This window comes from Grampus griseus (genome assembly GCF_964374135.1).
Source record: "Grampus griseus genome assembly, chromosome: 13".
NCBI classification, from domain to species: domain Eukaryota; kingdom Metazoa; phylum Chordata; class Mammalia; order Artiodactyla; family Delphinidae; genus Grampus; species Grampus griseus.
This window is the reverse complement of record NC_139007.1, coordinates 83,508,435-83,796,792: the sequence shown is the minus strand read 5'-3', so window position 1 is coordinate 83,796,792 and position 288,358 is coordinate 83,508,435. Positions and strand designations below refer to the sequence as shown.

General features: G+C 40.2%; 1 protein-coding gene and 1 long non-coding RNA gene across 8 annotated transcripts; one reads left to right on the top strand and one right to left on the bottom strand.

The window, feature by feature from the left end:
• Positions 1 to 89,216: 89,216 nt before the first annotated feature.
• On the bottom strand, positions 89,217 to 232,899 carry QKI (QKI, KH domain containing RNA binding). Of its 7 annotated transcripts, none has more exons than XR_014297644.1 (8): positions 232,269 to 232,899; positions 196,341 to 196,483; positions 180,195 to 180,311; positions 130,393 to 130,536; positions 103,703 to 103,790; positions 101,967 to 102,266; positions 99,132 to 101,253; positions 89,217 to 95,180 (listed from the first exon to the last, which is right to left on the bottom strand). XR_014297644.1 is itself a non-coding variant. In XM_082669305.1 (8 exons), the coding sequence occupies exons 1-8, from the start codon at positions 232,408 to 232,410 to the stop codon at positions 95,164 to 95,166; spliced, it is 1,023 nt and encodes a 340-aa protein (XP_082525431.1). In that variant the 5' UTR covers positions 232,411 to 232,899; the 3' UTR covers positions 89,217 to 95,163. The 7 variants fall into 7 exon arrangements, 5 of the variants coding, with proteins under 5 accessions (XP_082525431.1, XP_082525430.1, XP_082525432.1 ...); XR_014297645.1 differs by having other exon boundaries at positions 99,132 to 99,991; positions 232,269 to 232,898; XM_082669305.1 differs by having other exon boundaries at positions 99,132 to 99,206; positions 101,967 to 102,263.
• LOC309831932 lies at positions 232,225 to 259,530 on the top strand. The gene is made up of 2 exons (XR_014297646.1): positions 232,225 to 232,359; positions 258,812 to 259,530. It is a non-coding gene; the product is annotated as an uncharacterized lncRNA (long non-coding RNA).
• Positions 259,531 to 288,358: the final 28,828 nt, after the last annotated feature.

Here is a 288,358-nt window from a genome sequence, read left to right as displayed (position 1 = left end):
GCGCTGCTTTCATCATGACGTCACTATGAGCCACACGTCCTTAAACAAGATAGTTAATACTTCAGGGACTTCACACAACTCGTGGCTCGTAAGTTTGTTGTGAAGATTAAGATGAGATGAGATGAAATACACACCACGGTACCTGGCAAAAAGTAAGTGCTCAGTAAATGACACCTGCTTTTATTTTTATTCTTCTTATTGTTTGACTAGGACATGCAGATAAAAGACTTGAACAAGAAAAATAAGTGAGGTGCTATTTTTTATATCTTATGAGTCTCAAAAAGAAAAGATCAGGGAAGCAGGCTTTTCACATTCCCAAAATGACTTTGATTCCAAAATAAAGACTGACACTTGATAGCTCTGGAATATTGTCTAGCAGATTTGGGAACTCTGAAAAAAAAAATGAGAACAGCTGACACACTACAGCTTAAATATAATCAGTCACTGAAATTGCTCTGCAATTTGTTTCAGTGTTTTTCTGTGGATTTCTTTTTTTAACTATACATGTGTCCTAAATATATAATTATATGGCCGAATATAATAGCTCATTTAGAGTTATTGAGGTCTATTATATAGTCCAATAGGATCACGGGGTGGGGTTTGGAGAGGAGTGATGGTTATTAACTTGAATGAGTACCAAACATAAGCCTGGAGAGATGTTAATAGATGGGCTTAGTACCCTTTTTCTTCTTGCCTTTGCCAAAGACAGATCGTTTTCTTGCCCAAAACTAGATTGTTTTAAATTGATGTTATGTATTCCTTCAAAAGATCAAGGAAGCCTCTATGTAAAACTTCTTAAGGGCAGAGTATCAGTGTGGGTCTGTATGAGTTATGTGTCTATGTGTGTGTGTGTGTGTTTGTGTGTGTGTATGTGTGTGTGTCCGTCTGGAGTGTGTGTATTCCAAAATGCCAAAACCTGTGTCTTGGGCATAAGACATGCTCAATTTTTCAAGGAATAAATAAGTCATGCAAATTCCCCCCTCCCCAGACACCTTCCTTGTGCACCAGTCTATGAAATGAGTATAACTTTTAGGCCAAACAGGAGGACACACTTTTCCTACCACCCTCACTTGGATTGCAAATAGAATTGGCCAGAGCCATGATCTTCTAGTAGAGTTAATCACTTTGCCAATATATCCCTGTTGATTAACTGACGAATTCAATGCAGACCTTTTGTCAATTTCCATTCCTATTGGATAGTTTCTCTCCCTTCAAGATAAATTAGTCCGGGCGTTGGAGACCATATACTCAAAATCCACTATCTCATTTATTTTTAATCCCAAGAAAAACCAAGACTGACGAAAGCTTGGATATGCCTTAAACAACGGACTCCTGAGATTCGGGGACAGAAATGCCTCACGTCATCACTCCACTGTGTGTACAAGGGCTCTCGGGGTTCTGAGCCCTCGAGCAAGGAGTCCAGTCTGCTTGTTTAAGCCAACTCAAACCTGGTTTGAACCGACCTGGTCAACCTTTAACTTCCTGCATTAAAGTTTGTGAAGAACCACGTTTCATCCAGAATACATTCATCTTCCTGAGGGGCACCACGTCAGCAGAAAACTGTCACCTACAGAGGCGATCAGAGCGCGTGAATGACTCTCGTGTCTGGACCTAAACGCTGCATGGTCTGCTCCAGAATGTCTGTGTTTGCTGTCACAGGGAGAATTTTCATCAGGCCTGATTCTCACCTTCCAAAGATCCAAATGTCTCCAAGGATGCTCAATAAGGCATCTGTCTTCTCTCTGGAATTCACAGGAACCTTCTGGGGCTCCCAGATATCTGTGACCAACCAAGGGCTCAAGCAACCAACACAGGGTAATTCCATGTTGGATTTGGTACTCTAAGTAATTTCAGCTGAAAATTAGATCCTGGGATCTAATTTTCAAGATCTGTTATTCTCCAGGGTTCAATCCAAGGCCCCAACACTCCTGGCCACGGTCCCCCAGGAAGCCGGGCGAGCTCTACACGGACTACGTTCTGGGGGTTCCAGCTTCCTTCTTGTCATTGAAAAGGTCTCCGTCTAGTGGAGGAGCCCAGAAACCATGAGGGCTGTACGTGTTGTGTGGAGGCCATACATATAAGCGGAAACATTCGTCTCTCTGCAGAGGGAAGGCTGCTACAAAGGGAGAAAGAGGAGGCGTCTCAATCCAGTGTGAGGGTCTCAAGATACACTGGGATTGATATGGGGCCCTCTGATGGCTCAGCGAGGGGAACCAGCTTCAAGGAGGAAGGGGCGACAGAAGGAAACATCTCGGTGAGAAAGACCATTGAGCCTTCAAGTCTTTCCATGATGCCCTCAGAATATCCCAAAGTTGATTTGAGTCCCGTTGGTACTGAGCTCTCCTTCTATCCCCACAATGGCACTTGGATAATATCCTCCTTCCCTTCCACCAACCGTCTGTTGCTTCAGTCTCGCTCTCAAAGTTTCTCACTTCTCTCCAGAATAAACCATGGGCTCCAGCCAGCGCTGGCTGCTTCTCTCTGACAGATGAACCCAGCTCACATTCCCAGGAGTCAGTGGGATTTGATGATAAGCTGCCCCCGGCTTTTGTGACTCATCCTCAGGATCCATCCAGACCAGGTCCTCACCCGAAAAGAACGGACCATCGGAGTGGATCAGCCGGTAGTACCGGGTCCTGCCACCCCACCTCCAGACAGGCCTCCTGGCCTTTGTTCTTGCAGTTTTCCCCACCAGGAATACCTTCCCTTGTTTTCCCCACCAAAAGTGTACCATCTCCCTAGGCTCCACTCACACTCCACTTCCTCGTCTGGGAAGGCTTCCCGGTTGAGCCCAACCAGATGGGGCTGCTCGTTCCCATGAATTCCTACAAGCCCTGCTGATGAGGAAAAGGGAACGATCGGCTTGCCCAATGAAGCCAGGGCACCTACTGTGAGCTGGACGCTTCTCCAAGTGCTTTGTACATAGAACTAATTTAACCCTCGTTGTGGATGTTGCTAATCACCTCCATCCACAGTAGAGGAAACTGAGGCACAAAGAGGACAGTTAACCTGCCCAGGTCACCACTAATAAGTCGCCGAGTGGGATCCAACCCCAGCACCCGGGCCCTGGGGCTTACCTTCTGCACCCCGATCGCCTCCTGGGGCCATGCTCCTGTTTATCTTTTCCGCTGGACACACAGCCTGGCAAAGCCTCGCATCAGCTTTCGGTTTTGTGATTTTATGTGCCATGTCTTCACCCCAACCAGACTGCCAGTTCCAGGGGACCAGGACGCAGACATTGTAGAATGAAGCTGGCAGGCAGCGGGGGTCCCTGCCCTCCACCTTGGAGCATTTGGAGGACCCTGGCTAAGCCGGCTCTCTGTTTTGTTTTAAATCCACAGCATAACCAATGTTTCTCTTTAGGGTCCCTAAAATATGTCACTCCTGAGGCCAGGAGTAAACAGGGAAATGGCGCGAGAATCCGGCTCAGGGTCACGGAATCTGTACGTCTGCCGCGAGCGGCTACTGGCCTTGGATTTCGACCTTTGCACACAAACATGTGCGCCTTCCTGGCAGACAGGCTTTCCACCTGAGCAGAGGAGACAGCTTCTGGGGTTGGGAGACCTTACTGCTTTGAGAGGAAAGTCGGTCTGCACAAGAATAAAGACTCGGCCGCATCCAGTCTAAAGCCCATCGGCCGGGGTTGAAGCCGGAAGTAAGCAAACAAAATCGCTGTGTCCTCACATCTGCAGAGGCTGTGGTCATCCGTGCCGAGACCCGATCCCTGGCAGAACTGAGCTACGGTGGTCCTCAGCGCGACGGCCGGGACTTGTAGGTCATGGGGACGACAGGACACGCACGGGCAAGTCCACAGCCAGGAGACACAGCCCCTTTGTTAGCAGGGGGGTTATGGGAGTTTGTCCTGCCGTTGATTCTGCAGATCCCTGCCGTGCAGCCACCTCCATTCACCACGGTTAATTCGATCCCTTCAGAAAGGTAACAAGAAATACTGATTGCAAATCAAAGATCATCCCCATCCCAGGCCTGCCTTCCACCTTGCCCTCTACTTGACACTTGCTTCATGATTTAATTTACCTTTTGCTATTCACCTTTCTCTCTCTTGTTTACCTGGATCCCAATTGAATTGAGCAGCTGAATTTTCATTACTCAAGTCAGAGGTCTGAGAAAAGTATATGAGTTTGGATTCCTGCCAGCAGGGCCATGTCTGTTCTAGTTCGTTCGCCATAAAATCGTGAATCAGCCGGACCCGTGCTGCCTTGCTGCAGTTACGAGAGACATAGCAATGGGAGGAGATTCATAGATGTGGAAAGAAGCTGATTTTTCTGCTAAGCTTTGCTCACCGTCAAGGACAAAAGCAGATCTGCCCCCAGTCTCTCTTGGCCTGAGCCTGAGAGAAGCAAACTGACGCTGGGCAAAAGTAAGAGGCTTCAGATCCAGCTGCCTGTTTGTGGAGTTTCCTCGTTGGAGCCCAGGGAAGAAGCATCAACGGTGCCATCAGGAGAGCTGAAACCCCCCTGAATCTCCAGCAACTCTCCCAAATCCCCTCCAATCAGCACCGCATCTAAATAAAAATACTGTATGAGACAGTTTCGAAATAAGCCTCCTGGCTTCTTCCTGCCCCCACCCCCGCAGTAGAACTTCCGGAGCTGCAGCAGGACGACACTTCCCTCCCGGCACCCACTGACCACGTCCCCAGCGCCTCCCTGTCACCGGAGCATGAACCTGGCCTCACTATGCTGAGATCCACCGAGACATGTTGTCGCTCATTGCCACTTTCAGCAAAGCTTTACATGACAGAGAAAAAGAACCAGGGACTGAAGGGCACACAGCCCTCTCTGCAGCCTGCAATCTCAACTTGCTAAGAGTCAGGTCATTGGCAGCTTTGCAGAGTTGAAAATGCCAAATGCTTCTGTGACCCAGATGAAGCAGTGGTAATAGGTAACAGTCTTGTCTTGGTGGGAAAGAAGACTGTGACCCCAATCCTGATTCAGTGACCTTTCCTTAAGGGTTCCCGCGCAGAGCAGGGGAGCCAGCCCAGCAGGCAAAATTGGAACGAGGGTGCTGCCTTCCAACCAAAACCTTTTTTTTTCAGATGCTCTCAAGGAAGAAGGAGTGGGGAGGGGATAAACAGAGATCTTGAGCTGAGAACTGTCCACATGCGATCCCTGGCTATTGTCTTACCCATGGAACCAGACAGAGGAAGGAGACTGAAGGACCTGTAAGTTTCTGAGTGAATCACATTGCGGAAGACACCCAACTGTGACCGTTCAGCCAGTTCAAAATCCTTGATTCTCCAAACCTATGGAAACTGGGCCACAAAGCCATTGGTCCTGTAAAAGGACACACTCTGCAGTGTCCACTTTACACGTGGCCATGGAGGATAACAGGCAAGGCTAAACTGCCCAGAGAGCCCAGTGGACGAGGGAGCTGGTTTCTCCCAGAGAGCAGAACCAGCTGTGGCCAGGGGCTAAACTTAGTCTCCCGCAGGATTTGAGGATCACAATGGATCAGTCATTTTTGTGGGTTTCTTCATTCTTCCTTTGTCCAATGGGAGTCATCTCTAAGGTTATTCTGCTTATATATCCCGGTTATAAAGGCCATTGAGTGGGAGGGCAGTAAGTGGATTGGAGTTGAGGGTTCTCTTTCTTAGGAAGGTGAAAATGTTTTCTGTGTGGAGGCAAAAAGAAAGTACGTGGATATGTGGGTTACCAAAAGTGAGAATCGGGACAGAGACTCTTAATTGCCACTTAATATCCATTCTCCCTTCTTCTGCAGAACTAGAAGCCACGGTTCTTAGGTGGGAGCATGATCCAAGATTAAAAACCACACTTTCCAGCCCCTTATAGTCAACGTTGCTGGGTAACTAAGTTCTGGCCAAGAGTATGTAAACAGAAATTATGTACAAAGCATCCTAGTTGTGTCTCCGCCATTCCCCATTTCATCCTCTACAAGGGCTAGAATGTGGACACAGTGCTGGAACATTTTGGATCCTGTGAAAGAGAGCAATGCTTAGAGACAGTAGAGCTATGGGTAGAAGGAACCTGGGTACCTGACACCTCAGGGTATGACAACAGCCATGGACCAGTTATGCTGGGCTGTTATATGGGAGAGAAACAACGTGTGTCTGCTACTGTGTCTTACTTCAGCAGCCAAACTTGTTCTAATAGAGTAAAAAAATTTAGTAAACCTCCCAAAAGGTGGAAAAGGAAGGAAGGAAGGAAGGGAGGAAGGAAGAAGGGGAGGGAGGGAGCGAAAAAGGAAATAGAGAGAGAAAAGTAAATTGGAGGACAGGCTACAAGATTCAACATCCAAATAATAAAAGATCCAGAAAGACACACAGAGAAAATGGAGGAGAGGAAATCATCAGCAAGATAATTCAAGAAAATTTTTCTCCAAAAATAGACCTGTGTTTACAAATGGAAAGGACCCAATGAATGCCCAGCACCATGATGAAGGTACATTCACCCCAAGGCACATCACTGTAAAATGATGTCCCTAGGGCAAAGGAAATTTCCCATAACTTTTCAAGAAGAAAAGAAAAAGCAGGTATCATACAAAGGATCAAAAAATCAAAATGTCATCGAACTTCTCACCAACAGTGTTGTACGCTGAAGCAAATCCTTCACAATTTTAACCTACTGATATTTCTAACCTATAATTTGGCAGCCAACTAAAGTAGTAATCAAGTACGAGGGTAGAACAAAGATATTTTCAAATAAGACAGTTCTCTGAAAGTGTACCACCTACTACCTTTTCTCAGGAACAGGAGGATGTTCTCCATAAAGTAAGGATTAGAGTACAAAAGCCAAAGACGTAGCTAGGGATCCAAAACAAGGAAGAAGCAGGGTGATGCCCAAATGGTGATGAAGGGCATTTCAAAAACCAGAGCTTTGTGGTTGAACTGAAAGACACCAGTCTGGACTGGGTGGTTTAGAAGTCTCCAGAGATTCACTGAAGATGAAATTAATGAATTGCCTAAAGTGTCTGAGGATAACGAGGGATTTATACAATTAGAGGAGAGTTTGGGCTTAACTGGAAACATGTACGTGAATACTAAGCAAATGTAAAAACAAGAGCTTGAAGGTATCACATGTGTGGTGGGCTCGGCCTGGAGGAGTGTGAAAAAATAAATCAATTCTCATCTTCTAAAGTAGAAAATCAATAAATTATGCCTAAAGCTAAAATAAAAGGAGAAATATGAATATCAGCATTTTTTTGAGAAAGAAAAGTAAATACCAAAAGAATCAGCTGAAAGAGCTGAAAGTGGTTGTTTCTGGGGAAAGGAACATGGGGAGGAATTTGTGCTATCTGACTCAATGCATATATATGATTCTGATTTTTTTAATGGAAAAGAAAAGATGAAAGAGGGGAAGGAAAGGAAAAAATGAGAAGAACAAGAAGAGGAAAGGAAAGAGAAGAAGAGAGGTGATGTCAGCACCAGGAAGAGAGTGGAGTCTGAGGAGGGTCAGGGTTGGAGGGGGCAGACCAGGAGACCAGCATAAACCCTCCCTCCACTTCCATCCGCAGGTGCAAGGATGCTTCGGAGGTGAGCAAGCGTGAGAAATGAGGGCTGGGGACGGTTGGATGCCATGAAGTGAGAAAGTGGCAACCAGGTAGGTGAGAACAGGGCCAATCTAAGCACCAGCTCAAGTTGTAAACAAGGATGTCATTAAATCAAAACTCGGGGTAGTCAAATATCAAAGAATAACTTCAATGTTTACATCTGGTTCTAAATATACCACCTGCACATGAAGACTTCATTTTCATAGATTGTTGCTCCATCCTCAAAGGTAATCAGTTCACTTTTTAAAAAATGGAATGAACGTGGAAACATTTAAACATATATTAGTGAGAGTACTGAAATTTCAAATGCAGAGTGAGTGAATTAGGGAGATTCCGTCTTGGCCCCATTTCTATTCATTTCAAAGTTCCTTTGGGGAATAAGAAAGACATTTTTTTTTCTGAAAAATGAAAGGAAAGTATGTTACTGGTGAAGGTACTATGATTTTAATTAATTACATATTAAATGTTAAAAAATGGAACTGAGGAGGGAATTCCTTATTTATATTAAAAGGTAAATTACCAAAAATTCTATTCTTTAGAGAGGATCTGTTTTGTAACAGTTAATTTTTATTTAATAAACTTCACGTGTTTTTTTAAGTGCGGAAGCTAAGATTTTATTATATTCCTCTGCTGTGGAAGAACCACATTCTGACATAAGAAAGTGAGCTTTTTTTTTTTTTTTTTTTTTTGCGGTATGCGGGCCTCTCACTGTTGTGGCCTCTCCCGTTGCGGAGCACAGGTTCCAGACGCGCAGGCTCAGCGGCCATGGCTCATGGGCCCAGCCGCTCCGCGGCATGTGGGATCTTCCCGGACCGGGGCACGAACCCGTGTCCCCTGCATCGGCAGGCGGACGCTCAACCACTGCGCCACCAGGGAAGCCCAGAAAGTGAGCTTTGAGAAGGTATAAATAAATAAGACAAAGGATTCAACAAGATTTTTTTAAATCATTATGCATTTGTACAGATGACAGCCAATAATTCTGTGTTTCCTTTTTAACACACTCAGCTCTCCAGCACTGGCACGTAATAAAGGGTTGTAACTCACTGTATCTAAAGCAGTAAGTCAGGGTGGGCATATTATATCAGCAGGGGCAGCAGTGAGAGCCACCAGGGACAGGGAAGGATAGCCACTGATTAGATGCCCGGGCTGTCAGTCACCACTGAGGAGAAGCAACAACACTACTTGGAGAAATAAAGAACGCTTTTCTGTACTATCTATCGTAAGATGAAAGCAGTACGTGTGGGTTCCAACGCAAGTAGACCCAGAGGGCACAAGAGAAATGCACGAAGAGGTCGTCCAAACTCCAATGTCGCCCACCATAGTCACAACAGCACCTGTTCCTCGGTTCATGCCTATGGCTGGAGGGGGTGATTCTATGTGACTGTAAGGGGGAGCTTAGGTTATGGTTGAGTCAGCTGGGTATGTGGGTGCATGACAATAATCAGGGGTGTCTTTAAAACATATTGTTCAGGGAAAACCCTCCTGATGGTCAGTACTTTGAGCAATGCACCTGATCATTCTTTTTGGGTGGCAAGAAAAGTTCCCTGAGATCAGACAATAAATGAGCTCGTGGGCAGTTGTGAATGGCCTGGCTGGTTGGTCAAGGACCTGAAAGGGAAAAAGATTGGAAGATGGGGGAAAAAAGTCTGAGGTAGAGGCGTATCGACATGTGGGAGTGGGCACAGAGCGTAAAGACACATGTATCGGATGTTGACACCCACCAGAAATTACCCACACTGGAGGGGCAATGAGTAAAGAAGTAGGTGAAATGATTAGGCCTGTTGACGTCAGCCAACCTCCGTCACCATCTGCATCTATGGCACGATGAGCAGTGGGTCAGTAGCAGAGCTGGAGACAACCTACAGAGCACCTGTACTCCCTGGGACTGATCTAGCTACTGTCGGTTGCCTCTGCATTTCCAACCTTTGAGCGGAAGCCCAGTGCTGAGCCTTCAATATGGCCCCATCCTCTGAGGAAACCAACTGTCTACCTGGAGGCAGGTTGACCACACCGAATCCCTTCCACCCCACAAGGGTCAATGGTTAAGTCTCACAGAAATACACATGTATTCACAGTATGGTTTTGCCTGCTTGCAACATCTCAGGCAGAAGCACTAATTAAGAGCTAGCCAAAGTCTTTGCTCTGCTGGCCCAGGACCCGGTACGACTGAACACCAGCCCCACTTTACAACAAAAGCAGCATGGGGAGTGTGTCCTTACCATCAGATCTACGTATAACGTGTACTCCACCAGCCAGAAGTTGCCAACCACGTCGAGCACTGGGACAGTCTGCTGAAGGCACAGGAGAAGGGCCAGCTCTGGAGTAAAACTGCCCAAGGATAAACTTCCGTCCTCCAGCACGTAACACATGCACCGAATCAGAATCTTTCTCTGGCATCGTGTTAGGAATAGGAATACGTGAGTCTAGGAACCAAGGGATAGAAAGAGAAGTAATGCCACCACCACTGAAAGAGTGCCTCACGGGAAATTCTGGGTGGGCAGAGGGACAATCTGGGGACAGACTGAGCAGTCATAACCCCGTATGTGAAAGGAACACTAGTGCCGACACTAGTGAGAACAGGATGAAGAGCAATGATCTGCCTCAGTCGCTCCATCCCCTCGACCCTTCAGAGGCCGGTGTACCAGTAACAGGGCACGTATGTCTGACAGAGAGCAGAGCACATCAGGGTTTCACCTCCTAAAACATGTGCAGGGTTCATTTTACCTCTGAAACAGAAATTTCCCTTATTATCTATTGCCTGACAGCTGTTTAGAAAATGAAGATAAGAATAACTTTAAAAGAGCGTTTTTTTCCCATTAGCCAAAATCTAGGACGATGTTTAAAATAAATAAATAAATCCCTTGATTCTAAAGCCAAATGGATAAACATCCCAAAGAAAGCGCTGCTCTTCAGATGCAAGTGGGGAAACGCTGATACCACCTTTCAGCTCAGTATTGTTGGGTTGGAGTGAGGTCGGCTGAGTGTGTGGCGTGTGGGATGGAGAGACACAGGCAGGAGGGAAGGCAGAGGCTGCTCCCAGGACAGCATCCCTTTAGGAGAGATAAGTAACAAGGTGCAGGGGCGGGTGTCCGGTGTATCTGATGCTTTTCAAGAGTCCCGGGATAGCAGAGCCCCTCCTGGGCGAGTGACCCTGAAAGGACCCTCCACAGACGTGCCGTCTGCCCCTCCCACGTGAATCCCTGGTGGGGCAGCAGCACGTTTACTCCCATCCATTCCCCCTCCGCCACGGTCAGGGCTTCTGCTGGGCACCGGTGGTTCTCAAGCCTGGCTGCACATTGGGTTCACTTGGGAAGCTTAAATAAATAAAGAGGTAAATAAATTATTAAACAAACCAGTGAAATCAGAGTAACCCAAGGGTGTGCGCTCTTAGGAGAGTTCCCCGTGTGATGCTCACCAACAGCCAGGGTTGGGAGCCCTACGGCGCCCCTCTCACTGCCCCACTGCCCGGGGTTCTGCCCTCAGGAGAAACGGGTGGGGTGGATGGGAGGAAGCCAGCTGCTGACTGGTGAGTTAAGGATGTCCTCATCCCCTCCGCCCTCTCTTCTCCACGCCAGTGAGCACTGGTCCCCTTCACCCAGCGTGCTCACACCTCAGCCTGCGTCAGGATGACCTGGAGAGCTCGTTCCAACACGAGCACTGGGCACCCCCCTCATCGTGTCTGATTCCGGAGACTTGGGGTGAATCTGCATTTCTAAGGCCCCAGGGGGATGTGGACCACATTTTCCTCATGGTTCTTTTTTTTTTCTTTTGCGGTACGCGGGCCTCTCACTGTTGTGGCCCCTCCCGCCGCGGAGCACAGGCTCCGGACGCGCAGGCTCAGCGGCCATGGCTCAAGGGCCCAGCAGCTCCGCGGCGTGTGAGATCCTCCCGGACCGGGGCACGAACCCGCGTCCCCTGCATCGGCAGGCGGACTCCCAACCACTGCGCCACCAGGGAAGCCCCCTCATGGTTCTTATTTTCCAAATTTAGACCACCTTTGTGACCTTCTTCTGACCTCTCCCATGGACTCTTCAATGAAAAGCCCTATTTGCAAAGCATGTTTTCCACAGACTGCCCGGCACAGGGCATAAAAGAAGGATTACTTTGCAGTTTTGCTGTGTCAGCCTGCTTTGAATATCCCTCGGTGCCGCGCCCGCTTTGCTTCCACACAATGTCGGTGAGGCATGGGCAGCCCTCGTCCGCCGCGACCCTCGGTCACATAACGTAACATCCTTCTCCATCTCGCACGCGAGAGCCGAGGAGGCCACGCACAGGCAGCTCCTAAATGGTTTTCTGACATGAGAAGAATCTCCTCATATTCTCCTACTAAGGGACTTATTTAACCATGATGAAAAATATGAAACACATACTATTTCCAAACCAGGTAGAATAATAAATGACTACTGATCTCTTGAATTAAATTGAATTGAAATAAATTGCTTGGAATGCATTAGTTGGCTCTCCATACACCAATGTTTTCATCCTATTTTCTGTGCCTTCGTAGGAAGAGTCTTCATTTTCACAAAATCAAGCCTCTAACTATATTCCAAGTGGCAAGTATGATTCTCCCAGCTTCGGTAATGCAGTAGCAGGGCAGTTCCGGCTCTGCTCTGAATGAAGCGTAACTGGTTCTCAGGGAACCATTCCTCAAATTTTGCTCTTCTGCCTCTCAGGCTTTTCACTGCTTTGCAAACTGTTTTCCCCTCTGGGGTGGCGGAAGTCAGGCCTGGATGGTGAGTTCTGTGCTTTGGAAGGCCTGTTAACACTTTCAAGGGGGACCCTTACCCCTAACACACTGAGGCTGGAGGGTGTCATGCTGTTTGTAGGGCGGTGGTTCTCACGGAGATGACGGACACCTCCTGTGCGCTGACCTCGTTACAAGACCTGAAAACGTAGGTTTTGCGTGTCTTCCCCTAAACACAGAGGGCATTGAGAATGTCAGTGATGACTCCTTGCTCTTTGGCCTAGCAGAACCTGGAGAAAGCTACGGCCCAGAGGAAATAGATGAGAACAGCACATCTAAGTGGGTTTCTCAGTTTCCCAAGGATTGGGTAAGATGATACTCTTTCCAAGGAGTTTAAGGCTCATAGGATGGGCTTAGGTCAACCAAGTACCCTGAATCCAAGGACCCAGAGCCAGAGAACACCAAATAATTGGAGGTCTCCCCCTCAGGCTCCCCTGTAAATCAGAATCTTCTCCTGTCATTTTTGGCTGTTACTGGGAGATGTCCAACTATCAGTTCATAATGTAGTCTGATTGAGCTCAGTTCACTGAGACAGACGCTACACGTAGTGCTATTTCTTTTTTTTTAATGTAGGTTTTATTTTATAAATTCTAGGCTACTGCATTAATAATAAAAGCATCCATGTGAGTAACACAAGAGTTGAAAACTCAGACGCTCTAAGGGCCAGCAAGTAACCTAAGTGAAGAGGCCCAACTGTCAGACGGCAGGACTGGTGGGGTCTGCCTAAGGGAAGCGGCGACCCTCAGCCAGTCGTGGCCCTGTGGGGATGTAGGCTTGAGAGTCCTCTGACTTTTCAAGAAAAGTGGGAAAATGAAATTTTTATGTGAAATCTCCTGGCTTTTAAGTATTGGCAACTAATCCCAAAATGTTTAAAGCTTTGAGCAGCTGAACAACACAAATCTAACAACGAATCCAGCACCTGAGTCCACGGTCTCTCTTCTTATTTGACCCTTTGAACAGTGTCACCGTTCGGAAAGGCAGAGGGCGCATCCCCCTTTACGGAAGCGTAAACAGAGTTCACAACCGCTCATGACTTGTAAGGGCCTCCCAGCGAACTGGGCAGAGCCGGGACCCAGACTGAGGAGGTTCTGTTTTCGTCAGGACATTCTGCTGGCTGTCCCTGGCTGCTGGCTCGCTGGGGGAAGCCCACAGCAGGTGTTCAGGAAGGCAGGCCTCCCCCCATCCCATCCTGTGGCTCTGTCATCTTCAACCCACGCCTGCAAAGTCACCTGGTCCGGCCAGCAGAGGAGGGAAGATGAGCCAGCATCACTTGTGGGGACCCTTTATGGGCTGGCCTGGAAGCGGCAAGAGCTTGGTAACATCGCAGCAGAACCCAGTCGCAAGGGAAGCGGTAACTGTAGTCCAGCCGCGTGCTCAGTAGAGAGAGGGGGAGACAGATTCGGTGAACCGCTGCTGCCTCTCCCGCAAACGTACATGAAAATGATTCATGTTCTCCGATGTCGTCCTTTTTGCACTTGAAATCTCCTTTGCATGGAGGCCTCGAATTTTTGAAATATTATTAAGATTAAAACTAGAACATGGACTGACCTGATAAAACACCCAGCTGCTCCCCAGTGTTCATTATTTCTAATACAGTGCTTTGCACATAGAAGGCATGCAGTCATGTTTACTGAAATGGATTGAAGAGGCCCTGGGGTTGACACCGGCCTGAAGGAGCTGGGGCCAGTGGCTCCATCCTCTCTCCAAGCAACTGGCCTCCCAGTCTGCCTGTGCTTCCCACCTGGGGAGACGATGGGTGCAGGGGGAGCAGGGGGTGAGTGTAGACATAACACCCCTCTGTGCTGTGAGCAAGTAACCTTGGGTAAGTAGGTCGCTTCGTCTCTCCAAGCTTCTGTTTCTCATTAGCAGAATGGAGATACTGTCCCCATGACATATTACAGCATTGCTATGGAGTCACATGAAGTCAACTGATCTGTCACAGTGCTTAACATACAGAAGATGTTCAATAAACAGTTGCTAAATCAATGAGATGCTAGATAAGGCGCTGTGGCTGGAGCACCCTGGCAACATTATTGGGGAAATCCCAAGTGACCCAGCACGTAGGTGAGTGCTAGGTCCTCACAAGCAAAACCCCCACACTCTTCACACAGCGGGGTTTGTCGTAGGAATCCTGGGGCTGACAGCTGCCCCAGGAGAGGGACTTCCTAACCAGTGTGCTGGGTCCAGGGTTTCTCTAGGACATACTGACCAGCCGGCCTCGGGAGTGGCTGGGTGGCCCCCACGTTTGCCTTCCAGCCTCCAAGCAGCTCGGTCAGGGGTCCGAGGCCCCTCCGTTTATCCCCATGTTGTATCAGTAGCTCATTCTCTGTGTGTACCAGGGCGTGAGGAAAGTTGGGGTGCTCTCTCCTTTTTCAGCAGAACAAAGCTTTTGTTTTTCAGAAGCCTAGGTCATACAACAGTTAAAAATGGGGCTTCTCCGGTTGCAAGGAAGAGCAAGAACACTCCCGGCCGCGGCCACCAAGGCCTGCAGCCACCTGCCCAGGACGCTGTGGGCTGTGTGCGGAAAAGTGGTAAAACGGGGGCCCTGAGGGGGGTGGGGGGAAGCTGCGCATCTCAGGTCCAAGGTGGGACCAGGGGGCTTCCCTGGTGGCGCAGTGGTTGAGAGTTCACCTGCCGATGCAGGGGACATGGGTTCGTGCCCCGGTCCGGGCAGATCCCACATGCGGCGGAGCGGCTGGGCCCGTGAGCCATGGCCGCTGAGCCTGCACGTCCGGAGCCTGTGCTCCGCAACGGGAGAGGTCACAACAGTGAGAGGCCCGCGTACCACAAAAAAAAAACAACAAAAGAAAACAAGGTGGGACCAGGACCCTGCATTCTGATGGAGCTCCCCAGGAAGTCCTTCACTGACACAGGTGACCTCAGGTATTGGCGCCTTCTAGGGCTAGCCTTTCATGTGATGTGCAGTCATGTGTGCAGGGCTATAAACCGTACTCCACCCACTACGGTGGTTCTCAGACCATAGCTTACATCAGAATCACCTGGAGTGTCTGCTAAAGCACAGATCCCCAGGCCCCAACCGGAGCGTCTGACTCAGTACGTCTGATATGCAGGCCCCCAGATTTGCACGTCCGACAGGATCGCAAGTTCCCAGGTGATGCTGCTGCCGCTGGCCTGGGATCACCCTTAAGAACTGCAGCTCCAGACCAGGCTTCTCGACCTCAACACCACAAAGAGCTGGGGCTGGGTAATTCTTTGTCCCGGGGCCTGTGCCCTGCAGGATGGTTAGCAATATCCTGGCTTCTACCTACTAGACGCCAGCAGCAGCCCTTGAAACTGTGGGTTAAATCCATTTCACCTGCCTTCACGAATCAAGGTCTTTTGAGACTCGCATGTCCTCCAAGCAGCACTTGGCCTACACAGAAATCTGCCCGCCCCAGTTGTTCTCCAGGAACTTGGAGTCAGCTGTGTCTAGTTCCAGCTGAGCTGGTTGAGACCGGATAGGACCACCGACCCTCCAACTGAGCATGCGCGTGTGTCCGCTCTGTGACCTTTTGAGGTCAGAGGGCAGAAAACTCCACTCTCAGGTCAGGCTTAGCCCCTCCCTTTGGAACATGCAGAGGCCTAGAGCTTCGGTACACCTGCGCAGGACGGCGATGACCTCACCTTTCTCCAATCACCTTTCCCCACGCTCTCCACGCTCCCCACGCATCAAACAACCTGCTTCTTCATTCTTCATCGCATAAATACCCCGGGCCCCTGGCCTTTGGGGAGGCAGGTCTGAGGCTAGTTCCCCGGCCTCCTCACTCGGCTGCCGTGTGAATGAACCCTCTCTTTGCTGTAAGCCTGGTCTCTCAGCGCTTTGGGCAGCTACGTGTCGGGGCAAGGTGAGCCTAGTTCAGTATCACCCTGACTTGTGACAGCCAAACATGTCTCCAGACATTGCTGAACGTCCCCAACGGGCCGAAAGTTCTCCCCTCCCAACACCTATTTGAGGATAATTGGTCTAGAGGAGGCCAGAGGCCTTCCTAATATTGGCAAGTCGGTTTGAAGGTTATTGGCAGTGAGGTGATATTTTTCCATCATCTTCTACATAAATTCTCCTGGTCTGCTCGCTTTTCACCCCTGCCTGCCCTCTGCCCCCGGGGCTGCTGTCCCGTCCCCACCTCTGTTTACTCCAAGCAAGGACATAGCTCTCTCCCTCATTCCCTTAAGTTGTTCCCCCCCACCTTTCTTTATCACAAGAATCAGCTGATCTTCTTGTTAAAGAAGCTTCTCAGGCCTCCCTCTGGACATTCTGACTCAGGGCTGTGGTGAGGCCCTGGAATCTGGATGTTAAATGTGTCCCAGGTGGTGCTGACATCGTAAAATCTGGGCAGCTCTGCCTTGGCGCTTCTCAGACTTCAAAGTGCAATCACACGACTCGGGTCCGGTTAAATTCCAGATTTTGATTCCGTTGGTCTGGGGTGGAGCCTGGGATTCTGCATTTCTAAGCAGTCCTCAGGGACACCAGCATGCGCTGGGGTCACAGACCACTTCCAACTGAACATCGGACTTCAGACTCCAGTGTTTCTGGGGATTCACTGGCCCTTCCCTATCTCGGGAAATTTCTTATGAGCCTTGTCTATGCTCCGTCTGCCACCATGTTCTAGGCCGAATCCCCATCCTTTCATCCTTTCCCATCATCATGGCCCCAGGTCTGCTCTCTGGCTGCCGCTCAACCACAAACCCCCTACTTTACACACAGCAATTTCCTTTTCCCTTTCCTTCACTCCTCTTTGCTGACTCCTTCTGAATCAGAACCAGCTGGAGAGTGTGCCTTGAACTTGTCACCTGAAAGCTTCCATCAAAGTGTTTTCTTCAGTGAAAGTCCAGCTTTGCTTCCATGAGAAATCCTTCGTTCTTCTACTGCAGGGGTTCTTAAAGTGTGGTCAGCACCGCCAGGGACACTGTGAGAAAGGCAGTGAATCAGAAACTCTGGGGGTGGCCCCCACCTGTGTTTTAACAAGTCCACCAGGTGATTCTCATGCACCTTGAGGTCAAGGGAACCTCAAGTCTGGCTGTTCTAGAGCACAGCCAGCTTTTAAACAGATTCCCTCTCCCGTCTGCTGAGTAAACATCAGGTCTGTGTCACACCAGCCTATGAGGTCACAGCTGCTTGGTTGGTTGCCGGACTCCAACAGCTAGTGAGGTTTAAGCCATTTGAATAATTCTGCAGGTGGCATGCCACCTTACTAGATGCAATATACATTTACAAACACAGGCGATCTGGAAGCATAAGTTGTCCTTTTGATTTATACCTGTAATGACACTCATGCCTAAATTATTTATGTAAGTGATGAGGCTCTATCAGTTGTAGGCGCTCTGAGGTGAGCCTATGCAGATAACTGCTCTCCATCCTGAAAATAAAATATGTCAGAATAGAATAACGCAGTATTTTCTTAAGAGCGAAATGATGATGTGATTTGCAAATGCCATGCTTTCAGGGCAGGAGTAACATTCTCATTATTCATAATCTACCAACAGACCGGGAATCTAGGAGCTGTTATAAAGGCAAACAAGGTGAAAGTCTATCTAAACATGCCAAACACATCGAGTATTTGTTTCTGAATTATTTAGTCTTGATCACCCACACATGCTGATGGTTTCATGTTGGCGTTAATTACCTCATTGAATCACCTCCGTGCACGGAGAACCGGCTGCAGAAACACGGCAGACATTGATTTTTAGTTTGTTGCACTCTAAATGAGCACAGCACACCTAAGAACAAAGAAGAAAGAGTAAAACTGTCATCTGGAGACCTCGAGAGAATCTAACAAGATGCAAACCCACTGCTACTTGGTTTCCCATTGAGCATCAAGCTAGTTTCTCCATGAAGCTGGGCTGGCACGAAAGGTGGGCACGTGTCTGGTGAATATGGTCTCTGTGAAAATGCTCCACGGTGGACCAACTTTCCTGTCACTTAAAATATGGTTTCTGAATATGGGGCACCAGTACGTTAGTTTTCCTCGTTCTCCTGATTTACACCGGCTTTTCCTTTCAACTCAATTGAATTAAAAGTAAATGCTGCAAAGCCAAAGAAGAGAGGAAATCTTTCCTGTTTATCACCATTTCAGTGGGGGAAGGTAAGCGCCAGACCCTCAACCCTGCAGTCAGAGAAGCAGAGGAGTGGGCTTTGCTGCATGTGCAAATCAAAGTGCACGAGGGGAGGGCACCATGCGAGCGGAAGAAAGCTGGAAGACAGGGCACAGCCTGTGCCAGCCCCTTCCAAAGCGGGGAGCAAGTTGCTGAAACACAGATACTGTGGGGGGCAGGACTCTGAGACGGTCCCCGAGATTCCACCCCTGGCGTGCACATCCCTCTGGTGTGGGACCTGTGGATGTCACAAGGTATCACTCCGCGGTGGGGTTTCCGATCCCCTGTCTTTGGTAATCAAAAGATTATCCCGTGTGGGCCTGACTTAATCAGGGGGACCCTTGAAAGAAGGTGACATCGTAGGGACTCGCTCCTGCTGGCCTGCAAGAAAGCAAACGTCCATGCTGGGAACGGCCCACGGGGGTCTGGAGGAGCTGAGAGCAGCCGCCAGCGGCAGCCACAAACCATGAATTCTCCGCAGGGCACGTGAGCTTAGCAGAGGATCCTGAGCCTCAGACGAGACCCCAGCCCCAGCCGACACCTTGACTGCAGCCTCTGGAGACCCTGAGCTGAGGATGCAGACAACCACACAGTGGCCGCCTGGGCACAGAAACTATCAGGTAATGATTTGTTTTAGCTGCTCGAGGTGTGGTAATTTGTTATAGAGCAACAGGACACTAATACAGATGCATAAAATTGTTCAGGAGAATGTTAGTAAGTGGTTATTTACTTAATTGAAGCACATTTTTTTTTACAAAAAGAAAAAGTTAACTTGAAACTACATTGATCAGCTGAGTCAGCCAGAAAAAAACATTGTAAATTCTCTCCCTGGAAATTAACAGCCCTAGGAGCCCCCTTCTCCCGTGTGCTCGCCATGCCGTTCATCTGAATCGAGTGACATGCACTGAGCACCTTCTGCATTCCTGGCTGTCCCGCACAGGCGAGCATATGATCCCCCAGTTCTCACTAAAGCAAAGTTTAGAACTGCAGTCACACTAGCAAGGTGACTGTTTTTTCTGCCTCTTATCTTTCTTTAAATTGAAGGATAGATGATTTACAATGTTATGTTAGTTTCTGGTGTACAACAAAGTGATTCAGTTATATATCAGATTATTTTCCATCATAGGTTATTATAAGGTATTGAATATAGTTCCATGTGCTATACAGTAGGTCCTTGTTGTTTTCCTATTTTATATATAGTAGTGTGTATCTGTTAATCTCAAACTCCTGTTTTATCCCTCCCCCACACCTTTCCCCTTTGGTAACCATAAGTTTGTTTTCTACGTCTGTGAGACTGTTTCTGTTTTGTAAATAAGTTCATTTGTATCATTTTTTTAGATTCCATGTATAAGTGATATCATATGATATTTGTCTTTCTCTGTTCAACTTACTTCACTTAATATGACAATCTCTAGGTCCATCCATGTTGCTGCAGATGGCATTATTTCATTCTTTTCATGGCTGACTATACACCACTATGTATATATACCCATCTTTATCCATTCACCTGTCGATGGGCATTTACGTGGCCTCCATGTCTTGGCTATTGTAAATAGTGCTGCTATGAACATAGGGGTTCATGTACCTTTTTAAATTAGAGTTTTCATCTTCTCCAGGTATATACCAGGAGTGGGATGGCTGGATCATATAGTAGCTCTATTTTTAGTTTTTAAGGAACCTCCATATTGTTTTCCACAGTGGTTGCACCAATTTACATTCAGTGTAGGAGGGTTCCCTTTTCTCCAACAGTGCAGGAGGGTTCCCTTTTCTCCACCCCCTCTCCAGCAGTTATTGTTTGCAGACTTTCTGATGATGGCCATTCTGACCGGTGCGAGGTGGTAAACTCATTGTAGTTTTGACTTGTGTTTCTCTAATAATTAGCGATGTTAAGCATCTTTTCATGTGCCTGTTGGCCATCTGGATGTTTTCTTTGAACAAACGTCTGTTTAGGTCTTCTGCCCATTTTTTGATTGGGTTGTCTGTTTTTTTGATAATGAGTTGTATGAGCTATTTGTATATTTTGAAAATTAAGCCCTTGTTCACATCATTTGCAAATATTTTCTACTATTCCATAGGTTGTCTTTTCATTTTGTTTATGGTTTTCTTTGCTGAGCAAAAGCTTATAAGTTTGATTAAGTCTGACTTGTTTATTTTTGCTTTTATTTCTATTGGCTTGGGAGACTGACCTAAGAAAATATTGCTACAATTTATGTCAGAGAATGCTCTGCCTATGTTCTTGTCTAGGAGTTTTATGGTGTCATGTCTTATATTTAAATCTCTAAGGCATTTTGAGCATATTTTTGTGTATGGTGTGAGGGAGTGTTCTAACTTCACTGATTTACATGTAGCTGTCCGACTTTCCCAGCACCACTTGCTGAAGAGACTGTCTTTTCTCCATTGTATATTCTTGCCTCTTTTGTAGAAGATTAATTTACTGTAGGTGTGTGGGTTTATTTCTGGGCTCTCTATTCTGTTCCATTGATCCATATGTCTGTTTTTGTGCCAATACCATGCTGTTTTGATTACTGTAGCTTTGTAGTATTTTCTGAAATCTGGGAGAGTTATGCCTCCAGCTTTGTTCTTTTTCCTCAGGATTGCTTTGGCAATTCTGGGCCTTTTGTGGTTCCATATAAATTTTATGATTATTCTAATTCTGTGAAAAATGTCATAGGTAGTTTGATAGGGATTGCATTAAATCTGTAGATTGCTTTGGGTAGTATGACCATTTTAACAGTATTAAGTCTTCCAGTCCAAGAGCATGGGATATCTTTCCATTTCTTTGAGTCTTCTTCAATTTTCTCTATCAATGTTTTATAGTTCTCAGCATTTAAGTTCTTCACCTCCTTGGTCAGGTACTCTTATCTTTTCTTGATAGTGGGTCCCAGTCCCCCTGTGTGGTTCCCACCTCGGGTTAGTTCTGGTTCTCTCCAGAGCCATCACACAGGTTTGAACCAAGACTCCCAGGGAAAAGTGCTTAGGGTCCACCATTTTTCTGGCTCTCTGCTCCGGCCTCCACATGCTGCCTCTTAATGAGACCTTTACTACCCACTTAGCCTCCCTTGGGTGCCCAAAGAATCAGCTTCCCCACCATCTACTTCACTGACATCTTACGCCATGTTAGAACCTCTCAGGTCCTCAATGTACTGAAACTATGGATAACCCAGATGTCCCTGGGCATTCAAATAAAAGCTCCCATAAGGCTCTTGTGTGTAAAGGATGGAGGTGTGTCCTCAGCAGCAAATCATCTGACACCTCCCCATCAAATCCCCTCAGACATTTCTACAAATGCCCCCCACCAAAGTGATGCTCCGTTCCAGCCTTCCCCACCTCTCCCCACAACACCCAGGCCCCTGTTTGTTTCTCATGTAGGGAAGTTTTGTTACTTTGGTGCCTCCATTCTCTCTTTCTGCCCCAAAGCACTCTCAAAGCCTCACCAATCCCCACCATCACCCTACTCCCAAAAAGAATATTCTCTCTTCAAGGGGAATTCCCTTGCCAGCTGCTAGGATAATAAACTCTCTCAGGATGTTGGAAACATGTAATGTTCCCCAAAGAAGTGGAGGTAGACCCCAAAATACCTTATAGCATTTGTGTAAAGCCGCTTGTCTTAGCATCCACTGCCTAAGAAATGACCCCAGAGCTCACGGACTTCAAACAACATGGATTTATTATTTTTCATGTCTCTGTGAAATCTGATGGGGCTGCTTCTCAGCTGCCTTCCCCTGGGCTCACTCACGCAGCTGCATCGAGCTGGACTGTTGGCCTGGAAGAGCCGCGATGGCCTCACCGACACGCCCGGTGATCTGTGGCTGGGCACCAAGTTCTCCTCCACGTGGCCACCCCCCACCCCATCACATTAGATGGTGTCTTCCCAGAGCCGTTCGGGGCCGTGTTTTAAGAGGGAGCAGACGTCACAAGCCTCTTAAATCCTAGTCTCAGAAGTCACAAAATGTCATTCCTACTGTGTTCTGTGGGTCAGAGCATGTCATCACAAGGCCAGCCCAGGTTAGGGGAGCACACGGGGGACAATGGGCTTTAAGTCCTGATGGGAAGAAAAACAAACTCATATTGCAAAGAGGCAGCTCTACCCGGATGGGAGTAACCATAGACCATATTTTGCAATCCCCTCCTCCAACCCCCCTCCCCCTCTCCCTCACCAGCTGGTTCTTTCTCTCTTGTTCTCTCTCCCTCTCCCCAACTCCCATTACACACAGACACACACACACACACACACACACTCTTAAAACGCAGATGTGAGACACAGGGTCCTGGACCGGGAGACAGGTCTGAGGAATGAGAGCATGGCTCCTCAAGGCCCTTTGCCCTTGGTCCTCGGCCTGCACTTGTCTTAAACATATTGATTCCAAGGGCTCTCAGCTCCCAGTGTGGCTACACTTGCCTGGTACGTCTAAATCCAAGAAGTAGCCTCTGTTTTGTCCCAAACTTGGGTCACCCTTGCTCTCCCACATGGAGCTGCTCCTCGAGCAGCCCTGAGAAAAGGTCAGTGCAAACGGAGGCTCTGCGACACCCCTCCTCTCAGAACCGAAGGCCTCCAGGCACTGGACACACTGGCCTTTTCTTCCTACGCAGGGACATCCTGAACACCAGAGGCCAGCGAGAGTCAGGCTCCGAGGACAGCAGGGGCCGGACATCATGGTCCTGAGACTTGACTGGATGGACAGTGAAGAGAACCAAGCAGAAAACAGGGCCTGGAGCAACAGAGCACAAGTGAGGGCAACGGGCAGGTGGGACGCCAAGGTATCGGCTGTGATCAGGAGGTGTCGGGGGAGCATTGGAGTGGATCCTGGAGCAAACAGTGAGACACTGAGCCTGAGGGCGCCACCGGGCCAGGAACAAATCCGGATGGCGTGGTTCGCGGAGAGACGTCTTTCTGTGCACACAGCCCACGAAAGCTGCTGCATCTCACCTGTGTGATGTACAGTCCCGTGAAGAAGTCAAGTATGAAAAACAAATCACAGCCTCCAGGGAAACTCCACAAACTTAACCTTGTCACCTTGAAGGAAATGAGCCCTTAAAAAAGTAGACCGCAGAGCCCGATTCCTCAGTTGAAGTATCCAAGTTAATTAACTTGATAAATTTCGGCTTTTCTCCATGCAGTGTAGACAGAGGCACACTCAGAGAAAATACAAGATTACGTTTCCCCAAGGAAAAGCCCAGCAATAAAAAGGCTTTAATCTATGTCCTTTCAAAGTCTACAACTTCCCAAAGAGGGGATATCTTTCCTTGTCCCTCCAAGGGAATATTCTGGGTACTCACATGGACACATCTAGCTGCTCAAAAACATCATGGTCGAGAAAAGAAGCAAACAAAAAGGACTTATTTGCCAATTTAAGAGTGAGGGGTGGCAAAATTCTTAGGGATGAGGAAAGGAAGAAGACAGGCTTTTTCAAACAGGCAATTTAGCAATTATGTTTGGGGGGAATTTTTTAAAAAGCAGTTTGGTACATTTCTTTTTTTTTTTTTGGTACATTTCTATTTTTAAAGTAATGACATATACTTGATCAAAAATTGCTAAAATGCTATTTCCAGCAAATTGCACAGATAATTAAGTCTAATTTCAATGATGTTTGAAATAATAGCAATAAATCTTTATGGGTTCTTGTATTCAATCCATACTAAAAATTCATCTAAATTTTATTTTAATACAAAGTTTTCTCATCTCAGTGACTTTTTATGAGTTTAGTTAGCTAAGGATATGTCCACATAGGCAACATGGAAAGAAGGAAATTATTTGGTGAACTCAAGTGTTTTAAAAATAGATTTATTCTAATTACATACCGTACCGCTTCAATTCTTCATTATTTTTCCTTCAATGGCTTCAGTATCTGTATTGTCAATTCCCCTCACTCAAGTTTCAGAATGAATGGAGTATAATTTTCTCCCATACTTATAATGCGGGTTGAACGTTATAATAAATACAAAAGTTAGCAAACTACTCCCCAAATCTACATGAGGGTACTGGGGGGGAAGGTGGTAACGAGTGGTCAGATTAAAAGGATCCCTAGACACAGTGTTGTTGAAAAATATCATAGTTCAAGGGCTAAACAGAGCTCTGAAACCATACCTCCCACAAAGTGACACAGAGAAATTCAGTTCTGTTATTCCTTCTGACGCTCTCAACTGCTCAGGTATTTTGGAGCGGAAAAGCAGCTTCCCAAAGGCACACATCTGGTGAAAAGACTTCTACTGGGACCCACCCTGTTCCCTGAACTCAGGACCCAACATGTATGAAGTGGTTTACAGTAGAAGTATTCACTAAGCCCTACGTGATGCCAGCACCTACAAAAAAATGCACCCCTGTTATCTAGATAGGTCAGCTGAAATTGTCTTCATACATGAACTTCTATACTAGTATATTACTTTTGCATCTTATTTCAGGGGTCGGCAAACTTTTTCTATAAGAGGTCATATGGTAAATATGTGGGGATTGCAGGCTGTCCATAAGGTCTCTGTCACAACTCATCAAATCTGCCATTTTAACACAAACGCATCCATAGACAATACAGAAACAAATTTGTGTGGCTGTCTTTCAAATAAAATTTTATTTACGAAAAATACGAGGGGGGACAGGTTTGGCTCGTGTGCTGTAGTTGCCAACCCCTGCTCTAGTTGACGCCTAAGGCCACAGCATGTTGACGTTGCCACCGAGGTCAGCCTCGTTACAAAACGGAGGGTATGAGGAGGTCTATGTCCTGAGTGAAATTTTTATGGGCTCACTTTATATTTCAACACGCACACACTTCCAAAGAAAGATTTAGAAAGGCTTAGAGTAAATCCCCATTTGGAAATGCACAAAAGATACTTGAAATGATCTGAAACTACTCAAGGAAAATGGGAAAATACGCAACTAATCTGGTGGTTTTCCCACATGCAGGGGCTGTATGGGAATAAATTTCAAACTCGGGATGAATTAAGCCCTGGGATGGACCCTGAGCCTCCTGGTGGACCAGGCGGAGATGCAAAATTCCTCGCAGCCCCGTATTTCGGAGGGTTACTCAGACACGTCCGGACATAAACGACATGGTTGTATGTGGACAGATCTTTAGCAGAGGGGCATGCCTTTCTATGCAGAATCAAGTTAATGGAGGGCATTGCTTTGTGTTTGTGCCCCCAGAATAGAGCCTGGAGGATGAGCTCATCCCGCGGGCCTGACTTTTTGACCCGAGTTCCCGCATGAAAGAGGCTGAGTGACAGCGACTCTGTGCTCCACAGAATAAACGTGGAACTTCCCTCCGGAGCACCAGATTATGTCCAGATTTTGAAGACAGGCAAATAACACATCTGTACTATTTAAAATGAGTGTGCGAACCTCCTAAAATCGGAATATCTGGGTACAAATTCTGGCTTACTTCTGAGCCTTGAGGAAGTTGTATAACGTCTCTGAGACTTAGCTCACTAATCTGTAAAATGGGCTTATAATAGTACCTCCTGGGGTGGGAATAAGGATTAAATCACTGGCATCCTTGACACAATTGCAGCCCCACACAAATTGCTGCCTCTGTCTCACGTTTCCAGCCTCCGTGAAGTTGGACCCCTGCCTGTCTGCATCTCTTGGTGCTCTCACTGCCCCTGAGACACCAGGGACCCTGTTCCTACTCAGACAAGTGGCTGGTGTTTCCAATATCCAGATATTGAGCACGGTAAACTTCTCGTTCTGCCTCCATTTCATCTCTTAGTTTCTTCCCAGAAACATTCCTGGGTTGGCTTTGAAGGTTCATTGGCCCCTGGACTGACAAGGAAATGATGCCCGGTTCCCACCAGCAGAGACACTAAGAAAACGGTCTAATATCACACCTGACATTTTCAAAAGATGCGATCAGATCTGAATTATTTTCCATGTTGAAGGAGAAACTAAATAATTCATAACACCAAACCACTCTTGTTTGAACAAACATTGCTTATCAGAATTACAGTGCTGTCTATGGTAGGTCATGAATTTGCATTCCTAGCAACAAAGCTATTTATTATTTTTTTACAAATATCAGGTTCTTATAGAACCTGCATTTAAAAAAAAAAAGACTTTCTTCCTTGACATAAAACCACTTGCTTTTAGACTTCATCACTCACATTACTCAATTTCTTTTTATTTAATTATTCAATTCAAAAATTATCTATTGATTGTCTGCTGTGTTCAAGTCCCTCCCTTCAGAAGTTTACATTCTGAAAGGGAATATAGAGTGTGCAACTGGTTGTTATTTAAAGCAGAGGAGGGTTAGCGTGACAAGAGAGGCTGCAGCTCTAGAAGGAAAAAGTCAAGGCTTCAAATCCCGGCTCTCCACCTTCTCTGCAGGGAGAACCCAGGCAGGTCTCTTCCTCTGCCTCGGCTTTAGTTTCCTTGTCTGCACAGTGTTAATCAGAACCTTCCACACGGGGCTGACCGCAGTGCACTGAGACACCACACTCAAGTGCCTGCCTCAGTCAAGTCTACAGGCGAACAAAATAATGACAACAGCCGAAAAGCTGCCCAGTTTAAAGCAGGATGGAAAGACCAGGCAGCAAGAGATTTAGAAACAGACTGAGATTTAGAAAAACAGAAATGAATTCGGAAAAGTAAATAGCTTACTTTTCTCCATCACCTGAGTCTGTAATCTAAAATTCAAAACTCCTACAGCCATGCCTTGGTCACTGGCTCTTATGAAAACAGCAAGAGCAGAAGTTAAGGAGGCGACAATGTGGTGAATGTACAAGGCTCTGGAAACAGACAAGGATGTGGGATGCGGGAGAAGTGTGGCCTCACCCAGGCCCTGGGAAAAGCCAGCAGAGGGGAAAGTGATTTGCCATGCGAGACGCCCCGTTATAGAGAACGTATTCAGGGCATCACTCAATCTAACGCTCAAGCCCCGAACCCCAGAATCCCTCGAAGACCCCCCTCCTGCCTTCTTCCTGTTTCCTTAACTATCAAAACCATCCTTTTGCCCCAGACAGGCTTTCAGTCATCCCATGAAATGACATGGGTTCACTTCAAATATCCCTGCTTCAGCAATGTTAATGGGTTGGGATTTGTGGAAGGTTCTTGTGAATAGAAAACAGCAGAAGGTACGGGATGTCACCTCTGAGGTTAGGCTCTGCAGAGACCCTGGCTTCCGTCTTCCAGGCTGTGTCTCGCCCTCTCACACCCACTCTGACAGATGCCGGCTGCCTTGCTGTAGACTGCCCTAGGGAGAGGCACGTGAGGCAAGGAACTGAGGACAGGCTCTGGCCATCAGCCAGCAAGGAACTGAATCCTCCCGGCACCCATGTCATGAGCCTGAAAGTGGACCCTGCCCCGAGCTGAGTCTCCAGGTGAGACAGCAGCCCTGTTGACACCTGGGTGACAACCGTGTGGGGACTCGGGGACAAGCAGCCAAGCTGTACCCAATTCCTAACCTACAGAAACTCTGAGATAATAAATGTTCGTTATTTAAATCCATTACGTTTGGATAATGGATTTATTTAAATCCATTACGTTAAATCCATTACATTACACAGCGATAGATAACTAAGACATTGCCTATATGCTATTTTCTTTGAAAAAAATTCCAAATTTTCCTTAAGATGAGGAAGAATTACCCTCTCTTTATTCATTCAGTTTTCCTCAGTAAGAAATTTTACGAGCCACTCATAAAAAACAAAGCAAAATTTAGCCTCTACCATTTAAATCACCTCTTTCATTCTCTACCCTGCTTATCACAGGACCTGAAAACATGCTCCTTACATTTTAAGATGTTATATTTTTACTTCTTAAAAATGAGAGAAAAAAAGAAAAGCCAGATATTTTCTCTGCAAACAGTATTTGTGCTCTTTAAACAGAGAACAGCATTCTCCCTCAATCTCAATTTCTAGCCTCCTGCTCTATCAAGTGTTGCAAAATTACATTTTTCCCTACATTACCTGGAAAGATTGTTCCTTTTCTTATCTTATGCACTAGCTGCTCTGACAGTGCAATCTCTGTGCAAAATACAAAGAGCCCGTTATCTGGTAAATTAAGGCTTTGTTTACTGTGGGTGTATTATGGGATCATGACATTCCTCTCATCCTGCCCCCTGGGGCGGTGACGTTGAGCATCACCAAACATCTCAACTCATTCCAGCCCAGTCAAGACTTTGCTCCAAGCAGCATCCTTAATATTCGCCATCTGTAGTGGGTGCTTCTACCAGCAGAAGATAAGTCGTAAGCAGTGTTCATAAAAGAAGACTTGAATCAGGCTTTGTCTCCATCTACAAAACAACGTGGAAAACGGAAGCAACTATCTGGACAGTTCAAGCATCTTCTCCATCAAAATCTACTTTTGCTGGAAATAGTTTGATAATTTATATTAAAATATGCAGTGGGGGGAGTTTTCATTAGTTAAGCATCCTGTGGTCCTGAATCCCCTTGCTGGTCAGTCCAGACCCTCTTCTCTGTGGGAGTGACGGATGGGACCCTACTGGGTGTACTTAGTTGGCATCACCCTCCTCACCTTGTGCTGAGTCCCTGAAGGAGGCCTGCGTGCACCTCTGACCACGATGCTCTCCACCCAGCTCTTCTGCCGGCCTCCCGGTCACTTCACCCTGGCGCAGAGAGGCCTCCTGACCCCTTATGTAAATGGCTGCCCTTCCTGCTGCCTAGTTTCTCTATCCTTTGTCCTGATATGTTTTCCCCCTGGGCCCCCATCCCTTCCTGAAATTACATATTTACTGACTCATTTGCACTTGATTTCTCCCCCTGGAATGTGGAAACGTCAGGCATAAAGTCATCAAGTCGCAATGACTGAATACATGAATGGGTGAATTTAACCAGTTTGCAGAAGAAAAAAGAAAATAAGATGAATATCTGAAAAAAAAAGAGCACACATCAGATGCTCCAGCAGCCCAAGTAACTGGATCATGAGGATATAAAAGAAGGAAGCTTTCGAAAAAGTGGAAACGGGGAAAGAAATATATTAGCTCATTCTACAACACAAGGCATGAGAGGAAACGTTCGTGGGTTATTTCAGGAGCAGTGATGAGGGAAAGGGGGGAACGTCCGTAGCTCAGCCACCTGCGGGACAGCCGGTCACACATCTGTGAAGAATGAAGCCATCAGCTGGGATGACACGTCCACCAGCCCGGCTCTGTGTCAACCCCTCCTGGCTCAATACTTAAGGGCACGGCCACCAGGAGCCAAGACAAACGCACCCTTCACGGCATTCCTTGTACTGCAAGGTGGTGATAACCCGATAACTGAGGGGTAACGAGATCCGCGGCCGTAATTGAACCTAAATGACAATTGTGGTGAAATAACCGGGAACCGCGCCTCATTACAGGACGGCGCGCTCCGCCCAGGCTCCCACACCGACCCACGGCACGGACCCACTAACGATGACGTCTTTCGCTGCTTCCTGTTCCTGCAGAAGCTGCCGGATCCACATACACGGAGAGAACAGACGGATGGCTTGACCTTGGGCTTGGCCTGGAATTTGGCTGCCGTGGAACAAAGGAAAACGACGTCCTCTTCTCTGTTCAGGACAAAGTCCTCGCCTTCTCGGTGAGAGCGCGCACAGCCCCGCCCCGCTGCCCTCAGCTCCGCCCAGCGAGGCTCGAGCTGGGTCCTAGAGAAGGAAGCCAGTGGTTTCCTGTGGTTTCTGCTTTGGGTTCTTAAGCAGGGCTTTGCCCAGACCTTCTGCTTGTCCACTTTCCCTAATGTCAGCATTTCCTGCTTGGCTTCTTGTCCCAATGCCGAGCTGTCCCTTTCTCCTTCTCCACTGATGCTGTGATGACAAAACCAAGTCCAAACAATTTAGAGCAAGGGCACCGATAACCAACAAGGAAGTGCCCTCCATCCCCTGACAGACGACAAGCCCACGAAGGCCCGGGACACTCCTGCCCTCCCAGGTGCCCAGAGACCTGCCTGTCCCGAGACTGGGCCCTCTGGACAGAGGCTTAGGATAACCTCACAGCTGAGTACATTGGATAAAAGGCAATTAAGTTATTCAAAGGAAAAAATAATTGATTGGAAAGGAGTTAAATTGTGCTATATAATCAAAACAACCAGTTGGGGAAAAAATTTTAATGTGTAATATAATTTACTAGCGTTAAAGGGAGAGTTAGGTAATTCCAAACAACCACTTCTTCTCACTGAGTTCAGTAGCTTTCTAGCCGCTCCGTCCCCACGGGGGGACAGGTTGTCACAGCACCATGTGGACAGGAACAGGTGAGCAAGAAGACGTGGACCCTAAACAGTAACCACACCGCAGCGCAATTGCCCCGAGAGAGCATGAGTCCGCTGCGGCAGGGCCGCATCTCAGGCACCCCTTTATCCTCAGGGCCCAGCACAGGGCCTGGACCACGGAAGGTGATGTATTAGTTTCTTATTGCTGCTGTAACAAATCACCACAAACATACTGGCTTTAAAAAGCACAAATTTGTTATAGTTCTGGAGATCAGAAGTCTGACACACATCTCATTGGGCTGAAATCAAGACACTGACAGGGCTGGTTGCTTCTGAAACTCTAGGGGAGAAAGGATTGCTTTGGTTTTCCCAGCCTCTAGAGGCCACCCACATTCCTGGGCTCACAGCCCCTCTCCCCTGATCTTCAAAGCCAGCAAAGGAGTCTTCCTCACATCTTATCACTCAGACCTTAACTTTTCCACCTCCCTCTTCTACTTTAAAGGGACCTTGTGATTACATTGAGCCCACCACAAAATCCAGGACAATCTCCCTATGTTAAGGTTGGCCGACTACCAACCTTAATTCTACCTATAATCTTCAATCCCCTCTGTCATGTAGCCTAACATATTTACGGATTCTGTGGATACAGAGGTGGACCACTTTGGGCAACCCTTGTTTTGCACACCACAGTGCTCAACAGATACGTGTTTAGTGTTGAGTCAATGAATAACACTGGTTATTTAGGACAGTCACATGGCCAATAGATAATATCCCAACCTCAAAGCATTTCATATTTTAAAAGGAAAAAAACCATCCAAATTATTGTCCATTTCTACATCACTCCCAAAGGTAAATATTGGCAACTTTCAGCCATACTAAGAAAGTGATCGTTGATTAACTGTATCATCAATGACCAAGCGGTCAATGCTTCAGACTAGGGGCATAGCGTTGTCTAGTCCAGAGGAAAGTGGCAGGAAATGTTATTGGTTAGGTTGTCCTTGGATGCCACTTAATGGAAGCCATAAAAGTTGTTTTTAAAATTTTTTTTTTTTTTAAATAAATTTATTTATTTTTGGCTGCGTTGGGTCTTTGTTGCTGCACGCGGGCGTTCTCTAGTTGTGGAGAGCAGGGGCTACTCTTCATTGCCACGTGCGGGCTTCTCATTGCAGTGGCTTCTTTTGTTGCGGAGCACAGGGTCTAGGCGTTCAGGCTTCAGTAGCTGTGGTGCACGGGCTTAGCTGCTCCGCAGCATGTGGGATCTTCCCGAACCAGGGCTCAAACCCGTGTCCCCCGCATTGGCAGGCAGATTCTTAACCACTGTGCCACCAGGGGAGCCCAGAGTTTTTTTTTTTTAATTCTGATTTTGTTGGGTTTGCTCAGTAAGCTCTGGAAACTCCCTCTAATTGACAAACACCATGTGCTGGGAAGAAGGCTGAGATGGGGCAGCAGACTCATAGCTGCTGGCAGTCCTGGAGAGAAGATTGATATTTTAAAGTTGTTCCTCCAATGGAAAAGGCAGGATCTGATCAGGTACATTACACGCACCCACAGCTTCCTGCCTTTCCCTTGCCAAGTGGCATTTCTCCCCGCCAGGCACTCTGCTCTTGCTCTTGAGAGCCTGACAGGGCTGATGGCAATTCCGCCTCCCCGGAGCCTCGGGATGGGGATGCTCAGAGCAGCGCTGTCCATTTCAGCACCGTGCAGGAGGGTGAGCCTAGTTCTGCCCTCTCCTTGGGGTCTCTGAGGCTACGTTGCCTCTCGGACATCTTAGGGCAGAAGAAGCACCTCTGAGGAGTGAGGTTAGACACGCAGGGTGAGGCTTTTCCTTTAACCATGCCCTAAGCCAAGGTGAGGCCACGCTCAGGTTAGTCTCCTGTGCTGTGAAGATTTGGTTCTATATCTTCCTAGAGGATCTGAGAGTGGCTGCCCACAGCACATGCGGAGGTCTGTGGGCAGCTGAGAAGGTTGCAACTTCTTTTTCAAGAAAGAGAGGGCTTGCAGCCTCCCTGTGGTTCCAAAGACCCCTACAACCTAATTAGTTTTAACTTTTAGCATCCTGGCAATGTAGACAATCCCACTTATGACCTTTGCATTATAACTTAAAATTGCTTTATGAAGAGAAAATATCAACATCAACGTGTTAGAGGTGCACAAAATATTTTTAAGGCAGAAGATTCAGATTCATTATTATTATAATTGACTATGATTTATTGGATATTCCCTATGTGCCAGGAAGTATACCAGATGCTGTAAAAACACATTACCACATCTAATCAGTACCACAACTTAAAAGAAAGATCTCTTGCAAAGGAAAATAGTGAAGTTCAGAAAAGTGATATAGCTTTCCAGGTGGTTGCAATACCTGTTTTCAATATTCAGACATGTAGTGCTATTTCCAATCACCTAAATATCTATGTTCTTGTTGGTCTAATCCATTATTTTTAAAATGTAAAGTGTGAATCATTTATATCTTGAGATTTTCAAAAGACTTATATGTTGCCTTAGAATTTCTAATCAAACCAAGGTGTACTTTCTGAAGTATTATAACCACACCCTCCTTGTTAGATGCTTCCAAGACAGCTTAATGATTTTTAGTTCCAATATCCCAAATGTGGCCAACCCTCTCTTCTCTTGTTTATTATCCATTTACATTTACCCCAGAGCCATCCACTTCTAGAAGTCCTGTTTGTGGTGAGAGGATTGAGGAGAAATGGGAATTTTAAGAAAAACCAGAGGAAGGTGGGGCAACTCTGAGTCCTTCCAATTCCCAACCCTGGAGCCGACCACCCCCATCCCTGAGCTGCTCACCCCTCTTCCCCTCAACCTCCCTTTCCCTCTTTTCTGAGTCAAAATTCCTTCTCTCAGAGCCAGATCCCCCTACCCTAGGCTACATCAATTTTGACAAGACTTTCTGGGTATTGAAAGGCTAAGCCAGAAAGAAGACCACGGTTCTGGACCCTGGCCCTCTCTCAGGTGGAACATAATCAAAGGCTCATGTGATGAGATATTATACAATGCCATGTGAAATAAATACCTAAATATGGGTATTTTCACTTCCTCAGAATTTCAATCACTAAACATTACAAGATAGGTCACCTGTCACTACAGTAACAGGGCCTGAGACTCTGCTCCGGTGCCCACTGAGAAACAGAAAAACAGTCCTGTTGTCCAGGAGCTGGCCTGGCAGGTTTTGGTGTTCTCCTGGTGAACACAGAAAACTTCACAAGATGTCACATCAGACAAGGCTATTTTGTGACCATGATGGACTGAGACAAGAATAAGACCACTAGTAATCATGTCTAAACAGAGACAAACCATGCACACTGTCCAGGCCACAAAATACCTGACAACCCCCCATCCTGGCTGACATGAGTGACTGTGTCTTTACTAGTGATAGCCTAGCCTTGATCTAGTCTTCCCTCCTTTAGATAAGATTTATTACAAAGCCCAGTCATAGAATTACCACCACTTCCTGACAGCATCCAATCCAGAGCAAAGCTTAAATCCTCCCCCAAATCACCCAACTAAAGCCCAGATCCTATACGTCCTCTTTAACACACTCTGACTGCAACCCTCACAGTTCCCAGTGGTGTACGTTACCCCTCAGGACAACAAGTAATCAACCCAACTTGTTCAAACACAGGTGTGTTTTCTTGAGGGTCTTTGGCTGGGCTGGGGGTGGGCATTGACACCATGAACTATTAGTCAGTAGGTCTAAGTGACAGTTGTGGACTCCTAGCTTGGCAGACATTCTTTAAAGAAAAATGGTAACTATGTAAAGGTGATGATTCTGTTTTGAAAGCTATGTTAACCTCTGGATTCCGCCATTTCCTCACATTCAAGATGTAAAAGGGATAAAAGGGAATGGAAACAGTTTTCATCCTTAAAAATAACAGTGTGTCCTGATAGAAAAATAGGCAAGAGATATGAAAATCAGTTCTTTGGAAAGAAACACAAATGACACACTCAGGAAAAGAAGCTCAACCTTGCACATAATAGGAGAATTGCTCATTGAAACTGAGATGCCATTTTTCATCAGATTAGTGAAAATCCAAAAGCTTGACCACACATGGGGAAAGAGGCAGGACTTAATCTGCCTCCTGCTGGACTTACTGGTGGGAATGACGATGATTCAGTCCCTGTAAAGAGAGATTTGGCAGGAGTTGACAAAATTACATATGCATTACCCTTTTGAACCATCAATTCCATATTTAGAAGCCTGTACCAAAGATACACTGGCAAAAACTCAAAATGACATATTCACATGGCTATTTACTTATTACTGTTCATAACAGCAAAGACTGTTAACAACCTAAATGTCCATCAATAGGGAATGGAGCTGATTGAACTTGAGGAGAACAGAATACTATGTAGCTGTAAAAGGAGTTAGGAATCTCCCTCTCTGGTTATGAGGTTATCTACAGGATAAATGGTCAAGTGAAAAAGCCAAGCTGCAGAGCAGCATTACTAGTGTGCTACCTTGTATGACTGAAAGGGGAGGGAGGGTCCAAGGTCAGAAACTCGATCTTACTGAACACACCTGACCGAATGGTTTTGGCTTTGAATCTACATAATGTTTTACAAATTTTAAAAGCAAAATTAATTTAAAAAGAAAAAAATCTTTCAGAAAACTGAAAATAAGCCAAAAGAATATCTAGCTTGTATCTTAACCACATGAAAGAATTCTTATAATAACCCTAAAACACAATATTTCGATGGTATGTCTTTAATGGGATATATCCTAAGGTCAGAAGACATCTGAAAGTAATCCTAAATCGCTCTCTCTATCTTTTGTTAGTTATAATATTATTATTATTTTGAAACACACTCACATACTAGAGATAAGACAAATAATAATTGTTAACAACATTAGGAAAAAGGTTTTCAGTGTAAAGAAAGATATACTTAAATTTAAAGTGTTCTAAATCTTGTGTTCATCCACCACTATTTCCTCAGAATAAGTTCTTAGAAGTAAAATTATATATGCAACATTTAGACTTTTTTTAACATATTGACAAAGCAGCCTGCAGAAAGTTTGCAATAAATTTGAAAAACACTTAATATAGCATGTACACGTGAATAAAACCAGAGGCTCAAACCATGGGGCATGATTACAGAAAGTATTTCCGTTCACTGTAGTAAAAATGGAGAATTATGGAAATTAAGGCTGTAGTTTTCCACTGAACCCAGAATATATAGACCCTTGAAGGCCAGGCTATGGGATTTGGAATCTATTCTGTATCGACAACCAATGAACCTCTGATGGCTTTATTTGGATGGAAAGTGCTACAACCAAAAGTTGAACTGTCAAAGGACTAGTGTAGCAGCCTGTAAAGGTTGAGAGTGGAGCACCTAGACAAGGGACACGTTGGGAAGTTGTTGAAATGGCAAGGTAAGAGGTGGTGAGGACCATAACTGGGGTGCAAGCATGGAAAATGAGGCAACGGAGCAGGCGGGAGCGATGATATCTACAGGACACGGCAAAGGGAAAACTGGTAAAGTGAGTTTGCAGAAGACATGGCCAAAGTTTTGATTCATGGTGAGAGTGGAGGGGGTAGTCTGGTAGAGAAGAAAGGACACATCTTTACTGAGGACAAGGTAAGTTTGCATGAAGATGGAAAGAAAATGGAGAATGCGGAAGTTGGAAAAACTCAAATGGCCTCAAGTTTATGTAAGGTGATTTAGTAATGTAGAAGGTAATACATTCTGTTCCCAAAATGGACACTCAAGGGCTTCCCTGGTGGCGCAGTGGTTGAGAATCTGCCTGCTAATGCAGGGGACACAGGATCGAGCCCTCATCTGGGAGGATCCCACATGCCGTGGAGCAACTAGGCCCGTGAGCAACAAGTACTGAGCCTGTGCGTCTGGAGCCTGTGCTCCCCAACAAGAGAGGCCGTGATAGTAAGAGACCCGCGCACCACGATGAAGAGTAGCCCCCACTTGCCACAACTAGAGAAGGCCCTCGCATAGAAGCGAAGACCCAACACAGCAAAAATAAATTAATTAATTAATTTTTTAAAAATGGACACTCAAGTGGGAGTTTGAGAAGGATGGTGGTTTTGTAATACATTCTGTGGGACCTATGAGAAGAAGTCATTCAAGATGAGTATAAGTATTTCCCAGCAGCACTGAGAGCTGTCCGAGTTCTACTATGTGAACTTGAATTGATGTCAGTCTTCCCAGATGTACAACTTTCTCTGTAAAATGCAGCAGCAGAGAGAAAATGATGTGAGATTGATTAATGGGTTGATTGAAAGGAAACAATGCATTTATTAGTTCAGTACTTACCAAGCTCTTGGCAAAGGACTCTGGATGGCAACACCATTCTACGAGCTCCATATGCCAGGATGAGGACCCAGTGGCACATCAAACACACATATTTTCTGCACTCAAGGATGTGGTCCAAGAAAGGACAAGGAGGAAGAGGAATCAGAGACATCATGGAGAGCGTATTTGAAAGATTTACCAAGGGGTCCAGTGGTAGACAGGCTAATGATGGCCAACACAACCTGATGGGCTGAGAAAAGGGACGGTGAGATGGCTAGCACTGGGTACCAAGATGACTGTGCCATTTTCGGACTACACAGAAGTTCACCCTAAGGGATGTGTGGGGTATACATCCACGCTGTCATCCTGATGAAGCACTGAGCCTGTGGGTCTGTGACCATGCAGAAGGGAATCCTTTTCCAAATTGCCTGTCCAAAAGGGGACACCTTTTTCTAATTAGCACAAAAGCACTCTATAGTTTGAGCTGAAGGTCACAGTGAAGATCCAGGTTTACCTGAGAAAGAAAGTAGGGGATTGTGATCAGAGAGAATGTCAGATTTCAAGTTTTGGGGGGTAGAACAAACTCAATGGAATCGGAGGATATTTGAAGAAAGAAGCAGGGAAGAAACTAAAATTAAGAGCAAAGGAATTGGAATAGGAACCAGAGGGCTGATTCATATATTGGGGAAATGGAAGAAAAGCAGAATGGAGGAAGATAGAATGGAGACACAGGCAAGGAAGCTGTATTCTTCCTCACTTGGTGATCAGGGCTGCGTCTTCCGTCTTGTCACACTGTAGAATGCCTCCTGATAAGAAGAGTTTGCTTTTGCTGTGTATTCTCCTTTCTGGAAGACTCAGCTCAGACTACAAAGAGTATCTTATTAAGCATTTGGCTCAGCTCACCCAAAACAGTAAAGCAAATAGCTTTCTTGTGTCGTTTCTTTTTTATTTGTGTGTGTCATTAACATTAAACACATGATGTTGCAACAACAATATAAGTGACGACTTAATGGGCTGAATTTAAATTCAAGTAATATATCCATTCATCTAAAAGCTACCCCTTAAAAGTCTGTAAAATTAATTTATTGAAAAATTTTAGATATAACTCTACCAGAAAATCTCCTCTGAATAATGATGCCATAGATTTTGCAGCTTTTTTTCCCCTTTTGGACCAGCTCTTACCTTCTTCCTACAGATGAGTTGTCAAAGATGTGACCAAAAACCTCAACCCATCAGGTTATAGAATATGTGTCTCCAAAACCTCAACAATCCACAGGGGTGTTTAGAGAAAGGCAGGGCACCAGAAAGACATGCAATACACAGTATGTTAATTGGAAGAATTGCCAGAAAGAAAAGGCAGGATATGTCCCTCTGTGGGTTGATGCTGGTGTGAGTTTTCCAGGAAGGACCAAAAAACAATCACAGGTCTCAGCTCTGTTCATTTCAATGTTCATTGAAGCTGATCTCCCACCAGGTTGGATTTCTTTCCTGGGGCTTCTGTGACAAATTACCAAACACGGTGACTTGGAAAACAGAAATTTATCCTCTCATGGTTCTGGAGGCCAGGAATCTGAAATTAAAATGGAAGCAGGGCCACGCTTCCTCCAAAGCCTCTAGGAGAGGATCCTTCTTTGCCTCTTGTAGCTTCTGGTGGCTCTTGGTGTTCCTTAGCTGGTGGCCACGTCACTCTAAACTCTGTCTCCATCATCATTGAATTTAGGGCCCACCTGGATAATCCAGGGTGAGCTCATCTTTTCTTTTCTACAGCTTTTTTGAGATATAATGGACATTTAACATTGCGACATATAACAATGTGTCGATGTATATACTTATATGTTTCAAAATGGCCACGATAGAGTAGCTAATACCTCCATCACATCATGTAATTACTGTTTCCTTTTTTTTTAATTTTTTTAATTGGGGTATAGTTGCTTTACAATGTTGTGTTAGTTTCTTCTGTACGGTGACGTCAATCACCTATATGTATACATATAACCCCTCCCTCTTGGACCTCCCTCCCACCTCTGCCATCCCACCCATCGAGCTCGTCACAGAGCACCGAGCTGAACTTCCTGTGCTTAATAGCAGGTTCCAACTAGCTATCTATTTTACACATATGGTATATATATGTCAATCCTAATCTCCCAGTTCGTCCCACACTCTCCTTCCCACGCTGTGTCCACATGTTCATTCTCTACGTCTACACCTCTATTCCTGCCCTGCAAATACGTTCATCTGTAACATTTTTCTAGATTCCACATATATGTGTTAATATATGATATTAGTTTTTCTCTTTCTGGCTTACTTCACTCTGCATGATAGACTCTAGGTCCATCCACATCTCTACAAATGACCTAATTTTGTTCCTTTTTATAGCTAAGTAATATTCCATCATATATAGCCAGGACATGGAAACAACCTAAATGTCCAACAACAGATGAATGGATAAAGAAGATGCGGAATATATATACAATGGAATATTACTCAGTAATTACTGTTTCTTTTCTGTGGTGAGAACATTTAAGATCTGTTGTCTTAGCAACTTTCAAGTATTTAATACTACTGTATTAAATTATTGTATTGTATTATATTGTATTAAAATATTGTATTGTTAACTGTAACCACCATGCTGTACATTAGATCCCCAGAACTTATTCATCTTTTAACTGGAAGTTTGTACTCTTTGATCAACATCTTCTGTTTTCCCCACCCCCTGGTAACCAACACGGTACTCTCTGTTTCTATGATTTCGGACTTTTTAGATTCCACATATAAGTGATATCATACACTATTTGTCCTCCTCTGTCTGACTTATTTCACTTAGCTAAATGCCCTCAAAGCCCATCCATGTTGTCACAAGTGGTAGGATTTCCTCCTTTCTCATGGCTGAATAACGTTCCATTATTATATGTATATTTCTCACATCTTCTTTGTCTATTCATCTGTTGAGTGACACTTAGGTTATTTCCATATCCTGGCTATTGTGAATAATATTGCAATGAACATGGGAGTACAGATATCTCAAGGAGATCCTGTTTTCATTTCCTTCAGATATATGCCCAGGAGTAGGATTACTAGATTATATGGTAGTTCCATTTTTAATTTTTTGAGGAAACTCCATACTGTTTTTCATAGCAGCTGCACCAATTTACATTCCAATAGTGCAGAAGTGTTCACTTTTCTCCATATCCTATCCAACACTTGTTATCTTGTCTTTTGGATGATAGCCCTTGTAATAGGTTTGAGATGATACCTTATTGTGGTTTTGATTTGCATTTTCCTGATTATTAGTGATGTTGAGCATCTTTTCATGTATCTGTTGGCCATTTGTATGTCTTCTTTGGAAAAATATCTATTCAGTTCCTCTGCCCTTTTTTAATTGGATTTATTATTATTATTATTACTATTGAGTTGTATAGAATAATCTCAAGACCTTTAACTTAATTGCATCTGCAAATACCCTTTTTCCAAATACAATCACGTCCACAGGTTCTGAGGGTTAGAACATGAACATATATTATCGAGGACCACCATTCAACCTCCCACCCAGGTATAACTGAATGGTATTTATCTCAGATAGGATACTTTTGGTTGCAAGGAACAGAAACCACAGCTGAAACTAGCTTAGACAATAAGGAAGTTTATTAGCTCACATAATTGGAGGTACAGAGAACCCAGGTGTGATACAGGCCAGTGGAGAAGGAATCATAGATCCAGATGTTTTTCTTCTCTCCACTCTCCTGTTCTAGTATCAATTTCTTCTCAAGGCTTGTTGTGGGATGGTCACTGTAACCATCAGGGCAACATGTGTTCTCGTTCATGGCCAGCAGAAGAGAGCAAAAGAAAACCTCCCCCTCCAAACCACAGATAAACATCTGATTCAGACAGATTAGATCAGGGCCCCCATGGAACCATAATGGTTCCCAGAAGAATTCCACATCCCATTGGCTAACATAAATTCCTGGATTTGGGGATATGCTAAATGTCTTCTGAACTGTATGGCTATGATAAAGAGGGAGGAAAATCTGAAAAAAGTTATGACACAGCAAGGGGAAAGTAGGCACGGAATAGGAAAGTGATAGCTACACTAGGATGCTTCATAGTAATTATCATTTTAGAAGGATGATGACCTAATTTGAGACCACTGATACCTCAGGGACCAAGTGGATCCTTCCCTTTTCTCTTATTAGGTACTAGCATTTGAATTGGTCCCATGATGAGCTAGAAAATCTAGAACCATTTCTGATAACATTTTGAGTTAATCTTGTCATTGATCTGCCTCCATGAGAAGAGGAATAAGAGAAAAAACACCAGCTGCCCTCTGTTGCTGTCTCATTTCTTCAGTTGTGTAAAACAAACACAAGGCTTTTGCCCTCTGTAACTGACATCCATCACTGATAGCTTCTGGAAACAATATCCTGGTCTCCAACAAGAAGATCACACACCACAATTAAGGTTTGCTTTGGAGACACTTGAGACTTCTGCAGGACACCAATCTTAACCATTTTGTGAGCATTTTACTAGTTTAAACATTGAGGGTCATGGTATCTTTGAGTCGCAAAGCATCTCTCAAAATCCCACTGTGAATCTAGTTTATGGCTTTCATTTCCCATCTGTGAGACTAGGTTCAAACTCACAAGGGGAGGGTAAGTCAAAGAGCAAAGATCACCAAATCAGAAAAAAAAAAAAAAAAAAAAAGAAAGGTTTTTTCCCCGTTCTTTTTAAAGTGAAATTTCATGGAAAATTTAGAAAATACTATTTTTGTAAGAAAGATCTCATCGTTACTCTTCTTTTCAAAATTTCTTTGGATATTTTCCTTGGAATCATTTTACCAAGTTGCCAAAGAATCCGTTGTAATCAAAGTAAAAATTGTACTAAATTTACAAACTAATTTGAGGCAAATCGGCAGTTTTTGCAATTTTCTGTTGCCATGCAGTAAATACACATACATATATACATTTTTTTATTCCAATAATGTTTATGGCCTTCAGTATTTTAGTTGTATTTATATATTGCATATTTATCATTAACTTGTTCTAATTAGTTTTGTAATTGTATTCTGAGTAGCAAAATTATGGAATTTTGAAAATCCCTATTTTTGTGTGGAAACTAAATTTATTTGGAAGTTTTGGGTGAGTACAAATAGATGATACTACTGTGACTTTCTCAGTAACTGCTTACCATGGCTTCCACTAACATCTAACCTAGACCAAGTCTTGTGAAGTAAACGCGCAATCCGCCCACCAGGACCCTGGGCGATGCGTCGAGCCCCAGCCTCACAAAAGAGAGGCTGTAAATCAGCCAAGTCTTACAGATGCAACTCAGGGCACCACCGCCAAGCACTGCTGGTGGCCGTTGCCCTGCTGGCTTCATATTTTCACCCTTCTGGACTTGCAAGACAGCGCTGTAAAGAAGAAGCTCAGTGTAAACAGAGCTAGAAAGCCCGGGGGGTGTGCTGAGCTTCCTAGCAGTGAGCCCAGACGGCTCCCGGGCTACTGTTCATTTCCCACACGGAAGCTGTACTTCCAGAAAAATCAAAGCGATTAGAAACTTAAACACAACAATTTCTTCTTGCAACTCAGCTCTGGTTTCAAGGTAAAGAGGCTGAAGTAGCTCAGATAACAGGTAATAGTTTTGTGGATGTACCTGAGAAGTAACAGGGCTGGAGCCACGCGCGAGAGGCCGTGGGAACTGGATGTTGTGGGCAGCGCTGCTCGGGGCACGCGCGGCGGCCGAGGCGGAGCTGCAGGAGGCGCAGACCTCGATCCCGCCTGCGTTTCTGAATTAGAAACCCTCCTCGCGGCTACAGCCCTGCACCGTGGAGACGCTCCCCGACGCTCCTGGGAGCCCTACAGTTTGCCTGTCACATACTCTGCCACCCATCATTGTCCCTTGACACGGGGCTGCTGGGTCAGGATCACGATGGAAGCACACACGGAGCTCTCCGAACACGTTGAAACAAGGGATCAAATCTTTTACACGTGTATTTAAAAGCCACTCTCACACCCCAAACAGAGGGGAGTTGAGGTCAACACACCCCAGCCCCCCTTTGAGGACACCCAAAACAGCCCCTCCAACCTGTGATGGTGAATTCTGTGTGTCAGCTTGACCAGGCCCCAGGGTGCCCACGTGTTCTGTCAGATACTGGGCGTCTGTGAGGGGCTTTCTGGCTGAGCAGACTGGGTAAGATGGATCTCCTTCCTCAGTGTGGGCGGGCACCATCCAGTCCCTCAAGGGCCTGAACAGAACAAAAAGGCACAGGAAGAGAGAATTCCCTCTCTCTTTCTCTCTTGCTGCCTGACTTTGAGCTGGGACATGGATTTCTCCTGCCCTTGGACTGGGTCTACACCATCAGCACTCCTGGTTCTGAGACCTTCTGTACCGTTGGTGCTCCGCTCTCAGGGCTTCAAACATACAACCTGTTCTCCTGGGCCTCCAGCTTTATCATGGGACTCAGCCTCCCTAATTGTGTGATTCAACTTCTTATAATAAATCTGTCGGCTCTGATTCTCTGGAGACCCTTGACTAATACAGAACCCGAAAAACACAACACAGCCCGAAAAAGAACCTGAAAGAGGTGCACGCAGGAGGGAATCCCATAAAACGTGAGCTCTCAAACAAAAGTTACAAACAGCACAGGGAAATCCAGCTGATGAAGAAACCCAACATGAAACAGATCAAACAAATGAGGGCGTAAACTGGCAGAAGATAACAGAAGAAGAGCTGTGACCTTAGGATGCTATGTCCAGCTAATTTATTATTCAAGGATGAGGGTGAAATTAAGATGTTTTCGGACATATGCAGACAAGAATTACCACTCTTAGAAACCTTTGCTGAAAGAAATACCAAAGGATATACTTCAGGAAGAAGAAAGTGAACCCAAAGAGTGAGTGAAAGAAATCAGTAAAGCATGTTGGCAAATCTAATTAAGTAGCGACTTAGAACTGTATGCATTAAAAAATCTTAGTATCTGCATCAACTTGTATCTAAAATTCCAGAAAAGAAGATGGGATTCAAGGACTGCATTTCAAAGGAATATTAAAGATTAAATGCTAAAGGTTTAGTACGTATGTTTATGTGTATGTTTTCTGGAGGGGAATGCATAGTTTCCATCAGACTCTCAAAGCGAGTCATGACCCCAAAAGAAAGTGAAGAGCCGTTGTCCTGGTGGCCCTCAGAGCAGGCACAACAGAGAAGAGGTCCAGACTTCTCAGAGCCGCCCTAGACCCAGAAGATACTCCAGTCCCCCCGCCCCCTTCCTCCCCGTGTCTGCTGGGGGTCATCCAGCTTGGAGGGCTGGAGGATGGGCTGAGCAGTTGGTCCCCTCTGTGGCCTGTACCTAACCGCCTGCAACTGTGACAAGGACAAATCATGGACTGTGTCAGTTCGTGTGACCAAAACCCGAACCCTAAAAGGAGCTAAAAATGAAAAAATTAGTCCAACGCAAATAATTTCATCTAGCTCCTTTGCAACAGGTGGTGAGATTTTTCTCTTTAACTAATATCATAGATGTTTTTGCAGGAAATAATTCACAGCTTTAGTATCCTATAGCCAGAACCCGTGTATCCTAATTACGGTAAAACTAAAATCAACGAAGAGAGGCTGGGACGTGCTGGCAAGATACAAGCAGTCTCCTTCAGCAAATTTGCTAACCAGTCACTGTGAACCAGGTGGAAATATATCATATCCACCGACACTCAGCAACCTCATCAACCTAGAGCTAAATTTCTGCAGCAAGAAAGCGACTATTAAGAAAGTTAAAACTGTGCAATGACCAATTTGATTTATTTCTCCTTGAATTGATTGATTCTTTTAATGAAACTACAAGACACTGTGAGTTGGATGGTGTAGATTGCTGTTCAGCAAACGTCCTGCCCGCTTCCGTGGCGGGAGAGAATTCTGAGTCTTTAGCTGGGCTCGGCCCTGCAACCAGCTTTGCCCCCTGCCTTAGTGGGCGTGATACAACCAGAGGCCATTGGCTTGCTTGTGCTCTGCTGATCTGTCAGGAGAAAGCCCTTCTGCTGCCCAACCCGGCCCAGCCCACCTGCAGACCCAAGCATGAAATAAATGTTAGCTGCTGGAAACGGTGGAGTTGAGGGAGTCTTCTCAGACCTCTTTATTATGGCTGCAACTGGTGAAGAAATTCCTGCTCATGCCTCTTTTACAGATCAGAAAAGTCGCCCCAGCTAAAAGAACACCTTTGCTTGCAAGATGGGCCATATAGAAAAGCTGGGCTCTGACACGTGGGTTATTTTAGGCTTGTATCCCCTCAAAGAAAACAGGAGAGACTGTCATCTGTCAGAAGGCCAGATTCAGAATCATGATAAACGAGAAACCTGTGTAAACGCCCAGTACCGATTTATAATTGATGGGGGATACTCCTGGGACTCCAACAACTTCTAGAACGTTCAGGTTATAAACGACCCATTCAGTTCACTGGCTTTTAAAGTTTGCATGCCCTTCCAGGTGTTTGATGTTGAGAGCTGATGTTGAGATTAAATCTAACATTCAAGATTTTTTTTAATGCTTAGAAATTTATCATTCAAGAATTTTTTTAATGCATAGAATGAAAACTATACATATGAAAAAGATCAATGTTTAAATTCATTAGCAATGATCAATTATTGTGCCTTTAAAAATTGCTTTGTGGGAGCTGGGAGGTAAAGATATTTGCTTTTTAGGGAAAAAAACAGAGAGAAAAATCAGGTGCCTTTCTTTTCTCTCAGCAAAGGGTCTCACTATCTCAGGCCCAACGCTAAAAACAACAGCCTTTACCACTGAAACAACTTTTGTCAGAAGGATTCATATTTATTATTGGGTCATGAAGTAGAGCTGCAAGTCTATTTTTATTACTCAGTGCCCAGGCAAGCTCCACGTGAAGAAATAAGGGTGATTGTAGGAAACACTAAGACAGTTTTCAAAGGCCAAGGCCATCCGCTAGCTTCCACTGGACTCTTTACGCCCGAGGAGGTTGTGGGGTGTGGACAACAGTGGTTTGGGTCCAACGCGTCAGAGGCTGACCCGCTCGGACTGGAATGTAGGCAAGTCCTGAAAGCCTCTATACCTGAGCTTTCTGACTGGGCAGTGGAGAGGAGAAGGACGGCTGGCTTGTAGGCTCATTAGGACTAAATGAGTTCACGTGGACCAGCTTTTCTCCAAGTGTTGTCCCTGAGTCAGCAATACCAATGTGACCTGGGGCCTGGGCAAAAACGCACATCCTCAGGCTGCCCCCCAGACCTGCTGCACCCCAGACTCGGGGCTTTAACGGCTCCAGGTGATGCTGATGCAGGTAAACTTGGAGACACGGATGTGGATAAAGCTGTGTGCTTGAGCCATGGGGAGCCCTCCGTTCATCGGAACAGGGGAAACATTTCATCTGTCTTGAGGGTTTGTTGTACTTGTTATGACTAAATAGTATTACATGTATTTTTATCCTTCTCATTCTCATGATTGCTCACAGCAGCAGCAGCCTGAGCCTGGGCTGCGTGAAGCACGAATCTGCTCGGGTGCTCACACCGCTCTGTGGATTCGAGAGCTGAGGAGCTTACCAACCGCAGAGACCCTGGCCGGCTTCGCCTCTGGAAAGCGTGACTCGTGTTCATCTGCCAGCGCCAGAGTTGGAATTAGTCTCCTTCCAACTCAGACACATGTTTTCCAAGTGAAGACAAAACGAACGGTTTTCTATTAACTCGTCTGGATACATGTGTGATATTCCTCTTCTCTTGCTCTCCCCGCTCCCCCTCCTTTTAGGCAGAAGGTCTGGGGGAACATAAATTCTATAAAGTCCTCATCCCCAAAGTGAGCACGGCCCTGCCCAAGACATCTTCCCTGCACCCCCAGACGGGCATCAGGATTCACAAGAAGTGGGTCTGCACCCTCCACCCCATGAATCTATAAACTGAAGGAAAACAGCTTTTCTTTTCTGTTTTCTTTTTCAATTTTTTTCACGGAAGTGCCTCTCTCCTCCACCCTTCCATCACCACAGCCCACAGCTTCCGTGGAAAGGCCGCTGGGGCCTGCCTGGGCGCCCCAAGCAGACGAGCCTGCGGCCAGGCGGGCACCTCACAAAGCCCAAGGCCACAGGCTGCCCGGAGCAAGGCCCGCAAATCACCAGTGCTGAGCAGAGCAGACAGCAAGCAGCGGCATTAGGATGGCGAAAACGGGTTCGCAGAGAGGATTGTTTCTGTGTTTTCATTCTTGCGTGACATCCTGATTATTAAATATTTGCAGAGCACAGTGCGTGAAATGCATGGAGATAGGCTGACGTCCTGCTTAGTTGGCTCTCCCCAGGGGAGGACAGAGGTGGGAGCTGCACAGCTCTACCTGAAGCTACCCACACCTGTGGCCCACCACACCTGTGCTACTGGCTCTTTGCAGAATGCTGGGGGGTGCGGATTCCAGAGGTAAGGACTACATATGCTTCCTAGAAACTGATTCAACCTCAGTACATTTCATCTCTATGAAATATACATGCAAGAGGCAAACTTGAAGTCAGAAGCTATAAGCAAAAGTAGTTTTTTGCTTTTGTTATAAGTAGAAACAACAAGAAACTATTTATAAAAGTGCAAACCAGCTACATTCCCTCCTTGTGACTATTTAAAGTGCAGATCGGTCCCAAGAAGGCTGGGTTCCAGGCAGGGTCCCAGACTCATCCTTCCTAGTCGTTGGCCCAGAAATTCAGCGCCAGGCTGGCTGCTCCTGCTAAGAGGTCACCGTCCCTCAGGGGCCAGGGAACATTCCACGACACAGTCCTCAGAAGACTCCCCAGGATGAACAGCCCAAGCAGGGCTGGCGCAGGAGCTTCCAGCAGCCCTCGGCACACTGCCCTCAACCTCCAGCTGTGCCCTGCAAATGAGTCCTCTGTGACAGGCCTTAGAATGAGGAGAGAGAGGGAGGCAGGGAGAGAAGGAGGGAGATGGGGGGAGTGAGGAAGGAGGAACCGTCCCCCTCCCTCTGTCTGCATCTGGGAGGCATGCGGTGACGGGCCACCTTGGGGACCAGGCTCTTGTTCTCCCACCTGTAACTCCCATCAGTGTTAGCAGTGGCCCCACCCAGAGCGACGACAGACTACACCCCCAGGAAGAGGAGCAGAGGCCGTCACAAGAATTACGGATCAAACAGAGGTTATAAGAATTAGACCAGCGTGCTGGTGTGAAAACAGGCCTGTGGGAAATCCACAACATTTCACAGCACTGAACACAAGCCCAGAGGCCCCGGACATCAGCTCTGTAGGACCACAGTGCAGGGAGGATCTGGCCTCAGAAGCTTGCTGACCAGTCCATGCCAGCAGCCTCCCTTGGCCTTTATCAAAGGACCAAAGCGGGGCTTCCCTGGTGGCGCAGTGGTTAAGAATCCGCCTGCCAATGCAGGGGACACAGGTTCGATCCCTGGTCCGGGAAGGTCCCACAAGCCGCAGAGCAACCGAGCTCGTGTGCCACAACTACTGAAGCCCATGCACCTAGAGCCCAAATTCTGCAACAAGAGAAGCCACCGCAATGAGAAGCCCGCGCACTGCAACAAAGAGTAGCTGCAACTAGAGAAAGCCCATGTGAGGCAACAAAGACCCAACACAGCTGGAAAAAAAAAAAAACCAAAGGGATGGGAGGAAATGAATGCTTAGCTAGGAACAAACGAAGCACAGCTCCTTAGACTGAGTCTGGAAATTAAGACCAAGGAATTTACCCTGTTTTTCTTTAATCAAATGTGCCTTTAAAAATATAAGTATAGGGCTTCCCTGGTGGCGCAGTGGTTGAGAGTCCGCCTGCCGATGCAGGGGACACGGGTTCGTGCCCCGGTCCAGGAAGATCCCACATGCCGCGGAGCGGCTACGCCCGTGAGCCATGGCCACTGAGCCTGCAGTCCGGAGCTTGTGCTCCGCAACAGGAGAGGCCACAACAGTGAGAGGCCCGCGTACCGCAACAACAACAACAACAACAACAACAACAACAACAAAATATATATATATATATATATAAAAGTATAGTGCACACATTATATGGATGATGAAAAGGTCTCCAAAGGGACTTACCTAATGTTAATATCGAGTGGGAAATATACATCTCTCCCTCCTGCCTCCTATTAACTAAATAACAGAAGCATTTATATGAGCCAAGCAATAAAAGAGGGAAAGGAGATGAAATCAGAGAGAAACCTATAAAGATGATGAAGCTTGTTAAAATAAGAGCCATTAATGGAATCCATGGCGCTAGCGCTAAGTGCAAATTCACAGCGTCTCTTTCCGATTCTGATATTTGCTAGAATGATAATTCCACTACTGATTGTATTTAATTATTAAAATCTTTTCCCCAAATGAAATGCAAACTAGTTTTCTGGATGACAGACTGTTATTAACTTAGGCAGCTAAATAATCTTAGCGACTATCATGCATGAAAATGGAAAAATTATTCGGCTTTTATATGAAAACAACACAAATGAGACAAAAATGACAAAAAGGTGATTCAAATCAACACGTTAAAATAGAAGATGCAGCTTCAGAGTGACGTTATCCTATGATTGAAGCTTCAAAGTGGAAAGTTCAAAATCTGGACATGGAGAGGCAGCCAGATGGGCGTGGCTTTAGGCAGCTTTGCAGCCAGACAGTGGAGCCGAGCTGGACCCCACTCGCCTCTGTGCAGCAGTTCACCGTCTCAGCCTCCTCCCCCCTCCTCTTCTAAATCCTGCTCATAGGACCCAAGGATATAACGACGGTGATTAAGGCTCAAAAATTTGTCCTCTCCTGGGGGAATCTGCTTTTTTTTTTTTTTTTTTTTTTGCTGTACGCGGGCCTCTCACTGCTGTGGCCTCTCCCGTGGCGGAGCACAGGCTCCGGACGCGCAGGCTCAGCGGCCATGGCTCACGGGCCCAGTCGCTCCGCGGCATGTGGGATCTTCCCGGACCGGGGCACGAACCCGTGTCCCCTGCATCGGCAGGCGGACGCTCAACCACTGCGCCACCAGGGAAGCCCGGCATCTGCATTTTAATGAAAGACTAAACTTTACTCCACGGCAATGGATCCTACAACAAGAGAATTTTAGGAGCCAGAAAACTAAGACATTAGTGGAGTGGATATAGAGGTTGAGAGGAGGGGACCAGGCAGAGCCTTGGACCCCAGGAGCCATCCGAACTTCTGCTTCCCTGAAGGCCGCCCCATCATTCTCTGCCTTCCCTGGACTGGGGAAGGGAAAAAAGAAGGGGACAGGCAGATTAATTTTTATTTCAACCACATTTTCATCTGCAGATTCAACTCACACACACAAAATTGTGCCCGCACTGATGTTAATAAATGTAAATTAATAGTAAACTGATTATGACATAAACAGGAGGGCCGAGACCTGGATTTTTTTGAAAAAAAGAACTAGTTGAGATTTTATTATTCTGTGATATACCAAAGAAAATGCCTTTTAAAGCATATCCGGATATATTTTGGTCTGGAACAGTCCCAGAATGACCGGACAGGCCACCTAGAACTTTCATTTATGTTTCTCAACATTCAAGGACATCCTTATAAATCACTTTCATCAAAACAATGTGTTAGTGATTCCTGCAGGACCCACTAGTCGCTGCAACCTTAAGATAAGATGCCTGTTTCTGAGTGTTTTACTCAATTAACTTCATAAGCTTTCATCTGGCTTCACAGCAGCAGCAATAATGAAATGAGAGCTTGTGCCCAGATATCAATTGGCTGCTTCCTGCACAGACCTTGTGGTTTTGCATCAGCCCCTTCTGGAGGCTATCACTCTTCAAACGCTAGCACAAAATCCCCATTAACATGATTGCTTTACACAACGCCGCAGGGAGTCTGGGGCCCCGGTCGCCCTCCCAGCTCACCAAGTCCCTGCAGGGGTAAGTGGACCGCCAGCCAGTATACAGTGAAAATAGTGCCAGACAGTTTTCCTGCTGGAACAGGGAACAAAGCTATCCGTGTGGTTAGCGCTGGACTCACCATCCACAAAGTATGTCCAAGCTCATCTGCCTCTGGAGGTAAGTCGATTTTCGGTAGGTCACACCTGTCTGCCCACCTCCCCAGCTCTCACCTCCCAATCTATAAGTAAAGAGTGTAACCCCCTCTGTACAAGGGAACTCCGCTGACACATGGCTCTCATGTAGGGTGGAGACAGCCAGTGGCTGTGGTCTTTTTAACAGCAGTGTTAATAAGATGCCCACTGAGAAGAGCAAATACACTTTGGGGTAATTCAGGAGGTATCTAAAGATGAGCTGCCTCTCTCACCTGTACGTGTGTTCTAACACCTGCCGTAAGCAGTAGGGATCTTCTATAAGTGAGATGGCTGAGGTCCACAGCAGTGAAGCGGCCCATTGGCCACTGCAGCCGCGTACGGAGGACACATTGAGCCCAGGCTGCTCACCTGCAGCTCCCAGATGCCAGGGCACTGGGAGGCGGCCAAGCAAGGTCCCTGCTCTCATGGTGCTGATGTTCGAGTGGGAAGCAGGGGTGAACTAGCAAGTCAGTAATGAGATCGTTTCAACTAGAGGTAAGTGCCCTGACAGATAAGCTGGGTGGTGAGGGGGGGGGGCTCACTTTATACACCAGGACAGAGGAGACAGTAGGTCTGAGCCTAATTGACAAGGAGGGAGCCACATGAGCACCGGGACCAAGGCCCTTGGTTGCAGAAGTCCCCAGGTGGGAGTGAGTGTGGCGTGGCGGAGTCACAGTGGGAGCCAAGTGCTGTAGAGCCTGGTGAGCAAGAGGGAGAGTGGGCCCAGGTGGGCTTCCAGGTAGAGTCCCAGGTGGAGTCTCAGGTGGGGTCCCAGGTCGAGTCCCAGGTAGGATTCCAGGTGGGGTCCAGGTGGGGTCCAGTTGGGGTCCCATGTGCATTCCACATGGCATCTCTAGTGAAGTCCCTGGTAGGGTTCCAGGTGGGTTCCATGTGGGGTCCCAGGTGGAGTCCTGGGGGGGTCCTAGGTGGGGTCCAGGTAGAGTCTCAGGTGGGATCTCAGGGTTTCAGGTGGGGTCCCAGGTAGGATTCCAGGTGGGGTCCAGGTGGGGTCCAGATGGGGTCCCATGTGCATTCCAGATGGCATCTCTAGTGAAGTCCCTGGCAGGGTTCCAGGTGGGACTGCAGCCAAGGCCTGCCCTTGCCCTTGTCCTTGTTATTCCAAGTGTTACAGGAAGCCAGTAGAGATTCACCTGGTCCCGTTTGTTTTTAGAAAGATGCTTCTAGCTGCGGTTTGAGGCTGGACGGTGTCAAGTAAGAGTACAGGGAGGGAGCTCGGTTAGAGGTGAGGAAAACGGAGACTAGAATCCAGGCTGGACCCAGCGCCCACATCCCAGCTGCCCTCTGTACCTTCCACGCCACCCTGCCTCCAGGTACAGACAGGAGAACGGCTGTTCACACCCAATTCCAACCAACACGCATGAGACCTACTTGTTTCACAGACAATTTAATCTGATGCCCACAGGCCCCGCATCAGACAGCAGGTGGAAGGCAGGCAGCAGAGCTGGAGGGAAGGAGTGGCCCTAAGTTCCTAAGAAACCTCTCCCACCGAGACTCAGAGCCTCATCACTCGCAGGTCGAACCCCGAATTGGAAAACGTAGATAAAGAAGACGAGAACTCAGGGGCTTCCTGCTCTCTGCGTGACTAACAAAAAAAGAAATAGGAAAAAATTCAGCATATGAGCAAACAAATGGTTCTTCTCAGAAGTCCGAAAGGGTTTCCCATCAGATCCCTAGGGGCTGCTCGCACCCCAGCATTTCTACTCAATGCTGCTGTCTCAAGAGCCCCCAACTAGGGCGACCTTTCCGGGGAAAGGACACGGAGGGCCTGAGAGATGACAGCCAAGGGGAGGAAGAGGGGGGCTGGGCAGGCCCCTGCTCTTGCATTTCCGGCAAGGGACCATTAAGGAGGGGCGTGCCTGGTGCCCTGGTGGGGACGCAGACTTTCTCCTGTCGCCGTTCTGTCCTGGGGTGATGCACTCGGGGCTGCTGTTCAGTGCTGACCGGCCAGCCTTCACGAGAACTCGGGGCAGAGCCACTGACACCAAGGCAATGTGCAGCCACGTGCGTGGGGTCCAAGGTGTCCCAGCGCCTTCAGACGGAACCCCTGGCTGCACCAGTGGATTGGACAATGAACTGACATTTTCTAAACAGCCTTTGCTCCACCCTTGATTAGAAACTATCTTTAATTGAAACACCAGGAGCCTGAGCCAGTTTCATCCTGGCTCTCCTAAGCGCTTTGCACAAAACATTAACTCTGGAATCTTATTACACATTTGCAACTCCTCTGACAAACATAAACGATAATTTAGCTCCAATGTCTTCTTGCGCAAGCCATGTTTTTAAAGGCGCATGGATAATAGTAACTTACTGAGGGGGCTGTGTAAGTGTTGGATTTATCTGTCTCTTTACTTTTTACAGTTACAGCTGAAACAGCAATGGACTAAACAGATCGTCAAAGAGAACACATCTGCCAGCTCCAGCCTGTGTTCACCTGGAAACCTGCATTGTCTTTAAGGGCTGACAGCAGGTGGGTGGCCAAGAGCAGCTCTGGTAGAGAAGGAAAGGCAGGTTCTGAGTTGTGTTGTTCATTTGCTCTCAGAGGACAGCCTCGGAGGATCTGCCTTTCAGGGTTAGGGAAGAGCCTCGTGGAGAGGGGATCTAGATTGCTTGGGCATCGCAGACTTGAAGAGCTGTAATCGAGGTTTAGATCTTGTGCGCTGCTTCTGACTGGTTACACTTCCCTAGCTGTACCCATGTGGCCCTGCCTGTACCCGTGGCCCCCCAAGCTGTCCTGTGATACCCACGAACGAGAATTTGTTCATTGGTAGCCTCCATGAGACTGCATTCAGTCTCAAGGGTGAGAGAAAGACAAGGAAGAAAAGGAAATGGTTATTCTTAAAACTCTTTAGGAATTAAAGGAGAAAACACCGTAACCTTACTCTTGGTTCCAGAAAATTTGAATTTCAAGAGGATAAAAATAGGTATTATGCCTAATTTCATCTCATTTCTCGCCAAGGGATTCTCTCTCTAAGAATTTTATTTTAGGTGTTACTTTTTTCTCAATACCATCTTTAAAAGTTATCTGGCCTTCTTAAGGGTCTTGCCAGCACCTATCAATGGGCAGGCATTGTATGAAGTCCAGCTTGGCTTTCAGGTGGATAGACTGTTCAATGAATGCCAGTTCAGAAAAAAAAAGAAAAAAGAAAAAAGATTTTGATTCTATAATGAAGAGAGAGTAGCAGCTTTCTGTTCTAGAAAGGCAGCACCTTAGGAGCGTTTTAAAAATGAAAATCCCTATCCGTGCCCTCACTTGCTTTTCTGTTCCAGACAAGGGAACTGAAACTGAGACTGCGAGAAATAAAATCAAATTTTGAAATGGTTTCTTATGAGATACCTTTGCCTGCCCAGTGGCATGAATGGATACACCAGCTGAAATTGTTCCTCGAAAATTGCTGTTTCAGCTTCTTCTGTCTCTTCCCCGTTCTTTGCCTCCCCTTCCTTTACTTCCTCCTTTATGATTTTATTTCAAATATTGTTTTCTCTTGAAAAGTTGCCTGTTAAATCAACTATACTCCAATAAAAATTATTTTTAAAAATTTAAAAACTAAATAAAAGTTGCTCGTTTACACAAAGAAACATAATTTTGCATAATATACCAATGACGTTGGTCTTTTTTTTTGCTTTTCCTTTGCTTTCTCTCTTTTCCCTCCTTGGTAGACAGAATAATGTTTCCCCCCAAAGATGTCCACATCTTAAGCCCCGAAACTCACGAGTATGTTACCTTACATGATAAAAGGGACTTCGTGAATGTGATTAATTAACGACCTTGAGATGAATGGGGAGACACTCTTGGATTATCTAAGTGGGGCTAATGTAATCAGCAGCGATTTCTTTTGTAAGAAAGAGGCAAGAGGGTCAGAGTCAGAGAGGAAACGGGACTGTGAAAGGAGAAGTCAGAGAGGACAGTAGTTGCTGTACTGCTGCCTTTGAGGACGAGGCCATGAGCCAAGACACGAGGCCACCTGCACGCGCTGGAAGAATCAAGGACACGAGTTCTTTTCCTGGAGCCGCAGGTGAGACAGGCACGTGCTCTGCCTTCCAAGGTCCTGCAGGGGTAGTTTTACCAAATGTTATGCCATAGCATAACAAGCCACCAGTCTTCAGTGATCTGTTTTCCCAGACTGCTACTTGAGGGAGAGCAATTAGTCAACCTTGAACACTTACCTCGGACGCTTATCTGAACAGGAAGCAAACTTTTACCTAATTTGAGCCATTAGATTCCTTGGTTTCTTTTTTATAGCAGCTTGTGCTATCCCAACTAACAGAAATTGTGACCTTGAGGTGGTAATGGTCAGGTCACGGATGGCAAGGATATCGATGTAGCAAGCTGGGTTCTGGCGACCAGGAAGAGGTCTCTGCCACGTGACGTTAACATTATAGATTATTAAATATTTTTCTCAATGTTCAGATAATTATACTCACACATATTTATGACATGCACATACATGCATATACTTAGATAATGAAGGGATCAGTTAGTTTTTTTATGAAAGGGAGATCGTATTATAGTTTCTCTTTTCACATGCAACAATATGCTGTAAAATCCCTGCAATTCTGTATAATTCTAATTCCTTATTTTTGTGACAGCTGCATAATATCCCCAGTGATTGTTCTGTAACTTACTTAATCATTTCCCTGACTCTGCATGCTCATTTGGTTTTGCCACTGTGAACAATGCTGTGATACATATCTTTTACTAATATTTTACAGATTGATGCTTTGTTTCCATGGGATAACTTCTCAGGAGTGAGACGGCTGGGTTAGAGGGTTAGTATATTTTTGTTCCAACAAATATTCCCAATTTGTTTTCCAAAACAATTGTGAAGTTTTACATTCCCTACCATGCTTGATGGTGCCCTTAACTTCACATGCTCACTAGAAAGTCTTTTTGTTGTTTTTGCCCAACTGTTTGGTAGCTCAGAAATATCACGAGACTGGGCTGCCATCTTACACTGACAATTTTGCATTTGATCATCTTTCAATACTACTGTCATTTTGGATTTGCTTTTTTGTGAATTACTTCTCCAAATCTCTCACCCATTTTTTTTTTTTACTGGGTTATTTACACCCATCTTGGCAATTAGTAAAAATTCTCTGTATATTATACAGATTAAACCCTTTCCTCAACAATGCCTATATTTTTGTTCATTTTTAGGCATGCTTATTTTTTCTTTTCCCATACAAAACTTTCTGATTTCTATATAGTCACATAATTCTACTATTTTATTGTTTCAAGGTTGCCAGATAAGAATCTCTCTCACCCCTAGACTGTAAATATAATTGTTTATTTTGCTTGAAGTGTTTTTTTAATTTTTTAATTGAATGCTTAATTCATGCAGAATTTATTTTTATATAATGTAAGATAAGAATTGTATATTTTATTTATTTTTATTTTCTTAGAAATAGATGGCTGGCTGTGCCAGAACAATGTGTATTAAAAAAATCCATCTTTGCCCACTGAATTGAAATACCACTTTGTCACATATTAAATTCTCATATATTTGAGATCTATTTCTGGATTTCCTATCCCTTCCACTGATACGCATGTCTGTTCTAAGAAGCTCCCAAGCTGACCCGAGTACACTGACTTGCCAGCTGGTGGTTCACGTCCTTCCTCACTATTCTCCTTTTTCTTGATTATTTTCAGGTATAGATCTCTCCCATATAAACATTAGGGTCACTTTACACCATTAAAAAAAATTAGAGAAGTTTTCTTGAATGATAGTTTAAAAATAGCTTTCCTATTTTATTTTTTTATATCTTTGTGCATATCAGTTATACAAACGTTGGGTCTCCTCGAACTGAGGGTAAATCATCAGATCCATTACATCTGTAACCTGCCTCATGATCAAGCTGGCTTTGATTGTTGATACAAAAATCTTGCATGTCCTTCAGGCCTCAAGTAGCCTAAATAGTAAGATATTCGGCAGGGCTGTTTTTCAGGAACTCGGAGTCAGCTGTGTCCAGTTCCGAGCTGGAGCCTGTTAAGAAGGATTGGGACCACCGACCCTGTAACTGGACATGCGCGAGTGTCCTCTCAGTGACCTCTTGACGTCAGAGGGCCGAAACTCCACGCTCAGAAAATACTGACACCTGAGGCTGGTGAGGAACCGTGTAGCTTAGCTGCGCCTGCGCAGAACAGTTATCTCGCCTTTCTCGTGTTCCCAGCCGCCTCTCCCCACGCTCCGCCGCCTCGGCTTTATCTGATAAGTAGCTCCAGCCCCAGCCCCTGCCTTTGGGGAGGCAGCTTTGAGATTTGTGCTCCCAGCTCCTCGCGGGGCTGCCTCGTGGGTAAACACCGTCTCCGCTTCAAACCTTGGCGGCTCGGCATTTGACTTGAGCGTCCGGCAAAGGAACCTGGTTCGGTAACATCTTTTGCTTACATTTAGTTTATCATTTTTTTTCTAGTTCCTTTCATCAGTTTTCTTTTTCTTTGCTCATTTCTGTGAACTCTGTCCCTTATTCTTTTTTTTTTTTCTTGCGGTACGCGGGCCTCTCACTGTCGTGGCCTCTCCCGTTGCGGAGCACAGGCTCCGGACGCGCAGGCTCAGCGGCCATGGCTCACGGGCCCAGCCGCTCCGCGGCATGTGGGATCTTCCCGGACCGGGGCACGAGCCCGCGTCCCCTGCGTCGGCAGGCGGACTCTCAACCACTGCACCACCAGGGAAGCCCTGTCCCTTATTCTTATTTCCATGATATTCATTCTCCCTTGTGTACGCTGCAATATGAAACGATTTTGCATGTTTTTCCAAAATTTTCTGACTTCCATTCATCTCTGAATTTTAAAAAAATTTAGTTTGTGACGTTCTTTCAGAGTTGCAATTGCTTTATAGGGATGTTTTTCTCTTAAAATTCATTTTCAAAGATTGTATGCCAATTATCCTCTGCTTTGTGGATTCTTTCTTTTGCTGTTAATTTTGTCCTGCTGAGAAGCTTTCATTTTCTTTTTTTCTTACAGTATCTTTCTATGAATGTAGAAGTTTTACCTTTATAATTCATTTTCATGTGAGTTGAATTTTATTGAACAAGCTCTTAACAGAAGAAGTCAAATCAGCTAAAGGACTACTTCTCTTGGTTGCTCAGTTAAAGGGCTATTTTGTCTGTTGCTAGAATGACAGGCAGTTTCTTTAAGCCAGAGACCTCTGTTCTCCATGGATTTTTCCAGAACTTTTCCATTTTTCTCCCCTGGTACTCAGTCCTGCCCTGTTCATTCTTGTGTTTCCACTAACCCTCTGGGAACACCCACTTCTTTCTTGGCACCCATAGTGGCTATTGATTATACTGTATTGATTATATTGATTATACTGATTTCTGTGGGGGTTTTTTTCCCCAAAAAACTTACTGATGTTTTGGAGTTTACAGGTTTCCTCCGTCTTACAGTTTTACTGAAAGGTGTATATTATTAGTGTTTTCACACATTTTCCTTGTTGCTCTGTGTGGTTTTAGGAGGAGGAATATGAAGATATGGTTGCCTCCATACTCCTACTAGAACCCACTCAGTCATTTGGCCTTTCTTACTGATACTTTGTAGTATAAACTTCCAAGGTTATACTTGTCACTCCATTACTGCTTTAGCTATATCATACATATTTTGATATATGGTACTTATGCTATCATTCACTTCAGAATATGTTCTAACTTTCATTATGATACCTTATTTGACCCATGCTGTTGGTCATGTATTTCTGAGTTTTCAAGCATATGAGGAATTTCTGGTTATATTTTTGATCTTGATTTCTAGGTTAATTGTACTGTAGACAGAGAGCAGAGTCTAGTTAATCTTTTGAAGACTTGCTTTGGTACAATATACAGTTAGTGATGTGTATTTAGGAGTTATTGGATACAATGTTCTAAGTAAAAACAATAGGTCAATATTTTTAGTCATAATTATTTAAATAGTCCACCTTCTTTCTATATTCCTACTTTTGGGTACCTGCTTTACTGATTAATGAGACTACACTAAAATCCAGTCTGAATGTGGCTTGGCTTAATTCTCTTTATAGTTCTGATCATTTTTAAATTTATCTGCTTCAAATTATTTAATTATGAAATATTGACAAATATCTTTTTTTTGTTTGTTGTTTTTTTTGTTCTCTGACCCTGGGCTTTGGTTTTCTGGCTGCACATTTGGAATATTCTCGGTACTTGCTGATTTCAGACTCCCATTGCTGACACTACTTTGTTTTTTTTTTTAACATCTTTATTGGGGTATAATTGCTTTACAATGGTGTGTTAGTTTCTGCTTTATAACAAAGTGAATCAGTTATACATATACATATGTCCCCATATCTCTTCCCTCTTGCGGCTCCCTCCCTCCCCACCCCATCCCACCCCTCCAGGCGGTCACAAAGCACCGAGCTGATCTCCCTGTGCTATGCGGCTGCTTCCCACTAGCTATCTACCTTACGTTTGGTAGTGTATATATGTCCATGCCTCTCTCTTGCTTTGTCGCAGCTCACCCTTCCCCCTCCCCATATCCTCAAGTCCATTCTCTAGTAGGTCTGTGTCTTTATTCCTGTCTTACCCCTAGGTTCTTCATGACTTTTTTTTCTTAAATTCCATATATATGTGTTAGCATACGGTATTTGTCTTTCTCTTTCTGACTTACTTCACTCTGTATGACAGACTCTAGGTCTATCTACCTCATTACAAATAGCTCAATTTCGTTTCTTTTTATGGCTGAGTAATATTCCATTGTATATATGTGCCACATCTTCTTTATCCATTCATCAGATGATGGGCACTTAGGTTGTTTCCATCTCCGGGCTATTATAAATAGAGCTGCAATGAACATTTTGGTACATGACTCTTTTTGAATTATGGTTTTCTTAGGGTATATGCCCAGTAGTGGGATTGCTGGGTCATATGGTAGTTCTATTTGTAGTTTTTTAAGGAACCTCCATACTGTTCTCCATAGTGGCTGTACCAATTCACACTCCCACCAGCAGTGCAAGAGTGTTCCCTTTTCTCCACACCCTCTCCAGCATTTATTGTTTCTAGATTTTTTGATGATGGCCATTCTGACTGGTGTGAGCTGATATCTCATTGTAGTTTTGATTTGCATTTCTCTAATGATTAATGATGTTGAGCATTCTTTCATGTGTTTGTTGGCAGTCTGTATATCTTCTTTGGAGAAATGTCTATTTAGGGCTTCTGCCCATTTTTGGATTGGGTTGTTTGTTTTTTTGTTATTGAGCTGCATGAGCTGCTTGTAAATTTTGAAGATTAATCCTTTGTCAGTTGCTTCATTTGCAAATATTTTCTCCCATTCTGAGGGTTGTCTTTTGGTCTTGCTTATGGTTTCCTTTGCTGTGCAAAAGCTTTGAAGTTTCATTAGGTCCCATTTGTTTATTTTTGTTTTTATTTCCATTTCTCTAGGAGGTGGGTCAAAAAGGATCTTGCTGTGATTTATGTCATAGAGTGTTCTGCCTATGTTTTCCTCTAAGAGTTTGATAGTTTCTGGCCTTACATTTAGGTCTTTAATCCATTTTGAGCTTATTTTTGTGTATGGTGTTAGGGAGTGATCTAATCTCATACTTTTACATGTACCTGTTCAGTTTTCCCAGCACCACTTATTGAAGAGGCTGTCCTTTCTCCACTGTACATTCCTGCCTCCTTTATCAAAGATAAGGTGACCATATGTGTGTGGGTTTATCTCTGGACTTTCTATCCTGTTCCATTGATCTATCTTTCTGTTTTTGGGCCCGTACCATACTGTCTTGATTATTGTAGCTTTGTAGTGTAGTCTGAAGTCAGGGAGCCTAATTCCTCCAGCTCCGTTTTTCGTTCTCAAGATTGCTTTGGCTATTCGGGGTCTTTTGTGTTTCCACAAATTGTGAAATTTTTTGTTCTAGTCCTGTGAAAAATGCCAGTGGTAGTTTGATAGGAATTGCATTGAATCTGTAGGTTGCTTTGGGTAGTATAGTCATTTTCACAATGTTGATTCTTCCAATTCAAGAACATGGTATATCTCTCCATCTATTTGTATCATCTTTAATTTCTTTCATCAGTGTCTTATAATTTTCTGCATAGGTCTTTTGTCTCCTTAGGTAGGTTTATTCCTAGATATTTTATTCTTTTTGTTGCAATGGTAAATGGGAGTGTTTTCTTGATTTCACTTTCAGATTTTTCATCATTAGTGTATAAGAATGCCAGAGATTTCTGTGAATTAATTTTGTATCCTGCAACTTTACCAAATTCATTGATCAGCTCTAGTAGTTTTCTGGTAGCATCTTAAGGATTCTCTATGTATAGTATCATGTCATCTGTAAACAGTGACAGCTTTACTTCTTCTTTTCCGATTTGGATTCCTTTTATTTCCTTTTCTTCTCTGATTGCTGTGGCTAAAACTTCCAAAACTATGTTGAATAAGAGCAGTGAGAATGGGCAACCTTGTCTTGTTCCTGATCTCAGTGGAAATGCTTTCAGTTTTTCACCATTGAGGATGATGTTGCCTGTGGGTTTGTCATATATGGCCTTTATTATGTTGAGGAAAGTTCCCTCTATGCCTACTTTCTGCAGGGTTTTTACCATAAATGGGTGTTGAATTTTGTCAAAAGCTTTCTCTGCATCTATTGAGATGATCATATGGTTTTTCTCCTTCAGTTTGTTAATATGGTTTATCACATTGATTGATTTGCGTATATTGAAGAATCCTCGCATTCCTGGAATAAACCCCACTTGATCATGGTGTATGATCCTTTTAATGTGCTGTAGGATTCTGTTTGCTAGTATTTTGTTGAGGATTTTTGCATCTATGTTCATCAGGGATATTGGCCTGTAGTTTTCTTTCTTTGTGACATCCTTGTCTGGTTTTGGTATCAAGGTGATGGTGGCCTCGTAGAATGTATTTGCTAGTGTTCCTTCCTCTGCTATATTTTGGAAGAGTTTGAGAAGAATAGGTGTTAGCTCTTCTCTAAATGTTTGAAAGAATTCACCTGTGAAGCCATCTGGTCCTGGGCTTTTGTTTGTTGGGAGACTTTTAATCACAGTTTCAATTTCAGTGCTTGTGATTGGTCTGTTGATATTTTCTATTTCTTCCTGATTCAGTCTTGGCAGGTTGTGCATGTCTTAGAATTTGTCCATTTCTTCCAGGTTGTCCATTTTATTGGCATAGAGTTGCTTGTAGTAATATCTCATGATCTTTGTATTTCTACAGTGTCAGTTGTTACTTCTCCTTTTTCATTTCTAATTCTATTGATTTGAGTATTCTCCCTGTTTTTCTTGATGAGTCTGGCTAATGGTTTATCTATTTTGTTTATCTTCTTAAAGAACCAGCTTTTAGTTTTATTGATCTTTGCTATCATTTCCTTCATTTCTTTTTCATTTATTTCTGATTTGATTTTTATGATTTCTTTCCTTTTGCTAACTTTGGGGCTTTTTTGTTCTTCTTTCTCTAATTGCTTTAGGTGCAAGGTTAGGTTGTTTATTCGAGTTTTTTCCTGTTTCTTAAGGTGGGCTTGTATTGCTATAAACTTCCCTCTTAGGACTGCTTTTGCTGCATCTCATAGGTTTTGGGTCGTCGTGTCTCCATTGTCATTTGTTTCTAGGTATTTTTTGATTTCCTCTTTGATTTCTTCAGTGATCACTTCGTTATTAAGTAGTGTTTTGTTTAGCCTCCATTTGTTTGTATTTTTTACAGATCTTTTCCTGTAATTGATATCTAGTCTCATAGTGTTGTGGTCGGAAAAGATACTTGATACAATTTCAATTTTCTTAAATTTACCAAGGCTTGATTTGTGACCCAAGATATACTCTATCCTGGAGAATGTTCCATGAGCACTTGAGAAAAATGTGTATTCTGTTGTTTTTGGATGGAATGTCCTATAAATATCAATTAAGTCCATCTTGTTTAATGTATCATTTAAAGCTTGTGCTTCCTTATTTATTTTCGTTTTGGATGATCTGTCCATTGGTGAGAGTGGGCTGTTAAAGTCCCCTACTATGAATGTGTTACTGTCGATTTCCCCTTTTATGGCTGTTAGTATTTGCCTTATGTATTGAGGTGCTCCTATGTTGGGTACAATTGTTATATCTTCTTCTTGGATCGATCCCTTGATCATTTTGTAGTGTCCTTCTTTGTCTCTTCTAATAGTCTTTATTTTAAAGTCTATTTTGTCTGATATGAGAATTGCTACTCCAGCTTTCTTTTGGTTTCCATTTGCATGGAATATCTTTTTCCATCCCCTTACTTTCAGTCTGTATGTGTCTCTAGGTCTGAAGTGGGTCTCTTGCAGACAGCATATATATGAGTCTTGTTTTTGTATCCATTCAGCCAATCTGTGTCTTTTGGTGGGAGCATTTAGTCTGTTTACATTTAAGGTAATTATCGATATGTATATTCCTATTCCCATTTTCTTAATTGTTTTGGGTTCGTTACTGTAGGTCGTTTCCTTCTTTTGTGTTTCTTGCCTAGAGAAGTTCCTTTAGCATTTGTTGTAAAGCTGGTTTGGTGGTGCTGAACTCTCTCAGCTTTTGCTTGTCTGTAAAGGTTTTAATTTCTCCATCAAGTCTGAATGAGATTCTTGCTGGGTAGAGTAATCTTGGTTGCAGGTTTTTTTCCTTCATCACTTTAAATATGTCCTGCCACTCCCTTCTGGCTTGCAGAGTTTCTGCTGAAAGATCAGCTGTTAACCTTATGGGGATTCCCTTGTGTGTTATGTGTTGTTTTTCCCTTGCTGCTTTTAATATGTTTTCTTTGTATTTAATTCTTGATAGTTTGATTAATATGTCTCTTGGCGTATTTCTCCTTGGATTTATCCTGTATGGGACTCTCTGTGCTTCCTGGACTTGATTAACTATTTCCTTTACCATATTAGGGAAGTTTTCAACTGTAATCTCTTCAAATATTTTCTCAGTCCCTTTCTTTTTCTCTTCTTCTTCTGGAACCCCTATAATTTGAATGTTGGTGTGTTTAATGTTGTCCCAGAGGTCTCTGAGACTGTCCTCAGTTCTTTTCATTCTTTTTTCTTTATTCTGCTCTGCAGTAGTTATTTCCACTAGTTTATCTTCCAGGTCACTTATCCGTTCTTTTGCCTCAGTTATTCTGCTATTGATCCCATCTAGAGTATTTTTCATTTCATTTATTGTGTTGTTCATCATTGTTTGTTTCATCTTTAGTTCTTCTAGGTCCTTGGTAAATGTTTCTTGCATTTTCTCTATTCTATTTCCAAGATTTTGGATCATCTTTACTATCAATTATTCTGAATTCTTTTCAGGTAGACTGCCTATTTCCTCTTCATTTGTTAGGTCTGGTGGGTTTTTATCTTGCTCCTTCGTCTGCTGTGTGGTTTTCTGTCTTCTCATTTTGCTTATCTTACTGTGTTTGGGGTCTCCTTTTTGCAGGCTGCAGGTATGTAGTTCACGTTGTTTTTGGTGTCTGTCCCCAGTGGCTAAGGTTGGTTCAGTGGGTTTTGTAGGCTTTCTGGTGGAGGGGCCTAGTGCCTGTGTTCTGGTGTATGAGGCTGGATCTTGTCTTTCTGGTGGGCAGGTCCACGTCTGGTGGTGTGTTTTGGGGTGTCTTTGGCCTTATTATGATTTTAGGCAGCCTCTCTGCTAATGGGTGGGGTTGTGTTCCTGTCTTGCTAGTTGTTTGGCATAGGGTGTCCAGCACTGTAGCTTGCTGGTCGTTGAGTGAAGCTGGGTGCTGGTGCTGAGATGGAGATCTCTGGGAGATTTTTGCCGTTTGATATTATGTGGAGCTGGGAGGTCTCTTGTTGACCAGTGTCCTGAACTTGGCTCTCCCACCTCAGAGGCACAGCACTGACTCCTGGCTGCAGCACCAAGAGCCTTTCGTCCACCCAGCTCAGAATAAAAGGGAGGAAAAAGTAGAGAGAAAGAATTAGTAGAAGTAGGAAGAAAGAAAGAAAGGAAGGAAGGAAGGAAGCAAGAAAGAAAGAAGGAAAGAAAGAAAGAAAGGAGGGAGGGAGGGATGATGGGAGGAAGGAAGGAAGGAAGGAGGGAAGGAAGGAAAAAGGAAAGAAAGAAAGAAGATAAAGTAAAATATAATAAAGTTATTAAATTAAAAATATTATTAAGAAAAAAATTAAAAAACAACGGACAGATAGAACCTTAGGACAAATGGTGGAAGCAAAGCTATACAGACAAAATCTCACATAGAAGCATACACATACACACAAAAAGAGGAAAAGGGGAAAAAATCATAAATCTTGCTCTCAAAGTCCACCTCCTCAATTTGGGATGATTCGTTGTCTATTCATGTATTCCACAGATGCAGGTACATCACGTTGTTTGTGGAGCTTTAATCCGCTGCTCCTGAGGCTGCTGGGAGAGATCTCCCTTTCTCTTCTTTGTTCTCACAGCTCCCGGGGTTCAGCTTTGGATTTGGCCCCGCCTCTGCATGTAGGTCGCCTGAGGGCCTCTGTTCCTCGCTCAGACAGGACGGGGTTAAAGGAGCCGCTGATTCGGGGACTCTGGCTCACTGAGGCCGGGGGGAGGGAGGGGTGCGGATGCGGGGCGAGCCTGCGGCGGCAGAGGCCAGCGTGATGTTGCACCAGCCCAGCCTGAGGCTCGCCGTGTGTTCTCCCTGGGAAGTTGTCCCTGGATCCCAGGACCCTGGCAGTGGTGGCCTGCACAGGCTCCCCGGAAGGGGGTTGTGGATAGTGACCTGTGCTCGCACACAGGCTTCTTGGTGGTGGCGGCAGCAGCCTTAGCGTCTTCTGCCCGTCTCTGGGGTCCACGCTTTTAGCCGCGGCTTGCACCCATCTCTGGAGCTCCTTTAAGCAGCGCTCTTAATCCCCTCTCCTCGCGCACCAGGAAAAAAGAGGGAAGACAAAGTCTCTTGCCTCTTCGGCAGCTCCAGACCTTTTCCCGGACTCCCTCCCAGCCAGCCGTGGTGCACTAACTCCCTGCAGACTGTGTTCATGCCGCCAACCCCAGTCCTCTCCCTGCGCTCCGACCAAATCCCGAGCCTCAGCTCGCAGCCCCGCCCACCCCGGCGGGTGAGTAGACAAGCCTCTCGGGCTGGTGAGTGCTGGTCAGCACCGATCCTCTGTGCGGGAATCTCTCCGCTTGGTCCTCCGCACCCCTGTGGCTGCGGTCTCTCCGCGGCTCCGAAGCTTCCCCCTGCGCCACCTGCAGTCTCTGCCCACGAAGGGGCTTCCTAGTGTGTGGAAACCTTTCCTCCTTCACAGCTCCCTCCCACTGGTGCAGGTCCCGTCCCTATCCTTTTGTCTCTGTTTTTTCTTTTTTTCTTTTGCCCTACCCAGGTACGTGGGGAGTTTCTTGCCTTTTGGGAGGTCTGAGGTCTTCTGCCAGCTTTCAGTAGGTGTTCTGTAGGAGTTGTTCCACGTGTAGATGTATTTCTGGTGTGTCTGTGGGGAGGAAGGTGATCTCCACATCTTATTCTTCCGCCATCTTCCCCTCAACCCCCCGACAAATGTCTTATAATTATCTCTAATGTATCTTTTTTCTTAGGTTGATTTTGTCTTATATAGAAACGCCTGCTTTCTTTTGCCTGGAATTTTGCTCGTATATATTTTTTTCCATCCTCTAACTTTCAGTCTCTTTGTCTCCTATACTTTGGATATGTCTGTTGTAAACAACATGTAGGTAGATTTTTTAAAAAATCCAGTATAATAATCTTCTGTGTTTCCACTGGAGCTTTTAGTTCATTTATAATTTGTTACAACTGTTAAGTTTACATTTATATCTTCTTTCTTATTTTGTAGCTTTTACTTTTCCTGACTTTTTATTTTCCTCTTTTTTTTTTTTTGGTCTTATTTGTATGGATTATTTTTCTGCCCATGTTTTTCCTCCACAGAATGGAAGTTAAATACTTTGTAACTCTTCTTAGTGGTTGCCCCATCATGTGCTGTAATGTCTGCAGAAACAAACACCAATCTTTTCTGAAGAAACCCTGTTCTCCTGCTCTAACAGAGACAGGACTGTGCCCAGCACTCTTCCTTTTAATCTCATGCTAGGATTGCTCTCCCACACCCCATGCCTTGAATGTATATGTGGCCACGTGACTTGCTTTGGCTAAGAAGAGGTAAAGGAGGTCATATGTGGTTAAGAAGCAATGAGTGATTCTCTTTATTCTTTTCCACCTGCTGTTATGAATATGGAAAGATGTGTCAACATGGAAACTCATTTCCCCTGGGTCCTTGAGGGCTTGTGATTGAGCACGTACTGACCTGCATGTGGCTAAGTGGTGTAAGGGAAAATAAAGCTTTATTGTATTCTGTCACTGACATTTGAGGACTGCTTGTTACTGTAGGAAAACCCAGCCTAACCTGAATGATTCAATATTTTTTGAACATTTTTACTGAAGTCCAGTTGATGTATAATATTGCATAAGTTACAGGTGTATAACATAGTGATTCACAATTTTTAAAGGTTATATTCCATTTATAGTTATTATAAAATATTTGCTATATTCCCTGTGTTGTACTATATATCCTTGTTGCTTATCTATTTTAAACATGGTAGTCTGTACCTATTAATCCCCTATCTCTATCTTGCCCCTCCTCCTTCCCTTTTCTTGTTATATTCACTAGTCTTATTTTTTTAGATTCCACATATAAGGGATATCATACAGTATTTGTCTTTTTTTATCTGACTTAATTTACTTAGCATAATACCCTCCAAGTCCATCTATGTTGTTACAAATGGCAAAAATTAATTCTTTTTTATGGCTGAATAGTATTCCTCTGTGTGTGTGTGTGTGTGTGTGTGTGTGTGTGTGTGTATACATACACATACCATATCTTCTCTATGTATTCATCTGCTGATGAACACTTAGGCTGCTTCCATATCTCAGCCATTGTAAATAATGCTGCGACGTTAGGGTGCATGTATCTTTTTGAATTAGTGTTTTTGTTTTTTTCGTATACATACACAGGAGTGGAGTTGCTGGGTCATATGGTAGAAGTTTTTGAGAAACCTCCGTACTGTTTTCCATAGTGGCTGTACCAATTTACATTCCTACCAACAGTGTATGAGGGTTTCCTTTTCTCCACACCCTTGCCAACATTCATTTTTTGTGGTCTTTTTGATGATAGCCATTCCAACAGGTGTGAGGTGACGTCTTATTGTGGTTTTAATTTGTATTTCTTTAATTAACAATGATGAGCATCTTTTCATATTCCTGTTGGCCACCTGTATGTCTGCTTTGGAAAAATGTCTACTCAGGTCTTCTATCCATTTTGTAATTGGGTTGTTTGCTTTTTTACTGTTGAGTTTAATGAGCTGTATATATATTTTGGATATTAACCCCTTATCAATCATATGATTTGCAAGTATTTCCTCCCCTTCAGTAGGTTGTCTTTTTGTTTTGTCAGTGGTTTCCCTTGCTGGGCAAAAGCTTTTAAGTTTAAATAGGTCCCATTTGTTTACTTTTGCTTTTATTTCGTTTGCTTTAGGAGAAAGAAAAATTGCTATGATTTATGTCAAAAAGTGTTCTGCCTGTTTTCTTCTAGTTTTATGGTGTCCAGCCTTACATTTAGGTCTTTAATCCATTTTTGAGTTTACTTTTGTATATGGTATTAGAGAATGTTCTAATTTCATTCTGTTGCATGTAGCTGTCCAGTTTTCCTAGCACCGCTTATTGAAGAGACTGTAATTTCTCCATTGTATATTCTTGCCTCCTTTGTCATAGATTAATTGACCGTAAGTGCATGAGTTTATTTCTGGGCTCTCATTCTGTTCCATTGATCTATGTATCTGGTTTTGTGCCAATACCATGCTGTTTTAATTATTATAGCTTTGTAGTATAGTCTGAAGTCTGGGAGGGTTATACCTCCAGATTTGTTCTTTTTTCTCAGGATTGTTTTGGCAATCCAGGATCTTTTGTGGTTCCATATAAGTTTTAGTATTATCTGTTCTAGTTCTATGAAAAACACCTTTGGTATTTTGATAGGGACTGCTTTGAATCTGTAGATTGCCTTGGATAGTATGGTCATTTAAACAAGATTAATTCTTCCAATCCGTGAACACAATATATATTTCCATCTCTCTGTGTCATCTTTAATTTCTTTCATCAGTGTCTTATAATTTTCCAAGTATAGGTATTTTACCTCCTGAGGAAGGTTTATTCCTAGGTATTTTAATCTTTCTGATGCAGTTGTAAATGGGATTGCTTCCTTAATTTATCTTTCTGATAGCTTGTTAGTGTAGAGAAATGCAACAGATTTCTGTATATTAATTTTGTATACCGCAACTTTACCAAATTCATTGAGTTCTTGTAATTTTTTGGTGACATCTTCAGAATTTTCTATGAATAGTATCATGTAATCTGCATAACAGTTTTACCTCTTCCTTACCAATTTGGATTCTTTTTCTTTTCCTTGTCTGATTGCTGTGGCTGGACCTCAATACCACATTGAATAAAAGTGGTGAGAGTGGACATCCTTTTCTTGTTTCTGATCTTAGTGGAAAAGCTTTCAGCTTTTCACCATTGAGTATGATGATAGCTGTGGGCTTGTCATGTATTACCTTTATTATGTTGATGTATGTTCCCTCTATGTCCACATTCTGGAAAGATTTGATCTTAAATAGATGTTGAATTTTGTGAAAAAAATTTTTCTGCATCTATTGAGATGATCATATGGTTTTTATTCTTCAGTTTGTGAGTGTGGTGTATCACATTGATTTTTGCAGATATTGAAAAATCCTTGCATCCCTAGGACAAACCCACTTGATCATGGTGTATGATCCTTTTGATGTATTGTTGGATTCAGTTTGCATATTTTATTGAGGATTTTTGCATCTATGTTCATCAGTGATATTGGCCTGTAGTTTTCTTTTCTGTGACTTCTTTGTCTAGTTTTAATATCAGGGTGGTGCTGGTGTTATAGAATGAGTTTGGAAGTGTTCCTTCCCCTGAAATTTTTTTTATGAAATTGCTTGAGAAAGACAGGTGTAATGTCTTCTCTAAATGTTTGGTAGAATTCAGTGTGAAGCCATCTCTTCCTGGACTTTTGTTTTGAGTTTATTACTGATTCAATTTCATTACTGGTAATTGGTCTGTTCATATTTTCTATTTATTCCTTGTTCAGAATTGGGAGCGCATACATTTCTAGGAATTTGTCCCTTCTTCTAGGTCGTCTATTTTATTGGCTCGCATATAGGTGTTCATAGTAGTCTCTTATGATTCTTTGCATTTCTGTGGTGTCAGCTGTAACTTCCCTTTTTTCATTTCTGATTTTATTGATTTGGGCCCTCTCTTTTTTCCCGATGAGTCTGGCTAAATGTTTATCAATTTTGTTGATCTCTTCAAAGAGCCAGCTCTTAGTTTCATTGATCTTTTCTATTATTTTAATCATTTATTTCTGCTCTGATCTTTGATATCTGTTCTAAGTTTGGGTTTTGTTTATTCTTTTTCTAACTCCTGTTAGGTATAAGGTTAGGTTGTTTATTTGAGATTTTTCTTGTTTCCTATGGTAAGCTTGTATCACTATATACTGCCCTCTTAGAACTGCTTTTGCTGTTTCCACGGTAGATTTTGGATCATTGTGTTTCTGTTTTCATTTGTGTCCAGGTATTATTTGATATCCTCTTCGAGTTCTTCAGTGATCTATTGATTGTTTAGTAGCACATTGTTTAGCCTCCACATGTTTGTGTTTTTTGCAGGTTTTTTTGGTATTTGATACCTAGTCTTGTAGTGTTGTGATCAGGAAAGATGTTTGATATGATTTCAGTTTTCCTAAATTTACTGAGGCTTGTTTTGTGGCCTAGCATGTGATCCTGGAGAATGTTCTATGTGAACTTGAATGTGTATTCTGCTGCTCTTGGGTGGAGTGTTTTATATATGTATTTATATTATATATATTTATATATTATATTTATATAAATATAACAAAAAATGATAAATATAACAAATATAAACATAATATAAATATATATTTATATTATATAATATTATTATTGCTCCTCCCCTTCTTGGGATCAGATAGCAGCTGCCCAGACCTGCTGGGCCAGGGACTGACACAGGCTCCACCTTCTCATTCAGGCTGCATGTGGAGAGGATTAGGTCACTGCTGAACCATGGTACCTCCTGCCTCAAACCCCAGCAAACCGGGGGAGGCTGACCCCAGACTCACGCAGTGCCTCCAGCAGCCGTGCAGACACAGCATCCTTGGCCACCTCATGCCCATCCTGCCCATTGGAGGCCAGCACAACCCAGATGAGGCCACTGAAGGGCACCAGGTGCTCAGGGATCGCCACCTGGTACCAGAATATATTTTATATATATAATATATATATTTATATATATATGTGTGTATATATGTTATACCTACATGTAATATATTTATGTATTACATATTACATGTGTATGTAATATATTTATATTATATATCTATATATTATATCTACTGAGTCCATCTGATCTGTCATTTAAGGCCAGTGTTTCCTTATTGATTTTTTCTTTTTTTTCTGTCTGGATGATCTGTCCATTGATGTAAGTAGGACATTAAAATCCCCTACTGTTATTGTGTTACTGTTAATTTTTTCCCTTTATGTCTGTTAATATTTGCTTTATGTATTTAGGTACTCCTATGTTGGGTGCATATATATTTACAATTGTTATATCTTCTTGGATTGATCCCTTTTTCACTATGTAATGCCATTTTTTGTCTCTTGTTACAGTCTTTATTTTAGTCTGTTTTGTCTGATATAAGTATTTTTGCCCTGGCTTTCTTTTGATTTCCATTTGCATGGCATACCTTTTTCCATGCTCTCACTTTCATTCTGTGTGGGTCTTAAATGAGTCTCTTGTAGTCAGCATATATATAGGTCTTGTTTTTGTATCCATTCAGCTACTCTGTCTTTTAGGTGGAGCATTTAGTCCATTTGCTTTAAAGTAATTATTGATATGTATGTTCTTATTGCCATTTTGTGAATTGTTTGGGGGTTATTTTGTAGGTCTTTTTATTCCCTTCTGTTGTTTTCTTCTTTTGGGATTTGATGACTATCTTTAGTGTTGTTTGGATTCCTTTTTATTTTGTGTATGTGTATCTTCTATAGATTTTTGGTCTGTCATTACTATGAGGTTTATATACAACAAACTATATATATGCTTGATAGCTTTAAGTTGTTGATTTCTTAATTTCAAATGCATTTTAACAACCAGCATTGGTACTCTTCTCCCCTCACAATTACTGTTTTTGATATCATGTATCCTTAACTGCTTATTTTGGATACAGATTATTTTACTACTTTTGTCTTAACCTTCCTATTAGCTTTGTTTGTGGATCATTTCCTATCCTTACTTGAATGTCTGTTTCTTTTTCGAGATTAGGGAAGTTTTCAGCCGTTATGTCTTTAATTATGTTCTCAGCGCATTTCTCTCTCTTCTCTTTCTGGGATCCCTATACTGTGAATATTAGTGCTCTTGATTTTGTCCCAGGGGGTCTCTTAAACTTTCCTGATTTCTTTTTCTTTCTGTTCAGCATCAGTGGTTTCTTCTACTCTGTCTTCCAGCTTGCTGATCCATTCCTCTGTATCATTTAGTCTACTGTTGATCCCTTCTAGTGTATTTTTCATTTCAGTTATTGTATTCTTCATCTCTGTTTGGTTGTCCTTTATATTTTTTAACTCTTTATTTAGAAAATTCTAACTTCTCACTCTGTGCATCCATTCTTTTCCTGAGTTCTTTGATCATCTTTATGGTCACTACCCTGGACTTTTTCTTGGGTAGATTGCCTCTCTCCACTTCACTTAGTTCTTCTTCTGGGGTTTTATCTTGTTCCTTTATTTAGAATATGTTCCACTGTCATCTCATTTTGCCTAACTTGCTGTTTTATGTATCTGGTAGGTTGGTTATGTTTCCCAAACTTGAAGAAGTGGCCTTTCATAGGAGACATCCTATGTATACCAGCGGTGTGCTCCCCTCTCATCACCAGAGCTATTATGCTCTAGGGGTTCCCCTGTGACGACTGTGTGAGTCTTTCTGTTGCTGCAGACTGCCTACGTGGGCAGTCTTGTTGGCTTGATTGGCCTCTGGTCCGTTTGGTTGCCAAGTCCTGCCTAGTGTGGAGGCTGTTGGCTGCTGGTTGGGGGGACTAGATCATGAGGCAGCTGACTGCAGAACCCTGGGGGGCCCTGGAGCTAGTGCTGGGTTACTGGTGGGTAGAGTCAGGGTCCAAGAGACCCCTGAGCTGTTTCCTGCCCACTGGTGGGTAAAGAGAGGTCCTTAGATCTGGGTTTAGGACCCAGGGATCCAGAGCAGGTGTCAGAGCACCCAGGGATCCTGAGCCTGGTACCTGCCCACTGGTGCGTGAAACTGGGTCCTGGGTTCTCTGGCTGGAGGGCCATGGGTATCTTGGGTCTAGTGCCTGCATGGTGTGTGTGGCGAAGTCCTGGGTCCTCTGGCGGGTAGGGCTATGCCCAGAGGTAGCTGTGGACTCAGGGGGTCTTAAGGCAATCTGTCCGCTGGTGGGTGGGGCTGTGTCCATGCCCAGTTAGTTGCTTGGCATGAGGAGTCCCAGCACTGGTGCCTGCAGGCTTTTGGGCAAGGGTAGCCTTGGGTCCTGGGACTAATAAGCTAGAGGGAAGATTCCAAAATGGCACTTGCCACCACCACTGTCCACGTGGTGGAAGGAGCCCCAAGAAATGGTTGCTTCCATTGTCTAAGTCCCCAGGGTGAGCTGAAGTTGCCTCCTGCCTCTCCAAGAAACTCTTCAGGATCAGCAGGTATGTCTAACCCAAGCTCCTATCAGATTACTGCATCTGCCCTGGGTTTCAGAGCATGTGAGATTTTGTGTGAGCCCTTTAAGTGAGGAGTCTCTTATTTCCACTAGCCCTCTGAGACTCCCAAAAGTAAGCCCCACTGGCCTGGGGGATATGGGATTTGACTGTATTGTGACCCCATCCCTCCTACTCATCTCACCATGGTTCCCTCTTTATATCTTTAGTTGTAGAAGAGTTTTTTCTGGTAGGTTCCAGTCTTTTTCATCAATGGTGATTCTGCAGACATTTGTGATTTTGGTGCGCTAGTGAGAGGAGGTGAGCTCAGGGGCTTTCTACCTTAGCATCTTGCACCTGCCCTGAATGATCCAATATTTTAACTCCATTTACCCCTTTCTAATGTATATACTATTGATAGACATTTAATTTTATATTGTTTTTGATAAACCTCAAAATATTATTTTATACAAAGTTTAGACTTATGCACATATTTATGACTTGTGATCTTTACTTCTATTTGCATGTCAGATACTTCATCAAGGATCACTTTTCTTCTGCCTAAAATACATCTTTTAGAATTCCCTTTAGCATAGGTCTGCTGGCAAACTCTTACTTTCGGTTAATCTGAAAATATATTTTGCACTTATTCTTGAAATATTTTCACTAAGTATGAAATTTAGAAAGTCTAGATATGGATTTCTTTTTATTCATTAATCTTATTGAATTTATGATTTGGTGTTTTTCATTAGATCTGGAAACTTCTCATAGTTTCTTCACTTATTGGCCTTGCCTAGTGATCTCCCTTTCCTTCTAGAACCCTGAGTACATGTATATTGGAAATCACTCTGTCTTTCATATTTTTCAGTATCTCATTCACATTGTCTGTGCTACATCTGGTTATTTTCTTAATTTTCTTTTCAAATGTATCTAATCTCCTTTCAAACCTAAGCATTAGGATTTCACTTTCAATTATTATATTTTTCACTTATAGGCATTCTATTTGTCTCTTATATGTCCTTGGTTGTTCTAATAAGTTTCTTATTTTTCACACATATTTCCAACTTTGTCTTTTATTTTCTTCAATGTATTAGACATAGAAATTTTGTAGTCTGTTCCTGGTACCTCTCATACCTTTAAGTCTTTGTGACTCTATTTCTGCTGCATCTGTATCTGTATTTATATCCTTACACACATATATGAGTTTTCACTGCTGGTGCCTTATTTCCTTGTTTGCTTATTCATTCATTTTTCTTGGAATTGTATTTGTTGGAAAAGTCTGAGGCCTGCGGTGAAGGAATATTTTTCCAGAGAAGATTTATGCTTTGTTTCTGGAAGGTTTAAACCAGATCTTTGGCTTGAGATGGTTTTTAGTCCATCAAGGAGGCTTGAATTCAGGCTGCAAGTTGGTGTGAAGACACCTTGTGGTTAAACTTCTCAGGGACAGCCTGCTTTTCTCTTCCTCCACCAGGCAGACTCAGAGCTGTAAGTGGGCACTTCTCCGTATGGTCCTTTGTATGTCTGTGTGGGCAAGTCCTTTCTAATATACCCTTGTACTAAGGAGTCCCAGCTGTTTGGGGTGCGGGCTCCTACTGGACTCCCCACCTTGGGCTGGCACCAAGTCTTGCATACTGTACTGCATACCTCACAAAATAATGAAATTGAGACACAGGTTTCCTGGCCTAGCAAATATACCCTTAGCAAGAGCCAGTCTCCATGCTCCAGTTACTTCTCTAGGTTCATGCCATCATCTAAACTTTGACTAGAGGATTCCTGACTTTCTTGCTACTTTGTTGGCTTAAAAGGTTTTGATAATATATTTTATACAATGTTTTGCTGTTTTCAGTGGGAGCACATATTTGAATACTCAGTCTGATGTATTACCAGACACAGAAATCTATCATTCAGTTTAGAACAGTCATTCACTGGTTATCCTTCAAGTGTTAGAACCGATTCTAGGTGCTAGATGCGTAACACAAGGTTCCCATCTCAAGGTTATCATGAGCTGGTGATAGACACAGAGGAGTGTGAGAAGGTACTACAGACATTTCCAGAGTGCTTTACGGGAGTTCTCAGATACTTGGAAGGGTTGACTAACCATTTGGCAGTTCAGCAGAGACTTTCTGACTTCAGTGTTGAAAAACAAGGATCAGTTAGCCAGCAAAATTAGGAAGCAAATAATGGTGTTCAGAGGAAATAGCAAGTGGCATGGTTAAAGCTTGGAGAGGTGAAAGAGCACATCTGTTGGAATAACAATCATTCAAATAGGACTGGCATTCAGAGCGCGAGGGGCAGAGAGGGCGGGGAGAGATGCTGCTGGGGAGCTGAGCATGAAGGGTGTGCAAGTGTTGCCAGGATTCTTGAGTAAGATCATCAGTTGTGTGGTTGACTTGAAGCCCCCCAAGAGCGTGTTTCGGGAACAGGTTGACTTGAGCCCCCCCAAGAGCATGTTTAAAGAACAGGTTGACTTGAAGCCCCCCCAAGAGCATGTTTTGGGAACAGGTTGACTTGAAGCCTCCCAAGAGCGTGTTTCAGAAACACGTTGACTTGAAGCCCCCCAAGAGCGTGTTTCGGGAACACGTTGACTTGAAGTCCCCCAGGAGCGTGTTTTGGAAACACGTTGACTTGAAGCCCCCCAAGAGCGTGTTTCAGGAACAGGTTGACTTGAGCCCCCAAAGAGCGTGTTTAAAGAACAGGTTGACTTGAAGCCCCCCAAGAGCGTGGTTCGGGAACAGATTGACTTGAAGCCCCTCAAGAACGTGTTTCGGGAACAACAATAGGCATGGTTCGTCCCACTAGCGGGCTTTTGCTTTGCAGAGGAAGGCAGGCGTGTGAGGTGGTTTGGAGGCGACTGTTTTACAAAGGTGGGTTTTTGGGGAAGGGGTGCTGGATTCTGGTGACTGGAGAGGCTGGAATAGACAGAGGCATAGAGTGGGGGTGAAGGGGACTAAAGCAGATGCTAAAGGGATATGAATGTTGTGTGAAAGTGACAAATATCTCAAAGGAGATGTCTGCAGGAATCACTGCTTTGAGCATAACACAACCTCAGTAACAATAGCTTGTCCACAAGGTTAAATTGTAATTGGCATGTCAGGGGCTTGCAGAAAGGAGGATAATACAAAACACAGAATCTGTCTGGGCTCTAGACTCCGAAAAAAATGGGGGATGGGAGTGGGAAAGCCCAGGCATGTTCTCTAGTTTGGAAGGGCGTCTGAGCCGGGTGGAGGATTAGCTAGAGACAGTAAGTCAGAAGCAGAGGTGCTGTCCAAGGGTGATGGGGTGACTGCAGTGGTCCAGCATCAACATGGCGGCCGCGCCTGGACAGGAAGATGATGGAGAATGAAACTAACAGGGTGGTCACCGGAAGCGGGAGGTCCTGAGAGAAAGGAGTCAAGGCTGACTTCCAGGTTCATGGGCAACAAGTGGATGGTGAGATAGAAATCTCTGAAAGGGAAGATGGTGGGTTCCATGTTGGATTTGTTGGGTCTCAAGCATCCTTTTCCATAGCTTTGCAGGTACCTCCACCACAAGGGGGGAGAATATATTGAATTTGATTCTAAATAGTGGGGAAGAACTTAAAATGGAAATAGCCTTTGGTAAAATGCCGTATGACTGTAAACAGTGTCCACAATTTAAGTTCATGCCCACTAAGTTCAGTTCATTCCCATCCCAGAGGTTTCTTACGTGACCAGATGGAGGAAGCTGTCATGTAACATGCAGTGCTTTTAAATCTACATGGCATGTAGATGAAACTTCCTTAAGATTCTGAGTGAAAAATGAGGTTCCCAGCATGATTACATTGCTGACCGTCTATATTTTTCCCAGCTTTATTACCAACTCAATTTCATTATTCTAGTCAGTTGACCAACGGCATCATTCTCATACCTGTGTTATTTTAAAAACGGGGCTTCCAACCTCAAAAATCCATTTACTTGAACAACTGCTACTGTGGTTCCATGTTTGTACAAAGCTTTCTCCTCTACTCCACAACTCAGCTCCCATCCTGACTTTCTTTTGCAGTCTGGAGCTTGGAAAGCTGCTCTAATGCCAATTACAAGGCTCTTGCTTTCTGACAAGCATTCTGATCTGCTCCAAGAAAACAAAATTTCTAGCATGTGCTTTACTGTGGAAGTGTGGTAGATAAAACCCAAGAATGTAAGAGTTTACAAGTTTAGAAAACAACAGCAACACTGACACTGGTGATCTCGCCACCTCCTTTCCCCGCCATTTTTCGCCAGCTGCCCGATTAGGAGAGTGCTTTGACCATTCTCATCATCAGTTCTCACGGGATTCTCCTCTGACCACCTGAGGGGCCCAGTCCCAGTTCTAGTCTCACCTCCCCCTCACTCTGGCTTTTTCTCTCTGAGTTCTTTAAGAGCAGATCTATGTCACATTCCACTGAGTGATTTTGTTATTACTGCATTTTCTATCATGCCTTTCAGAGGGGCTAGGTTTCTGGCAAAGCAAAGCTGTCCTCACACAGGCAGCGTAAGAGCCTAAGATATTCAAGAGTGTAATCGTGCTCGGTGTCTGATCACCCCTCGGAACCAAATCGATGGCTCTTTCAAAGGCTGCAGCCGGCTTCTACTGTCTGCATGCTGGCCTGGTCCCCGTGGAAATAGTGAAGCAAAATCTGTACTACAGGAAGCATGTCAGGAAACAGCAGGCACGTAGGTAGTGCACAGATGGGGTTGCTTATTCTACACCTTCCCTTGACAACAAAGGGCAGTGGGCCTGGCAGACCTCGCTCCAGTCACCCACGTTGTTCGCAGGAGAGGGTTCTCTCTGCACTGCTCACTCGTCTGACAATGACAGCAAAGCCAATCACTTCCTGGGAAAGTCACAGATGTGTCTTGGAGGAACTGGTAAAGTGACAGTGGGGCTTCCTTTGCAGGAACACGGACAAGATGATGACCAGCAGAGCCTCCTTCGTCTTCATTTGCTTGTTAGTTCTTTGGTTGTATTTCTTCAACATTAGGGTTTAAAAGAATAACGTTTCTGCAAGTTCTGTGGTCCATGAAAAAGGGCATTAGGGTGTCTGGTCACCGTAGGCCATGCCCCTGGTGCCTTGACATCAGTGAGCAGAGGACAGGGGTTTCTGGGCAGGTTTCTCAGCGAAGGGTTGGAGGCTGTTGGCACTAGGCTGGCATCTGTGTGCCTCCTCTTGGTCACCAACCGAATCATTTACACGCATGTGTCTCATCTGAATGTTCATACGATAGAAAAACAGCGGGGAATATACGTCCTAATCTAATTGTTGGGGGTATGTGCAGGTATTGTTGATCTTTGAAATTTTCAAGTCACATAAACTGAAGTTTAATGTACAAAGTAGAATTTATTCTAAGGATATATAGGGTTTAAGTAGCATTGCTTAAGAGAGACGCATCCAGCAATCACAATCGTATGTGCCTGTTATAGTTGGGGGAGGAGTCTAGCTTGATTTTATTTGAAAACTTTGGTTTGTTATAAAATGCGTCAATTATTTTAATCATGTAGAAAATGTGCAAAAGATGTTGCTTAACACTTCCAAGAGCGCCTGGGTGCCCGACTTTAAGTGCATGCATTTCTTAGGAAGGCGTGTTATGTCCTTTCAGGACTTTAATAAGGTAGGAAATGCCCCCTGACCATTGACTCCAAATAGTTTAAAGGTATGTTTATTTATATTTAAATAAATGCAGCACCAGGAAAAACACAAGACAATAATGGCAAACACTCGCTGAAAATATACCAGTCCCAGTCTAATGTGCTAAGAAGCTTACATTCATTATTAGCTCATTTAATCCTCTGAAGGGCCCTAGGAGGTGGGCACTGTCTGCCCATTTTGTAGATGAGAAATCTGAGATTTGAGGTTTAAATAACCTGTTCAGAATCACCAGATGTAAAAAGTCGCCATAAACCCAGATAACCTATGTTACACTGACAAATGGAGATACTGTGTTGTGGGAAAGATATTAATATAAAACCTTAGAGATGAAGGATTCTAACTGGAAATTCTGAGTGATGGACAAGTACTTTTAACTCTTTAAAAAAAAAACAGATGTGATTTTTTTGGGGAGAGTAAGAGCTCAACCCTGTTCTGCTGGATGGCAGAAGGGTCTGCTACTGGGCCACAGAAGAAAACCCTGCTTCATATCTCTACCTGGCTGTGGTTCGTATCACTATCTGGCGTTACTGTGTCTATGTACAAAACTGGGGAGAACGCTGGGGTGATACCTCAGGTCTGCAAGGCAGTGGTTTCCAAGGTCTGTTCCCAGATGCTCTTGGGGCAGGTCTGTGACACACACAGGATATTGGTGCCGTCATCATAGATGGCAAACTATTACTCAACCTAAAATCTGTTTATGGCAATAATGACAAGGGCAACAAATGCCTCATTCCTTGAAATGGGGGGGGGGGGCGGAAAGTCACGTTACTGCTAATATTTGGGAAAATACAAATTGCTAAAAAGCACACCACCATATAGGACAGAATCCCAGGCGAAGAAACCTGTGAATCGAGAACTTGAAGAGACTCGGGCACTTTTCGCTCTCCTCGGTCCAAAGGAGAAATCAAACGTCATGTGGAGAAATAGGTTTGTAAATTGTTACACACCTCCCAAAAGGAAGCATGAGAATGAGCTCTTCTCCAAAATCCTAGTTGCTCTTGCCCAGGGTTTGCTGAGTGCCCGATGGTGCGGCCACGCGGGCCGGACAGCAGAGCCGCCCTGAGCATCCTCCCTGCTGCTTCTCATTGGACGCCCCGTGCTGGCCGGTGCATTTCAAGCTAGGCTGTGTGCTCCTTGATTACTGAAAAGTGGTTAAAATTCGGTAATTTCCATTCCCTGAGTCCTAATCTAAGTCTGTACTTTCCAAGGATTTATTAATGAAAGTAAGTCAAGACCAATTGATTTCTGTTGTGAACACGTTGCAGAACTCCCTTTAGAAGCCCAAACACTCACACTTTAAGGCAACAGTTGTCAGACACGTGTTTGGCGAGTGCTTTTTAGTCTTCTGTGTATCATTTCAAATATTAGCAGTAGGTGATTTTTTTAAGCTTTTGTTATAGAGAATGAGGCCTTTGTACTCACTGGTAATTATTGGTAAAAATGACTTTTAGGTTAAATAAACAAGAGTTTATAGACTAGGGCTCAATTTAGATGAGGTATACTATTTTAATAGTAGATATTTCAGTTCTGCTTAAATGGCCAACTGTACAGTTTGGAAAAACCCACATCAGATGTAAGAGCTTTATAAGTGCACAGGCCCTACCAGCAGACAGCTTTCTGATGAAAACATTAGTGTGAATATCTCCTTAAGAAATAAACTGCTACAGCCTACTGAACATTAGAAGTAAGAGACCAATCATTTATGAATAGAACTTACGTACTGGATCCCAGGAGGACCAAAAGTCATGTCTTGTAGATAATACCTTATGTTTTGGTAGGAAGAGTAAACAGATTATAACAATTTTTGGTAATAGAAAGTCAAGATAAATTTCAAATTGTGAAACGTGACACCTGCCATGTTCTAAATAGGAGATAATAGGTAAGTGAACAACCCTAGTTTTCTGTTTGTTGTATTTAACTCTGAACTTGTTTCACCTTGGAGCTATCACATTTAATATCACGTTGTGACTTTCCCCAGAGTGACAGGTTCTGCTTTACCCCACCCCTGGTATAAAGGGAATGGATTTTAAGTCCATCCAAAATATTATCCGCTCAGCTAGTAACTCCTGAACCGGGGTCTCTGGTTCATGCTATTAGTAGCTTCATCCGTTGCTCCCCGTCACCTATTCCATTATTTTCTAAATGTACCACAACTGGAAAAACTTTGGGAAGCCCTGTTCTGGGGAGCCAACCTGACCCCCAGGGTTCTGGGGCAAAAGCCAGGCCTCCTGACATACCACTTTCTCCTTCTCCCTCACCTTTGTGGAGAGAGGTGGGTATGGTATCTAGGTTGGGCCATAAAGTGACGGAAGAGTTTGGAATAGTTTGGTAGAAAGCATAAAGTTGGGTGCACTCTGGGATAAGCGAGAGGTAGGGAAGGGGGGGAAGACGCTAGTTCAGGATTCCAAAGCCGAGGGGATGGGGGTTCTGAGGCACGGGACCACTCATTCAGATGCCACTAGCAAAGGTCCTCGCATGCCAAGCACGCTGGGGAAACGGGAGAGAGCGAGTGGCTGGAATTGCCCAGATACGTGACTCCTTCCCCCTTCACGCCTCAGCACTGAGACACACGCTGTAGGTCGCCTGTCACAATGCAATTCCATCAGACACACATCTAGAAAACGTGACTCTCTTGGTTCTCAGTTTTGTTTTTAGCAAATGCCACCTGAAGCGGTAAATAGGCTGCAGAGTGGGGTTCACTTACAGTATAGATCTTTGTGTCAGTGAAGCCCCGTGAGAAAATTGTGCCTTATAAATTTGAGTTGCTCTGCTCTGAAAGTGCCACTTCTCAGCGTATTGCAGAGGTTTGAACCAACCACTCCCAGGTCTGTCGCCCATGTGTATGAATTTAGGAATACCGTTTCTGGGTCTCTCTCTGGGCATCTGCTTCCTCATCTGTAAGCAGTAGGGTGTGAGTCTGCACGATCACAAAGTTACTGTTACTTCTAAGGGGTTCGACGATTTTTTTGTTCTCTAATTCTTATTTCTGATGCTTATAAAAAGAGGCTAGGCCACCTCTGAGATATGGACGCTTGGATAAACTGCTTTCTGGATGCTGCCCATCCCTCAGTGACTTAAGTGTGTGCTTAAAGTGATGATCAAAGATAGTCCTGAACATTGGAATATGCATGAGTGGCACAGTCTGCTTTGTAGATGGAAGAAACAGGGCAGGATGGTCCCGGCACTGGCACCATCAAACGCACACACAGGCTCAGGTTGTTCTAGAACCCAGTGATCGCCCACCTCCTTCTTCCTGCTTCAAGGCCTTCACTGTGGGTCCAGCCAGCTGGTCCACTGGTTTCCACACCAATTTCAAGGCCTAAGCCTACCCCTTGAATTTACAGTTCTCTGGGCACAGCTTTGGAAAGGTGGGGGGGCATATGGTGGCATTTATTCACTCAGCAGATATTTATTAGCACTTAGGTTCCAATCACAGTTAAATGCAAAGAGAGATGAAACTGAAGGTACACCCTACTTGGGGCCCCATCCCTAAGGCCACACTAGATGTATTTTCACTCAGATCTGAGGCTGCTTTCACAGAACAGAGCTAGCAAAAGGACTCCCAATCTTAAAAAGGAAGAATCTTATTCTAGTAGTATATAGACTACTAAGATTAAATGCCATGCTGCCATTAGATAAAATTGCTCTTCTCAGACAAGGACCATAGTAAAAGGATTCAGGGAGACCTATTTAATTTTGATGCTATTATTAATGTATCCCACAGGAGTAAGAAAGATTTCTGAGCTCAGTAACACGGCTAGTAGGAAGAGGGCCATAAGCCTTCCTACCCAGGGGCGGGGGCGGGGGGGGGGCTACATCACACTAGGGCTTGGCTTTGAATGCAAAGGAGACCCCTAGTTCCCTAGGACATGGAGAGTTAGGAGCTGAGCTGCCGGGGGCCTGGGCCTGAGAAACGCCTTTCCCAACAGGGAACCAGAGAAGGAGGAGGACAAACGGGTTATTTCCCTGAAGACTGAACGGCCAAACCAAAGTCTTTATACAGGTATTTTTATACAGGTATTTTTATACAGGTATTTTTGTTGAATAATAATTCAACAAGATGGGCTTTTAGGAAATGGGGTTACTTCAGATATGACTACATCAAGAAGCAAGACTTTCTCTTAAAATCTAACCATCTTTACCATAAACATATGCTTTGCTTCCCTCTTCACAAGAGAATCTTAAAATTTACTAGATGTTCTGCAAAGAATCAGGGCTTAGAATGCCGTAGTTCTGTAGACTGGATAATTAACATACTATTTTTATATTACGTGAATTTGTCTTCCCCAGCCCTAGGCTGTGAGCTGTTTTAAAGCAAGAGCTGTTTTTTCACTCTTGTCTCACAGAGGACAGGAAGAGTATTCAGCACAATTTTCTCAGCACACAAATGTTTTCTTGTGTGCATAAAATGGCTTAGTAATTTTGGGAGTTTTTCTTTCACTTATATTTATAGTTTTAATAAATCTGCATGAATTCCAAATTGGATTTGTCTATTGAAACAATGTAACTTGACCAGTTCAGTCTTGAAATTCATATATATACATATATATGTGTGTGTGTGTGTGTGTATATATATATATATATAAATATATATATATATATATATTTACCTCCTTAATCATCATCCTCCTGTTAAATTCTGAATGCAAAATGATACAGCTACTTTGGAAGACAGTTTGGCAATTTATTACAAAGCTAAACATACTCTTACCGTATGACCCAGTAATTATGCTGTTTGGTATTTACCCAACGGAATTGAAAAATATGTCCACACAGAACCCTGCACACACATGTTGATAGCAGTTTTATTCATAATTGCCAAAACATGGAAGCAACCGAGATGTCCTTCAGTAACTTAATGAATAAACTGTGGTCCATTCAGACAATGGAATGTTATTCAGCGCTGAAAAGAAATGAGCTATCAAGTCATGAAAAGACCTGGAAGAACTAAATGCACGTCACTGAGTGAAGGAAGCCAGTCTGAAAAGGCTACGCACTGTATGATTCCAACTATATGGATAAGGGAAAACTATAGAGACAGTAAAACATCAGGGGTTGCCAGGGGTTGGGGGAGGGGTGAATAGATGGAGCACAGAAGACTTTTAAGGCAGTGAAACTACTCTGCGCGATACCTTAATGATTTATACATGCCCTGAAACATTTGTCCAAACAAGAGTAAACTGTAGTGTAAGCCATGGACTTTGGGTGATTAAGATGTGTCGTCGTAGGTTCACCGGTTGTAACGAATGCTTCCTGTGGTGCAAGATGTTGGTAGTGGGGTAGGCTGTGCACGTGAGGGGCAGGGGGGATTTGGGAAACCTCTGAACCGTCTGCACAATTTTGCTATGAAGCTAAAGCCTGCTCTAAAAAACAAAACCTTTGCCAGAATCACCGGGGCATTAAATTAACAAAATAAAATACGTCTATTTGTGACATTTTCTGTGATGGAAGAAACCATGAAAAAATAACTATGATCAAGCAGCCTCAATAAAGATAGTTAATTATCTCTGTAAACACACATATTCCAAATTAACTTGGCGTATTATGATGTACATGTAGAATTGAAATCTTTATTTGGATAATGGACATGCAGTTTTTATATTCCTTTTGACAAAGCACACAAACTCCTGAGGAGCCGGTTACACGTTTCTAATTGGCTTTGCAGTACACCAGGTTTTTAGATATTTGGATGCTTTTGGCAAAATAAGTCCACAGTGCAACTGTGGAAAGCAAGCTTATATAGCTCTGAGAAACAAAAAGTAAATGCACAATATACACATTATACATTTGTCTCTTTTTAAAAAATATTTATTTTCTTATTAGTCATCCATTTTATACACATCAGTGTATACTCTATGGTTTTTAATTTGTGGCTTCATAAATATTTTAAAAATTTCTTAGAGCTGCTTTGAAGAGTGTAACTTAAGGGTGGTAGAAAAAATCGATAACTTTTGTTTCAAAAAGAGGCTGAAAATTACTTGTGCAATAAATGATGTCTTCTATTGAAACTTCCTATTTTTGTTGTCTACGCAGACCACATATTCGAGGCCTCTGGGTAACAAGAATACCAATAGCAAAATCTCCCATACTGGTCACCAAGGAGCATTTTTGAAAGGACATGGATCCCGAAGTGGGTGAGTTCCTCTTGGTTTGACTTTAAACCATTAGTCTGTCTTATTACATGGCTTTACCATATTTGGGCAACATAAGTTGGATACACAGCCATTTGGTTTTAATGCATTTCGATATACAGAGAAATGGTTATTTTTATTCATTGTATGTTACTGAGTTTATTGAATCATGTACTGATTGTTGCCTCTGATTTAACACCATGCGTCCAATCCAGTTAAGGGCTCAAAAGTTGACTGTGGTGCTCATAGTTCATCAATGAGTAACACCAAGTACAAGACAGACATGACTGATTCCTGATGGGATACTTCCTAGTGTCTTTTATCTGACAGTTACTTTTTAAAGCCATCGGTAGACGATTTGGTACTGCAACAACCCCTTTCTAACACGTAGCCCGACAGCTTACCCCACCCCGCTATTTCTGTATTTTAATTTCATTACAGCAATTCTACAAAGAGATCCTACTCTTAAGAAATGTTCATAGGGAGGGTAGGTGGTAATTCAGATGGAAAAGGAGAGGCAGAAGAGCCTATTGTGCATCAAAACGTGAGGCGTTCCCCACCACCTGCTGAAGACTGTCTGCCAGGTGGCTCATTTTGACACTACTACCAAATTCTCAGCTAGGAACCTGCTAGGATATGGATCTCACAGTGTGCGTTGTTCTCATCATCACCTTTGGGTCTAGTAGGATCACATATGAAAAAATACTTAAGAAATGGGAGTTGGTGTGGTAACCAACTCCATTTTTCAAGTTTGTATTATTTAGTTAAGTTTACATTTTTCTGTCCTATTTTTCCTTTCCATTAGCTCTGTCCAATGGGGTCTTGAAGAAAGTAGTAATTCTCTTTGAATTTAGAGGATACAGTGGTAAGGAAAGAATGAACTTCCCAATATTGCCCTTAATAATACTCTTTCTGGCCACAACTCGTTGCACATTTACTCACATGTGGAGTTCCGTACATAAAAATATTACATGTGTATTTCAATAATTAAAACAAGTTATACCTCCTGGCTATGACTTCTCATTAGTTTTAGTTCAGATACAATCTATACTTTGATTCAATAACTTTTTTTTGCTATAAATTCTCTAGGATGGAGTTTAAGGCTGGAGGTGGAGAATCTTTAGTAGAGGATAACAAGCAATTTAGAAAAATTTGGGGGCTTCCCTGGTGGCACAGTGGTTAAGAATCCACCTGCCAATGCAGGGGACACGGGTTCAAGCCCTGGTCTGGGAAGATCCCACATGCCGCGGAGCAACTGAGCCCGTGAGCCACAACTACTGAGCCTGCGCTCTAGAGTCCACGAGCCACAACTACTGAAGCCCATGCGCTCTAGAGCCCGTGCTCCGCAACAAGAGAAGCCACCGCAATGAGAAGCCTGCGCACCGCAACGAAGAGTAGCCCCTGCTGGCCGCAACTAGAGAAAGCCGGCGCGCAGCAACAAAGACCCAACACAGCCAAAAATAAATTAATTAAACTTATAAAAAAAAGAAAAGTTTGGGTTAACACGTCTTTGAAGGAGTCAAGGTATTGACAAGGCTTTCTTGGTATTTATTAGTACAGGTAATTGACCGAGTTCACATCTGTGATGTCTTCCTTGAAGAGCACAAAATCTCTTTGTCAAATAGACTCATGTAGAATTCAGTGAAAATGCAATGCCCTTTGGAAGACATGGAAGTAAAACTTATATGGCATTTTTTTCTTTTGTGTCCCGCCACGCCAGGTTGCTTTTATTATAAGCTCCAAGAACAATGAGAGAGACTTAATTCATTTTAAAACCAACACGGATACTTAGTGATGACAGACTGACTGCTCTCAGATGTGATATCAAACTTTCCCAGTTTTCTTAATTTTTTCCTTTGACTTCAAAACCGATTTTCCTGCTAATAGCCCCACAGACTGATGCTTGAATAATAGTTTAAGGTGGGGCATTTGTACGTTTGATTTGTTGATCTAGTTTTCTTCCCTGGCATACCAGTTTAGATCTTAGCTTCTCAGATTCTTAGCTTTGGTGTTTTCATATGCTCCATCCACTAACTTTAAGTTTTCCATTTTCCCACCATCTAGAAATCTAGAGTAAGTTTAACCTCTGAACAATTTTTCAGTGCTCTTTTACCTCAGTGAGAAAACAATGGGCAAAAGCATCATTAACATAAATAATTAAAATGTGTTTGTGTTCAAGATGGCTTCTCACCTGCACTATTAGTCTATTCTAATTTTATAGGCCAAATCACTTAAAACACTGTGACAAGGGGTTTTAAAATTCAGGTTTCAAGCTTAGGCAAGGTACCTTATTCATTCTTGACCTTGATAAAGTTTGAAGTTAAATGAGTGCTTATGGAATTTTTAGTATCAACTCAAATAGTTCCATAAGAAAATACTTGTGGATTAATTCGCAAATGTTTTCCTAATATTTTACTTTTAACCACTTCCCCCTAGTTTTTCTTAGTATTCGGTTAAGTAACCAGTGCATACATTAAGAAAGCAGAACCACAGGAGTTAAATTTTCATCCTAATTTTGAGATGCGCTCTCCAACTGGAACTGCTGTGTAGCACATAAAAATAAGCACTCCCTCTGTACTTCACAAAATAGGACCTAACTGGAGAATCTAATTTTAATGTACATTTTCTGGAAAAACATGATCCCCAACTTACTATCACTAATATATATATATTTTTAGATGTGGGATATTTTTTAAATGTTCAATTAGCTTAACTGCTTTCTAACAAGACCACAAAGAGCTCCTACAAAGAAGGAGCAGATAATTATAAAAAAATGACATTTGGAAGGAAACCCAAATGTCATCCAATCCTTCCATACAACAGAAATTCCTCCCTAAATATTAAGAAATGTATGAATTATCAGACTAATTTTTATATAGAAATGATACTCATCTGATTTTTCAGAAGGAGAAACATTAAAACCTGTTTTACATTATACCCTTTGAGAAGCTAGTTTGGTGTCTGAAGAGTCAAAATCACCATTCTGAATCTGAAGAGGCAAGCACAGATGTCTACAGGAACCAGGGAGGGGACGAAAAAACGAAACCAAGTTAGAAGAATGGAAATCAACAATCCAGGTGTGATACTGGGGCAGTAGGGAGTAGTGGGGCAGTGTGTAACTGGGAGCTCTTGGTTTAAAAGGGATAGTGGAATTCATCGGTTTCAGCTGACGGCTACCTCAGGCACATGCAGGCTGCAGTTTTCTAGATAACTTGCTCTTTGAAGAAGTGTAGACTTTATGAATAGATTTTAAAAAGTCTACTGAGACTTTAAATGCTGGCAGGTAATTAAAGCAACAGCAATACTGTAGAGGCCAAACCAAACGCCATCTGTGGGCAGCTAGCTTGTACCCATGCTCTGGACCCAGCTTCTGTCGGCTTTTAGAAGCATGTGGGGAGAATACTGCTAAGGAAAACAAAGGTTCTAGTGCATGATCAGAAAGGAGGAAAAGAAACCTGGAGAATGGATTTATGACTAAGTAAGGACTGGGGAATTTCAGGTGCAAAGGAGCCCTAAAACTTAGATGTCAAGATAAAATCTTTGAGAAAAGGTTTCAAACCACTGGTATTTTTACCAATTCTTCTTTGTTCAAAAAATTGATGACACTACTCCTTTTCACATAGCCTACTGGATCAAAATTTGGTCAGCACTCCTTTCTTTTTTCTTACATCTAAAAACTATATGAGAATTGTACCTGAAGTTTCCTAATTAGAAACAAGTATTTGGGATGCACATCCAACTGAGAAACATTGTAGTGAGTCTGTTTACTGATTTCCTTTTCTAATCACTGGAAATCAGGGAAAATGTTATGATCAGCTTGTAGTGAAGTGAGTTAGAGCTCCAGGATGTCACATTCTTCTGCTTTCTTTTAAACAGTGTTAAAAGCACCAATAGAAACTGAAAGTGAAATGTACATTCTTTATTCTGATGTTTATAAGTGTGGTGTGTGGGGGGTTTTTTTGGGGGGGGTAGGCATAAGCAGCATTTTCAGCTTCAGCTGGCTTGAGAGGATGAAGCACATGCACTTTTTCCAGTTGGTTTATTGCACGTCATGTACAGTCTTAACGTGGTTCTCCATTCACATAGGATTTGGGAAGACCTATTTCAACTTTTCTATGTACAATTTCCACAAATAAAATTCTAAGTGTTTTATACACACCACTACAATATAAACCACAAAAGATATATTTGGTAATCAAAATTTCTCGATAATAGCATTTTTAAAAAAGGTATAAATTTTTTACCATGGGAGCTGTGCTTTTCCCCACAATGTGGTGTCTTTTGCCACGAAGGGACAGCAAAACTGTAAGCAATGAGAAATCCACGTTGTGTTGCTATCTGCTGCACCTACCAACTACTTCTCCTGAGAATTAATTCTTCCTCCTCCTCTCCCACCCCCTGCAATTAGTGCAGCAGAAACACAGAAAGGAGAGTACTACGCTTAGGTGAACCAGTTTGATTCAGCATTGAGTACCAGGTAGGCATATAATTTTGGTACATCTCTTCATAGCAAAGGCAGTTCAACTTAGATAATGTTATGTTAAAAAAAAACCACAGATAAAATTACATGTGTGTACCAAATGAATATTTCTAAAAGTAAAATTGTCTATAATATGAATTATTTTTCCATTTTAAATAAAGGTATTAAGAAACTTGTGACAATGTTTAACAATTACCTTATGTACTTAGAAAGTTTGAGTCCAAAAAGTTTTCTGGGTGATTTCTGCTATTAAATAATGGATTGTAATTTAGCAATACATTTCTTTCTACTAAAAATGACTTGCTGGAAATGCTACAATTGCTAATTGTTATCAAGGAATGACAGACATCTTATTCCAAACACACAAACAAACCCCTCCCCCTCCCCCCAAACTGGAGAAGCCTTAGACTGCCATTTATAAAAGTGTTAAGATTGATTTGGTAATGAGCAATTTAAACCTGTTGTCCGCTTTTGGTGTACTAGAAAATTTAGATCCTTCATATTTATCCAGTATTTTAGAAACTTAACCACCTCCTATCTTGTGTAAACATATGCACATCTTGGCTTTATGGACAGGGTGCTTCAACTGCCCTTTTAGGTGGACTCTGCCCTACAGAGTAGGTGTATGTGAATATCGACTTTCATACTACATTTTGCCTGACATTTTGCCTAAGAAAAAAATGCTTGACTACTAAGTACATTAATTTCACCAACTTCTCGACTGAAAGCTTAACTTTCAATTGCTTCGTCAAGTACTAGTAGCATAAAACAATAAACTGCCTCTGGCATTTTATCATTCTAACAACTCGGTGATTCCATTTTTTATACTATTACAGCCTGTATAAAAGTGGGTTTTGTAATGTTATTTCTGTCTTTTAAAAATGGACTTTTACAACATAAAAGGTGGCAATGTGACATAATTATACATAAAAGTAGTATCTTAACTGAAAATGAGATGAGACTGCATTCACAGGCTTCAGAAAATGTGGAATAAACTGTATAGAAATTCTTCTTCAATTTCAGTGACATGGTGCCATGATGACTTGCATATTAGCAGCTTGAATGACATCTTCAGATTTTTACAGAATATATATTAGCTGTATGGCAATGTGAACTTTTACAGAGTAGCACAGTAAAGCTCTACCTAATAATAATGCATCCCCCCCCCCCCCCACTGGAGAAACAATATATTTGTTTGATCCAAAGAACCATCTCAACTATGATTAAATCAGATGCTCTCGCTATTCTATGTATTTCATGTATGTATATATACTATGGTAGTACTTTGATTGGTTAATAGCATATTGGTGTTATGTCTTCTGTAACATGTGACTCATTTTAGCCCCAAATTTTAGAACTTTAAAATAAATAAAATGTAATTTACAAAAATAAGCATTATTTACAAATGCAAAAATTCATCCTGAGAAATTTTATTATCCAGGAGAACTATTTCACAGAACAGGAAATACCAATATCTGTGAAATAAAAATGCACCTCAAGAGTTACACTAAAGAATTGATAAGTAGAGGTCAATTTACCTAGGTTGCAGCCAAGGAAAGCATGAAGATATTTAATAGATCTTCTTAAATTGACCTGCATGCAAAATCATGATATATATAACTTTTCAAATGCTATTTCTTCTCCCTTAAACTTCTTATATTAATGTATTCTGACTGTATTTTTAACAGGGTGAGACATAAAGCTGAGTGACGCTGTTTGACCTCCTGCTGAGGGTTCCACGAGGAGAGGCGGGTTTGTGGTTGTTGTGAACGTCTTACTCTGGACTGTCCTGAGACACAGAGCCACTCTACCTTTGGCTTTACCTGTGTTTAGCCCCTCTAACAGGAGCAGCTGGCTAAAACAGTTCAAAACGTCTTTATAAAGGAAAAATGTCCAATTAAAACACAAATCTGAATAAAGGTAAGACATCAGATTCCTTGCTTTATGTGACCATAAAATTATCTACTTACTTATAGAAATTTCAAAAAATGGTTCAACAAAGAATCAAACTGGTTTCTTGGGTATATCATTATGACGAATCTCTTTACTCTTTATGCTGTGAGCAGACAGTGATTATTTTGGAGAAGGAAAAATAAGAAATTGTGGAATTAGTAATGCAGAGGTTGAAAGGCAAGTGGCAAGACTAGAAGAACGCCTCAAACCAACACTACTTTGTTCCCATCTCTATTGGCACCTACCTACCCCCCCACCCCGAAGTAAAAGCCCAGAATAACCAAAGCCATTTTAACAGTAGTGTGCGGAATTGTCAGCTGACAAACAACATAAAAACAAGTCACGTTATGACTATGTTATCTGTGGTCACGTTCTTCAGGGTTAGTCCAGGAATTCAAGACTTTACATTCCTTTGTCTTTATTTGTTTATTTTAATTAAACACGTAAAGGTTAATAAACAGACATAGTCCAGAGTTAGTAGGTTGGTATTATAACATTTATTAAAATAATGCTATGGGTTAATAGAAACAGCAAAGAACCAAAGAATTAAAATGCAAGCTATGTAAAATCCCAACTAAAACCCGAAAGTGTCTAATGTATTCATTCATTAGCTAACTAAAAGCCCAAGAAAGACAAGACACCCAATATAATAAAGTACTGCAAAACAATTGGCAATTTTCAGTTATCAAAATTGTGGATTTTGCATTTTTGTATCCTTTTCTCAATCAAGAAAAAAATTCTTTTTGAATGTTATATAACATACATATAAAACAAGATAGAAAAATACATTATAAACTTGTAACAATGGCTGTAAATACATTATCTTACATGTTTCTCATAGGCAATAGGTTGGTTATGATACATAGATAGCATGAAACTACTGAGATAATAAAGAATAGACAAAAATACATGTCAGCTGTACGGTAACATACAAGCGACACTCCCATCTACCCGCACTAAAAAATTACATAATACTGTCAGAAAAAAAAAGTCTTAAAAACTACATATTTTAATAAGAAATAAATTCAATAAAGAATGATAATACTGAGAACCAAGGCATTCAGAGATTTCAAAAGTCATGCTTTTTTTCAGTTGATCCAAAATTTTGTCAACTAAGTTTTCAAACGTTTGTTCAGAGCCAACATTACTCATAAATGTCACACGTTTATTTCAAACATTTACTTTCTTCCCCATAAAAGACCTTTGATAAACATCTAAAATGTCCAGGTATAACATAGTTGAGATGAAACTAGATCAAATACTGGTATCATTTTTAAACTATCACCTCAAGTGTTTGAGTGTCGCAAATTTATTCAACCAACCAAACAAAACAAAAATCAAAATGGCACAGCATATATTGTAAATAAATCAAAACAACTGTATGTGTAACAGAAAGACAAAGCAGTGGCATGTTAAACTAAAGCTAGCTGAATACAGAACAATGAATGTCTATTGCATAGTAAATAAACTGAAAACGGTTTCCAAGTGAGACAAGATGATGGAGGAGGTCACCACAAAGGTGCTTACTGAGCTTACTGCTGACCTTTGACTGTGAAGCTGTGAAGGTGTGTAAGAGGGAAGGAGCTGACGAGCTGGGGAGCCACCGCCACCTGATATCTGCCACGTCTGGTACTGAGCAGTTAATGATTACTTAAGAGTTTAGATGTCGGCTTTGTGCACAAATCGCTTCAACTACAAAACTGAACTTCGTAAGAAACTGGAAGTTTAAACTCACATGTAGTTGAGTATTATATGCACAATGATGCTAGTTTTTCACATTCTTTTAAAGTTAAAAAGGGGGCGTTGTTGGCTTAGGTTACTAAAACCAGCAGAGATGGACTACCCAGTGATCTGCTTTGGTAGAAACAAGTCCGATTAAATTTGTTTCATTTAAAAACCTTGTTTTCCAGAGTGAAAAGCAGAAAGATTCGTTTTTGTGAAAAAGGTTGCTAATATAATATTATTGCCTCCAATTAATAATACAAAATCCAATACCCCTCCCCCCCAACAAAATAGAGCTCTAATTTTGTCTGTAAAGTGGTGTTCAGATCACACGTAATTTTTATTTCAGAATCCTTTGGACTAACATTAAATATCGCAATAACCAAAAGCACGCAATTATGATTTTAAAAGAATGCTTTAAACCTTACTTGCTAGGCATCAGAAAAGTTATCAAATTTTTTCACAGTATCAGATTTGGCAAATTTATATCAAGGTAACGTGGCAAAAATCATATAATTCAAACCATCAACTCATTTGTCTCCCCTCACATCTTCTTTCACATACTGGGCGACTGAGTAACATGCATTAACTTGTATTCTGAGGGAGGAGCTGATCTTACAGGACAGTTGACTAAATGACCATGAAGGAAAATAAGGCACTTTCTTTTCTTTAGACTTATTCCAATACTTAAAAAATAAAAAAAAGACAAAAAGGCTCTTTTGGTCTTTTGTTTCTTGACAACCACCAGAAAAAATCATTTCATGAAATAAAGGGTTTCTTTGTTCTTTTTTTTTTTATAACACTTGAAAGTATAAAATGCTACATTTCCAAAAATATATATTTTTTTCTGCACCAGCACCCTTGTATAGTAAAAGTATCTACTTTTTGTTCATTTGTTTCAATGCACTACACTTTATCTACAATTTCATTACATGTATACAGCAAATAGGCAAGCATGGCTTTTACATCCTTAATGATTTTTTTCTATACAGGGAGGTTTAAAAAAAATATTTGAACAGTTTGCCCAGTAATGTGACACATAATGCATGTACCTTGTTCTTGTGTATTTTTTAAAGGAGGTGTAAAATAAAGGTTCAGTCATTTTAACTCAGATATTTATCTTTTTAAAAATAGTGTTGCAGTTTTGTTCTTTGCATTACTTTTCAAAATTCCTTAAGTTTTTCTCTCATGGCACACTTCTAATACTTCAAATTTTGGCAGGCAATATAAAAAAGGCTGCAACTTCTGCCCTTTGAGGGCACTGTAGTGACTAAAGAGCATATCAAATTTTGAATACTTTTTGAAATCACTTCACCAATGACATCCCTGACCAAAGGTTCATGCATGATGCATCATCACACAGTACATTCAGAGAGCTTTGACTCGCTATGAGAAGAAAAGATTCCTAGAAGTCTCTCACAGTAACTGCCTCTGTCACTGAGTAGTTAAGGGCCATCTGTCTCCCCTTCTGAAGTGAGGCCTTCTTACCGTTCGCTTAGGGTGGGACATTAAAAGATGATCAGTGCTGTGGGATGAATTGGGCCTTATTGCTTTACTACTATTCAGTGCAGGTTCTAGAACCACTTTCACCCAAACAGAAAAAAGAAAAAAAAAAAAAAACCGAAAAAGAACAAAAGCTGAGTTGGAGGACAATTTCTTTGTCTTTTGTTTGGTTAGATGGTAAGACGAACGGACAAGTGCCTCAGCTCGCTGCACTGACGACAGGCAAGCAAAGGCGATTACCAGTTAACTGATCAGCAGGCAGGCATGGTCAGGTCATCATTGGGTGAAGAGTTCAGAGGTCAGAAGGTCATAGGTTAGTTGCCGGTGGCGGCTGGGTGGTTAGAAACAAAAAACAAAAAACAAAAAAAAAAAAAGAAAAGAAAAGATAGAGAAGAGATTAGTTTCAGCTAGTGACGGCTTAATGACAACATGAAAAACTAATCACAACTAATAAAAAAAAGCATGTTTAATTCTGACAAACTGATTGACACCATCTACAGAATACAATAAAAATCATGACAATTTCATATCATGATTTGAACAAATGAAGGAGAGCCCACTCCCACAAAAAAACAAAATAAAAAAAAACCAAAAACTGTTAACAGGAAAAAATAGAAATAAAATACAACTAACAACTAATAGTTAGTAGCAGTCAATGAAGAAAACTGGAAAACAACAACAATGAATAGGTTTGGTATACAGAATTCTGAAACAGTCAGTGCAGTTATCAGTATCTGACTGCTATTAAGCATTAGTATTCTCTCAGATGCAAGCATTAAAGCAACTATTAATGATGGATGTGATTATTAATAACTGATGATCAACAGAAATGAATCTAAAGAAATTTAAATTTTTATGAATAATTTGGTTCAACATAAACTCTGGGCCAAACAAGGTTTCTTTTGTTCAATAAATGTTTATTGCTTTTTCAATTATTCTATTTACAAACAACATGGAATTTCTTGGCCTCATGACACAATGCAATACTAAACTGTAGTCTAGCAGTGTAGGAAACATGGGAACCAGAAAAAGGCCAGGCCTTCTGCACTAGCCAACACTTTCCAGTTGAAAATACTATTTTACACATATAGAACACTTATAAAATGCACTTGCATGTAAACACTGTAAAATCCTGCCATTTAAAATTCTATACTCAAAAAGCTCTAAGTACATCAAAAAATAGAAGAAATTTCTAATTGATACCAACAAGGCATTTTAAAACTACAAACAGCTTTCTTTATTCAATTTCAAAGCTAATACTCTGCAAATAACAATAAAATCTGACATTTCATATACATTCCTGCTTTATATTTTATATTTTAAAAGAAGCCACCTGTAAATACTATTTTCTTTTGCAAAGTAACAAACAGAACAAAAAAAATTAAAAAAATTACAGTAAAACATAAAGTAGTTCTCAAGTGGAAAAGTTATCATTCCCAATGTCCTTGAGTTGCTCCTTCCTTAATCAACCTCTGTCACATTCTGCTTCACCAAACTTGGTCCACTTAACAGTAGTATGATTTTTAAGACTCATTCAATAGCTTAATTATTTCTACTATATTCTGAGGTTTGAGAGAATTTTCTGTACTGTTGCCACTGTGACTAAGGCAGAGGAGATGTAAATGAAAAGATATTCAGTGCAAAGGCAGATTCTGTGCCACTTCATAAATCAAAACCCAGTAGGTGTAATTTCACAGAGTGTAAATGATCTATATAATGGACTGGTTTACCTTCATATAACAAAAATGCTTTCTATAGTCTATCATTTAGGATACCTTATAAATACTACAAAAATACTGTATCTTCAGTGTGACCAAATCTTCCCTGAATTTCTTAAAAATAAGTGGAATTTTATTTAAAAACTGCTATTCCAAAATCAAAGAAGAAAATAAATATTTAACATGATGTAGTCATACCACTTCATAGGTACTCCAGAAATATAGAATCTTAAAGCATTTTTGAAATCACTTAAAATTTTGATTAAAATTGTATTAAGTTTCTTATAACAAATTATATAAATGATGGTTTTTGTAAAATTATTTAGAAAAATTCTGATTATGTTTTTTTGCGTGTGGAATACATAAACAAACTACCATTTACATATATACCAGTAAACCTAGACTATATCCTCTGCCAAGTCCTGGCCTCCTACAGTACACACAGGTGTATCAACCGTGCAAAAGCACTTATGGTTCATCACAACTACAAAGTCAGTTGGTCTTTTATAGGCTTCAAATTCAGTTTTCAAATTATGTGTAGAGGTGGGTTTACTTTTAGTAAAGAACTAGGTATTTCTCAACCATGTAGTACTCTAAATGCTCATATAGAATTACATGGTTATATGTCTAAGGGCTGAGTTTCCTTGCATTAAATGAATACTTACACTAATCTTCCCTTCAAAAGATTAAAAAATAATAATTAAAAAAAAAAAACCTCAAAAATAGAGAAAACAGTAGTATCATAAAATAATTTAAGTTAAGGATTTCAGACCTCTCCCTTAGACCCAGTGAGTGCATACAGTGATAGTAACAGCAGTATATGAGTATTTGTTATTTAAAAAAAAAAAAAAAAAGTAGCATTTCGGTTTGCTGACATTGCATTTTTAATAAAAACAGTGACAGGACTAATCCAAACACATATAACTACAAAAGAGCCTCACATGGAATGTGCTGTCATTTCCAAATACAGTAAAATCTTCCTAATATTTTCAACTATCTCAAGGCACTGGAGTATTAAGTAGACCAGTAATTATTGTGTTAAAACAAAATTATGAGAAATCTCCTAAAAGGGGCATGTAGGGAAAGGTTAACAGAAGAAAAACTACTTTTAAATACTCTTTAGAACTGTTTTAGACATGAACAATGTGGGGGGAAAAAAGCTCTGATTATTCAAGGAATTATTTGGTTTCCTTAAATGGCAAGTTACTTAAAAAAAACATTTTTTAAAAAATTTCCTCCTTCACTAGGAGACTTTTTCTGATACACAAAGGGTGGTTTACTTGTGCATGACACACTGACACTTAACATTATCTTCATAAATAATCATTGAGCTTGGGGGTCTATTTATTGAATAATCTCTACAAGTAATATATGTATTAGTTAAAAGTCTTCAAACTAATTATGTATGATGCTATCATCAGTGTCTCTGGGAAGATTTTATTCTCATGTGGACAACACCTGTATCCAATATTTATCATCAGTATTCAAGATAACCATGTAGAACAGGTAGGTCTTTCTTAAGTTCATAGAAAATGTAGGATTGGGGTATAAATACATCACCTTCCACCACTAATATTAGAGACTCTGATCAAATTAATTAGTAGGTAATAGATGTGCCATAATAGAAGCTTGTGAAAAATCCTTTTTTATCTTGCTTTGGATTCCTACCTTGTAATGACAAACTTAGAAAACAATGTCAATAAACCGAAACCGTCACTCCTCAATAAACATAAATAATTTTATAAAAGGGTCCAAGGGCATATATAGGACACAAATTACAAATGTTGAAAAGGAGAAAAATGAAGACTTATTTCCCAGTCACAGGTTAGTCAAAAAGGATTTTCAAACAGCTGGATTCATGTCACCACAGAGCTTCAAGAGATAGTTTACGTTCAGATAATATATTTTAGCAGCAAATAACAAAAATCAAAGGATCCATTTTGGTAAGAGAATGTAAGAATAAAAGGGAACTGATTTTCTGATTTATAAAAAAAATCCAACTTCATCAAAGTTATCTTCACAGTCCTTACTTTGTTGATTTCAGCTAAGTACTTGACATGTATACCCTTGTGTATACAGTGGTTCAAGTATCTTATTAAAAAGGAAAATGGAAACTAAATCTTCAGTTTTCTCCAAAAGGACACAGGAGGCATATATTCCTTTACTTCTCTCGTTAAAGCACCATCCGCTTAGTTCATTTTGCAAAACCAACCCAAAATTTCAGAACAATTAAAAGGTAAATTTTAGCAAAAATTATTCCTGAAAAATAACTAAGGCAACATGAAAATTTAATAGCTCCCCAAAGGGACTAATTTACGTTTTAGTAGAAATAAATCATTGTACATACTAATATAGAATTTAATAAGTTAAAATATGAAGGGAGGAAAAAAAACACCCCAAAAAACCCAACCCTTAAACCTGTCAATTATTACAAATTAATTTAGAAAAAGAAAAGAAACGATGTGCAGGCAAGCAGTGATATCTCTTCCATCAGGTGTGGTGTAACAAATCTTATGGACACCCAACGCATTTCTCATAAACAAGAACTGCAGAACTAAACTAACCTCGGTCTGCGGTCACAATCCTTTGGTAAGGATGGACACGCATATCGTGCCTTCGAACTTTAGTAGCCACCGCACCTAGTTAAATTGCAATTACCAAGACAAAGTTAGAGAACATTCACAAGGGAAAAGATAACAAACATTAACAGCAGGTTTATCAAAATGGATTTCAAATGTTTGTTTACTACAAAAGTTTTCTTTTAGGAAACATGTTAAGGCACAGTAGTCTTAAAATTAACCATAATATGTTGCGTATATATGCATCTATTAATATTGCATTCATTTCAATAATCTTGGCCTTAACCTATTTTATCCATTCATTTACAATCCCAAGTTACAGATTTCATGAACTCTATTAGATCCAAACATAGTTAAGCTTTACTAGTCACATATTCACTGAAGTGCCTTTCTTGCAGCAGGACTACTTAAATAATGCCATGTTTAATACTGACAATTATTTGCTAACCTTAAGACCACTTCCAGAGTCTATCACTTAAGAAGGTTTAAAAGCAATTCTTAAAGCCTACAGATTGTGGTTCTAAACTTTGAGTCAATAAGTATGAACTGCAATGAATTAGGTGATTAGTAAAGCAAACAGTATAGTACACTTAGCAGTCAGTATACTACTATACACTCCTTTATAAATTACCGTTACTTTGTAAGATTACAGCCTAAACCAATTAATAACATACTTTTCCTTTCTATCAGTGTGCAAAAGTGCAAGTCAGTCACTGACTGCTAGGCTAAGCGTCCCTCCCACCCCCTGGAGGCTGCTGAGACTAAGCATTTGTTAAATTCAGATCTGATGAGGGTTCAGTTAAGACCGTTCTTGAATTCTTAGCCTTTCGTTGGGAAAGCCATACCTAAAGATAAAAGGAAGGGAATTAAAAATTAGTCATCAATGAAGATCTGATGCTAATACCAATCTCCTCACTACCACCAACACACATGTCTGCATCCGTTTTGAAGGGCACTGCTCATTTTAAAATAGTATGATGAGACTTGATATATAGCATGCATGTTATCTGTGTGCAAATTTATTATAACACAGCAATTTGAAATATTTTCTCAGTTCTCCAAGTGGTCAATATCATGTTTTACTGCTTAGGTGGCAAAGCGAGAAATAAAATTGATAATGGAATCTTGTCATTTAGTACTCATTATTATTCATCTTATGAATGTCAATAGGTATCTGTATATTTTGCTTTCAATTTTGTCAGTCTAATAATTAAGTATTATAAATAAAAATTTTCCAACACAACAAAAGCACATTGCTTTAAAATGAGAAATTTTACTGCAGTGCCTCTTGCTGTTTCTAAGCAGTAAACTGGTCCATCACCCCTTTTTTCATTTTAGAAAAACTAATCTTATGTAAGTATAATTCCACGAGGCAAAATCAGCGAGATCTTGCATTCAGAGTGCTGGAACAGCAGCTGGTGGCTAAGAGTGCCAGCCCTGCAGGAAGCAACAGTCAAACTCCTCGAACAGACGCTGTGCGTGCAGCAGAGAGGAGCTCTGGGGGAAAGGAGCAGGCATGGGGCCACAGGACAGAGCGTTAACAGAAAGGAAAACGTAAAGGGGTTATAGGTTACATGTTATTTTAAAAATGCTTTGAGAAATATGCAACAGAAACAGGCCTCTCATAAACAGTTCTATTGTATAATTCTGACCTATAATACTTTTTACAATGATTTAGAGATAAACAGAAAACATGTACAATAAAATGTATCTGCTCATGAAACAAAAGGCACCTGAGTGCATGCACACACACAGATAACATACAGAGCATCGTGGCTTTTTTTAATTGAACAATGAATTTTCAAGTTTAAATCTTAGTGTCCGGGTTCATTAAAGACTTTCATATTTTTAGAAATCAATATTAATGCTGGGAAAAAAAGAACTTAAAAGATCAAAGTCCTAAAAGTCAACAACATGCATGCAGCACCAAGGTCATATACAATTCAAGAAAAAAGAATTCAAATTCTGTCTGGTAAAACAAAGGGGCAGCCCGGAAACAGTTTGTTCCACATTGACTGGTCGTGTTAGAACAGCTGCTGTACTCTAGTCCTTCATCCAGCAAGTCAATGGGCTGAAATATCAGGCATGACTGGCATTTCAATCCACTCTATAAAAAAAAGGCATCAGTAATGTCTTTTTCAAGCACACCACTTTTTGTTCATGTAAAACCGAGCATTTATAGCATGATCTTAATTTTCGTCTCAAATGTGATTCTAATTCAGTGACTTGGTATTTACTTCATTCCATACTGTACTACTGAAATTAAGAGTGTCTCTTATGTTTAATATTAACTAGGACTTCAAAAGAGAAAAGCTGAAGAAAACTGAAGAATGCAACTATTGGTCCCTTTCATATTTTAAGTGATCACAAATATTAGAAAACACACATCAGTTTTAAAAATATCTCAAAAAACTTTCACATAGAAGTTTAAAATTTAGCTGACAAATAAATCTCCGACACAAAAGGAATCTAAAAACTGGGTGGTGGAGCTGATGAAGAGGATAGGCCAATAGGTGGGATCTAAAACTCAGAATTGACCGCAATGATGTCAAAAATGTGAAAAGTATTTTCTGTTTAAAATGTTCATCTCAAATTTACCCAACCAAAGTGAATTTCAGTCACCAAAGTGAATCTGAATAAATTTAAGGTACAATTATTTACAGGAGGAAACCCTTATAAGAGGCTGAAATAGAACAAAATTTAGTTTTCAGTCTTTCTAATGTAAACTTGTCTCTCTAAAATGGATATATCATTTCAAAGTCTGGGGCAGCAGAAGTTATGAAGAAAAATGTCATTAACCATACAGGGAGAACAACTTACCTAATACACCGCTAGGTTCAATAGGGTACTCAAGGATCGATGTAGCTGGCGCCAACGTGTAGGGGTATTCATAGGGCGTGTAGATTAAACCAGCTTCGGGCCCTGGAGGGACTATCGCAGCAGCTGGGTGAGGAGTTCCGTTTGGCATGACAGCGGTCTGTATCTGTCTGATCAAAGGCATTATGGTAGGGCCAGCTGGCGTAGGGGTGCGCAGGGCAGCTGGCGGGAGAACGGGCGCAGGCCCCGTGATAACCCTTGGAGCGGCCTGGGCTGTGGCTGCAAGAGAAAAGGCAAGGGCTGCTACAGTGAAAGCGAAGAGATTGAGAAGGAGGCACAGGGACAGCCGAAGGCGAGACGTGGGAAACGAGAGGGCAGGGAAGGAAAGGAGAGAGCAGAGAAGAAGAAAAATAAAAGGAAATCGTTAGTACATGCGCTGGTCACACAGAAATGCCAAAGCACACCAACCAAATGCAAAACAGCTTCCCCTTCCCCAACGTGATTGAGAATAAATGTGCAAACATTAAAAAGCCACTGGGGAAAAAAAGAATGAGACCATTAAAACAGGTTATATTTACTTCATATATCGGATATATCTATGTTTTTAAGATTTCATGAGACTAATGGTGCATGCAGAAGCACAAAAAAACACTTGCATTAAAAGATGTTAAAAAATACTTGGTAATTGGAGTCCACAGAAATACAGTTTTGGTATATTTCTAAAGAGTAGCTTCAGTTACAAATGAAGGAAAGCATAATTTTCATTGTATTAACTTAGTCAAATAACCAACAGTTATTAATTTCCTGCATCTGTAGGAATTAACTTCTTTATAGAAAAAACAATACAAAAAAATGTTACATTCCTAAACACATGACTATTAATGATATACTCCGTTTCATGAGTAAATTAAAGCCAACCATTTGTAAAAGTAACCACTCTAAACACACTAGGGTGCCTATATTTGGGAAAGTTGGCTATGTCTTTAAAATTCTATTTCTTTAAAAAAAATTAGTAATTTAAATGACATCATGTTCATATGAATGATGTGTAAAACTCAGATTGTCTCAAAATATAAATTTCACATTATTTCATTTTTAAATATAAAAAAGCAATCCTCTTACAGTTTATGAAAGCATGCACAATACATATAAAGGGGAAAATAGGATTAAAAAATAGTATCATCTACTGCTCTCTGTGAACTCACACATAAAATCAACAGAGAAAAAAATACTGGAGGAAAAATGTGCAAGCAAGGGGAAAGAATAGAAATCAACAGAAGAATCATTGCATTCAGATATATTCCAAATTAGCTTTTATTTTTTTTTAAATTTTGTCCTTTGCATAAATGTAACAACACTGCATTCAGATATATTCCAAATTAGCTTTTATTTTTTTAAAAATTTCGTCCTTTGCATAAATGTAACAAACTAGAAGTCTTAAATCTGTAAGTTAACAGAAAATTTCCCGAAACTCTTGAATTTAGAAGTTGAAATTTCATCAAAAGAATAAAAGAAAAGTTTGTAAACTCAAAACTTAGGCATGCTGGCATAAAATAAAAATCAAGAGAGTGCCCTCAATTCTTGAAAGCAGTAAAAATGGGACAGTTAGTCCCATATCAAGTGACAGTTATTTCAACTCTTCACTTTAACTGTTCACGTATTGTGCTGCCAAAAGGGGAGAGGTCTGGGGACAAAACAGCTGAAACAGCTGTAGCTCTGAGCCTCAGTCTCATTCTTACGTGATTTAATGTTGGCATCTCTGTAGGTGCCATTGAGAATCGCAAGCTCCATCAGCTGCATCTTCTTCAGGCTGTCTTCTCCCTCCGCCTATACATGGAAAATACAAGAGCACTAAGCACTTGAAATGGTCCATACACATCACAGCCATATCTATGCACAAACCTTAAAATAGGTATCATGTGACTATAGCCATCTGTTTCAATCAGGGAAGAAAGATCAGGGAACCAAAAGGTGCTACATGCTGAAGCCCATTCTCAGTAATGGGATGTTGATACACAGGATACTCTCAACTGCTACCAGCTACATTCCTAAGGTAAGCTACACTGATTTATTAATGTTCTTCTAAAAAGCTTTACTTTTAAATGGAATCAATGGAAATATTAGGTAAATTAAATACAGTATAGTCTCTACAGTACCTATCACTCTGTTGAAGAGTCTAAAACTCAAATGTATTCATTAAAAGACAAAAAACAAACTGGGATTTTAAACATGTAAGATTTGACTGTGGTATGCAGGTAAGAAAATTTGTTTAATTCTCCCAAAAAGGAAAATTTAATAAAATCATAATCATAAGAATTTCTAAAATTTGTGTATATATTCTCGTTTCTTATGCCAACATCCCGCTCTCCCCTCAATTAGCAAATGCTATCAATTCTAAAGCAAATCCATCTTTAGGGGCATCTGATACACTGTCCAAGCCAAGAAAAACTTAGTAGTGAAATGGGGCACTATTAGTAATTATGCAACAGGCAAAACCCAGGGATGCCTCTGATCATCAAAATGGCCATTTCATTTACCTTGGATTTGCCCCACACCCTCTCCATTTACTGTTGTCACCCTTGCTCTTGTCATTATTGGTATATTACCAAAACTACTACAATAATGTGTTAATAGTATCTGTTCTCCAATCAATCTATGCACAATGGCCAGATTAACTGCCCAAAACAAAACTTTCATCTTAATGTTTCTTAACATTCTCATGTCTTAAAACCCTTCATGGTCTCTTGCCATCTAAAAAAATAATAATACATTTAAATTACCTATGGCCTGGCCCCAAACTATCTTCTCAAGTTAAATCAATCTATGTTCTTTACACATATCTTATATTATAAATCAAGCCAAATCACTCCGTTATTCATCTCTGTGCATATTCCTATTTCCTCCATCTTGAATGCTTCTCTGCACTCCATTCTACCCTTCATCCTTCTTTCCAAATCCTACTTCATCCCTGCAGACTTCAACCTAAGTGCTACCTTCTCAAAGGGCTATCCCTAGATCGTATTTTTCTGCCCTGAATTAGTTTGTTGTATATCACAACTACCAAGCAAAGAACAAGCTCCTAGAGAACAGAGCCTATTTCCTATTTATCACTGCCTATCTTCCCACTCATCCCATCTCCCCAAGTCATTTGCTAGGATTTAGTTTTTAAATGACTGGTATGAGAAATCTTTAACTGTATTTACAAATCTCAAATGTCTAAATCCTGCAGGATAAACTTCAGGAACAGAAAGATGAGGTTCATCCCTGAAGACGGTGGCAGAAATGGAACTATGTGCTGTTCACATATTTTATGCATTATCTAAGCCTCGGGACTTAATATTTCAAAGGAAAGTAACCCAATAATACATTTTTCTGATATAACATTGGTCCTTCTTGATTCAAGAAAGGAGCAGGTGACAAACTTCTCAGTCCTTTCCTATTACACAAAACTCTATCCCTGGCACTGTAACAGCACATGGGGCACTACAGTTTGTAACAAAGAGAACTGCGAAGTGGACTTCTAACAAACTACAAAGAATTTTTTTTAAGGTAAGTGAAAACATCATGAAGACTGATGTGCCACTGTCGGCATGTTCCACTGCCGACTTTTCGGTAACCTACTCTGCAGTAGCAGAAAATGGAGAAGATACTCGCACTCTGTGGAATTGCTATTCCTTGATCCCTATGAACATGTACAGATGAATGAAAAAAAAAGAAGTAATATTATTTATTTGAAAGACACATTACTTGCTAATGATAAAAATAAGTAAGCAATGTCACTGGAAGAGAAGAATTAGAAATCTATTATGGGGCTTCCCTGGTGGTGCAGTGGTTAAGAATCCGCCTGCCAATGCAGGGGACACGGGTTCGAGCCCTGGTCCGGGAAGATCCCACATGCTGCGGAACAACTAAGCCCGTGAGCCACAACTACTGAGCCTGCATGCTGCAACTACTGAAGCCCATGTGCCTAGAGCCCGTGCTCTGCAACAAGAGAAGCCACCGCAATGAGAAGCCCGCGCACCTCAACGAAGAGTAGCCCCCGCTCGCTGCAACTAGAGGAAGCCTGTGTGCAGCAACAAAGACCCAATGCAGCCAAAAATAAATAAAATAAATTTATAAAAAGAAATCTATTAGGATAAAACTGCATAAACTTGTCCACTGAAAACTAGTGATACTAAAAATTAAAATTTGCCACATCGTTTCAAACCCAAATCTATGTGTAACAGAATACCAAAGTAAGTATATAAACTATACTCTATATAAACAGAAAGAAAAGCAACAGGTATACCTTCAGTCACCTTCCACAAGAAAGTGGTACACATTTGAAAACGTCAGAAAAGTAAGAAGAAATAAAGATGAAAGAAGAAGTGAGGTGACACAATGCCTCATACACAGTGCTGTACAAAGAAGAGGAGCTAGAACACGTTTTCACTGAACAGCTTCTTTCGGATAACAAAATAACCACACTCATTAGCTGGTGATGCAGTAAAACTTGGGAGGAAGGCAAAGAAGATGATGGAAGAAATACATGTGTGCATGTGCAGGGCCTGTGCATACATGTGTGTGCCTTTTGCAGGGTACAGGAAATGAAAAACTGATCTAGTGACATCAACAGAGGAGGATAAAAACCAGAGCAGCACAGCTTTCACTAGGTGGTGTCAGTGAAGTGTGTCATAATGACACAGTTGCTGGAGGCCACCAAGACTTACAAGTTACGAATTACAGTATGTACACTGAATTATATCACATTATGGCAGGCTATACTAGTATCTCCTAGCAGAACACAGAATTTAGTCGGCAAAGCTGGAATTTGAACCTGGTGGTCTCACTCCAGAACAAGCTTCTCTCTTCCATCCTCTCCACTCCTACCCACTCTGCACTCACAGGGCATGACGTTATGTGTCTCAAGAGACAACTATGGACATTTGGGTGGCTCTAGTTTTGGGATATTGTGAATAATGCTGCTATGAAAATTCTCCTACAAGGCTTTTTTTGTGAACATAAGTTTTTATTTTTCTTGGATAATTACCTAGCGGTGGAACTGCTGGGTCATGAGGTAAATGTATTTTGCATGGAAAACATTACGTGAAGATTATCAAAACACTGTAACACATTTATCTTTGAAATATAAGTTTAAAAATATAACAAACATTGATAACTTCTCTACAGGTCCACTGCCCTGCATCTAAAACCTGTGACATCAGAAGTGTTTTGAGAACTTTTCAGATTTGTAGAAAAATAATATACCAATGATTACATAACATTCCCAATGGGTCTGGTGGAATACTTCAGTAATCCAAACTATAACAAACATAAAAATACTTAAACTAAGTGGGATTAAAAAGACTATAAACACACTTTTCTGGACTTTTTGGGGTTTGCAATTATGGATGACAAATTATGGATCTGTATAAATATATATAATTTATGCATGTATTACTTAATATACAGCTATGTTATCAGCTATATTTAACAGCTATGTTAAAAGTGATAGAAATAGATCATGGTTAATATTGGATCAGAGTAACATGGTTTTAATGTTTTAAAGTAGAACAATTTATATACTGTTCTACTACCTTATTAGAATTAGATATTAGATCTTCATCATTTAAGCATTTATACTGCATAACAGATCTATGGCATTGGTACTTTATTATCTCGGAGGCTCAAAAAGATTAGGTAGCTCACCCAAGGTTATACAAGGTCACAATGCAAAACCAGCTTTCAAACCAGAGTACCTGATCCAAAGTCCTCATTACCTTCTCCAATGTCATGCACGGTGACTTAAAGTGGAAGCACTTTTTGAATTCATCAAAGAATTCACGTAAGAAATGAAGAAAATTACGTTTATTTGGTATTTTAAAATCTATAAAGTACACATTAAAAAAAACCCCACTACAACAGTGTAATTAAGTACAACGGAGCTAAAACAACTGTTTATTTCCAAATAATTAAAATGTCAACTAACACAATAATCTGAACCACTGCCTGTAATAAAAGCCCAAACTTTCCAGCTTAGCATTCAAGGTGCTGAACAACTCCTATGCAGTCCTATTTGCAAATGTTTTGCACTAGTCAAAATCATCTGTCCACTGTCCCCTAGAATATATACTTTGTGCTTTTCTGCCTCTAAGTTAGACAAGATCTTTTCTAGCAGCATGCTGCGTATGCCTCTTTTGAGAGCCCAGAGATAGATCACTGGCCTCTCCAGAGTAGCCTTTGCTAATCATTCCCACAGATAATGATATCACTTTCCTAAATTTATGCTACTCCTTTTGGGGAAATCAATCATATAGAGCCATGTGTTATCTCTTCTTTTCTATTTTTTCATGTTGTTTTTAGGAAATTTCTTACGTGACCTGTAGGCATGAATCAACTAATAACCAATACACCAGTCTTCTTTTTGCCTCCAATACCTTGCAAACATGAACTTACTCAATACATTTAAAAAAAATGGATTCTTACTTTTCTATAAATTTGAAGTAATGAGTAGAAAAGGTTTTCCAACATTAAAGTACATGACTTAATTCACTTGGAGAACAGGGCTGAGCAAACAGTAAAGAGAAAACAAAGAGTGACCACAGTTTATAAACAGTTTTAATACCAATCATCGCCTGCATCTGCCCTGTCAACTAAAGAAAACTCTGACAAAGAACTTAAGGACTTACACTTAAATACAGGGTTTTATACAGGACAGTGACATAACAGCATGTCTTTAAAGGCTTATTCTGGTATTTTGTGAATGGACTGTTGGGGGCTCAAGTACGATTAAAGAGACCCAGTCACAAGCTTTAATCCAGTCCAGGTGACAGAAGAAGAACTGGACTGGGGTGGAAGTAACACAGACAGAAAAAGTAAGTTAACTTGACAGGACCTGATGACTGACTAGATATAGGGGGCGAGGAAAAAGGAGACATTAAAGAATGATGAGATTTTTGGATCAAGCAATAAAGGAGATAGTGACTCCATTTAATGAGAAGACAAAGGCTGAGTGAACTTCCAAAAGTTCTGGTTGAAAATATTATGCTTGAAATGCTTATTTTAAACACCCCAGTGGAGATGTCAGGGAGACAGCTGAATAAGAATCTGAGGTCTACTTTTCAACTTAGCCTATAAAAAGCGAGTAGAAAAATTATCTCCCACACCATTTTCAGAACATTTTTCTCCAAGATGATACAGCAATTATTAAATTTCAAGCTGACCTGCTATATGCTTTCAAATGCTGGGTCTAGAACTCTATATAGTTCTATATCTTCTAGGCCAGCTGGTTTGTTAGGCTCTATCCAAGTGAGGGGCATTAAAATGAGAATGAAGAGCTGGCTGAGGGGAGAAGGAACGCCGCTCCCTCCGGCACCAGCTGTTCTCAGCTCTGCACCTACCTTGCCAGGGGCAGCTGTTTGCAGGCCCCACACTCCTCTCCCGGTGCTTCTAGAACCAGCTTCGCCGAGCATCCCCAGCCCTCAGCCACAACCAGTGTAGCCACTCTTCTGAGCTACTGAGATTCTATCACCAGCCAAGTGGCACCACTTTGTCAGAGGTTCTCCCTCTGCACAGAACTTTCTCAAAATGTCTTAAGATCTAATAACAGTACCATTTTCTCTCTTATCTCCCAGCCCTGGTATAATAGCTGCTTCCCGGAGTTTCTAAATCTGAATTACACTCTTATCTCCTTTCTCCGTTTTTAGTTCTCAACACCCACTTAACCAATAACTTTATTAATTCTCTGTTGAAATACCTAGTGTGGTTTCTGTTTTCCTGATAAAGAATTGGCTCCCCAGCACTGCTTCATCAGAATCTGAATTTCCCCGCCTGGCATTTATGGCCACATCAGCTTCCTCTCCTTTTATATCACCAACTTCATTCTGTGTCAAAAATCTAAGTACACTCTATGATGATCTGTTATTTCTTTAGATTATTTAAAGGTTCCTTGATTCATGTTCCTTCCTTTTCCCAGTCTTCACTGTTCAGTTAACAGAGGCTAATGAGCACCTACTATGATGCAGATACTCTGCTAATGAGTCCAACACACCAAAAAAATGATATTCACAGATCGAAGTACATTAGAGAAATTCCCAGAATCGTTACAGAAATTCAATATCGAAAAGATGTATCGGAACTGCTATACTTAGGTGGAGAGGCAAAGTCAAATTAACGTCATTACTTCACTTGGGCAATCGAGCCTGCTCATCTTTTACAAAGCAAGCCCTTAGTTCAAATAGTATGCAAAAAAGGCCGTTTCACTGAAAAATCCGTGGGTCAAAATGTTAGAGACACAGTAAAGGGGAAAGAAATCTTGTCACGTATTTTTCTATTTCCCATTAATTACACTATGCAATATACTCCGATTTAATCACAATACCTGGTTCAGCAGCAACAACTTAACACAGATAAAGCAAGGTAACGCAGAGAAAAAGCATGAGGCATTTTATTTAATCAGAAAAGCTTAAAACACTCAAACACACACACTCACTGACAAACACATATACAAAGCTCCATACACTACATAAACTACATTTTATAAAACTAACAAACACTTTTACCTTAGGGTAATACATTCTGTCTTTTTTTGACAAGCTATAAACAGATTCATCTCAAAGCAGTGATGATCTCGGAAAAGAAAAGCCACGTCTACTAGAAAGCATTTATTCCTTTCTATGTGAAATATAGTATGATACAATTTGAAATATTTTCTATAGTAAGCTTAATAGAAATGACAAACTTTTGAAAGATTTCTATGATCCACAACTCAGGCTACATACTAGTATTAGTAATAAATAAATAATGATAGTAGATATAAATAATGATAGCAGATATAAAAATAAACATAAATAATGATAGAGCCACATCATTATTTTATAGGAAAAAACAAAAGACCTCTAAAGTTGACTGTATTGTAGGTGGACTTTATCAAACCGTATGGCTGGGGCAATAGAAGAAAGGATAACTACAAATTGTGAGCTTAAGAGAGCCTTATCCTATAGCAGAAGATGAAGAGTGAGAACCTGAAGACAGGGTCTAAAAATCTATTTGCTGTGAGAGGTATACAAGAGGAGTAGGCAAAAATATACTATGACAGAAGCTGACACAGGGTGTAGTGGAAGACCAGATGAAAAAGTATGGGGAAAGAATCACAAATCACTTTAAGGATCTGATGATAACCACGGACTGTCTAGAATACATACAACGGTATACAGACAAAATGTGATGCACAATTGTAGGGGGTTAACCATGAGAACTAAACTCACCTATGAGTATCTGTGTTAGAACTACTAATTCACCCCAAATGGTCTTGAAAGACTTCCAGTATAATGTCAATCTTCTACAGGGACTCTTTAAAGTAACCCATTTTTCACTAGGAGATATTCATTATATTTCTGAGCCATCAAGCACAGTCTAATGACCTCAAAGGAGAGCAGAGGCAGAAAGCTACTTGGTCCTTAGAGCAATCTGAAGTCACCGCTGCCAGTTTTCCTTATATTCAAACTATTTTTGGATATAATCATTATGGTGACACACCTGAGGCCTTTAATTTTGGTCGACTCCCACCTTAACTTTTTTTCTTTGTTGCTTCATAAGCTATCTAAAGGTATACCTTCATTATAAATAGTTGACTAAAACTTTGAACTAAATTAAGGCCAAGGGAAAACAAAGCAGGGAAGGCAGAAAGGTTGGTAATTTCTTCAAATGCCAGCTGGCAGCATCTGACCTCTCTGACGCACAGGAGCAGCAAAGGCAGTGAAGGCAGATCAGACTGTCTTTTGCACTATAATTTTTGTTGCAGATTGTCGAGACATTTATCAGTTTTCCTTGGTCGGAAAAAAATAATTAAGCTAATTAAGTATTTCATTTTTTAAAAGACTTTTTTCCCCCTGGGATTTGAGTAACAGTTTCTATTTTATCTGTTTATAAAGAATTTAACCTTCCTTATCTCGTTTAATCCTCTTGATAACTCTGTAAGGTATATAACACAAGTATTATCTCTTCCACTGGCTGCACTTTAGGGTAAAATTAAACAACAGATAGGAATTCAGCTGCCATGTGAAAAAAGCACTTGAATACTTCTTATGCTCAGCCATCCCGTGAGAGTGAGAAAGCCATGTTCGCTTTAGTCACACTTGAAGAACCAAATAACAATAAATAGAATTTGGAATGTAAACAACACATTCCTTTAGGGATGAAAAATATTTTACCTCTGAAGTAAATTGCAAATACTCTCCTATTTCTTAAGTGGGAAGCTATCTACATAGCAATCTAAAAACCTCATTTTAAAGCAGGCATAAAATAAATCAGGGAAAGTTAAGTACAGCAGTTGACTGAACTTGCCTTAGAAAACTTTTCTTCTATAGCAAGACCAATTGTGAGTGGAACAGCTGTTGTGCTAGAGTACACCATACCTTAGAGGAAAGCAATCTAGGAAGTTCCTCTACTTAAGAGATTTGAACCTTATTAACTTTTACAGTAAACCAATAAAACCACTCTCCTTAAGCAAGCTGATTATGCATGGTCATTTTGGGTTTGGGCTCTTCCTGTATTCTTTGTGGCTGCTATGTTTACCCTGTATTTTGAGGCGTTTTATGAACAGTAAAAATCACACCGTATCCAATAATGAACCCATAAACGTTTAGTAACATAAAATTATCAATAGAAACAAAACTGAAAAGTGGTGAAAAAAATATAAATGCCAGAAAGCATTGTAAAAAACCCAAGAGTTCTTTCTTCAAAGAGCAGATGGAACTTACTGTAAGTCATAGATGACAGTTGTGTGCTGCGACCTCAAGTCTTGGCTGAATGTTTAAATGTACATAGTGTCAACAGATGTGCTGGGAATGGAACAGGTATGTTCAGGCTGCCAAGGAATTCCCTGTAACACCTGATGAGTTCATCAAGGAAGGGAGGCACTGACTTCCCTGTCGGTTCAGTGGTTAAGACTCTGTGCTTCCAATGCAGGGGGCATGGGTTCCATCCCTGGTCAGGGAACTAAGATCCTATATGTGGCACGGTGTAGCCAAAAAAAAAAAAAAAAAAAAAAAGAAAAGAAAAGAGGAAAAAAAACACACAAAAAAACAGGGAAGGGAGGCACCTGCCTCAATAGATTTCTTTCCAAACACACTAAACTGATCTATTTTGTAAAAGGTACCAATGATATACCACCAAGGAGGGAGAAAACAGTACCATCTTAAGCTACCAAGGACAGAATCATTAGTCTAAACTGTTTAGTAGGATATACCCAGGAACTGAAAGCAGAAAACACTGAAGTCACTGGGACTTACAAACAAATTGACTTAGGTATTGTCTTTTCAAATCTAGGTGCTTCTATATTGCTTTAAAATTGTATTTTAAAATTACCCATAATCTACCGCTCTAGGAAAACAGCATTTTTATTCCCACATGTCTTATTATGAATGGAATTTTTCCTTTAATATTTGTTATTCAATTTTATATCTTACTATTTTTATGAAATATTCTACCAACATTTTTTGTATTATAGTCCTTGAAATTCTAAAACATTATATTCATTATATAAATGTTTACTGAAACACTATCTCTTGGACAGGTTTTATTAACTAACGAATAGTTTGCCCTCTTGGAAACTGGTGGTGGGCGCGGGGGCAGGGGGACTGGGGAAAGGAACTGGAAGCAGAATATTAAGCAGTGAGAACTGACTGACAATAAGGACCTTCCAGAAACACACTGCAACGGTGCTGAATGAAGTTTGGGCTGGTGATGAACAGGGAGGGAAGGCTTTGGGGTATCGTTACATAATAATATAACAATTTGAGACCTAAATGATGAGTGAGAGTTAGAGGGGAGAAAGAATGAAGTTGGTTCTGAAAAAAAGAACATGTTCAAAAATTTAGAATCAAGAGTATGAAATAAATAGTAAAGCTAGTAAGGTAATAAGTCATGCTCAAGCAACTGGACGTACTTCTTGGGAGTAATTAGAAGTCATCCAAGTGTTTTAACCTAAGGAGAATCATGATTAGATTTCTATTTTAGAAGCATCACCCTAGCTTCAATAAGGAGAATATTTGGAAAAATACAGCAAGATCATCAAGATTAAGAGGCAATTATAGGTTCCTAATCCAGGCAACACATAACGCTATCTGAACTGAGGTAATTCCAGCGGGGATGGAGAGACAAGAACAGAAGTGAGAGATGGTGAGAGGGTAAAACCAACTGTATGTGTGGTCAGGTGGTGTTTAACGGTTCCCTAGCGCTCAACATTAACCTTCTGTTTTATAAAGAATTCTGTTATAATAAAATAGATAACTAATAAGAACCTGCTGTATATAAAAAAATAAAATTCAAAAAGAAAAAAAGAAAACTGTTATAAATTGCTCTCCTGATGGGGGACTACTTCTTTTGAATAAATACCATGAAGATGAATTGCATTTATTTAATCCCCTCTTCATTCCAGAAGATGCACACAACGTTAAACTATGTCCTAAAAAGGCTTTTCTAATGTACATGGTTACACAAAGGTATGGGTATTCATTTTATGGAACCTTCAATAACCTGGTTTTATTTTTTAGAATATCTAAACAAAACAACTGCTAACCAAATGGGAATAATGCCACTGAGTTCCTTGAACAATTCCTTCAAATTGGGCTTTTTCTCAGGCATTAGAGAGCTGTGATTTCCCCACTTTTTTTCCCATGAAAACTGACCATCTGCTAAGATTGTTACAAAAATATTGCAGTTCACTAAAAAGGTTATGTATAAGGTGAACTTGATGATCACTTTTTCTGTGCCTGGCAGCATTCACCTGACAAGCTAGCCCAGTAACAACAAAGAAAGATGAGGGAGTACGAATATTGCTTGTTTTGATTGCTTTTGTGTGTGTGTATGTGTGTGTGTGTGTGCGCATGTGCATGTAAAATATATATGTATGTATCACATGTATGTACAATATATAGTTCTTAAAAGTTACTTGTACTTTAAGTTTTCTTTCTTTTAGTATGGAAAATACCAGACATATATAAAATTAGTATACTCTTAAATATGTTAGATTCCATTAGCAGATTTTATATTTCAAATACTTCTAATTTACAAAAATCAGTACCTAAAATTGGGTTCATGTAAAAGATGTATGCTTTATAAAGAATTTGCTGTAATGCATTTCTTTAATTTAGGAATACCCACAAAGGACTGAGTGGTTCAAATACACTTTAATTGGCTTGTAACTATAGTCATGATCAAATCTAAGAATCACTGCTTTACTTGGTTTTTAAACTACAGAAGTATTTCTTCTCCTCAACAAGCTCTAGTGCTTCAGTTTTGTATGATTATTTTGAGGGATGGCACAATTCTTACCACTGGTATTAATATACAGACAGAAAATGGTATTTTTTCTAACATGAGTTTTCATGATAAGAAATGAAAATAGAAAGCAATGAATTAGAGAATAACATACATACAGACAAAGCCGCTATTGGTAAAAATTTGATCGACGTTCCATAGGCAAAAGGAACTTTATGTTGGGATGCTCGATGCTTTAAATATTTGGTATAAATACTTAAGGAATAATTTGCTAATTGTAAAAAGGCAATGGCTCTGGTTCCAGAGTTAGAAGTAAATCAACTCTGGATCTGTCCTGTTATAATTTGGGTCTACAGTACCAGATTTATAGCTTTTTCAAAAATCTTTTGATTACTGAAATTCTCACAGGAAAAAATAACTTTGTTATTGCAAGTTTGAAATTCTCCTAATTTCCCATGAAAAACCTTTTATAAATCAAAGGTTTTTTTTATAACCAAAGTTTTGATTGTTTATTATTTGGAGCACACCTCTTCATTTGTTGCAGAACAGACTAGACTGCATACCTTAATTTCAAAAAACAACTATATTATTAGGTTCCTAGTATCTATAATACTAATAAACATTTGTTCAATGAACATAAGCAGATGCTTAACACACCTGTCAAAACAGTAATGTGTTAGAGATTAAAGAAGAATAGAACTTTTTCTTTAAGAGGTTATGAATAACAAAGCGAAACACTACTACTATTGCATATTAATATGTACTTGTTTAAAAAACCTGACAAGTACTGTGTAGTGTTTTCAGGGAAAAAGTTTCCTATTTGCTGGTCTTTCACTGGAAGTTTTAAATCGTGGAGTATTTAAGAGAAAACTTTCTTGTGGTTTTTTCCTGAGCCTTTTCCCATCGTAGTTTCTACTATGAAACCTACTATCCACTTCCTCCACTTCCAATCCAGAGATCACTATAATACACCAAATAAACAAAGAATGTTCTGGGACCTTTAAGTTATTTAATATAGGGGGGACTATAAGTGGGTAAAGGAGAAACAACATGAAACAAAGTTAGGTACACACCAGCTGGAGATGAGCTATGAATGCCATGCTAAACAGTTTTCATTTTTACCATGCAGTGACAGAAAGCCACTGCAAACGTGTAACAGGGAGTGTGACGGTGCTTCTATATATTAAAAAGAGAGCTCTGTGGAATCTAAAAAACAAAACAAATGAACAAACATAACAAAACAGAAAGAGAGTTACAGATACTGAGAACAAACAGGCGATGCAGTGGCAGAAAGAAATAGGTGAGGGCGATTAAGAGGTACAAACTTTGAGCTGCAAAATAAATGAGTCCCAGGTATGAAATGTACAGTATGGGGAATACAGTCAATAACTATGTAATGTCTTTGTGTGGTGACAGATGGTAACTAGACTTATTGTGGTGAACATTTCGAAATGTATAGAAATATCAAATCATTATGTTGTGTAACAGGAACTAATATAAGATGGTAGGTCACTTATACTTCAAAAAACAAACTCATAAAAAAAAAAAACTCATGGAAAAAGAGATCAGAGGCGGGGTGTAGGGGAAGGGGGAACTGGATGAAGGCAGTCAAAAGGTACAAACCTCCTGCTATAAGATAAATAAGTACTAGGGATGTAATGTACAACATGAAAAATATAAATACTGCTGTATGTTATATATGAAAATTGTTAAAAGAGAAAATCCTAAGAGTTCTTCATCACAAGGAAATATATTTTCCTGTTTATTTAATTCTGTATCCATATGAGACAATGGGTGTTCACTAAACTTATTGTGATAATCATTTCATGATGTAAGTCAAATCATTATGTGTACACCTTACAGTGCTGTATGTCAATTATATCTCAACAAAACTGAAAGAAGAAGAAAAGGACAGGAAAAAAGAGAGTGAGCTCTAGCTGCAACTAGGAGGGAGTACCAGTGGATCTAGCCCAATAGTGAAAACAGAAAAGGTTAAGAGTCACGTGCTATTAAGAGGCAGAAGCCGAACTTGATGAGGAAGTATGTGGAAAGGAGTGGGGGCCTGGGGGAAAGCAGAGGTGGAATGAAGGACATATGACTTCCAGGCAACTAATGTCATCCACACAGAGAACACAATGTAGCAATCACTGTATGAGGAAGACAGGGAAGGATGTGATTTTACTTTTGGAAATGTTATGTTTGAGATGCCTATATGTCATCCATGGGGAGGTGCTGAAAAGACTGGTGATCTGGAGTTCAAGATTAAAAGCATAATAAAAAATGATCACTATGGCAGTGGTCCTTGGAGGTATGGTTACTGATGAGACTGCCCAAGAAAAACAAATTAGAGAGATCACTCTGGGAAGTATCCACCTTTCGTGAGAGCATGACATTTCTGAAGAACAAGTATCAAGTGATCAAATAAGTAATAGGGAAACTCATTAGTTTTGTCCTATTCTCATTTATATTACTAAATCTAAATCTTTCTGTGTATTGAAGTCTTGGTTTCTAGCCTGGTAAACAGCAGTTTCTCAGTAGAAGTTTGGGAACTGAACTGCTTCTGACAGTCACTAAGTGCGTCTTTTAATTTCTACACGTACGTTATAATTCCGCAGGTGCTACACTCAGTAATCAAGGTATTTTATTTAAACAGAGCATATTGCCACCATTCACAGAATTCATAAAATAATACCACAAAGTAAGCGAATTCATGAATCTGATAACTTGCTCGGAGATATTATATTCTACAAAGAAGTTTAGCAAAAATACTGATGCCATGACAGTTTAATGGCACAATTTTAAAAGCAAATCAATTTATATTTAATTTATACATTAAAGATTATTTTTTCTCCACAAAGGCATTAAAGGTTAAGAGAATAAAAAACAAAAGACATCTACTTACATAATCCTGCAATATAGGCTTCAGAGTAATTCCCATAAAGGAGAAGTCTTATTATTAATAAGTATCACTTTTGAAATTAAATGTTCAAAATTCAGCTATCAAAAATACAGAAGAAAATTCAAGCCATGAGATGAGCTACCAAATAAGTTTACCTGAGACAGTCTTAATACTAAAATGCTCATCTGAATCATTAATATACTACTAAAATCTCATAGTGGTAGTTAATCTGAATTCTACTTATAAATGTAACACTAAAACATTTGAAATGTCAAGAAAAATTGAGTATAAGGGTCAAAAAATAAGAGCAAGTTAAATAAAATATGGGGCATTTGGTTTTCTTAACTTTTTTTGTCAATCCAATTTCAAAGTACATTAATACAAAGTGAATGGATTACAAATGCTTCACCTATATAGAAGGAACATGATGCTACTTACCAACCATCAGAAGGGCATGCAAACAAATTAAAGGGGTGCATGAAAATAATTGAACTGAAGAAGACACACTGAGCAATCACCCACCTATTTTTTTCTATTAAACAACTTGAATTCTTTAATAAAAATATTTATATTTTAAATTAATTTTAGAGATTTGTGTAGAATACCATACACTTAATAGGGAAATAGAGAAAAAACTAAACTGCATTATCCCAGCCAGTGAGCAGCATATTTAATCATGGAATAGAAACATTAATATTTAAGAACAAACAGGTACAAGCAAGAATAAAATGTTATGTAACAAATTCAACATGCAAATTCTGAGGGATGCATGGAATACAAGATTAAAATGGAAGAACTTCCTATATAAACTGCAAAAATATTTCTTCAGGAATAAACATACGTTGCCCTATTATTCTAAGCCCAGATCCCCTGTTTTATGTTTGCAACACCTCACATTCCGAGTTGTAAGCCATCTACACTGCCGACCCCCACAAAATACTGTATTTAGAAAAGCTACCCCTCAATGAATCCTTATACGAACAAAAAGGAAGATGTTTCTCAAAGCCTTTATTTATGAGAACTTGTAGATAAGACATATTTTATTATTATCACCAAGAAACTTCATTAAACTGAAGCCTCAAGTTTGGGGAAAAGCCTCTCTGATCGTTTTAAAAAGCCTGACCCACCTCCAGACAACATTATGGCTGAACGGTAGTAAAGAGAGCTCATAGAGCTGCTCAGTGATTCACAAAATTTTGGTTTGATAGTGAGTGAAGTCTTAAAATCTACACTTTGTCACACTTTCTTAATTTAACCTGTCTGTATGGATTGCTGTCTATCCAAAGATACAGCGCTTTTAGTTATTTGTGAAAATTCTAGTTGGAACAATGTTCCTGTGACTGGCCTAATGCAGAATAAATGACACAGCTACAATTCTGGTGAGGTATACAAAGAAACTGATGTAAAATTGAATTAAATTGTCCCACTCTGGAAGAAAAAATTAATCGGCACATTTCAATTTCTGCAAATACTTTTCTTTCTCATCATGTTTATCAAGCAGTATACACCCACTCCCATCAGAGTACCTTACACTTAAGCATGTAACATGCTAACGCCATTTTGATTCCAGGAGTTCTGGACTTCTATGATGGTCTTTGTATTCTAAATTTAAATGTGATTTTTACGAAGTCTTCCCTGTCACTGGGTCTAGTTTTATTGATTTATTAAGGTTCAACAATAATCTTAGAAATACAGAATTTGAATCAGACTACTACTTTGATAATTATACCTTAAGCAGTAATACATAAAAATTTATTTATTGTACTTTAAAAATATTTATTTTATACTTTCTCATCGCAATTGAACAATCATTCCGCATTCCTGCATCTCCTTGTGAAACATTTTTGAAAAATTCATCTACATTTACAGGCTACTGAGGTTATTAGCAACAACCAATTTTTCACTTTCCTTACAAAACTTTAATCTAGTGACTTGAAAATGTTAACAGACTTCCCCCCAAAGAACTTATTCATTACGTGAGAATATTTTACAGTCTCAAAAATTTTAATACCTAAATTTCACTAAGTTTTTTCTGGAGGGTGGATATAAACCGCCAATGCAAGAACTATTATTATTACTGACAACTTGAGGAAGCATAAGTGATGTTCATCACCGGAGGCATTTACAGCAGCATTTTCTCACTAAAAAGTCATTCCACTAAAAACCCAGTTCTTCTGAGAGACAGGGAAAGCCGAAGCTCTCTCTGCCAAGTATTTACATGCAACCTGAATAATCCAGTTTACGAGTATAAGTACCTTACTTGTTTTCCAAAAAGCTTTAAATGTTCACCTCTGTGAGACAAATGTGACAAGTGTAAGATATATATTATGTGCACTAAGCAAAATTAATCTTAAGTTAATGTTTATTAAAACAAAACAATCACTTTAATAGCATTATTTGAAGATACACTTAATTTAGGAAGGCAAATTTATGTCTAGAGTTGTCACTTTTTTTCCTCCAGAGATCTGGAAGAATATGTCTTTTCTTAAATGTGCTTACTGTACTATATTTAGTGAAAAGACAAGCCATAGTAATCGGATCATCTGCGTGGAAGCATGGATCAGCTTATTCACATGAAGAATGTAAGAAGCTATCAGCCTTCTATACAGTCCTGCCTGTATGAGAGGAAGCAAGGACTGGCTGCTTTCAAACCTGTAATTTATGAGTTTATTCAAACCCGCCAAATTGCTTTACGTAAACGCCTCTCACATTTAAAAATTCCCATGGCAACTCATTTAGTTTGGCAGACAGGAAGACCCAAATTCAATCCTTTTATCCTGCAGCTAAACCATTACAATGGTAATTCTGCTCTGACACTCTGAAGAGACTGCTAATTACTGTACTCTGGGTCCCTAGACAGTTCTCCCATCCAGATTAAAATAGTTGTGCAAGGCAGAAAATGGTAGCAACACCCTCTTTACATAAGAGAGATGCTCTCTCACATTACAGCTCTATCAAGGGGCAAGTGCATTACAGCTAGATGTCTTTTAATGTATCTTTTAATACCTTACCTTCTTTCCCAATAACATGAAAAGGAGGGAAATCATACCACAGATTTCAATTACTGATCCCTTGGTCAAGAACTAAATGCAGGGCCATCAGTTCATTAACAATCCAGTTTAATACTTGAACTCCAAGATGAGACTACACTATCTCCAGAGTCATTACCTCTCTTCCTATCTTACTCTTTAATTCTTTTCATTTATTTTCTGGTGATAATTAATACACAGTTACCTATGAGTCAAATGGTGATAGTACTAGAAGAAACAAATCTCTGGGAAACATGAAAAGCAAACTTAATAAAAAATTATTTTGTGAAGGACCCTTCACTTTTCACTACTCTCCCAAATAATGATGACATTGACACCTATAGTTTTTTTTAAGAAGTGAATTTAAGTTACTTTTTTTTAATAATCTTTTTCAAATTTCATAATATTCTTGAAATAACTGGCAACTTTAAAAATCCTCAGCTGGAAATTCCTCAGAATCTACTAGATCAATTACTTAGGTTAATATTACTGAGCTCTATGTTTATAAATGCTTTCATAAAGAGATCAGCTATATACTCAAAACCAACTCACGTTCAACTCCTCAAATACCTATTAAACAAACTTAAAGAGGCAAAAAAAAAAAAAAAAAAAAAAGACACGCTTATTCCCCCCATAAAGTAAGAAAGTGAAACAAACACTTTATGAATTGTCTGGGACTAGTGGCATCTTGTGTACCAAAGCTGGTCTTAAATTATCAGACAGTGTAAACTTCAACTGCCTGAAATCACTTAATTTCTCTAATACAGGCTATGGTGACTCATTTCGTCTTTTCAGTTTAGTATTCCATCTCCCCAACAGAAATCTTTTACCCCCATTCTTATTGAAAGAAAGGAAAAATTATAGTGAGAAAGAAGACATTTGAGCAGGTATCCCTCACTTCTACTTTCCCAGTCTTTATATCAGTAATATTCCCCAACTTCCACTGTTCTAGTGTTTTGTTTTGTTTTTGCGGTATGCGGGCCTCTCACTGCTGTGGCCTCTGCCGCTGCGCAGCACAGGCTCCGGACCCGCAGGCTCAGCGGCCATGGCTCACGGGCGCAGCCACTCCGCAGCACGTGGGATCCTCCCCGACCGGGGCACGAACCCGTGGTCCCCTGCATCGGCAGGCGGACTCTTAACCACTGAGCCACCAGGGAAGCCCCTGTTCTAGTGTTTTTTATGTCCCTTCAGAGAAGATTAGAAAAGATCATAGGATATGCATCTATATGTCTTAGTTAATGATGAAACAGTATTCTTTTCCAACGAAACAGAATGAGAATTAATTGAAAGAGGGATGGCACCTGATACCGGAGACGGTAGATGTACTCCCACAGTGAGTGAGTGAGGGGGGGTGGGGGGACGGAGATACTTGTATACACGTTATTTTTTTAAGTAACATTAAGTGGTTTACAATTTTCTTATTTATTATGCCGCTGTAAGCAAAAAGGTATATTGGTGAGATCATGGACTAGCAATTAGGGCGCCTTTTGCAGTTAGGGACAGAATCATTTTCTTTTGGCATGGTGCCTCCTGTGACCAGGAATGAGCTTGTAACTGGCATGGCCAATGATGTAGCTAAGGTAATCAATCCATACAACATAAAGAAAAAGAGAAGAAATGAGGGAACATGTGTCTTGCACTTTCACATAACTAAGATAATAATTTTTACCTTTACAAAGTCCTTCTAAGGCAAGTAAGCAACAATAACCCAATTTTACATATAAGGAAATAAAAGTTCTAAGTTTAAGTGACAGTCCCTGACCATGCATGATTTGTGCAATCCTACTGCATTTGTTACCACTCTAATGACTTGAAATGCACAACTCTCCACCTCTAAAATGCATATACACTAATCCCCTCTGTCTCTAGGAACTTTGTACCTTGAAGTTCCAGCTCAAGTCTCACCCACCTATGTGAAATCTTCTCCCCTAAATACCCCAGTCCACTGTGACATCTTCCTGTAAACCTCTATAACATCTTCTTGAACACTGATTGCCACCTATATACTGCTTGTTACTATCGCTCTAGAAAATGTGCTGCATTAAATAATTGGCATTTGGGGGGGAGGGGGAGACAAAGACTTCAAAATTAAAACAAGGGGAAAGTTGCCATTACATAAAATGAAGAGTGAAATCTTTTAATGATGCCAAACTGTTCATATAGGTTATGTAAGCTATACATACATACATGTACACATGTGCACACATCAAATTAGTCTGCCATTTCAGTGCCTTCAAGGAGAACACGCTAGTATGCATAAATATTATTACAACGAATGAATGGAGATCTTTACACATCTCTTTCAGTAATTAACAAAAATAGGGGGAAAATGGATAAGGACAGAAGAACTGAACATTTTCAACCACCTTCATCTAAATGACATTTATAAAACACATATCCAACTACTGTAGAATACATGTGCTTTTAAGTGTAAAAGGGATATTCACCAAAACAGACAATGTGATGCAATATAAAAAGTCCTAATTAGATGCAAAGAGTGAAATCTTATAGAAAACATTTTCTGAGAAGAACAGAATTAAGTTAGAAATCAGTCACAATAAGATAAATTTAAAAGTCCCAAATATTTGGAAACATCTGGAAATAACCCATAGGTCAAAGAAGAAATCATGAAAAAAATTAGAAAATACTGTGAAGTGAATAGTAATAAAAATACAGCATAATATTATATTTGAGATGCAGGTAAAGCATTATTCAGAGAGAAAATTTTTAGTATAAACAAAAGGTCTTAAGTCACTAATCTTCCACCTTTAAGAAGCTGCGAAAATAAGGTTAAACCCTAAAGAAAGAATATATAAAAGCAGAAATCAATGAAACAGAAAAGGAATAAATAGAGAAAAATCAACAAAACCAAAAACTGGTATGTAGCAGTAAAAGATGATTAAAATTAATAAAGCTCTAGAGCTGGACTGATCAAAAAAAAAAAGGAAGTCACAAATTACTAACATAATGAATGAAAGCAAGGACACTACTACAGATCCTACATACCTTAAAAAGATAGAAAGGGAATATTATGATCAACTTCATGATAAAAAGTTTAACTTAGATGACAAAGACAAATTCCTTGAAAAATACAAAAAAAAGAAAAAAATTTAAGTTCTATATTTATGAATGAAATGGGATTTGTAATTAAAAGCCTTCCCACAAAACCACAAGACAAAGGCAAGCCACAGATTAGAATATCTGTCCAATAATGGATGTATTCCCAATATATATAAAGAACTGTTTTAATAGTAAAAAAAAAAAGAAAAGACAATAAAGAATGATAGAAAGATTTAAAGATACTTCATCAAAGAAGATATATGATTTCTCAAGCAGCACATGAAAAGATGCTCGACATCACTTGTATTCAGAGAAATAAAAATTAAAACTTCAACAGGTGAAAGGATAAACAAACTGTGGCTTATGTATTCAAATGGAATACTAATTATCAATAAAAAGGAACAACTCACTGACACATATAACAGCATGGAGGAACCTCAAAAAAGCCACGCCACATGAAAGACAGGCACAAAAAATGAAATCTAGAAAAGGCAAACTCATCTAAAATAGGTAAATTCATAAAACCAGAGAGTAGAATGGTGGTTGTCAGGTGCTGGGGGAAGGGAGGGGCGGTAGGGGAAATGGGGTGATGTCCATAAAAAGGTACAAACTCTCAGTTATGAGATGAGTAAGTTCTGGGGGTCAAAGGTACAGCGTGGTGGTTACAGTTAATAACACTGTACACTTGAAATTTACTAAGAGAATAGATCATACAAATAAAAAAACTAACTATGTGGGATGATGAATGTGTTTAACTTGATTGTGATAATCATTTCACAATGTATAGATGTATATCAAATCATCACATTGTACACCTTAAAAAAAAGCACTTGTACATCCTAAATATAAACAATTTTTATTTGTCAATCTTATACCAATAAGGCTGGGGGGAAAAAACAAAGTTTTTAGATCATAATAGAAAAAAAGGCAAAACTAACCCCAGTTGTTGCCTGGGGGCGTGGGGGGGGTAGTTAATTGATAGCAAAGGGGTAAGAGAAAACTTTTTGGCATGATGGAAATCTTGACTGTGGAAGTGGCTGTTAGTGTATACAGTTGTCAAGGGCCAAACTGTACATTTCAAATGAATGAGTTTTTATTTTATGTGTAAAAAAAAAGGAAAAAATTCCTCAAGAAGCACCTCTTCTTCCTTCTTGTCTTCAAATGACTATTCTTCAGCATTAAAAAGACAGCTCCTATGTATTTAAATCATGAGTTTCCAGATTATTTCTCAAACAGGTATCTCTATAACGCTAGATGTGAATACACTCTCAGAACAAAAATTCTGATGGTCAATTAAATTTGGAAATGGTTTCTACCAGAGGTTCACAATACTTACTAGCATATTAAAGGCTTCCTTTACCCCAAATACCTATGAAAAGTATCTCATGAAATACAGTTAGGGAAATGTCATTGCCTAAATATTAAAGATCTTGCCGTAAATAATTTTCTGTATCCCTAGTGTTCTAAAATACAGCCAACCTGGAATAAGTATTTGTTAATCTGAACGGAACACTAGAATAGCTACACTTGGATAGCCAACAGGCATCTCAAATTTACTAGGTCCAAAACTGAGTTCCAAGTAATCTCTTCAAAATCTGTTCCTAACATATCCTTCATCAAGGTAACAGCAATTATATCCTTCCAGTTGTTCAGGCTAAAAATCTTGGTGTCATCCTTGATGCCTTGCTTTCTAACATCCCACAGACAATCCATTAGCAAAACCTGCCAGTTTCACTGTAAAAATATGCTCACAACCAGACCATGACTCACCGCTATGGCTACACTGGCCCAACCCATCATCACCTCTCGTCTGAATTAATGCAATGGTCCAGGAATTGGCAAACTTCTTCTGTAATAAGCCAGACAGTAAATGGCTTTTCTGGGCATATGGTCTCTGTGGCAGTTACTCAACTCACCACTGGAGCGCAGAAGCAGCCACAGACAACACGTAAATGAATAAGCATAAGCATGGCTGTGTTTCAATAAAACTTGTCAGACAATGCAATTTGAATTTCATATAATTTTCACATTTCATGATATATTCTTCTTCTCCAAATATTATTCTTCTGATTTTTTTCCCCAGCCATTAAAAAATGTAAAAACCATTCTTAGCTCATGGGCTATTCAAACACAGGTGGGAGGCTGGATTTGGCCCATGGGCCATAATTTGCAGACTCCTACAAGAGCTTCCTTTCTTTCACCTTGTGTTCTTTATTCTGTTTTAAACAGAGCAGGCCAGCAATCCTTATAGAATATTAATCAGATTATGTCATTCATTCCCCTCTCCTTAAGCACTCCAATGGTTTCACCCATTCTAGACTAAAAGCTGAAGTCCTTAAAATGGTTAACAAGGGCCTGCACAATAACTAATCAATTGTCCTAATATGTACATGAGAATATTAAGACCAAATTAATTAAAAGCAGATTTAGATACTCTGTTACAAAAGGCAAAAGAAATGGGAATTTATAGCATATTACAGTATCAGTATAGCAAGAATAAAGGAAACAAAAACATCTGATGACAGAATTGGCAAATGAGTAAATTAATTTAATATACAAGCTCTCTGTACGGATCAAATCTATGTTAAAGTGATTTGAATATACAAAGATAAGAAGTCATAATTTCCCAAAATTCTGTATATTTGTAAGCACATTAGGTAAATGCTAAGCAAAGACTGTAAGAAGTTCAGCCAAGAAATTTAACAGCCCAGTTTATTTTGAAAGGCTCACAGGAAAAGTGTGAGAATTATGATGTGAATAAGAACAAGCATTAAAATGTCATCTGAAGGAAGTTTTCTAATTATAATAAACCAGTTCAACACACATGTCTAAAAGCCTAAGGTTTAGATATATAAAATTAGTAATTAAATAATCTACTAAAAATACCATTTGTCTAATTATGAAGTAATTTATCATAGGGTTATATAAAATTAGTAACTGCATCATAGAAGTTTAATTAAAGAAACAAAAATTTATAGGAAAGCATATAGCAGCACATTGCAATTCGGCCTAATAACAAACAAAAATGATCAACATATCCTGTCTTAAATATTTAGCTAAAATTAGGAAATAGTCGATATTATAAAACTCCATAAATATCATAAAAGCTAGTTTTTCCACCCAATTAACTTTTAGAACAAAGCAGTTACATAAAACCAGAAATCACAAATGCAGAATCACAAATCCCTAATAATTCCAAGTAACACTAATTTCCTTATGGGGTTCACTTAAAATGAGAAGGCTATTACCGTATCAAATCTTGACATGATTGTTTCTTCCTATATAACCTTTGCTTAATGTTCTACCTATATACTCAGTAAAATTCTACCAGTTTGAGGATTTCCCCATAATCTTTTTAGGAGGAATAATGTTTTTTCACTCATTTCCTTATACTGCATCCTAGTACTTCAAAAGTCTTTCTCCCATTTATAAGCTAACTTGGAGAGAACCAATACTTACAAAACATGTGAAATTTTACTTTATACTTATATGAAGCCATCAAAAGTCCTAAAATTAATTATTTCATAAACATTTTCCTTCTCTGACTTTAAAATTTTTACAACTACCCATACTTTGTTTACAATTAAGAGCCATTTCTTCAATATACAATAAGGAATTTCAGAGCAGATAACTCACTTGTTACCCCACTTCCAGAGGAGTGAAATGGCAAGTCACTGATAATCTTTATATGATTTATTTAAAGAAAAAAAAAATCACTCGTACTAACTTATGAGAGAATGAACTGAATGGGTTAAGACTAAAAGTGAAAAGACAGGTTATTTTAACTGGGTTGGCAAGAATATATGTCTTCAAGAAATACTTTTGGAGATAGACTTATCAATACCTCAGCAGTTGGTCTCTGCCAAGGATGACCTAAGTCCCCAAAGATGAGCAAAATCAGGGCACTGCTCAATAGTCCTTTTCTATCAGTGAGTATGATTTGATTTTCACAAAATGTTTCACTGTACTTATGAGAGTATATTGAAGATCTCAAGAATGTAAGGAGGTATGGTTCAGATTTATGGAAATGAGATTAAACAACTGATTAACTGTACCTACAATGAAAAGGATATTTTTAGTAGATACTTGATGGTAACAGATTTAGACTTGCCAGACTAGTTATACTATATGTAACTAAAGAAATGACTCTTCTCTAGTTATGCATGGTTTATTCTGTGATTTAAGAAACAAAAGAGATTAAAATAAACGGATTACTGAAATCAAAGAAACATCTGAAATAAAAATGGTATTATCCAGGGTAAACAAGTTCATTAGGTAAAACATTATGACTCTACAAATGAATGAAGTGTGATCATCTCAAAATCCCTATTACTTTTGCAGTGAAATTAGAAAATGCTAAGGTTTCTCTGAGTTCTTGTGCTTGCTGGAAAAATGGGGGGAAAAGAACTTACTTTGTAAGGTTGTTTTGAAACCCTAATTTGAATTTTAAAAGTTTGAACTCTAAACATTAAGTTATGTGTGGTGTTACGTAAACTGATGGAGACACATTCAAATCATCAAAATTATTAGAAAAATTAGAATTATGTCACAAGGAGCACAGCTACAACCTTAACCGAGATTTATTAGCCTTATCTCCAGATGTAAAATACAAAATGGAATATTTATTACATTTAATTATAAAATTTTAAATCAAGCACAAAGTCTACCAACTCTCCCCTCCACACTCCCAGGTCCCTTAAGCCAGGATTAGATCTTTTGCTATATAACATTAAACATAATAGGCACAAAAACATTAAACTACACACGACTCTCTTTCTACCTCTTTCCAGAAAAGAATTTATTCTACATGGATAGGTAAGAAACATTTATACTGAAATAATACAAAGGTAATCCCATACTTCAGCTATAAATTCATTCTGTAAATGATATGTGAACTGAATCAATATTCCCCACAGAAACAATATGAAACCAGGGATTGTGTACCTGTTCAAAATGTGATCATGAAGATTTAGAATTTTTGTTACAAAAAGCTAATGTAAAAACTCATCTAATATAAATATTTTTAAGAACCATGAGAATTATTATATTCACATTTTTGTGATTAAAGATTAAAAAATTTAGTAACACCCAGGGTTTGAGACTGTGTTGAGAAACAGGTATTTTCAGATAACACTGGCAGGACTACAAATTGGTACAAATTTTCTGGAAGGCAACTTAGAAACTTTAATATGAGTAAAGTACTAAAATTTAAAATGCACTTTATATGGAGTGGAGGATAAGATCACTGAAGATGAAGCAATAAAAGAACTGAGAGGCCAAGAGTACTGAAAGGATCATTTACATAAATAATGAAATCTTAGGGGAAAAAATTTCAACTCCTTTTTCTGTCGTCCCATTCTTTCTTGAACTTGAGCTAATCAGGCTTTTAAATCCACCATCCAAAAATCTGTTTGGCAAGGTCACCAATGACTACTACTTGCTAAATCCAATGGTTAACTCCCCATTCTTATCTTAATTGAACAATCTTCAGCAACAAACTTCTCTTGGCTTCCAGGACTCCACACTCCTGGTTTTTCTCCAGCCTCAGTGACTCCTCTCCTTGGGGTCTTTTCTTATGTCACCCTCCAAAATTCCTTTTGGTGTCTTATCTACAATCCCTAAGTATGAACTTCAATAGTTTTTATTATCTTAGAAATATTAAGTGAGTTAAAAGTGTGAAAAGTGCTCAGAATGGTGCTTGGTACATTAGTAAAAGTTAGCTCTTATTTTTCTAAAAGAAAATCTTACCATATTATGGGAAAATTTCACTACGAAACATTAGCCTTTATGTGGTAAACAATGATATATGCCAGGAGAGTACGTGGAACCCACAGACAACTCAAATAATGTGCTCCCACTAACACAGCTCACCCAACATAAGTATTAATTTGTACAGACTTCTGTACACCCATTACTTGCTTGCAATGAGAAACTGATCCAAAAAAAGAGAGAAAGCTTTCATCACCCTACCTACTGATGACGCACCTACATTCCTACCCTATAATAGAGTGATGCAAAGGTAATAATACTTTTGAAAAAACAGGCCACTAATTGAGTTTGCTCCCCTCACAAGATTCCCTTCACAAAAAATAAACAGGGAACAGATTTTCCCATTTAAGGACTGGAGCAATGTCTGTTTGTCTATTATTCTATAGTAAATGATTTGGAAATTATTACTTACTGCAGGTACCAGTAATTTCTTCACCTCCTCAACGGCTCTCTTCAGTTTGATCTCTGCTCTGTTTTGAGCATCTTCCACAGTGATCAGTACATGTAAATCTTCATTGAGATGCTCCCAATTAGGCTTGCCTCGATTTTGCTCCTCCTAAAAAATTTACAAAGCATACTATTACAAATTTTTCTTTTCAAAGAGAGAGCACATCTTTCATGATAATAACCTGTTGCAATTATTAAGCTATGCTCGCATTGTTTTGCTATGACATTATAAACCTTTTAAATTCTTCTCTTGGCAAAAAGCCTGAGTGTGAGACTACTGGGTATTGATAGCTAATTCAACAAATATTTGTTGAGCACCTACTATGTACCAAAAGCATGGAGCCAGATACTAAGAGTATAAGAGTGAACAAGGCAATCACAACCCCTGCAGTGCTCTTATGTACCAAGAAACTTATGTATAGTGTCATCCTCAGGTTATCATGAAAAGCGTGTTATCATTCCTATATTTTACTTATGAGTAAATACAAGGTCATCGAGGCTAATTTAAGCAAGTCACCTGTCAAGGTCAACTGATGAACACCTTGCCAATTCAGGAACTGAACCAATATTTTCATTCTAAAATTCACCAATTTTTCCATATCGTTACAACTACTTTTAATAACACTGGCTGAACTCAAGATTAGGAAAAGTATTTTGCCAACAGACACTACTGTATAAGACAGATGCCATTTGTTTTAAGCATTTCAAGTAGTAATCATAGAACCATTTCATTGTAAAAATAATCACAACAAGGAATAAATGCGAGAATAGTCTTAACTGTATTTCTAACAGACCTTACTTTGAAAACAGTGAACTGTACAGTTACTCTTTAACCATACCATCTTAAATACTAGTTTTAGTAGAGAACATCTACGTTTCATTTCCTTGGTATCTTCAACTGACTTAGTGAGCCCCAGGCTGAAAACACTGCCAAGGGAGGTTTAGAAGTAGAGTTGGCCATACTTCCCTTTCACCTAAGATATAATAACTTCAGAACCATTTCTTGCTTTAAGCTTTAGAGATAATATACAAATATATTTATAAATATTTCACAAATATGAATTCTTTAAAAATTAAAAACAATATAAATTTATAAATAAATATAAGAATAGTATAAATAAATGCATATGGTTCAGTGCCAGGTACCATACATAAACAATACCTGTTGTTGAACTTCCATCTTTAAAGATTACTATTTACTGAATGGTGAGATTCCAATCAAAGAAAATAAAACTGGTATAAAAAAACAGCTTTCTACTACAACTCATATATTTGCAGATGCCATACTAGGAAAAAATCTATGGAACTCAGCCAATAGGGATAGAAATAAGTTCTTAAAGTATACGCTTCTGCCTCTATTTTCTGTTAATATCATTAGTATGAAAATGCACCCAAATGTTGTGAGGGGAAACGAGAAACAAAACAAAGCACACCAACCTATGGTAGGCCATCTATGTGTTCCCAAGGAGTAAACTCAGAGATACCACAGTATGCTCACAGGGGTACCACGGGGGTACTTGAAATTTCAAGGGAAACAGCAATAGTTGATGTCTGTCAGATACCATGCAAACTTCTAGCTCAAAATACTGGACTTTATCAATATTAGATCACGCTATATTCCTTGTGATGATGTCTTATCTTTGTGATGCTAGGTTTTCAGTGGTTGCTGTAATAAAAAGCCAAGTCCATGCAAAACTCAATGTGGAACAGGAAAACAGGGTGGTAGTTTCCAATCTGATTCCCAGGTTTGAGAATGTGAACAGTGCCCAAGGGAAAACAAATCCCATTAATAAATAATGTGGCTATTTATAAATAAAATAAATTTTTTCAGTTTAAGTTGTTTTGATAAACTAAGTTGTTTGGAAGTAACTATTTAATAATAATAAGAAAAACTACGAAGTATTTCTTTTCACCTAGGGGACACCATAAAAAACTGACAGACCTGAGGAGTCAATGAGTCAAGAAACTGGGAACGTCAGTCAGGGTTATCTGTGTGCCAAATATAAAATGTGTAGATGTACCTCTACTGTGGCTATAAAAACCAATTTTAAAATCCAGAGTTTAATTTTTATGTTGAAAACTGTTGACGATATTTTCTCACTAAAATTTGTATTTTATCAATTTTTTATAGATAAATTTTATAAAGTTCCTTGTGTGTGTGCGCGTGTGTGTATGTTTGTATTTTAATGAACCTATAAGTGTCTCTACATCTGTACAAATAAGGGACGTCTGCTTCAGGCCAAGATAAAGTAACACGAACAAGACTCTCTTGCCTGAAACAATCAAAAAAAATAAACCAGGCAAAACAAAAGAAACATCAGTCCTCAAGTCTCTGGACCTCAGGCAATAGGACAGTGAGGCTGAGAGATGGGAAATCAATGAAGTAAGACCCATTACTGTCCCAGCTCCCTGGCCTGGGAATCTCTAGGCTGCAGCCATGGGAACAGTGCCAGGCTGCCTCTCTGAGTTGAGACGACTAAGCTTAGCGTCTTGGGAGACCAAAGCAGCTAGAGCTCACCAAAAAGAATACTGGAAAGAGCTGCACAGAAAGAAAACTCTGGAGATCTGCACAAAGTTGACTCAAGTATTCAACTGAACACTGATCAGCGCCTATGTGGGAAGAAATACCAGAGGCCAGAGAAACAACTAGCCAAAGGATTCAAGGTAAAAGTGCCAGGTTCTCACACAGATCCAGACGGGAAAGACTTCATGATATACAGACACTGGGTAAAGTGCACAGAGGTCTTGCCTCAGTAGTGGAAAATAATTAGTCAGTAGTCCGAACACTGTTCCAAATACTGCCTAAATAAATCTTAAAAGCAAGATCTAAAAGGATCAAACTGTTTCCAATTTAACTGTGTCCCAGAACAAAGCCCAAGAATAACTACAGGAATATGTCCCCCCAACAAGGTAAAATTCACACTATCTGGCATCTAATCAGAAATTAACAGGCAGGGACTTCCCTGGCGGTCCAGTGGTTAAGACTTTGCCTTCCAATGCCCAGGGTGCAGGTTCAATCCCTGGTTGGGTAGCTAAGATCCCACATGCCTAGGGGCCAAAATACCAAAACATAAAACAGAAGCAATATTGTATCAAATTCAATAAGACTTTAAAAATGGTCCTCATCAAAAAAAAAAAAAAAACTTAAAAAAAAATTAACAGGCAAAGGAGGAGAAAAATGAAACACATATAAGAAAAATCAATCAATCAAAATCAACCTAAAACTGACACAGATGTTATAATTAGTAGACAAAGACACTAAAAAGCATGTGTTTGTGGTATTATTAATGCATACAGATACTAATACAAGGACAACTGAGGAACATTTATAATCCAAAATATTTTAGAAAGGCCTAAGAATGAAAATTAAAATCTTAAGTGACTTGCCACAGAAATTTTTATACATGGGGAAGACAAAAGTCAGAGGATTTAAAAAGGAACGGATATTATTTGCATGACAGGAACAAAGAATAAAGCTGCAGTATAATTTGAATTGTGCTTTATCGGAGGAATAAATTTTTGAGTTGTACAACACCTTAGTAAATGATACTCTTAATAAATTCATCAACTTAGGTGCCTGTTAAAAATACAAAAATAGAAGAAAATTATACCTACCCTAATGTTTGCTTCAAAACAAACAGTTTTGCTTATGGTTTCGAAAACACTTATAGACAAAAAAGGTGAAACTAATGTAGTATCTAATAGTATCTAGTATCTAGTATCACTAATATCTAATGTAGTATCTAGTATAGATACTACTAATGTAGTATCTAGTATAACTAATAATGTATCTAATGTAATTTTCACTCCTTCCTAAAATTCTTCTAAAACACTGTACAGTTTAAAATGCACAAAATCATAAGGAAGAAGAAAATGGGAAAGGAAACAATTTGGAAACTAGAAAGCAGATGGCTAAGTAGTCAGGGACTTAGCTAACCCAGGCAAGAAGAAACCAACTTATACTTAGAGCCTCCATAAAGGCTTAGGAAATTGGCAGCAGTAAAAGTCGGGGGGTGAGGGTGGGGCTAAGACTGGAAAACTGAAGGAACAGCTGAATCTCCGCATCCCCTATCCTTAAACTAAAGCTGGCTATCTAGCACTCCCTAATTTCTAGCAAAAGGCTAGAAATGTATTCCTAAAGAGTTCCACTTTCTAGAACTGGGTTTTGATGGGCAGCTGACAGGATCATTTACACAGTGAAGGCTGAGGTATCCAGTCTTTTCTCCCACTCCACACCCAGAATGAGGACAGCCAGCCCACACACTGGGGGCAAGAAACTGGAAGACCTTTCTCTGGAAAGTCTGGCCAACCCAACAACAGGAAACCACCTGAAGAAAACAATCACTGGGCAGTGAGAAGAAAAACTCAAAAAGACTCAGAGAGTTAAGAGAAGATACTGCATCCCTGAAACAAGTAAAAAATGCTATGAAAAGAATTCAAAACATAAAAAGGAACTCTTGAAACTTAAATATGATAGTAAAAATAAAAAACGTTGATAGAGGGGTTTGAAGATAAAAACTGAATTCTCCCTCCACGTAGCAGCAAAGACAGAGATGGAAAACAGGGAGAAAGAGTATAAAAATTGAAGAACTAGTCCAAGAGGTCCAAAAACTGAATTACTGATGTCTCACCAAGAAAAAGGAAGCAGATAGGAGAAAAATCATCAACGTATCACATACTTTTAAAACAAAACTGAATGATAAGAGCTTCCAAATGGAAAGGGCCCCATGAGTTCTCACACAATGAAAGAGTGAGATGAAAACTAAAAGTTAACTAGTAGCAAGGTAAGCACAAAATGCAGCAATAGAGAATAAATACCTAAAGAATCTCTTCAAGAGTAAGAAGTGACTGTGGGTGGTGCTGGCTGTTAGCAGAGGATGCTTTCTACATCAGGCTCTACAGAATTACATATTTTTAATCTATGAGCATATTAAACTTCATTTTAAAAAAGGTTTTAAGATCATTCCACTCAGAAGCCACTTTTATACAACTGTGGACCATTCTAACTCAGGAAGAGTTAGTGCCTTTAACAGTGAGTTTGAGCCTAGTAATTATTCACTACAAACATAAGTTCTCCCTGTATTTTCTTTCTGTTTCTTAAACAGATAATAAAGGCAACCTGGAATTGGCAAACACTACAGAAATCAATAAAACATATCCATAAAGGTTCTCTTTCAGCTATAAACAAACAAGAGATAGAGTAAGATTATAGGGTGTCTACTTCTATATCCCAGAATACCTGCAGTAAGAATCTACTCCCCAAATTTCTCACTTTAATAAATAATTTGGGACAAAGAAAAGGATGAAATGAAGCAGAGAGGACTGACAGCAAAATGGAGATACACCAAATATGGTCTATCTCCTAGAAACTGTGGTTGAGGCATTAATTTATTTTTACTGTCATATTTCAAATAGTATTTCAGGAATAAACAGCTGAGAAACTGATGTGGAAAAAACAGCTCATTACAAATTATTTTAATTTCTGTTTTACAGTCACCAAAAGCATTTTATATAATGTGCCACCAAATCTTCAGCAATAAATAATAATACGGGTTTTTTTGTATCCACTTATTCGCAAATTTACATTTCCAGCACATTCCTTATTTCTAGACCTCCAAATTCAACTGCCAACTTGACATGTGTGTGTCACTGTCTCCAAAGCACTCTCAACTCACCATGTTCAGCTCATTACCTCCCTTCTGCAAACTAGTCCCCAATTATGTCTCAGCTATTATTGACCCTGAATGAGTTTTCTGAGTCAGTGTGAAGTTTTAATACTTGAGGACAAAGACCAATTGGTTTTGAAGAAAGTCTGAAATACAGTTATCAGCTTTCTTTTGCCTTGACAGAGAGGCTGCTGTACATTCACCCATTCATTTCAATCCATACTAACTTCAGGTGCCATTTCTCGCTTACATTCACTCCACGCTGTCAATAAATCGGCCTATTCACAAACATGGATCCCGATACCCACAACTTCATGCAATTTATCACTTACGTCCAGAATGCTTTCTTTAATATTTACTTTTATTTATCCTTTGCTCTAAGTGTGTCATACTATAACTGATAGCTATCTGTGCATTGTCTTTAGCTATCAGATTTACTGAATTGAACGACTGTGCTTTTATTATTGGGGAGCATCACTGAAATCAAACACCAAACTGTTTCCCCACAGTGCTCTCCTGTATTCATTATTACTGTGTCTGCCTATATAAGCCTCCAGTCTCCCTTGATCATTTATCCTTGTTTCTGGGCCTGCTTCTTTTTGACCTCCTATTTAAGTTGCCAGTTACATTTGAAAATCCTTACCCCTTATCTTTTATTCTTGTTCTCTTACTTCTCTTCTAGTCAACTCACTCAGACTCTCTAGCATAATGCTCATGAGCGCTGATTTTCATATCCCACAAGACAGTGCTGTTCCTTTATTCTATCAGCTCAATATTACCTTGTTTCAATATATCAGAAGAACGGAGTAAATAAGGGTCAGTCTTTTTAAAACTGCAAGACTAAAGTTGTATCTTAATATAACAAATGATATAATATAGCAAAATGATAGCAAAGACAAGTTATTCATAAATAATTCCTGTGTTTAAAAAAAGTTCAAAGCTCGAAACTGATGACCTTGGTGTTTTTTTTATTTAAGGGAGTCTGAAATGACAAGACAGCATTCAAGGAAATGGAATGTATCTTTATTTATATAATAAGTTAAAGTTTAGTAGCATATAAAACAGCTCTATAATACCATTCATAACTGATTATGAAACAGATAGACACATTTACCAATAATACTTTATTATGGTCTATATTCTTGGCAAATGTACTATAGAGAAATAAATGTCAAGTAGCTCTTAGTCTCTCACGTGATGATAAAGAAATTCAGAAATGAAAATGATGCTGATACTACCCAAGCTTTCATTAAACACTTACTGTTTGTCGAGTACCACACTAAGCAATATAAACACATCACCTCACTCAGTCATCCTAACAGCCATAAGACTGAGGTCCTATAATTCTCACTAACATGTTAATGAGGAGGTTAAGGCCCATAAGGTTTGCCTAAGTCATACAGACAGGAAGTGTTCTATCAGGGAGAACATTAGAGCCTGCAACTCTCAACAACCAATTCCTAAAACATGACATCACCTACATGAGAGCCCTAAAATTAAGTAAATTGCCTTAAAATAGCATAATAAATTAGCGAAAGGGCCAGAAACAGAACACTGAAGTCTTGACTCTCTAGAAGTTTTTCTACTTCACCATTTTACCTTTAAACATTTTTTTATGTGGAATTTTAAGCACATCTTGTTCTCATAGAATTTTAGAGCTGGTAGGGAATTTGGATGCAGATAAAGAAACAGATTAATTATCTGGTAAATTTATTTAGTGGTTTTTTTCCCCTAATTCCACGTCATGTTCTCTTTCTCTGTCAATGAATTCCTGATAAAGTCACATGAAGAACAGTATCAACAACTGGCAGAGAAGTATCTGGTAAAACAGATTTCTCACACCTACAAATACACTTTTTACCCTAAATGAGAGAAATGCCTATCAAATGTCAATGACACAAAAATGATAAACCTGTGGCCACTTAATACACAATTCCTCCACTCACTAAAATTTTCAATAGGGGAAAACGAAAATCTTGTCTTAATACACAATACATACATCCATTTCAGGGGACTTCGCTGGTGGCACAGTGGTTAAGAATCAGCCTGCCAGTGCAGGGGACACAGGTTCGAGCCTCGGTCTGGGAAGATCCCACATGTCGCGGAGCAACTAAGCTCGTGCACCACAACTACTGAAGCCCACGTGCCTAGAGCCCGTGCTCTGCAATGAGAAGCCACCGCAATGAGAAGCCCGTGCACAGCAACGAAGAGTAGCCCCTGCTCGCCGCAACTAGAGAAAGCCCGCGTGAGCAACGAAAACCCAATGCAGCCAAAAAAATAATAATAATAAACCTTAAAAAAAAAACATCCATTTCATTTGCTGTACACAGCGATATACAAATATTAAGTAAAAAAAATTCTCAAAATTTGAGAAACTACCTTTGTTTTTGATTAAAACCAAAACAACAACAAAAACCTCGAGTCACTGACCTCTGAAATTTAAAATTATGCTCTCATTACAATATCTGTTTGAACAACAAAGTAATTATAACATGAAGCATCAGAGCACACTGATTGCCCCAACCCCTGCTGACAGACTCTTTTAATTATACATTTGTAGTCAGGCAAATGAGCACAAGACTTCTTCCCCTACTGTGCTCTTAATGTGAAAGTTCATAATCCAAAACCACCTAGAAAGGAATTCTAAAGTGTTATATATTTAAGCAAACCAAGGTTCCAATAACACACTTATGAATATATACATCTTAAGCCAAGTGATAAAGCCTAACATATAACTATCCCCAGTTGTACATACAATCTTAAATTAGTTTAAGAAACGTACATTGAGGAACATTTCTTAAAAGAGATTATACATAATTAAATTGCTCACTGACTCTAGTTATAAAGTTGACTTCAGAAAAAATTTCAACTTGAACTTGAGTCCGTCAACCATCATGTTTTCAGAGCAAGTTATTTTCTAATAATACATAAAAATTAGAACACTTTTACATTCAGTTTGTGGAAATCATCATCTAGGAATGTCTTTATAGGCAGCAAGCATTCAACAAATGCTTATTAGCACAATGAAATATTTGCTAAATTCAAAGAACTTTTAAAGTTTTATGTCAAACATTTTCCAAGTTAATAACAAAAGGACTATTCTCAATATTCTTCCTTCATAAGAAACACCTAACTCCTACAAATATTGAAAAACTGTCACGTTAAGTCCTCATTCCAATTTTCATATATTAATTCCACTAATTTAATTGTAATTACTGTATTTTGAAACTCAACTTATGTATCACAAGGTATGGCCAAACTATGGCCAAATAATATTGGTCTGTCCCAATCATGACCAAAATTAGTAAACTTTCACTAGAGCAGAGCCACTTACAGTACCCATGACCATTTGGGAAGCTAAATATGATCTTCATAATGCCATAGTTAAGGCTGAAAAGACTGAACTAAATATATGCAAACAGTTTCCCATAAAAGGACAAAAATGATCAAGTGATTTCTAATTGCATTTCCCAGCAAGTTCAAATACCAATGGCTGCCTAATGCTTAAAAAGAAAAAGAGTGAACACTCTGTGACATAAATCACAGCAAGATCCTTTCTGACCCACCTCCTAGAGAAATGGAAATAAAAACAAAAATAAACAAATGGAACCTAATGAAACTTCAAAGCTTTTGCACAGCAAAGGAAACCATAAACAAGACCAAAAGACAACCCTCAGAATGGGAGAAAATATTTGCAAATGAAGCAACTGACAAAGGATTAATCTTCAAAATTTACAAGCAGCTCATGCAGCTCAATAACAAAAAAACAAACAACCCAATCCAAAAATGGGCAGAAGCCCTAAATAGACATTTCTCCAAAGAAGATATACAGACTGCCAACAAACACATGAAAGAAAGCTCAACATCATTAATCATTAGAGAAATGCAAATCAAAACTACAATGAGATATCATCTCACACCAGTCAGAATGGCCATCATCAAAAAATCTAGAAACAGTAAATGCTGGAGAGGGTGTGGAGAAAAGGGAACACTCTTGCACTGCTGGTGGGAATGTGAATTGGTTCAGCCACTATGGAGAACAGTATGGAGGTTCCTTAAAAAACTACAAATAGAACTACCATATGACCCAGCAATCCCACTACTGGGCATATACCCTGAGAAAACCAAAATTCAAAAAGAGTCATGTACCAAAATGTTCACTGCAGCTCTATTTACAATAGCCCAGAGATGGAAACAACCTAAGTGCCCATCATCAGATGAATGGATAAAGAAGATGTGGCACATATATACAATGGAATATTATTCAGCCATAAAAAGAGATGAAATTGAGCTATTTGTAATGAGGTGGATAGACCTAGAGTCTGTCATACAGAGTGAAGTCAGTCAGAAAGAGAAAGACAAATACCGTATGCTAACACATATATATGGAATTTAAGAAAAAAAATGTCATGAAGAACCTAGGGGTAAGACAGGAATAAAGACACAGACCTACTGGAGAACGGACTTGAGGATATGGGGAGGGGGAAGGGTGAGCTGTGACAGGGCGAGAGAGAGTCATGGACATATACACACTAACAAACGTAAGGTAGATAGCTAGTGGGAAGCAGCCGCATGGCACAGGGATATCGGCTCGGTGCTTTGTGACCACCTGGAGGGGTGGGATAGGGAGGGTGGGAGGGAGGGAGATGCAAGAGGGAAGAGATATGGGAACATATGTATATGTACAACTGATTCACTTTGTTATGAAGTAGAAACTAACACACCATTGTAAAGCAATTATACCCCAATAAAGATGTTAAAAAAAAAAAAGAAAAAGAGCGAGAGTAAGAAGAACTGGCATGAAATCCTCTGGCAACTCTGGGCTGCGTTTCTGTCGCTAACAATCACTCATATAAAAGCAGTTACTGTCCATGGAAGCATGAAATGCTTCCACATATAGCATTAATAGAATCATTTCACTATTCATATGTGAAACCTTGTACTGGATCTTATTCATTCCCCCATCTAGCAGACATAAAAATTATTAAAGGCATAGAAAAACAACCATTTGTTTTAAAATGTGATGTTTTAAAGTATTAAATTGAAACATTTACTTGTTGACAGCACACTTAGGAAAGAAGATTAAAAATAAAAAGGACTACCATTTCTACTTGTGCCCGTTTTCTTTCCCAAGTCATCAAAAATCCAATTTCAGAAATCACCTCAATGAAAATTTCTCCAGGTTCTCTCAGACAGGATGTTTCCTAGATTCCCATTCTATCATTTGTTCTTTTGACTTAAGTCTTATGTACATTACTATCTAAAAAGCTCCAAGAAGTCTGGAATCACTCACCTCCCCTCTCTTTGCACTGACCACAATAAGTTCCCCATAACTATTCAATATTTACTAGATAGAGTACAGCATGAGATACAAAAATGAAGCCACAGCTAATATTATTATTAACAAAAAAGAACATATATAGGGCTTTGTACTCAGCATTTTATATCCATAAAGTTAATCCTTTTTAAACCTTAGAGGTAGATATTATTATAATACCTATTTCTCATTCAAAAATGACAAACTAATGGGCAGAAACCTGACTTACTCAATGTCACTCAGCTATACTGACTTCAGATTATACACTTCTGCCTTAAAGACTTTACAACTAACAGTATGTTAAGAAGACAAGAAAGGTTAAATATTTAAAAAACAAAAAACCCAAAAAGATTACAATTATTTCACTCAAAACCGTAACAAGAAACAAGATGAACATTTTGACAAATCTACCTACAGGGTAACTTGCTGCCTCGAGCAAAAATCATCACCAGGTCTAGGCATGGTAACTTTAAGGAGACAGTAAGTGAATGGCAGCGCGTAGTTCACTGTCACAAACTTTCTCCTGAGGGAATTTATTCAGAAAGTAAAATCTATAGATATCCAAAACAAAACAATTATTTGTTTTAGAATACCTTTTTTTAAAAATCTATTTTCTTATCTATTTATTTTTGGCTGTGTTGGGTCTTCGTTGCTGCACACGGGCTTTCTCTAGTTGCGGTAAGTGGGGGCTGCTCTTGGTTCCAATGCGCAGGCTTCTCATTACGGTGGCTTCTCTTGTTGCAAAGCACAGGCTCTAGGTGCACGGGCTTCAGTAGTTGTGGCTCGCGGGCTCTAGAGCGCAGGCTCAGTAGTTGTGGCTCGCGGGATCTAGAGCGCAGGCTCAGTAGCTGTGGCGCACAGGCTTAGTTGCTCCGCGGCATGTGGGATCTTCCTGGACCAGGGCTCAAACCTGTGTCCCTTGCATTGGCAGGCGGATTCTTAACAACTGCGCCACCCGGGAAGCCCTAGAATACCATTTTTAAATATGATTTTTAACATCCATTTGATGATAGTCTAAGGAATTTATGATATTACACTTACTAGCCACTTACTAGCTGTTTAATCTCAGGCAAAGTATCTGAACCTTGGTCTCCTCATCTGTAAAACAGAAGTTCTAAAAGTGTTATGTTTGTATAGCACACAGAAGAGTAGCTACCATCTCATAATTGATGTCAGCATGGTTTGAACAGGCTTCTATTTAAAATCAAAGAGTAATAGAAGATTACAGGAAATGACATAAGTAGGAATATGGGAAAAGGAAGACTGAACAATAGCAAATAAAATAACATGACTAGAAGTTGTAATTTAGAAAAAAATTGGAAAAGTACTTTGGGGATAAAGAGTACTAGCTTAAGAAATCTATTTTTTAAATTAACTTAGTCAATAAAAATATATTAAACATATTAAAACAAAATTATTTCAAAATATAATTTTTAGGATACAGAAGCTTAATAAAGATCCACCTGTAATCTCTGAGGTTTCAGACTGAAGAACTCAGCTGATCAAAGCACTGGACTGCCTTCTATATAGGGTTTGGAATTGAAACAACATGTAAAGAAGGATGACCACAGCTTCCCAGAAAGAGGAATAAGCCATGATTATTCCACGAGCTCTACAGAAAACAGACTAAGGGTAGTAAAAAGAATTTATAAAAATTTAATGAAATTGAAAAGTTCAAATACTTCTTCCATAATACTTTCCCAAGTCACCCCCTCTATGAGAATTCATCTCTCCCCCACTTTGCTTCCTTCCATAGAATTTTATGGCTTTATAATATACTTAATACTATAATATAGTCTTCTGCATCCGATATAGAATAATAAGGCTCAAGACAGCAAGACAGTTCTTTTTCTTTTCTGAATTACTCACAATGCATTTAAAAGTGCCTAAGTAGGAGTTTGGTACCTAACCAGTAGCTTAATATTCTTCTGTTCTTCCACCCTACACAGATCCGGACTTGCACTTCTTTTATGATATTTTTATCAGTTTCTTTCAAATATTTATCTGTGTATTTGTCTTATTTTATATGTATATATTCTATAAACTAAATGCTGTGTCATATACAAACATACTATTAGTTTCTCAACATATATGCATGCTACCATAATAAACACAGTACAAAGTCATTTAAAATGCATTATTAAATTCATAGTAGGCTTTTTATTTTTAATAAAGTTATTTGTTTTTGGCTGTGTTGGGTCTCCATCGCTGTGCGCAGGCTTTCTCTAGTTGCAGCGAGTGGGGGCTACTCTTCGTTGCAGTGTGCGTGCTTCTCACTGCAGTGGCTTCTCCTGTTGCAGAGCACAGGCTCCAGTATTTGTGACACTCGAGCTCAGTAGTTGTGGCTCATGGGCTTAGTTGCTCCGGTGGGATCTTCCCGGACCAGCGCTCGAACCCATGTCCCCTGCACTGGCAGGCGGATTCTTAACCACTGCGCTAGCAGGGAAGTCCCCACAGTAGGCTTTTTTAACATCATTATGCATTTTCTTTACTCAACACATGGTAAACTACTGTCCATATATGTTAGAAACCATTTCCCTAACTTATCTGGCAAAATGTTTTGTATATAGTAAGCACCACAGAAATATCTGGAATTAAATATTCCCTACCCCCCAAAAGTGAACAAGGTACATAATATAGTGAGGAAAGAACACAAACTTGAATGCCAGCCTTATTTCAGTACCATATTTCAGTTATCTCAGTAATAACCTTGACTAACTCATTCATATATTGATTTTTTCAATAAATATTTATCAACTTTTTCTACTATACAGAAGATACTTTCCTAGTGAACAAGGTTTATGACAGGTAACGGACAAACATGAAAGCTCTTGAAGAGCTTAGAGACTAGGAAGGAAGACAAACATAAAATAAGTAATAACAGAGTAACTACTTACACTTGAGATGAGTGACAGACATCAAAGTTCACTGTGCTATAAAACAGCATACTAAGCCTGACTGATGATATCTCATGAAATTCTATTTCCTCATTTGTAAAGCTTACAGGGTTGCAAGGATTAAATGAATGAAAGGGTGTTTAAGACAGTGACTATCTCACAGTACCTAATACTTCTGCTGTGTAAGCTGTGTAACTCCTACTACCCCTACTCCTTTCCTAAGTCTTCTTAAAAGATGGCTTTCCAGCTAACAGGGATTTCCCTTAAATCCACTGCGGGACTTCCTTCCTGATATTATGTTAACATAAATAACCATCAGGAAAGTCACAGTTCCTCAAATACAGAGCCTCAAAATTAAAGCCACAGTAAAAAACAGAAAAAATTATAATAATAAGATAAAATAAATTAGGAATTAATCAACAATTCCTCTAGATTAAAAAATACAGGTACCCACCCCCAAATACCTGGAATGTCATAATTCTTTTCTTGGTAGTGACCATCAACCTTGAGAAGTTTTAGAATTAAGATTAGAATGATAAAAGTAAATAAAACCCATGGTTAACAGTCTTTGTGTGTTTATCTAAAATATCTGTAACATTTAAAATTATCTGGCATATTTAAGTATCTTAAGTTTATCCTATTTCAACTAAAATAGATGTAGATGGGAACCCACCACACACCCCAGAAATTATAGGAGGGATGTGTCGGAAACATCCACATTTTAAAAAGCTCTACAAAGAGTTCTAATACACCGCCAGATAGTAGTAGGTATAATTACTGTGAATAGCATACCTCTACACTTCTTGGATAGCAATTTGGATGATACAATGTCTGACGGTGAGCAAAAATTCAATTCTGAATTATCCAAATGGTTAATGTATTATGAGCAAAGTTCTTTCTTCTCCTAATATTCCGAAGTGTTAATACATATTTCACATATCCATACTTCTCAGTGGATAAAAAGCAAAGATAACTTTACTTAACTGGAAGAACTAGGTGAATCCAGGGTTTCATGTTTTTCCTATATCATACTGCCTATCATCCAAAACCTATAAAAATCCAAGACTTTTCTTCTTTTATTAAAATTTGGCTACCAAGATATAAGAAATGATATCTTTCTTATAACGCTTCAGTATAATTCTATTAGCAAGACATAAGCATAAAAGTCATATGGTTAATTAATGCAGAACAGTATGTTATGTAATGCAATTTTCCTTTTAAAGATACCAAATACTTTCACTTCCTGTGGGTACTTCTGAAATATAACCAATCCAGAGTAAGACTCTGACATGTCAAAGATGTTAATAAATTGAAAACATCAAGATTACTCTTCAATGATGTTGTTAGCATGACTTGAATGGGTTTCAACAGAGTCTGAATACAAGCAAGTATGAACACAACTAAGAGTACCATTTCAAACACTTGCATCTAATAGCTGGTAGTCAAGCTAAAAGAGGGTAGCTTTTAGAATTGTCTCTTACCTTTTTTCCCCACTCTACAGGGATTTTAATAGGCAAAAATAACTAAATGAATGCTTTCCTTCATGAATTACAGTTATGCATCGAACATTTATAATTTCCCTAAACCCTGTTTTTAAAAAAATCCTAAACTTTTGCCAACTAAAACCTGGCCTGTTACACTTAAGACTTTTTATTGTTACAAACTGTCACTTTTTATATATTTTATACATTATCCAATGTTATAACAGTTAATGCTCAAGTTAAAGGTTAACGATTTTATTGCTATTTTTACAATTTGAGCTAATTACCTGAAAATTCAACTATATCAGCCAAGAAAGGAATAATCTCTCAGCAGAATAAAAAATAAAACTTCAGATGTTTTATTTTCTTATTAGAAATCATTTCAAGCATGCTCAAGTTTCAGAGATATGGAACTAAAGTGAAATTCTTAAATTCCTCTCCTTGTTATCAACTGACATCCATGTAAGTGTATAATCAGAAACTATTTGCTTCAAAGTCTTAATAACAGCTTAAAAATGCTCCAGTGGAATAAAAGCAAAAATAAACAAATGGGACCTAACCAAACCTATAAGCTTTTGCTCCGCAAAGGAAACCATAAACAAAATGAAAAGATAACCTACGGAATGGGAGAAAATATTTGCAAATGATGCAACCAACAAGAGCTTAATTTCCAAAATATACAGACAGCTCATATAGCTCAAAATAAAAAAAACCGAACAACCCAATCAAAAGATGGGCAGAAGATCAAAATAGACATTTCTCCAAAAAAGACATCCAGATGGCCGACAGGCACATGAAAAGATGCTCAACATTACTAATTATTAGAGAAACGCAAATCAAAAACCACAAGGAGGTATCACCTCACACCGGTCAGAATGGCCATTATCAAAAAGAATACGTATAATAAATACTAGAGAGGGTGTGGAGAAAAGGGAACCCTCCTATACTGCTAGTGGGAATGTAAATTGGAGCAGCCACTATGGATGACAGTATGGAGGTTCCTTAAAAACTAAAAATAGAGTTACTATCAATATTTATCAAGCAACCCCACTCCTGGGCATATATCTGGAAAAGATGAAAACTCTAATTTGAAAAGATACATGCACCCCAATGTTCACAGAAGCACTATTTACAATACCCAAGACGTGGAAGCAACCTAAGTGTCCATCGACAGATGAATGGATAAAGACGATGTGGGACACACACACACAATGGAATATTACTCAGCCATAAAAAAGAATGATATATTGCCATTTGAAGCAACATGGATGGACGTAGAGATTATCATACTAAATGAAGTAAGTCGGAGAAAGATAAATATAGTATGATATCACTTGTGAAATCTAAAAAAAGATACAAACGAACTTACTTACAAAACAGAAACAGACTCACAGACATAGAAAACAAACTTATGGTTACCAAAGGGGAAAGGGGTGGGGGAGGGACAAACAGATACACGTTACTGTATATAAAATAAACAACAAGGACTGACTGTATAGCACAGAGAACTATATTCAATATCTTGTAATAACCTATAATGGAAAAGAATGTGAAAAAGAATAATTATAACTGAGCACTTTGCTGTACACCTGAAACTAACACAACATTGTAAATCAACTATACTTCAATTAAAAAGAATATATATGTGTGTGTGTGTGTGTGTTTCATCAGTGACCAAGCAAATATTTTTCAGTGACCAAGGAAGAATACATTACTTGTCCACTAGTGATTAAAGACAGTAAGATGTGCTTGCACAGGACACCCAAGTCCACTCTCTTTCAGAATATCCTTGGCTCCAGTTCCTCTTAATTAAGGAACAGATGTAACAAATGTTATTCACCATCTAAGTGAAATATGAATGCAGTGGAAAACACTTGCTCAGGTCTAAGACAAACTTTGTAACAACCATATGAATCACTGTAAAGCTTATGAATTAAGCTTACCATTAACAATTACTATGGTTAAGTTTGAGAACAAAGTTCAACTTAAATAATGCTAATAGTAATCATTACAACCAGAGAAAACATGTTTTTGAAAATGACCACAGAAGTAAGTAAAAGACCCAAAACTGAACACAAATCTGACTCTTTCTCTCATGTCCCCTCTCCACTGTGCCATACTGGAAGCATCATCACTGAACCCATTCTCTTCTTAGGTCCACATGAAATGTGACATTATCTCCAAGGCCCCCTTTTTGTCAAGCTGTCTCAAGAGCTCTTTCATCTGAACTTCTCTAGCAGTCCTCTAGCTGTCCTAGTCATCTGATTCTTATTACTGACACATTTTGATAAGGCAACTCCATCTCTCTATGTATCTCATCTTTTTATTTCTACTATGGGTGAGGATTCTACTTAGGATTAGGATTCCTGCCTGACACGTCTTAAGAATATTCTTCACATTCAAATGTTTAGTTACTGAAATAAAAATTAATCTGGTGGGAAATGGGACAGAAAATATGAAGTTCAGTAAACGCCAACTCTATGTAACAATGCTAGTTCAGCTAAGTTTATCTACAGAGCAGAGCACGTACCAATAGATCTTCACACTGAACAGACAAGCCGATGACTACTTTCATGCTACTCTAAAAATAAATACTAAATACTAAATAAATAAATAAATAAATTTACACAGCCATTAAAAATGCAAGCCTCTGTAAACACCTATTGTATTTTGGAGAGCTGGAAATGGCTGAATTGTTGTGGCCTCCCCAGGCTTACCTCGTTGGGTCTTCTTGCCAAAGTACAAAATTAACATTCTATGAAGACAAAATGATTTACAAATCGATTTAACTCGATTTTCCTTGAAAAACAGAGTGTTTTTTCCTAATTGTTCCATGTTACAAGAACAACTGATTTTATTTTCAGCAGATAACAGAAACTACTACACAACAAATGGAACCCTAACCTTCAAAGTCTGAGTCTGCAGCTCATAAATTGCAAACAATTTATCTACATGTACAAATTTAACCTTAATGTTAACAGTTAACAACCTAAATTTATATCCCTTGCTCATATGCTTTAATGCCAACAACAATAACAAAGGCCTTCCTCCCAATAAAGTATAAAATACTCTCTTCCTTAACATATTCAAGTAGTTTGAAACCATTTTGAAAAATATACCCAGGAAACCCCAAGACTCCGTAAGTCTGTAGCTCCCCTCAGTTACGCCCACTACTGGACTAAAACTAAAAAACTACGACCAATGGAAAATTATTTCTATGTAAAACATTATTTTCCAACCATGCTTCTCTGAGCCCCTTCTAATTAGAAGCTATACTTGTCCATCCTGCCTATAAAAGGACAGGCACTGTATCTTGTGTATCTTCGGCACTTAGCATACAGCCTACCACAAACACACACACAAAATTATTAAGTCTGTTAAATAAAGGAATCAAGAAATGAATTAATTAATTTTCAGTTGATGTGACCTGTTTTCCTGGAAATGGGATTTTCCTAGTCAGCTTCTATAGTTCTATTTCGATTTAAGGTAAGAATCAGACATCTTTCTAGATTACTTGAATTCTAATAAACTGAAATCTTGCTTAGATAAAAACCTTCTGAATTACCACTTTCCTTCACATTAAATATTAAAAGGAGCCTGTACATTGAACATATAAAATCAATGCCAGGGAGGAAAAAAGTTAGCAGGGGCCAGTAAACCCATCTATTAAGTATAACCTAAATACAGGCCAAAAGTGGACCAGGTGACTCCTGATTGATAGTAGCTACCTAGAAATAGCTGTGTATCTTCTACATATCTTCTAATAACATCTAAATTTATATCCCTTGCTCATTTATGAAACTAATCTTTAATATCAATAACTAAATAAAGAAAGCTACTATTTAAGAATAGTTAAGTTATCTGGATGTGTCAACTACAGTTGCCAGAATTCCATTCTAGTGTGTTTCCAGTTAGGGTGAGCAATAAAATGTATTCCTTCCCAAGAGCATGGAGGACAAAAGTGAGGCAATGGCCATTTTGTAGAATATATACACCTCCTCTCAGCTATTCAACCAAGCATTAATCTGCGCTGCTGTGAAAGAATTTTGTACATGTAATTTAAGTCACTAGCCAGTTGACTTTATTCAAAAGGGAGATTATCCTGGGTGGGCCTACGTTTTTCAGTTGGAAACGTTTTGGGATTAGGCCTTTTCTAAGCTCAAGCTACTCCAAACACCAAATGGGTCTACAATTGTTCTCCCTTCCCCATGGATCGTCCTTCCTGATTGCCTGCTCTGGACCCTCGACTAGGAACCAACACAGGTGTATATGCCAACTCCTCATAATAAGTGTGTGTGTGTGTGTGTGTGTGTGTGTGTGTGTGTGTGTGTCCTGCTGCTTCTCTGGTTAACCCCTAACTTATACTCTTATCATTAAAGTTTCACCTTCATAAAAATTATACAATAAAATTTAAAGTACCCCATTAAGCGACCAAGGCCATAATTATGGCATGAATGGAAAGAGGCTAACCATTTGTCAACATGTGTTTCACAGCAGTCAAAATATGTTTAAGAAGTATTTTTAAGCTGAAAAAATTGAAGTCTATTCTAGAATCTGGACCAAACCTGAAACCTAGCAGGACCCTGAGGGGTCCCTCCTGGGCACAAAAGCCTTTCCATGTCCTCTGTTTCTTGCCTGTAGGAAACAGGCTTCAATCAGCCTCCTTGACTTTCCAAGCGTTCCAAATGGCAGGTTCAAACAATTACTCAGGGAGCAGAGGTGATGCAGAGACAAGGCAGGAGCAGTCAAGGAACAACAGTGCAGCCTTGGGGCAGCATCCTGATTCCTCCTTAAGGAGTATACATAACAATATCTTTGAGGTCCTCTTCAGGAACTAAGGCCCCCATCCAGGTGGGGGATGCCAACTCCAGGCTGAGCAGAAGACTGCTGGAGCCCCGCCCTGTTACCTCACCACCAACCAACCAGAAGAAAGTCACACAACCCCAAAATTTGCCTATAAAACTTCTCCCCCAAAACCATCAGGGAGTTCGGGGTTTTTGAGCATGACCCACCCATTCTCCTTGCTTGGCCCTGCAATAAACCTTTCTCTGCTCCAAACTCTGACGTTTCAGTTTATCTGGCCTCCGTGTGCAACAGCCACACGAACTTGTGTTTGGTAACCCACACTGCTAAGAAAAAAAGAATTATTTTTGGTGTGAAAAAGTAATTTCTTTACTAAACATGTTGGATTAATCTTTACTCAATAAACATGATAGAGAGGAGTTAAGACAGGGAAAATGAAAAGACTTCTTGAAGTAAGTTATCAAGGCATTAAAGGCATATTGAAAAGGCCACAACCTCCTCCCCCTTTTAACTAAATATAACAATTTAAGATGAATTTTTAGAAATTCTCCACTTTACACAAAAAAGACCTTCAAGCAACAGAAAGAGTAGACTGTATGTGTATATGCATACATATTTTTAACTTTCTACAAAGAGCCTGTACTCAAGACATTAATAACCCACAGAGAGATACTAATCTCATTTTTACCTTAACATCCCTGAATATGCTGAATTTAGTTTGCTGGTATTTAATCATGAGAAGATAGTCTTTGAAAATAATTTCCTACATAAATGCACAGATTATGTTGCAATGAGGTAACAGATTTGAGAGAGATTAAAAAGAAAAGTGACAAGCTTTGGTCACTTATTAACCATCAATTGCTAGACTAATTTTATATCTTAAATAGAAACAGTAGCTAATTACCTATCCGCCCCCACCCACAAAAACATGTCAAGTATTCAATAAAGTATCTCTTAATAGTTTAATAAATGAGACATAAACTCTCTCGCAATTCCATCTCACATATGGAATAACATGTTATCATATCACCATGTGATATGGTTCCCTTTCCGAATTGTTCAATGCATAAAGAACACATCAATATATACTTCTAACACTAAACAGAAAAGTACCTAGAATAAAAATTTTAAACTCTGCCCTTTTCTTAAACATCACAATTTCAAGACTGAGTATATGTCAAATCAAGTGTATTTGATCCTTTTCATTACCATGTAATATTCTATTACATGAAGAGACCGGTATTTCCATCTCCCCATTAACGGCCATTTATGCTGTTTCCAATTTTTTATTATTATAAAAAATGCTGCAGTAAACACCCTCATATCCACCTTCCAGAATACATGTGCAGGATTTTCTTAAGGAACTGATAAATAGTGGAATTTCCACAGACAAGGTCTTAAAAATAAACACCTACTATTAACAGACACTGCCAAATTGCTATCCAAGGTGGCAGTATCAATATACACTCCCCACACTCCCTCACTGCGTGGGAGTTTATGTTTCTCCACATTCCAGACCCAGGTAGTATTTTTATTTTTGACAACCCAGTGGGTATCAAATGGTATATCACTCTCGTTAAAATGTGCATTCCTCTGAGTATTAATAAAGTAAAACATATTTCCATGTGTTCATTGTTTATTCTAGTTTCCTGTTCTTTGTGTTGTCCTTTCACATACTGTACCCAGTTTTCTACTGGATTTGTGGTCTTATTTTTGTTTTTGAATGAATTCTTCATATACTCTGAATATAAATACTTTTGTAGCTGTCCTTTAATGGTTCCTTATGTCTTTTGCATAACAAGGTTTTTTTTTTTTTGCCAATGTAGTCATATCTATCCATCTTCCTTTATGAGTTTTCTTCTCAGTAACCCTTCCGTACTTTGAAGTCACAAATACATTCTCCTACAGTTTCATGCAAGAGTTAACCATTTTGCTCTTAAACTTTGTGTTTAATTCATCTGGAACTTCTTTTTGCCTATGCAAACCCAACTCTCCTAACATCATTTGTTGAATAACCACGTCTCCACTTCTCAATTGCCATTCCTCTGCATCTACTCCTCCTTTCCACAATATACACATTATATATTACACTAAAATAGTTTTTATTCTAATTCCACTGGCCTACCCACTGTCCCTCAGTAATATACACAATTAATAAAATGGTGAGAATGAAACGTACTCAACGCACTCCTCCATTTCGTTTTACTTTTAGAATTATCCCAATTACCAACAGTCAGTATGACTGTATCTTCAGAACTTTGAAACCACTCAATTCAGTCCCACACACATACAAAATGTTACAATATTTTCTAATAAGCAAAAAGAATTTATTAGATTTTACTATTAAAATTGATTCAGAAACAGATCTATAAAATATAGAATTCCAGTTAATGAGTTTTCAAATTTATAACTCTGAAGTTGTTCACTGGATTTTCCATGATTTAAAAAATATCTCCAATATTTCCAATTTGACCCTCACTTCCATTATTAATATTTATTTACAGCAAGTCACCCATAGTAAGAAATTTCTTTTAAAAATATTTTAACATCTTTGAAACCTGTAGTGTCTTACTAATACCGGAAGCAGTAGGACACATCTGTCCCTGCCTGATCACTCGTGGGAGAGGCAGTTTCCCACAAGCCTGGAGCATCCCTGTATGTTCTAACAGGGTGTGCAAGCTTAACTATCTCCTCAAACTGAGCAGTTTCTGTAGTCACATAGATAACTAAGCAAGACAAGGAGACCCCATCTTGAGAATACTGGCATAGGAGACTATGGTCTGCTGCTTGTTCACAAGTGCTGGGACCTTGGCCTTGGTTCCTCTTCAGCAATGCAGCACACTAAGTGTACAGATGTCAGGCTGGGAACTGAGGCTCAGGGAATCAGTGCAGATAAGCCGATAGCCTGTTACTGCTTTTGCTGTGAGTAATAAAGTCTGGTCTCTGATTCAGGAGTCTTGTTCTTCTGCCAGAATCCTCAAAAACATGGCAGCAAGTTAACTTATTAGCTTACAAGTAGGATAAAAACCTCAGACCCCTTACTTCTCTTGACAAGAACGTGTATTAAAACTTGCAATAGTATGGGAAAAACTATAAGGAAGAATAATGAAGCACTCCTTTAAAAAGGCTGCATCATCAACATTCCTGGATTAGCCTGCTATACAGTATGACTGAGTAAAAAGGTGAAATAGAACTCTCTGAGATGGTCTTAGAAAAGTATTAAATAATTTCACTTATACTTTCCTTTTAAGATATACCAATGAATATAATTAAAAAGACAGGACTAAGTAAGTCTATACAAAACAACTTCTACATGAACAACAAGCTTTCTTTCAGGTTATTTGGTTGCCTTTTTTCCCTTGCTGGTACAGAAAATAACAGTGCTACAGTTAATGACATCAAATGTAGTTCTGCTTTTTTTTTTCTTAATCAGTTTTATACAAGTTTATCTACTTCATGAATTTTTTTAAATTTTTTAGTTTTATTTATTTTTCATACAGCAGGCTCTTATTAGTTTTTATGGTTGAGTAATACTCCATTGTATACATGTGCCACATCTTCTTTATCCATTCATCTGTTGATAGACATCAACATGGTTGCTACCATGTTCTGGCTATTGTAAATAGTGCTGCAGTGAACATTGTGGTATATGACTCTTTGAATTATGGTTTTCTCAGGGCATATGCCCAGTAGTGGGATTGCTGGGTCATATGGTAGTTCTGTTTTTGGTTTTTCAGGAACCTCCATACTGTTCTCCATAGAGCTGTATCAATTTACATTCCCACCAACAGTGCAAGAGGGTTCCCTTTTCTCCACACGCTCTCCAACATTTACTGTTTGTAGATTTTTTCATGATGGCCATTCTGACCAGTGAGAGGTGATAACCTCATTGTAGTTTGGATTTGCATTTCTCTAATGATTAGTGATGTTGAGCATCCTTTCATGTGTTTGTTGGCAATCTGTGTATCTTCTTTGGAGAAACGTCTACTTAGGTCTTCTGCCCGTTTCTGGATTGGGTTGTTTGGGTTTTTTTGATATTGAACTGCATGAACTAACTGTTTGTATATTTTGGAGATTAATTCTTTGTCAGTTGCTGTGTTTGCAAATATTTTCTCCCATTCTGAGGGTTGTCTCTTCGTCTTATTTATGGTTTCCTTTGCTGTGCAAAAGCTTTTAAGTTTCATTGGGTCCCACTTGTTTATTTTTTATTTTATTTCCATTTCTCTAGGAGGTGGGTCAAAAAGGATCTTGCTGTGATTTAAGTCATAGAGTGTTCTGCCTATGTTTTCCACTAAGAGTTTTATGGTGGCTGGCCTTACTAGCTCTCTAATCCATTTTGAGTTTATTTTTGTGTATGGTGTTAGGGAGTGTTCTAGTTTCATTCTTTTAAATGTAGCTGTCCAGTTTTCCCAGCAGCAGACTGTCTTTTTTCCATTGTATATCCTTCACTCCTTTGTCATAGATTAGTTGACCATAGGTGTGTGGGTTTATCTCTGGGCTTTCTATCTTGTTCCATTGATCTGTGTTTCTGTTTTTGTGCCAGTCCCATGTTGTCTCGATTATACTGTAGCTTTGTAGTACAGTCTGAAGTCAGGGAGTCTGATTCCTCCAGCTCAGTTTGTTCCCCTCAAGACTGCTTTGGCTATTCGGGATCTTTTGTGTCTCCATACAAATTCTTTTAAGAATTTTTATTCTAGTTCTATAAAAAATGCCCCTGGTAATTTGATAGGGATTGCACTGAATCTGTACACTGCATTGGGTAGTACAGTCATTTTCACAATATTGATTCTTCCAATCCAAGAACATGGTATATCTCTCCATCTGTTTGTGTCATCTTTGATTTCTTTCATCAGCGGCTTATAGTTTTCTGAGTACAAGTCTTTTACCTCCTTAGGTAGGTTTATTCCCAGGTATTTTATTCTTTTTGTTGCAAGTGAATGGGATTTTTTTCCTTAATTTCTCTTTCTGATCTTTCGCTTTTAGTGTATAGGAATACAAGAGATTTCTGTGCATTAATTTTGTATCCTGCAACTTTACCCAAATCGTTGATGAGCTCTAGTAGTTTTCTGGTGGCATCTTTAGGATTCTCTATGTATAGTATCATGTCATGGGCAAACAGTGACAGTTTTCCTTTTTACAATTTGTATTCCTTTTATTTCTTTTTCTTCTGATTGCCGTGGCTAGGACTTCCAAAACTATGTCAAATAACGGTGGCAAGAGTGGACATCCTTGTCTTGTTCCTGACCTTAGCGGAAATGCCTTCAGTTTTTCAACACGGAGAATAATGTTTGCTGTGGGTTTGTCGTATATGGCCTTTGTTATGTTGAGGCAGGCTGCCTCTATGCCAACTTTCTGGAGAGTTTTTATCATAAATCGGTGTTGAATTTTGTTGAAAGCTTTTTCTGCATCTATTGAGATGATCATATGGCTTTTATTCTTCACTTTGTTAATGTGCTGTATCACACTGATATGCGTATACTTAAGAATCCTTGCATCCCTGGGATAAATCCCACTCGATCATGGTGTATCATCCTTTTAATGTGTTGCTGGATTCTGTTTGCTAATATTCTGTTGAGGATTTCTGCATCTATATTCATCAGTGACATTGGGTCTGTAGTTTTCATTTTTTGTAGTATATCTGTCTGGTTTTGGTACCAGGGTGATGGTGGCCTCATACAATGAGTTTGGGAGTGTTCCTTCCTCTGCAATTTTTTGGAACAGAGTTTGAGAAGGATTGGTGTTGGCTCTTCTCTAAATGTTTCATAGTATTCACCTATGAAGCCATCTGGTCCTGGACTTTTGTTGGAAGATTTATAATCACAGTTTCAATTTCATTACTTGTGATTGGTCTGTTCATATTTTCTATTTTTCCTGGTTCAGTCTTGGAAGGTTATACCATTCTAAGATTATACCATTCTAAGAATCTGTCCATTGCTTCCAGGTTGTCCATTTTATGGGCATAGAGTTGCTTGTAGTAGTCTCTTAGGATGCTTTGTATTTCTGCAGTGTCCATTGTAACTTCTCCTGTTTCATTTCTAATTTTATTGATTTGAGTCCTCTCCCTCTTTTTCTTGATGAGTCTGGCTAATGGTTTATCAATTTTGTTTATTTTTTCAGAGAACCAGCTTTTAGTTTTATTGATCTTTGCTATTGTTTTCTTTGTTTCTATTTCATTTATTTCTGCTCTGACCTTTATGATTTCTTTCCTTCTGCTAACTTTGGGTTTTGTTTGTTCTTCTTTCTCTAGTGCCTTTAGGTGTAAGTTAGATTGTTTACTTGAGATTTTTCTTGTTTCTTGAGGTAGGTTTGTATAGCTGTAAACTTCCCTCTTAGAACTGCTTTTGCTGCATCCCATAGGCTTTGGATTGCCGTGTTTTCATTGTCATTTGTCTCTAGGTATTTTTTGATTTCCTGTTTGATTTCTTCAGTGATCTCTTGGTTATTTAGTAACGTGTTGTTTAGCCTCCATGTGTTTGTGTTTTTTACGTTTTTTTCCCTGTAACTGATTTCTAATCTCATAGCGTTGTGGTCAGAAAAGATGCTTGATATGACTTCAATTTTCTTAAATTTACTGAGGCTTGATTTGTGACCCAAGATGTGATCTATCCTGGAGAATGTTTCATGCGCACTTGAGAAGAAAGTGTAATCTGCTGTTTTCGGATGGAATGTCCTACAAATATCAATTAAATCTATCTGGTCTACTGTGTCATTTAAAGCTTGTGTTTCCTTATTAATTTTCTGTTTGGATGATCTGTCCATTGCTGTAAGTAAGGTGTTAAACTCCCCCACTATTACTGTGTTACTGTCCATTTCCTCTCTTAGAGCTATTAGCAGTTGCCTTATGTATTGAAGTGCTTCTATGTTGGGTGCATATATAATTGTTATGTCTTCTTCTTGGATTGATCCCTTGATCATTATGTAGTATCCTTCCTTGTCTCTTGTAACATTCTTTATTTAAAGTCTATTTTATCTGATATAAGTACTGCTACTCCAGCTTTCTTTTGATTTCCATTTGCATGGAATATCTTTTTCCATCCCCTCACTTTCAGTCTGTATGTGTTCCTAGGTCTGAAATGGGTCTCTTACAGACAGCATATATATAGGTCTTGCTTTTGTATCCATTCAGTGAGCCTGTGTCTTTTGGTTGGAGCATTTAATCCATTCACGTTTAAGGTAATTATCAATATGTATGTTCCTATGACCATTTTCTTAATTGTTATGGGGTTTTTTTTGGTAGGTCCTTTTCTTCTCTTGTGTTTCCCACTTAGAGAAGTTCCTTTAGCATTTGCTGTAGAGCTGGGTTGGTGGTGCTGAATTCTCTTAGCTTTTGCTTGTCTGTAAAGCTTTTGATTTCTTCATCAAATCTAAATGAGATCCTTGCCAGGTAGAATAATCTTGGTTGTAGATTCTTCCCTTTCATTGCTTTAAATATATCATGCCACTCCCTTCTGGCTTATAGTTTCTGCTGAGAAATCAGCTGTGAAACTTATGGGAGTTCCCTTGTATGTTATTTGTCATTTTTCCCTCATTCCTTTCAATATTTTTTCTTTGTCTTTAATTTTTGTCATTTTGATTGGTATGTGTCCCAGCATGTTTCTCCTTCGGTTTCTCCTGCCTGCGACTCTCTGCGCTTCCTGGACTTGGGTGTCTATTTCCTTTCCCATGTTAGGGAAGTTTCGACTCTAATCTCTTCAAATATTTTCTTGGGTCCTTTCTCTCTCTTTTCCTTCTGGGAGCCCTGTAATGCTAAAGTTGTTGCATTTAATGTTGTCCCAGAGGTCTCTTAGTCTGTCTTCATTTCTTTTCATTCTTCTTTCTTTATTCTGTTCCCCAGCAGTGAATTCCACCATTCTTCCAGGTCACTTATCCGTTCTTCTGACTCAGTTATTCTGCTATTGATTCCTTCTACATATTTTTCATTTCAGTTACTGTATTGTTCATCTCTGTTTCTTTGTTCTTTAATTCATCTAGGTGTTTGTTCTTTAGTTCTTCTAGGTCTTTGTTAAACATTTCTTGCATCTTCTCGATCTTTGCCTCCATTCCTTTTCCGAGGTCCTGGATCATCTTCAGTATCATTATTCTGAGTTCTTTTTCTGGAAGGTTGCCTACTTCCACTTCATTTAGTTGTTTTTCTGGGGTTTTATCTTGTTCCTTCATCTGGTACATAGTCCTCTGACTTTTCTTTTTGTCTATCTTTCTGTGAATGTGGTTTTCCTTCCACATGATACAAGACTGTAGTTTTTCTTGCTTCTGCTGTCTGCCCTCTGGTGGATGAGGCTATCTAAGAGGCTTGTGCAAGCTTCCTGATGGGAGGGACTGGAGGTGGGCAGAGCTGGGTGTTTCCCTGGTGGGCAGAGCTCAGTAAAACTTTAATCCTCTTGTCTGCTGATGGGTGGGGCTGTGTTCCCTCCCTGTTGGTTGTTTGGCCTGAGAAGACCCAACACTGAAGCCTACCTGGGCTCTTTGGTGGGGCTAATGGTGGACTCTGGGAGGGCTCACACCAAGGAGTACCTCCCAGAACTTCTGCTGCCAGTGTCCCTGTCCCCACAGTGAGCCACAGCCACCCCCTGCCTCTGCAGGAAACCCTCCAACACTAGCAGGTAGGTCTGCTTCAGTCTCCTATGGGGTCACTGCTCCTTCCCCTGGGTTCCGATGCGCGCGCTACTTTGTGTGTGCCCTCCAAGAGTGGAGTCTCCGTTTCCCCCAAGTCCTGTCGAAGTCTTGCAATCAAATCCCACTAGCCTTCAAAGTCTGATTCTCTAGGAATTCCTCCTCCCATTGCCAGACCCCCAGGTTGGGAAGCCTGACGGGCTCAGAACCTTCACTCTAGTGGGTGGACTTCTGTGGTGTAAGTGTTCTCCAGTTTGTGAGTCACCCACCCAGCAGTTACGGGATTTGATTTTTACTGTGATTGCACCCCTCCTACCATCTCATTGTGGCTTCTCCTTTGTCTCTGGATGTGCCAGTGAGTTTTCTGGTGAGTTCCAGTGTCTTCCTGTCAATGATCATTCAGCAGTTAGTTGTGATTTGGTGCTCTCGCAAGAGGGAGTGAGCACACGTCCTTCTACTCCGCCATCTTGAGCCAATCTCCCATGAATTTTCAAAGAAACGTCTTTTATTTTAATCATCAAAGTAATATTCAGTACATTTTCTATTTATTAAATTTTGCTTTGACCCACTTCACTGTTACTTCTAGATCCTTAAGTCTAAATGTACCTCATATCTACGGCCAACCCTTAGTTTTAATTTCTGGCTGATTCCCAGGGCTCAATTCCACTGTGATTAAAGAACATACTGTGAATAACTTCAGACTTCCAAACTTTGCTGAGGCTTTCTTTATTGGCCCAACACACAGTTATTCGGCAAAATGTTCCACATGCACTTTAAAGGAATGAATTGTGGCACTGTTGGGGGCAATGTTCTTTTTTTGTTAATTAGGTCAAGTCTGCTAGCTGTGTTGTTCAGATCCTCTATATTCTTAATTGAGTTTCCTTATTCTATCAGTTATTTAGAGTTATGCTAAAATTATGATTGTGGGTTTGTGTTTTTCTTTCAGTTCTGGTCATTTTTACTTTATATATTTTCAAGCTATGCTACTTGGTATATGCAAATTTAAGATCACGATCTCTTCTTGTTAGACTCACCTTTCATATAACTTAAAATTTTCTATATAAGCAATCAGAAAGTAATGGACACAGAGTTTCACATCTCTCTTCCCAGTCTGTACGCCTTTTAATTTCTTTTTCTTGTCTTACTGCACTTGCTAAGACCATCCTTCTTTACAACCTGGAATAGAAGTAATGAGAGCAAACATCTTTGCCTTGTCTATGATCTTAGGAGAAATGCATTGAGTCTTCATGTTGAGTATGATGTTGCTATAAGTATTTTCACATTTGGTCTTTATCAAATTGAGGAAGTTCCCTTCTATTTTTAGTTTGCTATGTGGTTTTATCATGAAAGTGTATTGACTTTTGTTCAATATTTTTAATGCATCTCTTGAAATAATCATATAGCTTTTTACTATATTTACTGATACGATGAATTACACTGATCAATTCACAGATGTTATTCACAGATGTTAAACTAATCTTGCATTGCCAAGATATACCCCATATATCACTGAATTCAACATGCTAAAATTTTATTTAGAATTTCTGCGTCTATGAGGAATATTGATCTTTATTTTCTTTTTGTGGTGGTATCATAGTACGCTAGTAATTACCAATTTATGGTAAAGTTAAAATGAAGTATTCCCTTCTCATATCTTTTATGAAAAGACTTCATATAGGATTAATACTATTTCTTTCTTAAAGTTTGATAAAATTCATTTGTGTGAGTACCTAGGCTTTACATTTTCTTTGTGGGGAAATTTTAAATTATAAATTCAGCCTCTTTAATCAGTATAGGGCTATCCAAATTTCTGTCACTTCTTGGTAATAATTTGTGTTTTTCAAAGACTTTTCGTTTCAGTTGTCAAATTTATTGGCTGAAAGTTGCTCATAATATTCCCTTAAAAGTTTCCTAATATTTGTAGGATCTTTAGTGATATCCCCTGTTTTATTACAGACACTGGTAGTTAGTGTCTTCTCTTTTGTTCTGGATCAGTCTAGCTATAGTTCTATTTTATCAATCTTCATTTTATTTTTAAAAAACACATGTTTTAGTTTGTTTTTCTCTATTGCCAATTTTCTATTTCAGTAATTTATCTTCTTACTTTTATTGTCTTCTTTTACCTACCTTGGGTTTAGTTTGCTGTATTTTTTAAATTTTAATGAGGTAGAAAATGAGATAACTGAAGTTTTTAAAATACAAACTTTTATAGATATAAATTCCCTGTAAACACTGCTTTAGTTTTATATCACAAATTTTATGTTGTATTTTCATTATCATTTAGTTAAAAATTTTTTCTAGTTTCTCTTGTGACATCTCTTGACCAATGGAATATAAAGACATGCTTTCAATATCCAAATATTTGGGATTTAATTCCATTTTGGTCAGAGCTCATCCCCTATATAATTTCAATCTTTTCCACCTTATGGCTTACCATATGTTTTATGCTGGTGAATGCACATGTGCACTTGAAAAAAAAATGTGAATTCTTCAGTTGTCACGGGTAGTGTTTTATAAACACCAATGAGGCCAAGGTGGCTGATAATTCAGAACTGCAAACTTTCTTAGGTGCCAAGTCTGGTCCCAGTTCAGATCTTTAGCTGAGATCCTTTAAGTCTGTTTTGCACATGTGTGTTTCAGGGGTCAGCTAGAATTTGGGATTCCTTCTCACAGAAGAGTGAACCACATATAATGTAGAACACTCAACTGGCTGAGAGTACTTCGATACAGTGTTATGATAATTGAGAAAGGCATATGTAAGCGTGTGTTCCACTATACTAGCATTCATTGGCTGAGAGTACATGACAGCAGACAGAGCACAGAAAAACATAAACTGGAAGTTTACTGTAATATATTTATAAATAATTTTTTAAAAGAAAAATATTTCAGAGACAAACAACATTAAAAGAAATGACACTGAGTAGAGCAGCATCAAACAGCATACACAGGATGTACACAGGCTTGCACATCCTTTACGTGCATTACCTGTAATCTCCCTACAGCGGTCCTTAGTAGTTATTAATTATCCAAATTACACTGATCAAAGAGTTCCTAACTCAAGAGTTCCTAACTCAAGTTAGGAACGTGAATTGATACCAAACTAACAGGTAATTTACTGATCTGATGATAAGGAAACTAAAAAAAAAACAGAGTTTTAAACTTGTGTTAGATTTAGAAGTTCAAACAAGTTAAAATATACAGAGAGCTTTAACTGATAATCAGTGGCTACTAAACTTCAAATTAAGAATATTAAGAACATCTCTCTTAATTTAATAATCCATTTATGAGGCAGCAAGAAATCATAAAATAAGATGTTAAAGTCTATAAAAGGATATACGGTACATCTTGGAGTAAATAGTTTTTTATTCTATTTATTTTCCATTTACCAAACACAAAGCTGCCAACAAGCAGCTAGAAAAAGTCAAATTAATTTTCTTTACCTCGTGTCTTCCCAACAGATAACCGAGGGCATTATAGCTGCTTTAATACACATTTTAATTGGGTGCTGTCACTGGTAGGAAGAAAAGTGTGGAACCAGTGCTTTCCATATCAAACAAAGCAAGTAATTAACAGCCATTCTGGCACAATCCCTTATCACCAAAATACACAAAGGATGCTAAGTTCTCTCAAAGTCAATGCTCTGTTACCAAAAAGCAGAGCTGGTGTTTCGGGGTCATATTCGCTTTTTTATTACACAAGCATACATTTACTGCTCAGTGAGACACCTATAATTAAACACAAGAAGCCTATAATGCTAATATTCAGGCTAGCCTGCATGTTAGGGGTTCCCCCCCACTCCCCATACAGATGATTGCCTTTCATTTTAGAGTTTCAAGTAGCTACAGTTCACTTGGTTTTGATTACATAGCAATTAGATATGCAAATACATAAGATCCAGGAAAATACTTTTTCAAACATCAGATTGTGAGCAATCAGGCCTATTCTCTTCCCTTGTATATACAAGCAGCTCATTAAACAACTATTGTCTAAAAAACATCTCTGCCTCAAATGCCTTGGGGTTTGTTTTTTTTTTAATGTTAAAATCATTCAAAACATATCCTTGGAATAAATCTCTCTCGGCAACGTAATTCGTGTGTATATATGCCAGAGCTGGGTGGGAAAGCACGGTAAGTGACCAAAGGAAAGAACATACCCTAATTCACATTGTCTGTTTACAGTTACTTCAAGACTTGTCAAGAAAAATTTTCGAATATACAATTTAAAACTTTCTGTTAAATGACACCTATTATTCCTAAATATTCCAACCACTTGATTGAGAAACTATTTTCATCTTACTTAGTAGGTTTACATTATAAGCTATACGCAAGTGTTAGTATGGAGAAGAATCATGTATATTGGGGAGAGGGGAAACATTTACACCTCAAGAAGATCAGAAATTGTTACCTATGTCTCGGTGTGACTTGAAAAAGTAAAATGGCCACTGATGTTCTTGCAAAATATACTCACATATTCTCTCTACCCAGGCAATTAATTTTACTTACAGGTTTTAAACTACTATTTTGTTTCTTAACCTTAAGTCCTATTTAACTAACTTATAAAGTGCTTGTTGGCTGTCTTTCTCTTTTTTTCTCTATTTTGTAATTTAAGTCATGTGTCAGTTGTTTATATTTAAGTAAATTTTTTAAGTGTTTCTTCTGCATTTTCTATTTGATGCTCCTGTACTTCGGAAATTTCAAGAAACTGGCTGACTAAAATTCTGTGGTAAGAACAAAATAATTTTTTTTTTTGCGGTATGCGGGCCTCTCAGTGCTGTGGCCTCTCCCGTTGCGGAGCACAGGCTCCGGACGCGCAGGCTCAGCAGCCACGGCTTACGGGCCCAGCCGCTCCGCGGCATGTGGGATCTACCCAGACCGGGGCACGAACCAGCGTCCCCTGCATCGGCAGGCGGACTCTCAACTACTGCGCCACCAGGGAAGCCCAGAACAACATAATTTTTTAATGGGCATTAATTATGTCCACACTTCACTGAGGAAATCAGAAATATAACTGCAGTAGCCCACCTTCGAGTCCCTTGCTTCAACTCTTATCACATCCCTTTACAACCCACTCTCTAACGGCTTCAGGTCATGCCACTCTGCTTAAAACCCTCCATTGCCTTCCAGCTGCTCTTGCAATAAAATCCAGACTCCTTCCCCTGTCTGCATGGAAGGATATCTCCCACTCTTTTCCACCATGCTGATCTTGCTATTCCTCAGACAATCTAACGTCGTTCCTCTCTGAGTGCTTTACACTTCCTCTCATTTTACCCTCTTGTCACACGATAGATGTCACCTCTGCCCACAGCCCTGACTTGGACGCCCAAGTTAGAAGCATTCCACACTGATCATACTTATTACACCATTTGATGCTATTCTCCTCATGGCAGTTATCACCATCTCATACTGTAGTGTTCATTTACTTACTTGTTTATTTTCTGTCTTCCTCTCTAGTTGTGCTCCACGGGAACAACCTCCCAGTTTTGTGTGTGGCCCAGAGTAGGGAATCAAAAAATACTTATTAAATTATGTTATAAATTTTGAAAGGTAGAAGAAATAATATTCTAGACAGAAAAAAACATGTGAATAAATGTTATGTAGGGGCAATTAGGAATGGTCTGGTTGTTCAGAAGGTTAAGGGATGGAACTGAAAACATAGAAGAGACTGGAAAATAACATTGTGTGAAGGAGTTAATGGACTTGGTTGTATTACACTGCCATTTAAGGTTAAATTAAATGCACACTGTTGGTGATGGTAATGAAACAAGACCATATGTTTGAGCTTGGTGATGCCACTACCACTGCTTCTCAGACTTTTCATCAAGCCTGGCACTTATGTCACAATGGGTCCTGGTCTTCCTTGAGAGCTTGAATTGTTTTTCATATAATCACTCCATCAAAGGAGAATTGCTCAAAAATGGTCACTGACAGTATTCATATCTTTACTGCCAATAAAACTCACTTTCTATGTCCAGATTAGGTTTTACTTATTATTGGCCTATTCATATACTGCAAATTGGTCCAAAATAAATCATGTATCTAGGTACCATGGGAAAAAGTTAAGAGCTTGGTCACTAGCACATTTCTAGATTATTTTTAATTCTTCCTATAATGAGTTTAAAGAGTTTTTCAGAAAGGGGAAAAGCACTGAAATCAGTGACTCCTGAGTGAATGAGTATAACTAAATACATGCTGTATCAATGGCAATGGAAGGAAAGACCTAAACAAACAAAATGAGCACCCTTAGAATCTGGTTTATGTTCCAAGAGATAAATGTACAAAACCTGCCAAACATTCACAATCATCTCTTAAGTACTTTTAATAATGGAAATTTATTTCCCCCAAAAATCAATGACAGGAAAAAACAAAAAAAGAAGTATTCCAAATTAAAAGGGGAAAAGAGGGAAGGGAAGTGTTGGACAGAAACAAAGAAGACCGAGAGCACTAAAGTGGTAAATGTCAAAAATTGGCAAATGAGGTGAAAGGCACATTGGGGTGTGGGGAGGGTTCTTTATATTCTTTTTGCAGTTCTTCTGTAAATTTAGTTACTGCAAAATACAAAGCTAGAAACAGGAATAATTTGTTCCTAACTGCTTATTTCTCCGCATTTTCCATATAAGTTTGCTCTGCCTAAGGCAGCATTACCCGACAGAACTCTGAGTAACAATAACAGTGGCTTGCATCCGCTGTCCAAAAGGGGGGCCACTTGTCACAGGCCCTCCTGAGCACTTCAACGTGACTGCGTGACTAAGCAGCTCAACTGCTCTCTTGTTCAGTTTTCATTTCAATCTCCGTATACAGCCAATGGCTACCCTACTGGACAGAGCACAGGTCTAGGCATTTCACTTGAAAAGAAATGAACAGACTAAGGCTAGTTTAGTGAGAAATGATGATATACTTTTGGTTATACCTTAAAGCAAGTTCTAATTAAACAAGCCTGGGGCAAGCGAGGGAGATTAGGGATGGCAAGCATCCTAAACTCAATCACAGAAACTCCCGTAAGGTATCCTCTACCTGGTGGTGACGGAGGACGTGAAAGATCATCTTGGGGTATTTCCATGCACCTCAACCTTGACTACAACAAAACACTCCACTGTGAAAAAAGCCTCTATCAGAGAGATCTGATCAGGATAACATTTATTTCCTGCCAAATGATTTCTGCCCTCATGCCAAACATATAAAATGTTTTTGTTTTTTTTTTAATTTAGAACTCTTCTACCAGTTAGTTCTACACATGTATAATGTTCTAAACAAAAATTCATGTACTGTTTTCCATGGTGACTTCATTATTTTCTTGTGATAATTATAACTTGCTATAAAAACTACATTTTTAAAAACCTTAAGTCCTAAACCATCACATTTGTGATGTGAGATGCTTCTGAACAACTACGATTACCTCCTGAGGTTTTTAAGATATACGAAAAATCTGAACAAATGCTTAAGACAGCCTCGACACAAAAATCTTATGCTCTCTTATATCAACAAGCAAAAAGAAAAGTGCCCTGTACACAATGGGAATTCTAAAAGTTAATAGGTAAAATTATTTTTTTGTATAAATTATCTACACAGCTTAAATAATCAAATAAAAAAGTTTATAGTAACTAAAGGTAAATCAGGAATGGAAACAGGACATTTAACTGCTTGGCAATGGGTGAGAAGAACTTTATCTTATTTCGTGACAAAGAGTACTACAACCTTGCATATACCTAGACGGAAAGACACACATATATATAAACATACTAACAAGATATCAGTAACAACAAAAAAATTGACTTTAGTAGATATTATGCATATTACCTGAGGGGAAAAAGAACAGTTAAGAGATGACTGCAGAGGTCTAGGCAAAAAATAATGAGAGCACAGATTTAGACAATGGTGGTGGGGAGGCCCTGTGGGAACTCAGAAGATACTGAGCTGCACAATTGTGCAAATCTGTTAAATGATTGACTGAGGGTAGAAAGGACTCAAGGATATCTCCCAAGTGGTTTTGTTTTGTTTCTTTTAACCACAGCTGCTGGTAAGAGTAAACTAATAAAGAACAAGAATCAAATCCTATAAACAAGCAAGGGATCAAGTACCAGAGGACAGAATGATCCTCTGATGTACACATCTTCCACAATTTATTTTCTCCAAATAAACATAAATCACTTCTCACTCTAAGGGCAGCACTTTGAAACAGACATATTAAAAGCAACATTTTAATTTTCTATCAAAATTTTCATAAGGCCACAGTATCATTCCATAACAACAAATCTCAGACAGCCAGCATACAAGGAGATTTAAGAACAGTGCTAATGCTTTGTGGAAGAAAGCTGAACAAACACCAAAACAATGCCCCAAAACTAAGGGGGACTATGTAATTTGTCATCCAAATCAGGATAATTTGAAAGTGAAAGGATATACTAATAATTATGCCTAGACAGTAAGTACAGCTGAAACTGTACTGGGCAAACCAAACCTTAGTGTCGCCCTTCCAAAGAGCTATACTGAGAAGAAAAACTTCAAAATATGAAGGTAATTATGGTTTAGAAACACTGTACCTTTTCTTAGCAAAACAAACATTATTTACTCTTACTTTTCCTAGATCATTTGGTAACAAATATAGCACACCTGGACAAATCAGAACTAATTGCCTAGGCAAATTCTTACCTATACAATCGGAGCAAATTCTTCCAAAAACTAAACCACTGGACAAAAAAATTCCTCAGAAAGTTAAAAAGAATATTTGCTACTCAATTAAGAACTTCAAAAATTCTAATTTTACGTTTTTCACATATTGAAAAAAAACAGACAACTGTCAAAAGCGATTAAAATGTAAGTCATTAAAATTATTTTAAAAGCAAAATAACTGAAAATGTGGAATTTGCAATCTTACCCTGCAGAATAAAATAATTTATAAAAGAATGTAAGATTTAACTGAATAAATAAAACCATAATGATAACAGAAAATAGCAAATATCTATACAAACTACTGAGGAATGTAAACGCCTCTGATACTAAAGAAGAATCCAAAAAACCATAAAATATAGTTTGACTGTTCAGGTCATAATTTCTTTATGTAAAATAATTATAAGCAAAATTAAAAGGCAGACCATTCCTTCCTTCAACACATATTTTCTTGGTACCAACTACGTGGCAGACACTTACAGCTCTACCACTGAGGACAGGGCAGTGAACAAACTGAGGACAGGGCAGTGAACAAAACAGACAGCTCTCTGCTCTCATCACCAAACACACACACCCTTAATGGGGGAAGATAAATAATAATAAACAGGTAAAGCATGTCCGGAGTGATAATGGATACAAGGAGCAAAAGCATGTCCAGAGTGATAAAGGATACAAGGAGATAATGGATACAAGGAGAGAGCAGTGTGGCAAGGCATCAGGGTTTGCTGTTTGGGGGCAGAGTGACTACCGAAGGTTTCTCTGAAAATGTGAAATTGAACAGAAATCTGAAAAGTGGACACTGAGTTACAAAAAGATACCAGGGGAAGAGGATTCCAGGTGAGGGACCAGCAAGACCAAAGCCCTACAAGGAGAGCATCAGTATGCTGAAGGAATGGAAAGGTGGGACCTCAGTCACAGAGGTGGCAAAAAGAAGCCTGTAAGGCAGCTAGACACAAGACCAAGCAGGGCCTTGTTAGCCACAGTAAAGAGTTGACTCTTACTGAACACATAAACATATATTGCAGGATTATTCTTTAAAAATCACTCTGGTTGCCAGAGGGAGCCAGAGAGGAAGAGTGGAGATAAGGAGATCAAAAGACTATTGAGGAAAATCACAATGTAATAATGAAACTCTTGCACTCAGCCTGGGTTCAAATCCTGAGTAAGCAACTCACTATGGAGGTGAAGAGAACGTCCTCTATGTCTCCACTTCCTCACCGATAAAATTAGAAAAACAACAGTAGCTACCTCATAGGGCTGTTTGGGAATTAATGAGTGAATTCCCGAGGAGCGATGAAAGAGCAGACCTAAGTCACCATAGGTGCTCAGCGTGCTGCACCCTCACCACCACCACCAACTCAGCACTGCTGTCACCAGCCACCCCGGCCCATTCAACCCAGTCCAAATGGTAAGTAGGCAGTCGGGAATTCAGTGGAGAGTTTAGCCTAACTCCACACGGGGAGTAGTGGGGAAGAGTATGGGGGGGGGGGGCGCAAAATTTTGTTGGCAACAGGATATTTACAAAGTTGCAAAGTATTCCCCTTAGATTAGTTATTAATTTAAATGGGGGAAAAGTATCTCTACAATGAAAAAATATGATTGATGCCATTTTAACCAAAGGATGAAACTTAATATCATCAATATGGGGCAAACTAATATTATGTGCTGAGGACACAACATTTAAAAAAACAAACAAAAAACCCCCCAACGAACAAAACAAAAAATCCTTGCCAAAAATGCAAGAACGAAAACAAGTTACTAGTCAGAAATTAATCTTATTAGTTACAAAGGTGAAATGATACAGAACTTCCTTCACATCAGAATATGAAAAATAATAGTATTTTCTATGTGAAGTGATTAGTAATCTATATTTAGAATACTTTATAGGTATCTGAATTCAGCAAAAGCTTAAGTTGAAAACTTATTAAGACCTTTTAAGGTCTTAATTAATCAACTGGCCAAGTTGTTAGGAGCAGTCCTAACCTGCTATAATTTCTATTTGCTCTTTTCTAAGTAACATATAATTTACAAAATGAAGAATCACAGTTTTGACTTTTTTGGACCCAAAGACTGTGATATCATCCCGGTCCTATGACAATTCCTGATTTAAAAAAATAACTATACATGTCTTTAAAAGTCAAAGAGTTAACAATTATACATGATTTAAAATAAAAGAATAGCATGTTTTAAAATTCAAAGAGCAACAATATAATTTCTTTAAATTGTTATCTTTCATAACTGAAGGAGAAAAATAAAAGTAGTAGGATAGAATAGGATGGCTCACTAGGCTTATGAAACTGTCTAATAATTTGTCACTAATATAACGGAAAAAAAATTTCCATCGAAGTTCTTGTTAAAGGATTTTGAAAAAGAAAATCAACTGATGCAGCATAATGATAAACACATAAGCAACATTCCGCTACTAATCCTGTCCACAGAGAACTGAACCTTCTGAAAGAAAATCTGTTATATATACAACACATTATAAGGTGCTCAAAGATTCCTTAACTAAACTGACTGCTATCCAATCAAGACTGAATTTTAAAAGGCTCATTAACAGCATCTAGTGATAAAATGGACTCTCCCTTTTCACTGAAACTCATGTCTCATTTCATTAGACGTGGACAATTAACTCATCTTGGTATTATTAGATCTACGGCAGAGTAATTAGCTTAAGTTTCACAGGTTACTCAAAGAGCTACTTTAGTAATGAAAACAGGTTATTCTCATTGGATCCATCTTTTTATCCCTTGCAGTGTCTTACAAATTAAAAAAAAACTATACTTTAAATAAATAGTAGCAGAATTTTTATTTCAAATCTCCCCAGTCTTTCTTAGTACTTAATACAGGCAAAGCAATGACTCTTTTCTATAAAAATGTACTGAAATACTATCCAATCTGAATTAAACATTTAATTTGTATTGCACTGCTTTATATTCTTCCATCTTAAAACAAAGCTAAGTCACTTGACTCCAAAATGAACGTGTAACCAGAAACAGAACTAAAAAATTGAATATTTTGAAAACACTCAAGAGGAAAAATGAGGGTATGAGAAGAAAGAAGAAAAGTGGGGAGGAGAGGACACCACAGGGCTAGTTTCCAGTCCTGAAAAAACCAGCGGATCATACAGCAAGCTGGTGTTTCAGCCAGAGCTGCTGCCAAAGGTAGCCTGCCAGTACAGAAATCAAGCGTTTAGGAACTTTTACAGCATTCTGACTGGAGAGTTTTGTCTGTTGATACAAAAAGTTTTAAATAGGATTAAAATTACCTTTTAAAAATTCTGTTTCTCTAATAATTTCATTATATTTTACAAAAGAATTGGTCTACGACGAATTAGAATTTTGTTGTAATGTTCTTTTGTGGCAGATAATTTGAAAAGTAGATTTAAAACTCTTCCAGAAAGGCAGGCCTTCCTTTCTCTTTAAAAAGAAACCAATCGATCACTTTTTTTTTTTGCGCTGCGCAGGCCCCTCACCGCTGCGGCCCCTCCCGTCGCGGAGCACAGGCTCCGGGCGCAGGCTCAGCGGCCATGGCTCACAGGCCCAGCCGCTCCGCAGCATGCGGATCCTCCCGGACCGGGGCACGAACCCGTGTCCCCCGCATCGGCAGGCGGACTCCCAACCACTGCGCCACCAGGGAAGCCCCAATCGATCACTTTTGAGGCTGAATTCAATGCTATGTCCCATGACATTAAAAAAGAAGAAAAAGAGAGAAAGAAAGAAAAAAAGCAGAGGAGGACTTAAGTTACTAGGGAATTAGTTTATAGCTAGAGAACGACACCTCTGAGACACAGGACTGTCATTAAGTATGTCAAAGGCCCTAAGGTTAAGAGATTATTTTGTTTTAAATTCAAAGTAGAATTAGGATCAGAGGATCTAAGTTCCAAAGACAGATTTTCTGAACATAGGGAAGAACTTTCTAAGTAAAGTGTTCTAAGACTTGGTTATTTGTTTGTGGCCTTTGGTCTCTTCTCCCTTCCATCCATCCCTTCGACTGCCATATCATATAACTCCTTACTTTAAAAACATAAGTGCCAATGCACTGCTTTTAGAATAAAAAGAAAAAGTTTAAAATCATATTCAAGGTCCTATTATCCTCAGATCCCAACCTTGTCTCCAATACCACTTCTCCCACTATACCTTATAACTTCCACCGCAATATGTCAAGCATTAGCATAAGGACACATACTGGTTGATCCTACCTCTGATTTCTAGAATACCATTCCACTCATTTGCCCTGTAAGTTCCTACTCCAGTCCCATCTTCTCTAGCTTTCCCTGAAACCCTCAACCTGTAAAAGAACTCATCACTTCCTTGGCGTCCCACAGCACAATGTATAACACCTGTTGTGGTTATCTACCACACTGTGCATTAGCCCACTGTCAAATTTATCAGTATCTTGGGGGTAAAAGACACTTGAGGACAAAAATTCATAGGCATTCAAAAAATACTTGCTGCCTAAAAAGGTATTAAATTAACTATGACAGGAGGTGGTGAAAACAGAGTAACAACCATGTGCAGTACAGAAACTAAAATATGATAGCATTAGATATAACAAGTGTTAGACTTCATGGCTTTAATAAGGTTCCTTCCAAACCAGATTATACCTTACTATAATTTTCATAATCACTCTTCTAAAGCAACTGACCTGTTTTTATAGCTAAATACTACTATTCAAATCAGATACATGGAATTTTCTAAGCATGTAATTTATAAAATTAATATATTTTTTTTTTTTTTGGTGGTACGCGGGCCTCTCACTGTTGTGGCCTCTCCTGCTGCGGAGCACAGGCTCCGGACGTGCAGGCTCAGCGGCCATGGCTCACGGGCCTAGCCGCTCCGTGGCACATGGGATCCTCCCGGACCAGGGCACGAACCCGTGTCCCCTGCATCGGCAGGTGGACTCTCAACCACTGCGCCAGGGAAGCCCTAAAATTAACATTTTTAAGAGAGAATGCATAAAAATTCCTACTCTATGATGCAATGAGTCAAAGGTACCAATGGCATGGGTCAGGGTGGGGGATATTAAGCCAGGGATATAAAGTACAGAGAAAAAACCCATTCCTCACAGGGTACAGCCTTTCTCAACTGATTTCACAGGGAATCAAGTATTTAATGCCTGGCCCAAGGCATAAATTACATATAATTAACCTCTCCTATCTATAGTGGTGCTTGTTATGAACCACTCTCAGTGAAACTGAAGAACTTCTAAGATGAGGAGCACTAGCTGAGAAGGGCTGTGTGAACTAATAGAAAATTACAGCACTTTTCCTCTTGAAAACATTTAAAACAGTAATTAGTTTCTTGGGCCCAACCAGAAGTTTATTACAATATAATGGACCTTAAGACCAGTTATGGTAATACCATTTCAACTATGTCTAACCATTATTCATAAATGGGTTCAATGACAAAATAAGAAATATATTTCAAACAATTGTCTAACTGGGAAATCAGAGATGGCTGCATTGCTCATAACAGCAAGGACCTTTTAAAGACACAGAGAAATATATACTTATGGAACAGCTCCTTTAACAGCGCCTTACATGAAAGTTTAACTCTGTTGGTGAATCTGTTGGGAAACTGGTTCTCACATACATTGCTGAAGTAATGCAAAACAATAACCCCTAAAGAGAAGAATTTAGCACTAGCTAGCAAAACTATATATTGTGATACCACTTCCGGAATTCTATTCCAAAGATAAACTAGCAAGTACACGTAAAGATGTATATAAAAGCTATTCAATACAGCACTCTTCCTATGTGTTACAGCAAAAGCCTAGAAGCAATCTAAATGTCCATTAATAGGGGAATGCTGGAATAATTTACGGTACACAGACACAACGGAATATGATGAAGTTATTAAAAGGAATAAAGACTGTCTCTATGTACTGCCAGTAAGTGACTTAATGATACACTATTAAGTAAAAAACAAACAAACAAAAAAAACAAGGCAAGGCATAGAAAAGTGTAGAGTATACAATTATCTATGAAGGGAGTGAGAAATTACACACACACACACACACACACACACACACACACGCTCATGTAACTCTTCATGTAAAACAAAGAAATGGAAGGATAAGCCAAATACCAAAATAAAAAATTTACCCAAACTGCAAGATGGGGGATAGATAAAAGAGACAGGGATAAAAGCAGGACTTCTCTGAAAATTTCCTACTTTGTAGATTTGATTTTGGAACCATGTAAATATTTTACAAGTAACAGAAAAATAAGAAATTCGTAAAACTAGAAAACCAAGTGTAACAAATGACCTTAACTGTTTATCCGTATGATGGCATAACTGATATATACTGAAAAACTATTGAGTGTTTTAAAAGTAACTTCTCTCTCTAGTGAAACATACCCTAAAAACAGTAAGAACTGGTGAAAAATTTTCACTGACTATACTGTTGGTAGTAGTGTTTGTATTGTTATTCTGAGACTGTTTTGTATATTTTAGAATAAAGAAAATCAATCATTTTGTGTCATTAGGAACCGGCATTTTCAGTGGGAAACAAAATATAGATACAAGATCAATTAAATAAAACACTGTAGTTTTCATTTTAAATGAGAATGAACTTTGTAAAGATACTTATATTCCTGAGTGTGTGTGTGTGTGTGTGTGTGTGTGTGTGTGTGTGTGTGTGTGTGTACCTATGTATCTCCTAGCTCTGTCCTGAAAAGGTCTACAAATAATGAGTGACACTAGAGCCCATAATGCAGTTTCCAAATACTATTTTTCACTAATAGTAATCAGGGTTCCTTAAAGAAGTGGCTGATCTCAAGTCTGGGGAGGAAATCTTACAATGAGCATGGACTACTATATACACCAGAAAACAAAGTTACTAGCCCCAAACTACTAGGATTGTGTTAAAGAGACTTGGAAGTGAATTTGAAAAGGCCCCCCACTGGTCAAACCACGTGATCATCAGTTAAAAACACTTAAGTGCCATGAACTGAAATGCATTAAAACTGTTTAAATGCATTCATAATGATACTCAAATTAAAACAAAAAAACTCACTCTTCACCTCTGGAGGATAGCTAGGAAACAACTCACTATTTTAAACCTAGTAAGTGAAGAACTGAGCATTTATCCCGCCTCTCCTATAAAAAGTAAACCTAGCTAATAACAGCAAAGAAACAGGATAATAACTATTTTGGAGTTCCTACTGAAATAAAGGGCCTAAAAAACAATCAACAGTTAACTGCTGAAATCAGGAGGAAACTAGATTTTAGGTACCACAACCACAACACTGCTTGTGAAAGTTTCTTTCAAAAGGAAGAAAGGAAATGAGGAAGGGAGGGCAGGAGATCTAAATCTGATTAAACCTTTCTCACCACCAATTTACCAAAAATACAGGGGACAGAGATAAGTGTTAAACACCACCATGAAAGTGCAATCAGCACAAGCCACGGGAAATCTTCGGTACAAATAACTCAGTCCTTTTACAAATAAGTTACAAGGAGAAATGGGGGCGAGGGTGAGAATGGCTTAAGAGATCTATCAATCTCTTAAGCAAGGTATTGATATACGGCCCTCACTTGGATACCATGAAAATGTTTTTTCAAAGCACATTTATGAGACAAGAAGGGAACTGTGAACAATGACAAGATACATAGCGACACAAAGAAATTGTTTTGGTGATTTAAAAAAAACATAAACATGATAGCATTAAAGAGTCCTTCTATTTTAGAAACACCTAATAAAATGTTTACAGCTGAAATTATGTCTGGAATTTGCTCCCCAAATCATCTGGTAGGCGGAGGGGGAGGAAGGGTAAGGGGGAATGTGGGCACACATGGAAGGAAACGGACAATGCTGACACTGGGTGATGAATAAACGTTGTTCAAAATGTGCCACGATGAAAGGTGGTTTTTCTGGTTGTGTTTTTTTTTCTTTTTTTAAATAAACTATACCCACGCTCGAGGTTGTGAGAAAGCCTAGTACTCAACAAGATCAATAAAGCAGGCTGTTTGGACCATGTTTGTACGTGATGTTATATCACTGGCTATCACAGCCACTTTAGTATGTCAAACAAAAAACTGTATTAATCTGATTATTTTCCAAGTGTTGAGAGAGCAACAACATCTTTCATAAAAATAAAAGTCTAAGCTGCCCCCACATATCAAGCAAATTTATTTTTGCATATACTATCAATATCGCCTTGAAACATCTTTTAAGTGTGCTTTCTTATCAGCCAGCACAAAGTCTTAGACATTATAAAGCTCAGTTACTTGCCAATTAAACTGACATAGGACAGGGTACAAGGTTGCAGGAGAAAATGCCAATTATAAAGCATCATGAATAGTAAAAGATTCACTTTCTATAACACATGTAAAAGTGTACATAACTGCAGAGAGAACAATCTACAAGAAAACATACCAAAATTGTCAATAAGTCTCTAGAGTGATAGAATCAGGTACCTATACTTTTTCCCAGACCATATACACTTTTAAACTTTTCTAAAAATATCACATATTAACTAGTTAAAATATATATGCACCATAAGAAATTAATAGGACTATAAGAGACATTTAAGAAAAATTTATAACGTGTATGAAAAGTGACATGTAAAAACAGTTATGAAATTCTACCTATGTTTGCAATTACACAATATGCCTGTCTAATAACATTTCATAGATCATGGTCCATACAACACTGCAGTTCCTCAAGAAGTTACAGGGATAGCTCTTGGAAAGGAGAGGCTGTGGTCAAATATATTTGGGAAACAAAGTTAAAAACTGAATTAAAACTTTATTACAGATTGATCTAATTTTAAATTCAAAGCCCATGTTCTGAAGAGAATGAATTGCAGAGCTGAATTTCAATGTCCAGCAAGATATATGTTTATACTGAGTGTAGTTACTACTTAGAAATGAGGGACTGGATAAGTTATTTGACCTCTTTAAGCCTCCATTCCTGTTAGAAGAGTAAAAACTATCTTTTGAGATTGTTGAATGGTCTGAATAAGACACTGCACAGATCATGAAAGTGGTTAATACCATCTGGCCACTGCTATTTGCAGCCCTAGAAGGTCATCTGATTCCCTGAGTGTACATCCCTTCATTTCAAGTAAAGAGCTCTAACTAGAATTGCTGAGTCTTACTGGAAATTTCCAGAAGACACAACATTTGACTAACCCTGCTTTGATCAACTGTAGACATTTCACCGGTCAACATTTCTGGGTGGGAGTGGGGAGCAGAAATACAAGCATGGCTCCTTAGTCTCCTACGAAGTCTGAGTGCAGTTCTTGCTCTTAGGCTCCATGAGTTTACCCAGTACCATTCCCCTGGGGTATTTTTATACAATGACAATACTGTTGTGCCCTTCAATAATGCTGAAGTAATACCAATCTAAGAGAATGAAAATTAAAGTGGCACATTCATTCCCTTACTTAAAACCAACAGCTTAGAATGATACGGCACTGCCTATCTTCCCAAAAGAATTAAAAGCACATAGGATTTATAATTATCTCTATTTATAAAATCTTTTATGGGGCGGAGATAGGGGAGCATCTATGCCTTTCATTTATTACCTAAACATTCACTCCTTTCCCAGATAATTTTTTCCAGTTCCTGCTCTGTGCCAGGTACTGATCAAACACAAGGGAAGTACTCCATAAAACAGACATGGTATGCCCTCACTGGGTTTATCAGACTAGCAGTGAAGGATACAAATCAGCAAACAGTATTCCGTCATAATACCTTGGACAGTCAGTAAATTAAGGTTTATTTTCTAGCTTTTACATAAACTGACAACTCTGCAGAAAAGTTTAAAGTTTTCCTTTAAATACATGAAATATACCTCAATCGGCCTTATTACTATATTTCTTTTTGCCTCCATCTATTTGTCATGTTCTTTCTAAAAATAACAGCCAAAAAAATAAAAAATAAAAAAATACATAAAAATAACAGCCAAGCAATGAACGATAGTACCTTCCATTTTGATCTAACTTTTACTAGCACTTTTAAGAACTCAACGGGCAGAGTTACTACAGCATAAACCAAAATGAGTTGGTTGACAATTATGGGCAGATTTAAATTAAGATTACAGAAAACACTCTTGGCATTATATATCTACATATAAATTCTTCACCATAATATCAAACATATGACAGCCATTCAAATTAACTTGATATCCCCTAAGTATGTTCATCTGTAGCACTTTAATAAAACTAAAAATATAATCTGCAGTCAAAATTTTGTTGGTGTCTTAATTTATTACTGTTTTCATGCATTAATCTGTAAACATTTTTTATTTCATTAGACAACAGTACATATTAAAACAAAAATAAAATGTGCGAACTGCTTCTATTTGTGCTTAAGAACAAAGTGGACAAGACAGAATATAGACACACCAACCACCAGAGAAACAAAACGGAAAAGCCATCAGAATATGGGATATTCAAAGGTCACAAAGCAACAACAAAAGTACTGTCATTTCCAAAGCGTAAAATACTGTAGTATTCCCCCATGATACAATATGAGTTTAAACATAAAATGTACTAATGTTAATATAAAATTTATTAAGAACAATCATTAACATTAATTGATTGATTACTATGTGTCAAAACACTATTCTAAGTGCTTTACAACTGATTTAATCCTCACAACCATCATGAGAGAGAAGTGACATCACTACTCCCTCACTACATTATATGGCACAAAGAGATGGAGTAATTTGCTAAAATCACAAAGCTGCTAAGTGATAGAACCAAGATTCAAAAGCAAGATGATTATAGAGCATACTCTCTTAACCACTCTAATCTTCTGTCAAAAATGATAGCAGAAAAATGTTCTTCAGGCTACAAAGTTCAACTTGACTGAAAACAGAACTCACCATGTCTCAATACAGTTCCAAGCTCTAATCCTCAGTGCCTGTGAGTGTGTGAGTGGAGTAAGTGGAGAGCCATTACTACAGAACTAAGAGAGGCTGAGGAGAGGGCAAAACACGTTTTGTTAACTGACCGATATTAATAACTTGTTTAACTGATGGATACACTAATCTTTTGGTGAAGATTTATTTGTCCTTCAGTTGTTGAGAGTTCATCTCATTGTCCCTAGGCTATTAAATTAGCATTATTTAATGCAACGCAACCATAAGTGCAAACAGGGGAACCAAAACTGCATGGTGATATGAGATTGCCACTCAGCTGATTCACAATATGCTTAAATTTTTTTAATATTCTAATTAAAAAAGTTGTTTTAAATACAACAGCTAAATATGCTTAGGGAGAACTCACATGCTTGCCTCAAAGTATCTTTATACTCAGCTGACAAGAACAGCTTATAATAAGATCTAAAGATAATCAATATCATTGACGGCCTCTCCCTCCAACTTAACTACTAAGTCATTATTTGTCTGTAAGGAGAGAAAATGATTGAGATCCAGTCAGCTTATGGGAGAGCTTAAATGAAATGAAGTGAGAAGCTCAAAAAGATGCATATCAGAATGAAGTCAGAATACCTTATCGGTCTGGTGGTCATTCCGTAAGCTCCACAAAGTGATTCAATGCACACGCTCTAACATAACAATAACATAACGTAACATAACAGATCTATCATTTGATATCCCTTTCAAGGCAATGTATTTAAAAAAAACAAACAAACAACAAACCCTTCCTAACAATAAATCTAATCTTTGGCAATCAAAATCTAGGTTATTTTTTAAAATCAGTCAAACATTTTTCACACAGGCAGAAATTTCAAAAGTATTCTGCCTCTTACTGGATAAAAGGAAACAAGGCAAAAAAACCTTCCTAAAAACAATGTTTAAAGTAGGTAGTTAGGTGTTTATTATACTAGAAAAACAAGAGTGGCAAAAGAAAAAAGCAGAAAGCAGGAACAATACACTTTAAAGTAAAATGTCTAGAAAACTTAAAATCAACATAAAATGTTGGTAAAAACCAAAATGACTCTCATATGGCTAGTTATAAGCCTTTTTTTCCTATGTTTACTAACTCTCCTGATGAGATGACATACATCCAAAGTTATTCGTTTGGTCCTCATTTAAATCTCATCAAAAGAAACATTTTAGATTTTTCAAAGTTTTAGTTACATCTTTTATATATACAACATTATAGTCTGACTAATTGCCAAACTGGCGTTTCTCAAGTGTAAAAACCAAAGGTAATATCATAGACTGATATTAGCTGGCTAAATGAAAAATGATAATCAAAAAGGGAAAATCATGACAACACCTTTAAAAAGTTCAAAAGTTTCAGACATCAAATAATGTATAGTGTTTTAGGGTCTAGATATTTTGTTACTAAAATTCGAAAGTATAAGTAAATTATTCACATAAAGACCTGCCCCATTTTCAAGGACTTACCTTCTTTTTATCCCTCATTGAGCCTTTGCCTCGGACCATTATCTTACATCCTGTTTCTGCTTCAAGCTGTTTAGCAGTAAGTCCTCTAGGTCCAAGGATTCTCCCAACGAAATTAAACTGGGGGAAAAAAAAATCACCATACATTATTCACTTAAAGTTATTTTAAAGTATAAATTTACTTCCTTCAGTTAGATTTTTAAAAAATATTAAGTTGAAATAAAATCTTATGAATTTCTTGACAAGTCTGGGGGTGAAATTACAGCAGCTCATGTTTAGCTTGAAATTTTCGTATGTATTAATACAAATTATGGATTAGGAACAACAGTATCTAACTAAAACAGGTACTATACTCAATTTCCCATCAACATGTAATCTAAACCAGAGTATATTAAAGAGTTAGACAAAATCTTAGGTGCCACCCAAGAATGCAATTCCCTTCTACAAAATCCTTTATGACAGGGTTCAGGGAACTGTTCATTATGTTAAATAGTGGTGGCCTTTTCTACAGAAATCCTTGGGGGAGAACTCCTGTCTTATTTATCTAAGTTATACTTTCTCCAAAGCAACTGTTCAGAGAGAATTGTATTCTGCGGTTGGCTGCCAGAACACTGATGGCCAAATTTGGATTCCACCCTATACTAAATATTTAAGTCATGAGAGTCTACATTTTTCACCACACTCCTTGCACAATTTTATCTCTGCATCCTTATTTACATTTTTCACCACACTCCTTGCACAATTTTATCTCTGCATCCTTATTTTCCTTTCTATTTTCCATTTCTACCTTTAGCTTATATTACTACTTTGACAAAGAACCTTAACTCTTATCACGAATAGGACAGTGACAAAAATAATTATATAAATAAGTAATTATCATCCCTCCACAGAAATGTCAAGTATTCATTCACAGAAGTTAATTTTTTTAAAAAGTCCAATGGGAAGAACAGATTGACTCTGAATATTGAAAAGTAAATTTTCCTCATTCACATGTCATCTGCATAAAAGACACAAAAAAAATGAATGTTCCACAAAGACTGATGGGTGGTTTCTATTAACTTATTCAATCAATTAAGTTACTGATTCTTATGCTTCCTATTTTTTTCTTGCATTTTAATCCTACTGTTAATGTATCGTTAGTAACACTAATATGCCAGAATTTACTGCTGTCAAGGCTTAAGCAGCCAGGGAAGTTCTTCAATCTTCTGTACTCCAATGGCTTCTTACTTTGCCTTAGCTGCTCACCAGCACCGCCACATCTTACAAAAGTGATTCCCAAATGAAAGACGGGTAGTACACGTATAAGGATGGAAGAAAGCCCTCTTCCCTCCGGGGATTACGATATAAGTTTTTCCATCCCAAGCTGAGGAGAGGGAATGAAGTTTTATAGAATCTGTGACTACATATAAAGGTGGGGTTGGCAAGTTGCCGAAAAGTAGGAAGAGTCTGCTCTAAATGAACAGAGAGCCAGGCCTGTTGATAGATTTTCTGTGATATGTGTGTTTTTTCCCTTTCTCAGACCCTCGTTTTAATATATTTTTACTCTGTACTGCGTGAAGTTGGTCAATTCTAGATGTACTTGGATTTAAAGGCAACCTCTTAAAAAATTTCATGGAATTTTCTGTTAAGTACTAAGGGTAATTCAGACCAGCTGAGCAATTCCAGTAAAATAGGACACAGAAGGAAAAAACATCTGCTTGAATGCATGAGAGATCCAGCAAGACTGTGAAGAATTGCTAATTCAGGATCGTAGGGAGGACACAGAATCAAGAGGATGTTAGCCTGGCTTTGGGGAACTCCTTGTCCTCTAGGTATGTTTGCTGAATCCGGAGAGGACAGCTGAGAGCCTGAACTTCAAGGGACGTGGTCTGGAGTGTGTAACTACCAATGTGAGCGCCTCCCCGTCCCCGGTCTTTGCTTTGGGGAGGGATCTGATGGGTGTGCATTCTGGGGGTAAAAGTGAACCCTAATTTCCCAGGCCCTTACAGACTCTGCATATGAACATCAAAACTGTCTCAACCTCAATAAGCAAAATTGTACCGAGGTGATCTTGGGTTGCCAGTTAACAGTAGGTACCTGTCAGAAGCTGACATATATTCTCTCTGGAGGAAGACAACATAATCTTAGGCCTTATATTATTTTTGTAAGCTATTCAGTAAATACATTATCTGGCACACACTAGAAAACAACCAAATACACAAGAACGTAAAATGACATTAACAAAAATCTGAAGAAACGACAAGACAAAAGAAACAAATCCACCAGGCCTCTAGATATTAGAATTAATCGACCCAGACTTTATAAGCATTATGCTTATTATGTGTAATTTTGTTTAGTTTGAGTATTTTTCAGTGGAATAGGAAACAACCTTTCATTTTCAAATTCAACTTAATGAAACATGTATTCAAGGCTTCCTATGTGGCAAAGAGTGAAATAGATGCTAGGAATTTTTTTTAAAGAGGAGGAAGGGGAGGAGAGGAAGAGGAGAAATTCTCCTTGCTCTCAAGAAACCTGTGAAAATGCCTTTACTCTATTTCTACCTTGACTGCTTCTTAAAATAAGTAGTCTTTGCCAGCTCTTCCTCAATAATAGTTGTGCTCTATACAGATCTTTTTCCAAAGTAACTCATATAGTTGATATACATTATATATCTCAAACATGGCAAAGAATGTCTGGAAAAATGCATTACGAATGGAGGTACTTTAGCACTTCAAATAACTAATATGTAATTGTTTTATATTTGTGTCCTCTGTCAAAGTGGTCAGCCTCCACTTCATGACATACAAACACCTAGAAGACCCTCTGTGGGGCTTCCCTGGTGGCACAGTGGTTAAGAATCCACCTGCCAATTCAGGCGACATGGCTTCGAGCCCTGGTCCGGGAAGATCCCACATGCCGTGGAACAACTAAGCCCACGTGACACAACTACTGAGCCTGTGCTCTAGAGCCCATGAGCCACAACTACTGAGCCCATGTGCCACAACTACTGAGCCCATGTGCCACAACTACTGAAGCCCGCACGCCTAGAGCCCAGGCTCCGCAATAAGAGAAGCCACCGCAATGAGAAGCCCATGCACCATAACGAAGAGTAGGCCCTGCTCACCACAACTAGAGAAATCCTGTGCACAGCAACGAAGACCCAACACAGCCAAAAATAAAAATAAATAAATTTATTTTAAAAAAAGAAAAAAAAAGAAGACCCTCTTTGGCACATTCTATTATTTTCACGTATTAAATCTCTTTTGCTGAAACCACAGCATTAAGATTACATAGAAAAAGACTTCTACCATAGCTAAGTAATCCTCCCAATTATTATTTACTAAATAAAAAATGTTTTAAAGCCAGTCAAAACCAACATATTAAATCTGTAACAAAATTTTCCTAACCTTATAAATTAACCAATCTCTACTGCACCACAACCAGCAAAAAACAGCTCAAATGTGTTAAAGTGCATACCACTGGGGTTCTAATACAACTGAAACCATCAAGGTCATCCTTCTCAAAGTGGTGTAAGTAGAGAATGAAAAAAAATTAATCATAGCAGCTGCTTTGTCTACTGCAACCAATTTCCAAGTTAATATCATTTGCCTTGCATTAAACTTCATTCTGTGTTGATTTATCATGCTAGTTTTGCAGCTTCATTCAATTAAACCAATGTCACAACACATTCAAAGAAAATCATTTCAAACAGCCTAAGCTAACTACAACTTTAAAGGCTGAAAGAAGAAAAAAGAGACATTCATTAACTCTACTGTTTAAGTACAGACCTTCTCTGTGGCTTACCAATTATATCTCTGCCAGTGCCATGTTAATTTCTAAAGAAGAGGTTAACAACAGTCATGTCTAATGCTATTTGTTGCTGCTGACTTAATTTTAAATAGACATGACAGTTCTCCCAATGACAAAATATAAAGTATTATAGCAAATCTTTCCATTAACCTTTTTAAAAATGTACAATTAAAGATAAAACCTTCTGTGGCACACTATCAAAAGAGAGAATAAAAAATGGATTTCTAAAAGCATTTCAGTGAAACACTTCTAAGAAGTGTTAAACAGTAATTTCTGCTTAAAATTTTGGAAAAACAATTTTAAAAAGAATATGTATTTCTTTGGATTGCTTTTCATACAATAAATTGATACTCTGTTTTTAAGTATTTTGTCTAGTATCTGTAAGGTGATTTTAGTTATATATCTTACAAACCTTACATCAGATCACATAAGCAAGTTAGTAGGTATCAAACACACACACACACACAAATGTATATGTATTGATAAAGTCTTCTGCTTAGCAGATGACCAAAAATGGACCACCTCAAGTGGTAGTCAACACTAGTAAGCCATCTTATACAAATGTGTAAGATGAGACTAGAGTCGTGACTACTTAGCAATACAACTGTTTTTAATTAAAAGTACCAGAATATTTTGTTTGACTTGATTTACTGTTTTATTAACTCGACTTATAACAGCAAAGGAGAAACTGTTAACAATGCAGATTAAATTTAAAAGTTTGCTGCATCTAAAGTCACTCATTGTGAATAGCACAATGTTCTTCCAATATCTGAAACCATTATCCAATTCAGCAAATAAACTGCTCTTGTCATTTATGAACAAAGTTTCAGCATATGTGTTCATGATTTTCACTTTCAGCTACTCATTAATGTAAATGAAAATATCAACCAATATTCACGTCAGAACTATATTCATTCATCAACTGAAATCAGTTTGGTCATGGATACAAGAGTTCGGGGCAGGGGGGAAGAATATCAAGGAAAGTCTTCTGTTTAAAAAAACAAACAATGAATGTATCTAAATGCCTCGTACTTTTTGGGGAGACAGATGTCTTATCCCTTCTCTATGTTCATAGTAATTCTAGATGAGCAGCCAAATATGTCTTCTTAAGCTATATAATAATTACTATAGGAACCATTTTGCAAAACCTTTCATATATTAGGCCTTTCTACACATCTTCTGTTAGTGGCACAGGGCTATGTTAAGAAGAAGCATTTACACCAACAGATGTAAAAGTGAAAACCGGTAACCAATAATAACCAAAATATGAAATCTATAGCATATAAATTTGGATATCCTAATTATGTCAAATCTTTATCCCTTGAGTATAGATATAATTGGGAAAGAGGCTGAAACCATACAAACAAACTCAGGTGAATAAGATGATGATTGTCGTTGTGGAAGCTAAACAACAAGTACTTAGAAAAACAAAAAATTATTTAACCAATTAAAATAAAAATATAAAGGCAATGAAAGCCAACAAGGGTTTTACGACACAAATAGATGACAATATTTTTCACGGTGTAAGGTCAAAACTCGTACAACAAGGCCCTTTAAGAGATCCCTAACTACTTTTTGAACCTTTATTTTTGCTATTATCCTCTGTTCAGACACATGTTGTTCTCTAAAACAGCAGGTACGTTCAATTTTTGTTCCCTGTTAACACCTTTCTTCCTCCTTCCTTCCCACCAAACATGTCAAATCCTCATCACATAGTATTGAGCTCAAGTGTTCCTTCTGTGATTTCCTTATGTGTTCTTTGACTCCCAGAGACAGATGTTTTCTCCTCCTAAGTGAGGATCTCAGAACACTGTGTACCCACCTCTTACAGCCCTTCTGTCACACAGTATGCAATGATCTGCATGTCTTTCGCAGGGCATTCCTTGAAGTCAGAAACCAGCAATGGGGTGGGCGTGTGTGTGTGTGTGTGTGTGTGTGTGTGTGTGTGTTTTAATCCACAGTGCCTCACACAAGTGTGTATGTGTTAATCCACAGTGCGTGTGTGTGTTTTAATCCACAGTGCCTCACACAATATACAGCACTCAGAAGAAACTAGTATTTGTTCAGATTGTTGGATAATACAATTTAAAAGGGTTCACAGAAATCACACAGTGATTTTTCACTCTCAGTAAAATCACTAAATAAGTTATAGGCAGCACAGGAACTCTTACACATTTCAGAAACTTTTTAAATGGTAAGCCTGACTGATCTAAGGATAAATTCCAAATGACAGAGTCAATGATGTCACAGAAACAAAACAACTATTATTTCCACTTTCCATTTCAATACGGAAGTATCATGAGTGCTAGGATTATGTCACTCAACATTTCTTAGGTGTTGAGTACGCTGAAATATGTTCTACTATGAGTGTTCCAGTAAAAGCCAACTTCGATGCTTGGCACTTTACATGCAATAAGTCACTTAATCCTCACAACAACACCAGAAGACAGTTACCACTATCACCTACATTTAATACATGAGAGGTTACAAAAGTAGTCCAAATCCTAGAACACCTAGGTTGACTACAGAGCTTGGACACAGTAGGGCATAATGCCTTCTCTTCTAAAGACCTTAAACATATACACCCTGATCATACCAGATACTCATGTTTAGTTTTCTCATTCTTGTTAATCATTCAAAAAAATGTTTAGTACAAAGTTTATAAAAACCCTCTTCAGATTCAAATTTACTTTCAGAATGAGTTCCACCTACATCACAAAGCATATAATTACCATACTACTTTTACATAACCAGGCCTCGCCTTTTCAATATTGTCATCTGTCTTTTACTGATTAGGATCACTGCTTTAATAATCAACATACATATCCTTTTTACCTTAATCAAACCTTTTACATGAATGAAAGCCCTTATGTGATTATTAGTTCATCCACATAATTCAACTACAAATACGTATAACTTCAAAAAAGAGACAGCGAGAGAGAAGAGTATGATTATTTGAGTCAAGACTGAGCTTACAAGTGTTACCTCATACCCTGAAGATGAGTCTAGGAGATCAAATACTTAGTAATTCTGACCACAGATTATGAATACAGTCTAAGGATCTTTGAAATTGTTTTCTCAAGTTTTGCTGCATAAATAGCAGCCTCCTTAAAGAACTACAGATAGAACTACCATATGACCCAGCAATCCCACTACTGGGCATATACCCTGAGAAAACCAAAATTCAAAAAGAGTCATGTACCAAAATGTTCATTGCAGCTCTATTTACAATAGCCCAGAGATGGAAACAACCTAAGTGCCCATCATCGGATGAATGGATAAAGAAGATGTGGCACATATATACAATGGAATATTACTCAGCCATAAAAAGAAACGAAATTGTGCTATTTGTAATGAGGTGGATAGACCTAGAGTCTGTCATACAGAGTGAAGTCAGTCAGAAAGAGAAAGACAAATACCGTATGCTAACACATATATATGGAATTTAAGAAAAAAAATGTCATGAAGAACCTAGGGGTAAGACAGGAATAAAGACACAGACCTACTGGAGAACGGACTTGAGGATATGGGGAGGGGGAAGGGTGAGCTGTGACAGGGCGAGAGAGAGTCATGGACATATATACACTAACAAACGTAAGGTAGATAGCTAGTGGGAAGCAGCCGCATGGCACAGGGATATCGGCTCGGTGCTTTGTGACCGCCTGGAGGGGTGGGATAGGGAGGGTGGGAGGGAGGGAGATGCAAGAGGGAAGAGATATGGGAACATATGTATATGCATAACTGATTCACTTTGTTATAAAGCAGAAACTAACACACCATTGTAAAGCAATTATACCCCAATAAAGATGTTAAAAAAAAAAAAGCAGCCTCATACACTGTTCCAAAAGAACTAATTTAGCTCTTAAAGAGACCTGCTCTTTTTTGGCACAGATTTTAGTTCCATTTGACTTACTGGTAACTTCTTTTATATTACCCTGCTTCAATGTTTCTAAATTGTTAAGCACAACTCAGTTTACAGTGACTTTTAATTATTATATTCTATTAATACAGTACTTTTATCATCTCTTACTCTTGGTTCCTCTACAATATTATCCTCCACATGTAACAGACTAAGAAATCTTAAGATTTTCATTGTTTAATCTGTCCCCTTGTGTTCATTTCAACTGCCACTGCCTTCGTTCAGGCTCTTGCTACTGAAATGATACCAAAATTTTACTGGTTTATACTCAGATCTCCTCTTTGGCCTTATGTTTCTAATTACTTCTCAAATTTTGTTTTTCTTTTTTTTTAGTCTGTCCTTAAAACTGCAAATTTATACTGCTTTTATACAATCTTACAAATAAAAAGGCAAGAAAGTAATCAATCATTGTTCTATAACCCCAAACAATACAACATAGACACATTTTTTAAACTCAATCAATTCCTTACCAAGCAATAAAGAAAAAATTGTCATACCAATATGAAACACGGAGATGGCCAAGTTCATGCTAGGTAGGCTACTTACTGATACTTTTTTTTTTTTTTTTTTTGCGGTACACGGGCCTCTCACTGTTGCGGCCTCTCCCGTTGCGGAGCACAGGCTCCGGACGTGCCGGCTCAGCGGCCATGGCTCACGGGCCCAGCCACTCCACAGCATGTGGGATCTTCCCGGACCAGGGCACGAACCCGTGTCCCCTGCATCGGCAGGCGGACTCTCAACCACTGCGCCACCAGGGAAGCCCCTGATACTATTTTTGAACTTAGGAAAAGCAGTGTTCTAGTGAAGTCAAAAATTAGATTTCAGGAAGTCCCTAATTTATTATGAACTATTTTGTTCTAAAGGGCTGGGTTTATTAAGACATATAATATGCTTTCCCAATGAAATAGTTAAATTTAGTTCCAAGGCTAGTCATTGAAAAGTTCTATTTCAATGTCCATGGGGTAAAGTTAAGGCAGGTTCTATCAAAAACTACAGTAGTTTTCTGCTCATATGATGAGTTCATTTACTCACAAAATAAATTTAGGTCACCTATGATAAGCAGGCACAAAAACGGGTGGCCAAGCTCAAGTGGTATAACCTTGGACTAGTCCACACTCCATTTTCATTTGCCAACTTTGGAGGGGAGAGGGTTAGGGTTAGGAAGATTCTGTTACTGACTGCTTCACTCACTTCCAGGAGACACTGCTTTCCCAAAATGGGCCAAGAGCAGATCAGCACCTTGAGCTTTCCTTTAATATCTAACAGAAACACCCAATAGCCCTGAGAGGCAGGTTTCTCGCCAACCTTTGTATTTTATTCCTTTGATTATTTCAGTGAGAATCTTAGAGATATGGAGGTGGATGCCTGTAATTAGGTTTCCATCTAATTCCGTAAGTCCTTTGTAACAATAATTTTAACAGAGCAGATCCTAACACTCTTTTTGGATAAGATAAATCACAGACAAAACTTTCTATCTCAGCTGAGCCTGGAAAACATTTGCTTACAAGCAATAATTCTTCCCTAAAAACAAACTCCATCTTTTAACTTGTTCTTCTAGACACTAGTCCTTTTTAATATCAAAATATATTACTTACAAAAGAAAGCATTCACATTTTAAGACTCTGAGGAGGCTTATTTTAAAAACCATTAAATTTTGAAAAAACCTGAACTAAACAAAATTCGTTTTCAGACTGTCTTGAAATCCTTTTTGGAATAATTTCTATTAACATCCTAAGAAATTTAGTATATCTCAGACCACAAAGAGCCTATTAAATATTTGGTACACAGTAGGCCCTCAATATATCCTTGCAGAATGAAATAAAAATGAAACTTCAAAACCAAATGTCATGAAATTGACCTTCACTAAATTGATCTGTTTAAAGTTACAAGTCAACAATAACAGTTTCTCTACCTAAAACTTAGAAACTTAGACATGCTCTATATTATCAAATTGTACTGCTAAGTTAAAAACTCCAATAGGTTAATATGTAATCCGAAACATTTCACAACTCCATTCAATAAAAATATGTATCTAACCTTCTTCAAATCAACAGTCTATCTTAAGAGTTTCCTGGATAAATTACCAAAGAAGAGAGATGTACAGATGTTTTAAAATATTTTCACTTATAATTAAGATCATATCCTGCCAAAAATCAAGGCTTAACCTTGGTATTGAGAAGAGAGACTTAGTAGATCATTAAATTCTGACTTAACGTCCATTTGTTTCTCAGAAGATCAAAGACGAAAGTAGTTTATATCCAGTCTTTCAACACAATAAGAAAGCCACAAGAGTCAAAGGAACAAAGGCTTAAGTAAAGATAACCAACTGCATTGACCCCTTTTCTCTTTTCATAACTCCTCCAAAACAAATGCCCGCTCAATAGGCAATCTGCAGACGACAATCTTGAGAAAGTGAAACTTACGAATAACTCCATACTAACTCTGAAGCTATGACTAGCCAAATTTTATCTGCAAGCCCAAGAGAAATAAATTGAAAGGTGACTTAAAACTCATGCTCCACCACTGACATAGACTATTATCATGAGCTAGTGTGTACTGTGAAAAACATTATAAATCTACGTTATTATTTATAGTTGCCATGTTGAAATCCTACAAGCTGGAAAAAATATTTGAAAGGGCATTTACCCATCGTACAACCCTTTGACAATATGTGTCACCACGAATAGCCTAGACCCAAGACAAACCTTTTAACGCTATAATCATTCAAAATTAAAACCCACTTTAAAAACATCAGAAAATCAAAGTTATCTTCATATAACATTTCTGGGTAAAGTCTCACTACAATTTAGTCCTAACATATCTCAAGTTAACAGCTTCGCAATCTAATCTGTTCATGTATATACAGGCTAACTAATATCCCTAACAGTTAGACCCTGCCAATACTTGAAACTTATTCTACCACTCTGGCAGATCCTATAAAACAATTTCTCAGAACCCAAAAACAATAACTAGGCAAATTTAATGACAGAATTATTATTGACTCATTAAAATATAACATATTTTACTTATATCAATCAGAGTTAACTCCATTCATATACTGTTTATAAGATCTTCATGGATTCAAACAAGTCCTTAATAACTGGCCAAATCAACACTTCGATGGCCTATGCATTAACTTTAGTCTTCATCCATGTCGGTCATTTTATGAATGTATGATAAACTTAAATAGTGTTATATGATAATGCAATAGCTTTTCTCTTTCATATAACACTGTGGGCTCCTTCAAGGTAGGAATTTTTTCCTTAGTCATGATCATAAGAACCGTACTGAGTGCTCTATCCAGATACCATATATTTGTTATCTTCATTCCTCTAAATAATTCTATGACGTAGACCTTATGATCTTATAGGCAAGGAAACAGATTCTAAAGTTTACATGTGCTCAAAGCCAATGTGATAGTCTCAATTATTTTTTGCTAATATTTATTCTAGTCCCCTTCTCATGTGGACGGAGTGACTTGATAATGCAGTTTATCAACCTCAGCACTACTGACATTTGGAGCAGGTTAATTCCTGGTTGCCGGGGCTGTCCTATGCATTGTAGGATGTTTAGAAGCAGCCCTGGCATCTACCCACTAGAGGCCACTAGTACTCCCGCCAAGTTCTGACAACCAAAAATAGCTCTAGAAATTGCCAAATGCCCCAGATGGGCAAAATCATCCAGTTGACAACCACTGAGCTAATGGAATGTTAGCTGATGGAAGAAGGGTAGAGGTCTTACACGTGTTTAAGCAATTTGGCTTGGCTTGGCTCTGACACTCCAGTGACCTGCCATGAAAAGAGCTTGCTCCAAGTAGCTGCTGCCCCTTTGGGCTGAGCCCAGCAGGAACATAAAGGTAATCTAAACCCACCCAGAGCCGGCCTAGACCAACCTCGGCTAAGCCCAATCAGCAGAACTGCAGCCAACATACAGTGTAGACTAAATAAAGAGCACAGAAATCAATGCTTGTTATTTTATGCCACTGAGTTTTAGGATAGCTTACATGGAGCACTGCTGTGGCGACTGTTGACAAATACAGCCAGGAAGGCACTAAGCCAGGATTCAAAACCTAGGCCTGAATGGCTCAAAAACCCACTATTACCTCAACTATGTCAAAGAGTTTTCTCTACTAAATTAATATCCCCACCTCCAGGACGTGCTTAGTACACAGTACAGATGCAATAAAAGTCTGGTTTATTAATAAGTATAAATATTAATAAATGTGTAATATTTTTAATACATCTTCAACAAGCTACTCATATTACCTTCTCATTCCCATACCATTAAGCCACTGATTCAAAAACATTGCGAAGGACACTATACGGCACTATCTAATTTCTCAAACACGTGATCTAAGACTTTCTTTTCTTATCAGTCCCAGAGCTATACACAGCCAACTCCAAAACAATACCTCCAAATTAACACTTACTTTTATAAATAAGTTGCTACGTGCAAACTCAAAAGGCAACATATTTTTTTTAAATTTCAGCAATATTTGAAAGAGTGAGGCTTTCATACAGATACACACAACAAATATTTATTATACATCTACTGTTTACTAGACGTTATCCTAGGCAGTGAGAATACAAAAAAGGGAAGAATCCCCACCGTCATGGAGCTTACATTCTGGTAATACTTACACAGCATAATGGCATTTTCCAAGTGCTTTACATGTATTAACTCACTTATAACCCCTCATAAGCCTGTGAGAGACTATCTCCATTACAGAGATGAGGAAACTAAGGATCAGACTTGCCCAAAGTCACAATACAAGCAGCAGAGCCAGCCAGGAGTCTGAGTCCCTACTTTTGCCCACTGTGCTACACTGCCCCTTTGAAGCTTTAATAAAGCATTTTTGAGTCAAATAGGATGAATTCACTCACAAAATCGAGCCTACATACAAAAGGGGGAGGTGAGAGAGAAGCATGCGTAATGATCTCTAAGACATACTGAGAAAAACGGGAGTAATAAAAATGCATATTTGTTTCATCGTGGCCAATATCTAATTCATAATTCTGAAATAAAATCTTTTCCATACTGCCAAAATCAGACACACAACACACGCCCTTGTTTTATTTTGTTTAACATTATTTAATTTTTTTTTTAAAGATGAGATACAGTTCCTAGTACAGACTACAAAACAGTTACTATTCATTTGGTATGTATCGATAACCTCAAAGAAAAACTATATGCGGATCCCAATTTTGCCAAATTCTTTTAACAGAAATTTAAAATCAAGGTATTAAAAAAATGATCTGGAGGACCAAAATGGCTTTATACCTGTTTCTCTCCTATGAATAACTAAATTTCTCATTTAAAAAGCTTTGATAAAATAGACACTTTTGGGTGCCAAGAATCATCCACAACTCATATACCCACCTGCCTATCTGACATGCCCACATCTGGATGTCTGACTTCAAGCTCAACACCTCTAAATCAGAACCTAAGCCCCACCCCCAAACCTGCTCTTCCCTCAGTCTTTCATAGCTCAAGAACTGGTGATTCTGTTACTCCAATCAATCGAAACCTCTGAGCTATTCCTAATTTTCCCTCACACCCCATTATCCAAACTACCAGCAAATTCTGTTGGCTCCAAGTCATCAATTATGAAGGATCCAAGCATTTCTAAGTCCGCTTATTCAAGTTTCTCCTCTGCCCCCTAGCTGGTCTCCCTGCTGTCACCATCACCCACAGCCTTTCTCCACACAGAAGCCAGAATGAATCTATTAAAACCCAACTGAGCCCACAGCACTCCCTGGCTTTCCATTTCACTCAACAATATCAGAAATCCCTACCGGGACCCACAGCCCCTCGAGGATAGGGCCCCTCTGCTAACTTTCTAACCTCGCATCTTACTACACTTCCCAAGCATGCTCATGCCTCAGAATCACTGCACTGCTGACCACTCTGCCTGGAATGTTCTTCCTCCCCATCACTCCATTCATGTCTCTGCATTCCCTTCATCTTATAAGAGATTCCTTGACTATAAACACATAGCTACTGTTTATCTGCTTACTCCACCTTTTTTCCCACAGCACTGACTGATCCTAAAGAAAATATTCATTTGTTTATTGTCTGTCTCTGCTATTGCAATGCCTGCTCCATAAGAGCAGAGACATTCAGTTCACCACCCCCACCTGCCTTCTGAAACAATGCCTGGTAAAAGGACCCTACGTGATTACCTGTTAGCCCAGCTTATGATGACAACGTAAACAAACGACAGCAGTGCTTCTCAAACTTTAGCATGCATCAATATCATCTACAGGGCTTGGAAGGCAGACTGCTGGGCTTTAGCCCCAGAGCTGCTGACTCATCTAGTCTGAGGTGGGGCTTGAACATTTTACAAGTTCCTAGGAGGTGTGGATACTATAGTCCTGGGACCACATTTTGACAACCACTGAAGTAGACACTGTTTCGCTCCAACACACGTGTCAACAACTGTAGTTGACCATGACAGTGAATCTCAACTGGTGGAAAAAGGACAGGAATAGAGTAAAAAGGTGCCTCCCCTTGGACCCACAATATAAAAGACAACTCTTCTGACTTAGAGGATTATACAGAACATGTGTCTTTTAAGTAATGCAATATAAACATCATTCCCTGAATAGCATTTTTTTTTAAAGAATGGGGACCAGGCAGATTAAGGTTATATTCTCTAACACAGTCTCATGCTCTTACCTATTCTATGTTAATGGCTTGTGCTGAATCCTTATCCTTTAGAGTTCAAACAAGCAGATGAGAAGGCTGGTATCTTTTAGGAGATATGAAACACCAAAAAGTAGTAGACTCCAATTGGGACAGCTGCCCAAATCACAATTTACCACACCAAGGAATCATCCAATACCCAGAATAGGTCCAGGGTGGTCACGTCTAGGTTATGTCAGTTAACCCCAGGCCTTACTCGTGGCACACTGGTCCAAAATACATTCTCTCTCCTAAGAATCTGAAGTTTGAAGATAAAATCTGAGAGGCACTGATGCCAAATTATGTTAAGAGCAAGGCTCTCAACAGGGAAGGTCTAAACTCCCACTGCTGAGACTCTCAGAACTGCCCTGGTTCCTGTCTTATATGAAGCTTTGCTCTCCAGCTATTCCTTTAACACTCTGTACCACACCCAATTATCTTCCAACAAACTCTTTCTCTGCCTATGTTATCCAGAACTGTTTACATATTTGCAATCAAAAATACTTACTAATAAAAAGAGTAAATGTATTAGCTTGTAAGAAAACTATATTAGAAACGCATCTTGTGAAATAGCAACACTTTTTCCCCATTAACTCCCATCTTTTTCCCCATTTACTTCCCATCTCCAAACTATAATACTATCCATACAATCAATGCAACTTAGAGTACACATCACATTTTTGACCTTACAATACCAACCCCTTCTTGTATTTCCTTTCAGAAAAGTCCTCTGCAACACAGCAAAAAAGCCATCAATTTGCCTTTATACATTCAGTAGGTACTGGATACCTATTATGTGCCAATATTATGTGCACTGGGAATATAGCAGTAAATAACAAAAACAGGTTCTTGTTTTAAGTACCTTATATTGTGCTGTGGAGAGATAAGAAAATAAAAAAGAAAAATACCAAATAATAAGTGCTGTTGCAGAGAAATAAAGAGACTTAAGTGAAATAATGAGTAACCAGATTGCTTTTAGATAAAATGGTCAGGAGTCCTCTCTGAAGTGACACTTAAGCTAAAAACTTAATGACAAGAAGAAGCCAGCCAGTTAAGATCAATGCACAGCAAACATAAAGGTACCTGGGCTGGGAACAGACTTAACTTATTCTTAACAGCCAATTTAACTGCAGTATGTAGAGGAAGAGGGAAAATCATTTAAGATGAGGTCAGAAATAAAAAAGACCATATCATGTAGGGCTTTGTAACAAAAGGCAAAGAGTTGGAGCCTTTTATAAATTAATTGTATAGTATAAGGAGGCTATCTGCAACAAGATACGCGGAGAATAGCTGAACAAGGAACTAAGATGAAAAAAATATTATAAATAGTGGTTATGATAAAAATTTTAGCACTGCAAGGAACCTTAGCTGTCATAAAGTCTAGCCTCTCATTTTACTGAAAGGATGACACAGCTTCGCTGAGGTCAGATCAAAGACAAGCACAAAGTTGTACCTGATGCTCTCTGACATTCAGGCCAAAGCTCTTTCCATAATTCCTGCCTCAATTTGAAATCTAGAACCAAGTCTTTACTTGGTTCTAGACTTCCAAAGTGACACAGCAGCATTCAAATAAAAACATATTTTTTAAAAAAAATTTTTATTAAATTATCCACACCAAGTATTCATGCCTCTAGTCCCTCACATGAAATTTTTTTTAAAAGCAGCTGACAATGCTTAAGTATTTACCATCAGATATATCTCTTCCCAAAGTATGTGAAGCAGGAAAAAAACATTGAATATAAACAAAATATACTTACATCTGGGTATTCTTTTACAGGCACATAAAGTTTCTCTTGTAACTGAACAATAGGTCCCACAGCATCAGGCAATTCTGCACTCCTTTTCTCTGTACTGCCATTTAATGTGTCATTGTACATGTCTTTCCGTACTCTGCTAATTTCTGTTAAAAGTAAAAATTTTAAATGTGTTAGACAAAAAAATATTCTTACTAGCCCAGGAAAAAAAAAAAAATAAGAGGGTAGGGGAGGATTTCATTGATAAAGTGTTAAAACTCAAAGAAGAGCTGTTGACCTAGTCTGTCATTCTCTGGATTAAGTCTACATTTAACAGAACTACAGTCTTAATTAATTTCTACCAGAAATCAAATTTATACCAAATAATATATTTTATTAAAAATAACTTCATTGGAAGCACCGAGTCTTAACCACTAGACCGCCAGGGAAGTCCCCAAAATAACTTCAGAGCCCAAGCTTTTATTCACTATGTTACAGACCAGTTATTTTACCTAATTTCTCCATACCTAAAAAAACCCAGTCATTCCAAATGATAGCTTCAGCCAAATAACTATCCTAAGAATGCCTATAAGACAAAACTAATACCAAGGCTTCCTTTATACTTCAGAACTAACCTATCTGAATGAGATTTAAACCAGACCACTTCCTTAGATATTTTAGGTATCTTTGGAATATCCAAACAGAGATGTCCAAGAGATACACAAAATTTAAGTTCAGCAGAAGTCTGAGTCTGATACCCAAATGTATAGGTTAAAGCTATAGGAATAGAAGAGATGTCTTAGAGGGGGTATACGGAGAAGGAAGAACTGAATGACCCTATAGGAAAAGCACCATTTAAGGGATGAGGAAAAGAAGATTCAAAATAAGAAGAAATGGAGGTAGACAGGAGAACCAGGGAAGAGAAGCATCAAAGAAGCTAAAAACGACAGATTCAAGGACAGGGTGATCAACAGTGTCAAATACCACAAAAGTACCGTAAGGTAAAGAGCAAAAGAGGGTACCTAGGATGTGACCACTAAGCCATTGGTGATCCAGAAGTTTTGAGGAAAAGATGGTATGGAGATCAAACTATGAGTTAATGAAAGCAGAGATACCTAAAGTCAATGACCTTTTAAAACAATTTTGACAGTTCCCAGGTATGAATATCACTTCTAAAAAAAAAAATTATGAGAAATCTATCTTAATTGATCAAGTCCTATACAAAGATATCAATTAATTCTTCAAGAGTTCTTTATTAAGCTTCCACGATGTGCTAGAGGATAGGCCCTTGCCCAAAGGAATACACTGTCTAATAAGGGTTGTCATTATTAATTTAGCTGAATGTATCTGTAACCGTCTCTCCATGTTATGGATTACGTCCTCCTTGGGGAAAAAGCTTGTGTCCATTAGTATTTAAAAACAAAATTCCAGGTTTCCCTGGTGGCGTAGTGGCTAAGAATCCGCCTGCCAATGCAGGGGACACGGATTTGATCCCTGGTCCAGGAAGATCCCACATGCCGTGGAGCAACTAAGCCCATGTGCCACAACTACTGAGCCTGCGCTCTAGAGTCCACAAGCCACAAGTACTGAGCCCGCGTGCCACAACTACTGAAGCCCGTACGCCTAGAGCCCGTGCTCTGCAACAAGAGAAGCCACTGCAACAAGAAGTCTGTGAACCACAACGAAGAGTAGTCCCCGCTGGCCGCAACTACAGAAAAGCCTGCATGTAGCAACGAAGACCCAATGCAGCCCAAAAATGAATTAATTAATTAATTTTTAAAATAAACAAATAATAAAATTCCAGAAGATTTAATTATAAATAAAATTCAGGTAAGATGACTAGGTTAAAGAATATATAAATATACAAAAACCAGTAATTTCATATGGAAGAAAAGATACATTTACCACTTAAGTTGTATTTGTATGCCTTCCAAACACAGAATTTCAATTTATCGCTGTTAAGGAACTATCAAATTTCACACTTTAATTTTCTTAACTAGTTATCTAAATCACTTTCAGTTAAATAAAATCCACTGCAGTAAAAAGGCATGATCAAAGGTGTTCTCACCCAGTTATAAAGACTGTCAATGAAAATACTGCACTACATTTTCTGCTTCAGTGATGGCAATACTCATGTTATAACGAATCTTATCTCCTAACTAACAATTTGCTTGTCAAAGTTTACCAAATGTTTATCTCTGTATAGCAAGTGAACTTTTTTAAAAAAATCGAAAGAAGGTACCTTGTATTTAACTACATTATAAGGACAAGAGTTGATTCTTTAAGTTCTTTTTTATACTTCTACTCTCATAATAAAATCTTTCTCAAAGATGTCCAGTATCAAATTAGTGTTTATCTTAAATTAGCATATGACAGCAATTCTCAAATCAAATTTCCAATGACCTACAATTTAAATATAAATGATTGTTTACATAATTAAGTAATTACAGCAAGTAGTTAACCAGAGGGCATTAGAAAAATTTAATCTAATTAAAATTGCACATATATCCTTTATTCAAGGTCTCTATGTAAAGGCACTTTCAACATTAGTTTATTACATTAAAATTTCCTCCTCAAAAACTGCCCAATTCTTATTATGAAGTTAATAACACTCATATAAAAACCTGACAATAGCATAAAAGAAAACCACAGATAAAATTTGCTTGTAGATAGAGATGCAAATATCCTAAGTGAACAAGCTCCACCATCAGCACATTAAAAGAATAATGCACCAAGACAAAGTGGAATTTACAGCATGAATGCAAGAATAATTCAATATTTTAAAAAAATCTTTAAACATAGTAATACAGTAGGTTGAAGAGGAAAAAATGATTTTCAGGTAAACAAAGTTATCAAACTTAGAAAAACCAAGAAAATCCATTATAAATAAGAAAATTCAGGTAAGATGACTAGATTTAAAAATAATATACAGGGCTTCCCTGGTGGCGCAGTGGTTGGGAGTCCGCCTGCCGATGCAGGGGACAAGGGTTCGTGTCCCAGTCCAGGAGGATCCCACATGCCGTGGAGCGACTGGGCCCGTGAGCCATGGCCGCTGGGCCTGCACGTCTGGAGCCTGTGCTCCGCAGCAGGAGAGGCCACAACAGTGAGAGGCCCGTGTACCGCAAAAAAATAATAATAATAATAATATACAAAACCCAACAACTTCATATAACCAATTGGATGATATAATGGAAGAAAAGATACATTTACCACTTAAGTGGTATTTCTCCAAACATTTTTGTGATTACTTAGTAGCTTAGAGTTCCATGAAATTCTGTTACCTGCTGTATCCCCAGCTCTTACAATAGTGCCGGGAATACAGTGGGTCCTCAACTAATACTCAGTAAATTGGACAGATGGATGGGTGAATGAAGAGAGGAATGAGCTTAGCTGCTCTAAGGCAGAAGAACAGTAAGAGGTATGGATTAGAGATGTGAAAGCAGGCATCATCAACTCTGCCACAGATAGGGTATTAAAGTCAAGAGGACAGGAACTCTGACCTGTTTTCTAATGACAGGAGTATGTGAAGTAAAATTACAATGTAATTATATATTCCACTTAAAATTTAAAAATCCTTCTACCGTGTTTCTTTCAGTCTCTAAGATATCACTCAATTTAATAACAGAAAACAAATTACATACAAGACAGTACTGATGGGAATGAAAAGGTGACTAAGACAGTTTGAGTTCTCAAGGAATTTACAATTTTCACTGTAAACTCTAACCAGCTGAGTACTACCTTTATCAACAGCATCTTTCTAGCCAACAAATCGTTAGCACTTCCTGGCACGTTACTTACGACACTAAAGTCAGGACAAGTTCTGATTACAGTTCTAACAGTAACTGTGTGATTTCAGACAAGTCTCCTATTTACCCGCCCTGTGCCTGAACCTCATATGATTGAAGGTTGCTTACTGAATGACTTCACTGAATCCACTGGTTTCCAACCTTAGGAGGCAAAGACTCATTTATTGTTTTCCCCATAACTCCAATGTTTTTTGAAAGTTTTGTCTCCAAAGCTTTTTATTCTTTAAGGCCTGGCAATCAGAGCTTTTGTTAACGTTATCCTAGCCAAAATATTACAGAAACCTGTCACAGGCATGGGCACGCGCAATGCTCTCAATTCCTTCATGAGTGGGGGCTCACAGGTGTGTGTTTATGAAACATAGGAGCGCTTCAAAACTAGTATGTTTTACATATTCTTTTGTTGCATCAAACATTACATGATAATGCTCTAATGTCCCCATCTCCACACTACCTTCATCAAACTACAGCAGTGGTTCAGAGAACTACAAGTTCAGAACCATTTGCTTAATCACATAGTGACAAATTCCTATTACAATAACCCCAAAATATCCCCAATATCAACACAATTTGTTTTAGACATCTCTGAACTGTTCTCAAACGTTACAAATTTTACTGAATTTTACCTTCCCTGAAATTTCTCCCACTCACCCCCTCTCAACACTGCAAAGCTCATCAAAGAGGTTAAATGCCTCCTTCATGTGACAGTCCTACAAATACTTGAAAAGTTCCGTAATCTAAGTGTCCTCTTCTCTAAACTATATGACATAGTTTTATACCCTCCCACTCACTTAGACATAATCCATTTGTCTATGTCTCTCTTAAAATGGAAAACCCTGTAGCACACACATCCTTCCCTGACCACCTATGAGTATGCAGACTGAGGCTGCCTACCTCCGGTCCCAAACACTCCACTTCCACTGCACGTTTAAGAATATCCCCTTACTTCTCTGATGAGCACAGTGCACTGCTGACATGGTAGAGGTAGTAGGCCAACCTTCCACCATTCCATACTTCCAGTGGAAAATTAAAATTCTTTTCATGGTTGTTTTCTACTAGACTAATACCTTCAGACTGATGTGAATCTATCAGTTGACATTCTTTAGGGATGACTATTCTGTGAGTCAAGGATCCAACTAACTGCAATTTCATAGCACACACGTTTCTCTAACCTGGATAATAAAATTCAAGCATACCGTATCAACTATTTGATGACATCTCAAGCTACACTAGAACTGGAACCTTCCTCTGGATCCACCAGAGTTAAACAGGAAATAATCACTTCTGGAATCTACAAGTTGTGCCATCAAGTTGAGAATGTAAGCTTTTCAGCTTCTGAGAGTATTAACCTTTCCAGCATTCAGGCTCCTCTCATTTTCCACGTTTTCTTGAATTGATATTCAGTGATCACATTTTTTTCAAATTTCAATACCCTGAAAACCATTTTTGTCTAGGTCTGAAAATTTGCTTTGGTTATGCTACTTTGTCTCCTCACACTTCTCTGCTTTAATTATCTTGATTTTTTTCCTTTTCCAAACTAAAGCTCAATTATCAGTCAGTAAATTCTGCTCCTAAGAGGGAAAACAATCATTGCACAGTTCTGTTTTATGAAACCTATTAATATTACATCAACAGCCTTAAGTCTTTTCCCTTAATTCACCTAACTATGGATGTAACTAAAAGTTTGTTTTAAATTCATTCTTATGTTTCATAAGCTTTAACTCACTTTGGTTTTTAGCTTTTTCATTACCACCACTTTTACTATATCTGAACTATATTGTATGTGCATCCCATCCTCTGCCACCTTAAAATTTTGCACATTCGTTTAAAATCTGAACTATTAGATTAACTAATAGACCAACCACTCTGTGGAAGAGTACAATGTCAGAATTAGGACAACATGAGGAAATACTGGAGAACAGAAAAATACAGGCTGAGAAATCTAACTTACAAAATTAAGTAGTCATTTCAGAAGATAGATAAATGCCTGTGTATAAATTTAATGCTGCAAAGTTGGAAGGCTAGATAAAGAATAAAATATAGCCCTATTTTACTTTCTGGTTTAGAATTTTTCAACAAATTAAAACCAAGAAAATAAAAATTAGGAAATAAAATATAAAAAATATTTACCAGCTCAGTAGTAAACAAAAAAAACCTAATGATACACAAGTAATATTAAAAAAAATGCATGAAAGAATTATTTTCAGAATTTGTAACAATGCAAATTAAAAGATGGCTTTTCAAAACACTGAAGAAAATTTCATGCAAACCACACCTTACACTCAGTGTTGTGGTAGCTAATTCCAACTGCTCAACCAGCTATGCGGATATGATAGACATATACATTTTATTTGGGCATCTATCTGGCTTTTCTTCGAGCCTTACATTTAAATTCATCAAAAAAATTACCTTATCATTGTAATACAGCTGGAGCTAAAATACAGGAAGAAGTGAAAAGGTTACAGTGTCATTTGACCATAAATGCCTCGTTTTTTTAATTTAACATTTTCCATTAATTTGTTCAGTAAAGAGCCAACTCTTTATAAATATGTACATATGCTTTGATGTACACAGTATACATTTTATAAACAAAGTTAAAATGACAGCTTTCATCATTCTAAATGAATTTCAATGGGATCTATTATTTCCTCACTATCTGCAGGCCATCTCTTACTGAACACTAACCTGGTATACTAACACAAAAAGCAAAGTAAGATTTTAGTTGTTTTAGGTCTTAATTAACAAATCACCAGTCTCTATTTACATGAAGTTCATTACATCTTATAGCAATACCATTAAGTCTACTTATAACCAAAGGACAACTGCTACTATACAAAGAGGTGGCTGTTATGTGCCCTTATGTACTTAGGGGCAACAAAGATCTCTTCTGAAAAAAGAACCTCTAACTCAGGGTTTACTAAATACAGGGAAAGTTTTAAAGATATTTTGAGCTGAGCAAAACCCACAGAATAATATAACTTCATTGTGCTCATTTTTAAAAGCCACATCCACAAGGTACAGAAAACAATGAATTAAAAAGCAGGTTACTAGAGAATATGCACTATTTAATGGAATATATTTTGCTTACTTGACCAAAGAAATCTGATTTAATTTTGAGGCAACTACACTGAAACTCGCAAGAAAAAAAAAAAAAAAATCAAGCTACTGCCAATTCTCTACACGGGATCTTTTTTTTTTTTTTCCAGTTAAACTGCGTTTTGTATTTTAGGACTATAAGCACAAAAAGAAAAACTACAAAATTAAATTCAACAGCCCTCCTTTAAACTGCCAAAATTAACATTTTTTCAAAGTTGTTGGTAAATTTCACATAAAAAATATGATATAGTCCATCCTAGTTCCAAGACTGTTCTCAGCAGCAGTTTTGTAACATGAAAGGTATTTAATAGTAGCTGCACTTCCCTGGAAAGGCTCTTTCAAAGGTTACAGAAAAGAATGTCTATTATGTGATCTAACTTATACTATGTGAATTTTTAGATAGACACAGAGAAGTCAAAAAAAAAGGATGTAACAACTATTAAGAGTAATCATCTCTGGGAGATGGATTTACAAGGACAGTTTAGCTTTCACATTACGAAATAAATTTTTTTTTACAATAATAACACTTAGAAAATTAATTAAGTTATCCTCATTAGGATGGTAGAAAGAATTCTAAGTCAAAATGCAGAATATAATATTGGATTCCCCATATAAAACTATAATGAAGGCTAAATCACTCACTCTCAGGTCTAAAAACAAACTACAAAGACCTATCTAATTATTTTTTTTAAATGAGGACCTCCACCATGCTAAAAATACTGTATATGAATTTTCATGTGATCCTCACAGAATGTGAGGTAGTATATAATACCCATTTTACAAAAAGAAGGAAGGCAGGAAGGAAGGAAATGTTCAGAGAGTAAAGAATTTGTCCAAGGTCATAGCTAGTGCAACCAGCTTTCATTTAGGGTTTCATAAAGGAATTCTGGAATAAGAAGTCCTTGAAACTCACTTTAAGAGATGGTAATTAGAGATGGAAAATAAGAAAGTGGAATAATATGACCCAGCAACCCCACTACTGGGCATATACCCAGAGAAAACCATAATTCAAAAAGACACATGCACCCCAATGTTCACCGCAGCACTATTTACAATAGCCAGGACATGGAAGCAACCTAAATGTCCATCAACAGAGGAATGGATAAAGAAGATGTGGTACATATATACAATGGAATATTACTCAGCCATAGAGAGGAACGAAACTGGGTCATTTGTAGATATGTGGATGGACCTAGAGAGTGTCATACAGAGTGAAGAGTCAGAAAGAGAAAAACAAGTATCGTATGTTAACACATACACGTGGAATCTAGAAAAATGGTATAGATGATCTCATTTGCAAAGCAGAAACAGAGACACAGAGGCAGAGAACAAATGTACGGATACCAACAGGGGGTGGGGGGGATTGGGGATTAGGATTGACACATATACACTATTGATACTATGTATAAAATAGATAACTAATGAGAACATGCTGTATAGCACAGAGAACTCTACTTAACACACTGTGGTGACCTAAATGGGAAGGAAATCAAAAGAAGAGGGGATATATGTATATATGTAACTAATTCATTTTGCTGTACAGCAGAAACTAACACAACATTGTAAAGCAACTATACTCCAATAAAAATTAAATTTAAAAAAAAGTGGAACAATCCAACTTTTGGTTTATTGCTAGCCATGCTGTAACAAGTACAGTCCAGTACTGTTACTAGTGACTACCAAAAAAGTCTTTGCAGCCCTCCTCTTTCACTCCATGCTAACAGAAAGCAGTTTGGGGGAAGAAATCTAGGCCTTGGTTCCTAAAGATGGCAAAATAGGCTATTAGAAAAAACGGAACACAGTGGAGGAAAGCATTTTTTTTAGGTGAATAAAAATTAATTATTTAATTGAAATAGGCATCCTTTCTCATTTAAATTGGATTTTGTTTGGAGGTTACTTTTAAACCTGGTTAGCTTTACATATTATGTATCAAGTATTATTTAATAAAATGTTGCCTTCTGGTCATTTAATTTTTTAGAATACTCAGGGGAAACCAGTCCTTATCTCTATATAATACCTGCTGTATTAAAATTTAAATCTGAAGGTTAAGAAATCTGGTTAAGACATATCTGTCAATGTATATCTGAAGAATATGTAACAGTAAAACGGTAGATATCACCAGAATCCGGCTAAAAAGTAACACTTGAGAATCTAGCAACTTTTACTAACGACTCTTTTCCCAACCCTTTTAATATCTCTGGAAGAATAAAAATGGCTAACCAGGTTATAGGAGTGGAAGAGATTTTTCACCATATAGGCTCCTAACAGGCCTTTGAATTTTTAATCATCTCAATGTATTAACTTTTCAAAAATACATTTTTAAGAAGCTTTTACTTACAATACGATGACAGTAATGGATTATAATCCATGAGACTATAATGATATAATTGAATAAATACATATGAGAGAAAAGACAGACTTTCCTTGTAGAATTCCAATAAATAAATATAGAAGGAAAAATGGATAAATAAAATCATCATTAGAAAACCACCAGAGTAATAATTACTGCAAGCTAAGAACCATTCGAAAGTATGAAGAGAAACAGAATATCTGTACAGTTTCAGAGTATCTTCCCATAAGATATTTATTAATTACAAAGGAAAAAAATACTGTACAGTAGAAAAGCTGGCAGATACCACCTTAACCACGTGATAGTTAATATTAAGAATAATAAGACATGTACTCTGGTATGATGCACTGAGAAGGGTCCAACAGCACTTCTGTGGTTTTCTTGCCAAAACGCCTAACCTCAATCTAATACTGAGAAAACATCAGACAAACCCAAACTGAAGAATGTTCTACACTATGCAACAACTACCAGTTATCTTCAAAAGTGTCAAGAAAAGTATGATGAACGAATGCAACACTGCCACAGACTGGAGGAACTAAAGAGACATCACCACTAAACGCAATGTGGGATTTTGGATTGGATCCTGAACCAGGAAAACTATGTTTGTAGAAACACTAGTGAAATCTGAATAGATATAGGCAAGTGAGTAAATAATACTGAATCAATGTTAATTTCCTAATCAGATGAGTTGTTAACATTAACCTCGGCACTACTTTTTCAATTTCTCTATAAGTCTAAATTCATTTAAAAAAACAAAAACCAGAAGTGTTTGCTTTAGCCTTCAGAGTTACTTATTCTAATGGAGTAGGGGGATAGTTGTGGGAGAGAATGAAAGCCATGCAAATGTCTTACTTTTCTAGTGTTTAAAAAAAATAAAAAGAAAATGCCTGCTTAGCAATTAAACTGAGGATGTCAAAATCATTCAAAATAATCTTTAATTTAAAATAATAAAAAAATTTTCAACAATCTCTTTAATTTTCTTTAACAGGTACTGCTTAAAAAACACATGCACTTTCATATCTTCCTTAAGAACAAGGAAAAACACTACAATCCATAAACAATGACCTTTCTGTGTAGAAAGGGAATCTTTCTAAGAACTACATGCAGTAGGGAAAAAAGCACCAGCCTTGAGTTTATACAACCTGGATTTTACTTGATTCTCTACAAGATTTAGCTGTGCGGCTCTGAACTTAACCCTATGGGTCTGTTTCCTCCTCTGTGAAATGAGGTTAGACCAGATCACATGCATAGTTTCTTGCAGCTCTAAAATTTTATCAATTAGGAGTGCACCCTCCTGTTGCTTCAGAGAATCCCAGTCTGTGCCCACTCTGTTTCAATACCCCACAAAAAAAGGGCTAATATAAACTCAATGACCAAATGATAAGCACAGACCGCCCTACTCTTGTCAGAATTACACATTCCAAAATGTCTTAAACTGCTGGGCACCAGGACTCAGTTTAAATGACACTCTTGTAAAGCACCAAATCCTTGTGTGACCAGGCTCTACACAGTTGTATTTGGGGAGGTGAGAAGGGGTCTGTCCCTATGTATTTTATCCTCTTCAAACTTCAAATCCCCGGGGGGTTTAAAAGGAACTTGGTAAACCAAAGTGAAAAGGAAACAGAACACCCCCAAATTCTGAAGGAATTATGTCTGTGTAAGGGGGAGAGGTGAATTGCTTTTCCTAGGTAACAATTAATTTCTTTGATTTTTAATTGTATTCCAAACTCCATCTAAGCTCAATGTAGGAAAAGCCTAAAATCTGTAATCATGCAGCATGTTCATCTGCACACTACCTTAATTCCACGAACTAAAGCAAATGAACGTCAAATGACATTCACAGGTGTTACAGCAGCCCATATACAAGAGAAATCTTTCACACTATGAAAAAGTTAAGGAGAGTTTTTTAAGGCATAATAAAAAAAAATCTACTACACACACGTTCAAAAAGGTCCTTTTATAGCAAGTATCAAAACTGAAATTAGGAAAGAATAAAACTTCCATCTCTGTAACAAGAACAGCATATACAGTACCCTCAGATGTCAACATAATGGGTATTGAAAACATTATTTTAATATGGTAAACAATACGATTCTCTTTAATTAAACCAAAGCCGTTTTACTTTACAAAGAACTGGATTCAGAAAATCTAATGTTACATATGCTACTGGCAGAACTACACGTACTATATTTTTACTGACTCAATTCTATTATCACTTAATATTCTTGGAAAGCATTTTTAATGTGAGCTTTTAAAATGCAGAATACAGCAGTCTTTTTGAGGTCATAAAACTTTAACTCATTGTAATGGAAACTAAAGCGCTATCATAAAAATTTTACCAATACCATCCAACAAGAACCCTGGTTAAGGACATTCCAGATGAACCCTCTCCTTGAACTCCAAACACCTGTATCCAACTGCCTTTTAAACATGTAACACTGACACATTCAAAATCACTCCTTAACTGCCCCCACCCCAAACTTTTTCCTCCTGATCTCACAAAATGGCAAGTCCTGGGAATGAAACAGAGTTGACTGATGGTGGGGAGGGTACCACACAATCAGTGAGGAGGAGAAGTATCTCTTAAACTCAGATTAGACGAACGAGGTCAAACTTCTTTCCAAGGTATGAGTCTCCCTTCAAAGTCCGCCTTGGAGGACAGCACTTCATTATTACAGTCTGCTTAGATGGATTTCCTTACAGATAAGTACTACTCTCATCGCCACTTTATAGTTAGAAGACTGGAATTTGGGGATTAAGTACTTTCACCAAAGATCACATAACTTGAAAGTGAAAAAGTCAGAATCCCAATCTAGGTCTGACTCCATACTTTATTGTTCCGACTCCCAAAATTAAATTTGGTTGCTACGAGAACAGGTGGTCCTGATGATGGGAAAAGCAGTGATGGCAGACAGTTAAGAGTCAGACAGAAAAGGAAATAAAGATGGGGAAGAGGGTAAAAATCGGAGATATGGATAAAGAAAAAAGGAGGGAAACGTAGAGGGAAACATATTATTGTATATATAATATATATACAATAATAATGAAGGAAAGAAAGAATGGTACAACCCAAATTAAAAGTAGAATGAAAGTCAAAGAAGAGATTCTCATTTAAGCTCTGCCAGGGACTAGCTGCATATCCTTCAACAAATCGTTTAAGGTGTATGACAGGGGTCCCCAACCCCTGGTGCCAATCCGCGGCCTGTTAGGAACCGAGCTGCACAGCAGGAGGTGAGCGGCAGGCAAGGAATCGAGCGAAGCTTCATCTGTCACTCCCCGTCGCTCCCCATCACTCACATTACCACCTGAACCACTGCCCCATCCGTGGAAAAACTGTCTTCCATGAAACCGGTCCCTGGTGCCAAAAAAGGTTGGGGACTGCCGGTCTATGACTACTCTCATTTACAAGCACATCTAAGATAACTCAAGACCTAATAAGCTTCTGAGTTATACAGAAAAAATTACTTCACTTAACAAATATCTGTAGTGTCTGGCACATAACAGATGCTCAAAAAGCTCTTATTATTGACTGAAAACAACCCATCTTTCTACAGTATCAGGCACTGTGCTAGGGACACACTGGTAAGCTACATGGTTCTTGCCATCATAATTCTTCTAGCAGTAAGAAGTGGTTTCTATGTAAATAGATCAGAGTGCTAGAAGTGATTGACAGATGAGACTGAGCGTCCTGGGATATAAATACCTGGGCCTGAACACTAAACAAAGCAATTTTATTTTTTGCAGTACGCGAGCCTCTCACTGTTGTGGCCTCTCCCGTTGCGGAGCACAGGCTCCGGACGCGCAGGCTCAGCGGCCATGGCTCACGGGCCCAGCCGCGTGGCATGTGGGATCTTCCCGGACAGGGGCACGAACCCGTGTCCCCTGCATCGGCAGGCGGACTCTTAACCACTGCGCCACCAGGGAAGCCCTAGACAAAGCAATTTTTAAAGAGTAAGCCAGAGCTCTATGGTTTCATTTGGTTCTATAGTGGGAAAAGACCAAGCTAGGGAAAAATTGGATTCTAGATACATAAACCCTCACTTTAATTATGATGAAGGAGAATAAAAATGGAAAAACATAGACATATATTTATCACTCTTATGATACATAATTATGTTGATAGATCCGATACATGGGGAAAAAAAGCTTAAAATATATTCTTCTGTCCCACTCAAGGATTTTTTTTCCAGACCTTAGTTTTCTGACTTCTAATCCCGTCTATTTTTAGTAATGTCTATGATTATCCAGGCAAGTGGTTCTGTTTTTCTTGCTCAAGGTATTTCTTCATTTACTCAAAAACTTCTCAAATATTTTAGAGCAGCCATGCTAAGGTTTGAAGACATTCAGGTTACCATTCAAACTGGGTATTTGTTCCTTGAAAACGGTTATGTATTTTTCCCAGTGGGAAGTTCGTAACAAACAGAATTTCTAAGAACAAAGTTCTGTCTTCACCAAAGCCTGCCTTGATAAAGACAAGTAGAAAATTACTGATTTAAACACCAAAATCTAAAAAACAACCTTATTTCAAACAACACTGTACTAACCTTATCACACTGAAAAATGAGTGAAATCCAGTCATTAGAGGCCCTCCCTAATAGTAGTTTGAAACCAAACCCCTAGGAAGACTAAGTATAGCAAGATCTGCCAGCTTTAGTCAGATAATTTCATAGGCAAGAAAAGGATAAGATGTACATTAGAACCCCTCAGTATACTTTTTTTAAAGCAGATAAGTGGAAAAGGCCATAAAAGTGTTCAACGCCAGGCCAATTCATAGGTGGCTGGGGGCATTAGCAGGAACCTTCAGAAAGACATCAGAGTATCAAGACTTAAGAAAAAGTGAACCCACTTTCAGAAGGTCAATATTAAATGGAACAAGTTTTGAATTAAACTTAATATACTTCCTACATTCTGAACATGCTGTGCTATCTTTTCTCTTATGAAAAGAATGACCCTTCCAAGTCAAGCAAGCTATTTACACAGTCAACACACCACCACCTTCCTTAGAGTGGTGGTTACAGTAGCTAATTTAATGTACTGTGCATATAACGGAAGACAACTTTAAAGAAAAACTTTGCCTCTCCAGGTCTTTGTCCAGAACTAACATAAACTATCAGTTCACAAGTTAGGTACAATTTTACTTTTTAAGAAATTTACAGGTGACTGAAAAACTGTAAATAATAATCTGTGATAAAGAATAAACTGTTGAAAGTGCAGTCTTTGGAAAAAAACCCATTATAGTGTCTCAGTCAGCCTCCATTTCTTCATCTATAAAATGGAGTTATTTCCAGCTCACGGGATTGATAGAAAGATTAAACAAGATAATGGAGAGAGCGAGTGTGCGCCTGATACATTAGTTATGTCCATATCATCATCACTAACGATGACTGTGATGTAAAATTATATACTCTGTAAAATTATGTATACTGACAGGTGGGTCTGAAAGATAATATTTGCTGATCGGATGAATATCTCTTACATAAAATCTATAATCAGTCTTTTTGCAGAATCTATAGACATAAAAGATACTCAGAAAAGGCACCTACCAAATACTGTTTGCAATTGACTCCTTACAAATTCACTATAAATGACAAAAGGAGGCAGAAAGTAATAAAGATACAGCTTAATTTTTCCAACTCATTTTTACTAAGCTCTTCCTCAAATATTCAAACATATAATCCAGAAAACCTTACAAACTACTCAAATAGAAACCCCTCAGTACACTCAGCTTATTAAAAATGACTCTTAAATACTTGGAGCAAATGTTCCCTGGCACCTTTCCCACAACACCTTCTTTAAAGCGTTTGCTCCAGGATCTGACCTGTTTTGGTTTAACCACTTTTCAGGAGTTTTAAGATTATTTTAACCTCAAATGAGTCATTTGGGGGAAGGAAAGTTGAGAAGACATTCTGGCTTGTAATATATCTTTACGTAACTACAACTTAATACCTTAAAATAGTTATCTAAACAAAAACAAACAAAAGGATCACATCTTACACTGTCACCTTGAAACTGCAATATTACTGTGAACACTCCCCTTACTTCACTCCACTGACAATCCTGTAATTTTGAGCTAATTCAGTGATGTGACTTTTCAAACACGTAATTCTAAAACCCTTTCAGAACTCAGAATCTTAGGTGCATCAGGTGTTTCGGACTCCGACATAAACAATCTTGAACTAAATCGTGGCCACCTTTATCACAATAATAAATTTGGATGTGAATGGAAGCATATCACTAAAACAAACAAAAAAAACCTTTTTAAAAAGTAAACCACCACCAATATCTATGGAAACTGAATTCAGTATCAGCCTATAAACAACTAATTATACTCAGCCTACTAAAGAAAAGCAGTACAGTTTTAATGAAGTACTATATGTATACAGATGTGTACACATATATACACATGCATGCAAACACATACACGCACAATACTTACATATCATTAAAGTTATATATAAGTTATATACATTGTATGTGTGCATATACAAATACTAAGCATATCATATAAAATATATTAAATATTGTTGAAATCTATTAACATACATATTATGTATGTATACAATTTATATAGATTCCATATGCCTTATTCTAACTTCATCTTGTATGTTAAGTGCGTGAAATTTTAGTTTTTTCTGAAACTGAAAATAAAGCTTTCAACGTACTAATTTACTGGACCAGGAGCCTCAGTTAAAATGATTATACTTCACTTCCCTCACAAAGGTCGAGCATAAAGAATATTATCTTTAGGGTCTATCTCTGAATTCTAAACTTGCCACAGCTTACTTAAGCCAAATAAACCAAATGACCAAGCACGTATCACTGACAAAAGAATAAAGAAGTTGATTTACTTTAAACTCTGCAAATTTCAGAGATGGCTGAACGTTCTAATTTATCTCCAACATTACATAGAAGCTTACTTCTCATATGGATGTTATTACAATCTGGCACTTAAAAGTAATTTAAATGAAACCACTTTCAATGGCAAAGATACAATTGCTGGTACTTGTTTTAATAAGAAAAACTAATACTCCTATTTCTTAATTTCTTACCTTCACTCTCACGTGCACAACCTCAATAAACTGTTTCCTAAAAACAGAGAATTAATTTGTAAGCCTTTTTTCTTCCTTCTATTCTTGCTTTCTCAACCATCAAATTTAAATTCCCATATTTTAAAACTAAACACTTCTATAATCCTATACTTAAAGAGAACACACACTTGTCACAGCTCTACTCTAAAAATGTACCATACTGCCCAGAAAATAAAATCTATCAGATCAGGGTTGTATATCCAAACAAAATCTGATAACCTCCTAGAAGAAATCCTTATTTCCCTTTGGAACCCAGTAGTTTCAGTAAGTATACTAAGAAATATTTTTATCTCCTTCATTGGTCTTTTTACATTCTAAACATTTACCATCCTCCGAAAGGCCTCACTTTCCAATAGTCACAAATAATTCTCTAAACTTGGACACATATCTGTTAACAAATACGTATATCATGGGGGGAAAGTACACCTCAAAATACATGCAGCAATATAACCAAGATTCAGGGTTAAACACCCTAAATGCCGCATGTTGGATCAAGGGTTAAGTTATTCATAAACAACAACAAGCATTAGTTACTTAGAGTAAAAAGTGACAAAGTCCAGATTTCCCATAATAGAAATTCTACTATTCTGTTTAAATTTTATAATATAAACTGTTTAAATATAAAACAGCAAAAACTGATAGTTTATATGACAGATATTCTATCAATTCAATGTTGCTTATAAACCCAGATTATTCTGCATCCTTTAAGATTGTAGTCCATCATATAAGTGGCAGAAACATGAATTACATAGCAGATGAACGTTAAGTGTGGTAAATGGATTTCAATTCATTAGGCATACCAATGTGCTGAAATACAAAAAGGCAGCAGTATTTTAGAATTTTAATAAAATACAAAAATGTATGTGTTAAAGGCTTTATGTACAAAGCAGAAGCAATTTTAAACCAACTATCTCTAACTCTTAAATAGAACACTCAGGTGTTATTCATCTGAACTAAACAGACCAAGCAAAATATCCTGTGATCCCCAAGTTCTCCTCAATGTCGAAATGGGTGGGTAAATTTAAAGCTTGTTCTCTCAAGAGTTGCTTTACTGGCAATTTTCTCCCAGTATCAAGGTCTGCAATTTCCATTTGGCTGCCAGTTTGCGATTAAATTCATCACCTTTATTATAAAAATGTGCTTTACTCCATGGCCTGCTGAACAAGAACTATAAGGAAAACATTTTTCACTGCTAACAGCAAAATCATTCTAAGGCAACCACCACATCCACTCAGATATTAGCTTCCTCAACCTGATGCAGTAGCCTATCACTCACAGGAAAAACCTGTAACAATTGTGTAACCCACAGAAATGAAATTAGATTCTATAGAAATGCCATGCTTTAAGTTTTTTTAGGATAAAATGCAACCAATTTCCTAATTTTCACATTCAGTGTTACTGCAAGCAAATCAGTTAACCACAAAAGTCAATATACAGAATATTTCCAAATTCCAATACAGAGACATAATGTTTCAGTGTTGGATAATTAAGTATCCACCTTTGTCCTATCATTCAAAAGTTCACAGTTTGTACTGTACCTTAACTTTTACTATCTGGGCAAACAGCCAATGGTCAAAGATAATTTTAAAAGATATATGTGTTTATATAACACTTCTATCTAACTTTACTGTCTTAGTAAGTCACAATATAAACTTCAAAGGAAAAAAAGTCAGAAAAGAAATAAAAATATCTCCCAAATAATGGCATTAAAGCTAGTCACCATGTCGTATTTAGGACAATACTACTCACTTGTGAGATTTAGATTTTTTTAAAGATTATCTATAAAGTTAACATTTACTTTTACAAACTTGGTCTGTAGACCAAAAATTCAGATATCTCTTATTTTCAAGTAAACTTCACTGTATTCATTTTAGAATTTACAGGGGAAAAAAGAGAACTTAAATTTCACATTAAGATGAATTATCAGATCATACAATGTGAACCTGGAATAAATTTTCATTTTCCTGCTAGCAAATGATGTGATCCCTTCCCATCTTAACCTGTGCATGCCTCTGTCACAGCAATATAAGCACCGTACTGCGTTTTTTATTTCATTTCTATCCACTCCATTGTATGTCTCCTTAAAAACTGGACTATGCCTTATTCATCTTTGTAACTCCATCACCCAGCAAAGTGCTGGATTTTTTTTTTAATTTTATTGAAAACTAAGTTATAGCAGGAGTCAACATCAGTTTTCCTAAAACCACACAGGTCACAATCCATTCAATCTATAGTATTAGTCACAACCAGTATTTTTTAAATGGAATAGAACAGAAAAATACTATATTACATCAGAGGTAATACAAATTATTATTTCATGAAACTTTCATTTCAGCTGTTATATAAGTATATATGTATGTGTACATAACAAAGTATTTCTCTTTTTAGGTAGCATTTAAAAATTTAAGATATATACCTTTCTGGTTCATGTTTATACCATTTTTCTCATTCACTTTTATACTGTCAGCATATATGGGTTGGCCAAAAAGTTCAAACTTTTTGGCCATTTGGCCAACCCAATAAATATTTGTTATTCAATAAATAATGTTAACAATCAAGGAGATTCTTGACTTACAAAATGAAAGACTTCCACTTCTCACATCCCTTACCACATGTAAAATAAACAAAATTGACCCTTGAACAAAGAGGTAGATAATCCGGGTATAACTTATGTCGACCCTCCGCATCCACAGTTCCTCTGCAACCATGGATCCAGCCAAACATGGACCTTGTAGTCCATGTTTTATTACTGTTGAAAAATGTCCACGTATGGACTTCCCTGGTGGCACAGTGGTTAAGAATCCGCCTGCCAATGCAGGGGACACAGGTTCAAGCACTGGGTCTGGGAAGATCCCACATGCCGCAGGAACAACTAAGCCCATGCACCACCAACTACTGAGCCTGAGCTCTAAAGCCCGCGAGCCACAACTACTGAAGAAGCCCTCGTGCCTAGAGCCCATGCCCCGCAACAAGACAAGAAGCCACCACAATGAGAATCCCGCGCACCGAAACCAAGAGCAGCCCCCGCTCGCTGCAACTAGAGAAAGCCCGCGCGCAGCAACGAAGACCCAACGCAGCCAAAAAATAAATTTATTTTTACATTTTTTTTTTTTGCGGTACGTGGGCCTCTCACTGTTGTGGCCTCTCCCGTTGCGGATCCGGACGCGCAGGCCCAGCGGCCATGGCTCACGGGCCCAGCCGCTCCACGGCATGTGGGATCTTCCCGGACCGGGGCCGGGGCACGAACCTACGTCCCCTGCATCGGCAGGTGGACTCTCAACCACTGCGCCACCAGGGAAGCCCTAAATTTATTTTTAAAAAAAAAGAAAAGAAAAATGTCCACGTATAAGTGGACCCCTGGAATTCAAACCCGTGTTGTTCAAGGGTCAATTGTACATTTTCCTATAACCTAAAAACAAACCTAGGATTTTTCTAACTCAGATCTTACTCTCACCTTCCCTCATTACCGTCCTTCTCTAACTGATCCATTTATCCATCCCTCTACTCTCTTCCCCTTTTCATATTTTCTTTTATTCAAGACTTAAAAAAGAACATAGTGTTTTTTAAAGACACCTCTCCTAAATTAATCATCCTTCAAATTTTAGATAAGTCTACTCTATCTGGCCTATGAAACTAAAACCTGTACAAAACATAAACATGTCTAAATATTAGTCTAGCAACAACAGAGAATCTGAACTGAGTATTCAAAAGATACCAAGTGGCTTTCTCACTTTCCCTTATCTTCATCTTGGACTTTTATCACATTGTTCTAGGACACATGACCTAGATATATAAGGAAAGGCTGGTGGGGGGGAGGAGGAGAGGAATAGTTTACTCTAACAAGTGACTTTAAAATATTTGTATAGAACATGGGCAGTCAAAGTTCTTATCCAAATATACACTAAGTTGTTCCTAGACCTAGATTCAGCCTGCAGGAAAATGCTAATGGAGACTACCAAGAACCTAGGAGAACCTTCTCTGTCTTTGACCTGAAACATCAGTTTAATGACAATATCACTGTGTGAATTAAATGCTTAATTTTATTCTTATTTAGAGGAAAAGTTAAAATACCCTAGGTAGATATTTCAAGCAATGAAATAAAATTTAAAATAATTAAGACCACTCATATCAGAAGGTAGTCACACTATGCAAATTATCAGTCATGACATAATTCTCCAAAGAGGGGATCAGGCCCAAAGGTACCCTCTGGCCAATAATATAACTTACAGATATACTTCTGTCACAAGAGCCAAATGAGCTACCATTTCTGAAAGCAGCAGTTTCTAATCTGTAAAACTTCATGAAAATGAAACTTCATGTAAATGAACTTCATTTACATACTATTCAATTAAAGGATGGAACTGTGATCTCTAAGATCCATTCCAGCTTTAAAATCTGAATTACAGAGTTTTTCTTTGAACAAGGACAAAATTTTTAATAAAAATCCTTTGGGCCTTCCAGGTGAAATGCTACTCTACCATCCAACCCTTGTACTCCCCCCCTTTTGAAAGGCTGCTGCAAATTATAAACGTCATCAAAATTTCATTTTATGATTAAGACTGCATAACTGCTGTAACAACAAAGAGAGCTAACATCTTATGTGCATAGATTAAAACAGAAGTTCACAGAAAACACTCAACTGGTTACTGATTTACAGACCTCACAAAACTACATCACTGCATCTCAATGTTTATTAAACACTCTAACAAAGACAAATATTTTTCTTTTCAAAATTTAACAATTCCTCTTCGCCTTACAATTCATCAGTTCCCAAATTTAAAAATTTTACACTTAAACCAGGCATATATTAGAACATCAACATATTTCTATGTGCTTATCTATTTCAAAGCATGTTTCACTCTAACGTTTAAATTGTGAAGATTCTGTTTTTACTTAGAGAATTATACTTTTTAAAATAGCACATCTACATTTTTATTTAAATAACATACACTAATTGAAATAAAGTTCACTATTGAAACCCTTTGCGTCAATTGCTTAAATATAAAGCCAGAAAGGACACTTTTCTTGCTTCCTTCAAGATGGAATTTGAAATAGTCCCAAACTAAAAGAAATTTAACTATCTTTTCAAAGGGTACTTTGAACTGACTTGAACCAGCATTCTCATTCAAAATTAAGATTCCCAATTATTATTTAAACCTTCCTCTCTCTAGATCCACAGGTCTTTATAATCATCTCTCTAATATGTCCCATAATATATCCTCACACCACTAGTTCCAAGAAGGAAAGAAAAAAAGGAATTCCTTTACCAAGCAATTTCAGAAAATTCTTGACTGCAGGTCCTGGATATTTAACGTATCAACACAAAAGAATACGCAGCACTTCTTTGACTACAGAACGCTTCTGTTCTCAGACCACTTCAAGAAGCCAGTATCACATGGAATGAGTTTCAAAAACACTTCCCTAAAGCCTCCCTCAAACCACAGTTAAATTAGCAGATCTTCAATCTCTCCCCTCCAACCTAAGAGCACAGTCTTTCAAGCCATTAGAGCAAAAGCAAATGGAGAGGATGATGAAAGGCAAGCATAAGACAAAGACCCATACCACACATACAGACCAAGATATGCCAGCAACTCACCTTTAGTACACAGCTTAGACTCACCATTCCAGAAATCACACTCACTAATCCAGATGTACCTCTTCCCCCATGCACCTAAACCCAACACAATCACCAACAGACAATACAGAAAAAAAATAAAACAAAAGGCATCGTAATAAAGGGCTAAGTAAATCCAAATGTACGAGTAAAACAGAACAGAAAGCCAGCCAAAGTAGGTATGTGTAGATTAGAAGAAGTACTGAAGTGGCAAAATACTGGGGGGGGGGGGGGGGGGGGTAAATAAGTCACGAAAATCTGAAAATCTGTAGCAAGCATAGCAATCCATCACATTAATATACACTAAACATAAATATGGAGGCAGATAAATGAAAAAAACAACTAAGAGAAAGATATAAAAGGAAAAACCTTAAATGGGTCTCCCATTATCAAAAGGACAGAATCTAAAATCCAGGCATTTAAGCTTTTCTACAGTAGAGAATTACTTTCTTTCTCCTACGAAATGTTCTCACATTCAAGGATAGCGTTCCCTTTGTCTACAGCACTACTCCCTTACCTTTTCACCACTTCAATCTTATCTTTCAAGAGCCAGGTGAAGTTTTTTACCTCTTTTCCTGCAACATTCCATAATCTCCCTACCCTAAAGTGACCTCTTTAGCAAGTCTTTAGTCCCCTCTAGTTTATATTACTTTTATTTCATGCTATCTACCCTACTCAGACAACTTGAAGGTATGGAATGAATCTGAAGCCCTGTTGTATTCCTCCTAACATCCCACACATAGTATGCATTCAAATATTTGCAAATAGAATAAAAAATTTCAAATAAATATGTTGTCATTAAAAGCTAATATGTGAAATATGCAACTCTGACATTACTCAAAAATTGCATGTCACATAAGAGCAATCACTTTACTGGAATGCAGCATCAAATGCTGATTTCCAATTACCACATTACAGAAATAGGTATTCACAGGGCCCAGTTACAACACTCAGTAACTTAAGACTTTTTAAACAGTAAGTAATAAACTTCTGAAACCACTGATATTATCACCACACAACTTCCTGAAAGCAAAATGATATGTCCAATAGAGAAGAGTTAATAAATTTAACAGACCTCTATAAGACGGACTATGTTACCATAAAAATTATATTGTTAAAGGATATAAAATGGCAGGGGAAAATGCTCATGATGTAATTTATTTTTAAAAAAACACACTCAGTGATACTACTAAAATAGGATCCCAATGTTGTCATATCCATAAATGGGGGGGGGGGAATAAAAGAATGGAAGGAAATTCACCAAAAATGTTAAGAGTCACTATCACTGATTTATGGGTGATTTTCATTTTTTCATTGATACATTTTAGGTTTTTTTCCATGAGATGAAGATTATTTGTTATGATAAGAATACATGTGTCTAATTCCTTATAACAATACATTTTTAATGATTACTAGGAGGAAGATATTTAAGATTCTCATAAACTCTCAAATGACTATAAGAAACTGTCTGAAAAATGTATGCACAAAATCTTCCCCTGAAAAATAAAAATTCACATTAAGATTCAAAGACAGTATGCTATGATAACTCTCTGCCCTCACACCACCACGTTTCCCAGGATTCAGAGACCACAAACCACCCTGTTGTGAAAGGTAAATTTAGAATGTTTGCATCTTCAGGGAATCCCCGGCCGCCCAGTGGTTAGGACCAGGCGCTTTCACTGCCGGGTTCGATCCCTGGTCAGGGAACTAAGATCCTGCAAGCCATGTAGCGTGGCCAAAAAAAAAAAAAGTCTGCATCTTCAATTCTCTACATTTCAAGAATAACAAAATGGAGAGAAAGAACAGTCTGGGGAAAATGCAAGTTATTAACAGTTCTACAAAGGTACCACAGTAGATCTCTTCTTCCCTGGTCCTCTACATATAAACAAAGATAATTATCTATTCTTCTCTCATGTCTGACTTCAACTTCAAGTGATGGAAGGAAAAATGGTATTTTACGATTGACTTGGCAATTTAAAAATACCTCAGTATAGCAACTAGAAAAATATAATTTAAATGCATTAATTATTAATGAAACACATACTTCCACAAATCAGAAAGTTCATAAGAAGGAACTTGAATAAGCAATATTTATTTAACAATTGCAAGGCATTTTTAAAGCAAAATTATATAATATTTACCTAACCAAAAAAAAAAAAAAAAAAAACCTGACAAGGAATGCTATAAACTATAATAAACTGAGATAAGATTACCTTTTTACTGCTGATAATTTTTTATTACTATAGTAAAACTATAATCTCCAAAAGAACTTTATCATGCAATGGTAAACTATGGCACACTTTTTTTTTCTTACTTAGATTAATAAACAGGAATCAATTACCTGGTTAAAGATTTTAGAATTGCAAAGATAGTATACAAACAGAATACCTTTAAACAGACTTAGTCCCCTTCCAAAACAAACAAAAACTCTTCAAACAACGAAGCTGTAAAGGTAAAAACTGTATTTCAGAAAATTGCTGTAATCAATCCAATGTCCTACACCAGTCATATTTTATATATTTTCTATAGCTAACACACGGTCTCTTAAAAAGACAAATTCTTTAAAGAAATACCACAACTGATTTACATACCACCCCAAATATTAAAGTCAATAACCAATATTTGTTACATTCCTCAGCAACTCTTCTCTTACAATTTAAAGGAGAAAAATTTCCTATTCTGGCAAGAGGGTTATTTCTCAACACATTTTAATCACTAAACACTGTCTTTTGTGTACTAGTATCTCCATCTGCTGGAACATAACTTCCTTACTACCAAAAGTTCTTAAGGACAAAAACTTTACAGTAGAGATTTTGCAACTACTTAGAAATAGAATTTTAATACTTAAGTTCTACCTAGGGGTTTTCTCTAACTCACAGGAACTTTAAAGCCTAAAGAGCTATCCTTATTCTTTTACTGATATTATTCAGAAGAATTTACTAAATTAAAACACTTTGCCTGCTATGTTCTCTTCTCTTCCTGCCCTTCAGGCTTAAGATACAAATCACTAGCCTGAACAGCACAACCTTCTCCTTTTAAGTTAACTATCTCTCTGGATCTTACCTCCATAAATATACATACTCACTAACCCCTGATTATAAAATATATTCTCCTCTGATTTCTGCTAGACATGGGGTAAAAGCTAATAGAAACAGTCAGTATAACAACAAAAGAACTTAGCTAATAAATGACATCATCAAAAGGTCAAAAACAAGATTTGGTAGGAAAAAGAAAAACCCTATAGATAGAATAAAGCCAAAGAAAGAAGGAAGAAAATCACAATCAGAAGAACAAGAGGTTACTGGTTCTACCTATCATCTGTAACATGTCTAAAATGTATAAAAAACATTTAAACATGTTCAGTAGTTTTACTATTATTAGTAATATTATTTTGAAAGTATGTTCTCTACATTGTAGGATAAAGTAAATAAGTAATTCTGTCATTGTCAGAAACCATGATATTTTGGTGTTGGCAGAAAAAGAAAGATATCATTATAAAAGTAAATATAATGTTAAAATAGAATTGAAAATACAAACATGAATTCATTAATTTAAAAACGATACTGTCTAGCTCAGAAAATGGCCAATGGCCTGGAAGTAACCTCACCCTGACAGCAATCAACATGTTTAATGCCTGAATTCACATCTCTAATACCATTTCCATTAAAAAGGACCTTGGAGAAAGGGTTAATTCTAGCTGTGGGGCAGGTGAGCTTGGGGCATCAAACTGTCCCAAAAAGCAAGGAAGATTTCAAAAGACACAAGAGCCAGTTAGATTATCACAGGCCAAAATTGTGAAAACCTGAATATCAAAAAGAATATTAATTGCAGTGAGTCTATGAAGATCCATGAGCCCATAATGATTATCATGAAACACAGAAAAAATTCATTAGTCACCATTTGAGCCAGCTAGGAAACCAACACTTTACTTTGACAACCAACCAATAATTAATAAGAATAATCACCGATCTGACTTTTCCATTAGGAACTTATTTTATAATAGTCATATTCCCTGCTGATGAAAGAAAGCTTTACCTTTTAAAGAACACCTAACTTTACAGTGGAAGGATCAGTCTATCTCCACTCTAACCCAGATTATCAATTTTAGGTTCACTAACAGTAGAACCAGAACTGTGCCCCCAGAGCAATGCAACATTAAATACACAGTATCCCCTATGACATTATACTGGAACCTGTCCAATTCTTTAGATCTAACTGCCAAAGTAATAGATACAGATGACATAAAGGAACAAGCCCAGTGACAAGAAAGTTACATTAATGTCATAAAAAAAAAAAGGGATGGTTCTAGATTTAAAAGACTTCAAGTCCTAACAACCAGATTCAATGAATGGTCCTGAGTCAGATTCTGATTTGCACAAGCCAGTTCGGTCACAGAGAATATCTGGGGGACAACTACAGAGATCTGAATGTGGACTGGTTATTATATTAGTTGTAGGATTAATCCATTTTGTTCAGTGTGAAGTCACTATGTAGAATACTGCTAGTTTTTAAAGAGATACCTAGGGCCTTATGGGTAAAGAAAAAATAATTTGTATGCATGTTTATTTTTAGATAAACACCATTTTTTTTTAAAACTCTAGAGTTTAAATCTAAAATGCAGAAAGATCAAAATATATTTTTGTTAAATATTTCGAGAAAATATAACAATTTCTTAAAATTCCCTAAACTCTTAACTCTCCACATTATATCCAAATTCTACTTCCTTAAATCCATATATTCTATACACTCTTCTTAGTTTACCCCCAAAGATTTCATTATGGCAACCTGATATAACCCAAGCCATCGATGGTTCCTTACCAAACAAGCTGAACTATTCACCCTGGCATTCAAGGTCCATCACAATATAGCCCTGAATTAGTCTTCTGGCTCTGCTCTTCTAATTCTCACTAGTTCTCTATATGCATTTGCCATTCCAAGTAACTTCATCTAAACACACTTTGTGAAAGTCTTTCAATCTCCCATCACTACTGTTCTGACACCACTGCACTTTTCTCTTCTGCTGGAACATCCTTCACCCCCTCATTCACCTCATTAAATACCGATTAATAATACCATTCACCTATGAATACCAACCCAGGTTCCACTTCTCAAAACAACCTTACTAGACACTTCAGCTCAAAGTGACTTCTTCTGAACTTTCAGAATGTTACTAGTGAATGATTCTCCTGCACACAAAAATTAGGTGATGCACATGTGGATAAATTACCTTTCTCCGTTTTTCTCTTCTTCTCTCATACTCTACAAACTGCTTTGCTTATCTGCTTGTCCATCCTATCAAAAACAACCTTAAAATGTTGACAGAATTTAGATGATGCAGCCTTAGAGTCTACGAAGCTCTTTTGCATATAATATTCTCCAGCCTCTGAGTATTTTGATTTAAAGTTTGGCAGGGCAGTTGATAACTCAATTTACAGATGAAGAAGCTGAGGTTCAGAAAGGTTACCTATATGTCCAAGACCACTAATCAGTTAACTGCAAGTCATGATTAAATCCCATGCCTATTTGTCAATGAACTGTTACTACTTTGCAACACAGTCTCATTAGCATATGGACAGAAACTGGAATTAATTTTCATCTTTATGCTGGCTCACTTGTGTACACATGCACACACACAGAGTCAACACTTGAATACGTCATAACAATGGAAGCATCACTGCAACAGTGGTGACAGCAGCAACACTAATAAAGAATTAGGGGCAGTTAATTTCAGAGTAATTTATATTTGGCCTTGGTTTGAAATTTTTTATTTCTTCTAATCAATTCTATCAGAATGATACAATTACTGTAACCCAGCAAACAAGTTAACTGTGGTTTATACTTAATTCTTTTGCACATACTTGAAAGAAACAGTGGATGCTCCAGATGTGGGCATCGGGAATGGGATGTAGGAGCTACCCAGTGCAGCACTATTTCCATTCAATTCATCATCATCCACCTCTTGGCTGGCTTTATTTAGTTGCCTACCTATGCTTTTAACCACCCTATGCTAATCTAAAACTGATACAAGTGTATACATTCCTGACTCCAATCACCTAGCAATATTAAACCTCTAAATAAAACCTTCCAGTCAGAAATGATTTTTCCTCTTGAGTAGTTATTAAAAATAGTAATAAAAAGAACACCAACAATACTAAATATTCACTAGATTTATTTGTACCATGTTATTTTAAGAGCTAAAGCTCTATCTTTTGGTTACTAAGAAGTTTAAGTGAATGAGTTGAAAGTCTCTTAAAACGCCTTTACTTTCTTATTTTTAGCCCTTTAACTATCATAAAGATTTACCAGTAAAAAATGTGTGTGTATATATATATTTATATTAGCTCCAAAAATTTGACCAGCATTTTGTTCAACTCCAACATATCACAGAATTAGCAAAACCCCCATTTGTTTTTTTTCCCCCTTCATGTTCACAACCTGAGGCAACAGCAGCAGTTTTCTAGTACTTGGCTGCGTTTTTCTTCTCTAGTACCGCTCAGGGAGTGGCACATTTACCAAACAGATCACCTTGCTTTGTGATCTGGACAAGTCACAACCTCTCCATACCTCAGTCTCTGCACCTATAAAATGAAGACCTCATCCCCCAAACTCTCAGGTCCCTGGGTAGCTCTGAAAGTCCATGAACTTCTGGTATTACTTTAATATGCCTTATACTCAACTGCATCTAAGAAGAAATGTTTTGTATTTCTTCTAGTTCTTTTCACATACACACCTCTTCAAACACTCTCTGTAAAAGAATTTTGAGACCCTGTAAAATAGTATGACACTGAAGTAACGAAAACAAGGTTCCAAATAAAATCTGCCTAAAAGTTTGCTTTTTACCAGTGCTTTCCTTTCTCTTTAATGTAATAAATATATGTATGTTATACATTTTTAATTTCTCCTATATATTTTAAACTATTAAATGAGCTTAAAAGCCACGGGTTCCTCCAATAATCTGCAACTGACCAGGTGATCATGCCCAATCTTTACAACTCATCCTTCACAAAAGCCAAAAGCCAGGGTTTTATTTAAGACCCACTCCATTTTCCACTGTTGATATATAATCATTTCAATCCTGAGGCCAGGCAGATGTTACTTTGAAAACCTTCCTTGCTCTGAACTTCACCATCCCTAGCACCCAACCCCCAAGGATTTCAAGGCCAGCTCACATTCACTGCATGGCTCCCTTTATACACATGCATGCTTGCACACATGTGATCACACACACTCTTTCCTTATTACCATGGCCATACAGCATAGGACCACTTCATGGATTTAATGGCATTTTGATGTTTTTCTGAGACTTCAACACCCTTGAAAAGCATCCAAATTGACAAATTCTGTTTTACAGGTAATGTGATAGAAATGTTACAGTAAACTGATTCACCAGACTCAATATTTAGTTTAATAAAATATGTAGGTTAGAATCAATACATAAAGCAACATTATGAACATAAACACAATTTTGTTTATTTTATTAGACTTGATAGGATTGCTGGGTTTTCAAACTAAGAGTTTCTGCTTTAGAAAACTGAGGAAATGTTGAATACATTAAATACAGTCACTGCCTCGTTAATTACAAGAATTCTGGATAAATCACTTAACTTCGACAAGCTATATATTTGTTAAAAACTCTTGACAGATTTATTTTAAAACACTGTTAAGGCTGTTAAGGCTAAAACAGAAAAGTAAACTTTTAAGAGCATTAAATTTCAGTTAACTGAAAATGTCAATTTTTCAGTCTTCTAAGTAAAGGCACAGTTTCAAATTAGCTTTAAGAAACACCTGTGTTTAAAAATTGCTATTTGTGTTAAATTACTGTAACAGCCACCTATGTTTATACTCAGCTTTCCTCTAAATGAAAACAATTCAAACAGTCCTTATTTATCCTGAGCACATCAAAGCAGCACTTAAGGGACAAGGAATCTTTCATATTTATTGTGCTTTTTGCAGAGTACAAGAACTACGTATCCATTGAATGTTGACTTTTATAGGTAATTGACTAGGGGAAGGTTCACCTATATAATTCCATAAATGCCAAAACTTTCAAGAGCTGAGACGAGCACTGATATACTTATGGACTGATATACTTTGTATAAGGACTGGCTAGAAACTACTGCGTAAGTAAAGCAATTTTATCTTTCTAATTCTCAGTCATATCGATGGTAGTCAAGTAAAATTAAGATTAGGCTCCTTGAGGGCAAGTACTGCAAAAAATATTGTAAGATTTCTAAAAAATACCACCTTTAAGAAAAAAATACACGTACCTTTTTTCTAATTGCCAAAACTATCTGCTTAATCCCACGTTTTAGAGAAATTAGAAATGAGAAAAGGATTTAAAGTGTGAACCTATTTATTAATTCAACAAACATCTGAGATCATACATGTGCCAGGCTATAAGGTGGCCACCTTCAATGAACTAATTCTAACAGGGAAGACAGACACAAAATGAGATAATAATATTACAATGTTAAGTATGATGGTAACTACATAAAGAGTAGTACCTAACACAGGCCGGGGCTATATTTATAGTCAAATTTTGTAACACAACCACACTAACAAAACAAACTGTACTCACTATGAAAAGTTTAATGCTATTTTTGCTTTCTGTTAAATGAAAATAAAGCTGTAAAAATCTTACTTGGACATCAAACAATCTAGCTATTTTGAGTCCTAAAACTGAAATGCTAATTCAAATAAAAGGGATATAAGCATTTCCTAAAAGTTCTCATTAAGAAAAAAAATACATTATTGCACTTAAAATTCACACTGAACTGTCTTAATGTCAAAAAAGGAGGGGCTGGAGAAAATGACTAAGTCCTGTCAATCATGTAAATAAAAAATTGGTACCTAATTCTAATTATGACTTCTTGGCATGGGCCCATGCACTATCCCCTTCCCTTGACCCTAAAATAGATCCTTGCATATCTTCACAACAGCTGACATATAAGTAACAGAAAATCGCTCAGTAGGCTCCTTAATCAAAAAATAAATCCTAACAATGGCATAGCACTTCCAACATCTCCAACTGAATAAAGCAAGTCTTACTTAATAACTGCACCACTATAAATCAAACAGTGTATTAACAGCACTGAATTCTCAAGTAAATTTAAACGTAGTTCCAGTCAGATTATAAAAAGCTGCCCTTATAATCACACTGGTGTAATTCTCTTAATACCAAAAGAGTCAAAAAACAAATTAAAAACCTTACACTGGCCTCAAAAAACGAGCATCTGAATCATGCTCAGGAAAGGCAAGGAGGGATCCACTTCATGTCTTTTGTTGCAGGAATCTATTTCTCTTAAGAAGTAAACCAAAAGCCATTTGTTCTTATGGAAAACTGATGCACTTCAATCAGCTTCAGGACTGTGACTACTAGGGGGATAATCACAGAAATAAGATACGTACAAAGCACTGAAAAGGCAAAATTAACTTGTTTTCACTTGATTTTCTCAAAGCCATTTAAGAAAAGGTGCTCATACCAAGCACAGTAGCAAATGTGATTAGCAGAGACCTATTTCCATTAAATCAATTACGTTATATCCTTGGTAGTACAGATTTACTACAAAGCATGTAAACTAGATAAAGTTAAGAAAGAGAAGTCACCTACATCATAGTATGTACATGCGTTTTGAATACACAGTCGGCCCACAGGAGTAGAGTTTCGAAAATTCAGAATAAATGTTGAATAAATGACCCGTGATACAAATTCTCATTTCCATTATTACCTTACTATAGCTGCTGACACCTCCTGGGTGAGGAGCAAAAAGGAAAATGTAAAGAACTGATTACAAATACTGGCTTCCTTCTTATCACTAATAAGTCAAAGCACTGTGTGTACAAAAACACAACCTTTTGCTCCTAAACAACAGATTAATTACTTCAACTTAAATAAAATCTGTTTGTCACAGATATTGGTTACTGTCAACAAGGCTTCTTCGGGGGGGGGGGACCCAAAACTATAGTAAACTTATACAGCAAAATTCCTCTCAATACCAAGAAATAACCATATAATTTTTAGACTGATCAACATTTCTAAAGAAAAAAAAGAAAAGAAAGAAAATTGAAGTGCAAGAAAACTGAGAATGATACATTCAATAATGAATGCATAACAAATGGAAATTAACATGGAAAAATGTTCACTAGTAAAGCAAATTTTAATTTAAAATACTTTTTGCCCTCATTTTCAAGGGAGAGGGAACAGGGAGAGAAAATAAATTGAGGTCAAAAAGAAAACTTACATCCTCCCTCACTCCAAAAAAGACCATGAAAAAGTGAATTTTTCAAATCAGTAATGCAGACTCTAATCTAACACGTTTGCTCACTTTTTCTGAGCCACACACTGATTTTTCAGTTATTCACAATAAAAAGATTTAGGCTAGCCTTCCTCATAAACCACACTATATATTCGTTAATTTTCGTATCTAAGACTGAAAAATCAGAATCTAATTTTAATATCCCTAGATCTCCATTTCCCCCTATTTGGGATTTTTAAGTCAAACTGATTTTATTTTTACTTTTACACCATCTCAATTCTAAACTGCAATACTTTATTTAAACAATTTGCATTCAAATACTGTTCCTGTGTTCCTGCTTAAGTTTCATTTTCACGACAAAGAAAGGTTTCCAAAAAAAAAAAAAACCCTAGTAATAGCTATTCTTTCCCATGGATGGATGGTCCCAGGGTTCAGTGGAAAACTCCTCTTTAAAGGCAGAGCAGTTTAACACTTTTAAACCTTGGTTTTATCTGTAATCGTCTCTATTGTCAACGAAGGATTAAGTATCGGAATTATAAACTGAATTTATGTCATTCATATGACTGGCCCAACCTAGAATGCATTCACAACCTAAAAAATCAACCAGGTTGAGGCTACTTGGGAGAAAAGCTGACAACCCCTCCCCCACCCCGCAAAAAAACAGAAAACAAAGAAAGATTGTTCACAGTCCATAGTTAAAATATAGGCTAAAGGTTAACTTGGCATAAAATTAAAATGTTCAGTCTAAAGCATTCAAGTTTTAATCAACCAAAAAAATCCAGAGCACAGAAATCCCAAATGGGTAACCAGCCAAATAAAAACTCTCAAACTGACAAGGAAATTTTTCAAAAGCTTACTTTTGAAAAATATTTCAAAATTGCTACTCATTCAAAACTTCTAATTATCAGAAGACGCATCTACTGTATCCAAGTACAGTATCTTAACTCGATTAAACTAATCACTAAAGTAAAATTTACAGTTTTAACTAAATTTAAAAACAATTTTTCAGCCAATCATATGGACAAAGGAAATTAGAATTCCTAACCACAAACAGAAGTCATGATTAATTTATTTGGGACAATGACAGGCCACAAAGAGGTAAAGCACAACTTGCCAAATTTCAGAATTAAGTCACCCAGCATGGATAAAACGTGATGCACTTCAGAAACCAATATTCTTCTTAAGTCAAAATACGTTTATAATAAGGCTAACAATTACAGGAAGCAGCTTATTCCACACTAAGGAATAACCCCTTTTCCTGTGTGTTTGTACTGGTCTGATAAAAAACAATCAAACTTCCTAGTCATTATGCTGCCCCTTTTTAAACATCCTAGCTATTATACAGAAGCAATCTTTACGCTGGGGAGTTGAAAAGGCTAAAACTCAAGACAGAACTGAGACAAGAGATGGAGTAAACCATAATGAAAGGGAAAAAATAGATGTTATTTAGAATATATCATCCTCAACCAGTGGTCTCCAACATTTAAAACTCAAATGGTTACTATTTCCAGGCGAAGAGAAACGAACAAACCTTTGTTAGAAATAATGACATAACTGGAATTCTAAATTCAGAAGATTAAAAATTACCAAATCAAAGGTTAGAAACTTTTTAACAGAACCAACTCCAAATTATCATTGAGAGATTTCAGACCAACATAAAAGTACAAATGAGAACCCTTTCAGAACTAATCAGAGAAACTCAAATTATTTACTTCAAATAGTGCAAATGAGAAAATATTTCCAAACTTTTTAATAATCTCCTACGCTGTTTGAATTCAACATTTTAATTCAAAGAATGCAATTTAACTTCAACCCTAATATTGTCAAAACCTGTTTTCATTTTAATGGTTATAAAGGATTCCTTCTGTACAACTGTGCTTAAAGAAAAAACAAAAATTTTTGCTAATACTACCAAAACTTTAACTGCACCAAAATATGCCAAGAAGAAAATATAGCGTATTACTTCTGCAATGTAATAAAATTGTTCCAATAATTTGAAAGGAAGTGTTTTCAAAGTTTTCAAATACGTATATGGACACAAAACGACAAATGACCTATGATTTAAGTTTCAACTAAATTTAATATAGGTCAGGTAATTGAGTATGTTACATACTTTGCTCCAAACATTTCTCATGTTTAAAAAAAATAACTGGCGCCCCTTAGCGCCCACATTTGGAAATACTCAATTTAAGAGTTCCAGCAATTTTTTTTTTTTGACATTCCAGAAAGTTTTCTGCCTCCACAATCTTTCAAATGCCAACACAAATAGGAAAAGCAGAACCCCTTAAAGGGACAGCTCAGATTTTCTCCGGAACAATTTCGTGTTAGCAGATTTGCTGTTTCAACTACAGAAAAAGTCCATTTCAATATGGGCTACTGCTGTATGTTCTAACATATGTAGGCAAAAAAACAAGTACGCAGTAATAGCTAACAGTTTTGTACTTTTAAAGTTGTTTCTATGACTTTCTTGACAACAAAAGCTTCTGGGATTCTTCTTGAACCACCTTTTAACACGGAGACATTTCCGGTCTTTTGTTCTTTCCTGACATTCCAACTCTAACCTGCAGATTCCTTTCCCCCAGCTCTATTGTAAAAACTCTCTCAAAATTCTTACGAAAAAATCTAAAATCCCCTGCTCATCGCTATAAAGGACAGTTTTCCGTTTTCTTTAAGCAGTCCTCCGGTGATGCTTCTAAGCAGAAGAAACTCCTCGCTACTTGATTTTCAAAATAAACATTTTTGTTCGTCATGTTTTTTCCTAGGCGTCCCCAGAAATGCACAGCCACCAGACGCGAATCGTCCCGGTCACTGCTTAAGACCTTGTTAAAGTAATCCCAGAGTTGGCCAAAATTAATCTTCTCGTCATTCTTCGCTCGCCACAGCTCTCCGCCAACAAAGCTTTGCTGCGAACTTCTACTCGTTTTTATCTTGGCCCTTTCAAACGTCTTGGCTTCCCGTCCTAGCAGCCGAGGCGGCGGCGCCCTCGGGAGAAGGCTCTCCGCCGAAGTTCTTTCGGACGCGGGATTACGTTTACATGTGTCCTCGCGGTATTTCGCGTTCACACCCCCACCCCCAAAAGTGAAGTTCAACTCCCGAACACTTCTCGCTTCCCCAAACAAAAGGATAAAAAGTGCTTTCCGCTGTCATTTTGTCCTCGCCTTCGGCTGCATCAGCAGTACTTTCGGTATGCTCTGAAATTCCTTTAAATTAACCAGCCCCACACTACTCCCCTCGAGTACTCCAAGCTACACAAACTTCAAAAAAAACCACAAGCCACACTGGACTTCCCACTCCGGGAGCCGCCGGCGACCTCTGGGAGGGCCCCCTCAGGGAGCGACCCCGAGGCCGGTGTCCTTCAGGCGCCCCCGGGGCGCAGGGCGGGCGAGGCCGGGCTGCTCCCCGGGAGGCCCGCGCAGCTCGGGGCCGTCGCGGTGCTAGAGGCCGGGCCGGGAGCCGGGGGCCCTGCAGCCTCCCCCAGCGCACCCGCTTGGGCGCCGGCGGTGAGGGGTCCCGGAGCCGGGGCCCCGCGTCCGGGGGGGCGTCCCGCCGGCGGGGCCCGCCCGCCGCACCCCGCGAGCCCAGCTCGGCGCCGCCTCCTCGCGCCCCGCCCGGGCCTCGCCGTCCCCAGGCGCACGGTCCCCACCGGCCACCTTCCCGCCCTCCCCATACTCCGGCGGGCGTCGGGTCCCGGGAAGAGGGGCCGCCGCCCCGGCGCGGGCCGCGAGGGGCCGGCGAGGCGACTCACCTTCGTCCAGCAGCCGCTCGAGGTGGTTGAAGATCCCGCAGAAGTTGGGCAGGCTGCTCATGAGCTTCTTGTCGTTCATCAGCTGCATCAGGTAATCTGGGGTGGGCTTCGGCTTCTCCTTCGTTTCCATTTCCCCGACCATATTCCAGGCTCCTCAGCTCACTCCGCCCGCCGCCGCCGCCGCCGGAGAGGAGGGAGGGGCGGGGAGCCCCGGCAGCCGGCCGCTCCGGACTCGGCGTCCCGCTCCGCTCCGCTCCCGCGCCGGGCGCCGGGGCGGCCGGACCGCGCGCTCACCGCGCTCTCCCCGCCCCCGCAGGCACTTTCCGCCCGCGGCCCGACGCGCTCCCGACCCGCCGCCGCTCCTCGGCCGCCGGCTCGGCGCGTCGCTCACGAGGCCGGCGGGCGGGAGGCGGGTCTCCGCGGGCCGAGTGCGGGCGCGGGCCGCTCGGCGCCGGACGAAGAGGAGCCGGGCCGCCGCCTCTCGCTCGGCTGGTCGCGCCCGTTCAGCCGCCGCCTCTGCCGCGGGCTCGGGGTCTCTCTGGGCTGGTCTCCGCCGCGGCCGCCTCTGCCGCTGCCGCCGCGCTCTGACTCCGCTCCTCCTCTTCCTCCTCCTCCTCGCCGCCTCCTCCTCCTCCTCACTCACTTGGCGGCGGAGTTCGCCTCAGTTCAGGCGGCGCTGCCAACGGCGGCGGCGGCGGCGGCGGCGGCGCGGGGGGAGGGGCGGCGACGCGGGGAGGGCCGGGGGCGGGGGGCGGGCGGCAGGCGGGGCCAAGCAGGGCGGCCGTTAGCTGGGCCCGGCCGGCGCGCTCCTCCCCCTCCCGCCGCCGCCGCCGCCGCCGCCGCCGCCGCCGCCGACCCCCGCAGCCCCCCGGCCCAGGCGCCGCCGCCGTCGCCGCCGCGCCGTCTCCCTCCGGCGGGGTGGGCGGCCTGAAGGGTCGGCGGCGCACGGCGTGACGGAGGCGGAGCACGAGGAGCCCGGCCTGGGCGCCGGGCCGGGGTCGCCGCCCCGGGCGAGCGAGAGCGGAGGGAGGGGCCGGTGCTGGGCCGAAAGACGAGGGAGGGGGCTGGGTGGCTGTGCTTTCCACTGGGGCGGGGGCGCGGGGGGCGCCGCCTCTCGCTCCCCGCCGCCGGGCCGGCTCATGTGGCGGGCGCGGTCTGGCTGTAGTGTTACGGGAGAGGGATTCCCAGCGGGACGAGCTACTGCGCGCCAGGGCTGCGCTCGCCGCCGCACAGCCCTATCCTCACCCCCGTTACTATAGTTATTTAAAAGCCTCTCCACCACCCTCCCCGCCGCCCCCACCCAAACAAATTTTTTTATCGTCCTGTTGCTTCACGGGGGACTTTCGGGCTGGGCGTCACGTGGCCCGACACGTAGCCTTAGGCCTGAGAGCGCGTGCGTGCGTGGGGGCCGGAGGCCACGCCCCTTCCGAGGGTCGCTCCGCCCCCGCCGGGGCCCCGGGAGCAGAGGGGGAGGTGCGGGGCTTGCGCGCGCCTGCGTGGGGCGGGGCCGGGGAGGGGGCGCGGCCCCGGGCGGGGGACGGGGAGGGGCGTTCCGAGCGCAGGGGTCCTGGTGCGGGGACCCCCGCGCGAGGTGGCCGGGCCATCGAACCCCGGGGGGCGGGAAGTAGCGGGGTCTTGGCTCTCGGCACTGCGCTGTAACGTGTCTGCGGCCCTGGGTCCTCCTGCGCAGGACGTGTTCACGATGGGCTCCGACTGCCGCTGTGTCGTTGGTGGGCCCGCACGACGACCCCCGCTGTCCCAGCGGTCTCGTCCTGCTTCGAGAGCCACGCGGCGGGAAGGAACCGGAGGAGCAGCGGGTTCGCGTGGGCGCCCCTTGCCGCCCCGACTGCGTGGCTGTGGCGGTGGCCGTGCGTCGTGGGTCCGGGCTGGGGGGCGCGCTCCGGGCCCGGGTCCGCTCTGTTGCGGCATCCAGCTCTTCCAGGCTGCGGTGAGGAGTGAGCACCGGCGGTACCAAGTCGGGAGCGGAACGTGCACGCTGTTTGTGATGTAGCGCTTCGTGACGGCATCAGTATCCAGTAACAAAATGAAGCCGCGATAAAGAGACGAAACACCGAGCATGTACCTAGTTGGAAAAGCGAAAGTCAACACTCATATTTGCAAACTTGCAGAAGTAATCATACGTTGGGCACGAGGTTTTTCATGCAATACAATCGATTTCAAACATTTAGGTTTGCTTGGGGAAATTTTCTGAACTGCAACAATGCAGTTGCAGTTCAGAAAATTTGGGTTATGTAATGTCAACCACCAAGTCTGTATCTGTATTTTATTGCAAGCCCTTTATGACATGTTCAATTAATGTAGACAAAATTATTTAACATCAAACTGACCCTTGTAAGCGTGACACGTGGCTGAAATATCTATTTCATGTCTATAATCATGTCAACTGTGTTTTAACTTAAGTGAGAACTTAGTGGGTTTTTTGCGGGGGGCGGAAATTTTGCTTCAAACAAATTCTGAAGAACACTTCTAAGTTTGAGTTGTATTGAAACTACGAAATGAATTTCAAACAAAAACTCTGGCAAGTAACTACTGGCCTGTCCGTTTAAAAAGCAGAAAGTGAGTTCGCTTTTAAAATTAAGCTGCTTTGATAGAGGAAATGGAATTGCTTTGTTAGACAAAGTTAAAAACATTTAACTCAAATATTTTAAGTTCACCAAAATCCATCACTGTTAGCAGAGGTATAGAGTATTCACCTAATTATCTGTTAAAGGGTGAATTTTGTAAATGCAGGGAATAGTAATTTGACCAAAAAGCTGTTGTCATTTCGAAAACTAGTGTAAGGTATCCTACCTCCCTACCTGGCTAAATGATAGGTAGTTGTAAAGGGGTTTGGTACTAAGTGATTCTTTTGACTCTAGTTTAAAATATTCAGTTTCCCTTCTTAATCTGCTCACTTGTTTATTAAGCTCCTAAGCCCTGTGCTAAGTGCTTTACATGTATATCTCATTTAATTGTTAGTTCAACCTTGTGGCTTTAACCTTATGCTTTTATTCCCATTTTACATAAGGGGAAACCCAAGGAGAAGGAGGTTAAGTAACTTGCCCAAGACTGTAGCTCATGAGGCCTGGATCTGGGATTCAAATCCACTTATATTTTATTCTAAAATCCATGTTCTGTGCCCCTTTACTAACCGTATCCTGTAAGGTTGGAACTTATGATGATGTTCCACCATTTTTGACCCATAGAAACTGCAGTTTCATATGGCTCACCGGTTCTTAAAATCTAGGTGAACCAAGTAAAAGATAAAGAACAGTGATAGACAGTATTCATTTCCCATGTATTAAATCACTTACAGTTATAGCATTTGATGATAGCTACTATCTTTTGCCTTTTCAAATATACATAGATAACTTCTCTGCTCACAGTTCTTCAGTGGTTTACCCCTACAGAGGCCTGTGGGTCCCAGGTGCTCTGGCCCATGCTGCCTGGATGACCTTAGCCTGGGCTCTTCCCACCCTGCCCCCCCCCCGTCCCGCCCCCTTCCCTTCCCTTAGACAGGCCAAGCAGGCCTTCTATTCCAGGACTTTGCCTTGGTGATGCCTCTCCTTGCTGAGTTTTTCCCACACATCTGCAAGCCCCCTCCCACTCTTTCTCAGGTCTTAATCAGAGAAGGCTTCCCTAACCACCGTCTGTATAAAATAGCATATGCATGTATGTAGAAACACACACCTTCCATATTCTATCTGCTTACCCACCCCCCCTTTTAATTTTTTTTCATAGCTTGTATTTCCACCTGACATGTTCTACCTATGGGTAAATTTGTCTGTCCCCTCCCCCTACACTGTAAGCTCCATGAGAGGAAATACTTTAATTTGTTCTATCTAGAATTCCCAACACCTAGAAGAGTGCGTGGTACATATAGGCACGTTAAAAAAATGTTCCAAAAAAAGTATTAAGTACTTGAACTGTGCAAAACCCTTACCTACATTATTTCTTCTAATCTGTACAGCAAACATTTGAGGTGGGCATGAATAGCCAGATTTCAGAAGAGAGATGGCTGATGCTTGAGAATAGTAAGTAGCTGGTCCTATACAGGGCAGAACTGGATCCGCACAGGGCGAGGCTTCTCACCTGTCTGCAGGTATCCACAATATCTCTCCCTTTTCTCTCTCAAACTCCTACCTTGGTCATTTTAGGCATATATCACACCATTAATTACCCAACAAATGACAAGTGCAGTGAGGAACACAGAAATTCTTGGGATACATCACTTGCCTTCCAGGAGCTTAAAAACCTAAAAATTAATGTGGAAAGACTTTACATTATTACAAAAAAGTCATTTTTATGATATTCATAAGTTACAATGTATTCATAAGTTACATAGTGACTTACAATATATGTATGGGTTAGCTCCCATTTGAAGATCCTTAGAACTTTTTTCACTGTGAGAAATTGTCATCTAATATATTACACTAAAAATGGTTCCTCGTCGAATATCAGTAATTAACCACGAGTGGAAATACACTTTCTGTTCTCTTAAATTTGATTGGCTTCATTTGTTTATTGCCATTCTTGACATTTAAAAATAGAAAATTATAGTATTCCAAACATGTTTTTCTTCAGCACCATGGAGTTCTTACGGGAACTAAAATATTTCTTGGACTTAAGCATCAGTCTTTGATGGCTTTTTGTCCCAAATGTTCTTTTTAAAAGTCTTAATCCTTAGATTTTCCTGAAAGGGAATGGGCCTTTCCCGTTATCCTTGTGAAGTAAATGTTTGTTTATTGTCTGAAAAGATTTCTTGAGTACCCTTTTGAATTGGTGAGATGGCTTATCAGGTACTGTTTAAAAGGTTGAAAATGACACATTTTAAGTGTGACTATTTTAATCAACAAATACTTGAGTCCCTGTTATATCTAAATACCTGTCATTAACCCTAACGCACATACAGACTAAGCTGGGAGTTAATATCACATACATATGAAAAGTTAACTAATAAAAGTAGATGCTTAAGACAAAAGACCTTAAGAATGGAAATGAGCACTAGCTTCCAGGCCTGGAAAGCAAAGCAAGACCGCACGGAGAGCTGGGTCGGCTCTGCTGCTTGAGGAAGAGCAACAGAGCTGAGGGAGGACACCAAGGAAAGCTTGGAAAGTGGGAAAGTATAGGCTTTAGGGTAGGAGTTTCCATAAAGAGTAGGAGGTGCCAGATTGTGGTTGGCCTTGAATGTCAAGCTAACGTGTTCATAGAGAAGAGCCTTGGGAATTGTTTTTAATACAAAGAAATGCATCAATAAAATAGTACCATGGATTCCCCTCCGTGAGGCTATATCTATGTCTCTTAGTGTAAATACAGCATTTGTAAAATGAAAGGCACTGCTCGCATCTAATGGTAACTGTGCTGCCTTTTTAAACCACTAACATGATGGTTGCAGATGTAATACTAACATTGAGTTTAAACCACTGCTTGGGGTGAAATGTTAACCGAGGGTGTCAGGTTTCTACTCATTTGACCCTAAATGAACCTTTAGAGGCAAAAACATTCTCAGCCAGGATGCAGGCCCCTGTGCCATGTAATCCAATCTTCATTCCTTATTTAAACAGAAACTTTAACTTAAAAAAATTGTCTGTTAATTATAGGAATATGAGACAAGTAAATATGCATTTTGTTTTGATCACCTTGCAGACATTCATGGTTTTAGGATTGCAAAACAGTTTCCATAGTGTTTCCCTGGATTGGATTCATTTGTTGTTTGTTTGTTTTCCTTTAGGATCTGGTTCCTTCAGGATGAGTCTGTGATTAGATTTTTTTGACATATTAAACAGATACTGTTTGATTCATAATCTATGCGTTATTTTTAAATAACTAATGTGAGTAAACAATTTATGAGCAAGAGAAGTGCCTACCCATGTCCCAGCCATTTAGTCAAATGCCATTATCCTTTATTGAAATTCAACTGATAGCCTAAATGTTCTGTTTTTCCAGCATTTTCTCTCTATTCACGCTTTCTAAACCAAGTTCCCAGTGGGACCAGGGGGACAGAGGACTGACACTTACCGAGCCCCTAGGAACTGTCAAGCACTTCAGTTACTATCTCACTGAGTACACTGCAGCTCTGAGTTCATTTTTATTCCCGTTTCACAGCGAAGAACCGAAGGCTCAGAGAGTTAACAGAATGACATGACTCATCACACAGCTAGTAAATGCTGGGAACAACGTTCAGACCAGTCCTTCCAAGTCCTGGGTGACTTACGGAGCCCTGCTGGCCCCTCTGTAAGTTAAATTTGGGTGCTCTGAGATCTGTGTCCTTTCATGGCTAAAATACTGTCATCTGTAAGTCTGTCTTTTTCTAACCAGTGATGTTGTTGAATCTTTTCAAACATTAAGCTCTCATATCTAATTGAAACACTGCTGGTGTCATGTAGAGAAAAGAATGCTGTGCTGGGTATAGAAAAGCTTTATTAGTTGTAGCCTAAGGAGCTGTGTGACACTGAGTAAGGAGCTCAGTCTCTGAGATTTGAACCGAGTGATCTTGGAAGTCTTTAGAAGTTCTAAAATTCCGTGACTCTGAATAAAATGTTTTCATCCACATCTGCAAATACTTTGTTGGAATTTAATTTCTGTGCTTAGGATAACCCTGTGTACAGATGGGTGGTCATGCAATGGCAATAAGAAATGTATTCTAAAATCGTAGGTGTCCAATTTTGCACTCCTTATTAAAATAAAAAAAATTGTATATGAATTTTTGTTTCCTGTAGACAATATAATACATTTGACTGAAAATCTTATTTTCATAATTTCTAAAGTGTTAAAACCAAATCTTGTCCCTTTTTTAAAACATATTACAATTTAATAAAAGTGGAGCACTAAAAAATTGCATCTAGAGTTCCCAGTGGAAAAACTTATACTAGGAGAACATAAAAATTCCTGGAGGGTAGAATCCAGGCCTGTTGTTCTTTCTGCTCTTTAAATGCTTTACAAGTGATCTACTTTCAATAATTACTTGTTTGAATGAATGAAAGAAAAAAGAAACACAGACATATTTGGGTTCTAGACATGGCAGGCAGCTGTGTAAGCGCCTCACAGCCTGGAATACTAACCTGAGTAAATAGTAGCATCTGAAAATCCTTGCCCTCAGTGACCAGGAAAACAGGAGTGGAGGGAGGGGCCTCAGTGTCTGTCCCTGTGTGAAGAGCTTTTGCAGTGTGACGCAGTGGTTCCTGGAGTGTGAGATAGGTCTTACTCTGCAGGAAACATACTATTTGGGGCAATGGGTCCAGAGCGTCCGTAGTCCCCTGCATCTATAACAGGTCAGAAAATGAGTACCTCTTAATTTACTATTGAAGGGGCTTGTATAGCAATGATATTTGATCAGAATCACTTTAACTTTATTATTTATTTAGACATAAGAGTAAAAGCAATTATTAGTAAAAAAAATTTTCTAAGTACACTAAAAAAGAAGCAATTTATTCACAGCACTGATACTCAACACCCCTTAGGGCATAGTTACCGCTGTTAGCTCTTAGCCACACCTCCCAGCCCTTTCTCCAGAGCCCCCAAGAATCCCCTGACCCAGCAACCAAAGGCATGGCACCTGGCATCCTGTTCCCACCCGGCCAGCACGCTCTCGGGTCATTTGTGCATCTGCCATACCAGTTGTTAACATTTTCAATATTACCTCTATTTGTGTCAGCTTAGTTATGTATTAGGAGGTTGGTTATTTCATATTTTAAACTTGAGTTTACTAGTTTTTACTAACTGCAGCTAAAGTGGATAATTTTTTGTCTAAAGTATGTATAAGTTCTTTGAGCACATATCCAAATTTAGAAGGAAGCTTTATGAAAATCATGTTTACCAGATTACAATGAAATACTAAAGTCTTCAGTTTTACTTTCTATTTTCCACCAAATAATGTTTTAATAAACAGGTTGTTGCCAGAACTGAAAAATAATTAATCATCCTCTCTATGGTAAACTCTTTATATTTCACATCGAAGAAGTACCCCGCTCAGCTTTCTCCCCAGTCCTATATAGCCATTCACGTTCCCTGGCTGAACTGTCCAGGTCATACTGATGATGCCAGCATTTACTATTTCCTAAATACTCTGTCCAAGCCCATCTGTAAAAATGTGTTACAGTTACCTTTTATAGATCTTCAAGGGCCACCAACTTGATTAACTAGCATTAATTACACTGACATTTTCTCCATATCCGTTGGCAGTAAGCATCATTTTTAGGTGGAAGTAAAATGTAGCGTAGTGAAATGAGTAACACTTTTTGTTCAGTGGTTCTAAAACGGGTGCCCTGTATTTATAGTGTGAGCCTGGAATTAAGTAGTAGTGGGAAGTTGCATGCTGGCACTGTGGCAGACAGTGGGATGGGGTTTTCTCCTGCTAGTGTCATCTCTCTGTCCAGGTAAAGCTATTAAAAGAGAAGAAAGAATATAAGGAGGGAATCAAGAACACTAAACTGTTAAATTGTGAAATGAGGAAAGAGAAGAAAGACTTGGGCTCACGGAGTTCAGAGGTGGTCTTGTAAGCCGTCCCATCAGCTGACATGCCAGCAATAATCCACCTCCCCCTCCAGTACCAGCTTCCTCTCCAGCGGCCTGGCTGCTGGTGGGCAGAAGCAACAGGCCCTTCTCTGCTCCAGGTTCCTTTACCTCTAGGGACTAATAGCCAGACCTGACTTTCTCCTCTCCCTCAGGTTTCAGCATTTCAGCTGGTCCGGTGCCTGATTTCATGAAGGCACACTTTCACTTAATCAACCAGTCTAGAGCACAGAGCGGATACCAAGTGGGATGGGAGGGGCTGGCCATGTCGCTGTCAGGGATGCTAGCGCTGAGCCTAGTGGGGGAAGGAGGCCTTTCATCTCTAGGCTCAGACAACGGGGGTCTGAGAAGTATTTCCCTCTGCACAGTGAAGATATGAAATCATAATACCTTGCCCAGCTACGTTACGACCTGCCAAGCCATAGGAATGCTTTTCTCACGGGTGACATAGATGAATTATCTTTAAACCCCAAGCAATGAAACAAGCCCTAAAATATTCACCCTGAAGAGTTTGCTGGTCCTTAGAGGAGGCAGCTGAGCACAAGAGTCTAGACCTGGCAGTTACCAGAAACTACTTCAACTACCTCTGACTCTCTCTTCTCCGCTATAAAATGGGACAATGCAACCTAAGGATGTGGTCACGATTATGTGACTGAATGAATATGAAGTGCCTAGCAAAATCCCTGGAGCACAGTAAGCTGTCAGTAAACAGTATCATTTTAAAAACTGAAAAGAGTAAGGCCTGGATATAGCTCTCATTTCAATGCACGTGTGTCTTGGAATGTGTGTAAATATCTCTCTTTACGTTGAAATTGTATCCACAATGCTCAAAAGTAGTTAGTCATCAGTTTCCTGCCACTTCCTATTGCACAAAACCATTTCCTGTTCCCAGGACTGCTGACACTAGGAAGTAAAAGGACAAATAACTTGATGAAAAGGAGCCTTGATCCCAGGCTGGCTGGGGTGTCAGCTGCAACGGCTGATCCAAAGCTGGCGCGGGGCCTCCATGCTCTCCAAGACCCAGTTTTCAGCGGCCGGACGGTAGAAACAGCTCTGTAGTAGTGGGGCAAATGTGGAAAAGGAGAGGCGGCCTCCCTCCCATCCCTGTCTCATAAACACCTGAGCTAGCAGTTAGTGGAGGGAGCTGGGAAGATCCTGCCTTCTGGAGGGGCCAGGCCTGGGGCAGACAGGCACCGCCTTCCCAGACCTGCAGGAGCTCCCACGATTCCCTGCGTCGTTCTCACACTGACAGTTAAGGGCTGACCCAGGGTTTAAAACGTGAGGTCTGGGCAGCTGTTGGGCTGCGGTATGCCAGGTAAGGGGCTTTCTCCAGCCCCCAGCATGGGAGGCTCAACCAGCAGGCACAGCTGAGTGAAGGGACAGGGGCGTCTGCCCCACCTGCCTGCTCAGCAAAACCATGCTTGGTTTTTTTTGCCAGTTTATTAATTTTTTAAAAAATTTTTGAATTTTATTTTATTTATTTTTTTATACAGCAGTTCTTATTAGTCATCAGTTTTATACACATCAGTGTACACATGTCAATACCAATTGCCCAATTCAGCACACCACCATCCCCACCCCACCGCGGCTTTCCCCCCTTGGTGTCCATATGTTGGTTCTCTACATCTGTGTCTCAACTTCTGCCCTGCAAACCGGTTCATCTGTACCATTTTTCTAGGTTCCACATACATGCGTTAATATACAGTATTTGTTTTTCTCTTTCTGACTTACTTCACTCTGTATGACAGTCTCTAGATCCATCTCAACAAATGACTCAATTTCGTTCTTTTCTATGGCTGAGTAATAGTCCATTGTATATATGTACCACAACTTCTTTATCCATTTGTCTGTCGACAGGCATTTAGGTTGCTTCCATGACCTGGCTATTGTAAATAGTGCTGCAATGAACATTGGGGTGCATATGTCTTTTTGAATTATGGTTTTCTCTGGGTATATACCCAGTAGTGGGATTGCTGGATCATATGGTAATTCTATTTTTAGTTTTTTAAGGAACCTCCATACTGTTCTCCATAGTGGCTGTAATCAGTTTACATTCCCACCAACAGTGCCAGAGGGTTCCCTATTCTCCACACCCTCTCCAGCATTTGTTTTTTGTAGATTTTATGGTGATGCCCATGATAACTGGTGTGAGGTGATACCTCACTGTAGTTTTGATTTGCATTTCTCTAATAATTAGTGATGTTGAGCAGCTTTCCATGTGCCTCTTGGCCATCTGTATGTCTTCTTGGGAGAAATGTCTATTTAGGTCTTCTGCCCATTTTTGGATTGGGTTGTTTGTTTCTTTAATACTGAGCTACATGAACTGTTTATATATTTTGGAGATTAACCCTTTGTCCGTTGATTCGTTTGCAACTATTTTCTCCCATTCTGAGGGTTGTCTTTTCATCTTGTTTATGGTTTCCTTTGCTGTGCAAAAGCTTTTAAGTTTCGTTAGGTCCCAGTTGTTCATTTTTGTTTTTATTTCCATTACTCTAGGAGGTGGGTCAAAAAAGATCTTGCTGTGATTTATGTCAAAGAGTGTTCTTCCTATGTTTTCCTCTAAGAGTTTTATAGTGTCCAGTCTTATATTTAGGTCTCTAATCCATTTTGAGTTTATTTTTGTATACGGTGTTAGGGAGTGTTCTAATTTCATTCTTTTACATGTAGCTGTCCAGTTTTCCCAGCACCACTTATTGAAGAGACTGTCTTTTCTCCATTGTATATCCTTGACTCCTTTGTCATAGATTAGTTGACCATAGGTGTGTAGGTTTATCTCTGGGCTTTCTATCTTGTTCCATTGATCTATGTTTCTGTTTTTGTGCCAGTACCATATTGTCTCGATTATACTGTGGCTTTGTAGTATAGTCTGAAGTCAGGGAGTCTGATTCCTCCAGCTCCATTTTTTTCCCTCAAGATTGCTTTGGCTATTCGGGGTCTTTTGTGTCTCCATACAAATTTTAAGATTTTTTGTTCTGGTTCCGTAAAAATAGCCGTTGGTAATTTGATAGAGATTGCATTGAATCTGTACATTGCTTTGGGTAGTATAGTCATTTTCACAGTATTGATTCTTCCAATCCAAGAACATGGTATATCTCTCCATCTGTTGGTATCATCTTTAATTTCTTCCATCAGTGTCTTATAGTTTTCTGCATACAAGTCTTTTGTCTCCCTAGGTAGGTTTATTTCTAGGTATTTTATTCTTTTTGTTGCAGTGGTAAATGGGAGTGTTTCCTTAATTTCTCTTTCAGATTTTCCATCATTAGTGTATAGGAATGCTAGAGATTTCTGTGCATTAATTTTGTATCCTGCAACTTTACCAAATTCATTGATTAGCTCTAGTAGTTTTCTGGTGACATTTTTAGGATTCTCTATATATAGTATCATGTCATCTGCAAACAGTGACAGTTTTACTTCTTCTTTTCCAATTTGTATTCCTTTTATTTCTTTTTCTTCTCTGATTGCTGTGGCTAGGACTTCCAAAACTATGTTGAATAATAGTGGTGAGAGTGGACATCCTTGTCTTGTTCCTGATCTTAGAGGAAATGCTTTCAGTTTTTCACCATTGAGAATGATGTTTGCTGTGGGTTTGTCGTATATGGCCTTTATTATGTTGAGGTAGGTTCCCTCTATGCCCACTTTCTGGAGAGTTTTTATCATAAACCAGTGTTGAATTTTGTCAAAATCTTTCTCTGCATCTATTGAGATGATCATATGGTTTTTATTCTTCAATTTCTTAATATGGTGTATCACATTGATTGATTTGCGTATATTGAAGAATCCTTGCATCCCTGGGATAAATCCCACTTGATCATGGTGTATGATCCTTTTCATGTGTTGTTGGATTCTGTTTGCTAGTATTTTGTTGAGGATTTTTGCATCTATAGTCATCAGTGATATTGGTATGTAATTTTCTTTTTTTGTAGTATCTTTGTCTGGTTTGGTATCAGGGTGACGGTGGCCTCATAGAATGAGTTTGAGAGTGTTCCTTCTTCTGCCATTTTTTGGAAGAGTTTGAGAAAGATGGGTGTTAGCTCTTCTCTAAATGTTTGATAGAATTCACCTGTGAAGCCATCTGGTCCTGGACTTTTGTTTGTTGGAATATTTTTGTTTGTTTGTTTGTTTTGTTTTGTTTTTTGCAGCATGCGGGCCTCTCACTGCTGTGGCCTCTCCCGTTGCGGAGCACAGGCTCCGTACGCACAGTCCCAGCGGCCATGGCTCACGGGCCCAGCCACTCCGCAGCATGTGGGATCCTCCCGGACCGGGGCACGAACCCGTGTCCCCTGCATCGGCAGGTGGACTCTCAACCACTGTGCCACCCGGGAAGCCCCTGTTGGAATATTTTTAATCACAGTTTCAATTTCATTACTTGTGATTGGTCTGTTCATATTTTCTATTTCTTCCTGGTTCCTTCTTGGAAGGTTATACCTTTCTAAGAATTTGTCCATTTCTTCCAGGTTGTCCATTTTATTGGCATAGAGTTGCTTGTAGTAGAGTCTTATGATGCTTTGTATTTCTGTGGTGTCTGTTGTAACTTCTCCTTTTTCATTTCTAATTTTATTGATTTGAGTCCTCTCCCTCTTTTTCTTGATGAGTCTGGCTAAAGCTTTATCAATTTTGTTTATCTTCTCAAAGAACCAGCTTTTAGTTTTATTGATCTTTGCTATTGTTTTCTTTGTTTCTATTTCATTTATTTCTGCTCTGATCTTTATGATTTCTTTCCGTCTGCTTACTTTGAGTTTTGTTTGTTCTTCTTTCTCTGGTTCCTTTAGGTGTAAGGTTAGATTGTTTATTTGAGATTTTTCTTGTTTCTTGAGGTAGGTTTGTATAGCTATAAACTTCCCTCTTAGAACTGCTTTTGCTGCATCCCATAGGTTTCGGATCGTCATGTTTTCATTGTCATTTGTCTCTAGGTATTTTTTGATTTCCTCTTTGATTTCTTCAGTGATCTCTTGGTTATTTAGTAATGTATTGTTTAGCCTCCATGTGTTTGTGTTTTTTACGTTTTTTTCCCTGTAATTGATTTCTAATCTCATAGCGTTGTGGTCAGAAAAGATGCTTGATATGATTTCAGTTTTCTTAAATTTACTGAGGCTTGATTTGTGACCCAAGATGTGATCTATCATGGAGAATGTTCCATGTGCCCTTGAGAAGAAAGTGTAATCTGCTGTTTTTGGATGGAATGTGTTATAAATATCAATTAAATCTATCTGGTCTGTTGTGTCATTTAAAGCTTCTGTTTATTTATTTTCATTTTGGATGATCTGTCCATTAGTGTAAGTGAGGTGTTAAAGTCCCCCACTATTATTGTGTTACTGTCGATTTCCTCTTTTAGAGCTGTTAGCAGTTGCCTTATGTATTGAGGTGCTCCTATGTTGGGTGCATATATATTTATAATTGTTATATCTTCTTCTAAAACCATGCTTTCTTATGTCCCAGCAGACATTGGTAAGAAAAGCAATGAACATCCCCCCACCTTTTTTTTTTTTTTTTTTTAAAGTCAGATACCATGGGAAAAAATAGCTCATGTTTTGAGGAACTTAAAATCACCAAGTGGGGTGGGAGGAGTCCAGTGTTCGGATACTCACAAGTGGCTCCTGCAAGTCAGTTTATTAGGTCACATATGAAGCAACTAGAAGACAGTGACAGCTCTGGCTTCCCAGGGCCTTCCCTGAGGTGAACTTGATCTCTCCAAGGGAACCCCCAGAAGCCTCAGCTTCAGCAAGCCTAGATCTCTGAGACCACTGCCCTGGGATCTGTCACCACCACCCAGCCCCAGGCTGTGTGTATAGCCTCCAGAAAATTTACCAATGGAGCCAACACTTTCTCTTAGAGGTTTTCAAGGTAGCCAAATGATTTTCAGTACCTCATTTCAGAGTGAAGGCCAGGACACACAATTAAATCAAGGCAGCTGAAAGGAAAAAAGAATCTTTCAAATAAACAGTTTTATGAGTCTAGCTTCACAGTGAATCACATACCCGTTGTAATACTAATGTTGAACACAATTTACATTTGCATCATATGTTTTCTTGTTACCAAGAGGGCCAGAGTTATCAATAGATTCCTAGGGGGTGTGATTCAACCTGAACTATAACTGGATCCCTGACGTTATAAGGGCTTGATAAGAATTTTCCTCTGGATATCTATTTTTACAAAACTGGCTTGTTGTAACTTGTATACAACAATTATGCACTAAGTGAGGGTCATGCTGTAGACCACAGCAAAAAACTTAAGTCACCTATATTCAGGCCAGATTCTCCCAAAGCAAAACCTTGGCCATATCACTGAGCTGTCGTGCAAATGACACAAATCTGGGCTCAGGGCTTGGCGCTCTCTCTGGTGTTTCCCCTCCCCCATTCAGTCTCCAGTTCAATAGCTTGCCTCTCTGCCTCTGCCTTCTCCCATTTTCTCTGTCATCTTGGTCAGAGGGTCACTTCCTATGCCCCCAACAGCCTCTCCACACAGAGTCTAGGAGGTGCCATGAGTTACTTTAATCTTGAAACTTGCTTGTTCGAAGTGACAGAATTTTTTATTCATAACATAATGTATGCATATTAGCACCATGATGCACATATCCCATAACTTTGTCCTTAATGTCTATCATTGCACTTTCTGGATGGGAAACTTTGCTGGGTTTCCAGCAAATATAGCTTTTTAAAAAAATACTTAACATAAGACTTGTCATTGTCATTTATCCTTCATTTGACAGTCTTCAGTCGTCTCAGCTTTGCTTGCACAGCATTCATTAACGATGTCATTCTATAAGCAGTAAAGGGGAATTGCACAAGAAAGAAAAGAGTACAAGGAAACAATTTCCAAAAGGCAAGTTTCCTAGGAAGTGAGTTTAATAGCTCACTATTTTTCAAGTTCTAAACACAAAAGTACCACTCCTCGCCTGCTAGCTCAGCCTTTAGCTCAGCTCTCTCTCAACCCCAGAGTGCTTACGTGGCTCTGCTCTTCCCCTGTGCCCTCAAGTTCAGGCTGGTTGGAGGTGGCTCAAGAGGGCTTTCAGATTTTGTGCTGTTATTGCAACTGTTTGCAAAATCTACATTGTTGAAGAAAAGGTCCTGGTTTCCATGTAACGTTAACCATAGGAAAATACTAGAAAGCATTTCAGAGAAGAAAAAATAAAAGGATCCTCAGACCTGTCATTTCTTATGGGAATCTAATTAAATTCGTGGCCAACCTCACAAGACTAAAAAAGTCTGTCATTCACTATCTGTTTTCCCTCCTGAGAGTCAAAAGGAAGCCCCGGATCTGGGGAGAAGATCTTCGTGCTAATTAAACCTCACACCTTATTCTACCTGTGCCTCATCTGCACAGCAACCAGAAGCTTCCAAGGCCCAACAGTTCTGACCAAATAGTCCAGGGGCCAGTGCTCCCCCTTTGCGATGCTAAGCCTCAGGTGATTCCAGCTGTTGGGTGTCTCTGATCCCGAAATCCTCACAAAGGAGATTTGCAAAGCTTATAGTCTTTCCTTCCTGATTTAATGTAAACTGCACTTGTACTAAAGAGGTTGTGTGCACTGGTTTCCCCTAATGCCAAAGTGAAGTTGGGTGTGACACACAGATGCTTCTTGGGTCTGAGAGTTAAGTTCTAGAAGTAGCCAAAGAACTGTCAGCTCCCTCCGTCCCCCTGCAACCCAAGCCAGCGGCCCGGCCGCAGCCCCTCAGCCCCAGCCCCTGCCTTCCTCCCCCTTGGAAGCCCCTGAACTAAGGCTGCTCACTTCTCCTTTCCAGCTCCTCCCGTGGTTCTCCACCAACCCTGTCCCCCATGGGCCACACAGCATGGCGCAGCCCTCAACCTCTTCTCAAACCCGCTGCGTCCAAAACAAACACAAATTAGGAAAAGGACAAAGGAGTTTTCGTTATCAAAAGGTCATTTTTGAAAATTAACAGGTTGCCAGAGAATCTCAGAAAAATCCAGCAGGGATTCAGAGCCTGACCTCATTTACATTTCACTGGAGACCTGGGTCAGCCATTTGGAATATTTCCCGAACATTCTTATCAATCTCTCCGGTAAGTGCAGGTCCCTGGGACTCCTTCTCTGTTGTGGAGGTGCTACCCTAGCGCTTGGGGAGGCCAGGCCCGATCTCTGACCCCCTGACAAAGGTGCCCTGTCTTCCTTCCCCTCCAAAGCTTCTCTCCCAGGCTGGAGGCTGCTCGTTCTGACCTTCAACTTGCCACCACAGTCCCTAATGGAGCATCTCATGGTTGAGGCCCTGGGGTCTGTCCTTACTGTCCCTCACACCCCGGACTCCCTGCCCGACCTTCTTCAATTGCTTCTCTGCTTCTCCCAGGTGTCTCCACGACTCTGGCATAGAGCAGGCTGTGGGTCTCTTCGTCACCAAATTAAAGCTGGCCCAGTGAGGTGATACAGTGATAGAATGCTCCAGCTCTGCTGTGAAGCTGGGCAGACACCATGACTAAGCAATGCTTAGTCTCCTCGGCTGCGAAACGGGGATCCTGACAATACGCACTTTAGAGTGTTACTGTGAGGATAAAATGAGGCAATGATTATAAAGCCCTTAAAATATGCTGGGAAGATAGCAGTTTCTCAATACACATTGGCAGTTAGAATTACTGTCAATATCCAGTTACCACTTGTAGGCACCTTACTCTGTTTCATGCATTGATGTGAGGCATTGTCTCTGAGACAAAGTGAGCGATTGTCTCTGCATTCAAGAAGTTTGCACCGTAGCAAAATGATCAAGTAAACTAAAAATTACAAAGTAACGGGCTTTTAGTGGGATTATGCTTGAAGTCCTTCAGGATGTGGAGCCGGGAGCTACTAACTCAGCCTGAGGCCAAGGACAGGGGCAGGGTGTGCAGATACTGGGGAGAGGCTGTCCCGCTGGGAAGATGATGTGTGCAGGCAGCCTTGATGGCTGGTCCCACCCTGGCACGAGCCTGGTTGGTTCAACAATTGCTCTGATTTAATGAAGGGATCCAGGCCCCCGCAGAGGTCCTGTGGACTCAGTAGGAAAGAGCCTTCTGGAGCCTCACGACTTCCACTGATTGTTTCCTGTGTGCGGGGTGTGACTTTTACAAACATCATCTTAGTTAGTCTCCCCAACACCCCTGGGTCGTTAACCTGTTTGTATCACATCTTGGCTCCAGCACTTTCTAGTTTTGCAACCTCTCTGTGCCTCTGCTTCTTCATCTTCCAAACAGGATTCTCATCCCAACTCTCAGGTTGATGAGAGGGACTGTGTGAGTTGATATATGCAAAGCCCTTGACACAACCCCGAGCACGTAGTAAGAACTAAATAACTGCTATTATGAGGCCGTTACAAGTGCCTCTGGTTTGCACCCCATTTGCAGGATGGTGGTGACTGATGAGGCAAAGATCAGTAGTGGTTCATTAAAATGATTTCCTCTTCTTCCTGGGCACACAGATAATCTACACTTCCCACCACTGTTGAAGTTAGGTGTGGCCCCATGACTGAGTTCTAGTGGCTGGAATGTGAGCTGAGGGATGTCCTGCACCATCATCTGTCCCATTGGGGCCTGCAGGAATGGAGACTTGAAGATGTGGGTCCCAAAAGCACTGCCTGGAGAAAGGCCGTGTCACGGTCCTCTTCACCTGCACAATTCTGTTACCTAAAAAAGAAACAGGGCTTCCCTGGTGGCGCGATGGTTGAGAGTCCGCCTGCCAATGAAGGGGACACGGGTTCGTGCCCCGGTCCGGGAAGATCCCGCATGCAGCGGAGCGGCTGGGCCCGTGAGCCTTGACCGCTGAGCCTGCGCGTCCCGAGCCTGTGCTCCGCAACGGGAGAGGCCACGACAATGAGAGGCCCGTGTACCGCAAAAAAAAAAACAAAACAGTTTTATTGTATTTAAATTAATATGCATTTGGCTGGCAGCCTAACTAGTCCTTACCAATACAACTCAGATACAGTGAGCTCAGTGAAGGATCGATTTTGTAGTGAACACTTGGAGCTATAGTTGTCTACTCAGCATATTTCCCCTTCCCCCCTCCTCTTTTCCCTAAAGAACCTCTCACTATGTGGGAAATGTAGTGTGATTTTGGTGTGGCTTAATACCTCCGCCATCATGGGCAGGACACACCGGACTCCCCGCCCTTCCCACAGACCCACCTGACCCTAGGCAGGCTAATCAATCATTGCCACCATGCCCACCGAAACTTCAGGAAAACAGGATCTCTCTTCTTGGTGGGTTGTTGGTGAAGATATTTTAGGGATGCAGTGGTCATGGTGGTAATTGCTACATGGAGAGAGCTCGCAGAAGAAAGATGCCCGCACAGAGGAGAGCAGAGCCAGTACGGCAGCATGCCTCCTTACTACATCGTTTGAGCTCCTGCATTCGCTAATGTCTGATTTATATTTCCCAGTCACCTTGGTCAGTGAACCTCCTTTTTGGTTAGGCTAATTAGAAACCGTTTTGCCATTAAATAGTAAGAATGACTGAGAGTTCCCAGTTTACCAGCTTTGCCCCTTCCCCCAGTTCCCTTGGGCCGCTGGCTCTACAGGCTTTCTCCCCTCCCCCAACACCTGCCTTGAAGTCCTCTTGATAATCCTATCTTCACATTATATCAAATATTAAAATTCCTTAAATAATCAGTGAAAGTAGCAGGCATGAGCCCACTGAGGAAAGAATATTAGTCACTCACATATGGTCTCAACAGGACTGCCCAATTTTTTTTTTTTTAAGTGACGTATAGTTGACTTACAATGTTGTGTTAGTTTCAGGTGTAGAGCAAAGTGATTCAGTTTACACACACACACACACACACACACAGATTCTTTTTCAGATTCTTTTCCATTATATGTTATTACAAGATACTGTATTTTTTAAATTGCACTGAAGTTATATTAAAAATTTCTTAAAGTGGAGAATTTGGGGGTTGGGATTGCAAATTTCCTGCATAATATGTTGCCTTGTAGTGGAATTTGACCAATAATACCTAAATATGTTTTTCATTTAAAAAAACATAGTTGCAACCCCAGAGATTTGCAAAATGAGAAATAACAATATAAATTAATTTTTGGTTATCCTCCCGGCCTTCACTTCAGTTTTTTGGTCACATACAGTATATTCCCCAATATTTGGTGGAATAGTTCTATAAAATATAAAATCCACTTTTTTGTCTTGAATAATATCAGGTAGTACGAGGTTTTATCTTTAAATTTTATTTTGAAAATTTTACTTAAACCAATTCCTTATAAAAATGGAGAGTTTTCAAAAGCTGCTAAACTTTTCCCTGTCATTTTCTTTCATTCTGGTGAAAACCAGACTAGCCATTTGGCAACCAAGTTTTCTTTCCCCATTTCATTCCCAGGCTTTGAGTTCATTGGCTCAGTGAAATCTCACTTAAAAGAAAAGACTTTTCCAGCTTTATCTCACTTCTTTATCTTTACCTTCCTTCACTCTCCCTTGCTGTGCACACCCCAGTCCTTCCAAAATCAAGTGGCAGGAGTTCTAACGCCACGGTGGGACTTTAGGGATGGATTTAAAAAGAAAAAAAAATCTTGTTCATGTTGGGGGAGGGGAGAGTCTGGAGTTGTTTAATGCGTACAGAACTTCTGTTTGGGGTGTTGAAAAAGTTCTAGAAGTAGACAGTGGTGGCGGTTACACAACACTGTGATTGTGGTTAATGCCATTGGCTTGCACACTTAAAAATGGTTACAATGGTAAGCTTTATGTATATTTTGCCACACAAAAAAATCTTGTCCAGACTTCCTGTCTTGTATATTTGTATACATCACTAAATAGAGATGCATCGTTCCTATGTATAGCAGCAACTAAGAAGAATGAAGAAATCAGTCAAATATAAAGTGTAAAGCAACTTCGTTCCTTAGAAAACTACAAGGTAGAACAAAGCACACACAGCCGTTGCCCGCTGTCTTTGGAAACTGCTCTGTTTGCTCATGCGCAGAAAAAAGCCAAGCCCCGCCGTGGTATTGACACGAACAAGATGAATGACCCCCTGGAGACCAGAGGGTTTGTATTCGAGTTTCCATCACCTTTTCATCCTTTTGTCCCTCTTCTTGATTCACATGCAGATTAACCCAGACCAACTCCTCACGAAATACTCTTTTTCACTCTCGTTTGGAAGGTAGAAGGAGCATCTAAATATTTATGAGGCTTTTTCTCCCGGGTTTATGATGCGCTCTTGTTGGATGTTGAGGCATTACGTTAATGAATGCGTGCCTGCACACACCGACACAGAAACCAGGCAAAGGGGAAAAAAACACACACAGCGCTTTGTCGGCGCTCACCAAACAGTTCCCATGAAAAGGAAGAAAAGAGAGAGGGGGAGGAAGAGAGATTTAAGATCTGTTGCCAGAGAAATAAATTGTACAGCTCAACACAAAAGCAGGAACAAAGTTTCATCTTTGCTGTCTGGAGTTGCAAATGTAGCTATGTGTCATGTCGGTACAAATGTGAAATCAAACATGATTGAAAAATGAGAACGGTCTCGCCCGGCTCTTCCCAGCGATGAAGAAAATTAAGGACAGAGTTTCAATATTGGAAATAAACCGTTTATTAGAAAACAAAGAACTGGCCAACATTTTCTTTTAGGCAGTGCTCTATACCTATTCCTTCAATACAGATTATCTGGGTATGAATCCATGAGAAGATTGTCACCGTTTTTATTGTATTGCCCATATATAGCGTCTTTTTTTTTTTTCCTTGTCTTTTCAGTGCCTGGTAGATAATATTTTCATTAGGCTAGCTAAGTCCACTTTAAAGGGAATTCACACTAAATGTGTTTGCATGAAATTATATCTAGTTATGGCTTAGACTCTAAATCGTCTTTAATTATAGGTAATCCTTATGATATTTTAATAGATAAATATATGGGCACACTGGAACTGAAATGCAGACATATTAATGGCCTTAATATCACACTGCCAGAAACGGTCATCTTTCCAATTTTTACTCCTCTTCTGTTCTGTTCTCCTGTGAACACAGGATGCCAGAGCAGTGGGTCAAAGCCCTGCTAATGACATCAGGGTATTAGGCTTAAAAGTGTTCTTTTTTCTTTTTTAAAGAATATTACCCCTCACCTGGTATTTATTTTCATTTGTAAGTCATAATATACAAAAAGATTAAGATCATGTTTGCCATTTTTGAAAATTCTTGATAAATTCAAGAAATACTCGGCCTGGCTCTTGTCACCTATCTTCATAGGGTATAAAAAAGGTTGAGAAATCCCACCTCAGGCCCCTCACAGCCCTCGCTGCGGCTCTAGCCAAAGGGACAGAGAGCAGAGTGTGGATCTCCAGCTCCCCTTTCGACACAGAGGAGACTTCCCTACACCTTTTTTTGACACTGAAAACAAGTTGTTAATTGTTAATATTTATCTGTTTATTTCACATTAGAGTAAATTACAGAACATAGTCTCCTATTTCCCATACCAAAAAAAAAAAAACTCCAGTTACTTGATTCTTAGTTATTAGAAGCCGAGATAATAATTGACTGTAGTCTATTTATGTAACTATTGTTATGATCTAAGCATTACATATTCTTAGCTTACAACCAGAGTGTCTTTAAATCAGTTTCATCAATAAAAACGAAGACAAAATGTTCACACAGGAATTGTTAACTGTCTTTCACCTGATGCAAAGACAGGGAATTGCATTAGCTCAGCATTATTTCATAGTCATTTATTACTTACTTGTCTGAATGAATAGGCACTTGGCTATATCTAAGTTTAAAGAAACTGTATCTAGGTTTTAAAGAAAAATTTAGTGAAAGGTTCACAAAATTGTTCCAAATTCCCCCTGGGGGAAAAAAGCATTGCTTGGAAAGTGTTTCAGAAGGACATTTTGTATAAAGCTCAGGAAAGCAGTGTAAGTATTCAGTAAGTGTTTTAAAATGAATGCTGCATGGCTTTGATCAAAAAAGTTAAACACACACATCAATTTCATCATCAATTTATGCATAAATAAATACAGAACTATTACCCCTATTGATGGCATGTGGTTCAAGCCCAACTAATGCCCATACTTCAAGCTGCTAGAGGCTCTGGGGAGACCTTGTGTAAGGAGCCGGCCGGCACTCAGCACCTGGTCTAGGCTGAGACTGACATCTAAGTAACACTTTAACAGGAAACAGGAGAGCCAGCCATTTATATAACCACCATAGAAGGCCATGTGCTGCTTGCAGTAAGTTGAGGGTCTCCAAGAAAGATTCCCTTGACTAAAAATACATTCCTCACAAGTCTACTTTACTTCTTAAAATTCCTATTGGTTATAGCCTTTAAAAAACATGTATGTATTATGGCAGGATGCTATCAGTTGTTAAGTCCTGACTGAAATTATTGTTCAGGCCCTTGCAACAGTGTCCTGTAGAGGAACACACTAGAATACACTAGAATGTTCTAGAACAGGGTTCCCTGGGAAACAGAGATACATTTTTGCAGTGGCAGAGGACACTAACACATAAAGGAAACATCTAACAGGGTAGAGAAAGCCAAAGACAAACTCTGTACAGTGTAGAAGTTTGTCCAGGAAAAGAAAAACTATTTTTTGGCTATAAAATTGAAAACTATGTCTTAATGATATAAGCCACTGTTATCAAAGCGAGGAAACAGTCTCATAATCTAATGATAATACTATAAATTGATAGAAGATTTCTGCAAGGCCATTTAATAATAGATATTCGAGAGATTTAGAATTTTGTTTGCCTTTGGGCTATAATTTCTGGGAATTTATTTTGTATAAATAATCGTAAATGGGCAAAGATAAAGTAATATTATTTCTAGTGTGGAAGATTAAGAAGAAAGAATTTTTATTTGTTATTATTTATTTCTTTATTATTTTTGCTGAGCTATATTTTCTATGATAAAATTAATTAATTATGTAATAAGAAATCAGCAATAAAATCTGTTAAGAAAAATAGTTTGTCCCTGGTCAGGGAGGTCCTTTGGTGTCTACTGATTGACAGGAACTTCATGGAAACTACTCCAAGGTCACAGAAATGCTCAGGCCCAAGGAAGGATGGAAAACCTGTGTGCAAATCGTCTTGAGACACTACCTCTCCTGACATCAGAGTAAAACATGCAAAATGTCAGAGAAATGGTCATGTTTGGAGAAATATAGACAACATTTGAATTTTTTATTAATTCAAATATATATGTATATATATTTTGAAAACAGTTTATAATTTTTAATTTGCTTTTTTGAAACACAACTAAATACGCACAAAATATAGGCAACTCAGCAATTACACTCTCAAAACCTTGGAGACCTCCTCTTTCATCCAACCTCTGTTTTTCTCTAGTTCAGCTTCATTACCATGGAGTTTCATGCAAATAGAAAAGCATAGCAGAACATCATCTTTTCTCAAACCAGAACTGATCTGAATTTGTATTAAAACAGCAAGGAATAAATGAAAATATCTCTATGAAGTCTTAACTCAGAGCTGAAATATTAAAAACAACAATTTTGCATTCAGTCTCATTTTTCACAAGGGTTTATCTCATGGTATGATTTTTGTTTCTCAAATATTTGATCCTTGAAACCTTCACCCAACTCATTGCAAAGTTTAATGACACTGCCTGTTTCAGAATGTTTGCACACAGTTCTCAAACATTATGTGAACTGGCAGACCAGCCCAGTCTGTTTTCATGGAAGCGCTGGGAGTGGCAGCTGTTACACATCATGATATTTTTCCAATCTAAAACTGTTACTGCCCTACACGGAGGCACACACTTCACAGCTGAGCCTAAATCCAAATTGAATTTAAAAGTGTTCTGGCTAAATGCCAAATTCAAAACTTCCCTGACCTGTCTCCCTCTGTTCTCTGAAAGTGTGTACATGTACTGACGAGTCTGAAAATAGCTGGTTTGTAAACAGGGGGGAAACTGTCCGAGAAATATTTGCACAATGAAACAATCATTTTATTTTGTCCATATAGACAGACAACCAGTCAATTCAGTGAAAAAAAAAAACCCAAACATTTTCTTTTTAACATTTGATTAGGTGACTTACCCAACTGGATGGTTTGTTTATATTGATTAGTTGTTATCTACATTGTTGAATCTTAGGTCTGAATTTTCATCATCTAAGGAAGAATTTCCATTGAGTAATGTCTTAAGATATGGTCAAATTACTGTAATCAATGTTTAAACATATGGTTAAATGCAGCTGATATTGAGGAATAAATGCTTCAAGTGGGAAAGCCCCATAGAGTTTGCCTTGCCCAATGGCTGACAGAGCCCTGGGCTTCTGTGCCTCCTTCCCGCGCCCCTACAATGACAGCAATCTCACCTTCGATGGTTCTGTATGTTAGATTTCCTGCAACAACAAAAAAATACAATGTAAAAACCAGTGGTCCTATCTAGCCTTTTGCTCATTTCACCCCTGTACAGTGTTGCACAAAGATACGACAACCAAAGCGATCAAGTTTGGAGCCTACCATCCTTGGCTACTTGCCTTCGTGGAATGTTCATGTCTTTTGAAGAGTGGCTGTGATTTAGCTTTGTTGTGGCCTTTTTTCCACCATTTTTGTGTCCACCATCAGTTTTTCCAGTGAATAATTTAGTGCCAGTTCTTGGGTTTTCTTGATTGTTAAAACCAGTTGATATATAGAGAAAATGAGGAATAAGACTTATGAATCCTTAATTTTAAGCAGAATTCACCTACCAAATCATTCAGTCTTCCTAAACTATGTGAATGGAATTTGTTTGAATAAATCTAATTCCACCAAAGGCTGTGAACTAATTACATGATCCAATTTTGGAGCTTTTCCAAAGTTAATCTCTGAATTAGTTATCTTTTGCTTTTCTTTTTTTTTTTATAAATTTATTTATTTATATTTATTTATTTTTTGGCTGCCATGGGTCTTCATTGCTGCGTGCGGGCTTTCTCTAGTTGTGGCGAGCGGGAGCCACTCTACGTTGCGGTCCGTTGGCTTCTCACTGTGGTGGCTTCTCTTGTTGCGGAGTATGGGCTCTAGGCACAAAGGCATCAGTAGTTGTGGTGCACAGGCTTCCGTAGCTGTGGCTTGCGAGCTCTAGAGCACAGGCTCAGAAGTTGTGGCGCATGGGCTTAGTTGCTCCGTGGCATGTGGGATCCTCCCGGACCAGGGATCAAACCCGTGTCCCCTGCATTGGCAGGCGGATTCTTAACCACTGCGCCACCAGGGAAGTCCCTGCTTTTCTTTTATGTGTCATCTTGCTTTTTCACATTTCATTAGGTATCAAAACCAAAAGAGACAAAGTACAAGCTATTTATATGTTATCAAGACTCAAGATAATGGAAAATATTTTATCACAGTTAGATCTGCAGAAGAGTTAGGTGGTTCCTAAACCAACGTTTCGGCAGGAAATAAAAGTACAAATAATTTTGAGCAGCAATATCTTAAAACACTTTAAAATATTCCTAAGAAGAACAGTTATTTTGCTGAATTCGATTTTCATTTTTGATTGAAATGAACCTGGGTGTGCATGCCTGTCTATGTGTGTTTTGTATGCATGTGCAGATGTACCATGAGGTGTGGTTGGAGGGACCATTGGACATCAGGTCAGAAGACGTGGGTCCGTCGCTTGCTGATTGTTTGACAGGAGAGAAATCACCTACTGTCTCTGAACCTCAGTTTTCTCATCCAAAATTAAGGCTAACAATGCTTATCCAAGTCCAATCCATTTCAAGGGCTTGTCATAGAAGACAAGAGAGATGGTGTATGTGAACCTTTATTAATTACACGTATAGGGTCCTAATAGCATATACTGGGGAGTGACATAATTATATCAACACCTCAATGTAAGATTTGGGATAAGTTATTTAACTTCACTGAGTCCTTTTCCTTCAGATATGAGAGTGGATTATGATAAACTCATGCAGTGTAATGTTGTGGGCAGATACATTAGTTATGACTCCTTTGGTCTTTTAAGGAACATAAATTCAACTGGAAATAGTTTAAGCAAAAAAAAAAAGTGTTTACTGACAGTCTCAAGTAACCATGGAAAAGAAGCAACTGAGCCTCAAAAGCCACTGGAACCAGAAATCTGAATGCTAGCAAGACTCTCTCTTTTCTCACTGAATATTGTTTTTCTATTCTCAGACAGACTTCCTACACGTGGTTGGACACACTGCCACCAGCAACTCCTGCGCCCCGCATCTCACAATTTTGCTACAAGAAGAAAAACAAAACGTGACTAAAGTCGCCCACCTCCTCGCCCCAAGCCTGACGCCAGTTGAAAAGTCCCAGGAAAAGCCTCTCGTGCGCTCAGGTTGGGTGAGGGGGCCTGGATGGGGGCAAGTCCTTGATTGTCTCGTCCCTACTGGAAGAAGATGGTTGCAGTGAGAGAGAAGCAGTTTTCTCCAAGAAGAGAGGGGTGTCCCCAGATATGAGTAAGGGTCAGAGGCAGTCAAAGCACGGAGGGTCAGCCTTCTTTCTCAGCTCCCCAGTGAGGGGGACCTTAGGCTAAAGGATGAAGCTCTCGGTCAAACCCACGCCTGCCTTCTGTGGCTGACGTGAGGAACAAATGCCAGGATAGATTGAAAGGTGCCTTCCAAGTTGAAAGTGCTATAGCAATAAAAAGTCAACTAACTTATTCTGGTGCCTGTAACCTAAACCATTCCAGTTTGTAATCTTATGAAAGTACAGGACCAAGGATTAAAACCACTATTTTGTTAGGAAACAGCACTATTTCAGAGGTTTTTTTCATAGTTAAAATGTTATTCATCTCCTGTTAAATCATGCATGTAACTTGGGGCTATGGCTGAAATTTTTTCAATTAGAAAAATGTACATTACAAATACATTATTTATGATGTTATACGTAGTTGACTATGTTTTAGAGAATCACCTGAGAAAACAGCAGTAGGATGACAACACAAATATAGATTCTTTGATATCACACTGGCTTAAATGATCTTCCTGTTCCTTTTACATCTATCGGTAGAGCTTTTCCATTCCTGAGCAGTTTTTCTCTGGTGACTCTTGTCTACCGTGGAAGCTGTTCTCTCTCTTTATTTTTTGGCCGCGATGCATGGCACAAGGGATTTTATCAATAGTTCCCCAACCAGGGATCAAACCCGAGCCCCCTGCAGTGGAAGCGCAGAGCCCTAACCACTGGACCACCAGGGAATTCCCTGGAATCTGTTCTGATTGGCAATAGTTGTGCCCATTGTATGAAGTTATTTGTGGCCCTGTCCTGGGGGACTTCCATCCCATACTCAGTTACCTGGTGTGTCAGCTGGACCCAGCTTCTCCGCGTTGGGTCACGTAGGTACTGTCTACCTGGGTTGTACATCTGTTTATTTCCCACTGCCCGTCATGGGCTATGTCCACCATATCCTTTAAGATTGGGGCAAACTTCATACTCCAGGATGGACACCTGTTCTGTTGACCCTCTCTCTTTAGGAGCTCTGCTTTACTTTGGGTGAATGTGTGATCTGAGCGTATCCATTGGGACTTCTCAGGCAGAGCTTCGTGTGCGGGTTTTGTCCCTCCAAAGGTGGGACCCGAGTGAATGCCAGGTTCGTAGGAGGAGTGCAACGACCGTTGGTGCTGCCAGAAAAAAAGTGTTCTGCGTGTCGTCCTCAAAGTAGGAGCACAGCAGACAAGCATAGCCAACTTCATCTCTCTGCCCCATCCCTGCGTGGGCCCCCCACCTGACTGGGAGCTGAGGGTGGGAACTGGACTCCTTTGCCTGGGCCTTTGTCCCTCTGGGCCTGGGATGTGGGACCAGACAGGATGGATCACCTCCTGCCCATGGCTGCAGTGGGAGAGCCAGAGGGCGAATGCTGAAAATAATATTCTGGGGTGAGGGCCAAGGTCAGGACCAGCGAGTATGTCCAGACCATATCATAAATTAAACTAACTGTTGGAAAACTGGTGCTGAATTAACGGAGCCAAAATGAGTGGTGCGGAGCCACAGAGCAGCCAGGAATGAAGAGAGGGAAGAAGGTGACATGCCCCCCTGGGGAAGGTCAGTTAGGGGTCTCTGCCCTGGCCCACTGGGTCCAGGAGGGTTCCAGGCCCCCAGACGTGGCAGGCAAGGGCCTGCTTACTCAGTTACTGGATCATTCCGTGTGCTCCCGGGGACCCCAAGTTAATTCTGATCTCTAATTTAAAGCTCTTCACAGATGGGTGGGAAATTCTACTCTCCCTGTTATTCTAATCCCAAACAAGCCGTGATACACGCAGAGCCAATTTCAGGTTTAATCACGTTACCTTCATCCAAATAGAAATCAATCCCCATTGTTGTGTAGCCCTGCAGAGCATCCAGAATACTGGGGCCTTTAGTGCAAAGGAGCTGGGGCAGCTATACAGCCAATGCACCTCATTGTACAGATGAGTCTGTGATTGCTAGCTTGCTCCATGCCTGTATGGAGGGGACAGGATGGACGCTGTTTTGTGACAGTTTCCACACTTTATCTAACTATCCATACACTTCCTCCTCTTCCCTCCTCTTCCTGTTGGGACATTTTCATACATGCCCAATGCCATAAGATTCCAAAGGAAATACAAGCCCTTTATGATAGTCTAAATCAGAGTCCAATTGCAAGGCCAGGCTTTCTGTTACAAATTCAATCATATCATAAAAACTAACCACAGGCCTTAAAAAAAGAAAGCTTTTCAAACCCCAAGACTAATCTAATTGCTTCTACATTGCTATTGAGTTATAACTACATACTTTTCTCATACAAAGGCAAAACTATGTTGGTCCCTGTTATTTAGACATTAAATTGCTGAATTCTTTAAAAAACATTTCTGACGACAAAAAAAAAAAATCAAACAATACATATAGCTATCTGAAGTTTGCAGGCATTAGCAATTCCAATTGTTTGGTGATTGAATTATTCTTCCTATGTTATTCTGCTTTGAAATGCTGATGCATCCCCTTCTCCACCAGTTGAGGGGAAAGTGTGTCTCTCTACCCTGCTCTTTCTTCCTCCTTTTCTCTCACTGCCGGAGGGGAAGGAAGGAAAGAGAAGGGGGAGCCCACCTCCCTCACTGCCTGGACTGTGTAATTGGATGGAGACCCACCTCAGTGGTAGGAGATGGAAACAATCCAGGTGGCCCATGAATGATCCAGAGTCGACTGAAGTGTTCATCCTCGGGGCTTTCTGATGGGAATATAAAAAAGTTCTGAACTCTGGAGGACAAGAAAACAAGAAAAAGCCATTTTTATTTAAAAAAAAAAAAAGCCTTCTTTATTCACAACCTCACTGCCCATGGAGTGACATTGATCACTTTTGTAAAACATTTCATTTTCTGGTAGGAAAGTGCAAACCTGGCTGAGGGTTATAGCCCCTTCTTTGTGCCTAACGATTTACATGTGCAGTTTCTCTTAACATTTAATTCTCTTTCTATCAAAATTTGAGTGTGTCACAAAAAATGCTCAAAAGCACAGGATTCTTTTCTATCCAGTGACCAGCAAAGAAGAGTAACAACGGCACGTCTTCTTTTAGATGATAACTAGCACTCTCTGGACAAAATAAACATCAAGGGGGAAAAGCAAGTCCCCTCCCAGGCTGGTCGTCTGCAGGAGAGGTGGTGGAGAGGTGACGCCTAACACAGGGGAGGCAAATGGTCCCTCGGCCACTGGCCACCCTGGCTGTCATGGGCCGTGCTACCCCGATCACCACGGACACCCCGGTACTCTCAGCTTTGAAGGCCGGACACCCACTTCTGTGTCCAGAGCTGAGGAGGACTTATTCGCCTGACAGATGATCAAGAGGTTATTGTAATTTTCTTTGGGGAGTGGAGCCCTGCCAAAACGATAGGGAGCGAAGGAAATGTGCTGAAATGCTAAGCACACTGTCTTGGAAGATTAGACGCCTACCTTCTTGTCCTTGTTTTCCCGCTAAATAGCTGTGACTTTGGGCACCTCACTCCTTCCCCTGGGTTTCACTTGCCTTTACAACAGGTGAATTCCGTGCTATTTTTTCTGATATCTCTTCAAGTTCCAACCTTCTGTAATTACAGCAACCAATACCAGCAAGAACGTTGTTGAGATTATTATGTAAGTAATGAATTCTCGAATGTGAATCAAAGGATGGATTCCTGTGGCAACTTAAGCATGACTGTAGTATTATTTTCTCAAGTAACCTCTAGGAATATACTGAGATAGGGCCTTCATAACAAACCAATAAATCCCAGACAGCAGGAGAAATATCCTATTATATGAACCAGTTAGCCATTAGGGGAACCGACTGATTTTTATCTTAATTAGGGGAGCAGTAACGTAGTGAGCACCGGCTGTGCCAGACATCCATTTCCTCATTTAATCTTCACAACAATCCTGTGAGTTACTAGTAGACCCATTTTATGGATGATGAAACTGAGAGAATTAGTAAATGTATCCATATCGCTCGGCTCAGACTCAAGGCCATGTTGCCCTGCTATACTAGTATTCTTAAACACCTCCACTGCCCACCCCTTAGGAAACCACAAAAGCCTGTAGTAAGAATAATAGCAACACTTCTTTAAGTGTAGGGGCTTTGGGTTGATCATCTCTTGTGATTAGAAAAGGGCCAGCACAAAGTTGGTTCTCAATGAAAATTTGTTGCCTGAAACGACCTGTTTCCTGTCTTTAGGGCAGGGCTGTCCCACAGAACTTTCTGTTGGATAGAAATGTTCTTTATCTGCATTGTCCAGTTGGTAAACCACCTGTGGCTACTGAGCCCTTGAAATGTGGCCAGTGTGGCTGAAGAGCCAAATATTACATTTTATTTAATTTTAATGAATTTAATTTTAAATGGCCACACATGACTAATGAGAAAAGGGAGACTCTTTGAGATTAAATATCTTGCCCAAGGACTCATGAATTGCAAGGAGTAGACCATGATTCAATTCTGAGTTTTTCTGATATAGTCCAAACTCATATTTTCTCCACCACCTTCCTGTACATTATAGAAAAAAGAATCAGGAATCTTGGGCTAAAGAAGCCCCAAAACATAAACAAATGGGGACATCAAAGTATCGTTCCTGCGATTTGGGAGGGCTTCACGTGAAAACTTGATCCTCCTTTAGAAATGGGAATTCGTGGTCTTTTAACAAAAGTTCATCAGATAAGAAAGTTATCACAGCCAAAGGGAATTTGCAGTGCAACACTGGCGCTTGGGCCCTCCTATTACAGTGAGCTAACAGTTAGCTTATGTCCGGTTTATCTGAGCTGTGAAAACAAAACAGCAGGAGTAATCAGAATGCAGGACAGTGACAAGCCATCGCTGTGCACAAGGACGACAAGTGGGGCAGTGAATTACTGCAGATGCTTGAAAACAGCCTTTTCTCTACCTTTTTCATCTTCATCTCTCCAAGGTGCCTTTTCAGATCTCTTTTCCTATTTGCCCTCTCCCGTGAAGTTTTAGTTCCACAGGTGTACTGTTTACCTGATGATGTGCTGTATGGATATCTGTGCTTTTCTGTAAAAAGAATGTGGTTTCTTGCACCCCAAGAGTCAATTTCCATCATCTTGTAGGGGGAAGGGGTGATATCACCTTGGTTGAGGATGTTCTAGAGTGGACTAACTCTTCTTGGCAACAAAGAGAGGCGAAGTGGAAAAGGCATGGGCTCCAGTCAGGTAGGCTTTAGTTTTAGTCCTGGCTCTGCCTCTTGGGCAAATTACTTCATCTCATTAAGCCTCTGTTTTGCTCATCTGTAAAATGGGGATAAAAATATTCCATCCCTCCGGGTCGTTGTGAGGATTTCATGAGGTGATGAGCATTCATAAAGAGCTTGTGGCATGCACTAGGTGCTCTCCAGATGCTGACTGGTTTCATTACATTTATTAACGTGGAGATATTCTGGCATTGCAGCCAATTTTCAAATCTCTTGTTTTCTAGAGGTTACCATTTTGGATTCTTTTTTTTTATTTTCAATAACCATTTTTTAAAAATTGAAGTTTAGTTAATTTACAATGTTGTGTAAGCTTCAGGTGTACAGCAAAGTGATTCAGTTATATGTATATATATACATATATGTATACATATATATATTCTTTTCCAGATTCTTTTCCATTATAGGTTATTACAAGACATTGAGTATAGTTCCCTGTGCTGTACAGTAGGTCCGTGGTTTTTTTTGTTTGTTTGTTTGTTTGGGGTTTTTTTGCGGTACGCGGACTTCTCACTGCCGTGGCCTCTCGCGTTGCGGAGCACAGGCTCCGGACGCGCAGGCTCAGCGGCCATGGATCACGGGCCCAGCCGCTCCGCAGCATGTGGGATCTTCCCGGACCGGGGCACGAACCCGCGTCCCCTGCATTGGCAGGTGACTCTCAACCGCTGCGCCACCAGGGAAGCCCAAGGTCCGTGTTTATGTTAATTCCAAGCTCCTAATTTATCCATTTTGGGTTCTTTAAGAAAGGATTTTACAACGTCTAAAAACAGCTAGTTCTTTCAGGGTGAAGGTTCTTAAGAAATCACTGCTCAAACAGATATAGGGCATCTTCCTCTTTTGGCTCAAGTCAAATCTTCCAAACACTTATTAAAATAAGGCCCTTCAGAGCTGATGAGACAAATCACAGGCGGCATTTGCCTAATATAAAATATGTACAGTAACACTATTAGATGTACATGTCTCTGAAGATATAAATAAATGCTTCCTTTTTGATATGTCTGATTTAATAGCCTAATAACAGGGGAATATTGCTGAAATACAATTCAGGGGGTGAGGGAGAAATTAATAAACTCAAATATTTGAAGCTCAATGGCAATTAACAACCCATTTAAGACAAATTTCCAATTTTAAATTTTATTTATCCTTATCCAACCACGACTAAGCCTGGGGTTCATCATTCATTTTCAGACCTAACAGGGTCCTCTGCCCTTTGCTTGGGAGGCACTTTCAAATTCTATTATCCAGGGGCAACCAACCATGAAGCCAGCGGGGGGCAGAGAGGAAATCAAAGACCCACCTGAGCTGCCACGGCCACAATATTCCCCATTTTCCCCATTTACTATTTTTGCTTCGCTCATTTCCTTGGAAACTTGGAATTTCATCTTCGTGCTTCATGTTTAGCCACAAACATATGCCCATACACAAAACCGGATATGGTTTCTCTTAAGGGTCCCCAGGCATCACGGAATGTCCCGTCTGGTCAGCTAGGGCACAGACCTGAGTTCTGACCTCCTTCGTGGCACATGGAGGAAATATGAAAGTGAGCGTCCACGCATGTATACCTGGACTTCACCCTAGAATGACCCCCGCACCCCAATGAGAGAGGCGTGCGGGGGTAGGCGCAGCAACTTGCATTGTGCCCATTTGTCCCTGTGTCTGATGGGACACAGATGGGGAAGAAGGTAGTGGGGCAGGAGGGAGGGTGTGTGGCAAATACCAAGTGGAGACTCTTCCTAAAAGATGCTCTATCCAGCCGGGGGTGCTGGAAGCACACAGGGACGGAGGGAGCTGAGTAAGCCAAGGTCGTTCCTTTAACAATACGTTCTAACGTATAAATCCATTTAGGGGACAGGTAGGAAGAAAGTTGCAGAGCCGCACGATAACCTTCTGTGTGGGCAGAGGGGCCGGACAAGGCTGCCCCCTTGAGACGGCCCCTTATTTCAAGGGCTGTGCCTTCTGCCAGGAGCGGCCATCGCTGGCCAGTCCCTTTTGGGCTTCTTTGCTATGTTGAACAAACCTATGGGCCCCTTCTCCGAGAACCCATCTCTCCCCGCAATGGCAAATTGTAGCCGTGCTTATACTACGTGATTCTGCCCACTTGGTCTCAGCCAGGGGTCTCTCCCATTCAGCTTCTTTCTCCCAAGCGTTTGGAATTGGCATTTAGTGGCGTCATCTCTCTGCTGCTTACTTGGACTCAGGTGAGGGAAATCAGGAAGTTGGAATGGATGTTACTCGGGTGGGTGGCCATCGTTAGCTGACCAAGGCAAGGAGAGCTGGGTTACTGGGAGAAAAATGAAGAGGATGGAAAAACTTAAGTGATCCAGTGACTGCCTGGGGTCTCAAGGCATATCAGCATCTGCTCTTGGTCTTTGCAAGGCTTGACTATGCTTCTGGCCCTTGGGCACTGTTTATCTAAAGAAGAAACTCCTCTTTGTTTTATGCTGAAACTCATATGGGTCAAGATCTATGTACCAATAAAACACGTTTACTAGTCATAATAACCAAGGAGAGCTGTGGACATCACTGGCAACTCCAGAATGTAAGTTCATCAACACAAGATGACTCAACCACATAGGACATTTCTCTACCTAGAAGCTGGGGGGAAGGTAGGGAACAGGGTGAGAACGAATACAAGGGTGGAACAGCCAGGGCTGCCGGGAGCACTCGGGGGCACCTCCTAGAATCAGAGGTGGGAGTCCCTGAAATCACGAGGCTTTTCATCTAAGGTGATGGATTCATTTTCTGGGGCTGCTGTAACAAATTACCACATCTTCGTGGCTTAAAACAACAGGAATCTAGTCTCTCACAGATCTGGAGGGCAGAAGTCCAAAGTCAAGGCATCGATGGGGCTGTACTCCCTCCAGAGGCTCTAAAGAGATTCTGTCCCTTGCCTCTTCCAGCTTCTGGGGGCTGCAGGCAGTCGTTGGCTTATGGCCACATCACTCCAATCTCTGCCTCCGTCTTTACATGGCCTTTCCCTCTTCTCTCTGTCTCCCCTCTGTGTGTCTCTTATAAGAACACTTGTCATTGGATTTAGGGCCCACCTGTGTATTCCAGGATGATCTCATCTCAAGATCCTTAATTTAATTGCATCTGGAAAGACGCTTTTTCCCAATAAGGTCACATGCACAGGTTCCTGGGATTAGGGCGTGGACATGTCTTTTGGGGGGGAGCTATTCAACAAACCACCGATGGTGAAGAGCAGAGAAGGAAAACTCACTGTGGAACAGGGAATTCACAGATCTTTCCTGTTAGATCATAGTTAATGTTTGTTAATTTTCTTTTAGTTGAATTTTCTCTTGCTACCTACTGGCCAGTTTATATTTAGGGGAAGATTTTACGCCCATCAATTGGGTTGCTCAGGGGAAAAAGGTACCCAGTTTCTCAGTGGGGCTTTGAGCCCAGAGAATAAGATGTGGTCTTCTTGTCTTATTCTCGTAAAGGGTGCCTAGGCCAGTCAGACCCCAGGTCTCATTTGTCCCATCTGAACGCAGAAGCTGGAGGCATGGTGTTTCCTTCAAGGGGCTGTGAGGCAGACAAGGAACGTGGTGCTGAGGCTGGCTGGGGGTGGTCCGCAGCAAGGAAGGCCCACTGCAGTTTCAGGCAGCAGGTGAGAGACCTGCCAGTTGACTGAGCCCAAAGGGAAACTAGCACATTATAATAAGCAGGGGGACTGGGGAGTCCAGGAAGGGTATAGTAAATTTTTCCTATTAGTTAATCTTCTGTTTTTTTCAAGCAACCTTAAGTGAGAAAAAGATATTTGACAGCTCCTGGGGTAGCTTGGGGAATGAACACAGCAGCCTAACAGTCCACTTCAGGAACTTACACGGAATCCAGCGCAGGTGGTATCATCGAGCTGCCATTTTCTAGAATCTGTCATTGCTGCTGCTCCTCTGATAACGTCCAGGATCGCTCCACTTTCAAGTTTCAGTTTCGCCAAGGAGAATGTGGCCCCAAGGAAGTGTGAGAACAACCAGCCATGGTGTAAGCATGGTGGCTGTGGGCTGGGGAGGTCACCGCAGCTGGGGTCTGGGACAGGTGGGCAGCCGATGGCCACAGGGTACAGGGCCTGGGTGGGTTGGGTGGGGCCTGGAGCAGGTGCCCTTTAGGAGTTGTCTCAGGACCACTTTACAGTCTTAAAAATCATTGAGAATCCCAAAGAGACATAGGTGGGCTATAATATCTATCAACATTGGCCTTATTAGAAATTAAACGTTTTTCAGACACAAGGACAAAATCTCGCGGGACGTTACTTGTCAGAGTGATGATATCACCACGTCTCAGGCAGCCTCTGAAAGCCTTGACTATCTACTCCTGAGAGTAAGAGGGAGGACGGTCAGTGACATCCTAGTGTCATTATGAAATTGGCTCTGACCTCAGGGATGCTCTGACCTCAGGGATGCTCTGACCTCAGGGATGCTCTGAAAGGGCCCCGGAGTCTGCTCAGTCCCCTCCACACTTGGGGAACGGCTGGCCTAGTGGTTCAGGATGTGGGTCCCAGAGCAAGCCTGCCCGAGTTTGGATCTTGGCTCTGCTGTGGCTGATTCGGCAAGTTTCTCACCCACTCAGGGCTCCATGTCCGCTTCTGAAGCTGGGGAACCACAGGGCCTCCCGCCCAGTGCTCCCGGGAGCGTCCACAGCGCCAGCACGTGGGCTCAGCCAGTGGCTCTGATGGGGCAGCAGATCTCAGGTCTGAGGACTGGTCTTGGGGCGCCTGCTCTGTGAGGGGTTCTGGTGCCAGGCTCCCACCCCGAGAGGAGGCTCAGCCCTGGCTGGGTGTGTCCTGATACCCCAGCAAAGGCAAGTCTCAAAAAATCTCTTTCTTATGGTTTCCATGACTTGTGTTGCTGAGACCCGCATTTCTCTGCGTCAATCAATAAAATGTGAAATTGGGCCCATTTATGAATATTTTATATATAACAAACCTAGGGTTTTAATCCTCAAAATGATAAAAAGTCTGTCAGTACGCCTCCGACCTCCCGAGTCCTTCTCAGGGTGTCAGCTCAGCTGGAGCCCGGCCTCGGAGGCGGCTTCTGCCATGGGCTGTGCCTGCATCACCTCCAGACCTGCTCACCCTGGATACAGGACTCCAGCTTCTTTCCAGCGAGAACCAGGCTCCTGGACCATCCATTGAGAGTGACTCTGGGAGGGGGATGCAGGACAAACCAGGGAATGGATCCGATGGAAGAAGGGGGCTAGGAGGTGATGCCGGGAGGAGACACACACACAGATGGCACGAAAGCTGCGGGCTCAGGCTCCTGGACTGTCCTTGGAAACTGCCTGGCACTGTGACCGTGTGATCTTTACTTTTAGAGTGAGGATGAGAGGGACGAACGCGTTTCGCTCGAGCTTGTGAGTCCAGGGGCAATCCCTCCGTTATTAGTTTGTTTTCCCAAACCACACGGGGATGCACTGCCTGGGGTCCCAGTGCCACCCCACCCCCCATTTCAGCCCCCTCCTCCCCTCCTCCCTTCCTGGGACCCTGTCATGCCCACTCCCACTCTCTGGTTTCCTCCCTTCAATGGGGAAACTTTTAATTGGGGGCCATTCTTCTTCCTTATCGATATTTATTGAGCAGAAGCAGCGACTTCAACCCAGAGGTGCCCACGGAGCAGCCCCCACTTTCACGTCCCTGCCTCTCCGGGCCATTCTTTGTCAGCAGGGTTACATTTCCAGTTTGCCCCATAGAGCCAGCTTGGAGCTACGGGCTCCCCGCTCACGGCCATAAGAGAGCAGAGCTTGCCAGAGTTGCAGAGACATCTCTTTCAACTCATTTTACAGATGAGGCGATGCACTGGAGAAGTTAAGGATGTATTCCGAGCCCGTGACCACCTGCCTGGACGTGCGGACAAAGGTCCCTGGTTCCACAACTCTCCTCTCTCTCTCCACATGCCTTCGGTCCAAATATGGCCCGCTGGACAGGTGGAAAGCATCCATCTCTGGTTTTGTGAATTGCTTTGCAACTCCAGAGAGAAAGACCCTTACCTAAATGAACAGGGAAGGAAATGCGTTTGAAAAAACATTAACGGTATTTATACTCTTGTAACGCAAGCTGGCTTCTCCCTCCCATTCTCCTAAGTTTCGTACCTGTTAATACTTGCTGAAGGGTTCTCTTCAGCCTAAGAAGTCAGCTGATAAGGGATTCGGGAGATTTGTATAATAATAAGGGACTCTTGAAGGCCAAAGAGTTCTCAAGACTCAAAGGAATGAAGTTATGAAAGTGGAAAATTAAACTCACTGCTGCTAAATGCCACGGGGCCTTCCCCAAGCCTGTAACGGTGCTGCCGGCGTGCAAGGGTCAGCCAGGTCTCAGCTGACCTCCCAGACCACACCATGCTGGGGGCACCTGGCAGAAAGGCGCATCTCACAGCTAAGAGGCCCGGGATGTGAGGGCTGGGAGCCTGCAAGCTCTTCTCACCCGGGTTACTCTTGTCACCTGCGGCCAGAGAGGGGAAGTGGTTTTCTTCAGGTCACACAGCTAATGAGTGGCAGAGCCAGAGCCTTCAGGTGCTCTTAGGGTCTCAGCGCAGTGTTCTTTCTGTTAATGGACCCTGTGACACTCATCCCACTGCTGCTGGCAGCTCAAAACAAGCTGTGGCCTCAGATCTCAGTGGCATGAGATCATGAATCGGTCCTTTGGGGAGGTGGGTTTTGTCAGCACTGCTGAATTGGCCTGCTCTGGTGCAGCCCTGTGTGAGGAAAGGACCCTAACCCACGCATCTGCTCATGTCACTCCCTTGTTCAAAATTCTCCAGGGCCTGTCCTGCCCATTCAAACTTCTCATCCTGGATTACACATCAGCGCTGGGCTTCCTGAAGCACTGATGTTAAACTTGTAAGAGAAAAAGACTATGTCATTCATTTTTATGTTAATGGTGAAAAGAAGCAAAGTTTCTTCGACTTTGCAGGACAATACAGGAAGTCTGGCTCTTTTGGGCCGTTGCTTTCCAATATGGTGGACTGAGTTTACTTTCCTCTAATGCGGGAGCTACTTCAGGGTAAGTTCAAGGAGCACAGAAACAGGAGCAAACCTTAGCTCACGATGGCTGCCAGGTCCTTCCTGACTGGACCCCTGTCTGCACATCCCGACTGCCCTCCCTCCACCCCAAGGGCGGCTACGCTGAATCGCTTGGCCTCCCCAGATGCTCTGTGTCTCTTGCAGCCCCAAATGCTTGCTCACGTGGGGCTCTCAGCTCCGGGTGTCTCACCCTGGGCACTCTTGATGTTTGGGGCTAGATGATTCTTTGCTGCAGGGGGCTGTCCCTACAGTGCAGCAGCATCCTTAGCTGGCTTATGGCTTAGGAGGATTATGGCTCCAAATCTATATGCTTCAATCCTCAACATTTAGCACAATCTGATCCACAGAAGGAATTGAAGAAATGCTGAGTGAACGGGTGATCTGCCATTCCAGGCTAGTGCTCCTTGGTGAGGACCCCTCCAAGAAGCACAATTATCCTCTCATCTAGGATCACCGCATAGCCCAGCCATGGACATAATCTCAGCATCACTATATCACTTGATGCCTGCTTGAAAACTAACTTTGCTGAAGGAATAACCCATATTCCTAGTCATAGTAATAATAGAGTAATGACAGCAGCTGTGTCATGAGTGTCTTCTCTGTGTTCTGCTAGGTGTTTTCACTCTAATTGCTAATCCTTATAACATTTCTGTGAGCTACATCTTATTATCCCCAAGTTATAGGTGGGAAAACTGAGGGTCTGAGAGTTGAATTAACAAATTCAGCATCCTGGTGGCTCTGGGATTAGATATAAGGCAGTTTGACTCCAAACCCCAATCACTGTCCTGTGCTTGGTTTTCAAAGTTTTATTCTTAAGGCTGATTCTCAAGAAGTGGTTGCTTAAAATCTGAACGGCCTCAGTGTGCCCGGTGAGCAGCTTACCCATGCCCTGCTGCAACCTATGTCGCTTCTTATCACTGCAACCAGCATCAAATTCTATCAAAATATGGAAAAAATCATTTTGATGTTGCATTTGCATATCCAAGGATTGGAGGATGGTTTGTATAATCAAATTATGTAGAGTTGTAGAAAGGGAGCATCGGGCTTCCCTGGTGGCGCAGTGGTTGAGAGTTCGCCTGTTGGTGCAGGGGACATGGGTTCGTGCCCCGGTCCGGGAAGATCCCACATGCTGCGGAGCGGCTGGGCCCGTGATCCATGGCTGCTGAGCCTGCGCGTCCGGAGCCTGTGCTCCGCAACGGGAGAGGCCACAGCAGTGAGAGGCCCGTGTAAAAAAAAAAAAAAAAGGAAGCATCATTTAAATAGCTTACAAAATTACTTTGAAGACGCACATTAAAATCTAAAGAATCCATCTCCTCCAAGATCTTTACAAAAGTTAAATGCTAATTGATTAGGACAGCTTTGTCTTTATCACTAGCACCATTCTCCATTCCCACTTGGTCAGTTTCACAGCTCCAGTATCACTCTCTCCTCTGCTCCTTTTCCAGCCACAGGTATCCCATGCGAGATAACAGATGGAATTTATGCACGGCTGGCTTTTCCCCCTCTCCCCATAGCTGATCAAACAGAGCAGTCTGAAAAAAAACCCTGGAATTTGCTGCAATTCTGATTCCTTTTAGCACTTTTATGGATTTTATAACTTATCTTTTATTGACTCTGCAAGGTCTCTGGTCCCCAGCAACTGTTTGTTTCATCTGGGGAGAAAGATAAATTCCTTTTTTTAATTTTTTTTTATGCCACTGAACCAAATGTAAGAGACAGACAAACAAACAGGTCTTGATAGAAGGGGGCAGCTGCACATCCCTCTTCCTCTTTCCAGCTGTCCACTTCCCTGGGCCCCGTGCACAGACGACAGGAGGAGGAGGTCCCTTCTTGCCCGTGCACAGACGACAGGAGGAAGAGGTCCCTTCTTGCCTGTGCACAGACGACAGGAGGAGGAGGTCCCTTCTTGCCTGTGCACAGACGACAGGAGGAGGAGGTCCCTTCTTGCCAGCTTTGGAAAGAAGGTGCTGAAGATCCGATGATCAGGCTAAGAGTAGGTGTCCCCCCCAGACGGAAGACCTGAAGACGGTTGGCTGTGAGCACAAGCTTTTGGGAGGCTGCTTGGTATACATAAAAAACCCCTTACACATCACTTACAATTTCTTAGACTTAAAGAATTGTGCCTGGTCACTCAGAGACATGATTATACATCACAGAACTTCATTATAATAATGGCTACGGTGCTCCAACTTCTTTAAAACCTCAGCTGTTCGATTCAGCCTCTTCAGCTCCATAACTCTTTATAAGATTAATAGACTCTGATGCATAATTGACTTTCCCACCAGAGAAGAAAAGAGAGAGCATCCAATCCTACCCTCACGAAAGTAGCCCTCCCATCAGGAGGTGGTGTCTGTACCCACGTCGGCCGGGGCTGGGGAAGGATGCCGGTGGGCGGGGTTGCTCTGGGGAGGGTGGTCTGGAAGAGTCCACAGGTGCTCCCTGTTCATAGAGGCTTGATTGGACATCGTGGAAAATAGCCTTCATCGCAGAGCCCGTGGAACGGAGCCAGCGCTGCCGCAGGGGGCCCAGCCTGGGCTGGGAGGCGGCACCAGGGAGGATGGGTCCCAACAAGGAAGGCAGTGGAAGGAAAGGGCAGCCTATCCACAGGGGACCGCCTGGGGCTTCCAGTCTGGTGCCAGTGGAGCCCTAAGGGAGAAGGATGTCTGCAGCTTCTTGCTCCTTTCTGGGGTCCCAGGACCTGTAGAAAGGACCCTTCCTGTAGGACACGGGAATCCCGCTTTCAAGGCAACTACAAGTTGGTGAGGATGACAAGGCAAGTCTTCCCAAGTCTCAGAGCCAGGATGTCACCAGTGTGGGCCCCGCAGAGTCAGGAAGTGCTTCTTGGAGTTGAAGGTCGAAGGAAATGAAGGTCTTGGGTGAGCGGCGGGGGAGGAAGCTGCCGTGACACGGAGGGGAGGCTGGAGCCAGCCTCAGGGGCTGGAGAGCTGACGCGCCTGCACCAGGCAGCCTGGGAGCAGCCAGGATGGGGTCAGCCTCTCAGGTCACACACTCCAAGGTCTAGACTCCAAGTGATGCAGTCCCTCAAGCATAGGCGGTCATTGGAATAGAACAGTCAGCCACTTAGTGGTGACTTGAATGAAGGAAGGAAGTCTCACTAAAAGATGGAAACAGGAAGTGGAATTCTAATTGCTAGCTCATCCTACTTCTGCTCTCCCTCACTGTGCCTCTCCTTTGACTATTTTAATGTTCCAGAAGGAGGCCATGCCCCTTGCGGTCTTACTGAAACAGAACAAAACGAAGCAAAACAAGCCAAGCAGAGCACGCAGTGAGAGGAGACTGAATTGGAGAGAGGCTTCATGTCCTGCTCGTGCATGGGGAGGACCTCTCGGCTGTTGGAGAGAAGTCGGGATGCACCATTTGTTCATGGGGTTTGTGCTCCTCTCTTAGTCTTATCTCTGCCTCTGTTTCCCCTTAACTGACCACCAGATGACCACGGTGTGAAGAAGGAAGGTCAGGCCCATGTTAATGCGCCCATAATTCACACATCTGCTTGGTGAAACCTGGTGCAAAGGAACAAAGCCACATCGTGGACTTGTGAGCATCCCTGTTCTTTAGACGTGAACCCGCTCTTCCGTGCATCTCTCGGAGTCATTTCACCTGATGCATGTAAAGGGCTACGTGCTCCGTTAGACCCTTCCCATGAATCCTCCACAACACCCCACCCCCAGCCATGTAAACTCTTCGTTTAATCCTTCCTATCATTTCCAGGGAAAAGGAAGCAGGGTCTGACCACAGAGAATGCCCAGGATCCGTTTATTGACTTCTAAGAACTATTAACCTTTTGCAGAGAAGGAAAAAAAAAAAAAAAAAAAACCTCTTCTTGTATCTAGGGCCTGCTGGGTGCTAATTTAATGTGGCGATGAGATAAAAGTCTGCTGTGGCTGCTGTCAACCTCACTGGATCGGAATGCTGTCTACTTAGAATAGGAGTCAAACAATTCCCTGGCAATAGATTGCTTTCCACTTGTAAGTCTACTAAATAAATAGAAAAGTAATTAACAGTGCGTGATGGCAGATATATCAGAGGGAATTTCATTAAAGCAGAAGAACGGAGGTAACCAAGTCACTTTGTGTCCCAGCATCCGATGGAACTTTCAGGCTGCCTTTCTCTGGGGTGGGCGTGTTACTTCTGCTCCTCTGCAAGAAAAGAAATTTCTGAATTTCCTATCTTCACTTTAATCAATGGGGAAAAGAAAAATCTTAAGTGCCCAAAATTAGTCCAAAAATAAATAATGCTTCTCATTTTTCCATTTAATTATTTTGGTCCCGAAACTCATGGATGATTGTATCTCTTTTGTTGTATTTTTGCTTTTCTTCTCTTTCTTTTTCTTTTTTTTTTTTTGCTCTATTATTAAATATCTGAATTTCGAAATGCTAACTGAATGTCTCATTATTATTCTTTTTCCCTCCCTTTGGAAAATAAGTGGCATTATGTCATTTAGAATAGCAGGAAGAAATGAAATTTCATAGGAAGGAAATTTATGCTCAGTTGGAAAAAGAAAAGACGTTGAAGGCATTTATTTTGGACCGGCTTTTAAAAAAACATGTTTGAAAGTACTAAATTCAATTTCGCATGTCCAGAATGGTATAACCTAATTTTAGCATATTAATTAACAGTAAAAGTAGTGTTTTGCTTCATACAAAGAAACAGAATAATTAACTTACTGAGGAAACGGCATCATATGATTTTACTTTCCGAGGGTAATGAATGACATTGAGTAACGGTAATAAGGTTTTGCAAAGCAACTCTGGCTGTGGGGATCTTTTGGAATTTTTGTTCAATACCTGACGGCTGACCAGTTTTCTCCATCTCCAAACTTTACCTGTCTCGACCCAGACTAACCTACCTACACTTCAATGATGTCAGCCTGTGTTCTCAGGAAGAATGCTGAGCAGGGAGAGGCAAGCTTCTGAGGATTTTCAAGGATGGGCTGAGTGTTCAAATGCTCCCTGAGTCAATAAACACTCAGGTGTTTTCTACCTGTGGGAGAAATTCCAACATTTTTGTATGTTACATATTTGGACCTTTGAACTTGGAATATTTTGTCACGTTTCGCATAGCTTCATTCCCCAGGGGGAAAAAACAACCTAGACTTTGAAGTGGTTATTATAGAGCTAAGTGCATAAATATGCATGAGAGGTCATTATTACCATAAGATGATACTTAAAAGGTTCAAGTGTCTCTTACTAAGATTTTTCAACTTGTTTGGTGACAATAAATCAGTCTCCAGGTTTTGGTTGCTGAACTTTGCCTTTGATGGTTCCTTCAAAGTTTTCAAGAAAATGGTTTCAGAGCCCTGAGTGGCACTCGTTTTGTCCAATCATTCATTCATTTGACAGATATTTCAGGTGATAGTTAATTGCCGGTGTCCAAGTTTCCTGCAGAAGGGCGATATTTAGAGTACTGTAGTCAGTCCCCTGGAGGTTGAGTCATGGAATTTCTAGGTTTTAGAGCTGAAACTGAGGCAGAGAGAAGCTGTGACTTGTCCCCCGGGACACTGCCTCCTGTGGTCAAGACTGGAAATAGGATCTGACTCCCCAGGCCAGGCCTCTGACCAGTGAGTCTGGAAGGTTTGAGGGCCTAAAGCGTAGAATCACCCTGGGAACCGTGGTAACGGAGACCTGCATTTTGACCTACTTTTGACTTTCAGAACTTGGTATTTCAAGGGAGAAATTGTATATAGTATTATCAGAACCAGAGAGGCTCTTCAGCGTGATATTCCCATTCAGAACTGACTTCAGCTCAACCCTAGGCGTGCAGCAAATTCCCACTTGGAGAAGATAAAATTTCCATCTTTAGGATTAATCATCCCTGCGGCCCTGTTCTCCATGGGGAACAGAGGAAAGGCAACGGAGTCTGAGAGAGGAAACAGCTCCTACCAGCAGCCCCGCTTTTTCTCTCTCTGTGAGTGGGAATACTGCTCAAGTAGTCCATGGGGTCTGATGACATTTTTCGTCCTAAATCAACAAAGAAAAAGCAATTTACATACAATTTACAAAAACAATCCTTTCTTAAATTTTTACTCACGGGCTCCCAGTCTCTGATTTATAGGCCAAATCTTTGGAAAGCACAGCAGGTAGAATCTAGGGTGACAGGCATGCTGTCCACCATGTACTGATTCACAGCCTGACAGAAGCACCTATGGTATTTCACACTAGGCTTTCCCTGAATCCTAAGGCTGATCTTGCTTAAGCATGACGTTGCAGTGAAAGAGAAGTGTGTGAAAGATAGAGGCAAGCTCTTTAAAAATTAGCCTTGATATATATCTGCAGAAGACTCTAGTTCAAAAAGATACATGTGGGACTTCCCTGGTGGTCCAGTGGTTAAGACTCCACGCTTCCACTGCAGGGGCCCTGGGTTCGATCCCTGGTCGGGGAACTAAGATCCTGCATGCCCCACAGTGTGGCAAAGAAAAAAAAATTGGCAAAATTATCTAAGGTCTATAAATCAGATAACAGTGTTGTATCAGTACTAATGCCTCAGGACTTCCCTGGTGGTCCAGCAGGTAAGACCCCAAGCTCCCAATGCAGGGGAAATGGGTTCGATCCCTGATCAGGGAACTAGATCCCACATGCATGCCACAACTAAGAGTCTGCATGCCGCAACTAAGACCCGGCACAGCCAAAATAAATATTTAAGAAAAAGCTAATGCCTGAGTTTTGATATTCTGTGATTATGTAAGAGAATGCCTTTGTTTTTTAGGAAATATGCAGTAAAGAATTTAGGGACAAAGGGACATCTTGTATAAAACTTGCTCTCAAACAGAATATGATAAAACACACATGGTAAAATGTTAACATTTGTAAATAAAAACTTAAGAGAAAAAACAAAAAATAAAATTATTGAAAATTAAAAAAAAAAGAGATACATGCTCCCCAGTGTTCATAGTAGCACTATTTACAATGCCCAAGACATGGAAGCAACCTAAATGTCCATCCTCAGATGAATGGATAAAGAAGATGTGGTACATATATACAGCGGACTATTACTCAGCCATAAAGAAGAATGACAGATGCCATTTGCAGGAACATGGATGGACCTAGAGATTATACTAAGTAAGTCAGACAAAGACAAAGACAAAGACAAAGACAAATATATGATATCACTTATATGTGGAATCTAAAAACTGAACTTATTTACAAAACAGAAACAGACACGTAGGCATAGAAAACAAATTTATGGTTACCAAAGGTGGAAGGGAGTGGGGGGGATAAATGAGGGGTTGGGGATTAACAGATACACACCCTGACATAAAATAGATAAAAAAACAAGGACCTACTGTATAACATGGGGAACTATATTCAACGTCTTGTAATAAACCCTAATGGAAAAGAATATGAAAAAGAATATATATGTGTGTATGTATAACTGAATCACTACACCAGAAACTAACGCAACATTGTAAATCAACTACTTCAAAAATAAATAAATAAATACTAAAAATAAAAATCGGCCCTGAACTGACAGGGATCCAGGCTCTATGAACAGAATTCCCAGAGGAAGCATGGCCTTTGTAATCTCCCCTGGAGAGCTCTCAAAGGCTGGCTCTCCCACACTCTCGTTTGTTGTTACCAAAGCTGACACCTGTTAAAAATGATTTCTGTCCTACCCCATCATTTCGCCCGTCACATGGCCCTGGAGATGAGAGGGAAGGGTGTGCACTGTGAGGGCAACGCAGGGCTGAATCTCTCTCCTCCACTTAGTAGCCATGGGAACTTGGGCGAGTGACCTCATTTATGTGAGGCTCAGTTTCCTCATGGGCAACCCTAGAGGTGGCCTCTCCGCCTCAGATCCCAGGAGATCGCGGTTAGAGGTGATCAAGCCCAGAGCGTTGGGTCCTGGGAGGTGTTCACCCAAGGCCACCTCCACGCTCAGCCTTCCAAACTTCCTCCCAAGTTGTGTTTGATCTCACCTTGGTCATCCCCAAATGCCCAATAATCATTTGTCTTATTCACAAAACATTTTGTGTATCTCTCTATTGTTTTCTCTTAACATTTTATTGTTTTGTCTTGTTATTTAAACAATTATTAAAGCTGCCAATTTTTGTAATCAATTTTCTGTTTGTATTGTTTTTTTTTCCCTTATATTGTGATTTGAGTTTCCAAAGGACATGTATTTCTTTTTCAAGCTCTCTTATCAGTTCCATATTTCATCTACCTTAGAAGCTCAGGAAGCTTGCTGACAGACTAACAGAATGATCAGAACATCCCAAATCCAAGCTTTCTCTTTCATCTTCAATTACTCACACTGTCTTCCCCAAACCCCAGCATTGCAGGGTCAGGTGAGACCTCCGAGGTCTGGGAGGGCCACAGGGATGATCAAGGCTAGAGGAAAATGTCGACTGATGGAGATGCAGGCATGACCCAGGAAGTCGCTCTGCCCGACTTGTGGGCACCCTCCTGTGAGGACAGATGCCCACCGTGTGGGTCTGCTGATTCCCCAGGATGGTTTTCCGGTGTGCTCTGGGCTGCCCCTAATCTTTTCGGGAAATAGCTTCTCTGTTCTCTGGGAACCAGTGTGTATTTCCTGTTTGTGATTCTGCCTACATTAACTTTTATCCACATTTTTTTGCTCAGGATCATGGTTCAGGTGCTGACCTTTGCCCAAGTGACTTGCAAACACATATGGATATAAATATCAATATCCGATTGGGTTAGTCTCACCCTGGACATGTGCTTATTTATTCACATTTACAAAGAAAATATCTCCTCCCGTGCCCACCCCTCCATTCTACCATGAGTTGTGAGTTATTCATTCAACTAACATGTGCCGAGCTCCTCCAAGGCGCCAGGCTCTGGGCTAAACCCCACAGGCCTCTTAGCGCGTGTGCTGATTCCCAGCTTTCCATCTTCCTTTTCATCTCTCGGGAGTCCTTCTTGTTACTGCGCTCTGAGATGCCCACAGAGAATATAATACCCCATGACAGGAGGTCTCTCCATATGCAAACCGAAATAGCACTGGCTCTTGTGCGGCTGTATTCCTTTCTAAACTTGTCCTGACATACTGTCTGGTCTCGCCTCTTGCACATTTTGGTCACTTTCTGGCACACATCGTGAGGTGCTGTTATAGATCTAAGTTTGATTTTTTTGGCTTCTTTATGTGTAAGCTTTGAATCCATTCACATGTTTTCTCCTCACCACGATTTGAATTTTTTCCCTGGTAGGAAGTCAGATGCTTGTTTTTCAATCCATTTTCCTTCTCCTAACAAAGATGTTAAAGAAACAATACCCAGGCTTGGAAAAGAGGCTCAATTACATTCTAGGGAAGTAACAATTTAGATAGTCTTGTCTTAAATGACAGAATCTCTTTTGTAAAAAATTTAGAGCTGGGTGAGACCTGAGAAACCGCATCCAATCCCAAGCATCGTTGGGGAGTGTGTGCTGAGTCAGGATTAGAATCCTGGCCTCCTGACTCATTTCCGTGTGTGCGGGGTTCCCTTTTAAATACTGTCTTTTTAAAATCAAAGATATATATGTAAAAGGAGGAACAGAAGCCACTCCCAAGACCACACAACTCAAACGCATTTCCAGTGCCCTGCGGCCCCTAATGTGCTGTTCATCCCAGGCACCTTGAACCTCTGAGGAGCATTGCTTGATTCCTGGGGAGCCCACCAGCTCACCCTGGTTCAGCTGCCCTCCAAGCCCGGTAGAACCCGGGTCTCTCTTCCCAGCATCTGTTAAGCTCTCGCGATTACGGTGCGTCTGCAGTGGTTTCTCATTGGCAGCCGTGCTCGCTAATGCTGCCTGACTGAGTCTGTTTGGATCACTCTCTTGATGGGGACTATGTTTTATTTTTGGACAACTCTAATTGTTGGAAAGGTTTCTGTCTAATCGCACAAGCTCTGTCTTCCTCCTACTGTCCTCACTGGGTCCACCTTCCTCCGTAGCCTCCGAGCAGACTTTGCTAGCTGGCAGTAGGCTGCGACTGAACCAAAGGTGGGATCTGACCCTTGGGAGTCTTTCGCAGCCCCTCTTCCCCCTGCTCCTTGATCTTGGCTGTCCTGTCCCCCGACCTCCCTCACTGTGATTCCTCGTTCCATTTTCATTTTTCACTGAAGCTTTGTCGCCAACAACCCAGTTGGACTGTCCTTCTAGCTTTTTCTGGACCCTTTCTCTAGCACACGTCCTCTAGCCTTGCCCCCCAGCCTCCTGGATCTCGAGGGTGCTGAGTTTGCTGCCCTCCAGGTCAGGAGCGCATGCGGTGGATGGCTCCCCCCACCACTGTTGGGCGCCATCGGTTTGGGAGCGATCCTCAGGCCCGCGGGTCTCAGTTCTGTCCTCTGGAGTGGCACCGGGTACATCTAATCCCTGCTAGTATTTTAGGAGCATGATCCCATCCCCCCTTGCGTGGCTCTGCTCGCTCTCCTGTGCACTCTTTAAAGGGTGGATATAAACGCCTGCATGTGTAGAGATGGTGTCTGACCTGAGCTCAGACCAGGGGCGCTTTCCTGCCTTGGCTGGAACAGGCTGTTTCATCGAGTGCCGACTCTTGCCATGACTTTTGTTTAGCTGCACCGTCACACCCTGAGCTTGCAGTCAGCCAGATACTTCCACCCCTTCCCGTCTCATCCGAACTGCCAGTGAGCTTGGTCCCTGTTATTCTCCACTTACCTCGCTTATCTATTTTCAGACTCTTGTGCGTTCTGTTAATTCATATTTGACTTGGATTCCTTCTTCTAGCTGCCTGATGTCTTTGTGAATCCCGATTCTCTCATGTGCTTTTGCATTTCCAAGCTTTCATTGTGCGCGAGCTTAAAATGTGAACATTCTTTGCTTCAAAAGCATAGATGAAAGTGTTCAGTAGGGGTGCAGGTTCACAGCTCTGACGCAGTTTCACATGTGCACTTGTATCAAGCAAGTAAGTAATGGGTGGTGGATGACGGAGGCATGTTTCCCCTGCTGGAGGGGGAGGTTTTGGATGCACAAGGCGATAGGCTAGACTAGGGTCAGAGACATCCGGGAGCACTCAGGTTTAGCGTCGTATAGATGCAGGCGGACGGATACCAGAGTAACGATAGATTTGTGTGTACACGCGAATTACCATCCGTACACACGTTTCCTAGCTCTGTCAGCTGAGGGGGCCTAGACGCAGGAACATTCCAGGAGCGTGAAGCAAGTGCAGGGTCCGTGTCTTGGTTTCTAAACGCAGTTCTCCAATAAAAGGCACCAGGGCTTCTTGGAGACACGGCACATTCCAAGACTGGATCAGGGAAAACATAAGATGAGCCTGAGCGTCCTGTCGTAGCAAAAAAGTGAGGAAGTGCTCAAATAACCCCAAGGTGGGGGCATGCCAAAGGGATACAAGCGCCAACCTGAAGACATTCGAATGGCCAAAGCTGTCATGATTGGCGCAAAAGTAAATAACATGGTACTGTATTATAACTCCAAGTCCGAAAGAAATCTACACGAGTCTGTGCTGACACAAATAAATGACTGAATACATATGCAAATGGGAGGGAAGGGACACATATCCTTACGGAAGAACTCCAAATAATTTATGCAGATGCCCCCCTCCCCAGCTCTCTGCCCCTGAATATGGCAGGACGTCCAAAGAACAGAGTCTGCAAGAGGGGGCGAAGTAACTCCCCACTGGACAAGCCTGACAAATGCTCCCGTGGTTAGGTGACCGCGTTACTGTCATCATTTATACGTGAGGTAGGTAGCGCGCACTCCTGACATGATGTGATGACAATGGCTCTTCACCTCTGCGGTCTTCTCCCCCAGATCCATTAACTGCAGTCTATCCATGAGGAAAACATCAGAAAAAAACAAAATTGAGGGACAGTCTACAAAATAGATGACTTCAAAATTGTCAGGCCATCAAGAACAAGGAAAGACTGGGAAATTGTCACAGAGCAGAGGAGGCTAAGGAAATACGACAACAAAATGTACCATCTACGCAACTTTTCTGTGTCTAAAAAGGTTTCTCCTCCAAATTATTAAAATAAAAATAAAGGAAAATACAGAACTTTAAAATAATGTTCAGTAGGAAGAACAAGGAGTCTGGGATATTCCATCAGTGACCTCTTGCTGGTTGGTACCGGTTTGGTAATCAGCATTCTTCTACTGCATCAGGATGGCCACAAAGCTCCCTCCTCGTGGGTTTGATGGTTGCCCAACTGGACTTCCTCCAGTCCCTGAAGCTGGGTCTTTTCCCCCACAGTATTTGGGTGTATCTAGTCCCAGAACCTTATACTTCCAAGGTTGTTGCATTCCACACTGTTTATCCAGCCCAAGACCAGCCATTATTTTTTCCTTAATTATGATCTTCCCAGGTGTTCCCTTGTACCTAAGGTACAGAGGAGGCTCCACCCAGCTCTTCTAGATCCTCCCCAGGTTCGCCCATCCCTGGGATTCGGCCGCTTTTCCCTCCCGGCTTGCTTCATGCTGTGCTGCGTGTTCTCCTGGGCACGCCTGCCCTTCCGCCTCGCCCTGACACCAACCCCCACATTCATCCCACATCTCATCACACTCCCTGAAGAAGCTTTGGAACCAAATTCCCTTCAGGGGACTCAGGACTCCAAGACACTCCAGCTATTTCAGCGAGTCCTTGACATTTATGAACAGCTATAAAGAACATATGTATTCTTCTGTCTCTGTAATTCTTGTTTTCTGGACTTTATTTGAGTGTAAGCTTTTTGGGTTCAGGCTCTGTGTCCTTTGAGGACTTCTTATTTACTTACATACATGGGTTTGGTAAAGTGTATTTGGGCAACTTTTTCCCTGTATGTGTAGCTTGGTGAAGTATTGATTGAACATATGAGTGTCCAATAAAGAACAACGTTAGTTTCTGCAGTTTAACTTTACATGGGTAACAGTTTCAAGCCTCCCCCGCCGCCCTTTCCCTGCAACAGGACCCCTTTGCTCTAATCTTTGTTGAGGCTTCTCCTTTACCGCGTGGCTTCCGTCTCACTGCCTCGTCCAAGGCCTAATCCATCAGCCTGAGGCTTACCCAGGAGGGTTTGAATCAAGTGTGCAAATAGAGATCCAGAAAGCCCCTCGTGAGAGGCTTTGCTATATAAAATACAGCATCGCATAGACACTGCTGCCTGATATGTGAGCTCCTTAACATTCTCCAAAAAGCTTTTAAGTTTCCCAAGCACAGTTTGTACTTGGAAAACCCAACCCGTACTTCAAACACCTGCTCTTCTCAGATGTAAGCTTTAAAGGAAATTGTCATAGCATTTTCTTGATCAGCCCATCACCAAGCTCTCCAAGCTCCACCAACCTGCAGCACACATCTGTCTCCCTTTAATTTACCGAAGGGCTCTTCTCAGGATCCAGTCCCTTCTTCTTATTTCAATATCGCCCCTGTAGAGCCTCTGCCAGCATTATCTCTTTCTTTCTGAGTGTTTGTGTGAGAAAGTAATGGTATTTCTCAATCTTCTGCCTGTCATCTGAGCCTACAATGCAGGTCAGTGTTGGGGGAGAGGGAAGAAAAGGGAAAAGCACCTCCCGGCCTCACTGGACGGCCCTGGTGTCCTGGTTTGTGTGACAGAGCGTGGACGTGTTTGTGTATGTGGGGTGTGACAGTGTGTGTTTTAATGGTGTACATGTGCTTGTGTGTGTGTGTGTCCACATTTGTAAGTATGTGGGCATGTGTGTGAGACCGTGTGAGTGTATGTGTGTGTGTGCATGTGTGTGTGTATGAGACCGTGTGAGTGCGTGTGTGTGTGAGTGCGTGTGTGTGTGCCTGTGTGTGTGTGAGACCGTGTGAGTGTGTGTGCGTCTGTGTGCCTGTCCATGTGTGTATATATGTGTGTGAGTGTGTGTGTGTGCCTGTCTGGGTGTACATATGTGTGTGAGACCATGTGAGTGTGTGCGTGCCTGTCCGTGTGTGAGGACGTGTGAGTGTGTGCGTGCCTGTTCGTGTGTGTGTATATGTGTGTGAGGACGTGTGAGTGTGTGCGTGCCTGTCTGTGTGTGTGTATGTGTGTGAGGCCGTGTGTGTGTGGGTGTGTAGAGACTCATCCACCGGCTTTGTGGAGGCCCCAGAGGCACGTGGCAGGGGCGTGGCCAAGGGAGGGGTTGCGGTCCTGAGTCCAGACCTCCTCCGACTTGGGCTGCAGCAGGGGCAGCTCTGCACTCGGAGGCCTTCCGCCTGGGAATCTGGCCTCCACATCCAACATTCTGAGCCTCGCCCCCTCCCTCCCGTCTCTGGCAGGGCCTCCTAACCCCACCAGTACCCGTGACTTTCTCACATGTGAAGTGGCAACAATACCAACTGCAAACTGAGCACAAGCTAAGTGAGGACTGGAGGAGATGCAGAGCGTGAGGGAAGGGGCTTTGCTGGCGGAAAGCACTGAAACATCACGGGGAATTTCTCTCCCTGGGGCTCTGCGGTGTACATCACCTCTTTGCATCGCGTGTACAACGTCTCTAACTGCAAATAGTGCCTGTTTCTATTTTAATTCAAAATTGAAGAAATAAGCAGAGAAGCAAAAAGTGCTTTTTTAAAAAAAATTTTATTGAAATATAGTTGATTTAAAAAATTTTTATTGAAATATAGTTGATTTAGGAGGGTGTTGTTTTTAACTCTCTGCTCGCCTGTAGGCTGTCCTGGTGTGTTGGAAAGTTCCAGTTTCGTGCGGAGCTGACCTCTGGGCTCCCTGCGCTAGAACCTTGCTTTGATCGACCTCTGGATGTCTTGATTTATTGGCTTTGAATTGATCTATTGATTTAATAAAAGTCATTTATCCTTGTCACTGGGTCGGGATAAAGCACTCAGTTTATCTCCAGTTTGGCCAACGTCATCAATAATGGATGTTTGGCTGGTTCTGTTGGGTGATTAATTTCCATGGCATAATCACAGGAAACCTCTGTTACCGTCACAGCTCTGGTCTCTCTGCATAGAACTAATGCTCCGTCCCCGGCTGCTGGATCCTGTCCACCTGGGCTCTTGATATTTGGCAACGGCTAGGCCTTCAACTCTTCATCTCAGGAATGACCGCCAACTGCCCTCATGGGGGGAGGGGCCTGCCGGGCCGGGGTCAGCAGAGCGCAGGGCAGCATCACCACCGTCTGTGCCTGCAGCCCCTCCACTCCCCTTGGCCCAGTGACCGGCTGAGTAAGCATCCTCCTGACAGCCCAGCGCCTCGTTGAGAAACAGTGGAAATGAGGTCATTGGTAGTGGACATTCACTTCCTCTGCACATCTGTAGCCAAGCAGGAAAAAAAAAAAAGAGCTGCACTTCAAGCCCAAGGGACCCTGAATACCTTCATGATTTTTATTCTTGCTAACAAAGCCCAGACCACACGTGCCATACACGGATGTGCAGAGCAGCACACGTGCGTGCACACACCCAAGCCCTGGGACACCTGCTTCCCTAGCTCTGCCCCACCCAGATTCCGCTGTCCGGCCACGTTTCTGGAAGTGTGGCCACAAGGCAGCAATGCCATCGCGTCTGCAGGAGTCTGCAGAATTTTGTGCTTCTGAAGGCTTAGTCCCAAATCTTGGGGTTTTGTCCACAGCTTCTGCCAGGGGTGGCCAGGCTGGGAGCTCCATGCCAACTCGGCGTGTACTTTGGGGAAATGAAAGCTGGCCTCCAAGAATCAAAAAAGGAAATGAATCTAGCTAGCTGTGTTGCTTTCTTCTCCCCTTCACACATTGGAGTGCCACCCCCCTCCCCGGGCACCGTCTAGACCCTTCCATGTGGCTGACAGACAAGTGGTCCTGTGTCTGGCATGTGTTTTCTGTAAGGCAGATCGTTGTCTCAGAACCACAGGGAGGAAACACAAGAGCGAGGGTCTGATTTCCCTCCTGTCCTCCAGAGCTGAACAGCCCCAGTTGAAAGAAAGAACAGCATTTTCTTTCTCACGACTTTCTGAGGCCCAAAATGTCTCCTGGAGACACTTCCTCATAAGTAACATCTCCAGTCCTGAAATGCTGACAGATGTGAATCTCGTTTAAAGTTCCTGCTGCCCTAAAAGATCCTGTACTGACATCTCCTAGTTTCCCCTTTCTCACAGGTTTAGTCTTCTATGAGTAAAAGAGCGTTACTTCTCTTAATAATTAATTTTGATAGCTATTTAAAGCATTTGCAGCTGTAATCAGAAACCTCAGCCTTATCATTCTTTACCAAAGAGGAGCTCCATCATTATCAATTTTGATTCCCACTGGTCTGAAAGAAATTTAAAGAAAAACTAATGCAGTGTTCCTCTCAGCTTGTATTTAAGCTCCATAACAATTTTTTACTCTGAAAGAAAAAATCCCTCAATAATTATAGACAGAGTTGCTAACAGTTCACACCCTCACATTCTCGAAATTCCTATGCAAATTGCATAAAAAGCATGCGCGGTTGCAGAATTGAATGGGCAGGCTTTATCATCAAGCCTGTCACCACTGGACTCGGTGAAGACTTCGGTTCACTCTCGCTTCAGATATTCCGACTATTGCCATGGTTCCAACCCCAGGACTGAGAGTGTGTTGTGAGCTCTTTTCTGTGTCCTCCCCGCCCCCTGCTCCCCAAACCCTGTGCTCTTCCATAGGAAAAGTACAGGCTGAAATTCATTACTGAAGATGTTTAAAAGGGGTCAGGAGTTCTGGCTTTCCAAATGTTTCGTAGATTTATTACTTTTGTTTGGCAACATGTTTTGGTATGTGAACATGCCTCATTTTCACTCAGAAGGTGTTACAGAAAAGTAAAGCAAAGAGGTGAACTGACATTTGTTTAATTAGAAAAAGAGTCTTCATTTTCCAAGGCTTTGCCACAGCAGTGAATTTAATAGTCTATAATTAACTCTAATGCGCTTATGATTTGATTTGTAAAAGTTCTTTCAAGGTAGGTATTTCTGGAGAAGGTGAAGTGCGGTATTTCAGCCTGACCATGGGTTTTGATTCTGACGGTCCCCCTGGGGGCAAGGCTAGCTGATGCAATTGCTGGAGGATGCCCTCTGTGTGGAATTCCTTAGAAGGGCTGAGTGGTGGTGACAGAACAGGAACCTGCAGGCCCAGTGGCCCCCAGCTTTGTGGAGTATTTTCTGGGCTGCTGAGCTCAGAAGCAG

Excerpts from the sequence above, each read along its gene's own strand:
- QKI (XM_082669304.1), bottom strand. The coding sequence starts at position 232,410 with ATGGTCGGGGAAATGGAAACGAAGGAGAAGCCGAAGCCCACCCCAGAT. Across the intron at positions 180,312-196,340 it reads CTGTAAAAGAATACCCAGAT|TTTAATTTCGTTGGGAGAAT; the intron begins GTAAGTATATTT and ends TTTTTCCCCCAG. Across the intron at positions 99,207-101,966 it reads TGAACCTAGCGGTGTATTAG|GTGCGGTGGCTACTAAAGTT; the intron begins GTAAGTTGTTCT and ends CAATTTAACTAG.